Consider the following 288358-nt stretch of genomic DNA (forward strand, 5'->3'; position numbering starts at 1 on the left):
CCATGATGGGCGACTCTCATCTCCTCGTCAACTTCTCCAACAAAGAGTACACACCCAAGGACGAACACATGGAGGCATATCTGCAAGAGGTACGTAAGATTGAGAAACTTTTTCAGGGCATGGAGATGCAGCACGTCCCATGAGACGAAAACAAGGAGGCGGACAACATCGCCAAAAGAGCTTCGCGTCGCGAGGTGATGACCCACAAGTATAGGGGATCAATCGTAATCCTTTCGATAAGTAAGAGTGTCGAACCCAACGAGGAGCAGAAGGATCTGATAAGTGGTTTTTAGCAAGGAAATATCTGGAAGCACTGAAATTATCGGTAACAAGTGATTGTGTGGTGAGATGATTCGTAGCAAGCAACAAGTAACAACAGTAGCAACTGTGCGGCAAAGTGGCCCAATCCCTTTTGTAGCAAGGGACAAGCCTGGACAAAGTCTTATAGGAGGAAAACCGCTCCCGAGAACACACGAGAATTTATGTCATGCTAGTTTCATCATGTTCATATGATTCGCGTTCATTACTTTGATAGTTTGATATGTGGGTGGACCGGCGCTTGGGTACTACCCTTACTTGGACAAGCATCCCACTTATGATTAACCCCTCTCGCAAGCATCCGCAACTACGAAAGAAGAATTAAGACAAAGTCTAACCATAGCATTAAACTAGTGGATCCAAATCAGCCCCTTACGAAGCAACGCATAAACTAGGGTTTAAGCTTTTATCACTCTAGCAACCCATCATCTACTTACTACTTCCCAATGCCTTCCTATAGGCCCAAATAATGGTGAAGTGTTATGTATTCGACGTTCACATAACACCACTAGAGGAAAAACAACATACAACACATCAAAATATCGAACGAATACCAAACTCACATGACTACTATTAGCATGACTTATCCCATGTCCTCAGGAACAAAAGTAACTACTCACAAAGAATAATCATATTCATGACCAGAGAGGTAATGAGTAGCATCAAGGATCTGAACATATGCTCTTCCACCAAGTAATCCAACTAGCATCAACTACAAAGAGTAATTAACACTACTAGCAACCTTACAAGTACCAATTGGAGTCGTGAGACGGAGATTGGTTACAAGAGATGAACAAGGGTTTGGAAATGAGATGGTTCTGATGAACATGTTGGTGGTGACGAGTCCCCTCCAATGAGAGGAGTGTTGGTGATGATGATGGCGACGATTTCCCCCTCCAGGAGGGAAGTTTCTCCGGCAGGATCGTCCTGCCAGAGCTCTAGATTGGTTTTGCTCAAGTTTGGCCTTGTGGCGGCGGCGAATCCACGAAAAGGCTCCTCCTTGATTATTTTTTCCAGAGGAAACCCTTCATATAGCAGAAGAGGGGGCCAGTGGGCTAGCAGGCTGCCCACAAGCCCCCTTGGCGCGGCCAGGGGGTGGCCGCGCCAAGCAGGCTTGTGGCCACCTGCTGGCGCCCCTCTGGCGCTTCTTCGGCCCAGAATTTTTTATAAATCCAGAAAAAAATCCTCGTTGATTTTTTCTGCGTTCGGAGTTGCGCAGAATAGGTATCTCAAACTTGCTCCACTTTCAGGCCAAAATTCCAGCTGTCGGCATTCTCCCTCTTCATGTGAACCTTGCAAAATAAGAGAGAAAAGGCATAAGTATTGTACCGTGAAGTGAAATAACAGCCCAAGAAGCGATAAATATCAACATGAAAACATGATGCAAAATGGACGTATCAACTCCCCAAGGCTTAGACCTCGCTTGTCCTCAAGCGAAAGCCTAGCTCAATAAATATGTCCACATGTTTAGGGAGAGAAGTGTCAACAAAATAGAATACGAACATGCATGCATCATGATCATGATCAGAACAGCAATACCAACATATAATCTCTCATGCTAAAGTGATAATTCCTTCACAAAGTAAAGCATGGATCACGAACCTTACCGAGAAGTAACAACCGATAGCCTTTAGTCACTAAAGCAATTGCAATTTATCACAACATGAGAAAGAGTCAAATAAGAGCTTGTAAAGCAAATCCACATACTCAATCATTCTTTCGTTCTCTACAATTTCTACAACTCATGTGGTACTCATGAGATCAAAGTTTCAGTTGAACACAGAGAAAGATAGGGGCTCATAGTTTTTCCTCCCAACTGCTTACCTCAAGGGTAATGTCAACAATAAAAATTCATGAATGCTTACCTCCAGGTTGACATATGAATATAGATCTTTCCCTAGCATATGACGTTAGCCAAGATAAAGGCGAAATAAGGAATTGGTGTAGATCACCATGACTCTTTCAAGGGCAAAAAGTAAAGGTACAAGATAGACCATTCGAGAGGGAAGCAGAGGTTGTCATGCGCTTTGGAGGTTTGGATGCGTGTCCCCTTAGTGCGGAGGAACGTCACTTTATATTGCCTCCTATGATAAAGAACTTTATTATGCAGTTTGTCGCTTTTATGTCTTCCTCATCACAGGTTCGTATAAAGCTTATTTTCCACACACTAATAGATCATACATATTAGAGAGCAATTTTTATTTCTTGCACCGATGACAACTTACTTGAGGGATCTTATTCAATCCATAGGTAGGTATGGTGGACTCACATGGCAAAACTGGGTTGATGGTTTATGGATGCACAAGTAGTATCTCTACTTAGTGCGGGATTTTTGGCTAATATGAGGTGGAAGCAATTGTCACATGCTAAGGGATCTCTAATCATATAACATTGTTCGGAACCAAGCAAACACAATTCATTATGTTGTCTTCCTTGTCCAACATCTCGTTCTAGGCATGTAATAGTTTAGTGAGTGTTCACAATCATAGATGGTGTCAGAGATGATGTATTTATATGTGAACCTCTCCTTGTTTATCACTTCCTTTTAATTGCAAAAATGACCAAGGTCTACGTTTGTCTACCCTCAACAAGTTTCAATCATCATCCCTTTTATATGTGAAGCCATCACTTCCCATAAGATCATTACATGATCTTTCATGCTTTTGTTCTTTTCTCACTCTTTTGATCATGGCAAGAGGCAAAGCCCTTCAACTAAGACACTCTTTATTATATGGCTCACGAGCTCAAATACATCGGGGGTGACACAAAGAAAAACTCAAGACTAAAACACTAAGACTTTTAAACTACTAGAGAAAAAAAGAAAACTAAAAAGGAACGAACTAAAACAAAGGTAAAGGCAAAAGATATGGTGGTGATATGATACAGGGGAAACTCCCCCAAGCTTGGCACAAGCCAAGGGGATTGCCCATACCCATGCCCAGTTGTCTTCCTTTGGAGGTGATGGTGGTGGAGTTGTTGCACAGGTCTTGAGCTTGTTTAATTTCCACCTGAGCACAAAATTATGCTCCCTCAGATCATCATTTTCCTCTTCAAGCTTCAACACCCTTTGGCATAATTCCTGCTTGCTCTCCTGCAAGAAACGAGAAGGGATAAACAAAGTTTTAGGCTTCTTCCTCAAGTGAGGGAGGCTCGACTTCTTGAACTCCACATGGGTGTGTCCAGGTTGAGGTAGAGGAGCCTCCTCTTCGCCGGAGCTTGTTTGTTCCTTCCCCTTGGGATCATAATCTTCTTCATCATCAGTGGTCCAGCCATAAGGGTCCAAGTCTCCATAGACTTTGGGGTTAGCGAAGTAATCAGCCACATAGCTCTCCCCCTCTGAATCCTGAGAAGACATCTTGACCTAGATCTATGGCAGAAAACAGGCTCGAAACGAAAAACAGAGGAAATCTGCGTGATACAGGGGTCAAACCAAACGGGAGAATATATATTGATTTTTTCCAGACCAGAACGAGTACTCCGCACGAAAATGAAGTCCGGGAGGCGCACGAGGTGGCCACAAGCCCCCCTGGCGCGGCCAGGGGGTGGGCCCGCGCCGGGCAGGCTTGTTGCCTCCTCGCGCACTTTCCAGACTATTTCCAATTTTTGTATTTTTTTTCAAATATTCCAAAACGGAGAAAATTTCCTACTGGAAAAGTTTTGGACTCTGTTTTCTTACCGAATCACATACCTCTTCGTTTTCGGAGTCTGAAACGGGTTGATAAATGTCCCTTAGGTATTCTTCTGGAGTTATAGTATTGATGATATTGCTTTCAACATTTATGGGAGTACCCGAGATATAATTCTTGATTCTCTACCCATTTACAACTCTCGGACAATTACCTTCCGTGTTGTTGATCTTGATAGCACCTGAACGATATACTTCTTCAACAACATAGGGACCTTCCCATTTAGAGAGAAGCTTGCCTGCAAAGAATCTTAAACGAGAGTTATATAGCAAGACATAATCACCTACATTGAACTCACGCTTTTGTATCCTCTTATCATGCCACCTCTTAACCTTCTCTTTGAACAACTTAGCATTCTCATATGCCTGAGTTCTCCATTCATCAAGCGAGCTAATGTTAAATAACCTCTTCTCACCGGCAAGTTTGAAATCAAAGTTGATCTCTTTGCTTGCCCAATAAGCTTTATGCTCTAACTCAAGAGGTAAATGACAGGCTTTACCGTACACCATTTTGTACGGAGACATGCCCATGGGATTCTTATAGGCAGTCCTATAAGCCCACAGTGCATCATCGAGCTTCTTAGACCAATTCTTTCTAGACCTGTTGACAGTCTTTTGCATAATCAGTTTAATCTCTCTATTACTTAGCTCAACTTGACCACTGGACTGAGGGTGATAGGGAGACCCAATTCTATGGTTGACATCATACTTAGCAAGCGTTTTACGGAAAGCACCATGAGTGAAATGTGAACCACCGTCGGTCATTAGATATCTAGGGACTCCAAATCTAGGCAAGATAACTTCTTTAAGCATCCTGCTAGAAGTGTTGTGATCCGCACTACTAGTGGGGATAGCTTCTACCCACTTAGTGACGTAATCAACATCAACTAAGATGTGAGTATACCCATTGGATTTTGGAAAAGGTCCCATATAATCAAAGCCCCAAACATCAAATGGTTCAATGACAAGTGAATAGTTCATAGGCATTTCCTGACGTTTACCGATATTACCTACTCTTTGACATTCGTCACAAGACAAGACAAACTTACGGGCATCCCTGAAGAGAGTGGGCCAATAGAAACCTGATTGCAATACCTTGTGTGCAGTTCTATCTCCCGCATGGTGTCCTCCGTAGGCCTTGGAGTGACAATTCTGTAGGATCTGTCCCTGTTCATGTTCAGGTACACAACGTCTAATAACACCATCTACTCCTTCCTTATAAAGGTGAGGATCCTCCCAAAAGTAATGTCTCAAGTCAAAGAAGAATTTCTTCTTTTGTTGGTATGTGAAACTAGGTGGTATATATTTGGCAACGATATAGTTTGCATAATCAGCATACCACGGTGCACTGCGTGAAGCATTGATGACATTCAATTTCTCATCAGGAAAGCTATCATCAATAGGTTGTGGGTCATCAAGAACGTTCTCCAGCCTAGACAAGTTATATGCTATGGGGTGATGTTTGCTGTGTATCCCTTGCAACGGTGCCAGAAATAGTTGTGTCGACGGCACCAGGAATCCTTCAGCTACGGCTATGCCTTAAGGCACTTCCTAGGTAAGTGTGCAAAGGATTTCCCCTGTGGCCTTGGAGCCTTGCGTTGGTGTTCCCTCGAAGCGGAAAGGGTGATGTAGCACAGCGACGGTAAGTATTTCCCTCAGTTTGAGAACCAAGGTATCAATCCGGCGGAAGAGTATCTCAAGATCCTGCACAAACACAAAAGCTTGCACCCAACACTATGAAGGGGTTGTCAATCCCTTATAGATTGTTTGCCAAGTGAGAACTGAAAGCAAAAAAGTAACAAAGCAAAGTAAAAGCGGAGATGTAAAAGATGGATGTGAATAGACCCGGGGGCCGTAGTGTTTACTAGTGGCTTCCCTCATGAAAGCAAGTAGACGGTGGGTGAACAAATTACTGTCGAGCAATTGATAGAGCTGTGCAGAGTCGTGATGATATCTGTGCAATGATTATTTATACAGGCATCACGTCCGAAACAAGTAGACCAATACTTTCTGCATCTACTACAATTACTCCACACGTCGACCGCTATCCAGCATCCATCTAGTGTATTAAGTCCATAAGAACAGAGTAACGCCTTAAGCAAGATGACATGATGTAGAGGGATAATCTCAAACCAATGATAAAAACCCCATCTTTTTACCCTTGATGGCAACTGTTTGATGTGTGCCTTGCTGCCCCTACTGTCACTGGGAAAGGTCACCACATGGCAGAACCCAAAACCAAGCACTTCTCCCATTGCAAGAATCATAGATCTAGTTGGCCAAACAAAACCCAAGACTCGGAGAGACTTACAATGATATCAAATCATGCATATAAGAAATCAGCAAAGACGCAAATATATATCATAGATAATCCGATCACAAATCCACAATTCATCGGATCTCGGCAAACACACCGCCAAAGAAGATTACATCGGATAGATCTCCATGAAGATCATGGAGAACTTTGTATTGAAGATCGAAGAGAGAGAAGAAGTCATCTAGGTACTAACTACGAACCCGTAGGTCTGAAGTGAACTATTCACGAGTCATTGGAGGGGTGATGATGATGATGATGAAGAAGCCCTCCACCTCCAAAGTCCCCTCCGACAGGGTGCTGGGAAGGGTCTCCAGATGAGATCTCGCGGAAACGGAAGCTTGCGGCGGCGGAAAAGTATTTTTGAGGCTCCACTGATTTTTTGCGGAATATTTGGGAATTTATAGGCCAAAGACCTAGGTCAGGGGGCAGCCAGGGAGGCCACAAGCCTGCCCACCGCCGCCTCCCCCCTGGTGGCGGAGTGGGGGCTTGTGGGCTCCCTGGAGCCCACCTGGCTTGGCCCAAAATCCCCCTAGACTTCTTCCGTTCGGGAAAAATCCTTTCGGGGTTTTTCTTCCGTTTGGACTCCGTTCCAAAATCAGATCTGAAAAGAGTCAAAAACACGGAAAAAACAGGAACTGGCACTTGGCACTGAATTAATAAGTTAGTCCCAAAAAGATATAAAAAGGTACATAAAACATACAAAGAAGGCAAGATAACAACGTGAAAACATCAAAAATTCTAGATATGTTTGAGACGTATCAAGCATCCCCAAGCTTAACTCCTGCTCGTCCTCGAGTAGGGAAGTGAAAGAATGAATTTTTGATGCTTTCATGCTACCTAGCATAGGTGTCCTTTGTAATTCCTCTTATGTGACGTGAATGTTCAGATCCATTAGATTCAAAACAATAGTTTTCTATTGACGTGGAAACAGTAATAATTCAAGCAAACTAGCAAAGTAATCATGAACTTTCAAAATAACAAGGCCAAAAGAAAGTAATCCCTACAAAAGCATATAGTCTGGCTATGCTCTATCATCATTGCACAATGAGTTTAAATCATGCACAACCCCGGTATTGGCCAAGTAATTGTTTCACACCTTTACTTTCTCAAACATTTTCAACTCTCATGCAATACATGAGCGTGAGCCATGGTTATAGCACTATAGATGGTGTGGAATGTGGTGGGGGTTGCAAGTAAAAAGGAGAAGATAGTCACATTAACTAGGCATATCAATGAGCTGTGGAGATGCTCATCAATATATATCAATGTGAATGAGTAGGGATTGCCATACAAATGATGCACTAGAGCTACAAGTATGTGAAAGCACTTAAAGAAAACTAGTGGGTGTGCATCCAACTTGCTTGCTCACGAAGACCTAAGGCAATTTTGAGGAAGCCTATCATTGGAATATACAATCCAAGTTATATAATGAGAATTTCCCACTAGCTATATGGTGGTGACAAAACGAGAGACTCTCAATCATGAATATCATGGTGCTTAGTATGCACAAGTGTGGAAAAAGTGGTAGCATTGTCCCTTCTCTCTTTTTCTCTCATTTTTTATTTATTTTGGTGGGCTCTTTGGGCTCTCTTTTTTATGGGCTTCTTTGGCCTCTTTTATTTCCTCGCATGGGACAATGCTCCAATTATGATGATCATCACACTTTCAACTCAAAACTTAGAGCAACTATGACTCTATATGGAATGTCTTCGGTAGTGTACCGTGGCAATGATCTAGCATGGCATAGACATCAATGGAAACATCATGCTAGCTATCTTATGATCGTGCAAAGGCAATGTAGACGTGGTGGCACATATCATGGTAGTAGTTGCATGGCAATATATCTTGGAATGACTTTGAAAAAGCCATAGTAGGTAGGTATGGTGGCTGTTTTGAGGGAGGCTAGTGGTGGGTTTTGTGCACCGGCGAAAGTTGCACGACACTAAGAAGATAGTGATGGTGGAAGGTGAAAGTGCATCTAAACCATGGACTCAACATTAGTCATGAAGAACTCATATACTTGTTGCAAAAGTTTTATTAGTAATCGAAACAAAGCATTCGACGCATACTCCTAGGAGAAGGGTTGGTAGGTATAAACCAACGCGCGATCCCGACCGGCACGCAAAAGATGACAATCAATAGACTAATCATGCTCAGATTTCATCACATAGCGGTTCACCATACGTGCATGCTTCGGGAATCACTAACTTCAACACAAGTATTTCTAGATCCACAACACCTTACTAGCATGACTTCAATATTACCATAACCACAACTCAAACCTAATTGAGATGAATCAAACTTCTCTAACTATTCAATGCACATGAAGGTGGAAGTTTTCGTATCCCTTTGGATAACTGCCCCTTTTGAGACTACTTTCAAAGCATAAATCAGCTACCAAGCCACGCACCGCTGTGCTCTAAAAAGATATAAGTGAAGCACATAGAGCAAAAGTATCTAGCTCAAAAGATATAAGTGAAGCACATGTGAGCTGAATTGTCTACCAAAAGATATAAGTGAAGCTCGACAAAATCACGGTGAGTGCATGTCTCTCTCTCTAGGTGTGCAGCAAGGATGATTGTGACACAACAAAAAGAAAAAAAATAAAAGACTCCTACGATACAAGACGCTCCAAGCAAAAACACATAACATGTGGTGAATAAAAATATAGCCCCAAGTAACGTTACCGATGGATTGAAGACGAGAGAGGGGATGCCTTCCCGGGGCATCCCCAAGCTTAAGCTTTTACGGTGTCCTTGAATCTCTTGGGGTGCCTTGGGCATCCCCAAGCTTGAGCTCTTGCCACTCTTTATCTTTTTGTCCATAAGAACTTCACCCAAGACTTGAAAACTTCAGAACACGAAACTTAAACAGAAACTCGTGATAACATTAGTACAAGAAAGCAAACCACCACTTCCTTAGGTACTGTAGAAAACTTAAATTCTACTTGTGCTGATGTTGGGTTACTGTACTTTCATTCTTCCATGGCTAATACCCCCCGATACTATCCATAGTTTCATCAAAATAAGCAACCAACACAACAAAAACAGAATTTGTTAACAGCAGACGAGTCTGTAGCAATCTGTATATTTCGTATACCTCTGGTACTTCAAAAATTCTGAAACATTACGACAATCTGAAGAATTTGCGTAGCAATCAGCAGCAAAAAGAATCAACTCAAAAGCTCTTACAGAAAAAAAAAATGAAAATTCTTTTTGTGAGGAGAAAGATTCTGTCTTTTCCAGCATGACCAAACGATCATCCCCAAGACTAATCATAACGGTTTTGCTTGGCACAAACGCAAAAAAGAAACACAAAAAACACAATCATAACAGAATTATGAAAGTGTGGAAAACACAAAACAGAAATAAAAAGGATAGATTCGTTGGGTTGCCTCCCAACAAGCGCTTTTGTTTAACGCTCTTAGCTAGGCATTCATTCAATGATGCTCACACAAAAGACAAGAATTGAAGCACAACGAGAGCATCATAAAGCATGTGAAAATCACATCTAAGTCTAACATACTTCCTATGCATAGGCATTTTATAGGAAAACAGATCGTCAAGACAACCAATCGCTGCCATATGCAAGGAAGAAGAAAGAGACAAGAGCAATCTCAACATCACAAGAGGTGATTTGGTAACATGAAAGTTTCTACCAAAATATTTTCCTCTCTCATAGCAATTACATGTGTGATCATATACAAATTCAACAATATAGCTATCCCATAGGATATTCTTTTCATGATCCACATGCATACAAAGTTGACGCTCTTCAAAAATAGTGGGATTATTATCAACTAAAGTCATGACTTCTCCAAACCCACTTTCAATATTATTGCAAATATCATATTCATCATGAGGTTTAAACAAATTTTCAAGATCATAAGAAAGATCATCACCCCAATCATGATTATTGCAACAAGTAGTGGACAAAGAAAAACTAGCATCCCCAAGCTTAGGGTTTTGCATAATTTTAGCATGATTATCACTAATAGAATTTATAGTGAAACCATTGCAATCATGCTTTTCATCCAAGGAGCCCTCGTGAATCACTTCATGAATTTCTTCCTCACAATTTTCAGATTCACGCATCTTACGCAAAAATCCAAAGAAATAGTCAATTGCCCTCAACTCACTAGACTTTTATTCCACACAAGTGGGTCTCTTAAAGAGACTAGCAAGTGGATGAGGATCCATATCACTAGATTTTCAACAAGCGAAGATGCAAGCATATTGAAGGCACATGGCACACAAGCGAACAGAAATCAAGCGGAAGAAGGGAGAATGGAAAAAGGCAAATGGAAACGGCAAATGTGAAGTGGGGGAGAGGAAAACGAGAGGCAACTGGCAACAAAAGTAAATGCAAGAGAAGAGCTTGTGAGACCTACTTGGATAGATCTTGATTTCTCCTCCCCGGCAACGGCGCCAGAAATACTTCTGATGTTTGTTGTGTATCCCTGGCAAAGGCGCCAGAAATAGTTGTGTCGACGGCACCAGGAATCCTTCAGCTACGGCTACGCCTTAAGGGACTTCCTAGGAAAGTATGCAAAGGATTTCCCCCGTGGCCTTGGAGCCTTGCTTTGGTGTTCCCTCGAAGCGGAAAGGGTGATCTAGCACAGCGACGGTAAGTATTTCCCTCAGTTTGCGAACCAAGGTATCAATCTGGCGGAAGAGTATCTCAAGATCCTGCACAAACACAAAAGCTTGGACCCAACGCTATGAAGGGGTTGTCAATCCCTTATAGATTGTTTGCCAAGTGAGAACTGAAAGCAACAAAGTAACAAAGCAAAGTAAAACCGGAGATGTAAAAGATGGATGTGAATAGACCCGGGGGGCCGTAGTGTTTACTAGTGGATTCTCTCATGAAAGCAAGTAGACGGTGGGTGAACAAATTACTGTCGAGCCATTGATAGAATTTTGCAGAGTCGTGACAATATCTATGCAATGATTATTTATATAGGCATCACGTCCGAAACAAGTACACCGATACTTTCTGCATCTACTACTATTACTCCACATGTCGACCGCTATCCAGCATGCATCTAGTGTATTAAGTCCATAAGAACAGAGTAATGCCTTAAGCAAGATGACATGATGTAGAGGGATAATCTCAAACCAATGATAAAAACCCCATCTTTTTACCATTGATGGCAACTGCTTGATGTGTGCCTTGCTGCCCCTACTGTCACTAGGAAAGGTCACCACATGGCAGAACCCAAAACCAAGCACTTCTCCCATTGCAAGAATCATAGATCTAGTTGGCCAAACAAAACCCAAGACTCGGAGAGACTTACAAGGTTATCAAATCCTGCATATAAGAAATCAGCAAAGACTCAAATATATATCATAGATAATCTGATCACAAGCCCATAATTCATCGGATCTTGACAAACACACCGCCAAAGAAGATTACATCGGATAGATCTCCATGAAGATCATGGAGAACTTTGTATTGAAGATCCAAGAGAGAGAAGAAGCCATCTAGCTACTAACTACGGACCCGTAGGTCTGAAGTGAACTACTCACGAGTCATTGGAGGGGCGATGATGATGATGAAGAAGCCCTCCACCTCCAAAATCCCCTCCGGCAGGGTGCCGGGAAGAGTCTCCAGATGAGATCTCGCGGAAACGGAAGCTTGCGGCGACGGAAAAGTATTTTCGAGGCTCCACTGATTTTTTGCGGAATATTTAGGAATTTATAGGCCAAAGACCTAGGTCAGGGGGCGGCCAGGGAGGCCACAAGCCTGCCCACCGCCGCCTCCCCCCTGGTGGCGGAGTGGGGACTTGTGGGCTCCCTGGAGCCCACCTGGCTTGGCCCAAAAGCCCCCTAGACTTCTTCCGTTCGGCAAAAAATCCTTTCGGGGTTTTTCTTCCGTTTGGACTCGGTTCCAAAATCAGATCTGAAAAGAGTCAAAAACACGGAAAAAACAGGAACTGGCACTTGGCACTGAATTAATAAGTTAGTCCCAAAGAGATATAAAAAATTACATGAAACATACAAAGAAGGCAAGATAACAACGTGAAAACATCAAAAATTATAGATACGTTTGAGACGTATCACGGGGTTATCAGCACCTTTTCTGTCGACAGCGTGCAAATCAAATTCTTGTAGCAAGAGAACCCATCTGATAAGTCTAGGTTGAGCGTCCTTCTTCTCCATGAGGTACTTAATAGCAGCGTGATCAGTGTGGATAGTGACTTTGGAATCAACTATGTAAGACCTGAACTTTTCACATGCAAACACGACTGCTAAAAACTCCTTTTCCGTAATGGCATAGTTTCTTTGGGCACTGTCCAGAGTTTTACTAGCATAGTAAATAACATTCAACTTCTTATCAACTCTTTGCCCTAGAACAGCACCAACAACATAATCACTAGCATCACACATGATCTCAAAAGGCAAGTTCCAATCAGGTGGTTGAACAATAGGTGCAGTTATCAAAGCCCTCTTAAGTATTTCGAAGGCTTCCTCACAATCATCGTCAAACACAAAAGGAATATCCTTTTGCCAGAGATTGGTAAGAGGCCTAGAAATCTTAGACAAGTCTTTCATGAACCTTCTATAGAAACCAGCATGACCAAGGAAACTTCGTATACCTTTGATATCTGTGGGGTATGGCATTTTCTCGATTGCATCAACCTTAGCCTTATCGACTTCAATACCTCTTTCAGAAATTTTATATCTTAAGACGATGCCTTCATTAACCATAAAGTGGCACTTCTCCCAATTCAAGACAAGATTGGTGTCTTTACATCTCTGCAAGACTCTTGCTGAGGCAATCATCAAAGGAAGACCCGTAAACGGAGAAGTCATCCATGAAAACCTCAACAATCTTTTCACAAAAGTCAAAGAATATAGCCATCATACATCTTTGAAAGGTGGCAGGTGCATTACATAAGCCAAAAGGCATACGTCAATAGGCAAAGGTACCGAAAGGGCAGGTGAAAGTGGTTTTCTCCTGATCAGATTGTGCAACTGGTATTTGGGAGAAACCGGAATAACCATCCAGAAAGCAGAAGTGTGTGTGTTTAGACAGTCTTTCTAGCATTTGGTCCATAAAAGGCAAAGGGTAATGATCTTTCCTAGTGGCTTTATTCAATTTCCTAAAATTGATCACCATCCTATAGCCACTAATAATCCTCTGTGGGATCAATTCATCCTTATCATTAGGGACAACGGTAATGCCTCCCTTCTTAGAGACGCAGTGCACGGGACTCACCCAATCACTATGAGAAACAGGATAGATGATACCTGCTTCCACGAGCTTTAGTATTTCTTTTCTCACTACTTCTTTCATCTTAGGATTTAATCTCTTTTGATGATCAGCAACTGGTTTCAAATCAGGATCAGTTTTAATCTTGTGCTGGCATAAAGTAGGACTAATGCCCTTAAGATCATCAAGAGTATATCCAATAGCAGCACGGTGCTTCCTCAGAGTTTTTAGTAACTTCTTTTCTTCATGCTCTGAGAGGCTAGCACTAATTATAACAGGATATATCTCTTTTTCATCAAGATAAGCATACTTAAGAGTATCAGGCAACTGTTTAAGCTCGAACACAGAATCACCCTTTGGTTTTGTGGATCCCCAAGCAGTTCAACAGGCAAGTTATTATTAAGGATAGGATATTGTTCTAAGACAACTCTATCTATTTCATCCCTTTCATCCATATGCATATCATTTTCATGCTCAAGAAAGCATTGCTCTAAGGGATCAGTAGGAGGTACGACAATAGAAGCTAAGGCAATAGTTTCATCCTTATTAGGAAACTCCTTTTCATGAGGTTGTCTACCAAACTTGGAGAAATTGAACTCATGTGACAGAACTTCAAAGCCAACAGTGACAGTTTCCTTCTCACAGTCAATATGAGCATTGACGGTATTGAGAAAAGGTCTACCAAATATGATGGGACAAAAGCTATCTTGTGCGGTAGCAAGAACAAGGAAATCAGCAGGGTACTTCGTTTTACCACACAAGACTTCAACATCCCTAACAATTCCCACAGGGCAGATAGTATCTCTATTGGCAAGTTGAATAGTGACATCAATAGGCTCTATCTCAATAGGTGCAATCTCGTCTTTGATTTCATCATATAAGGATTGAGGTATTGCACTATCACTAGCACCCACGTCACATAAGCCATGATAACAATGATCTCCTATCTTAACAGAAACAACAGGCATGCCAACAACAGGCATATGTTTGTCTCTAGCGTGAGGTTTAGCAATTCTAGTAGCATCTTCATAGAAGTGAATAATATGTCCCTCAACATCGTCGGACAAAAGATCTTTGATAATAGCAACACTAGGTTAAACTCTAATTTGCTCAGGGGGTGTAGGTGTTCTAATGTAGCCTCTACGTATCACAGTTGAAGCTTTAGAATGATCCTTTATCCTAACAGGGAAAGGTGGTTTCTAAATGTAAGCATTGGGAACAATAGGATCATTATAGGCACGACTTTCTCTTCAACTGGATTGGGTTTAACTACATTGACTTCTAAAGGAGGATGATATTTAAACCACTTCTCTTTGGGGAGATCAATATGAGCAGCAAATGATTCACATAGTGAAGCTACTATCTCAGAGTCAAGTCCATACTTAGCGCTAAAGTCACAAAAAGTATTTGTCTCAACAAAGGATTTAACGCAATCAAACATGAAATTCATACCCGACTCCTTACCTTCTTAAAGCTCCCAATCTTCAGAGTTGCGTTTAATTCTCTCCAATAAATTCCATTTGAAGTCAATATCTCTCTCCAATAAATTCCATTTGAAGTCAAGCATGTTGCGATCATCATGAGAAAGCCGAGCATAGAAATTCTGAATGATAATTTCTCTCGAGAGCTCATGATTGGGGCATGAATATAGCATTGATTTAAGCCTCCCCCAAGCTTGAGCGATGCTTTCTCTGTCACGAGGCCAAAAATTATAAATATAATTCCGATCACGATGTACTAAATGAATAGGATAAAACTTTTGATAAAATTCCACTTTCAATCGATTGTAGTCCCATGATCCAGTATCATCACATAGCCTATACCATATCAATGCCTTATCCTTCAAAGATAAAGGAAATACCTTCTTATTGAACTCATCCTCGGGCAAACCTGCAAGCTTAAATAAACCACAAACTTCATCTACATAGATTAGATGCAAGTCTGGATGTGATGTTCCATCTCGTGTAAAAGGATTAGCCAGCAGTTTCTCAAGCATACCCGAAGGAAATTCAAATCAAATATTTTTAGTAGGTGCAGCAGGTTGAGGAGAAACTCTTTGTGCTTCCTTTCGAGGTGAAGATACCCCGAACAAGCCCCTCAAAGGATTAGTATCCATAATGACAAGTGACAATAAATTTCAGCACACTATATGAATGTTTCCTTACCAAGTTCCACTTACCAAAGGCGCTTCACTCCCCGGCAACGGCGCCGGAAAAGAGTCTTGATGACCCACAAGTACAGGGGATCAACCATAGTCCTTTCGATAAGTAAGAGTGTCGAACCCAACGAGGAGCAGAAGGATCTGATAAGTGGTTTTCAGCACGGAAATATCTGCGAGCACTAAAATTATCGGTAACAAGTGATTGTGTGGTGAGATGATTCGTAGAAAGCAACAAGTAACAAAAGTAGCAACGGTGCAGCAAAGTGGCTCAATCCCTTTTATAGCAAGGGACAAGCCTGGACAAAGTCTTATAGGAGGAAAAACGCTCCCGAGGACACACGGGAATTTCTGTCTTGCTTGTTTCATCAAGTTAATATGATTCGCGTTTGTTACTTTGATAGTTTGATATGTGGGTGGACCGGCGCTTGGGTACTGCCCTTACTTGGACAAGCATCCCACTTATTATTAAACCCTCCCGCAAGCATCCGCAACTACGAAAGAAGAATTAAGACAAAGTCTAACCGTAGCATTAAACTAGTGGATCCAAATCAGCCCCTTACGAAGCAACGCATAAACTAGGGTTTAAGCTTCTGTCACTCTAGCAACCCATCATCTACTTACTACTTCCCAATGCTTTCCTCTAGGCCCAAATAATGGTGAAGTGTTATGTAGTCGACGTTAACATAACACCACTAGAGGAAAAACAACATACAACACATCAAAATATCGAACGAATACCAAACTCACATGACTACTATTAGCATGACTTATCCCATGTCCTCGGGAACAAAAGTAACTACTCACAAAGCATAATCATATTCATGACCTGAGAGGTAATGAGTAGCATCAAGGATCTGAACATAAACTCTTCCACCAAGTAATCCAACTAACATCAACTACCAAGAGTAATTAACACTACTAGCAACCTTACAACTACCAATCGGAGTCGCGAGACGGAGATTGGTTACAAGAGATGAACTAGGGTTTGGAGATGAGATGGTGCTGATGAAGATGTTGATGGTGACGAGTCCCCTCCGATGAAAGGAGTGTTGGTGATGACGATGGCGACGATTTCCCCCTCCGGGAGGGAAGTTTCCCCGGCAGGATCGTCCTGCCGGAGCTCTAGATTGGCTCTGCTCAAGTTCTGCCTCGTGGCGGCGGCGAATCCACGAAAAAGCTCCTCCTTGATTTTTTTCCATACGAAACCTTCATATAGCAGAAGAGGGGGGCAGTGGGCCAGCAGGCTGCCCACAAGCCCCCTTGGCGCTACCAGGGGGTGGCCGCGCCAAGCAGGCTTGTGGCCACCTGCTGGCGCCCCTCTGGCGCTTCTTCGGCCCAGTATTTTTTATAAATCCGGAAAAAAAATCCTCGTTGATTTTTACGGCGTTTGGAGTTGCGTAGAATAGGTATCTCAAACTTGGTCCACTTTCAGGCCAGAATTCCAGCTGCCAGCATTCTCCCTCATCATGTAAACCTTGCAAAATAAGAGAGAAAAGGCATAAGTATTGTACCGTGAAGTGAAATAACAGCCCAAGAAGCGATAAATATCAACATGAAAACATGATGCAAAATGGACGTATCATGAGGCTCAAGAACCAGGCGTATTTGAGGGAGAGACTCTTCAAGCCTTCCGCGACACCGTCGCCTGTGGACCCCATGCCAGACGAAGAGGAGCTCCCCCGAGCACCACCCTCGGGGGCTCCGGACTGTGGCTAGGCCTCGGAGGCATGACTGCTCTTGGCCCTGGAGGCTCAGGCCGACGATTGGATGCAGGAACTTGGGGCGTACCTGCTCCACGACACGTTGCCGGAGAAGGAGGAAGACGCGGAGCGCGTGGCACGACAAGCCTCGACCTACTACGTACGAGACTTCTCCTTATACCGCAGGTGCCCGAACGACGTCGCGCTGCGGTGCATTTCCAGGGAGCAGGGGCGCGAGCTACTGGCCGACATCCATAGAGGGGACTGAGGGCATCACTCCTCTTTGCGCACGCTCACAGGTAAAGTGTTCAGGTCAGGTTTCTATTGGCCTACAGCGTTGGACGACGCCCCCGAGCTGGTCAGGTCTTGCGAGGCCTGCCAGTTCCACGCCAAGCACATCCACCAGCCCGCACAGGGCCTCTAGACCATCCCGCTTTCCTGGCCCTTTGCAGTCTGGGGGCCGGACATACTGGGGCCTTTCCCGCGGGCGGCGGGGGGCTTCCGCTACCTCTATGTCGCCATCGACAAATTCACCAAGTGGGCGGAGGTGGAGCCCGTGCGCACCATCCCTGCCGGGTCGGCCGTGAAGTTCATTAAGGGCCTCGTGAGCCGCTTCGGCGTATCCAACCGCATCATCACGATAATGGTTCGCAGTTCACTAGTTAGTTCTTCAAGATTTATTGTGCTAACCTCGGTACGCAGATATTCTATGCATCGGTGGCTGACGTCCCACAAACGTATGGGATTGCAACAGTTTTCGAGGGTAGAGTATTCAACCCAAATTTGTTCGTTCGCACGACGGGAAGCGAAAGAATATTCTCAAGTATTAGCAGCTGAATGCGTCAGATTCAACCACACCTGAAAGATTAGTGTCTCCAAGCAAAGTATCAGTAGCAAAGTAGTATGATAGCAACGGTGCCAGAAATGATCTATTGACGGCAGACTATTCCTAACTGTTGTATCAATGGCGCCAGAAAAAGGCCTTGTTGACGGGATGCCGGTGCCAACAAACTATTTCAACAAGTAACAGCCGAGTGGCAAGGAATAGTAATAGCAGCAGCAGCAAAGTAACAAGTAACAGCATCAAAATGACAGCAGCAAAGTGACAGCAGCAAAGTGACCCAATCCCTCTTGTAGCAAGGGACAAGCCTAGGCAAAGTAACGTAGCGAGGACCAGTAGTAAAAGACTCGTAGGCAGTGGATCGGTAATGGATGAGTGTGACGGATGTGATTCATCATGTAACAGCTATAACACGGAGAGATATGTGGCTACCTCCCGTTCATCAATCTAATGTAGGCATGTATTCCGTATGTAGCCATACGTGCTTAGGGAAAAGAACTTGCATGACATCTATTGTCCATCCCTCCCGTGGCAGCGGGGTCCTAATGGAAACTACGGGATATTAGGGTTCTCCTTTTAATAAAGAACCGGACCAACGCATTAACACGCGGTGAATACATGAACTCCTCATACTATGGTCATCTCCAGGAGTGGTTCCGGCTATTGTCACTCCGGGGTTGCCGGGTCATAACGCATAGTAGGTCACTACAACTTGCAAGATAGGATCTAAAACACACATATATTGGCGACAACATAATAGGTTCAGATCTGAAATCATGGCACTCGGGCCCTAGTGACAAGCATTAAGCATAGCCAAGTAGTAGCAACAACAATCTAGAACATAGTGGATACAAGGGATCAATCCCCGTCAAGAACTAACTCGATTACATGATGTATCTCATCCAACTGATCACCGTCCGGCAAGCCTATGATGAGATTACTCCTGAACGATGAAGAGCATCATCGAATTGTCTATGGAGAAAGGTTGATGATGACGATGGCGACGATTTCCCCTCTCCGGAGCCCGAAACGGACTCTAGATCTTCCGTCCAGATGAAGAACACGATGTGGCGGCGCCTCCGTATCACAAAACGTGATGAAACCTTCTCTCTGATATTTTTTTCCACGCGAAACGGAAGATATAGAGCAGAGATTGGGGGCGGTGGTGCCACGTGGGCCCCACAAGCCCTCACGGCACGGCCTAGGGGGTGGCCGCGGCCCACGGGCTTGTGGCCCACTGGCACGCCCCCTCCGGTGGATCTTTGCGCAAGTATTTTTCTTTTATTCTAGAAAAAATCTCCATAAATTTTCAGGACGTTCCGAGAACTTTCATTTCTGCACAAAAACAACACCATGGCAATTCTGCTGAAAACAGCGTCAATCCGGGTTAGTTCCATTCAAATCATGCAAATTAGAGTCCAAAACAAGGGCAAAAGAGTTCGGAAAAGTAGATACGACGGAGACGTATCAAGTCCCCCAAGCTTAAAGCCTTGCTTGTCCTCAAGCAACTCAGTTGACAAACTCAGACAGACAAAAGAAAAACTTTGACGAACTATGTTTGATCTTGTTGTTGCAACTATGTCTAACTCACAACCAGAATTTCAACAACATCACAATCAAACCACATAAGCAAATGACATCTAGGTCTCATGGTAAGCTCATATCAATGGCATAATCAACTAGCGAGCAAATAATAATAAGCCTCAAGTGTCAACACTTCAATCAAAACAACATGAAGCAGTATGAATAGATGGTATCTCGCTAGCTCTTTCTGAGACCGCAAAACATAAATGCAGAGCACCTTAAAAGACCAAGGGATGACTAAACATTGTAATTCAAGGCAATGAAAATCCAGTCATAGTCATACTCAACACAGTTCAAAGAAAAGCATAAAAATGACAAAGGTGCTCTCTAATTGGTGCTTTTGTAAGAGGAGGATGACTCAACACGAACATAAATAGACAGGTCCTTCGCAGAGGGAAGCATTGATTTGCAGAGTAGCCAGAGCTCAAGCTTTGAAAACAGAGATAATAATTTTGGGTGGCATGCTTTCATTGTCAACGCAATGACTAGGAGTTCTCAACATCTTCCACGCTACACATGCTATAGGCGGTTCCCAAACAGAAAAGTAAAGTTTTGACTCCCCCACCACCAATCAATCACACTCCACGGCTAGTCGAATCCTCGAGTACCGTTCAAACCAACATCAATCCTGGGGGAGTTTTGTTTGCAATTATCTTTTCGATTTGAGTATGGAACTGGGAATTCCAATTACCGACCCCCTTCTCGTGAATGATAGTGAATAAACACATATCGAGGATAACATGCCTAGCATGGAAGATACCAATAGCCACCTGTCACCACATGAGCGGTTCGGGCATGCAAAACAGATTGTTTCTTGAAGATTTAGAGAGTGGCACATGCAAATTTACTTGGAACGGCAGGTAGATACCGCACATAGGTAGGTATGGTGGACTCAACTGGAACAACTTTCGGTTTATGGAGGTGGATGCACAAGCAGTATTCCCGCTTAGTACAAGTGAAGGCTAGCAAAAGACTGGGAAGCGGCCAACTAGAGAGCGACAACAGTCATGAAAATGCATTGATATTAACTAACATTGAGTGTAAACATGAGTAGGACATAAATCACCATGAACATGAACATCATAGAGGCTATGTTGATTTTCTTTCAACTTCATGCGCCAAGTCAAGCCACTTGAAACATTCAAAGGAGGAAACCATCCTATCATACTACATCATAGTCATCTCAACATTCTTGTTGGCAACCAAGACAGACCATTATAAGCTCCTAGCTAAGTAAGCATGGCATAAGCAACTATGATCTCTAAGTTGTCATTGCAAACATGTTTCTCTCACAAAAAAGCTGAATCAGGCATGATGAGCTAGTCATATTTACAAAAACAAAATAGATTGAGTTCATACCAGCTTTTCCAGGCTTAGTCACTTCATCATATATCGTCATTATTGTCTTTCACTTGCACGACCGAACGATGTGAACAATAATAAGCGTGCTCATGCATTGGACGATGCTGGAATCTGCAGGCAAACACAAAGGAGAAGACAACGTAATATGGCTCTTTGAAAGCTAAACAGGTATGCATGCAAGAGCCACTAAACATTGTAACCAATATCTTCTACCTTGACCCAAAGAAAAATAAAACTATCTACACGGGAAAGCTCCCAACAAGCAAAAGAAGAAAATAAAATTTGTTTGGTTTTTCTCAAATTAGACAGACACACGAAAAGAAAACGAGAAAAATAAAATAAACTAGCATGGATGATACAGTGGCAAAATGTGAACACCGGCTAACAAAGTGAAAGTGTAAGCAAGAATGTAAAGTCGGTGAGAACACGTACTCCCCCAAGCTTAGGCTTTTGGACTAACTTGGTCTACTCCCAAGGAGGGAAATAACCAGCTCCTGGGTACTCCAGAGTGGACTGAGGATGCCACTGCTGTGTGAGCTCCTCCGTCTCCCACTGATAAACTCGCGTCTGGTGCTCGACTGGCGGCTCGGGCATGAGCAGCTGTGGTTGGGCCAAGCCCCAATATGCGTAGATGTTTGAGGGCATAATAGTGTACCTCCCTACATGAAGATTGAACAAAGAAGGAGCAGGCAAAGTAATAGTCTCACGAGTACCCTGACTAAATACCAGGTTATAAATCATCCTTCCACCTATATCTCTATCAAGAAAGTCATGGCGAACCATGCTATCATAATCTAGATATCTCTCGGGAAGAAGCATCGCTTCTTCCTCCTCAAGTCTAATGGGTATCTCAAAGTGTCTGGCAAGACGGGTAGCATAGATACCTCCATAGACAACACCTTCAGAACGGTTAAGGTTCAACCGTTGAGCTACTATAGCGCCCAAGCTATAAGTTTTATCGTTATAAAGAGCTTCGTGCAATACCGCAAGATCTGGGGAACTAAGTGACCCAGCTTTCCCACGGCCAATCAAACATTTTCCCACAAATAGTGAGAAGTACCGAAGCACGGGAAAATGAATGCTAGAAGCTCTAGCGCAAGACACTGCTCTCTCCTCTCCTACAGCAATTGTACCGATGAAAGCTTCCAAGTCTCGTGGACAAGGTTCATGAATATCCCCTACATAAGGTAATTTGCAAACATTGCAAAAATTTGGAGTGACATGTGCTGGGGGACATCATAAAGTTTAAACTCAACCATAGGAGGATTCTTCCTCAGATAGAAGTTAAAGCTTTGTACGAAGATATTAGTGAGGAGGAGGTATTGCAAACACTTACCTTCAACGAACGCAGTAAGGCCTGCGTTCTCCACCAAGTGATAAAAGTCCTCATAAATTCCAGCGGCGCGTAAGAACATGTCGCTTGGCCACTCGCACGCTCAAACTTCCGCGACTCGAGGGACCGGATACTTGGGATTCTTCTCACTCCCATCATCCTTGGGGTCACGGCTTGACGAGCCTCTCAAGAACCTCCTCATCATTTCCCTTTTCTATCTCTGAAAATTTCTGAAATTTTTAGTGATTCTAAGGAAAAGTGAATAAGGCTCAACGAAACTCGTAGCAACTACCCCCACAAGTGCCTAGAGACCATATTACGCATCAAAACTACTTGGGACGAGCTAGAATCAGCATACAAAGCTCAAGAACATGGTCACCAAGGCAGCAAAAATACGCGGAGTATAAGGCACTAGAGCAAAAACTAATTGGACCAATGGAGGAGTCACTTACCAAGGAGTAATTTCCCCAAAACAGTTCGAAGAACAGTGATTTGAGCAAAGAGATCGAAAATCCCGGCAAGAGGAGCAAGAACACGGGTTTGAGCCGCGAAATGATTATTTCTGGAGGTAGGAGAAGTGGATGGGAGCAAGAATGAGTGGAGGGGGTGCCTGTGGGCCCCACAAGCCTGGGTGGCGCGGCCAGGGGGTGCCCGAGCCCCTAGGGCTTGTGGCCCACTGGTGTGGCCCCCGGATAGACTCTTTGTCCCAGTATTTTTCAAATATTCCAGAAACAATCATACTAGATTTTCACAGCGTTCGGAGAACTTTTATTTTCGGGGTACTTTTCTACCGGATGCTAAAACAGAAAACAGGGAAAACTAAACTAAATCTATCATTTTTCTTCTAAGCAATCGAAGGTGAAAGCTTGGAACAGAGGTTTGTGACTCCTCAATTCATCCATCTCATGGTCATCGAAAGAAATCCGTCAATGGGGTTGATCAAATCCCCTCGACAAAACTTTTTTGAATCACAAAAGAAGACGGGGAATTCTTGAATAGTCACTAGGTCACCTCAATGGGGATGTGTATCTCCCCAACAAGCAAATCATACTTCATCTTGACACGAGGAATAGGGCATTCAAAGCTCCCAATAAGAGTCGATGAAGTTTTTTCGATAGCATTGATGCAATGTACTTGATATTGTTTCTTCGGAAAGTGCACCGTATGCTCATTACCGTTGACATGGAAAGTGACATTGCCTTTTTTGCAATCTATAACAGCCCCTGCAGTGTTTAAAAAGGGTCTTCCGAGGATGACAACCATGGCATCGTCCTCGGGAATATCCAAGACAACAAAGTCTGTTAATATAGTGGTGTTAGCAACCACAACACGCACATCCTTGCAAATGCCAATAGGGAAAGAAGTTGATTTGTCGGCCATTTGCAGAGATATTTCAGTGGGTGTCAACTTATCGAGTTCAAGTCTACGATACAGAGAGAGAGGCATAACACTAACACTGGCTCCAAGGTCGCATAGCGCAGTTCTAACGTAGTTGCCTTTAATGGAGCAAAGTATAGTGGGCACACCGGGATCATCTAGTTTCTTAGGAGTTCCACCCTTGAAAGTGTAATTAGCAAGCATGGCGGAGATCTCAAGATCAGGTATCCTCCACTTATTAGTCACAATATCTTCCATGTACTTAGTATACGGAGACATCTTGAGCATATCCGTTAAGCACATTTGCAGAAAGACAGGTCTGATCATTTCAACGAAGCGCTCAAAATCCTCATCATCCTTTTTCTTGTGTGGTTTGGGAGGAAAGGGCATGGGTTTCTGAACCCATGGTTCCCTTTCTTTACAATGCTTCCTAGCAGCGAAGTCATTCTTATCGTATCTCTTAGTCTTAGGCTGTGGGTTATCAAGATCAGCACTAGGTTCAATCTCCACATCCTTTTCATTGCTAGGCTGAGCATCTTCATGAACATCACTATTGATATTATCATTAGGCTCATGTTCATCACCAGATTGTGTTTCAGCATCACAGACAGAGAGATCGTTTGGACTCTCAGGTGTAGCAGCAACAGGGTTGCTAGCGTGCAAGTTCCTATCATCCTTCTTCTTATTTCTAAGATGACTATGTGCATCAGTGCTAACTCCTTGAGACTCTTGTTCAACTCTCTTCAGATGACCCTCAGGATACAAAGGTTCCTGGGTCATTCTACCGCCTCTAGTGACAACTCTGACGGAATTGTCATTCAACTCGTTGCGCAAGTCATTCTGAGCTTTAAGTACTTGTTCTACCTCAGTAGTAACCATAGAGGCATGTTTACTCAGAAGCTTAAGATCGTTGACGTTTCTGTCCACACAAGCACTTAAATGACTAAGCATACGAGCATTCTTTTCCAATTGTCTGCTAACATAATCATTGAAACTTTGTTGTTTGGCAACGAAGTTATCAAATTCCTCCATGCATAAGCTAGCAGGGTTATCAAAAGGAACATCACTCTCATCAAACCTACGCAGAGAATTTACTTCTACTACCTGTATCGGGTTATCGAGACCATGGATCTCTTCGATAGGTGGTAGATTTTTGACATCTTCAGATTTAATGCCTTTCTCTCGCATAGATTTCTTAGCTTCTTGCATATCTTCAGGACTGAGGAATAGAATACCTCTTTTCTTCGGAGTTGGCTTAGGAGGTGGTTCGGGAATATTCCAAGCATTCTCATTGCACAAGATGTTATTCAGTAGAATCTCAGCTTGTTCTACGGTTCTTTCCCTAAAAACAGTACTGGCACAACTATCTAGGTGGTCTTTGGAAGCATCGGTAAGTCCATTATAGAAGATATCAAGTATTTCGTTCTTCTCAAGAGGGTGATCAGGCAAAGCATTCAGTAGCTGGATGAGCCTCCCCCAAGCTTGTGGGAGACTCTCTTCTTCAGCTTGAGCAAAGTTGTATATTTCCTGCAAGGCAGCTTGCTTCTTATGGGCAGGGAAATATTTTTCAGAGTAGTAGTAGACCATATCCTCGGGGCTACGCACACATCCAGGAGCAAGATAAGTGAACCAAGTCTTAGCATCATCCTTTAGCGAGAAAGGAAACAGCTTGAGGATATAGTAGTGGCGGATCTTTTCCTCACTAGTGAATAGGGTGGCTATATCGTGCAGTTTGGTAAGATGGCCTACAACCGTTTCAGACTCATAACCGTGAAAAGGATCAGATTCGACCAGAGTGATTAACTCAGGGTCCAGAGAGAATTCATAATCCTTATCGGTCACAAAGATAGGCGAAGTAGCAAACTTCGGGTCGTATTTCATGCTAGCGTTCAGAGATTTTTCTTTCCACTTGCGCAGTAGTTTCTCAACATCATAGCTATGCTTACACGCAAGAAAGTCCTCAACTATATCTCCTTCCATAACATAGTGTGTATCAAGCATAACAGGCAATTCAGGCATAGTAGTAGGTTCTACTTCAATAGTATCACCAGTTTCAGAAGTATCATCACGTCTAGCAGCAACTCTAGCAATTTGTGCATCAAGGGAACCTAGTGGCAAAGCAGTATCGGGCATATCACGCATAGCATCATCAGGCATAGTATCAAACATAGCATTATCATGCATAGTATCAAGCATACCATCATTAGGCATAGTATCAAGCATAGCATCATTAGGCATAGTATCAAGCATAGCATTATCAGGCATAGTATCAAGCATAGCATCATGGGCAGCAGAAGTAGAGTCATCAAGCACACGCGACTTATCAAGATTTCTAGCAGGAGGCGAAGTCGCAAACTTACTCAAAACTGAAGGTGAATCAAGTGCAGCGCTAGATGGCCGTTCCTTACCTCTCCTCGTAGTGGAAGGCAAGATTTTAGTTCTTGGATCTTTCGGATTCCTCATAGTGACCAGCAGACGTCAATCCCAAGTGACTCGGAGAATATAGTTGTGCTTCCCCCGCAACGGCGCCAGAAAAAGCCTTGATGTCCCACAAGCGTATGGGATCGCAGCAGTTTTCGAGGGTAGAGTATTCAACCTAAATTTGTTGGTTCGCACGACGGGAAGCGAAAGAATATTCTCAAGTATTAGCAGCTGAATGCGTCAGATTCAACCACACCTGAAAGATTAGTGTCTGCAAGCAAAGTATCAGTAGCAAAGTAGTATGATAGCAACGGTGCCAGAAACGATCTATTGACGGCAGACTGTTCCTAATTGTTGTATCAATGGCGCCAGAAAAATGCCTTGTTGACGGGATGTCAGTGCCAACAAAGTCTTTCAACAAGTAACAGCGGAGTGGCAAGGAACGGTAATAGTAGCAGCAAAGTAACAAGTAACAACAACAAAGTGACAGCAGCAAAGTGGCCCAATCCCTCTTGTAGCAAGGGACAAGCCAAGGAAAAGTAACGTAGTGAGGACCAGTAGTAAAAGACTCGTAGGCAGTGGATCGGTGATGGATGAGTGTGAAGGATGTGATTCATCATGTAACAGCTATAACACGGAGAGATATGTGGCTAGCTCCCGTTCATCAATCTAATGTAGGCATGTATTCCGTATGTAGTCATACGTGCTTAGGGAAAAGAACTTCCATGACATCTATTGTCCATCCCTCCCGTGGCAACGGGGTCCTAATGGAAACTACGGGATATTAAGGTTCTCATTTTAATAAAGAACCGGACCAACGCATTAACACGCGGTGAATACATGAACTCCTCATACTATGGACATCTCCGGGAGTGGTTCCGGCTATTGTCACTCCGGGGTTCCGGGTCATAACGCATAGTAGGTGACTACAAGTTGCAAGCTAGGATCTAAAACACACATATATTGGCGACAACATAATAGGTTCAGATCTGAAATCATGGCACTCGGGCCCTAGTGAGAAGCATTAAGCATAGCCAAGTAGTAGCAACACCAATCTAGAACATAGTGGATACTAGGGATCAATCCCCATCAAGAACTAACTCGATTACATGATAGATGTCATCCAACTCATCACCGTCCAGCAAGCCTACTATGAGATTACTCACGAACGATGAAGAGCATCATCGAATTGTCGATGGAGAAAGGTTGATGATGACGATGGCGAGGATTTCCCCTCTCCGGAGCCCGAAACGGACTCCAGATCTGCCCTCCAGATGAAGAACAGGATGTGGCGGCGCCTCCCTATCGCAAAACGCGATGAAACCATCGCTCTGATTTTTTTTCATGCGAAACAGAAGATATAGAGCTGAGATTGGGGGCGGTGGTGCCATGTGGGCCCCACAAGCCCTCACGGCGTGGCCTAGGGGGTGGCCGCGGCCCAAGGACTTGTGGCCCACTGGCACGCCCCCTCCGGTGGATCTTTGCGTAGGTATTTTTATTTTATTCCAGAAAAAATCTCCATAAATTTTCGGCACGTTCCGAGAACTTTTATTTCTGCAAAAAACAACACCATGGCAATTCTGCTGAAAACAGCGTCAGTCTGGGTTAGTTCCATTTAAATCATGCAAATTAGAGTCCAAAACAAGGGCAAAAGAGTTCGGAAAAGTAGATACGACGGAGACGTATCAGTGGCCCACCCGCGGAGCAACGTCCAGGCGGAGGGCGCCAACGCGGAGGTCCATGCTTGGTCTCAAAGTGAGGAGCTTCAAAAAGAAGCTCGAAGCTTGCGGCCGGGTTTGGGTCGACGAGCTCCCATCGGTGTTGTGGTCCATCCGCACCACCGCAAGTAAACCCACCGGCGAGACCCCGTTTTTTCTCGTCTACGGAACCGAGGCGGTCCTTCCCCGCGAAATCAAGCATCAGTCCCCGCGAGTCATGGCGTTTGATGAGGAGCATCAGGAGGCTGCACGGGGGATGGACCTTGTGCTCGGACAGGAGGCGCACTGTCGGGCCTCCCTCCGAGCAGCAAGATACCAATAGGCCTTGTGGCGCTACCACTGTCGCATCATCTGCTCTAGGACCCTCGAAGCCGGCGATCTCATCCTGAGGCGGGTCCAATCTAGGGAGGATTTGCATAAGCTATTGCCCATGTTGGAGGGCCATTCAAGGTCGTCCACGTCTCCAAGCCAGGCTCGGTGCATTTGGAGACTCAAGACGGAGTTCCCATCCAGAACGCCTGGAACATCCAACACCTCTGCAAGTTCTACCTGTAACGACTATGCATCGCCTCTGCATCGACCCTGCATTATCCTTCAATTCTTCCAGAACCTACTTCATCCCGTGACACTCTCACGTAATAACGAGCCGAGGCTGTATACGCCCAGGGCCCCCCGAGGACGCGGAAGGGGTCCTTCCCACGCCTAGTGGGGAAGACGGAGGCAATATACACAGTCCGCCAATGACTCCAGAATCTCAGGCCCCAATGTCTCGAGGGTAGGGACACTCGCAAGGCCAAAGCCTCCTCGCGACCTCCTAGATACACCCCCACCGTGACACTCTGACGTAATAACGAGCTTAGGCTGTATACGCACAGGGCCGCCAAGGACGCGGAAGGGGTCCATCCCATGCCTAGTGGAAGCCCTATGCTCAGCGCTGGGGGTGACGGAGGCGGAGAATAGATTAGGCGCCGGACGTGGCTTGCATTTACCTTTTTTATGATTTGGATTTGCTGATGTTTATGAAATCAAACTTGGGGCCTTTCCAAATGAAGCCTTTGCGAAAACTCGTCTTCTTGGCCGCTCTTTGTAGCATGCTCTCTTTCGCTAAGTCGAGCATTCGTCTGTCCCCACCCGCTCGTACCCCGAGAGCGGGGGCTGGGGTCACGGTGCCGGCACCTCGCCAAGGTCTTGGCGCTCGGACCCTTGCGTGGCACTCACGGACGAGTCGGCAGACTCATGCCATCTGATAGTCGCTCAAGAGTCCCATTCACGGCTCGGCGCACCATCCTGGAGAGGAAACACATTTGGTGTTTTCTTACAACAGTTGTTTCTCTTGGGACAGCTTGAGCGATTAAGGGGGCTCCTGAGCACCGCGCCTTAGGAGCCTTACCGGTCACAAGCCACTTGGCACCCTGGTGCGAGGGCCTCGTGCCCGTGAGGAACGACCTTGGTAACGGGTCACGCCTCATGATGGCAGGGAAATGAGCGGGGCTGGGACCTGCCGACGCAGAGCCTCCTGAATGCAGACTAGGGATCTCTAGAAAACAGAATTCGTGAGGGCCTCTTGGACGTCTAAGGGGGCTCCTGAGCATCGCGCCTCAGGAGCCTTACTAGTCACAAAGCCACCCAGTACCCGGGTGCCAGGGCCTTGTTCCGCAAGGGATGACCTTGACGGGTCGTGCCTCACGGCATGGAAATGTGCAGGACTAGGACCTGTCACCGTAGAGCCACTTGAATGTCTAAGGGGCAAAGTTGTCAGAATCAAGATTCTGAATCGGATTGGAAATCGGTTGATAGGATCGTGAATTGTAGAATCTTAACTACTAGGATCGTAGAAACTTAGATTCTATGAGAAAAATCATAGAATAAGAGGGGCTAGTTTGGATCGTAAGGTCGTAAGATTATAAGACTTGAGTTGCGATTCTAACAACTTTGACCACCCTGGTGCCGTCCAGGCTTATCTGGTCGGTATCAGGGGGTCGGGGTCTTGCCCCATGAGGAGCGACCTTGGTAACAGGTCACGCCTCACAGCGGCGGGGAAATGTGCGGGACTGGGACTGCTCACATAGAACATCGACCCACTTCACCCGCAACAAGGAGAAACCACCCGATCAACAAGCCCCTCGAGCGCCGCAGTCATGCGTCACAACAAAGAAGTTCACGGCAAGCGTACCAAGATAAGTATCTGAACCAACAGAGAAGCAACGACACTAACAAAAGGGACAACCGCCCAAATCCATTACATGCCCAAAGGGCCTATCCTAGTTTTCATGGACGCGGGACCAAAAGCAAGGAGGAGACAGCCAGCGATGGAGATCCCGGAGGAGGGTTGTCGCCGCAGACGTTCGACACCCGCACAATGACCCTCAGTCCGTGTCCTCCTCCTCCTTCACAGGCGCCGCAGGAGCAGACGGGTGGCGTCGCGCTTGGGGGATCATCCCCGAGGTCCGGGCACGGCGGCGAGGCGGCTCGTCGTAGCTGTTGTCGCTGCTGTCGCTCGGGCTCCTCCCATAGGGGGTGTCGCTGCTACTGGAGGTGCGGCTAGTGTCCTCCGGGAAGCAACCCAGACGCTCGCCCTCGTCCCCGAATATCTTGACAAAGAGCATCGCCTCCCCGTCGTACTTGAAGTGGAGGTAGCGCCTCCCCTTCAAGCCTCGGGCATGGGTGAACGCCTGCCACCCGTGGTTCAGATACACGTAGCCGAGGGGGGTGACCTCGACTTCCACCGAAGACGCCCCGTAATACGTTTCCAACGTATCTATAATTTTTGATGGTTTCATGCTATTATCTTGTCAAACGTTGGATGTTTTGCATGCCTTTTATATATCTTTTGGGGCTAACTTACTAACTCAGTGCCAAGTGCCAGTTCCTGTTTTTTCCATGTTTTTGACCCCTCTGAGAGGAGTATTTTAAATGGAGTCCAAACGAAACGAAACTGCCAAAAAGATTTTTTCTGAAACAAAAGAAGATCGGGAAGCCTGCGAATCAGGGCAGGGGGCCTGCAGGGACCCCACAAGCCCCCTAGTCGTGGTCAGGGGGGCCCGCGCCTCCCAGGCTTGTGGGCTCCCTGGGCCACCTCTTTCCTAGGACTTTCGCCTATAAATTCCCTAATATCCCAGAAAAAATCAAGAGATCATCGAAAGTACTTTTCCGCCGCCGCAAGCTTCTGTCTCCGCAAGATCCCATGTGGGGCATGTTCTGGTGCCCTGCAGGAGGGGGGATTCGGACACGGTGGGCTTCTACATCAACACCATGACCTCTCTGATGATGCGTGAGTAGTTCACCATAGACCTACGGGTCCATAGCTAGTAGCTAGATGGCTTCTTCTCTCTCTTCGATCTTCAATACAAAGTTCCCCATGATCTTCATGGAGATCTATCCGATGTAATCTTCTTTTGCGGTATGTTTGTCGAGATCCGATGAATTGTGGATTTATGATCAGATTATCTATGAATCTTATTTGCGTTTCTTCTCATCTCTCTTATGCATGATTTCATATCCTTGTAATTCTCTTCGAGTTGTGGGTTTTGTCTGGCCAACTAGATCTATGATTCTTGCAATGGGAGAAATGCTTGGTTTTGGGTTCATGTCGTGCGGTGACCTCACCAAGTGACAGAAAGGGTAGCGAGGCACGCATCGTGTTGTTGCCATCAAGGGTAAAAAGATGGGGTTTTCATCATTGGTTTGAGATTATCCCCCTATATCATGTCATCTTGCTTAAGGCGTTACTCTGTTCGTCATTAACTCAATACACTAGATGCATGCTGGATAGCGGTCGATGTGTGGAGTAATAGTAGTAGATGCAGAAAGTATCGGTCTACTTGTCTCGGACGTGATGCCTATATATATGATCATTGCCTTAGATATCGTCATGACTTTGCGCGGTTCTATCAATTTCTCGACAGTAATTTGTTCACCCACCGTAATATTTGCTATTTTGATAGAAGCCTCTAATGAACACTATGGCCCCCGGGTCTACTACACACCATATTTTCAGCCTTACACTTTTTCTTCGTTGCACTTTCCGCCTTCAGATCTCACTTTGCAATCAATCTTGAAGGGATTGACAACCCCTTTATAGCGTTGGGTGCAAGATCTTTGTGTTTGTGCAGGTACTCTGGACTTGACAAGATTCTCCTACTGGATTGATACCTTGGTTCTCAAACTAAGGGAAATACTTACTGCTCCTGTGTTACATCACCCTTTCCTCTTCAAGGGAAAAACCGACGCAAGCAAGTCTCCATCAACGTGTCAATTTTTGGCGCTGTTGTTTGAGAAGTAGAAGAAGAATTTCTGGCGCTGTTGCCGGGGAGTATCAAGTCAAGAACTCATCCAAGTAAGTGTCGCAAACTCATCTCTTGCATTTACTTTGTTTGCCAGTTGCCTCTCATTTTCCTCTCCCCCACTTCACCAATTCTCCCTTTTTCGTTCGCCTTTTCGTTTGCCCTTTTTCTCGCTTGCTCTTTGTTCGCTTGTGTGCTTGCTTGCTTGCTGGAGTCACCATGACTGAAAACACCAAGCTTTGTGACTTCTCAAATACTAATAATAATGATTTTATTAGCACTCCGATTGCTCCCGCCACTAGTGTGGAGTCATACGAAATCAATGCCGCTTTGCTGAATCTTGTTATGAAAGAGCAATTCTCCGGCCTTCCTAGTTAAGATGTCGCATCTCATCTCAATACCTTCATTGAGCTTTGCGATATGCAAAAGAAGAAAGATGTGTATAATGATGTGATTAAATTGAAGCTTTTTCCTTTCTCGTTGCGACATCGAGCAAAAACTTGGTTTTTGTCTTTGCCCAAAAATAGTATCGATTCTTGGGATAAGTGCAAAGATGCTTATATTTCCAAGTATTATCCGCTGGCTAAGATTATCTCTCTCCGTAATGATATCATGAATTTTAAGAAACTTGATCATGAACATGTTGCACAATCTTGGGTGAGAATGAAATTGATGATTAGAAATTGTCCCGCTCATGGCTTGAGTCTTTGAATGATTATACAAATCTTCTACGCTGGCTTGAATTTCGCTTCTAGAAATATCTTGGACTCCGCCTCAAGTGGAACGTTCATGGAAATCACGTTAGGGGAAGCCACAAAGATCCTAGACAATATCATGACGAACTAATATCACTGGCACACTGAAAGGTCACCTACTAGTAAGAAGGTACATGCTATAGAAGAAATTAACTCGTTTAGTGCTAAGATGGATGAGTTAATGAATTTGGTTTCTAGTAGAAGTGTTCCTTTAGATCCTAATGATATGCCCTTGTCTTCCTTGATTGAGAGTAGAAACGCTAGCTTGTATGTTAATTTTGTTGGTAGGAATAATTTTGGCAACAATAATGCTTTTCGAGGAAACTATGTTCCTAGGCCTTTTCCTAGTAACTCCTCTAATAACTTTGGCAAATCCTACAACAATACTCATGGAAATTACACTAGGTTACCCTCTAATCTAGAGAGTAATATCAAAGAGTTTATCAACTCACAAAAAAATTTCAATGCGTCCATAGAGGAAAAACTACTCAAAATTGATGATTTGGCTAAGAGCGTTGATAGAATGTCTAGTGATATTGATGCTTTGAAAGTTAGATGTGCTCCTCCCAAGATCAATATGGATGAAACTTTGAAAGCTATGTGTGTTTCCATGATTGAGAGCAAAGAAAGAACCGCTCAAATTCGTACTAGACATGAATGGCTTAAAAAGGCGTGTTCTCGTGATAAGAATCACGAAGATCTTAAAGTGCTTGGTGTGACTCCCATTGAATCTTTGTTTTCTTGTGTCAAACCTAATGATGATGGGGCTGGATATGTATCCACTTTGGTTGAAAAGTGCCCCAATGATTCGGAGTCCATCTATCGTGATGCTAAAAGCATTGAAAGTGGAGTAGAAGATATTAAAACTTTGAGTAGTAATGAAATTACTACCTTGGGTTTCAAGGAATTCAATTATGATAGTTGCTCCTTGATTGAACGCATTTCCTTGATGCAATCCATGTCAAACTCTCCACACGCTTATAGCCAAAACAAGGCCTTTATCGATCATATCGTCGAAGCCATGATAAAATCTCTTGAAGAGAAACTTGAATTCAAAGTCTCTATCCCTAGAAAGTTTCATGATGGGTGGGAACCTACTATCAAAATCAAAATCAAAAACTATGAATGCAATGCTTTGTGTGATTTGGGTGCTAGTGTTTCCGCGATTCCAAAGTCTTTATGTGATGTTCTGGGTTTTAATGAGTTGAAGAGTGTTCTCTTAATTTGCATCTTGCGGATTCTACTGTCAAGAAACCCATGGGAAGGATCAATGATGTTCTTATTATTGCAAATAGGAACTATGTACCTGTGGATTTCATTGTGCTTGACATTGATTGCAATCCTACATGCCCTATTATTCTTGGTAGACCTTTCCTAAGGACTATCGGTGCTATCATCGATATGAAGGAAGGGAATATTAGATTTCAATTTCCTTTAAAGAAGGACATGGAGCACTTTCCTAGAAAGAAAATAAGATTGCCTTATGAATCCATGATGAGGGCCACTTATGGTTTGAACACCAAAGGCGACGATACGTGATTCTATCGCTTTTATGCCTAGCTAGGGGTGTTAAACAATAGCGCTTGTTGGGAGGCAACCCAATGAATTTATCTTTTTGTTTATGTTGCGTCTGCACCATCATAATTCTGTTGTGATTGTGTCTTTTGTGTTTCTTTTTGTATTTGAGCCAAGCAAAACTTTTATGACTAGTCTTGGTGATGGTTGTTTGATCCTGCTGGAAAAAGACAGAAACTTTTTGCTCATGAGATGATTTTTCCGTTTTATTCACAAAGAGCTTTTGAGTTGATTCTTTTTTATGCTAGTTGATATGCCTTTTTCCCAGGCAGTCCTAATTTTTCCGAATTTTTGAGGTACCAGAAGTATACGAAGTATACAAATTGCTACAGACTGGTCTGTTTTTGACAGATTCTGTTTTTGTTGAGTTGGTTGCCTGTTTTGAAGAAACTATGGATAGTATCGGGGGGGTACTAGCCATGGAAAAGTGAGAATACAGTAGCCCAACACCAATACAAATAGAAATCAAGATAGCTACAGTACCTAAAGAGGTGGTAGTTTGTTTCCTTGTGCTAATGTATCATGAGTTTCTGTTTAAGTTTTGTGTTGTGAAGTTTTCAAGTTTTGGGTGATGTTCTCATGGAAAAAGAGATAAGGAGTGGAAAGAGCTCAAGCTTGGGGATGCCCAAGGCATCCCAAGCCAAATTCAAGGACACCAAAAAGCCTAAGCTTGGGGATGCCCCGGGAAGGCATCCCCTCTTTCGTCTTCAATCCATCGGTAACATTACTTGGAGCTATATTTTTATTCACCACATGATATGTGTTTTGCTTGGAACGTCTTGTATCTTAGGAGTATTTTCTTTTTGTTGTGTCACAATCATCCTTGCTGCACACCTTTAGAGAGAGACATGCACTCATCGTGATTTTGCTAGAATGCTCATTGTGCTTCACTTATATCTCTTGAGCTAGATAATTTTGCTCTATGTACTTCACTTAGATCTGTTAAAGCACGGCGGTGCGTGATTTGGTAGTTGGCTTATGCTATGAAAGTAGTCCCAAAGGTGATAGGTACCCAAAGAGGATACAAAAACCTCCATCTTCATGTGCATTGAGTAGAAAGAGAAGTTTTGATTCCTCTCAATTAGTTTTGAGGCGTGGATTTGGTAATATTAAGAGTTATGTTAGTAGGGTGTTGTGAATCTAGAAATACTTGTGTTGAAGTTAGTGATTCCTGTAGCATGCACGTATGGTGAACCGCTATGTTAGGAAGTCGGAGCATAATTGATCTATTGAGTGTCTTCCTTTGTGTTGAGGTCAGGATCGCGCGATGGTTAACACCTACCAACCCTTCCCCTAGGAGTATGCGTTTAGCACTTTGTTTCGATTATTAATAAAAACTTTCGCAACAAGTATGTGAGTTCTTCATGACTAATGTGAGTCCATGGTATAGATGCACTTTCACCTTCCACCATTGCTAGCCTCTCTAGTGTCGCGCAATTCTCGCCGGTACACAAACCCACCAAATGCCTTCCTCAAAACAACCACCATATCTACCTACTATGGCATTTTCATAGCCATTCTGAGATATATTGCCATGCAACTCCCACCGTTCCGTCTCATGACTTGTGTCGCCACTCTCATATTGCCATCGCATGATCATAAGATAGCTAGCGAGATGTTTCAATTTCATATGCCAAGCTAGATCGTTGCACATCCCAGTACACTGCCGGAGGCATTTCCTATAGAGTCATTTCTAAGCTTTGAGCTATGAGTAAATAAAAGTGTGATGCTCATCATTATTAGAGCATTGTCCCATGTGAGGAAATAAAAAAAGAGGCCAAAGAGCCCAAAAAAATAGAAAAGAGAAAAAAAAAAGAGGCCTAAGAGCCCAAATAAAAAAAAGAGAAAAAGAGAGAAGGGACAATGCTACTATCTTTTCCCACACTTGTGCTTCATAATAGCACCATGTTCTTCATGATTGAGAGCCTCTCGTTTCGTCACCACCATATGCTAGTGGGAATCTTCATTATATAACTTGGCTTGTATATTCCAATGATGGGCTTCCTCAAAATTGCCCTAGGTCTTCGTGAGCAAGCAAGTTGGATGCACACCCACTAGTTCTACTTTTGAGCTTTCACATACTTATAGCTCTAGTGCATCCTTTGTATGGCAATCCCTACTCATTCACATTGATATCTATTAATGGGCATCGACATAGCCCTTTGATACGCCGAGTCAATGTGACCATCTCCTCTTTTTTGTCTCACAACCACCACCAAACTCTATTCCACTTATAGTGCTATATCCATGGCTCACGCTCATGTATTGCGTGAAGGTTATAAAAAGTTTGAGAAAGTAAGAGTGCGAAAATAATTACTTGGCCAATACCGGGGTTCTGCATGATTTACATTAGTTGTGTGAGGATGATGGAGCATAGCCAAACTATATGATTTTGTAGGGATAACTTTCCTTGGCCTTGTTATTTTGAAAGTTCATGATTACCTTGCTAGTTTGCTTGAAGTATTATTGTTTTCATGTCAATAGAAAACTATTGTTTTGAATCTCACGGATTTGAACACTCATGTTACATGAAAGAAGTTGCAAAGGACAACTATGCTAGGTAGCATTCCACATCAAAAATTCATTCTTTATCACTTCCCTACTCGAGGACGAGCAGGAGTTAAGCTTGGGAATGCTTGATACGTCTCCAACGTATCTATAATTTTTTATGGTTTCATGCTATTATCTTGTCAAACTTTGGATGTTTTGCATGCCTTTTATATATTTTTTGGGACTAACTTATTAACTCAGTGCCAAGTGCCAGTTCCTGTTTTTTCCATGTTTTTGACCCCTTTCACACGAGGATTTTAAACGGAGTCCAAACGGAACGAAACTGCCAAAAAGATTTTTTCCAAAACAGAAGAAGATCGGGAAGCCTCAGAATCAGGGCAGGGGGCCTGCAGGGGCCCCACAAGCCCCCTTGCCGCGACCAGGGTGGGCCCGCGCGTCCCAGGCTTGTGGGCTCCCTGAGCCACCTCTGCCCTAGTACTTTCACCTATAAATTCCCTAAAATCCCAGAAAAAATTAGGAGATCATCGAAAGTACTTTTCCGCCGCCGCAAGCTTCTGTCTCCGCAAGATCCCATCTGGGGCACGTTCTGGTGCCCTGCCAGAGGGGGGATTCGGACACGGAGGTCTTCTTCATCAACACCATGACCTCTCCGATGATGCGTGAGTAGTTCACCATAGACCTATGGGTCTATAGCTAGTAGCTAGATGCCTTCTTCTCTCTCTTGGATCTTCAATACAAAGTTCTCCATGATCTTCATGGAGATCTATCCGATGTAGTATTCTTTTGCGGTGTGTTTGTCGAGATCCGATGAATTGTGGATTCATGATCAGATTATCTATGAATCTTATTTGAGTTTCTTCTGATCTCTCTTATGCATGATTTCATATCCTTGTAATTCTCTTCGAGTTGTGGGTTTTGTCTGGCCAACTAGATCTATGATTCTTGCAATGTGAGAAGTGCTTGGTTTTGGGTTCATACCGTGCGGTGACCTCACCCAGTGACAGAAGGGGTAGCGAGGCATGCATCGTGTTGTTGCCATCAAGGGTAAAAAGATGGGGTTTTCATCATTGGTTTGAGATTATCCCTCTACATCATGTCATCTTGCTTAAGGCGTTACTCTGTTCGTCATGAACTCAATACACTAGATGCATGATGGATAGCGGTCGATGTGTGGAGTAATAGTAGTAGATGTAGAAAGTATCGATCTACTTGTCTCGGACGTGATGCCTATATGTATGATCATTGCCTTAGATATCGTCATGACTTTGCGCGGTTCTATCAATTGCTCGACAGTAATTTGTTCACCCACCGTAATATTTGCTATTTTGAGAGAAGCTTCTAGTGAACACTATGGCCCCCGGGTCTACTCCACACCATATTTTCAGCCTTACACTTTTTCTTCGTTGCACTTTTCCGCCTTCAGATCTCACTTTGCAATCAATCTTGAAGGGATTGGCAACCCCTTTATAGCGTTGGGTTTAAGCTCTTTGTGTTTGTGCAGGTACTCTGGACTTGACGAGATTCTCCTACTGGATTGATACCTTCGTTCTCAAACTAAGGGAAATACTTACTGCTCCTGTGTTGCATCACCCTTTCCTCTTCAAGGGAAAAACCGACGCAAGCAAGTCTCCATCAACGTGTCAATTTTTGGCGCTGTTGTTTGAGAAGTAGCACCCCACCGCAGTAGTTGTCGGCCTGCAGCCAGAGGCCCGAGAGCCCGCCGGTCGGCAGCGCCTTCGCGAAGAAGCTTGGGAGCTGGAACCAGGCGATCTCCGGCATGTCCACCCACGTCACGAACTCCATCAGCGTGTCAGCTGAATGGAGTCGCGGGCACGGCGACCGGGTGCCCACCACCGACCTTCCACCTCACCCACCGCGCGCGCTCACGCTCACTGGCGCAAGCGCCGCTGATAGTGATTCCGGGAAGGGCGGATCCACGGCTGCGCCCACCGGAGGCCTGCACCGACACTGCCGCGCCCTTCCGAGGGCGGCCTCGGCCCTTCTTGGTAGGTGGGGTAGTAAGACCCTCACCGGAAGTCTTCCCCTTCTCGGCGGCAGAGAACCTCCTCAGTGGTGCCATGCTAAGAAAATGGAGGGCTCAAGGTGGAAGACGAAGAAGACTGAGGCGATGTGAGCCTTATCGCCCTGCCGGGTTAAATATGTATCTGAGAGCAGGCTGACGTCCCTTCACGTCCCCGGGCCCGCGTGGTTCGTGAGTAAACGCACCTGTGTGGCGTGTGTATGGACGTCACCTCCAAGGAGCAATGATGGTTGGCGCACCATCCAGGCGTCACATCAGTTTGACCAGGCGCGTCTCCGGGTGCCTCGAGAACTGGAGTGTTGCCACAGGGCTGCACGGCGTGTGTGAAGCCTGGTCCACAGACATTTAGAGCCCGCGACACTTCAGGTTGCCCCCAAGGCTTCACCAGGAAGCCAGCCCGGGCGCGCCTTGGGCCCGGGGGCTACTATCGTTGTTGTGGGAATGGGGGTACCCAGACCTACCTGCTTGCGGCCCAGTGCTGGCCCACTTCATCAACCAAGCACTAGCAGGCTCGAGGTCACTCAAGGCAAGGTCCTCGTGTGGGGACAAGCCTCACGAGGAGGAACTACATCAAGACCCATAGGGGGCCTCCTCAGGACCCCTCTGGAATGGCGGACATTCTCACGCAATGTCTGGCCTCCGGAGTCAAGGATGACGCAGAGGAAGGATAGGCGAACCGCAGAAGGCACGGCCGTGCAGTTTCCCCTTTAGTGCAAAGGAGGCAAGGACGTACGCGGGACTCGAAGGCATCTTCCAAAGGTTTCCACTTTGGTGTAACCAAGCCACCGTCGCCCGCCAGCAGGGCATACGTCACCCCTGCAGCGCGGGCAGCCAATTTGCAGGCGAAGACCACTTGTGGACAGGGGAGCATGTTCCCCTGTCCTCCTTTGAAATTGCCCGTTGTGGGATCCCTTCCTGTCGAAACGGTAAGGGAAGAGGACCGGGTCCGCCACTATAAATAGAGGATAGGTCGCTTCGTAGCGGGGGGACCCGAACCATTCACTCACCCACCATCGCACCACTAAGGCCACCTAGCCTCAGGAGGCTGAAGAACATTGTACTAGTTCACTCCCCAACCTCCACGAGAGGCAATCCACCAAAGCAGGAGTAGGGTTTTACGCTTCCTAGCGGCCCAAACCTGGGTAAACTGCCGTGTCGTGTGTCTTCCTCACCATCGAGTGAGTTCTATGCTTTGCCCATCGACTAGCGAGCCTAGGGATCGAATCTGCTACGTGGTCTCTGCGCGCGCCCCTGAGTTCGAATCCTTAGGGTTTGCGGAGCCCGAAATCCGACACACGTAATCTGGCATTGTTGGAAAATAACATATATCAGTCATAAGAACTCAGTTTATGAAAAGGGAGCACTTGCATGAATGCGGAAGAAGCAAATCGCACATCACAAGTGTTGATATGGTTTGAGTTTGATCTCATCTAATTGATCATCCAAGGTTGAGTTGTTAGTTTGGTTTGAATTAAGTTCAAAACTTCTTTTACCTAAGAATTGACTTAAAACTATTGAATTCAACTTGGCTAAGTTAGCTTTATTTTATTCTGAAATTTTGTACTTTAAGTCATCATGATTTAATCACTAAGTTCAACTTAGTTCAAGTGTAATCTTACACATACTTGTTATGTGATAGTTAGCTTTTAAAATTATTTAAACTATGTTCAAATAATTATAAACCATTTTCAACTTATTTCAATAAATTTTTATTAGGTGTTCTATCAGGTTCTACAAGTATATAATTTCATTCAGGTTCTACAAGTATAAAATTTCATTTGACAAACTTTGTTATTCTTGCCGAATTTAAACTATGTTCAAATAATTATAAACCATTTTCAACTTATTTCAATAAATTTTTATTAGGTGTTCTATCAGGTTCTACAAGTATATAATTTCATTTGACAAACCTGGTTATTCTTGCCGAATTTAAATTATCAATTAAACGTAGTTATAAGTGAAACTAGTACTGTTAAGGGTGTGTATACAAACTATTTTATAAATTTTCAAAAGTTATCTAATAGTCGACTAAGTTAAACTACGTTCCACTAGTTTCAAAATGCAAAAGGAATCATTCAATTTGGTTTTATATTTTAAAAATTATGTGCATCCTAAGTTTTAGACTTTTTTGTTTGAACTGCAACTTTGAAGTTTTCATATTTACTTTTTATAAAACTCTACAGAAGGTTCGTCTCCCAAGGTTAATCTACAAAAAGAATCACCCAATTTGGATTTCAGCATAATTAGTTACAGTATTTTGAAGTTTGAGGGGTCTTTCTGTGAAAGTGCCATTTCTTTTAATTAAACGAATTCATTATAGATAATGTTATACACGTGGTGCTCTCGGATTCGTTGGTACCGTTTCGGAATAACATTAAAACTCATCGGTTAGATCCAGATTTAACGGACGTCCTCAATTCGTTTATGGGTGGGTTGGATCTCACATCATCGTGGTGGCTGGGTCGCCGAAATCTCACCGGAAAACGTGAGTGCGTCTCGGACGTGGTCGAACTTAATGCTCCGCTGCTACTTCAAGATGACAAGGTGGTCGAAGGTATGTAGATGATGGCGGTGGTGCTCCCGGTGGCCTTGATTGACGATGGGTAGGCGGAGGCAATGGTGCGGGGCTGTCAGAGTGGAGCACGATGGTGGAAAGCTTTGGGTGATGATGGCGTATTTGTTGCTCGGCGAAATGCGGTGATTCAAATGGTTAGGAAGACAAGCACAAACATGGGGAGCAGGTTGGATAAGGTGCACGGTCAAAAGGTTCATGGGTATCATCGGAGTCATGACGGCGACGATGTTAAGCTTCGGGCTCCGCCGGCTCTGTCATTGACGTATCCAGGGCACCAGCCTTCGATGAGCTCGTCCATCCGGGTGCAATGGCAGCGATCTCCTCCCTCTGTTCAGACGGGTGTCCATCCAAAATGCTTTGGAAATCAAGGGATCCATAGTGGGTGTGGTGTGGGGAGGAGATAGAAAGGCGAGGCGTGTGGATAGGATGTGGCTATGCTGCTGGCCTAGGGGTTAAATAGAGCGCAAAGGGCAAGCCACGCAATGAGGTCCTTAATGGTGGGCGGCAGACGGATGGACGGATGGCACCGGAGTAAGTTCCTCGCTAACCATGTATGTTTAAGGGAGGAAGGCGGATGGGCTGATGTCGTTTGAATGCAGAGAGATGTGGTGAACACTTGGAAGCAGCACAGCGACGCTCACAGCTAACGCGTCGCTTCAATGCCGTTTGTAATGATAGGTCATGTCCGCCCTACGTCGGCATGAATGCGGTGTTGACGCTCTGAAGCAACACTGGAAAAAGTCAGGAAGGAACGTGTGCGAGCAAGAGTTTTTGGTTGACCACGGTCATCAAAGGCAGGCATGGTAGCAGGCCAGACCACTCTCCCCCCCCCCCCCCAGTTTGTCTATGGTTTGCGGGAAAAAGTTTGTCTCGACCGTCAAATGGACCGATGCAGAACCACGTTGGATGGCAAATCATGTTGAGACCGTGCGGTCCAGATAGTTGCATGCGGTTTCAAGCTCGGCGTTGGAGATTCCCTTGTAAGAAAACGCAGATGGGCTGCTAGATGGTTGCATGACTTTAGGACTTAGGGCATCTCTAACCATCCCCTATTACTGGTTTTACTCGTCTAACCCGACACCTAGCCGATCCCCAATAGCCGTTAGTGGAGTGAAAATTATACTCGGTCATGGTAAATCTCCTTATATTTACGTCACCGTTCGGCAACTGAGTAAAATTCGCGCCTCTCCTCGCTGCCTCCCCACGCCCACTCTCGCGCGGCATGTGCTCCCGCGCCACCCCTTCCAACCCTATCGGTACCCGCCCTCCGCCGCAGACGTTCTATAGGATCCTCCGGCACTTGGATTTGTGCCTCCGCGTCCCGTCACCAACGCAAAACCTGTTGATATGTGGTTGTCTCCGCCGCCGCCGGATTTGGAGCTTTTGGTCGCTGACGACTGAGCTTTGCCATGGATTGGCCGGGAATCGGATCGCGCAGCCCCGAATATGCCTCCGCGCTACATGCACGTATTTGTTCCTCCTCCACCACTCGAATCTCTCCCGTCGGCGTTTCACCAGCAAAGACACGCTCGACCCAGAGCAACTCGTCGGCTCACCGTTGTGGGACATAAAGTGCGACAATTGACCATTGTAGGTGGTGCGCCGAGTTCCTACCACACTGAATCATCTGGTATGCGTGTTCTTCGAGTATAAAAAGGTGAGGTGTGTTCAAGTGTAATATTTCTAATTGTCATTCTTGTTTTTTTGGTCTTGCTCTGGTAGCGAAGAATTGATGAATTAAATACTATAATGTATCAAAATGTCGTTGAATGAAATAAAGTAGGGGAAAATGTGTTCCCGTGGCCGAAAATGAAAGCAAATGATTTTATTTTTACTTTGTTATATATATGGGATCGGTTAAGTCCGGTCAAAACTTAGCAGAGTAAATTTACTTCATTAAGGTTTTACTTCACCGGATACTCTACTATTTATTAGGGATCGATTAGAAATGTCCTTAGGTACTTGTATATCTTGAGAAATTCTCAATACATCTAAGTAGTGCAGCAGCTTAGAACAAACGCACCTATAAATAATCCTGCTAAAATATGATTAAGCGAGCCACGCACAAACAAACACAAGTGGTTGTAGCTGCAAACGTTGAAAGGTAAATCAACCTTTGTGTCTTTCCAGTAAATGACTTTTATTATCTGCCCACCAAGGCACCAAGGTGATTTTGATGTGTTACGGATACCATAGCTGTGTACCTTTGTAAGTTCGGCAGTACGAACCAAGTGGTGGATAGACCACGGTAATATTTTCTCGTCGTCGGAGTATTCTTCTTGTTCTAGTTGACAGAAGTCCACTACCACACAAACAACATATATGTATAACGCTAGAGAAAGATATTCCAATTAAAGTCGTATAGGCATCACATACTTTTGTGATTTGGTCTGATGTCGCCATATTTCTCTTTTGGGAATGTTGGGTGTAATGGTGTCGCCATTGTGACCCACACGCTCAGCGGACACGCTTTGCGTGAAGTTCCTACGGCCTTCGATGGGAGGCACAGCAAAGACACATATATGGCATCCAAGTCAACCATGGTATCTACTAATAGAAATTCTGAAAATGCTGAAATAGGCAAGAATCATCTTCTATTAGCATACTGAAGATAGGTAGTCATACTATCATTTGTATAGTACTCACTCCATTTCAAAATCAGTGTCTTATAAGCTTAGTACAACTTTATACTAGAGCTAGTACAAAATTGAGATAGTTATTTTAGGACGGAGGAAGTAATGGGGAATATGTCCGTGTGTTGCGACGGATGAGAAAAAACATACTTCTCTATTCCAATGATCCAAGCCCCCAATCACACTTGGCAACGTCAGCAAACTCTTAGGAATCCTTCACCCCACCATAAAAAAACACTTGTCAATGTCAGCAAACTCTTTGAAATCCTTCACGCCACCACAAGAAAAATAACGTGGTAAGTGTTGTCGCATAAAAACATAAACATGAGACGATTCGGTAAATTTATCTGGTTGTGAATATTTCACGCCTTTGCCACTCTTCCTCAATGATGCCCAACAAGTATCAGACTAGATTAAAACAATGAAGGCCATTTTGGTACTCAATGATATAAGAGCATTATTATTTTTCTTGTTGGTATATGTGTAATTCTTGGGAGCAAACGACGAATGATTCTAGGGATTTTTCAAAAAAGAATTAGCACTGCTAAACTACAAAGGCATAATTTGTAACACACTATATACCACCAAGAACTCAGAGTTCTCCTAAAAAATAACATAGAGTGGAGTGTTCTATGTAGGACAATTATATTATACTCCCTCCGTCCGGAAATACTTGTCCGAGAAATGCATGTATCTAGACTTATTTTAGTTATAGATACATCCATTTTATTCATTTCTAGGACAAGTATTTCCGGACAGAGGGAGTACTAAACTAAACTGTGATTTGATATATGACATCGTATTGAATTCCTATACTTCCTCCCTCTCTCTTTAATGAGATATGCAAACTAAAAAGTGAAGTAAGGATGCCCCTATGGGTATTTGATCTTGCTCCATGCCCCTTTTTCATGGAAAAAGAAAATATGAATTTCTTCATTCATTGAACCCTTGTTCGGGACTCATGGGGCTCGAACCCACGGCTTGGATACAATTTTTTTATCAAAAGAACCTTCTGTTTTCACACACCAAAAATCACATCAAGAGAACTATCAAAGTACCAGCCAACCATTCACAATCCCCTTTATTTATTATTTATATGCCAACAGGAAGATTTACTTCCTTCGTTTTGCAACCCATAATCCCTTTATTTGTGCCAGAATTAATTCCTTTGTTTTGTAGCCCGCGCACCCTCTCTTAGTTGATTTCAACGCTCCTTGTTAATTCTCATAGTCACTCGCGTATTTAAATTAGTGGGATTGTGGGTCTGTTTAGAAGCACTCCACTCCTTGAAATTCAGCTCCGTCCTAGAAAACGCAAACCAAACGCAATAGCTCCACCATATGCCACTCCGCAAAAAATAGAAACCAAGGTATAACTCCATGTTTTTTGTGAAGCTCTTTAGGAGGTGCTTAAAATGTAGATGCTCGCGTTGAAACGAAATTGTCAACCACTGCCACCACTAAGTGGGTACCCCTTCGTTTCTTCCCTCTCATCCAATGAAATAGATATTTTCCACCAAATTTTGAATTCTTGAAGCTTGAGCTAGATGAAAGACAAATATTCTCTTTGAAAGAGTTGCAACTTCTATATAAAACTTCTCTAAAGTGAATTTAGTGGAGTGAAACCGATTTTGATGGAGCACGGCAGTCTCAAACGGGCCCTATATGTAAAGAGGCAAGGTGAGACTTATAATTGATGTAATTATGTGCATAAGAAAAACCTGGGTAGCTAGGCCCAATAAGGGACACATGAGAATAAGGCCCAATAGATTAAGAACCCCAGCAACTGTTTTATAGGATCTTTCTAAAAAACAGTTTTATTGGATATATATCCATGTCAATGGGTAATGAAATTATAAATATATGTAAGAGGCACATAGAGAGATTGGTAGAATTGATGATGTATTGCTTAAGCCTCATGGGTGTAGATATAGGAGTACATTGTCTTTTTGGACTACAAGACATGCTAGAATAAATCCTACGATACCCAACAACATTGTAAGCCGATGGAAATCCTCCCACAGTTTTAACAATCGATGCATCGCGGAAGTTGTGGTTGGAGTGAAAACCGACGAGGTTGCTCAAGCAAGGCGATATCCCTTTGTGCCGATGTCGAGGTAGCCAAAAGCACAGGGTGGTGTAGCCGTGGTCGAGGTATCCGTGCAAGGGACGTCGTGGTCGATGTCTAGTTAGGGATGGTGTGTGTCGACGTAGTCGCCATGGAGCCGTGGGCGCAAGGAAGCACCATGTAGTCGGAAGTGCGGTGGTACACCAAGAAGATGATGGTGTTGACAAGGAACCACACTGGATTTTCCAGTCCCGGGGATATGTCATGTACGAAGGCACGCATCGGCATTGCCAGCATCGGCCATGTACGGACAAAAAGAAGTCAAGGTTGATGAGGCATCGCACTGGGTTTGCCAAGTCTAGCAACACATCATGGACGAAGGCATGTGTCGGTGTTGCCAGCCCTAGGCTTGCATATGCGGGGACCAGCACAAGTTGTATGCAGAGGAGGACTCGGCGGCGGTTGCGGCGCAAATCAGTGTATATAGAAGGCAAAGATGTTGCATACGGCTGGATGCATAGATGAAGTGGTCGGGGAAGATAATGGCAATGTCGGCGATGAGCTGATGCTGGGCACGGTCGGGTAGCCAGTGAAGGGCACGTTTGTCTCGTGTACAAGCGCGGCGGCGATGCTTGAAGTAGGCAAGGAAGAACCAAATATTGTGACAAAGACCATTTGCGGACGGTGGCAATCCTACAACAAGGGAAATGGCACGGCACATGCCGTAGTTGAAGTCAATGCGGCAGGATGACAGAGTGGACTAAGTGCCACGGTGCGACGGCCCGACAGGGATACGAAGCGGAAGCGCACATGTCGGGGCAATGGCTGGGAAGAGCTCGGGACGGCAGCGTGGACCACATGTCGTGTCACTACAGCCTAAAGAGGCGATGCAGCGGCAGCGTGCGAGTTGGTGTACCCGCAGGGAATACCTTGTGATGGCGGTTTGGACCTCGTGTCAAGGCAGTATGACCCGAAATGAGCGACGCAGCGGCAGCGTGTGGGGCGGTGCAGCCACGGGAAGAACCATGGGGTGGCGGCGCTATGGTCCGTCGGGGCGACACATCGGCAACCCTTTGCTCGATCGGTCTAGAGGCACACAAACTCGGGGACGATCTTCATGGGAACCTATGAAGGCATGCAAACACAACTGAGGTTGGTTGGGCAACATGGATTGAGCGGATCGCGGGCGGGCGAGTGATCAATACGATCGCTCGTGAGGTCGGATTGTTCGCTGGACCAGACGAGGCGACCGGTCCAAGCCACGTGGATCGATGGTCAGCGCGATCGGTCGGCCACGACAGCGCCAACTACCCATTGAGGGGCGTGTGAGTTGGCCGCATGTCAATGTGGATCAACCTACAACCAACATGTCTGGAGATAGAGTTGATGGAGGATCCTGATCGAAACAAGGCGACGACGTTCGGTGCAGAACGACATGCGGATGGAGGCCCAGACAGCGGACGTTCCAAGCCACCATGTGGCGTGTGAGACCGTCGAGTCGGAGAAGTGCTGATGTAGTTGATGCTGAATTCGGCGTAAAGGCATGCAAAGGCCGACGGGCGGAGGAGGAGCAGACCTATATCAGATTAAAAATCAAAAAAGAAACACTAGTCGAAACGACCAGCGAGAGATAGAAATATCTGGATCAAAAGATCGGAAAATGACTCTTTAAAGCAGCCAATCAACACTATCGGCGGACAGATCCTAGGTCGGGTGACATGTCCCCGGTGAAGATCATGAAGATCGACCTTCCTAGAGACGGCTAGGTGCAGAAATGGCGATGGCTAGGGTTTGTATCGGGATTAGGTCGATACTATATTAAGATTTATGTACTAGTCAACACAAGCTTAAGGCCCTGTTTGTTTCAGAAGTCTCAGGACTTTTTTTAGTCCCAACTAAAAAGTTCATAGTCCCTACCTGTTTGTTTCCATGGACTAAACATGGACTAGAGGTCATTAAATGACATGTAAAAAGACCATGTTACCCCTAGTAATATATTATAAGTTATTAAATGACATGCTAAAAGTAGGGGTAGTGTTGGAAAAAGTGCCAAAAAAGTCTCAAAAAGACCCTCCCATAGGGACTTCTTCCTTTAGTCCCAAATACCCCCTTTTAGTCCCTAAAAGTCCCTCATGTTTGTTTCACATGGAACTAAAAGTGACTTTTTTTAATCCCTAAACCAAAAAGTCCCTGGAAACAAACACCCCCTAAATCTTTTTCAACTTAAAAATCATCAGCACATAGGGGCTTCGACGGTGAGAAGGCCGAATAGATACTAGTCGTTGAAGGTGCGTAACTGGCATATGTTTGAATGGTACCTAGCGATGCGCCTCCTTTTGCTCATGTTGCGCCGGTTCATCAGCGCCTAAATATTTGAATCCCTATTTAAAATAAGGGACATACGAGAATAGGGCCCAATAGATTGATAATAACTCCGGCAACTATTTTATAGGATCTTTCTAAACAACAGTTTTATCATATATATATCCACATCTATGTGTAATAAAATTATAAATCGATATGTAAGAGGAATAGAAAAGATTAGTGAAATTGATGACATATTGCTTCAGCATCATGGATGTGGATATAGGAGCACATGATATTTTTAAGGTACAAGACAAGTTAGAATAAATCCTACAATATCCTATACTTTCTAAATAATTACTATACTTAACAATATCCCTCACAAGGCCACAATCACAACGATAGTGACGCAGACGGCAAGATTGAGGAAGAATCCAAAAGTTGTAAGTCGACGGACACCCCATGGTCTTAATGGTCAACGCATCGTGAAAGTTGCGGCTGGAGTGAAAACCGACGAGGTTGCTGAAGCAAGGCAGCATCCTTTTGTGTCGATGCCGAGGTAGCCGAGAGAGCAGGATGGTATAGCCGTGAACGAAGTAGCGGTGTCGAGGTAGTCGTCGTGGAGCTGAGGGCGAAAGAAAGCACCATGTAGACAGAAGCACGGTGGTATGCTAAGAAGATGACGGTATTGACAAGGAATCACACCGGGCTTTCTAATCTCGGGGATACGTCATGGACGAAGGCACGCGTCGATGTTGTCAGCACCGGACATGCGTAGACGAAAAGAAGTCGAGGTTGACGAGGCGTCTCACCGAGTTTGCCAAGTCAGGGACACATCATGGACGAAGGCATGCATCGGTTTTGCTAGCCCTGGGCATGCATAGACAGGGACCAACACAAGTTGTACGCCATGTGGGAGGGACCAACAGAGGAGGACTCGATGACGGTTGCGACGCAAATCTGCGTTGGGTAGAAGGTGTTGATTTTGCCTACGGATGTCAAAGTAGATGAAGTTGTCAGGAAAGATGACGGCAACGCCGACGATGAGTTGGTGTGGGACAAAGACCAAGATATGGTCGACGGTACCAGAGGTAGCCCGTGAAGGGCCACATTGGTCTCCCACAAATATACGGCGGCGCTGCTCAAACTTGGCAAGGAAGAATCCAACAGCGTGATAAAGACCATTTGCGGACGATGTCGATCATACGACGGGGGAAATGGCGCGGAGCATACCACACTAGAAGTCAATGCGGGAGGACGATGGATTGGACCGAGTGCCACGGTGCGATGGCATGAAGGGAAGACGCGGCAGAAGCGCGTGTCGGGGCAACGGTGAGGAAGACCTCGGTGCGACAGTGTGGACCATGTGTTGCGGCACTGTGACTTGAAGAGACGATGCAGCAACCGCACGCGGATTGGTGCAACCGCAAGGAAGACCTTTTGGTGGCAGCATGAACAACGTGTCACGGTGCTACGACTCGAAATGGGCGACGTAATAGTAGTGTGGGAATCGGTGTCGCCACGGGGAAAACCACGGGGTGGCAGCGTTGCGGTCCTCCGGGGCGACACAGCGGCAGCCCGTTGCTCGACTAGTGTAGAGGCACAAAAACTCGGGGACGATTTTCATGGGAACCTATGGAGGCGCGCAAAAACAACTGAACAGATTGGTTGCGCAATATGGATTGAGCGGATCACGGGTGGGCGTGTGATCAATCCAATTGCCCGTAAGGTCCGAGTGCCTGATGGACTGGAAGTGGCGGCCTGTCCAAGTGTCATGGATCGGTAGTCAGACGATTGGCCAGCCACAACAGCGCCAACTACCCTGTGAGGAGTGCTTGAGTTGGTTGTGTGCCGATGCGGAATGACCCACGACCGACATAGATGGAGGCGGGGTTGATGGAGGAGCCTATCGGATCAAGGAGACGATAGGCGGCACAAAGCAGCGTGCGGGCAGAGGCACAGGCGGCGGCCATTTCGGGCCGTCATGTGGTGCACGAGATTGCCGAGTGGGAGAAGACGTTGATCTAATCAACGCCGAAGTCGGAGTAGAGTCGCACAAGGGTTGACAAACGACTGACAACACAAACCGATCTTAGATAAAAAGAATAAAAGAAACAGCAAGCAAAACTACCGACGAGCGATAGAAAAATCTGAATCAAAAGATCCAAAAAGAACTCTTTAAGACAATCGACTGACACGACAGTGGGACCCTAGATATGGCCGGCTCGGCCTCCGGTGAAGATCATGAAGATCGACCTCCTAGAGACGTGTAGTGCGGACGACGAAGGCTAGAATTCGAATCTGATTTAGGCTCATACCATACTAAACTTTAAGTATTAGCCAAGGCAATTGTAAGTTTCAACTCAAAAATCACCAGTGGATAGGGGCTTCGACGGTGAGGAGGCCGAACATATGACTCGCTCAAGCTGCGTAACTGACAGACATTTGAATAGTACCTAGTGGCGCACCGCCTCTTGCTCATGTTGCGCTGGTGCATCGGCACCTAAATACTGGAGTTTTTGTTTACCAAGCGTCCTAAACTAGGACATGCATGCATCCAGGAGATTGTACCTTACTGCAGACTGGAGATTACGTGCGCGTATGTCTGATCTAGTAATTGTTACGACAATATATCATGGTGAATTGTTGTGCCCACGGATTGCAAAATTAAGGCTGGATATTGTGTGTTTTTTTTGAGAGAGATGAGGCTGGATATTGTTGGAGTGTAGTAAATCTGTGCATTTTTCAGGCCGGGCCGGATACAGTGTGAAGGCCGACCAATATTCTCAAGCCTAGGTCTGACCCGACCCGGCCTACATCGTGCAAAAACTTTTGTTTTCTCTATTAAATTTGATAAAATACCTAATTTCGGGAGCATTTATGTGTCGTTTATGGCAGCAACAAGTCGGGGCTTCGCAGAGGGCGCCCCCGACTGGGCCGGCCCAGCAGGGCTTGCGGGTACTATAGTGTGTAGCGGGTGAACAATTATTTTTTCCGCTTCTTTTTAAATTTCTTTCTTTGTCGTTTTTCAAAAAAATTAAGTTATTTATTCCATTTTATATTTATTTAAATTCCATTTTCTTATCTTTCTTGTTCTTCAAATTTTTTTAAAAAAATCAATACATTAAAAAAGTCCAGAAGCTCAAAAAGTGTTTCTATTATTAATTTTTATTCACAAACTCAAAGGATGTTTGCATATTTCAAAAAAATGTTCACCTTTCAGAAAGTATTCATAATTTTTAAAACTGTCCGGGTTTAAAAAAATCATGAATTGTTTTTTAATGTTCCTATTTCAAAAACATGTTCGTGTTTTCAAATTTGTTTGGGGGATTCATAAAATATTTTCATCATTTTAAATTCTGAAGAAATTCTAAAAAGTAGATTTTGTTTTGAAATTTCTGGACACTTTTTGAAACACGGACTATTTTATGAAAATTGCGAATATATTTTGAGAATGACACTATTTTTTTAAACACAAATATTTTTTGAAAATTGTCGAAAAAAATTAAAAGGAGAACAACTTTGAAACAAATATATTTTATGAAATCATTATTTTTTGTTTAAAAAATGAACATTTTCTTAAATCCCTGATTTTTTTCCAAAGCACTGACGATTTTTAAAACCATCATGCATTTTTTTAATACAAGAACAATTTTTCAAATACGGACACTTTTTAAAATATAAACAAAATTTGAAAGAAATAACATTTTTTGCAATTCCAGATTATTTATTGAACCATGAACATTTAAGTAAAAAATGTGAATAAAATGTTGAACACAAGAACATATTTCAAAAAAAAATAGAAAATGTCAAACAAAAGAAGCATGAAAAGGAAAGAACAAAAAAAAGGAAAATGAAAACAAGACATTTTTTCGAAAATAAGAACATTTTGTGAAGATCCGAACATTTTTTAAGTTATAAGTAGGTTTTAAAAACGATAATTATTTGAAATTTAGAACAATTTTCTAAAAGCAAAAAAAATTCAAACATGAACTTGGTTTAAAAATGATGAAATAACGTTGAAGAAAGGGGTAAATGAGAAAAAGAAAATAAAAAAGAAAGAAGTGAAAGAAACAGAAACTGAAAAACAAAAAAAGAACAGAAAAATGGTAAAAAAAACAGTTCAGGGAACCTCCTAGAAGGTTCCCATAACCGGCTAGCTAGGAGAAACTAGGTCGGCCCATTGCGTCCTTGCTTAGTCGCTCGCCCGTGTGAAACGTCGGCAGTTTGACGCAGTGAGCGGCGGATAGGGAATTCCCCTAATTTTGGAGCTATATATGGTATAATGTACCTATTTTTTAGAAAACATGTTTTACTTGTTTTTTTCCAGGTTTCAGGCCAAGCATGGGTAGGGAAGTGACATGGGCATGCTATAATATGCAACGTGTGCGTGCTCGGAGCGGTGTGGGTGTTGTGGATCTCCGGGCGGTGTGGTGTTCTGGTGTGGGAGTCACGGTTTGCTCGGCTTGCTCGGAGGCCCAATGCGGGGTTGCGAGGTGGCTCGTCGCGAAGTGCTTTCTCTTGTTGTCGTCGTCGGGTGCGTGGACTACGCGTAGGGACCATGGTTGTCCATGGCCTCGGGCAGCGCTCCTCTGTGCCTTCCGGCATGGTGCTTGATGCGTGGTGGCTCGTGCCGCGCCAGTTGTGCTGTATCGGTTTGGCATCAACGGATTTGCTGGGCTACGTGGCGGGAGGGTCGACAGTTGCCTCCGCAAGGTGTGGGTGGTCGCTTTAGCTGCAATGTGCTTTTTCAGTGGTGGTGGCAGGGGTAATATGGTAGGCCCTCGTTCTAGCGGTTGGTCGCCGGTGGGCTTCGCGAGGTGTGGTTGGCAGCGGTAGTCTCGGCACCTCTTCATCGATGAGCGGGGTTCATGGTGGTGGCGGGTGGTGGGCTTGTCGCCGCTTGTACGGGATGATGTGCGTCCGAGGTGGTGTGGGAGCATGGGTGAAGACCCTCTCTCGACCTTGTGCCATGAATAGCGATGTGGAGGCACAAACACACAAGAACTTGGCGGGAATCAATTTTCCTTTGGTGGAAGTGTAGATCTAGGTCTCCTCCTTCAATCCCTAGCACGACAACAAGTTTGCGTGGCTAGGGAGAGAGATCGAGCAAGAAAGCTCCAGTGCATCAATGAAGGAGAGAGAGAGAGGTAAGAGATAAGGGGGAGGAAGAAGAACACCCCCTTTATATAGGCCCCCAGTTTTCTAACCGCTACAGCAAAAGTTGCACTGGGCGGTACAACCGGTTGCTCGGCTGGTACAACTGGTGTTCCTATTTTAGCGGAACAACTCGTCGACCATCGCCCTACAGCCGGTCCAAAACAGGAACTTGGCCCAAGGGTGTCACCAGCCATGGCTGCTGGGCGTAGCTAAGTACCAAGTGGTACAACCGCTTGGAACACCAATAGAACTCGTTATATTTAATATAGCGGTACAACCGGGACACCACCGCCCAATAACCGCAGTGAAACAGAACCGTGTCCGATGGTGACCTGGTGCAGGGCCGGTACAACCGCCCAGCCACTGAGCGGTACAACCGCCCATAGCACCGGTACAACCGGTCAGTATAGAAAAACTGGGATTCTCTTCTCTCCAAGATGCGATGAAACATGATGGGTGCAACAGAGTTAGAGAAGAATTGATTCACCCATCGCCTTCCTATGTGGATTCCCTCTTAAAAGTACGGGATCCCTACGACCAAAGATATTAAACACGAAGGCACCATGTCTTCGATCTTCTCCGTTTGGAGGGAATGCCTAACCGTCTTGTGTCTTAACAAATGACACATGCATACTTGATACCCGGTTAGATAACATAGTGAGTTGTCATCATCGCCAAAATACTTAAGCAGGAGATTGCCCTTACAATCTCCCCCTTTTTGGTGGATGATGACAACCACAAAATTTGCATTGATGATCTCTCACGTAGAAGCGGAGCTCACCCACACTCAGTGCCTCAGATGAGACAGAGCCAGGATTGGAGCTCCCCCTTGGTGTTAGAGACCATCCACAGGGTACATATAGAATTTTAACATTTGAGGAGCATATGTACGAGATAACGAGTAGAGCTTGAAATGATACGGGAAAATAATAAACATGGTCTCCAAAAAAACGCAAATAATCTCCACACGATAGATTCACCAACTAACAAGCAAATAAAAGTTCAATTTTGAAAAACAACACGAAAGATATGAAATGATTGCAAATCCCCCCATGCAAATCCGCTCAAGCTATAGCTCTCTCCCCCTTTGGCATCAGGACACCAAAAAGGAAAAGAGCGATGCTACCGCCCCGGTGCTTAGTAAAGCTCATCAGATCCGTCAGACTCCTCGGAATCATCATCATCATCACCACTAGCAGACTCCTCATTAGCACCATCATCACTATCAGGCCCCTCCGGAGCAGCAGTTACAGAGGAGGTAGCTGGCTGACCTGAGACCTCATCATTTGTCCAAAGCTATGACCATAGATCCACTTCTCCTTAGGGGTGATGGACTTCTTGGAACCACTGGCAACCTCAAGCTTTAGAGCCCTCATAATCTGAATCTGGCGGCGCCGAGCCAACTTCTCATTGACATGGGCTTCACATAGCTTCTACTGAACATGAGCTTGGAGGCAGAAGGTCTTCTTCAACTTATCTGAGAACTTGGATACCCAAGAGGGCTTGGCAGCCGCAGGAAGCTCAAAGTCACTGTCACTGGAAGTAGCAAAGACATCCTCGGGAGCATCATCATACCCAAGAGCATTGAAGAAGGAACACCATGGGACCTCGAAGTGTTCATCACGGCACATGAAGGTAAGGATGCGAGCGTCATTAGTGCCAAAATGAACCGTGGCATAGGACTAATGAATGAGTTGTACATCAAAGGGGAAATTGAGTTTCATGAGCTTGAGCAGGAGAAATTCCTCACACAGAGTATAAGCTTCTCCAAAATAGTCCATGTTATTCTTCCAGTGCTCAATGTCAATAGTCCACCGCTTGGCAAACCTGTTCTTGTGATAGTCATATAGATCATGCACAATGCGCATCTGAAGCGCATTCCGGAACTAAGGGGTGGTACAAGAGGGAACTATGGGCACCACATATGGGTTCTGAAAGCGAACCTGCTCCCAATCAGCTTGCTTCCATTTCTGAATCGGATTGGCAGTTTTATGCATTGCTGCCAAGGATTTTGCACGACGAGAGGGATTGATAGGTATCACCACTTCCTCATGCTCAGATTCATCCATGAGCCTACACCTGCGACCATGCTTCTTGGTGTTCTTTCGAGGAGCAGAGCGAGAAACAGAGCCTTCTGCAGACACACACCAGAAAAACACACACAAAGAAACCCAGAAAAGATGAGAGGATTGTACGCAAAAGCAATAATATATTAGGCATGCAAAGTGAAACAAAGAAGCAATGGCATTGGAACCAGCCAGGCCAGTTGTACCGGTCACAGGGGCGGTTGTACCGCTAATGAAGGCGGTTGTACCGCTGACCGAGGGAGACCGGTTCATTCGGATCTGAGACCAATGCGAGTGATTCTAGGTTCTAATACCATAACTAATAGGAAGAATATATATGATCTCCTCCTACCAATAGTGTTATTCATCAGAAACGCGGGAACCTAGCGTTCCCTAAGAAGAAGGAGATCCAATGAGGGGGATCCAAAAACGAGAAGGATGAAGGGCATTACCAGCGTCCATTGGAGGAGATTGGGGAAGGGAGGGCCTCCATAGAGTGAATCCGGAGGGGGGCACCAGATCCGGGGCACCACAGGCACACCGGCGTGGTGGAGATGGCGGCACGCGACTAGGGCACCGAGGGGATAGGTTGAGCTCGAAGGGGAAACTGAATACCCCTTCGGCCTGACCCTCCCTTTTAAGCGCTCGTTGCCGCACCGGTTGTACCGCTCCGAGGAGCGGTTGTACCAGCCCAGTACAGCCTGGAAGTGAGCGGTAGAACTGCTAACTGTCACCGGTTGAACCACTGGAGAGGGGGAGCAACGGGGATTAGCGGTTGTACCACTTGGGCCACCAGTTGTACCACCCTGCGTGAGTCTCCACCACAGATAAACAAAGCGTACAAGGGAATGGAGAGGGTTTGAGGGTGAGGAGGGCTTGGGACAGGGAGCGGGCAAGGGAGTATGGTGGGGAAGTCCGAAGGTGACTGAGAAGAGCCACAAAAATAGGAAGACACACCTTGAGGGGTTTCACACCTAAAAACTTTAAGAGAGGCAAAAGATGCAACAAAAACTTTAAGAACACGAAGGGTGAAGTCCTCACTAAGAGGTGGAGTGGCCGAGGCCACCTATGTTTGAGTGAACTGGTATGGCACCGCAAAGATTTTAACCTTGGGCCGATGACCAAAACTCGTCTTTGTGGCACAAGTACCATCTAAAAATGGCGAATGTGAAAGATTTGATTGTTTTATGCATAATAGGAGGAGGGATAGTTCATCGAGAGAACTAGACTCCCCCTAAATTCATGCCGACATCTACACACAATATAATGATGAGAGTGGTGGAATGTGCCAGGTTTCAATGTACATTGCTCAAATCAATGATATTTAGCTCATGCCTTAACTCGCGAAACCTTGCTTCATTCAAAGGTTTTGTTAAGATATCTGCAAGTTGTTCATTAGTGTTGAGGTAGATGAGGTCAATCTCCCCGTGCTTGATATGCTCCCGAATGAAGTGGTGACGAATACTGATGTGCTTCGTCTTGCAATGTTGATTTGGGTTGTTGGAGACTGAGATGGCACTAATATTATCACAATAAAGAGGCACTTTGTCACATGTGACACCATGATCCTTTAAAGTTTGCCTCATCCAAAGTAACTGAGCATAGAAACTTGCAGCAGCCGCATATTCAGCCTCGGTGGACGAGAGACAAACACAATTTTGTTTCCTGGAAGACCAACTGACCAGAGAGCGGCCAAGGAATTGGTAGCCTCCGGAGGTTGACTTCCTATCCACACGGTCTCCCACCTAATCCGAGTCCGAATATCCTGAGAGATCAAATGAAGCCCCTTTGGGATACCATAAGCTAAAGTTTGGGGTATGATCCAAATATAGAAAGATTCGCTTGACTGCCACATAGTGGCTTTCCTTAGGTGCGGATTTAAATCATGCACAGATTCCCACACTCAACATAATATCCGGTCTAGATGCACAAAGGTAAAGTAGAGAACCAATCATAGAGCGGTATACCTTTTGATTCACAACTTTACCACTCGGATCGAGATCAAGATGGCAGTTCAGAGGCACCGGAGTGTTGGCCTTGGTAGGTTTGATAGCGTCCATCTTGAACCTTTTGAGCATGTCTTGAGTGTATTTTGCTTGATTGGTGAATGTGCCTTGACTTCGTTGCTTGACTTCGAATCCAAGGAAAAACTTCAACTCTCCCATCATAGACATCTCAAACTCTTTAGTCATTAGAGCAGAAAATTCTTCATTAAAAGCTTTGTTAGGAGAACCAAAGATAATATGATCAACATATAGTTGGCATATGAACAAGTTCCCCTTGACCTTCTTAGTAAAAAGAGTGGGGTAAATTTTTCCAATTTCAAATCGACGATCGTGTAACATCTCGATAAGGTGCTCATACCACGCACGTGGGGCTTGTTTAAGGCCATATAGCGCCATGTCGAGAACATACACATGATTAGGAAATTTGGGATCCTCGAACCCCTGGGGTTGTTTGACATAGACCAACACCTTAAGGGGACCATTAAGAAATGCACTCTTCACATCCATTTGGTATAAGTTGAATATATGACGAGAAGCAAATGCAAGAAACATGCAAATAGATTCAAGGCGAACAATGGGAGCAAAGGTTTCACCGTAGTCGATACCCTCGACTTGGGAGTAGCCTTGTGCTACCAATCTCGCCGTGTTCTGAGTGACGACGCCGTTTGCATCTTGCTTGTTCTAAAGATCCACTTAGTCCCACTGACATTGTGGTTCTCCGTGGGTCTTGGCACCAGTCTCCCAACTTTGTGGCGCTCGAAGTTGTTGAGTTCTTCATGCATGGCTTCAACCCAATGCATGTCTTCGAGAGCCTCTTGTACCTTTAGTGGTTCAATGCAAGAAACAAACGCATGATGAGCACTAAAGTTTGATAATTAACGGCGAGTAGTTACCCCTCTCTGTAAGTTGTCGTAGACATTCTCCATCACATGAGAAAGATTTTTGAGTGTTTTAGCATTCTTGGCAGCGCGTCTTTCTTGAATCTCCTCAGGGGTAAGCTGAGAAGCCTGTAAACAAATTTTGCCGCCTTTTTGAGTTGGCCCTTGATCTTGAGCTTGATTTTGTTCATGTGCTTGCTCTTGATCTTGAGCTTGGTCTTGATCTTGAGCCTGCTCTTGGTCTTGAGCATCCTCAGAGGGGTGAGAAAGATCAAGGACATCAGTTGGTGTAGGACCATCTTGAGGTGGGTCTTCTCCTTGATCGGGATTACTGGGATGAGGGACGTTAGAGTGTTCTTCGAAAGCATGTGGGTCTTGCGTCGATGATGGTTCCACATGAGTGGAACATTGTCCTTATCCTTCACTCATAAGGGGTTAGTCAACAGGCAGGAAGTATCCCACGCCCATTCTTCTTATGGCTTGGGGAGGAATTTCATCACCTACATCACAAATACCACTTTGCTCCACGTGGGAGCCATTATTCTCGTCAAACTCCATGTTACACGTCTCCTCAATGAGTCCAGAGGACTTGTTGTGGACACGGTAAGCGTGAGAGCTTGAAACATAACCAACAAATATGCCCTCTTGAGCTCTAGGTTCAAATTTGGACAAACGAGCACCTTTCTTAAGAATGAAACACTTACATCCAAACACCCGGAAGTACTTGAGGTTTGGCTTGTTGCTGGTAAGAATTTCATATGGAGTCTTGTTGAAGCCTTTGCGAAGGTAGAGCCGATTGGATGCATGACATGCGGTGTTGATGGATTCAGCCCAAAAGTTATACGGATATTTAAACTCCGCCATCATGGTTCTTTCCGCATCCATCAACCTCCAGTTCTTCCTTTCTGCCACACCATTTTCTTGAGGAGTGGAAGGAGCCGAGTATTGATGCTTGATTCCTTCATCACTAAGAAATTCATTCAGGGTGTCATTCTTGAACTCAGTGCCATTGTCACTTTTGATCATCAATATCTTTGCATTGTGTTGGCGTTGAGCTTCATTAGCAAAGTCGGTGATGATTTGTTGAGTCTCACTCTTTCTCTTGAAAATTATACCCACGTATATTTTGAGTAATCATCCACTATCACCAAAAAACTACTTTCTTCCCCTGAGGCTATCATAGGATGGAGGACCAAACATATCCATGTGGAGGAGCTCTAAGGTCCTTTTTGAGTAGATGATAGTCGTGGGGCGGTGAGCTATCTCATGAATCTTCCCTTCAATACATGCACTGCAAGCTCGATCTCGGGCAAAACTCACATTTGTTAGCCCGAGAACGTGATCCCCTTTGAAGAGACTTTGCAAGGATCTCATATTGACATGTGCTAGACGACGATGCCAAAGCCATCCCACATTAACTTTAGCCATTAGACAAGTTGCGGTCCGTGTGGGTTGCTCCGAAAAGTTAACCACATAGAGACCGTTCTCAACATGCTCAACAAAGGCTACTTTAAGAGTATTGCTCCACAAAAGGGCCGCTGAGTCAATACCAAAAAAAGTACTAAAGCCCATAAGTGCAAGTTGATGAATATAAAGTAAATTGTATGCAAGGGTCTCAACAAGCATAACCTTTTCAATGGTAGGTTCCGGAGAAATTACCACCTTGCCGAGACCCAATACCTTTGAAATCGCGTCATCACCAAAGGAGACTTGGGTGGAAAAGGATGGGTCGGGATGAACGTTGATGGCCCACAAGTATAGGGGGTCAATCGTAGTCCTTTCGATAAGTAAGAGTGTCGAACTCAACGAGGAGCAGAAGGCTCTGATAAGCAGCTTTCAGCAAGGTAATAACTGCAAGCACTGAAAGTAGCGGTAACAAGTGATTGTGTAGCGAGGTGAAACGTAACGAGCAAAAAGTAACAAGTAACAAGTAGTAGCAACGGTGCAGCAAGTGGCCCAATCCCTTTTGTAGCAAGGGACAAGCCTGAACAAAGTCTTATAGGAGGAAAAACGCTCCCGAGGACACACGGGAATTTCTGGCATGCTAGTTTCATCATGTTCATATGATTCGCGTTCGTTACTTTGATAGTTTGATATGTGGGTGGACCGGCGCTTGGGTACTGCCCTTACTTGGACAAGCATCCCACTTATTATTAACCAATATCGCAAGCATCCACAACTACAAAAGAAGAATTAAGACAAAGTCTAACCATAGCATTAAACTAGTGGATCCAAATCAGCCCCTCACGAAGCAACGCATAGACTGGGGTTTAAGCTTCTGTCACTCCAGCAACCCATCATCTACTTACTACTTCCCAATGCCTTCCTCTAGGCCCAAATATGGTGAACTGTTATGTAGTCGACGTTCACATAACACCACTAGAGGAAAAACAACATACAACATATCAAAATACCGAACGGATATCAAATTCACATGACTATTATCAGCATGACTTATCTCATGTCCTCAGGAACAAAAGTAACTACTCACAAGACATAATCATAATCATGACCAGAGGTGTAATGAATAGCATCAAGGATCTAAACATAAACTCTTCGACCAAATAATCCAACTAGCATCAACTACAAAGAGTAATCAACACTACTAGCAACCTTACAAGTACCAATCGGAGTTGCGAGACGAAGATTGGTTACAAGGATGAACTAGGGATTGGAGAGGAGATGGTGCTGATGAAGATGCCTCCCCTCCGATGAGAGGAGTGTTGGTGATGACGATGGCGACGTTTTCCCCCTCTGGGAGGGAAGTTTCCCCGGCAGGATCGTCCTGCCGGAGCTCTAGATTGGATCTGTTCAAGTTCCGCCTCGTGGCGGCGGTGAAACCACGAAAAAGCCCCCGATTGATTTTTTCTAGACCAGGACGCTTCATATAGCAAAAGAGGGGGGCTAGTGGGCCTTCAGGCAGCCCACAAGCTTGCCCACCGCCACCAGGGGGGTGGTGGCGGAGTGGGGGCTTGTGGGGCCCTGGAGGCCCCCCTCTGGTAGTTCTTTCGCCCAGTATTTTTAATATAATCCAGAAAAAATCCACGTAAATTTTCAGGACATTTGGAGATATGCAGAATAGTGGACTAGGATTTGCTCCTCTTCTAGTCCAGAATTCCAGCTGCCTGAATTCTCCCTCTTCAAATAATCCTTGCAAAATAAGAGAGAAAAGGCATAAATATGGTACCACAAGTAATATAACAGCCCAAAAAGCAATAAATATCAACATGAAAGCATGATGAAAAATGGACGTCTCAACTCCCCCAAGCTTAGACCTCGCTTGTCCTCAAGCGAAAACCAAGTTCCATAAACATGTCCACATGTTGAGGGACGAAGGTGTCGATAAAACATAATACGGACATGAGGGCATCATGATCACACACAGAACAGCAATACATCATAAAGATTCTTATGGGAAAGTGACAATTCCTTCACAAAGTAAAGCATGAAGCAAAAACCTTACCGAGAAGTAACCAACAATAGTTCATAGTCATTGAAGCAATTGCAATTTATCACAACATCAGAAAGAGTCAAATAAGAGCTTGTAAGGCAAACCCACATACTCAATCATCTCTTTTGTTTTCCACAATTGTTACAACTCACGTGGTACTCATGGTGTCAAAGTTTCAGCTGGACACAGGGGAAGATAGGGGCTTATAGTTTTGCCTCCCAACGGTTTACCTCAAGGGTAAAGTCAACAAAAATAAATCATGAGTACTCAACTCCAAGTAGATATATGAATATAGATCTTTCCCAAGCATATGAAGGTAGCCAAGACAAAGGCAAAAAGGGAATTGGTGATGATCACCATGACTCTTACAAAGGTAAAAAGTAAAGGTACAAGATAGGCCCTTCGCAAAGGGAAGCAGAGGTTGTCATGCGCTTTTGAGGTTTGAATGCGTGTCCTCTTAGTGCGGAGGAACGTCACTTTATATTGCCTCCTGTGATAAAGAACTTTATTATGCAGACTGTCGCTTTTATGTCTTCCTCACCATAGGTTCGTATAAAGCTTATTTTCCACACACTAATATATCATACATATTAGAGAGCAATTTTTATTGCTTGCACCGATGACAACTTACTTGAAGGATCTTATTCAATCCATAGGTAGGTATGGTGGACTCTCATGGCAAAACTGGGTTGGAGGTTTATGGATGCACAACTAGTATCTCTACTTGGTGTGGGAGTTTTGGCTAATATGAGGTGGAAGCAATCATCACATGCTAAGGGATCTCTAATCATATAACATTGTTTGGAACCAAGCAAACACAATTCATTATGTTGTCTTCCTTGTCCAACATCTACTCCTAGGCATGTAATAGTTTGGTGAGTGCTCACAATTGTAAAAAGTGTCTAAGATGATATATTTATATGTGAACCTCTCTTTCCTTATTACTTCTTATTAATTGCAACAATGACTAATGTCTATGTTGATTTATTCTCAACAAGTTTCAATCATCATACGTGTCATATGTGAAGTTATCACTATCCATAAGATCGTCTCATGATCTTTCATGCTATCGTTCTTTTCATATTTTTTGATCATGGCACAAAGCAAAGCCCTTGACTATGACACTCTTTATTATATAGCTCGTAAGCTCAAATACATCGGGGGAGAGACAAAAGCAAAAGACTCAAACTAAAAACTAAATACTTATTCCTCTAAAAGAAGAAATAAAAACTGAAAAGGGAAGAACTAAAACAAAGGTAAAAGCAAAAGATATAAAGGTGATACGATACCAGGGCAACTCCCCCAAGCTTGGCAAAAGCCAAGGGGATTGCCCATACCAATGCTTAGTTGTCTTCCTTTGGTGGTGATGGTGGTGTTGTCGCCTTTGATTCCAAGAGAGCTATCAATCTTTGATTTATACCTTTGAGATCTCTGACATGGTTTTCCAGCAAAACAACTTCACGAGAAAGAGAAATATTGCGAGCACGAGTTGTTTCGCAAAACCTCAAGAGTTCAATCAAGGATGGAGATAGCACGTGGAGTAAGGGTTGGAGAAAATCTACTCCTTCAACGTCTTCAATGTTGAACATAGGTTGAACTTCCTCCCTAGCTTGGGTTTTCTCCTTAGCTTGGTCCCTGGATTCCGTGACTTCTACTCTTTTCAGATCAGCATCTACTTCCTTATGAACTTGCTGAAGATCATTCTCCCCAACAGATTCTTGAGACATCTTTGCTCTAAATCTGTGGCAGACAACAAGCTCGAAACGAAAACGGAGGAAAACCGCGCGATACGGAGATCAAAACCTTCGGACGGCTATATATTGATTTTTTCTGGGCCAAAAGGAGTCCTCCGCAAGAAAACAGAGTCCGGGAGGCACACGAGGTGCCCACAAGCTTGCCCACCGCCACCAAGGGGGTGGTGGCGGAGTGGGCCCTTGTGGCTGCCTCGTTCGCTCTCCGGACTGCTTTTTATTTTTCTAATTTTCCAAAAATTCCAAAACCGAGGAAATTTCCTATTGGAAAAGTATCGGAGTCCAATTTCTTGCCGAAACAGATACATCTTTGTTTTCAAGGTCTAAAACAGGCTGATAAACATCCCTTATGTACTCCTCTGGAGTTATGACATTGATGATATTGGTCTCAACATTTATGGGAGTACCAGAGATGTAATGCTTGATTCTTTGCCCATTTACCACTCTAGGAAAATTTCCTTCCGTGTTATTGATTTTGATGGCACCGGAATGATAAACTTCCTCGACAACATAGGGACCTTCCCATTTAGAGAGAAGCTTGCCTGCAAAGAATCTCAAACAAGAATTGTATAGCAAGACATAATCACCTACATTGAACTCTCATTTCTGTATTCGTTTTTCGTGCCATCTCTTAACCTTTTCCTTGAACAACTTGGCATTCTCATATGCCCGGGCTCTCCATTCATCTAACGAGCTGATATCAAACAACCGCTTCTCACTGGCAAGTTTGAAATCAAAGTTGAGCTCTTTGATTGCCCAATAAGCTTTGTGTTCCAGCTCAAGAGGTAAATGACAGGCCTTACCGTAAACCATTTTATATGGTGACATGCCCATGAGATTCTTATAAGCAGTCCTATAAGCCCATAGTGCATCGTCAAGTTTGCTAGACCAGTTCTTTCGAGATCTATTGACGGTCTTTTGTAAGATCAACTTGATCTCCCTATTACTCAACTCCACTTGACCACTAGACTAAGGATGATAAGGAGATGCAACTCTATGGTTGACATCATACTTAGCTAGCATCTTGCGGAAAACACCATGAATGAAGTGTGAACCGCCATCAGTCATCAAGTATCTAGGGACTCCAAATCTTGGGAATATGAATTCTTTAAGAATCTTAATAGAGGTGTGGTGATCAGCATTTTTAGTGGGGATAGCTTCTACCCACTTAGTAACGTAATCCACAGCAACTAAGATGTGAGTGTACCCATTGGAACTCGGGAAGGGTCCCATATAATCAAAGCCCCAGACATCAAATGGTTCAATGACAAGTGAATAGTTCATAGGCATCTCTTGACGCTTACTGATGTTCCCTATCCTTTGGCATTCGTCACAAGACAAGACAAACTTACGGGCTTCCTTGAAGAGAGTGGGCCAATATAAACTTGATTGCAATACCTTATGGGCAGTTCTATCTCCAGCATGGTGCCCTCCGTAGGCTTCGGAATGACACTTCTGCAGGATCTGTCCCTGTTCATGTTCAGGCACACAACGTCTAATAACACCATCTACTCCTTCCTTATAAAGGTGAGGATCATCCCAAAAGTAGTGTCTCAAATCGAAGAAGAATTTCTTCTTTTGTTGATAGGTGAAACTCGGTGGTATGTATTTGGCTACGATATAGTTTGCATAATCGGCATACCACGATGCACTAAGTGAAGTGCGGATGACATTTAATTGCTCATCAGGAAAGCTGTCATCAATAGGTAGTGGGTCATCAAGGACATTCTCTAGCCTAGACAAGTTATCTGCTACAGGGTTATCAGCACCCTTTCGGTCAACGACGTGCAATTCAAAATTCCTGTAGCAGGAGAACCCATCTGATCAGCCTAGGCTTAGCATCGTTCTTCTGCATGAGGTACTTAATCGCAGCATGATCAGAGTGAATAGTGACTTTGGAGTCAACTATGTAAGATCTGAACTTTTCACATGCAAACAAGACTGCTAAAAATTCCTTTTCCGTAGTGGCATAGTTTCTTTGGGCACTGTCTAGACTTTTACTAGCGTAGTGAATGACATTCAACTTCTTGTCAACTCTTTGTCCTAGAACAGCACCAACAACATAATCACTAGCGTCACACATGATTTCAAAGGGCAAGTTCCAGTCAGGTGGTTGAATGATAGGTGTGGTTATCAAAGCCTTCTTAAGTATTTCGAAAGCTTCCTCACAATCCTCATCAAAGACAAAAGGAAAATCCTTCTGCAAGAGGTTGGTAAGAGGCCTAGAAATCTTAGAGAAGTCTTTAATGAACCTTCTATAGAAACCAACATGACCTAAGGAACTTCGTATACCTCTGATATCTGTGGGGCAAGGCATTTTCTCAATTGCATGAACCTTAGCCTTATCAACTTCAATGCCTCTCTTAGAAATTTTGTGTCCTAAGACGATACCTTCATTAACCATAAAGTGGCACTTCTCCCAATTCAAGACGAGGTTGGTTTCTTCGCATCTCTATAAGACTCGATCAAGGTTGCTGAGGCAATCATCAAAGGAAGACCCGTAAACGGAGAAGTCATCCATGAAAACCTTGACAATATTTTCACAAAAGTCAGAGAATATAGCCATCATACATCTTTGGAAGGTGGCAGGTGCATTACATAAGCCAAAAGGCATACGTCTACAGGCAAAGGTACCGAAAGGGAAGGTGAAAGTGGTTTTTTCTTGATCAGATTGTGCAACAGGTATCTGCGAGAAACCTGAATAACCGGCTAGAAAGCAGAAGTGTGTGTGCTTTGATAGCCTTTCTAGCATTTGGTCGATGAACGACAAAGGATAATGATCTTTCCTGGTTGCCTTGTTCAGTTTCCGGAAGTCTATCACCATTCTATAGCCGGTAATAATCCTTTGTGGGATTAGTTCATCCTTATCATTAGGAACGACGGTGATACCTCCCTTCTTAGGTACGCAATGTACTGGACTTACCCAATCACTATGAGCAACAGGATAAATGATTCCTGCTTCCAGAAGCTTTAATATTTCTTTTCTAACGACCTCTTTCATATTAGGATTTAATCTCCTTTGATGATCAGCAACTGGTTTAAAGTCAGGATCGGTTTTAATCTTGTGCTGACATAGAGTAGGACTAATACCCTTAAGATCATCAAGAGTATATCTAATAGCAGCGCGGTGCTTCCTCAGAGTTTTTAGTAACTTCTTCTCTTTGCGCTCTGAGAGGAGAGCACTAATAATGACAGGATATATCTCCTTCTCATCAAGATAGACATACTTAAGAGTATCAGGCAACTGTTTAAGCTCGAACACAGGATCACCCTTTGGTGGGGGAGGATCCCCAAGCAGTTCAACAGGCAGATTATTCTTGAGAATAGGATGTTGTTCTAAGACAATTCTATCTATCTCATCTCTCTCCTCCATATGCATATCATTTTCATGCTCAAGAAGATATTGCTCTAAAGGATCCGTAGGAGGTACGGCAATAGAGGCGAGCAATGATTTCATATCTACCAGACGACTCTCTTTCATGGGTTTGTCTTCCAAACTTGGAGAAGTTAAATTCATGAGATACACCCTCGAAACTTACTGTGACAGTCTGCTTAATGCAATCAATGTGAGCATTGACAGTGTTGAGAAAGGGTCTACCAAATATGATGGGACAAAAGCTATCTTGTGTAGTACCAAGGACGAGGAAATCAGTAGGATACTTCGTCTTACCACACAGGACTTCTACGTCTCTCAAAATTCCCAGAGGGCACATAGTGTCTCTATTAGCTAGCGTGATAGTGACATCAATGGGTTCTAACTCAGCAGGTGCAATCTCATCTTTGATTTCATCATAGAGAGAACATGATATTGCACTAACACTAGCTCCCATATCACATAAACCATGGTAACAGTGATCTCCTATCTTAACAGAAACAACGTGCAGGCCAACTACAGGTTCGTGCTTGTCTTTCGGGTGAGGTTTAGCAATTCTAGCGGAGTCCTCACAGAATTTGATAACATGCCCATCTATGTCTTCGGCTAAGAGATCTTTGATAATATAGACACTAGGTTCAACTCTAATATCCTCAGGGGGTGCAAGTGGTCTAATGTAACCCCTACGTATCACAGTTGGAGCTTTAGAATAATCCTTTATCCTAGCAGGGTATGGTGGTTTCTCAGTGTAAGCACAAGGAACAACAGGATCACTAAAAGCTACGATTTTCTCCTCAATTAGATTGGTTTTGGCTATGTTGCTTTCTACAGGAGGATGATATTTAAACCACTTCTCTTTGGGAAGATCAACATGAGCAGCAAAATATTCACATAGAGAAGCTACTATCTCAGAGTCAAGTCCATACTTAGCGCTAAAATCTCTAGAAGTGTTTGTCTCAACAAAATATTTAACGCAATCAAACTGGAAATTCAAACCTGACTCCTTACCTTCCTCCAGCTCCCAATCTTCAGAGTTGCGTTTGATTCTCTCCAATAAATTCCACTTGTGATCAATATCCTTCTTCATAAAAGAACCAGCACAAGAAGTGTCAAGCATGGTACGATCTTCATGAGAAAGTCGAGCATAAAAGTTTTGAGTGATGATTTCTCTCGAGAGCTCATGATTGGGGCATGAATATAGCATTGATTTTAGCCTCCCCCAAGCTTGAGCCATGCTTTCCCTGTCACGAGGCCAATAGTTATAAATAAAGTTCCGATCACGATGTACTAAATGCATAGGATAGAACTTTTGATGAAATTCCAATTTCAACCGATTGTAGCCCCATGATCCAGCATCATCACATAGCCTATACCATGTCAACGCCTTGTCCTTCAAAGATAAACGAAAGACTTTCTTCTTTACCTCATCCTCGGGAAAACCTACAAGCTTAAATAAACCACAAACTTCATCTACATAGATTAGATGAAAGTCTCGATGTGAAGATCCATCTCCTGTAAAAGGATTAGCCAGCAGTTTCTCAAGCATACCCAAAGGAATTTCATAAAAGATATTTTCAGTAGGTACCTCGGGTTGAGGAGAAACTCCTCGTGCTTCCGTTCGTGGTGAAGATACCCTGAACAAACTCCTCAAAGGAAGAGTTTCCATAGTGAGAAGTGACAATAAATTTCGACACAGTATATAAATGTTTCCTTACCAATTTCCACTTACCAAAGGCACTTCACTCCCCGGCAACGGTGCCAGAAAAGAGTCTTGATGACCCACAAGTATAGGGGGATCAATCATAGTCCTTTCGATAAGTAAGAGCGTCGAACCCAATGAGGAGCAGAAGGCTCTGATAAGCAGATTTTAGCAAGGTAATAACTACAAGCACTGAAAGTAGCGGTAACAAGTCATTGTGTAGCGATGTGAAACGTAACGAGCAAAAAGTAACAAGTAACAAGTAGTAGCAATGGTGCAGCAAGTGGCCCAATCCCTTTTGTAGCAAGGGACAAGCATGAACAAAGTCTTATAGGAGGAAAAACGCTCCCGAGGACACACAGGAATTTCTGTCATGCTAGTTTCATCATGTTCATATGATTCGCGTTCGTTACTTTGATAGTTTGATATGTGGGTGGACCGGCGCTTGGGTACTGCCCTTACTTGGACAAGCATCCCACTTATGATTAACCTCTTTCGCAAGCATCCGCAGCTACAAAAGAAGAATTAAGACAAAGTCTAACCATAGCATTAAACTAGTGGATCCAAATCAGCCCCTCACGAAGCAACGCATATACTCGGGTTTAAGCTTCTGTCACTCCAGCAACCCATCATCTACTTACTACTTCCCAATGCCTTCCTCTAGGCCCAAATATGGTGAAGTGTTATGTAGTCCACGTTCACATAACACCACTAGAGGAAAAACAACATACAACATATCAAAATACCGAACGAATATCAAATTCACATGACTATTATCAGCATGACTTATCCCATGTCCTGAGGAACAAAAGTAACTACTCACAAGACATAATCATCATCATGACCAGAGATGTAATGAATAGCATCAAGGATCTGAACATAAACTCTTCCACCAAATAATCCAACTAGCATCAACTACAAAGAGTAATCAACACTACTAGCAACCTTACAAGTACCAATCACAGTTGCGAGACGAAGATTGGTTACAAGAGATGAACTAGGGATTGGAGAGGAGATGGTGCTGATGAAGATGTTGATGAATATGCCTCCCCTCCGACGAGAGGAGTGTTGGTGATGACAATGGCGATGATTTCCCCCTCCGGGAGGGAAGTTTCTTCGACTGGATCTTCCTGCCGGAACTCTAGATTGGATCTGCTCAAGTTCCGCCTCGTGGCAGCGGCGAAACCACGAAAAAGCTCCCGATTGATTTTTTTTCCAGACCAGGACGCTTCATATAGCAAAAGAGGGGGGCTAGTGGGCCTTCAGGCAGCCCACAAGCTTGCCCACCTCCACCAGGGAGGGTGGTGGCGGAGTGGGGGCTTGTGGGGACCTGGTGTCCCCCCTCTGGTAGTTCTTTCGCCCAATATTTTTAATATAATCCAGAAAAAATCCACGTAAATTTTCAGGGCATTTGGAGATGTGCATAATAGTGGACTAGGATTTGCTCCTCTTCGAGTCCAGAATTCCAGCTGCCTGAATTCTCCCTCTTCAAATAATCTTTGCAAAATAAGAGAGAAAAGGCATAAATATGGTACCACAAGTAATATAACATCCCAAAAAGCAATAAATATCAACATGAAAGCATGATGCAAAATGGACGTATCAAACGTCCACCACCAAGTCCTTGCTTCCAGTCATATGATTTGTTGCTCCACTATGAAGCAACCATGACACCCCACTGGAAGCAAACTCCTGCATAATATCAAGGCTTGTATTTAGGTACCCATTCCTTAATGGGTTCTCTCATGTTAGTAACAAGGATCTTAGGAACCCAAATAGAACCTGCAATGTACTCATCATAAGAGCCAACAAACTTGGCAAACACATTTCCATCATTCGCACGGCACAACACATAGGAGGGGTTAAAGTCGTCGATTGTGTTGGGTAGAGGGGTATTGCCCTTCACGGCATTACCACCCTTAGCTTGATTCTTTTTCTTCCCATGAGTATCCTTCCCAAATTTAACAAAGATTTCCATAAGCTCGGGAGGTTGCTTGATGTTCTTCTTCTTGGTCTTGGGTGCAAACCCAACTCCTTCCTTTGCAACCACTGCCTTTTAACTGCTCAGAAGGTCATCAAGATTCTTTCCGCCTTGGATGCATGTCATAAGGCCTTTTTCAAGCTGCTCTTTTAATTTGGAGTTCTCCTCCACAAGATGTGCATGCTCACAGTAGGGGTTAGTAGCATGGACATTATCAATTAAAACAAATGGAGAGAAAGTGGTTATTTCCTTAGTGAGTTTCACTTGAAGTTGAGCCTGAGACTCCTTTAAAGAGACATGAATACTCTTCAAGGCCTTGTGAGCCTTGTCAACTGTTGCAAGCTCTTTCTTCAGTCTAACATGATCAATCCCAAGTGCACTCTTTTCGTATTGAAGCACACTAGTAAGAACAAGAGCATGATCAAGATCTTTCTTTAACTTAGCAATGTCATCGTGAAATGACTCCTCAAGAATCACACGAAGTCCTTGCTCCTTTTCAAGAGCAATGGAAAGATCTGCAATCTCATAGGCATAGTCACGACTATGACCTTGAAGGGTATAGATAGCATCTTCATGACTTTCAATAATGTCATTGGCCTCACCGAGTTTTTCCAAGAGAGCAACTACATGCTTCTTAGATTTACCCTTGAGATTTCACATGAATTTATCAAAGGAGTTTTCCTCCTCCTCTACCTCTTCCATTTTATCTCCGTTATCCATGGTAGTGGAAATGGTAGCTTTGATGTTGGAAGTTTGAGCATTAGATGTTACCTTGTCAGATGCCTTGGTCATCAGACACTTGGCCATGCGGTTCTCGTTGGGGTCCTTGAAAAGAGACACCTTGCTTGGAGAAGAGGATGCAATGGCCACCGTGGCCATTCCCATTGTTTCACCACTTGTTTCATCGTCATCATCCTCATCGGAGAGGTACTCTTCTTGAGCCACCAACCCCTTAGGGGGCATCTTCTTGGGGAAGTTGTTCGTGTTTGGGAAAGACTTGGTCTTGTCTTTGCGAATGAGCTTACCACTATTGTATTCCCTCTACTCATGGGGACAATCTGCCACAAAGTGACTCACATTGCCACAATTGTAGCAAGTTCTCACTCGTTGCTTTCCCTCAGACCCGCTTGAGTTGTTCTTGGAGAAGTTGGGTCTTGAGTTTCTCTTGCCCCAAAACTGCCTTGACGCAAGAGCCATATGCTCGTGGTAAGCATACTTGGTGTCTTCAGGACAAGATTCTTCTTCGTCTTCCTCATCTTCCTCTACAACAGCCTTGGCCTTTAAAGCAAGGTTGGGAGAGTCCTTTCTTGATTGTTGGACTCGGGCTAGAGAATTGTCAACGGTTTTGTTCAAAATATTCATGGCGATGAACTCATCCAACACATCACTTGAGGACAAGGAATGAAAGTCTGGCCTTTGATGAATGACGGAGAACATGGACTTGTTGAAAGGCATGATGGCCTTGAGAAACTTGCGCTTTATCCATGTGTCATCCACATCTTTGCTTACATGATCTTGAAGAGCCACAACAAGAGTTATAACTCTCTGATATAGCTGACGAGGCTCCTCATCCTCGATCATAGCAAATTCATCAGCCTCATCGAGAACCACTTCATAGTTGGACCGCTGAATGCTAGAGCTTCCCTTGTACATGGAGATGATGTGCTGCCAATAGTCTTTGGCATGAGTAAAGGGACGCAAGTGAGGAAGGTCTTCAACGGGTACGACTACTTGAAGAATAAATAAGGCGGAGTGGTTGAGCTGATTGTCTGCATGTTCTCTCGGTATGAGATTTCTTGGATCATGTGGGCAGTATCCCTGCTCAATGATTCTCCAAAGTTGTGTTGAGTTGTGGTTCAAATGAGACTTGATACAAAAAACCCAGTTAACAAAATCATTCTTGACAAGCTTTGGTGGAGGACCAAGATTAATAATATGCGGTGGGTGAACCGGTCCTCCATAGACTAAGGGAGAAGGAACAGAGGTAAAGGCATTAGCCCCACTTGTTCCTTCAGACAGTTTATGCTTTTCACTACTAGCATTTCCCTTTTCGGAATTACCTCCTGAATCCGAAGATGCGGGATTCACCATGAATAATGGGTCGGTAGACGGCTTGTAATTGTCAAGGAAATCCTTAAGCATGTTTTTGACTTCGATGGCCATAGAGGATTTAAATGTGGACATTACCTCATTCAATTCCTCTCGGGTGACTGAGTTAGCAACAGCTCCCTCGGACACCTCATCAAACCGTTCCCCGTCGTCAACCATACTCTTTGGGTGGTAAAACCCTTAATAAAGAGATGAGGCTCTAATACCAAATGAAAGGATCGATATGGTTGACTAGAGGGGGTGAATAGGCAACTAACAAATTTAAAGTTTTTCTTTAAACAAATTAGGTTTAGCAACAAATAGGTTGTCTACATATGCAACTAGGTGAGCAACCTACATGATGCTAACACAACAATAATAAACAAAGAGTAAATACAAGTACAGGTAAGAGATAACCACAACTAGAACCGATGAAGACGAGGGTGTGTTCCCGAAGTTCCTTCCCTTTGAGGGGAAGTACGTCTCCATTGGAGCGGTGTGGAGGCACAATGCTCCCCAAGATGCCACTAAGGCCACCGTATTCTCCTCACGCCCTCACACAATGCAAGGTGTCGTGATTCCACTAAGTGATGCCCTTGAAGGTGGCAACCAAACCTTTACAACAAGGTTGGGTCTCTCTCCACAACTTAATTGAAGGCTCACAACAAAATCACGGAGCTTCACCACAATGGAATGTGGCTCCAAGGTGACCTCTTCCGTCTAGGGTGCTCAAACACCCAAGAGTAACAAAATCCACACAAGAACTTGGGGGAAATCAATTTTCCTTTGGTGGAATTGTAGATCTAGGTCTCCTCCTTCAATCCCTAGCACGACAACAAGTTTGGGTGGCTAGGAAGAGAGATCGGGCAAGAAAGCTTGAGTGCATCAATGGAGGAGAGAGAGAGGTAAGAGATAAGGGGGAGGAAGAAGAACACCCCCTTTATATAGCCCCCCCCCCAAGTTTTCTAACCGTTATAGCAAAAGTTTCACTGGGCGGTACAACCGGTTGCTCGGCCGGTACAACTGGTGTTCCTATTTTAGCCAAACAACCGGTCGACCACCGCCCCACAACCGGGCCAAAACACAAAGTTGGCCCAAGGGTGTCACCAGCCCTGGTTGCTGGGCGTGGCTAAGTCCCAAGCGGTACAACCGCTTGGAACACCGGTAGTACCGGCTATATTTAATATAGCGATACAACCGGGCCACCACCGCCCAATAGCCGCAGTGAAACAGAACCATGTACGATGGTGACCCGATGCAGGGCCGGTACAACCGCCCAGCCACTGAGCGGTACAACTAGCCATAGCACCGGTACCACCGGTGAGTATAGGAAAACTGGGATTGTCTTCTCTCCAAGATGCGATGAAACACGATGGGTGCAACAGAGTTAGAGAAGAATTGATTCACCCATAGCCTTCCAATGTGGATTCCCTCTTATTAGTACATGATCCCTACGACCAAATAAATTAAACACTATGGGACCACATCTTTGATCTTTTCCGTCTAGAGGGAATGCCTAACCATCTTGTCTCTTAACAAACGATACCTGCATACTTGACACCCGGTTAGATAACATAGTGAGTTGTCATCATCACCAAAATATTTAAGCAGGAGAATGCCCTTACACCCTCTTTGGAGTGGTGAGCTTCGAGTTTCTTATGTGTGTCGCTTAGCGGTTGTGATGGTTTTCGCCCGGTTCTCCATAATTAACTAGGCAATCTGATTTTTGCTCGGTTTTCCCTAATTAACTAAGCAACTCATTTCTTCTAAATGAATGCAGGATAACTGTCATTTTGAAAAAAAAACATGCACCTCCACCATGCCTCTCATGTGGCAACTCCGCACCGCCCCTATGCCGCTTGTCCTGAGCAACACATCGAGCATGGCTTCCCTCACTCGCCCTTGCGTCCTTTGAGCATCTATAGTTGGATCTTGCAAATCGGACGCCTCAAACACCCGTGGACGCGTACGGGCGCGTCTGCGGACACTGACTGGGCACTCCCTAAATCCGCACCTTCACACCTGCGTATCTCATATCCGGCACCTATATCCATACAAATTCATGAAACATAGTAAGTAGATCACCAAATGGTCAAAATCAATAAGAAACTTACATATAAACCAATACCAAATGGGCATAGTTCACATAAACATCACCAAAAGATCACCAAATGGGCATAATTCACATAGTTCGATGATTCGGCACATTCTATGTTTCTAACTACATACTAATACTAGATTATCTAAAATTTGAGGGCGAGCTTCACCACTTCCTCATTGGCCCTTTGCCCTTCTGGTCGCCGGCGATGTTGTAGGCGTCCGCAGCAGGAGGTGGGTCCATGTTGGAGCCGTCGGAGTCAGACCCGTCGGAGGAGGAGGAATCAGAGATGATGATGTAGCCTTGCAAGCGCTGGACGATGCGGTCATGCTTGCGCTTGAGCTCGGACACAGTTGCCGCCTCTACCGCTGTCTCCGCCGCCTCTTGCTCGGGTTGCTCAATGCCGAGTCAAAGTTGTACGACATTGATCCTTCAGAGCCGTTAGACGTCCATCTTTGTCATGGTAAGTGACTGACGGTACACCCATTGGAGGAGACACTCCTCCTCATCACGCAACGGCATCACACGGCGATGGCGGGCGGACTGCATAGCCGTGTCAGAACCCCTCCCCTATCCCTTGCTCTCTACCTCTCATGGCTGGCGGCGCATGCCTCCGACTCTGGAGTCCGCATCCATGGAGTCGGTGGAGAGGACACTAGAACTCATCGCTGCCTCCACGGAGCAGCGGACAAAAGTGTAGGATGCCCTTGTGCGAGCGGAGTAGATTGGGCAGGCTTCGCATATTCGCACACGGAGCAAGAAGAGACGTCATCGCCGTTGTGTCAGCGGGCTATAGGAGGTGCCGCACCGGCCTCGGAGTTGTTGCTCGTATCGACCCACAAGCACTCGAGTGCGGTGCGGAGCGTCAACTCCTCCTCGTCTCCGGAGCTGCCGTTGGTGTGGCCGCTGGTGTTGGACATGCTCGTCGGCGCTACGGATTGGGGAAAGAGGAAAGTCAGGGAGCAGAGTGGAGCAAAGCAAAGTGAAATGATCTAGGGTTTGGTTTGGAGGCGGGGTTTATGGGATCGGGGTGGGACACCGGTAGACCGGCCTGACGTGATTGACACGCTAGGGCGCATGCGGACCGCTTCATATCTATCCTATATTTAGGCTGGATATGAGTAGAGCCGGTCAGCCTGGGCGTTTGTCCGCGGTTTGAGAGCTTTAATTGGGTCGGTTTTTCATAACTCGTCAGTGAGCGGACGACATGACGGACCGTTTGAAATGGTATGAAAGGTCCTGTTGTCGATGCTTCTAGTATCACGAAGCCTTGCGTAAATGTGCATGCTCCACTACCTCGCTCCCCGCGTGTCTAGTACAACTAATGAAACCCTGCCACTAACCTTCCGCCATTAATAAAATGCTTGTTAGGAAAGTAACTTGTATTCCCATGAGGCCGTAGGCCGATATCTATACATGTACATGTGGTGGACTATACGCAGGAAACCCCTTATAAATTGGGATAAATACAAAAGGGTACATGCTATATTATATATACTCTAACACCCCCCCCCCCTCAAACTCATGGTGGATGAACAACGCTGAGTTTGGAGAGATAGAAGCCATGTTGCGCTCTAGTCTGGGCTTTTGTCAGAAAATCCGCCAACTGTAACTCGGAAGGCACATACTAAAGAGCAATAATCCGATCATGCACACCAGCATGCACATAGAAAGCATCAACACCAATATGGTTGGTGAGCTCATGCTTCACAGGATCGCGCGCAATGCTAATAGCACTTGTATTGTCATATAAGAGCAAAGTTGGTGTAGTGACACAAACACCAAAATCCTAAAGTAACCACCGTAACCAAGTCACCTCTGCCGTTAAAAGAGCCATCGCTCGCAACTCAGCCTCTGTACTCGAACGGGAAACTCTAATCTCTTTCTTCATCTTCAAAAAGACGCTCGAAAGGAACACCACCCTGTAGAGCAGCGGAAGGCTGTAGATTGATGAGATAGGTGGAGGTGGAGACGGCCTGAGCCCAAAAATGAGGCGGGAGAGAGGCAGCAATCATCAATGCACGAGCCGTCTCAAGAAGATGACAATGTCTTCGCTCAGCCACGCCATTCTGAGCATGAGCACCAGCATAAGAGAATTGAGAGAGAGTCCCTTGCTCAGCAAGAACACCACGCAACATCTTAGAGATATACTCGCCAGTGGAGTCAACACGAAACACAAGAATGGGCGAAGAGAACTGAGTGTGAACCATGGCAGCGAAACGCTTATATATAGACAACACCTCACTACGAGAAATCATGAAATAAAGCCATGTGTAGTGAGAGAAATCAGCTATGAAAATAATATAGTATTTATGACCCCCTTTCGAAGCGAAGGGAGCGAGACCCCATACATCAGAATGGACTAAATCAAAAGGACGCTTAGACACTGACTCACTATGTGAATATGGTAACTGAATCTGCTTGCCAAGACGACAACCCTGACACTCTAAAGAGACATCTCTTGAGACAGACCCCAGAAGACCTCGACGAACTAAAGAAAACAAACGAGAACCACACAGATGACCAAGTCGATGATGCCACTGCTGGAAGGAACCAGTAGCGGAGGCGACCGAAGCGGAGGAACTGGCGATAGTTGTGGCAGCGGAAGGAACATGAAGCCAGTCTAACTCCCAAGGACCCTGAGAATCACGGCGGCGAGGGCCAGCCCCAACCAGAGTGTGCATCCGACGGTCCTGGACAGAACAAGAGTCAACGTCAAGGATGACGCGACAACCAAAATCAATAAGTTGACCAGCAGAAAACAGATCCATGGTAAGTCGAGGAATATGAGCAACATCAGGGACAAAATAAGAAGGAGTGGTAAGATTTCCTCGACTAACGACAGAAAGAGGAGTACCATCACCATTGAGGACATGAACAGGAGAATCAAGCGGTCGAAGGATGATAGAGTGGAAGAATGAGAAGACATATGAAAACAAGCTCCAGAGTCCAGAACCCATGGGGATGTACCTGACTATGTAGAAGGTGGTTTCTCAGTGCGAGACGCATCAGTCACAGAACCAGCAGTACCCATCGAGGAAGAACCAGAAGCAGCGAGAAGACGCTTAAGTCTCAGAATATCCTGCTCAGTCAAAGCGGTGGCTGAAGATGTCGAGGTAGTAGAAGAAGTCCCTGAAGATGATGATCGCGCCTGATGCATGTGTTTCTTTTTCTGGTCGCACTGAGACTCAACATGACCATCCAGGTTGCAGTAGCCGCAATGTGGACTGGGGCGGCCCGAACCGCCAGGAGGAGTGGACAAGAGCGGTGGAGCACTCGAGCGAGACGAAGTCGGTGCAATATGTTGCGTAGCAGGGGCTCGAGCAGCGAGCACAGAGGGAATCTCTAGTAAACCAGCACGACGCAAGCGAGTCTACTCAGCACAAATCTCAGAAAGCGCCTCCATGAGAGAAATACGGCCACGAGCAAACAACTAAGCACGCCGGGGCTCAAACTCCTTACGAAGCCGAGACAGGAACTCGTAGACGCGATGAAACTCCAAATTGGCGTGGGCAGCCTGGCAACAGGGGCAAGTACGACAACCAGCACTGCAGAGAGAATCAAGTTGGCGCCAGATAGCAGAACTCTGTGCATAGAAATCATCAACAGTGTAGGCACCCTGCTGAAGAGCATGCTCTTGATGGACCATAGAGAGGTATAAGGCATCACCGGAGGGCTCATAGCACTGAAGAAGACGGGTCCACATCTCAAATACAGTAGGAAGGCCCAGAAACTCAGAAGCAAACTGAGGCAGAACACTAGCAATGAGAACAGCTGCAGCACGAGCATCATCATCAAGCCACTGGGTGTAAATAGACAGAGCACCATGATACATCTGAAGACCCTCCTCATAAGCCAAAAACTGCTCATCATAAGCACAATCAGCAGCCTCATCATCAAGCTTAGCCGCATCCTTAGCGGCCTGATTAACATCCGCAGGAAGAACCGATGGAGTCGGCGGAGTAGGGGCCACTGGAGGAACCGGACCTCACCAGAAAGAACACCCCATAGGTGGATGCCACGCATATGAATGCGCATGAAGCCAATGAACTCGGTGTAGTTAGAGCCATCAAAAATCACCGGGCAACGAGGAACAACAACATAAACCGATGCAGTAGACATGTTTTTAGAGGTCAACGACCAGGGAAAACCAGATCCGATCGGGAGTGCATAAGGCAGTGCAGTACAGGAGCGTCGATCTGGAGAGCAACCAGGGGAACCCCCGATTCGATTTGTAGGAGCAAAACTTCGATACGGCGGCGATCCAATCTAGAGGAGTAGAGCGTCAATCCGGCGGCCAGAGTGAAGGGCGAGAGCAGCGCAGCGGCGGCGGCGGACTACCAAGGGTGGCGCGACGGCGGAGGTAGAGGGCGTGCGAGGGCGGCACGACGGCGATGGCAGAGGACCTACTTGGGCAGCGCGACGACGGCTGGCGAAGGACTGATGAAGACCTGCGGGATGGTGCGATGGCAGGGACTGTAGAAGGAGGTGACCTGTGGGATGGAGCGACGGGGCAGAAGAGAAGCCGATCCTGCAATAGGAGGGAGCAGGCGGCAACCGAGCGACGGCCAGGGAGGAACGTGGCGGCGCGGAGCTGGTCAATGGCACGAGTTGCGACGTGCAAAAATTAACCTAGCTCTAATACCATGTTAGGAAAGCAACTTGTATTCCCATGAGGCCATAGGCCGATATATATATATATATATATATATATATATATGTACAAGTGGTGGACTATATGCAGGAAACCCCTTATATATTGGGATAAATACAAAAGGGTACATGGCCATATTATATATACTCTAACAACGCTAACTTGTCATCATTGACGGGTGTGTCGCCTACCATTGGTAATGATTGTATGTGAGGCGAGTATTAGCTGATGCCCGCTAGTGATGTCCTGTGTAAGACCAAATGGAAAATCATTGCCATGCTAGAATTTTCACTTTAATAGTAATAATACTCCATCTCTTACTATAAATAAGTCTTTGCAGTTCAATACGGGTCACATACGGATATATATATAGACATAATTTAAATATATATTCATTCATTTTTATTTGTATGTGGTTCATATAAAAATCTCTACAAAGAATTATATTTAGAAAGTGAGGGAGTATTATCGTAGTCATATACGACACACTTTAACAACACACTTTAGTTTAACAACTCTCTAATATTTAATACTTACCCATAACATTATAATAATCGCAAGCAACATATATTTTCAATGAAGTGCTAATATGTAGAAGTATGCATTCAGAATCGAGATCAACATCGAAACTGCTACGATGACTGTGTTGGAAATATGCCCTAGAGGCCATAATAATTTGGTTATTATTATATTTCCTTGTTCATGATAATCGTTTATTATCCATGCTATAATTGTATTGATTGGAAACTCAAATACATGTGTGGATACATAGACAAAACACTGTCCCTAGTAAGCCTCTAGTTGACTAGCTCGCTGATCAAAGATGGTTAAGGTTTCCTAGCTATAGCCAAGTGTTGTCACTTGATAACGTGATCACATCGTTAGGAGAATGATGTGATGGACAAGACCCAAACTATAAACGTAGCATATGATCATGTCAGTTTATTGCTACTGTTTTCTGCATGTCAATGTATTTGTTCCTATGACCATTAGATCATGCAACTCCCTGATACGTCCATATTGCATCATGCTTTTATGTTGATATTTATCGCTTTATGGGCTGTTATTACACTTCACGGTACAATACTTATGCCTTTTCTCTCTTATTTTATAAGGTTTACATGAAGAGGGAGAATGCGGGCAGCTGGAATTCTAGTCTGAAAAAGGAGCAAGTCTGAGATACCTATTCTGCGCAACTCCAAAAGCCGTGAAAATCAACGAGGAATTATTTTGGATTTTATAAAAATTACTTGGCGGAAGAAGTACCAGAGGGGATCCACCAGGAGGCCACAAGCCTGCTAGGCATGGCCTACCCCCTGGCCGCGCCTAGGTGGCTTGTGGGCCCCACGTTGGCCCTCTAGCTCCCATCTTTTGCTATAAGGAGGGTTCCGTTCCAGAAAAAATCAAGAGGAAGCTTTCGGGAGGAATCGCCGCCGCCACGAGGCAGAACTTGAGCAGAACCAATCTAGAACTCCGGTAGGGCCGTCCTGCCGGGGAATCTTCCCTCCCGGAGGGGGAAATCGTCGCCATCGTCATCACCAAAACTCCTCTCATCGGCGGGGACTCATCACCATAAATGTCTTCATCAGCACCATCTCATCTCCAAACCCTAGTTCATCTCTTGTAACCAATCTCCGTCTCGCGACTCTGATTGGTACTTGTAAGGTTGCTAGTAGTGTTAATTACTCTTTGTAGTTGATGCTAGTTGGATTACTCGGTGCAAGATTATATGTTCAGATCCTTGATGCTATTCAATACCTCTTTGGTCATGAACATAATTATGCTTTGTTAGTAGTCACTTTTGTTCCTGAGTACATGGGATAAGTCTTGCTATAAATAGTCATGTGAATTTGGTATTCGTTCGATATTTTTATGTGTTGTATGTTTTTTTCCTCTAGTGGTGTTATGTGAACGTAGACTACATAACACTTCACCATTATTTGGGCCTAGAGGAAGGCATTGGGAAGTAATAAGTAGATGATGGGTTGCTAGAGTGATAGAAGCGTAAACCCTAGTTTATGTGTTTCTTCGTAAGGGGCTGATTTGGATCCACTAGTTTAATGCTATGGTTAGACTTTGTCTTAATTCTTCTTTCGTAGTTGCGGATGCTTGTGAGAGGGGTTAATCATAAGTGGCATGTTTTTCCAAGTAATGGCAGCACCCAAGCACCGGTCCACCCACATATCAAACTATCAAAGTAGCGAACGCGAATCGTATGAACATGATGAAAACTAGCTTGACAGAAATTCCCATGTGTCCTCGGGAGCGCTTCACCTCCTATAAGAGTTTGTCCAGGCTTGTCCCTTGCTACAAAAGGGATTGGGCCACTTTTTTGCACCTTTGTTACTATTGCTACTTGCTACTTGCCACGAATCATTTTATCACACAAGTATGTGTTACCGATAATTTCAGTGCTTGCAGAGAATACCTTGCAGAAAACCACTTGTCAGTTCCTTCTGCTCCTAGTTGGGTTCGACACTCTTACTTATCGAAAGGACTAGATAGATCCCCTACACTTGTGGGTCATCAAGACTCTTTTCTGGCGCTGTTCTCGGGGAGTGAAGTGCCTTTGGTAAGTGGAATTTGGTAAGGAAACATTTATATAGTGTGCTGAAATTTATTGTCACTTGTCACTATGGAAACTAATCCTTTGAGGAGCTTGTTCGGGGTATCTTCACCTCGAGCGGAAGCACAAGGAGTTTCTCCTCAACCTGCTGCACCTACTGAAAATATTTGTTATGAAATTCCTTCGGGTATGCTAGAGAAACTATTGGCTAATCCTTTTAGAGGAGATGGAACATTACATCCCGACTTGCATCTAATCTATGTAGATGAAGTTTGTGGTTTATATAAGCTTGCAGGTTTGCCCGAGGATGAGGTCAAGAAGAAGGTATTTCCTTTATCTTTGGGGGATAAAGCATTGACATGGTATAGGCTATGTGATGATACTGGATCATGGAACTGCAACCGATTGAAATTGGAATTTCATCAAAAGTTTTATCCTATGCATTTGGTACATCGTGATCGGAATTATATCTATAATTTTTGGCCTCGTGATAGAGAAAGTATCGCTCAAGCTTGGGGGGAGGCTTAAATCAATGTTATATTCATACCCTAACCATGAGCTCTTGAGAGAAATTATTATTCAGAACTTCTATGCTCAGCTTTCTCACGATAATCGCACCATGCTTGACACTTCTTGTACCGGTTCTTTTATGAAGAGATATATTGAATTCAAATGGAATTTATTGGAAAGAATTAAACGCAACTCTGAAGATTGGGAGTTTGATGAAGGTAAGGAGTCAGGTATGAATCTTAAGTTCAATTGTGTTAAATCCTTTGTTGAAACAAATGCTTTTTGTGATTTTAGCGCTAAACATGGACTTGACTCTGAGATAGTAGCTTCATTATGTGAATCATTTGCTGCTCATATTAATCTCCCTAAAGAGAAGTGGTTTAAATATCATCCTCCCTTCAAAGTCAATGTAGTTAAACCCAATCCAGTTGAAGAGAAAGTCATTGCTTATAATGATCCTATTGTTCCTAGTGCTTACATTGATAAACCACCTTTCCGTGTTAGAATAAAGGATCATTCTAAAGCTTCAACTGCGATACGTAGGGGCTACATTAGAACACCTACACCCCCTGAGAAAATTAGAGTTGAACCTAGCATTGCTATTATCAAAGATCTCCTGTCCGACAATGTTGATAGCCATGATATTCACTTATGTGAAGATGCTGCTAGAATTTCTAAACCTCATGCTAGAGACAAACATAGGCATGTTGTTGGCACGCCTGTTGTTTCTATTAAGATAAGAGATCATTGTTATCATGGTTTATGTGACGTGGGTGCTAGTGTTAGTGCAATACCTCAATGTTTATATGATGAAATTAAAGACGAGATTGCACGTGTTGAGATGGAACCTATTGATGTCACTATTCAGCTTGCCAATAGAAATACTATATGCCCTTTGGGAATTGTTAGAGATGTTGAAGTATTGTGTGGTAAAACTAAGTATCCTTCTGATTTTCTCGTTCTTGCTACCACACAAGATAGCTTTTGTCCCATCATATTTGGCAGACCTTTCCTCAATACTGTCAATGCTCATATTGACTGTGAGAAGCAAACTGTCACTCTTGGCTTTGAAGGTGTGTCACACGAGTTCAATTTCTCCAAGTTTGGTAAACAACCTCATGAAAAAGAGTTGTCTAGTAAGGATGAAATTATTTCTCTAGCTTCTATTGTTGTGCCTCCTACTGATACTTTAGAGCAATACTTGCTTGAGCATGAAAATGATATGCATATGCATGAAAGGAATGAGATAGATAGGGTTATCTTTGAACAACATCCTTTCCTTAATAATAATTTGCATGTTGAACTGCTTGGAGATCCACCCCCACCAAAGGGTGATCCTGTATTCGAACTTAAACAGTTACCTTATACTCTTAAGTATGCTTATCTTCATGAAAAAGAGATATATCCTGTTATTATTAGTGCTAGAATTTCAGAGCATGAAGAAAAGAAATTATTGAAAACTCTGAGGAAGCACCGTGTGCTATTGGATATACTCTTGATGATCTTAAGGGCATTAGTCCCACTCTATGCCAGCACAAAATTAAAACCGATCCTGATTCCAAACCAGTTGCCGATCATTAACGGAGATTAAATCCTAAGATGAAAGAGGTAGTAAGAAAAGAAATACTAAAGCTCGTGGAAGCAGGTATTATCTATCCTGTTGTTCATAGTGATTGGGTAAGTCCGGTGCATTGTGTCCCTAAGAAGGGAGGTTACCGTTGTCCCTAACGATAAAGATGAATTGATCCCATAGAGGATTATTACTGGCTATAGGATGGTGATTGATCTTAGGAAATTGAATAAAGCCACTAGGAAAGATCATTACCCTTTGCCTTTTATTGACCAAATGCTAGAAAGATTGTCTAAACACGCACACTTATGCTTTCTAGATGGTTATTCTGGTTTCTCCCAAATACCTGTTGCACAATCTGATCAGGAGAAAACCACTTTTACTTGCCCTTTCGGTACCTTTGCTTACAGACGTATGCCTTTTGGCTTATGTAATGCACCTGCTACCTTTCAAAGATGTATGATGGCTATATTCTCTGACTTTTGTGAAAAGATTGTTGAGGTTTTCATGGATGACTTCTCCGTTTACGGGTCTTCTTTTGATGATTGCCTCATCAACCTTGATCGAGTTTTGCAGAGATGTAAAGATACCAATCTTGTCTTGAATTGGGAGAAGTGCCACTTTATGGTTAATGAAGGCATCGGCTTAGGACATAAAATTTCTAAAAGAGGTATTGAAGTCGATAAGGCTAAGGTTGATGCGATCGAGAAAATGCCATGCCCTACAGAAATCAAAGGTATAAGAAGTTTCCTTGGTCATGCTGGTTTCTATAGAAGGTTCATTAAAGACTTCTCTATGATTTCTAGGCCTCTCACCAATCTCTTGCAAAAGGATATTCCTTTTGTTTTTGACGATGATTGTGGGGAAGCCTTTGAAATACTTAAGAAGGCCTTGATAACTGCACCTATTGTTCAACCAGCTGATTGGAACTGACCTTTTGAAATTATGCGTGATGCTAGTGATTATGCTGTTGATGCTGCTCTAGGACAATGATTTGACAAGAAATTGAATGTTATTCATTATGCTAGTAAAACTCTAGACAGTGCCCAAAGAAACTATGCTACTACTGAAAAGGAATTTTTAGCAGTCGTGTTTGCATGTGAAAAGTTCAGATCTTACATTGTTGATTCCAAGGTTACTATTCACACTGATCATGCTGCTATTAAGTATCTCATGGAAAATAAATATGCTAAACCTAGACTTATCAGATGGGTCCTCTTGCTACAAGAATTTGATTTGCATGTTGTTGATAGGAAGGTTGCTGAGAACCCCGTAGCTGATAACTTGTCTAGGTTGGAGAATGTTCTTGATGACCCACAACCTATTGATGATAGCTTTCCTCATGAGCAATTGAATGTCATCAATGCTTCACGTAGTACACCGTGGTATGCTGATTATGCAAATTATATCGTTGCCAAATATATACCACCTAGTTTCACATACCAGCAAAAGAAGAAATTCTTCTTTGATTTGAGACATTACTTCTGGGATGATCCTCACCTTTATAAGGAAGGAGTAGATGGTGTTATTAGACGTTGTGTACCTGAGCATGAACAGGGACAGATCCTACAGAAGTGTCACTTCGAGGCTTACGGAGGACACCATGCGGGAGATAGAACTGCACACAAGGTATTGCAATCAGGTTTCTATTGGCCTACTCTCTTCAAGGATGCCCGTAAGTTTGTCTTGTCTTGTGATGAATGTCGAAGAATAGGTAATATCAGTAAACGTCAGGAAATGCCTATGAATTATTCACTTGTCATTGAACCATTTGATGTTTTGGATTTTGATTATATGGGACCTTTTCCAAAATCCAACGGGTATACTCATATCCTAGTTGCTGTTGATTACGTTACTAAGTGGGTAGAAGCTATCCCAACTAGTAGTGTTGATCACAACACCTCTATCAGGATGCTTAAATAAGTTATTTTCCCTAGATTTGGAGTCCCTAGATATTTGATGACTGATGGTGGTTCACATTTTATTCATGGTGCTTTCCTTAAAACGCTTGCCAAGTATGATGTCAACCATAGAGTTGCATATCCCTATCATCCTCAGTCAAGTGGTCAAGTAGAGCTAAGTAATAGAGAGATTAAACTAATTCTGCAAAAGACTGTTAATAGGTCTAGAAAGAATTGGTCTAAGAAGCTTGATGATGCACTATGGGCTTATAGAACTGCTTATAAGAATCCCATGGGCATGTCTCCGTACAAAATGGTTTACGGTAAAGCATGTCATTTACCTCTTGAGCTAGAGCATAAGGCTTATTGGGCAATCAAAGAGCTCAACTTTGATTTCAAACTTGCTAGTGAGAAGAGGTTATTTGATATTAGCTCACTTGATGAATTGAGAACTCAGGCATATGACAATGCCAAGTTGTTCAAAGAACAAGTTAAGAGGTGGCATGATAAAAGGATACAAAAACGTGAGTTCAATGTAGGTGATTATGTCTTGCTATACAATTCTCGTTTAAGATTTTTTGTAGGCAAGCTTCTCTCTAAATGGGAAGGTCCTTACATTGTTGAGGAAGTATATCGTTCCGGTGCCATCAAGATCAACAACACGGAAGGTAATTTTCCGAGAGTGGTAAATGGGCAAAGAATCAAGCATTATATGTCAGGTACTCCCATAAATGTTGAAAGCAATGTTATTAATACGATAACTCCGGAGGAGTACATAAGCGATATTTATGAGCCTGTTTCAGACTCCAAAAACAAAGAGGTATGAGATTCGGTAAGTAAACTGACTCCAAAACTTTTCCAGTAGCAATTTTTCTCCGTTTTGGAATTTTTAGAAAAATAGAAAAAATTAAAGTAGTCCGGAAAGCGCACAAGGAGGCGACAAGCGTGCCAGGCGCGGCCTACCCCCTGGCCGCGCCTGGGTGGCTTGTGGGCACCTCGTGTGCCTCCCGGACTCCGTTTTCTTGCGGAGTACTCCTTTTGGTCGGGAAAAATTCATTATATATTCTCCCGAAAGGTCTGACCCTCGTATCACGCAAATATCCTCTGTTTTCATTTCGAGCTACTGTACAAACAGATCTAGATTGCTATGGCGTCCCCAAAAGTTCCGAAGGACAAGTTCTTCGAGAAGGTCATCAATCCCTACCTCGCGGGCGTGCTGCAACACCCTCAATCTATCGAGATGCGTGAGGGGGTGCTGCACATCCGTGATGTTGAGGGGCCCAAGAATACCGGAAGCGTGGAGGCGAGGCTCAAAGCAATGGAGCAGCAAGTCTTCAAGTGCCAAGGGATGGTGGAACGCGGACTCAACGCCAACCACATGATGATCACGGAGTTCACCAACAAGCACAAGACCGATGCCAATGACTTCGGGAAGCACCTCTCTAGGCTCTATGACAGAATCGATCACCTCCAAGCCCAGATCTATGACCTGCAGAACCAAAACTATGAGTATGAGTATAGATTTAAATCAATACGGTTGGCTGCAGATTTGAGGATTCCGGAGACTCGATCATCTTTCCATGATGGAGCACCTATGCCTTGGAAGACGGAGGATCAAACCCAGGTTGCAACAACTCCACCGCCATCACCTTCGAAGGAAGACAACTAAGCATGGGTATGGGCAATCCTCTTGGTTTGTGCCAAGCTTGGGGGAGTTGCCCTGGTATCGTATCACCATCACATCTTTTGCCTTTACCTTTTTCTTAGTTCGATCCTTTTTGGTTTTTATCTTTCTCTAGTAGAATAAAGGTCTTAGTGTTCTAGGCTTGAGTTTTGCTTCGTGTCACCCCCAATGTATTCGAGCTCGTGAGTCATATAATAAAGAGTGTTTTAGTTAAGGGCCTTGCTTCATGCCTTGATCTAAAGAAAAGAATAATAAGAGAACACAAGCATGAAAGATCATGTAATGATCTTATGGGAAGTGATGGATTCCCATATAAAAAGAATGATGATTGAAACTTGTTGTGGGTGGACAAACCTAGACCTTGGTCATTGTTGCAATTAATAGGAAGTAATAAAGAAAGAGAGGTTCACATATAAATATATCATCTTTGACACCGTCCATGATTGTGAACACTCACTGAACTATTACATGCTTAGAAGTAGATGTTGGACAAGGAAGACAACATAATGAATTATGTTTGCTTGGTTCCTAACAATGTTATATGATTAGAGATCCCTTAGCATATGACGATTGCTTCCACCTCATACCAGCCAAAACTTCCGCAGTAAGTACAGATACTACTTGTGCATCCATAAACCTTCAACCCAGTTTTGCCTTGAGAGTCTACCATACCTACCTATGGATTGAATAAGATCCCTCAAGTAAGTTGTCATCGATGAAAGCAATAAAAATTGCTCCCTAAATATGTATGATCTATTAGTGTATGGAAAATAAGCTTTGTACGAACCTGTGATGAGGAAGACATAAAAGCAACAGACTGCATAATAAAGTTCTTTATCACTGGAGGCAATATAAAGTGACGTTCCTTCACACTAAGAGGTCACACATCCAAACCTCAAAAGCGCATGACAACCTCTGCTTCCCTCTGCGAAGGGCCTATCTTGTACCTTTACTTTTTATCCTTAAAAGAGTCATGGTGATCGACACCAATTCCTTATTCTCGCCTTTATCTTGGCTAATGTCATGTGCTAGGGAAAGATCTATATTCATATGTCAACTTGGAAGTAAGTATTCATGAATTATTATTGTTGAAATTACCCTCGAGGTAAGTAGTTGGGAGGCGAAACTATAATCCCCTATCTTTCTCTGTGTCCAACTGAAACTTTGATCTCATGAGTACCACGTGAGTTTTAGCAACTATAGAAGACGAAAGGATGATTGAGTATGTGGATTTGCTTTACAAGCCCTTATTTGACTCTTTCCGATGTTATGATTAAATTGCAATTGCTTCAATGACTAAAGGCTATTGGTTGTTAATTCTCAATAAGGTTCTTGATCCATACTTTACTTTGTGAAGGAATTGTTACTTTAGCATAAGAGATTATACGACGTTATTGCTGTTCTGCTTATGATCATGATGCCTGCATGTCCATATTTCGTTTTATCGACACATCTATCTCTAAACATGTGGGCATATTTATTGATCTCGGCTTCCGCTTGAGGACAAGCGAGGTCTAAGCTTGGGGGAGTTGATACGTCCATATTGCATCATGCTTTTATGTTGATATTTATCGCTTTATGGGCTGTTATTACACTTCACGGTATAATACTTATGCCTTTTCTCTCTTATTTTTTAAGGTTTACATGAAGAGGGAGAATGCCGGCAGTTGGAATTCTGGTCTGAAAAAGGAGCAAGTTTGAGATACCTATTCTGCGTAACTCCAAAAGCCGTGAAAATCAACGAGGAATTATTTTGGATTTTATAAAAATTACTTGGCGGAAGAAGTACCAGAGGGGATCCACCAGGAGGCCACAAGCCTGCCAGGCGTGGCCTACCCCCCTAGCCGCGCCTAGGTGGCTTGTGGGCCCCCTGTTGCCCCTCTGGCTCCCATCTTTTGCTATAAGGAGGGTTCCATTCCAGAAAAAACTAGGAGGAGGCTTTCGGGAGGAATCGCCGCCGCCACGAGGCGGAACTTGAGCAGAACCAATCTAGAGCTCTGGCAGGGTCGTCCTGCTGGGGAAACTTCCCTCTCAGAGGGGGAAATTGTCGCCATCGTCATCACCAACACTCCTCTCATTGGAGGGGACTCATCACCATAAACATCTTCATCAGCACCATCTCATCTCCAACCCCTAGTTCATCTCTTATAACCAATCTCCGTCTCGCGACTCCGATTGGTACTTGTAAGGTTGCTAGTAGTGTTAATTACTCTTTATAGTTGATGCTAGTTGGATTACTCGGTGGAAGATTATATGTTCAGACCCTTGATGCTATTCAATACCTATCTGGTCATGAACATAATTATGCTTTGTGAATAGTCACTTTTGTTCGTGAGGACATGCGATAAGTCTTGCTATAAATAGTCATGTGAATTTGGTATTCGTTTGATATTTTGATGCGTTGTATATTGTTTTTCCTCTAGTGGTGTTATGTGAATGTCGACTACATAAAACTTCACCATTATTTGGGCCTAGAGGAAGGCATTGGGAAGTCATAAGTAGATGATGGGTTGCTAGAGTGACAGAAGCTTAAACCCTATTTATGCCTTGCTTCGTAAGGGGCTGATTTGGATACACTAGTTTAATGCTATGGTTAGAGATTGTCTTAATTCTTCTTTCGTAGTTGCAGATGCTTGTGAGAGAGGTTAATCATAAGTGGGATGTTTGTCCAAGTAAGATCTGCACCCAAGCACTGGTCCACCCACATATCAAACTATCAAAGTAGCGAACGCGAATCATATGAACATGATGAAAACTAGCTTGACAGAAATTCCCATGTGTCCTCGGGAGCGCTTCACCTCCTATAAGAGTTTGTCCAGCCTTGTCCCTTGCTACAAAAGGGATTGGGCCATTTTTCTGCACCTTTGTTACTATTGCTACTTACTACTTGCCACGAATCATTTTATCACACAACTATCTGTTACTGATAATTTTAGTGCTTGCAGTTAATATCTTGCTGAAAACCACTTGTGAGTTCCTTTTGCTCCTCGTTGGGTTCGACACTATTACTTATCGAGAGGACTACTATAGATCCCCTACACTTGTGGGTCATCACTCCCGCACACCGGAGGAATACCTTGTGTGTATCAAACGTATCAACGTAACTGGGTGACTATAAATGTGATCTACACGTATCTCTGAAGGTGTCTATTGTGTTGGTGTGAATCGAGACTCGGATTTGTCACTCCATATGATGGAGAGGTATCTCGGGGCCCACTCGGTAATACAACATCACAATAATCCTTGCAAGCAATGTGACTAAGGAGTTAGCCACGAGATCTTGTATTACGGAACGAGTAAAGAGACTTGCCGATAACGAGATTGAACTAGGTATAAAGATACCAACGATCGAATCTCGGGCAAGTAACATACCAAAGGACAAAGGGAACAACATACGGGATTAACTGAATCCTTGACATAGAGGTTCAACCGATAAAGATCTTCGTAGAATATGTAGGAGCTAATATGGGCATCCAGGTCCCGCCATTGGTTATTGACCGTAGAGGTGTCTCGGTCATGTCTGCATAGTTCTCGAACCCGCGGGGTCTGCACACTTAAGGTTTGGTGACGTTTCGGTATAGTTGAGTTATAGGTGTTGGTAACCAAAAGTCATTTGGAGTCCCGGATGAGATCCCGGACGTCATGAGGAGCTTCGGAATAGTCCGAAGGTAAAGATTGATATATAGGAAGTCCTGTTTTGGTCACCGGAAAAGTTTCGGACTCATCGGTAGTGTACCGGGAGTGCCGGGAGGGTACCGAGGACCATCGGGAGGGGTGTCATGCCACGAGGGGCCTTATGGGCTGTGGGAGGATACAAACCAGCTCCTAGTGGGCTTACATAAGCTCCCACTAAGGCCCATGAGGTTTGAGAGGCAAAAAACCTAAAGGTGGAAAAGGTGGAAAGGGTTTCCAAGTGGAAAGGAGGAATCCTACTCCTAGTTGGATTGGAGTAGGACTACTCCACCTCCAATTTCGGGCAAACCTTGAGGGTTTGAGGCTGCCTCCTCCCCTCCCTCCCTCCTATATATACTAGAGGTATTGAGGGTTTTTGAGACACAGAAAAACAGCCACGTGTTGCCCTCTCTATCTAGATATGTTTCTCCTCTAGTCTAGTTTCAGCAGTGCTTAGGCGAAGCCCTGCTGGAATAGCTCCACCACCACCACCACCATGCCGCCGTGCTAGAGAACTCATCTACCTCTTCGCCCCTCTTTCTGGATGAAGAAGGCGGAGATCGTCATCGAGCTGTATGTGTGCTGACCGCGGAGGTGTCGTCCGTTCGGCATTAGATCGGGATGGATCGTAATGGGATCGTTGGACAGATCGTGATGAGATCGCGGGACGGGCTGCGATTTGGATTGCAAAGATGTTCCACTACATCAACCGTGTTATATATGCTTCTAATTAGCGATCTACAAGGGTATGTAAATGCACTCTCCCCTCTTGTAGATGATCATCAGCATGGATAGGTATTGTGTGTGCGTAGGAAATTTTTTGTTTCCGATGCGACGTTTCTCAACAGTGGTATTAGAGCTAGGTTCATGTGTAGATGATATATCGAGTAGAACACAAAGTAGTTTGTGGGCGTTGATGTTCAATTTTCTGCCCTCCTTAGTCTTTTCTTAATTCAGTGGTATTGTTGGATTGAAGCGACCCAGACCAACTTTACTCGTACGCTTACGAGAGACCGGTTTCATCGACTGACATGCAACTTGTTGCATAAAGATGACTGGCGGGTGTCTGTTTCTTCAACTTTAGTTGAATTGGAGTTGACCGAGGCGGTCCTTGGAGAAGGTTAAATAGAAATTTGCATATCACCGTTGTGGCTTTGCGTAAGTAAGATGCGATCATACTAGATACCCATAGCAGCCACGTAAAAATTGCAACAACAAATTAGAGGACGTCTAACTTGTTTTTGCTGGGTATGCATGTGATGTGATATGGCCAAAGACATGATATGATATATTGAATGTATGAGATGATCATGTTGTAATAGTTAAATATCGACTTGCACGCCGATGCTACGCTAACCAGCAGGATCCATAGTGTTGTCTTTAAACTAACGTTTGTGCTTGCAGATGCTTTTACTATATCGCTAGGTAGTAGCTTTAGTAGTAATAGCATAGATAGCACGACAACCTCGATGGCAGCATGATGATGGAGATCACAATGATGGAGATCATTGTGCGGCGCCAGTGACGATGGAGATCATGCCGGTACTTTGGTTATGGAGATCAAGAAGCACAAGTTCATGGCCATATCATGTCACTTATGATTTGCATGTGATGTTAATCCTTTTCTGCACCTTATTTTGCTTAGGACGAGGGTAGCATTATAAGGTGATCCCTCACTAAAATTACAAGATGAAATTGTGTTCTCCCCGACTATGCACCGTTGCGACAGTTCTTCGTTTCGAGACACCACGTGATGATCGGGTGTGATAGACTCAACGTTCACATACAACGGGTGCAAAACAGTTGCACACACAGAACACTCGAGTTAAACTTGATGAGCCTAGCATTTACATACATGGCCTCGGAACACAAGAGACCGAAAGGTCGAGCATGAATCATATAGTTGATATGATCAACATGGAGATGTTCACCACTGAAACTATACTCAACTCACGTGATGATCGGACTTGAGTTAGTGGATTTGGATCATGCGCCACTCGAATGACTAGAGGGATGTCTATTTGCGTGGGAGTTAATTAGTAATATGATTAGATAAACTTAATTATCATGAACATAGTCCAAATGTCTTTGCAAATTATGTTGTAGCTTGCGTTGTAGCTCTACTATTTTGATATGTTCCTAGAGAAAATTTAGTTGAAAGATGATAGTAGCAATTATGCGGAGTCGGTCCATAAACTGAGGATTGTACTCATTGCTGCACAGAAGGCTTATGTCCTTAATGCACCGCTCAGTGTGCTAAACCCAAAGCGTCGTCTGTAGATGTTGCGAACATCTGACATACACGTTTTTTATGACTACATGATACTTCAGTGTGTAATGCTTAAACGGCTTATAAGTAAGGCGTTGAAGACGTTATGAACGTCACGGGACATATGAGATGTTCCAAGAGATGAAATTAGGATCCCAGGCTCGTGCCCGTGTTGAGAGGTATGAGACCTTCGACATGATTCTTTGCCTATAAAGTAAGGGAGAAAAGCTCAGTCGTTGAGCATGTGCTCAGATTGTATGGGTGCTACAATCGCTTGAATCGAGTGGGAGTTGATCTTGGAGATAAGATAGTGATTGACATAGTTCTCCAAAGTCCTGCCACCAGGCTACAGAGCTTCATGATGAACTATAACATGCCAGGGATAGAATTGATGATCCTTGAGCTATTTGCGATGTTTGACATCGCGAAGATAGAAATCAAGTTGGAGCATCAAGTGTTGATGGTTAGTAGAACCACTAGTTTCGAGAATGGTAAAGGTTAAAAGGGATGCTTTATGAAATGGCAAACCAGTTGCCACTCTAGTAAAGAAACCCAAGGTTGAACCCAAACCCGAGACTAAGTGCTTCTATTATGAGGGGAACAGTCACTGAAGCGGAACTACCCTAGTTACTTGGTAGATGAGAAGGCTGGCAAAGTCGACAAAAGTATATTGGATATACATGATTCTGATGTGTACTTTACTAGTACTCCTAGTAGCACCGGGTATTAGATACCGGTTCAGGTTGCTAAGTGTTAGTAACTTGAAATAAAAGCTACGGAATAAACATATACTAACTAAAGGCGAGGTGACGAAGTGTTGGAAGTGTTTCCAAGGTTGATGTGATCAACATCGCACGCTCCCTCTACCATCGAGATTAGTGTTGAACCTAAATCAATGTTATTTTGTGTTTGCGTTGAGCATGAACATGATTGGGTTGTGTTTATTGCAATACGGTTATTCATTTAAGTTAGAGAATAAAAGTTATTCTATTTACATGAATAATACCTTCAATGGTCATGCACCAATATGAATGGTTCATTGAATCTCGATCGTAGTAATACACATGTTCATAATATTGATGCCAAAAGATGCAAAGTAGTAAGGATAGTACCACTTACTTGTGGCACTCACACTTCAGTCATCTTGGTGTAAGACACATGAAGAAGCTCCATGCTGATGGATCTTTGGACTCACTCGTTTTTGAATCGTTTGAGACATACGAACCGTCCCTATTGGTGTAAACGCATGAAGAAACTCCATGCATATGGATCGTTTGGACCCACTTGATTTTGAATCACTTGAGACATGCAAATCATGCCACATGGGCAAGATGAGGGAAGGCCTCGTTTTCCATTGAGATGGAACAAGAAAGTAACTTTTTGGAAGTAATGCATTTTGATGTATGCAGTCCAATGAGTGCTGAGGCACGCAGTGGATATCATTATGTTCTTACTTCACACATGATTTGAGTAGATACTCGTATATTTACTTGATGAAACACAAGTCTGAATTATTGAAAGGTTTAAGCAATTTTAGAGTGAATTTGAAGATCGACGTGACAAGAGGATAATATGTCTACGATGTGATCGTGGAGGTAAATATCTGAGTTGCGAGTTTGGTATACATTTAAGACAATGTGAAAATTGTTTCACACCTAATGCCACCTGGAACACCATAGTGTGATGGTGTGTCCGAACGTCGTAGCCGCATCCTATTAGATATGGTGCATATTATGATGTATCTTATCGAATTACCACTATCATTTTGGGGTTATGCATTGGAGACAACAACATTCACTTTAATAGGGCACCACATAGTTCCGTTGAGATGACACCGTATGAACTATGGTTTGGAAAAACCTAAGCTGTCGTTTCTTAAAAGTTTGGGGCTACGATGCTTATGTCCAAAGGCTTCGGCCTAATAAGATCGAACCCAAAGCGGATAAATGCATCTTCATAAGATACCCAAAATAGTTGGGTATACCTCCTATCCCAGATCCAGAACCAAAGTGTTTGTTTCAGAAAACAGGACCTTTCTCGAGAAAGAGTTCTCTCAAAAGAATTGAGTGGGAGGATGCAGGAACTTGATGAGTTTACTGAACCAACACTTCAACCAGAGAGTAGAAGGGCACAGGAAGATGTTCCCGTGGCGCCTACACCTGTTGAAGTGGAAGCCAATGATGGTGATCATGAAGCTTCAGATCAAGTTACTACCAAGCCTCGTAGGTTGACAAGGACACGCGCTACTATAGAATGGTGCGGTAATCCTGTCTTGGAGGTCATGTTGCTGGACAACAATGAATGTACGAGCTATGGATAAGCGATGGTGGGCCCGGATTCCGACAAATGGTTGGAGGCTGATACGTCTCCGTCGTATCTACTTTTCCGAACTCTTTTGCCCTTGTTTTGGACTCTAATTTGCATGATTTGAATGGAACTAACCCGGACTGACGATGTTTTCAGCAGAATTGCGATGGTGTTGTTTTTATGTAGAAATAAAAGTTCTCGAAATGTCCTGAAAATTTACGGAGATTTTTTCTGGAATAAAAGAAAAATACCTGCGCAAAGCTCCACCGGAGGGGGCGTGCCAGTGGGCCACAAGCCCACAGGCTGCGGCCACCCCTATGGCCGCGCCATGCAGGCTTGTGGGGCCCACGTGGCACTACTCGCCCCCAATCTCAGCTCTATATCTTCCATTTCGCCTGGAAAAAATCAGGGAGAAGGTTTCATCGCGTTTTGCGATACGGAGGCGGCGCCACATCCTGTTCTTCATCTGGAGGGCAGATCTGGAGTCCGTTTCGGGCTCCGGAGAGGGGAAATCGTTGCCATTGTCATCATCAACCTTTCTCCATCGACAATTCCATGATGCTCTTCATCGTTCATGAGTAATCTCATCGTAGGCTTGCTGGACGGTGATGATTTGGATGAGATCTATCATGTAATCAAGTTAGTTCTTGACGGGGATTGATCCCTAGTATCCACTATGTTCTAGATTGATGTTGCTACAACTTGGCTATGCTTAATGCTTGTCACTAGGGCCCGAGTGCCATGATTTCAGATCTGAACCTATTATGTTGTCGCCAATATATGTGTGTTTTAGATCCTATCTTGCAAGTTGTAGTCACCTACTATGTGTTATGACCCGGCAACCCCGGAGTGAAAATAGCCGGAACCACTCCCGGAGATGACCATAGTATGAGGAGTTCATGTATTCACCGCGTGTTAATGCGTTGGTCCAGTTCTTTATTAAAAGGAGAACCTTAATATCCCGTAGTTTCCATTAGGACGCCGCAAGCACGGGAGGGATGGACAATAGATGTCATGCAAGTTCTTTTCCCTAAGCACGTATGACTATATATGGAATACATGCCTACATTAGATTGATGAATGGGAGATAGTTACATATCTCTCCGTGTTATAGCTTTTGCATGATGAATCACATCCATAATACTCATCGATCACCGATCCACTTCCTACGAGTCTTTTACTACTGGTTCTCACTACGTTACTGGTTCTCAAGAATAATCCCCCGTCAACGTGATGGCGCCATTGATACAACAGTTAGGAATAGTCTGTCGTGTTAACACATTGTTTCTGGCACCGTTGCTATCATACTACCTTGCTACTGATACTTTGGTTGCAGACACTAATCTTTCAGGTGTGGTTGAATCTAACACATTCAGCTGCTAATACTGAGAATATTATTTCGCCTCTCGTCTTGGAAAATCAATAAATTTGGGTTGAATACTCTACCCTCGAAAACTGCTGCGATCCCATACGCTTGTGCGACATCAAGGCTTTTTTCTGGCGCCCTTGTCGGGGAGGCACAGCTATATTCTCTGATTCACTTGGGATTGACGTCTGCTGATCACTATGAGGAATCCGAAAGATCCAAGAACTAAAATCCTGCCTTTCACTACGAGGAGAGGTAAGGAATTGCCATCTAGCCCTGCACTTGATTCACCTTCAGTTCTGAGTAAGTTTGCGACATCGTCTCCTGCTAGAAATCTTGATATGTCACATGTGCTTGATGATGCTACTTCTTCTGCCCATGATGCTTATGACGCTATGCTTGATACTATGCCTGCTATGCCTGATACTGCTTTGCCACTTGGTGCATTCCTTGATGCACATATAGCTAGAGTTGCCGCTAGATGTGATGATACTTCTGAAACTGCTGATACTATTGAAGTAGAACCTGCTACTATGCCTGAATTGCCTGTTATGCCTGATACGCACTATGTTATGGAGGGAGAGATAGATGAGGACTTTCTTGCGTGTAAGGATAGCTATGATGTTGAGAAACTTCTGCGCAAGTGGAAAGAAAAATCTCTGAACACTAGGATGAAATACGACCCAAAGTTTGCTACTTCGCCTATCTTTGTCACCGATAAGGATTATGAATTCTCTGTCGACCCTGAGTTAATCACTCTAGTCGAATCCGGTCCTCTTCACGGTTATGAGTCTGAAACGGTTGCAGCCCATCTTACCAAACTGCACGATATAGCCACCCTATTCACTAGTGAGGAAAAGATCCGCCACTACTATATGCTCAAGATGTTTCCTTTCTCGCTAAAGGATGATGCTAAGACCTAGTTCACTTCTCTTGCTCCTGGTTGTGTGCGTAGTCCCCAGGATATGGTCTACTACTTCTCCGAAAAATATTTCCCTGCCCATAAGAAGCAAGTTGCCTTGCAGGAAATATACAACTTTGCTCAAGCTGAAGAAGAGAGTCTCCCACAAGCTTGGGGGAGGCTTATCCAGCTACGGAATGCTTTGCCTGATCACCCTCTTGATAAGAATGAGATACTTGATATCTTCTATAATGGACTTACCGATGCTTCTAAAGACCACCTAGATAGTTGTGTTGGTTGTGTTTTTAGGGAACGAACCGTAGAACAAGCTGATATTCTACTGAATAACATCTTGTGCAATGATAATGCTTGGACTATTCCCGAACCACCTCCTAAGCCAACTCCGAAGAAAAGAGGTATTCTATTCCTCAGTCCTGAAGATATGCAAGAAACCAAGAAATCTATGCGAGAGAAGGGCATTAAATCTGAAGATGTCAAAAATCTACCACCTATCGAAAAGATCAATGGTCTCGATAACCCGATACAGGTAGTAGAAGTAAATTCTCTGCGTAGGTTTGATGAGAGTGATATTCCTTTTGATAAACCTGCTAGCTTATGCATGGATGAATTTGATAACTTTGTTGCCAAACAACATAGTTTCAATGATTATGTTAGCACACAATTGGAAAAGAATGCTCGTATGCTTAGTCATTTAAGTGCTTGTGTGGACAAAAATGTCAATGATCTTAAGCTTCTGAGTAAGCATGCCTCTATGGTTACTACTCAGGTAGAACAAGTACTTAAAGCTCAAAATGACTTGCTCAATGAGTTGAACGACAATTCTGTCAGAGTCATTACTAGAGGCGGTAGAATGAACCAGGAACCTTTGTATCCTGAGGGTCATCCGAAGAGAGTTGAACAAGATTCTCAAGGAGTTAGCACTGATGCACCTAGTCATCCTAGAAAGAAGAAGAAAGATGATAGGAACTTGCACGCTAGCAACCCAGTTGCTGCTACCCCTGAGAGTCCAAACGATGCCTCTATATCTGATGCTGAAACACAATCTGGTGATGAACATGAGCCTAATGATAATATCAACAGTGATGTTCATGAAGATGCTCAGCCTAGCAACGATAAGGATGTGGAGATTGAACATGCTGATCTTGATAACCCACAGCCTAAGAATAAGAGATACGATAAGAATGACTTCGCTGCTAGGAAGCATGGTAAAGAAAAGGGAGCCATGGGTTCAGAAACCCATGCCCTTTCCTCCCAAGCCATCCAAGAAAAAGGATGATGAGGATTTTGAGCGATTCGTTGAAATGATCAGACCTGTCTTTCTGCAAATGCGTTTGACGGATATGCTCAAGATGTCTCCGTATGCTAAGTACATGAAAGATATTGTGACTAATAAGAGGAGGATACCTGATCTTGAGATCTCCGCCATGCTTGCCAATTATACCTTCAAGGGTGGAACTCCTAAGAAACTAGGTGATCCCGGTGTGCCCACTATACCTTGCTCCATTAAAGGCAACTACGTTAGAACTGCGTTGTGCAACCTTGGAGCCGGTGTTAGTGTTATGCCTCTCTCTCTTTATCTCAGACTTGAACTGGATAAGTTGACACCCACTGAAATCTCTCTGCAAATGTCCGACAAATCAACTGCTTTCCCTATCGGCATTTGCGAGGATGTGCCTGTTGTGGTTGCTAACACCACTATCTTAACAGACTTTGTTATCTTGGATATTCCTGAGGACGATGCCATGGCGGTCATCCTTGGAAGACCCTTTTTAAATACTGCAGGGGCTGTTATAGATTGCAACAAAGGCAATGTCACTTTCCATGTCAACGGTAATGAGCATACGGTGCACTCCGAAGAAACAATATTGAGTACATTGCATCAATGCTATCGAAAAAACTTCATCGATTCTTATCGGGAGCTTTGAATGCCCTATTCCTCGTGTCAAGATGAAGTATGATTTTCTTGTTGGGGAGATACACATCCCCATTGAGGTGACTTAGTGACTATTCGAAAATTCTCCATTCTCTTTTGCGATTCGAGAAAGTTTTGTGGAGGGGTCTTTCGATGACCATGAGATGGATGAATCGAGGAGTCGCAAACCTCTGTTCCAAGCTTTCACTTTCGGTTGCTTAGAAGAAAAATGATAGATTTAGTTTAGTTTTCCCTGTTTTCTATTTTAGCGTCCGGTGGAAAAATACCCCAAAAATAAAAGTTCTTCGAACGCTGTGAAAATCTAGTATGATTTTTTCTGGAATATTTGAAAAATACTGGGACAAAGAGTCTGTCCGGGAGCCACACCAGTGGGCCACAAGCCCTAGGGGCGCGGGCACCCCCTGGCCGCGCCACCCAGGATTGTGGGGCCCACAGGCACCCCCTCCACTCATTCTTGCTCTCATCCGCTTCTCCTACCTCCAGAAAAAATCGTTTCGCAGCTCAAACCCGTGTTCTTGCTCCTCTTGCTGGGATTTTCGATCTCTTTGCACAAATCACCGTTCTCCGAACTGTTTTGTGGAAATTACTCCTTGGTTAGTGACTCCTCCATTGGTCCAATTAGTTTTTGCTCTAGTGCCTTATACTCCGCATATTTTTGCTGCCTTGGTGACCATGTTCTTGAGCTTTGCATGCTGATTCTAGCTGGTCCCAAGTAGTTTTGATTCATAATATGGTCTCTAGGCACTTGTGGGAGTAGTTGCTACGAGTTTCGTTGAGCCTTATTCACTTTTCCTTAGAATCACTGAAAATTTCAGAAAATTTCAGAGATAAAAAAGGGAAAAGATGAGGATGTTCTTGTGAGGCTCGTCAAGCCGTGACCCCAAGGATGATGGGAGTGAGAAGAAGCCCAAGTATCCGGTCCCTCGAGTCGCGGAAGTTCGAGCGTGGGAGTGGCCAAGCGACGTGTTCTTACGCGCCGCTGGAATTTATGAGGGCTTTTATCACTTGGTGGAGAACGCAGGCCTTACCGCCTTCATTGAAGATAAGTGTTCGCAATACCTCCTCCTCACTAATATCTTCGTACAAAGCTTTAACTTCTATCCGAGGAAGAATCCTCCTATGGTTGAGTTTAAACTTTATGATATCCCCCAGCGCATGTCACTCCAGGATTTTTGCAATGTTTGCAAATTACCTTATGTTGGGGATATTCATGAACCTCGTCCACGGGACTTGGAAGCTTTCATCGGTACAATTGATGTAGGAGAGGAGAGATGAGTGTCTTGCGCTAGAGCTGCTAGCATTCATTTTCCCGTGCTTCGGTACTTCTCACTATTTGTGGGAAAATGTTTGATTGGCCGTGGAAAAGATGGGTCACTTAGTTCCCGAGATCTTGCGGTCTTGCGTGCAGCCCTTTATAGCGATAAAACTTATAGCTTGGGCGCTATAGTAGCTCAACGGTTGAACCTTAACCGTTCTAAAGGTGTTGTCTATGGAGGTATCTATGCTACCCGTCTTGCCAGACACTTTGAGATACCCATTAGACTGGTTGAGGAAGAAGAGGTTCTTCTTCCCGAGAGATATCTAGATTACGATAGCATGGTTCGCCATGACTTTCTTGATAGAGATATAAGTGGAAGTATGATTTATAACCTGGTATTTAGTTAGGGTACTCGTGAGACTATTACTTTGCCTGCTCCTTCTTTGTTCAATCTTCATGCAGGCAGGTACATTATTATGCCCTCGGACATCTACGCATATTGTGGCTTGGCCCAACCACAGGTGCCCGTGCCCGAGCCGCCAGTCGAGTAGCAGACGCCAGTTTATCAGTGGGAGCCGGAGGAGCTCACACAGTAGTGGCATCCTCAGTCCACTCCGGAGTACCCCGGAGCTGGTTATTTCCCTCCTTGGGAGTAGACCAAGTTAGGCCAAAAGCCTAAGCTTGGGGGAGTATGTGTTCTCACCGACTTTACATTCTTGCTTACGCTTTCACTTTGTTGGCCGGTGTTCACACTTTGCCACTGTATCATCCATGTTAGTCTATTTTCTTTTTCTCGTTTTCTTTTCGTGTGTCTGTCTAATTTGAGAAAACCCAAAAAGATTTTCTTTTTCTTCTTTTGCTTGTTGGGAGCTTTCCCGTGTAGATAGTTTTCTTTTTCTTTGGGTCAAGGTAGAAGATATTGGTTACAATGTTTAGTGGCTCTTGCATGCATACCTGTTTAGCTTTCAAAGAGCCATATTACTTTGTCTTCTCCTTTGTGTTTGCCTGCAGATTCCAGCTTTAGTCCAATGCACGAGCACTCTTATTTTTGTTCACAACGTTCGGTCGTGCAAGTGAAAGGCAATAATGACGATATAGGATGAAGTGACTGAGCCTGAAAAAGTTGGTATGAACTCGATCTATTTTGTTTTTGTAAATATGACTAGCTCATCATGCCTGATTCAGCTTTGTTGTGAGAGAAACATGTTTGCAATGAAAACTTAGAGATCATAGTTGCTTATGCCATGCTTACTTAGCTAGGAGCTTATAATGGTTTGTCTTTATTGCCAACATGAATGTTGAGATGACTATGTTGTAGTATGATAGGATGGTATCCTCCTTTGAATGTTTCAAGTGGCTTGACTTGGCGCATGTTCACGCATGTAGTTGAAACAAAATCAACATAGCCTCTATGATGTTCATGTTCACGGTGATTTATGTCCTACTCATGCTTGCATTTTGATGACCGTTGTCGCTCTCTAGTTGGTCGCTTCCCAGTCTTTTGCTAGCCTTCACTTGTACTAAGCGGGAATACTGCTTGTGCATCCATTTCCATAAACCCAAAATTGTTCCATATGAGTCCACCATATCTATCTATGTGCGGTATCTACGTGCCGTTCCAAGTAAATTTGCATGTGCCACTCTCTAATCTTCAAGAAATAATCTGTTTTGCATGCCCGAACCGCTCATGTGATGACACGGGGCTATTGGTATCTTCCATGCTAGGCGTGCTATCCTCGATATGTGTTTATTCACTATCATTCACGAGAAAGGGGCCGGTAATTGGAATTCCCAGTTCCATGCTCAAATCGAAAAGATAATTGCAAACAAAACTCCCCCAGGATTGATGTTGGTTTGGACGGTACCCGAGAATTCGGCTAGCCGTGGAGTGTGATTGATTGGTGGTGGGGGAGTCAAAACTTTACTTTTCTGTTTGGGAACCGCCTATAGCATGTGTAGCGTGGAAGATGTTGATAACTCTTAGTCATTGCGTTGACAATGAAAGCATGCCACCCAAAATTATTATCTCTGTTTTCAAAGCTTGAGCTCTGGCACCGCTGCAAATCAATGCTTCCCTCTGCGAAGGGCCTGTCTATTTATGTTCCTGTTGAGTCATCCTCCTCTTACAAAAGCACCAATTAGAGAGCACCTCTGTCATTTTTATGCTTTGCTTTTAACTGTGTTGAGTATGACTATGACTGGATCTTCATTGCCATGAATTACAATGTTTAGTCAGCCCTTGGTCTTTTAAGGTGCTCTGCATTTATGTTTTGCGGTTTCACAAAGAGCTAGCGAGATACCATCTATTCGTACTGCTTCATGTTGTTTTGATTGAAGTGTTTATGTTTGAGGCTTATTATTATTTGCTCGCTAGTTGATTATGCCATTGACATGAGTTTACCGTGAGACCTAGATGTCATTTGCTTATGTGGTTTCATTGTGATCTTGCTGAAATTCTGGTTATGAGTTAGACATAGTTGCAACAACAAGATCAAACAGAGTTCGTCAAAGTTTTTCTTTTGTCTCTCTCAGTTTGTCAACTGGGTTGCTTGAGGACAAGCAAGGCTTTAAGCTTGGGGGAGTTGATACATCTCCGTCGTATCTACTTTTCCGAACTCTTTTGCCCTTGTTTTGGACTCTAATTTGCATGATTTGAATGGAACTAACCCGGACTGACGTTGTTTTCAGCAGAATTGCCATGGTGTTGTTTTTGTGCAGAAATAAAAGTTCTCGGAATGTCCTGAAAATTTACGGAGATTTTTTTTGGAATAAAATAAAAATACATGCGCAAAGATCCACCGGAGGGGGCGTGCCAGTGGGCCACAAGCCCACAGGCCGCGACCACCCCCTATGGTCGCGCCATGCAGGCTTGTGGGGCCCACGTGGCACCACCGCCCCCAATCTCATCTCTATATCTTCCGTTTCGCCTGGAAAAAAATCAGGGAGAAGGTTTCATCGCGTTTTGTGATACGGAGGCGCCGCCACATCCTGTTCTTCATCTCGAGTGCAGATCTGGAGTCTGTTTCGGGCTCCGGAGAGGAGAAATCGTCGTCATCGTCATCATCAACCTTTCTCCATCGACAATTCCATGATGCTCTTCATCGTTCGTGAGTAATCTCATTGTAGGTTTGCTGGACGGTGATGAGTTGGATGAGATCTATCGTGTAATCGAGTTAGTTCTTGACGGGGATTGATCCCTAGTATCCACTATGTTCTAGATTGATGTTGCTACTACTTGGCTATGCTTAATGCTTGTCACTAGGGCCCGAGTGCCATGATTTCTGATCTGAACCTATTATGTTGTCGCCAATATATGTGTGTTTTAGATCCTATCTTGCAAGTCGTAGTCACCTACTATGTGTTATGACCCAGCAACCCCGGAGTGACAATAGCCGGAACCACTCCCGGAGATGACCATAGTATGAGGAGTTCATGTATTCACCGCGTGTTAATGTGTTGATCCGGTTCTTTATTAAAAGGAGAACCTTAATATCCCCTAGTTTCCATTAGGACCCCGCTGCCACGGGAGGGATGGACAATAGATGTCATGCAAGTTCTTTTCCCTAAGCACGTATGACTACATACGGAATACATGCCTACATTAGATTAACGAACGGGAGCTAGTTACATATCTCTCCGTGTTATAGCTGTTACATGATGAATCACATATGTAATACTCATCATCACCGATCCACTGCATACGAGTCTTTTACTACTGGTTCTCGCTACGTTACTTTGCCTAGGCTTGTCCCTTGCTACCAAAGGGATTGGGCCACTTTGCTGTTGCTGTCACTACTGCTGTTACTTGTTACTTTGTTGCTGCTGCTACTGTTGTTCCTTACTACTCTGTTGTTACTTGTTGCAAGACTTTGTTGGAGCCGTAGTCGGGGAAGCATTCTTCTCAAGAATAATCCCCCGTCAACGTGCTGGCACCATTGATACAACAGTTAGGAATAGTCTGCCGTGTCAACAGATTGTTTCTGGCACCGTTGCTATCATACTACCTTGCTACTGATACTTTGGTTGTAGACACTAATCTTTCAGGTGTGGTTAAATCTGACACATTCAGCTGCTAATACTTGAGAATATTCTTTCGCCTCCCGTCTTGGCGAATCAATAAATTTGGGTTGAATACTCTACCCTCGAAAACTGTTGCGATCCCATACGCTTGTGGGACATCAGAGGCCATGAAATCCAAGAGAGGATCCATGTATGAAAACAAAGTGTGGACTTTGGAAGAACTACTTGATGGTCGTAAGACTATTAAGTACAAATGGATCTTTAAAAGAAGACACATAATGATGGTGAAAGTCACCATTTAAGAAAGCTCGACTCGTTGCAAAGAGGTTTCCGACAAGTTCAAGGAGTTGACTGCAATGAGACTTTCTCACTCGTAGCAATGCTAAAAGTCTATTGGAATTATGTTAGCACTTGCTGCATCTTGCACATGGATGTCAAAACATTGTTTCCTCGACGGTTTCCTTGAGGAAAGGTTGTATGTGATACAACGAGAAGGTTTTGTCGATCCTAAGGATGCTAAAAAGTATGCAAGCTCTAGCGATCCTTGTAAGGACTGGAGTAAGCATCTCAGAGTTGGATATGCGCTTTGATGTGATGATCAAAGCTTTTGGGTTTATACAAAGTTTGTGAGAAACTTGTATTTCCAAGGGAGTGAGTGGGAGCACTATAGAATTTCTAATGAGTATATGTGGTTGACATATTGTAGATCGGAAATGATGTAGAATTTCTGGAAAGCATATAGGGTTGTTTGAAAAGGTGTTTTCAGAGGAATACCTAGATTGAGCTACTTGAACATTGAGCATCAAGATCTATAGAGATAGATCAAGACGCTTGATAAAACTTTCAATGAAATACATGCCTTGACAAGTTTTTTAAGGAGTTCAAAATAGATCGGCAAAGAAGGAGTTCTTGGATGTTTGTAAGGTGTGAATTTGAGTAAGACTCAAATCCCGACCACGGCAGAAGAAAGAGAAAGGACGAAGGTCGTCCCCTATGCATTAGCCATAGGCTCTACAGTATGTTATGTTGTGTAGTGCACCTAATGGGTGCCTTGCCATGAATTTTTCAAGGGGAACGAAAGTGATCCACGAAAGGATTACTCGACAACGGTCAAAAGTTATCCTTAGTAACTAGTGGACTAAGGAATTTTTTTCTTGATTATGGAGGTGTTAAAAGAGTTCGTCGTAAAGAGTTACGCTGATGCAAGCTTTGACACTAATCCGGAAAACTCTAAGTAGTAAACCGGATTCATATAGTGGAGCAGTCATTTGGAATAGTTCAAAAATGGCACGCTGGTAGCAGCACCTACAAGATGACATATAGATTTGTAAAGCACACTCAGATCTGAAAGGTTCAGACCCGTTGACTAAAACCTCTCTCACAAGCAAGACATGATCAAACCCCATAACTGTATGGGTGTTAGATTCATCAAAATCACATAGTGATGTGAACTAGATTATTGACTCTAGTGCAAGTGGGAGACTGTTGGAAATATGCCCTAGAGGCAATAATAAATTGGTTATTATTATATTTCCTTGTTCATGATAATCGTTTATTATCCATGCTATAATTGTATTGATTGGAAACTCAAATACATGTGTGGATACATAGACAAAACACTGTCCCTAGTAAGCCTCTAATTGACTAGCTCGTTGATCAAAGATGGTTAAGGTTTCCTAGCCATAGACAAGTGTTGTCACTTGATAACGGGATCACATCATTAGGAGAATGATGTGATGGACAAGACCCAAACTATAAACGTAGCATATGATCGTGTCAGTTTATTGCTACTGTTTTCTACATGTCAATGTATCTGTTCCTATGATCATAAGATCATGCAACTCCCGAACACCGGAGGAATATCTTGTGTGTATCAAACGTCGCAACGTAACCGGATGACTATAAAGGTGCTCTACAGGTATCTCCGAAGGTGTCTGTTGGGTTGGCGTGAATCGAGACTGGGATTTGTCACTCCATATGATGGAGAAATATCTCGGGGCCCACTCGTTAATACAACATCACAATAAGCCTTGCAAGAAATGAGAATAAGGAGTTAGCCACAAGATCTTGTATTACGAAAAGAGTAAAGAGACTTGCCGATAACGAGACTGAACTCGGTATAGAGACACCGACGATCGAATCTTGGGCAAGTAACATACCGAAGGACAAAGGGAACAGCATACGGGATTAACTGAATCCTTGACATAGAGGTTCAACCGATAAAGATCTTCGTAGAATATGTAGGAGCCAATATGGGCATCTAGGTCCCGCCATTGGTTATTGACCGTAGAGGTTTCTTGGTCATGTCTGCACAGTTCTCGAACCCGCAGGGTCTGCACACTTAAGGTTTGGTGACGTTTTGGTATAGTTGAGTTATAGGTGTTGGTAACCGAAAGTTGTTCGGAGTCCCGGATGAGATCTCGGACATCACGAGGAGCTCTGTAATGGTCCGGAGGTAAAGATTGATATATAGGAAGTCCCTTTTGGTCACCGAAAAAGTTTCGGGCTCATCGGTAGTGTACTAGGAGTACCGGGAGGGTACCCGGGACCATCGGGAGGGGTGTCACGCCCCGAGGGGCCTTATGGGCTGTGGGAGGATACAAACCAGCCCCTAGTGGGCTGACATAAGCTCCCACTAAGGCCCATGAGGTTTGAGAGGCAAAAAACCTAAAGGTGGAAAAGGTGGAAAGGGTTTCCATGTGGAAAGGAGGAATCCTACTCCTAGTAGGATTGGAGTAGGACTCCTCCACCGCCAATTTCGGCCAAATCTTGAGGGTTTGAGGATGCCTCCTCCCCTCCCTCCCTCCTATATATACTAGAGGTACTGAGGGTTTTTGAGACACAAAAAACAGTCACGTGCTGCCCTCTCTCTCTAGATCTATTTCTCCTCTTGTCTAGTTTCAGTGATGCTTAGGCAAAGCCCTCCTGGAATAGCTCCACCACCACCACCATCGTGACGCCATGCTGGAGAACTCATCTACCTCTTCGCCACTCTTGCTGGATGAAGAAGGCGGAGATCGTCATCGAGCTGTACGTGTGCTGACCGCGGAGGTGACGTCCGTCCGACACTAGATCGGGATGGGATCCCGGGATGGATCGTGATGAGATCGCGAGACGGCTCCGATTTAGACCGCGAAGATGTTCCACTACATCAACCGCGTTATATACGCTTCCTCTTAGCGATCTACAAGGATATGTAGATGCACTCTCCCCTCTCGTAGATGATCATCACCATGAATAGGTATTGCGTGTGCGTAGGATTTTTTTATTTCTCATGCGACGTTCCCCAACAGAGTGGGGTGGTGCACCACATATACATGTCGTCGTTGTTATCATGTGCTTCACCAAGAACATGAATGCCTTCCTAGCTTCCAACATGGACCACTGATATACGTTTGATGTGCCTTGCTGGTGATCATAAGGGTCAAGTGTAACTCTCCAGACACATCCGTCGGTGGTCGTTACTCCTAATGGGATCTAGACTAGCCGCACAGATCAACATTAGTTTTTTCTATGCATTTTGTCCTCACTCGTGCACACCCGGAAACAACTTCCCTGACGGTCACAAATCCTGAAATTACTCCAAGCTGAGCATGCTTAACTTAGGAGTTCTTTTCGAATGGACTCCCGAAAAATAAAGAATTTATATGAGTAGTTTAACATCCTTATTAAGTCAAGTTATCACATCAAGGATATGCCTTTTTTCAACATGGCCATCTCGAGTAGGAAAATGTGCCCTCCACCTCCATGGACGGGTTCGCCCTATGCATGAACTCGGTCCTTCCCAACAAGGGATGCACTAAGCATAATTTAAAGAACACAATAGTTAAATAATTTTGGCATACCTTTATCTCGGTGAGCAACTAATCAGCTAGAACACAGGTTTAACTAAAATGTATCCTCCAATGGCGGCCGGCTAGTAGCTGGTCTGAGTTAGGTTTTAGCTTCATGTGTAAGGTTAGTGGTAGAGATCATCATCGTCGACGTATTCTGGGGCATATTGGTGGACGTCGCCGCCCCCTTGTATGGTAGCAGTGGAGTTGTGCTTGGGCCTGAGGCCATCTAGTAAATTTAGCCTTTGGAGTTTGTTACTGTCTCCAAATGAATGACAACCTTCTTCCAATTATGTCATGGAACGTCCGGGGACTAAACAACCCAGTCAAGAGAGCAGCCATTTGTGAGATGGCTTCAGCACACCATGTTGCAATTCTCTGCCTTCAAGAGACTAAGATCACGGATTGGACCCCAACAATCATTAGGAGAATTGGGGGGCAATCCCTCGCTGATTGCATAGTGCAGCCGTCTATCGGGGCAAGTGGTGGCGCGGCGATACTTTGGAACAGGAATCTTGCTACGGTAGAATCTCATGCTGTAGGAACTTATGCAATCACAGCAAAAGTAAAGCTACTTGGGCAGCTCAATAGCTTCTGGATCACATCTGTCTATGGCCCAACTGATGACGCCAAAAAGGAAGATTTCCTTCGAGAAATCACCCTCTCCGCACCTCCGTTAGCGGAGCCATGGCTGATCAACGGAGACTTCAACCTCATCTACGAAGCTAGGGATAAGAGTAACCTCAACCTGAACCGTAGGCTGATGGGCAGATTTAGAACAGCAATCGACTCAGCGGGTCTCAAAGAGATCAAATGCAAAAATAGGTGCTTCACTTGGAGCAATGAACGTCGTGACCCGACAATGGCCAGCATAGATAAATTCTTCTGCAACCAGGCCTGGGAACAACTTTTTCCCTGTGCCTCACAATTAGTGGTATCTACGGCTACATCCGACCACTGCCCGCTACTACTCGCCGACACGGCTACCTCACCTAGGCCCGCCATGTTTAAGTTCGAAATCTTCTGGCCGAACCTCCCCCATTTTCACGAAACGGTCATGGCGGCTTGGAGTAGACCGGTACAACCAACATCCGCTTTCCAGCGACTACACATCAAGCTAGGGCGAGCTGCGCGAGACCTTAGAATCTGGAGCAAGGCTTTTCTTAGCAATGTGAAAATTCAATTCTACATAGCAACTGAGCTGATACTTCGATTTGATGTAGCACAGGAAACGCGGCGCCTGTCGGACGCTGAGTTCAACCTGCGTAAGCTACTAAAGCTTCGGCTCTTAGGTCTGACGGCGATCGAGCGTGCAAGGGGACGGCAAGCATCTAGGCTAACTTGGATACGTGTAGGAGACACGGGAACAAAAAATTTCCACGCTAAAATGAGATCCCGTAGACAAAAGAACTTCATCCACAGCCTTCAGAGTACAAATGAGATTGCAACATCGCATGAGCAAAAAGAGACCCTCATCTACAGCCACTTCAACGCCAGCTTAGGAACCAAAGCGGACCGCCTCACAGGCATTGATTGGACCTCTCTCGACATGCCCTATCTACAAAATTCAGGGCTAGACAACCCCTTCTCCGAATCGGAGATATGGGATGCGATAAAATCTTCCCCGTTAGAAAAGGCGCCGGGGCCGGATGGCTACATAGGAATGTTTTTCAAAAGCTGTTGGCAGCATATCAAAGCCGACGTCATGTTAGCTTTTAATAGTTTCTATCATTTGGCAAGAGGAGACTTCAGTAGTTTAAACACAGCCATGGTGGTACTCATCCCAAAAAAAGATGGAGCAACAAAGATTCAGGACTTCAGGCCAATCAGTTTGATACACTCCTTCGCCAAACTAGTCGCAAAAGTCCTCTCACTTCGGCTATCCACGGTGATAACTGACATCATCTCACCGGCACAGTCCGTGTTCTTACGCTCAAAGTCCACGCAAGATAGCTTCCTATATGTGCAAAATGTGATTAGAAGACTACACCGGCAGAGGATACCGGCACTTCTCCTCAAGCTAGACATTGCAAAAGCTTTTGACAACGTCTCTTGGGAATACCTACTGGAGCTGCTGCAAGTGCTAGGATTCCCAGCCCGATGGCGTGACTGGATCGCCCTGTTGCTCAGAACCTCGTCATCGTCATTCATGCTCAACGGAATCCCTAGGGGCCATATCTACCACCGCAAGGGGCTGCGCCAGGGAGACCCGCTATCGCCTCTTCTCTTCATCATAGCCATCGACCCTCTACACAGACTCCTAGCACGGGCGACAGATATGCAGATGCTAGCTCCGCTGTCGGGTAGACAAATCCCCCTTAGGGTCAGCCTATATGCTGACGATGCTGTTATTTTTGCTACACCCAACAGACAGGAGATAGACTCACTACTTGGCATCCTTCATGACTTCGGGAATGCGACAGGGCTACGTATTAACCCAGTGAAATCGACGGCAACGGCCATTCGTTGTGAAGGAATCGACCTTTAGGAGGTTCTGCGTAGTTTTGGGGGACAGACAGTAGATTTCCCTATAAGATATCTAGGCCTCCCCCTAACGATCTCGCGGCTGCGCCTCGTCCACATCCAGTTCATTTAGACAGAGTTTGGGCCAGGCTCGCTGGATGGAAAGGGAGACTCCTCACAATAGCCGGTAGAAGAGTTCTGGTTAGAAATGTCCTCACATCTTTGCCCACTTTTGCCCTATCCGTGCTGCGGGTACCAAATTTTTTTTTGCTAGAGATCGGCAAGGCCCGCCGCCGATTCCTATGGGCACAACACGAGGAAGTTTCTGGGGGAAAATGCAAAGTAGGTTGGCAAGGGGTCTGCTCCCCAATAGAAAATGGAGGTCTCGGAATTCTAGACATGAACCGGTTCACCAGAGCCCTGCGTCTTTGCTGGCTATGGCTTTCCTGGACGACCCAGGACAGACCATGGAATGGCATGCAGCTCCCATGTGATAATGACGACAAAGCCTTGTTCAACGCCTCTACATTAGTTACACTAGGGAATGGTGAACGGGCTTCGTTTTGGAATTGCCCCTGGACAGGATCGGGAAACCTAAAGTCGGCTTTCCCAAATCTCTTCAGGCACACACGTAGAAAAAATAGTATTGTCAAGGAGGCACTCCAGAATAACAAGTGGATTGCAGACCTCGCACACGGGGACACCGCCAGCATATGGGAATAGGCGATCAAGTTGAATAGATGGATTCAAAACAAGGATATTCAGCTGCAAGAGCAATTAAGCGACTCTATCCGCTGGATACACGAAACTTCAGGGGTATACTCTGTCGGCTCTGCGTATAAAACCCAATTCCAGGGATTTTATAAATCAGACTTCCGTAGGCTTATATGGGCCACCTGGGCATCGGCAAAGCTCAAGTTTTTCGCATGGCTGCTCCTTAAGGATAGGTTATGGTCTAATGATCGTCTTCAAAGAAGAGGCTGGGCAAACAACTACTTCTGCCAACTGTGCCTGAGAAACCTTGAGTCATCAGTGCACTTGTTCTGGCAATGCCCGATAGCATTAGCAGTATGGTCGCAGGCGGCAATGTATGTCGGTTGCAGTTCCCTCCACCCAACCAATTGGTCTTGCAGCAGCAAGTCAGCGCCTATCATATCCAAAATGGTAAGCAATGCACTGCCAGAGCACAGCAAGGCAATCAAAACTATGGTCATCATAATCCTTGCTGCGATCTGGAAGGAGAGAAACGAATGCACTTTCAGAAACAAGGAGGGGCAAGCCCAAGACATCAAGGAGGAGATCAACAGAACCCTTAGACTATGGCGCGACACAGGCGCAATACATCTAGAGCACCCTTTTGGGGAACCACCATGAGAGTCTACTAGCTTCCTCTTCCCTCTTTTTTGTTTCTTCTTCTTACATCCTTGATCCACTGATCACCCCCACCCTTTGTTGTATTGCTTCTCCATGTGCTTCCTGCTATTTGATACAAGCCGGCCATCGCCGGATCTTTCAAAAAAATCCAAAAAGTCCTCTTGAAGATCTATGCAGATATCATTAAAAGTGAGAACCACATGGCGGCACGCACCTATCCTGATGCCACCACATCATGGGCATGCCTCGTTCATTGCCTGCATTCATGTTTGAAAAATAAATAGAAATCACATAGTTCATGGCATCATTTATACACAATCCCCACCCCCACCACATGTGGACATTGTTAGAAATTAATTAGTAGATTAATTCAAGGGATATGTCCAACCCGAACAGTCGTGTCCCCTCTTTGTGTCTATTGCCAACAGCCACCTGTTCTGGAGGGATGCCTCCGAACAGACACCTCTTCTTCGCACCTCTTCCAGATGTATATATACTTGAGAATCAATAGAAAGAGGACTAATTGTCCATTCACTTTCATTCAATCTCGTTTTACTCTAATACATTATCAGCACTTTTCTCTACGAGAGCGATTAGGCGACACGGAACGATGAAGGAGACGACCATCGGCCGCTACATGACGAGGCCCTCTCGCTGGCAGACGCACGGACGTAGCCTCACCATTCCCACAGACTGCGACGATCCCAACGGAAGGCACCTTCCTCTCCATCAACGTGTGATGGACCGAAGATGAAGAAGTTTCAAGAATGGGATCGATCCATCTACAAGAATCAATCATCCTCATGGATCACTGCACGCTACACTCCATTTGTCTTGTTCCTGATCTGATTAAACAAATGGGTATTTTAATCAACTTTGTTGTTGATTCGGCATGCATCAACTTGGAGCATGGAGATCTCACGGACATGATCAATGCAAGGATTGAAGAAACCACAACATCGCTCCGACGTTAGCGATTTCAACCCAATCAGTTATATCATCTAGGACACACGAACTGCTGCAGCATTGTTCTTCCTTAGCGTGACGAAACGCCCAGCATCGCAAAGCCATGACCGTCCGCCGTGCCTCCGTCAGCCCGGCCGCCGCGCTCCGCTCGTGGGACACGACCACCGTGCCGTTGGACGAGGCCACTATGCCGGCTGCGCCGAGACGGTGCTCGCCGCCTCGGCCCTCTTCCGCCTATGCCAACGGCTGCTTTCGGGCTCGCCTTTGTCGTTGACTCTTGGCCCTCGACGTGCCGCTCCCCAGCCCGCCGTCGAGCCGCCGGGCCGCCGCACTAGCACATGGAGGCCGACCATGCTCGGACTTGCGAATGGCGTGACTTCAGGCTCCGGCCTCCCTGGTGGATCTTCCCCAAAGGAGGAAGATGGGGCGCCCGGCCTCTCTTGCAGAGGGCATGATAGCGGCCTCCGATCGGCGACACCTGAAGCGCACGTGGTGGCTCTTCCCTCCGGTCGTCGTTGCGGGCCCCCTTTCCCCGCGCGGCGCTCGCACCCGGAGTACGCAACCGAAGCAGTGGCCGCCGCCCAGCAGTGCCCGCGCCCGGCCGCACCAGGCCGTGGCCAGCCCTGCCGCCACCTTTGGGCTCCGCCTCCGCTGGCGGCGTGGCTCGCGCCGCCAACGCCGATGGACCCACTCCGCCTCAGCCGGAGATGACCATGGGCTTGGGCAGCCGCGCACCGAGGACGCCGTCGCGCCACCCCTCCGCCCTCGCCGCGCTTGCCGTCGATCAACCGCTCCAGCGCATAGAGCCCCGCAGCGCTCGGGCTCACAAGCGGTGCGCTGAGCCGCCGCCCGTCCTTGCGGCGCCGTCCTTGGACGGTCGCGGCGGTTACGGGAGAAGTTCCTGTGAGGAATCGCTCTGGAGAGAGAAAAGAAGAGAACCTTATCTCTTCGGGTGTTTTCACTTCAGCCCTCGTGGTTTCTCATAATCACAAATAAGTTGCTGCATTTTTTTGCTGAACCCATGGATTAAAAGATCATTGCGATTAAGCCCTCTAGCTTAATGAATGTTATGAAACGAGCCATCATACTAGACTTTATGGTTCAGACCGAGGCTCAGGTTATTATTATTTATATTTATATAAAGCCTCAGCTTTAAAACAAATACATATGTTAGGCCGTAGGGGTCTTCGGAGGTTGCATAAAATACAATTATGCATCATTTTACATCTTGTAAAATATCATGTGAAGCCTCATGTCTTCATATTTTACATAAATATGTGAATTATTAAGTTTTGCATCTATATGTATTACCACAGTAATAGTAAATGCAAAAGAATGTTTTACGTGCATTTATTCCTTCGGAATTTAAGACAATATATATGTCTTTGCCCCAAACAATTCCTAAGGCATGTGTTTTAGGAGAACAACTATATTTTTGCAATTAATTTTAATTTTTGCAAATCTTATTGTAATTCCAAACAAGGATTACGTAGTCTCATACTTGATATGGCGGCATCTAAATTTTTATTTGTGAATTACAAGGTACTGATGTCATCTACTGCACAATTTGTAGATTATTCATCACTACTATGAGGTCTACATCTTGTGTTTTACAAGATGATTACCTTCAAAGTGCCCTTCCAAATATTAATATGTGACTACCTCTAGATAACATAAGGTAATAGAATTATAAACATCTACTGACAATAGTCAGACTATGTTTTCTATTACTGCGAGATCTACACCATATTGGTGATTATCTTTAAAGTGTTATCCTATATAAATTGAGGTCTACACATATGGCTATATGGCATCAGCCGTACTAAAATTTGCTCCTCTGAAGCAATTGTTGTTGTTCACTAAAATGATTTACTATCATAGTAAATTCATGCATGATTATTGCATGTTGAATGGTATTATCTACCAATATCAATTATTCAAGCCTCTTTTTGCTTGAATATGTCATAGGGAACTACATAAATATTTGCATTTACTTGTGATTACCTTCTATTACATTGGTAAAATACATGGCAATGAAACCTATGACAATATTTCTAATTATAGTGTCGTCCATCCATCAAGATGGACCACATAATTTATGACAATGATTAAGTGTCTCAACACTTTCGCAAGGTCCACAGGACATCGTGGTTATAATTTCATAGTGACTAACCAATGCTAAGCATGCAAGTCTATATGTTTTGGCAGTGACTCTAAAGTCACACACTTCCTCAAGAATGAAGTCCAAAACATTAGCAATAATTTAATCACATGTGTTATATTGAAGGATACACCCAGGTTCACCAAAGATCACCTTGACCATGATTGTTCTCAAACAAATCATTTATTTATAGATGCCACTTACTCCTAGAAGTAAATTAAATAAATGCATTAGCATTTTCAAGTAACGCGTGGCTCACATTTCCAAATACAGTAAGTACATGTTAGGTGAGATTATTTATTGTAAGATGATTTACGACATCAGTCGTTGTATCCACCCCGAGGTATTATTGCTACTATAACCTCACCTTCGGAATATGTGTCATGGCTATTCTCTTAATAGCTAAGTATGTTCATATGTATTTCATGTCTCACCAACTTCACTTAGTTCTCAAACTAAGTACATAATGGATGAATATTTATTCACCTTGAATATTTCCCTTAAGAGAAACATGCTGCCCCGAGCACATTTGGAATGATCACCCAATAATTTTTCAAGACCTCAAGTCTATCGCAACTTACAATTTTGGTAATTATAAAATCAACTTGAAGTTGAGATCTCATGATCTGACATTTTCATATGCAGATCAGATTGAAAAGCCCTTGATACACTTTACATCTCCTTATGATGGTATTACCATTTTCATGGTAAAGAAACATGTTATTTCTTGAACTCATCATATTCACCCAACGGGTGCTTCAAATATTTGCTAGCATTGAGAATACTATGCATGTCAGTGGTCACAAAATAGAACAATGAGGCATTCAAAGTAAAGTGGAGGATAAAGACAACCAATGACATAATTACCTTTTAATTAGTAATTGATCATTTCAAAAAGATTACAAAGACAACTCTCAAGTTTGTCAAATGTGTGGTTACATGAATATCGTACCTATGATTACCAAACCCTCAAACATATGGTCAAACCACACCATGAGTTTATTAAAAGGCAAATAAGTTCATTGTGGTATTTGAAAATTTGCAAACATACGACCAGAAACTATTCGGGTAAATGATGTTCTCGAATCTTCATCAGAAGGAGAACCAAAAATATAGTGCAATAAAAGAATGATCAATTCGTTTGTGCCTATGATATGTTTGCATAACTCGTTTTTCCATAATATGGGAGACCTCATGTAATATCCCGATTATTCCCAGAATATTGTTTGCCTATAGTCGTACTACTAAATGTAGTATAAATGTCCAATATCCTATTTCCTGGACATTATATTTGATAATTTTTGCATGTATGAATAAATTCATACCCAGTTTTGTTGCGTACACAATAATTTTCTAAATCTTACAAAATATTTGGTTTTAAGCCTTACAATCCAGGTTTGGGGTTGTTTAGAAAATTATTGACAATTCTATTGGTCACAACTTAACAAGTTGTAAAATTTCCCAAATCATCAGATTTTATGTGCACCACATGTGCCATAAGGGAAATTAATTTAAGGAACTCTCACCTTACAATTCTAAATGAGCCAACTCATTCTTCCTTGAACACATTCAGAAGATATGTGCATTCTCAACCATTGTGTGGAATTTTATAGATACTTTATGGTACTCATGGAAACATTTATAAAATGATTTCTGGTGTGTCTCTTGTCACACAAACCATGAATGATATAACTAAATCAATTGCTCAAATTCTCAAAGTAAGAGCAAATTATCCTAAACAAGGGATAAATCCGTTCGAATGGACAACTTTGTTGAACTCATTTCACAAGAAATATCTGATTATATATAATACTTTATGTACATACCCAAAATGGTTTAGTTCAATATCTTATCAAAGATAGTGAAATTAATAATATGACCAAACTTATAGAATCATGATTTACTAGCCTCATGCTAGACAAATACGGCATTACACACCGTAAGTATGATATAAAATCATACCAACTGCATAGCATACTACTTTCCCCTTTTAGTAATTACGTGGAAATCAACAAAGTATTTCCTATCTGCGATAATTCGGTTACATACCGATATCACCACTCCAGCATATATCAATGGCCTCTCACACAAAATTAGGGATCTAAGTGAGGAATGACAATTTATCCGTCAATCAAAATTATTCATAGCCCGTATGCTGATTGCATCAACAATAAGGACATTTCTGGCATTAGGGGGAGATAAGTACCACAAAGAATGCCAAGAAATAAATTAGGAATGTTATTCATATTCAGTCCTTATATCCACGTACTCAAAGAATCTTAACAAGAAGTTTAGAATCACATATTTGCAACACATTGCAAATCTGCCACATACATTTACTGATGACAAAGGTGTCACTCAATTTTGTATTCCTGCAGTAAAGTGTCAGAAAGAGTGAAGGTACCTGATAAACCACTCTTCTCCCAAAATGAGAGCAAGAGGGGGAGAAATCTGACCACAAGAGATATAATCTCGCATATGCTTCCGCGGAAATAGAGGAAATCAAATCCTCAACTAGTAAATGTAATTCAACATCAAGTTGAAAGACACCTCACTGGATGCTCATCATCCAAATCCTGACATAAATGTGCACAAATGTTTTTGTGTCGGGAGATCGGAACACCTTGACTCCATTGTTGTAGGAAATCACAAGGAGTTAAAAGGAATAAATACATTTCCACAAATTTCATCGATTCCATCAGAATCATATAAAATAAAGACTACATTTGTCGACATATATTTATTCTCAAAATTGCTAAAACCTTTTGGGCCCTGAACCAAAATCCATGGTAGAGTGCCTCTTGCACTCATATTGGTTCACATAAAAGGAAGCAAGTAATGAAGAATAGCCTCGCTCTACAAACGAGTGGTATTTACCACAGTAATACCTACTCCTCATAAGTATCTTCCATATGGAATACTAAAAACTTCTCATTCATAGACAAATTCAATGAGGTGGTGAGAAAGCGAGGCTTGTAGCAAAAGGGTTCACGCAGAGACCTGACATCAAATTATGATGTAACATACCCTCTTGGTATGAGTGGAATTAAGTTTCGATAACAAATATCATTGGCAGTACAAATAATATTATCCATGTAGTTAATGGATGAAGTGACTACATACTCATATGGGTTACGCATTTCGGAAATTTATAACGAAGTACCTCAAGGGCTTACAATTCCGAATCCAAAATAAATCGCAACATATATGTGTAAAAATTTCAGAAGTCACTCTATTGCTTGAAATAGTCGGAAATCATATGGTACTACCGACTAAATGAGTTCCTTCTTCAAAGGATTACTCAAAGGATGATAAATTGTTTATGTGTTAATAAAGGTATCCCAAATTTGAATTCCTTATATCACCTTAGTGTATATCGATGATTTCATCATCAATGTCTCTACAAGACCTAAACATACAAAAAATCATCTCAAGACGGAAAATTTGGATTTAACCAAATTTAGCTTAAGTTTACAACTTGAGCATTCTCTCAAGAATACATATCAGTCTACATATATCCAAACATATACGAGAAGTTCAATTTGGATATATCATATCAACAAAAGACATGTATGGTCATACTACCTTTGATAAGGTACAAATCCATTCATACCTAGGGGTGATAATGAAGTGATACTAGGACCTGAAGTTCTGTATATCACTAATGTCAAAGCACTCATATACTTGCAAACTAAGTCAGGCCTGACACTATATTTGTTATCATTATTCAGAGTGCAACCCCCAACAAAAGGTATATGGTTGATATAAGTAATATCATCTTATATCTGAAGATTACAGTAAATCTTGGATATTTCCATCAGGAAATAGAAGATATGACCATGATATGATGTAATGGTATTGGATCTTTATTTGATCCCAACGATGCCATCTCAATGAATGAATTTGCTGGAATAGCCTTCACATGGAAGTCATATAAATGGATTTTACTGGTTATTTCCAGTTATCATTCTAACATAATTGCTTTATCTAAAGGCATTGCAAAATATGCATAACTTAGTAGAATGGTTAATCACACTCAAAATCATGTGGTTGAGATTCATCAGAATCACATAACTTGATTTATCAAGATACTTCCACTTGTGTTACTCAATACCTATAGGTTATATGAAGAGCAATATCATAAATCACATTGCTTGGAAATTACTTAGCCTCACGGATTATAGAAAAGTGAGGAAATAATTTGCAAACAAACTACTGTTATAATCCAACAGATTATACACAATCTCATGTTCATGTCAATGGAATTGGTCTGAGACATCCTTCATATTTGCAAAGTTCAGGGGGAGTAATCTCCCAAACTATAACCTATTAACAATCATCAAATTGCATATATTGTACTCTTTTTCCCTTGATGAGTTTTCCCTATTGGTTTCTCATAAAAGGTTTTTAATGAGACAATATAAACACAAGTGTCTTTATATGCCATATCATTTTCTCCTTGTATTTTTCCCATTGGGTTTTAAAGGAGTTTTCAATGGCATGTACGATTGCACTCTTTTCCCTTATCTCTCAAAGTTTCTCATAATGGTTTTTAATGAGGCAATATCTTCTCAAAGATCATATGTCATACTTTCAATTTTCCCTACCAGGGTTTTTAAAGGAAGTACTCAAGACATATTAATTGTTCTCTAAACTTATCAATGAGTTTTCTCCTTCTTCAAAGGTTTTTCTCATATGAGTTATCAAGAGACAATAATCATCATATGTTGCATCATTTTCTCCTTATTTTTTCCCACTGGGTTTAAAGGAGTTTTAGCAACATATCTACTCTATTCTCCTCATATTTTTCCCACAGGGTTTTTGGGGGAGACTCTCAAGATTATCTTGAAGATTTCTCAAGATGGAAGATCTATATGCAAGAAGCTTTTAACGATGAAACATTCAAGGAGCGGTGTTGTACAAGGGGGAGTGTTAGAAATTAATTAGTAGATTAATTCAAGGGATATGTCCAACCCGAACAGTCGTGTCTCCTCTTTGTGTCTATTGCCAACAGGCACCTGTTCTGGAGGGATGCCTCCGAACAGACACCTCTTCCTCGCACCTCTTCCAGATGTATATATACTTGAGAATCAATAGAAAGAGGACTAATTGTCCATTCACTTTCATTCAATCTCGTTTTACTCTAATAGACATAAGAGAAGAGGCACCGTCGCCGTCTACAAGAAGGGCATGAGGATTCTCTCTTGTTTTTACAGAAATGATGCTTCCAACATTCACATATATAGAGTCTAATACGTATGTTGAGGTTGTGATTGACCATTGGTAAAAAAAAGATGTAGGGCCATTTGCATTTATGCCCCTTATTTGAACCACCTACTCAAATTTGTCCCTGATTTTCGGCTATGCTTAAATTTGCCCCTATGCCGTCAAGTCACCTTATAGAAATTCCCTTTTGTGCCATTACCGTTCGGTCAACAGGCTTTGACCGTCTTATGAACAGTAATTCGGTGACAGTAAAATCGACAAAAAATAGCAAAAAATCAAAAGAAATCTAAATTTTTGTGGGATAGAAGATACTTGACTATGCAAGGTGTGTGCAAGTTTTCATGCTATTTGGACATTCCACGAGCTCGTACCAAATAAAAAAATATATACACCCATGAACAATAAATTCAAAACAAATAGCAAAATAATTCAAACAAATATGAATTTTTTTGGGCATCAAAGAGACATGTGTGCGCAAGGTGGTTGCAAGTTTTTCTCATCAAATGACATGCGAGGACCTCTAGCAAAATAGTGCATTTTTAAAAAGTTTTTTCTAAGCTAAAATTTATTTATTTTTCTCCACGAGCTCCTACAATGTCCAAACGCTACAAAAATTTGCACGCGGCGCACCCAACCACCTTGGACACCAAAAAGATCATATTTTTTGAATTTGTTTGCCATTTTTTGAAATTTGTGTTCACACGTGTACAATTTTAATTCTTTTCCTTTGGTACGAGCTCCTCGAATGTCAAAATAGCACAAAACTTTGCACACACCTTGTCCACCCCAAGTTCCTTCGATCTCATAAATTTTTAGATTTTTTTAATTACTTTCCTACTTTTGAAAAATCTACTGTTCACCATGTTATTGTTCGCCGGGCGGTCAAAGCCCGTTGACCGGATGGTAACCACACGGAAGGTCATATTGATAAGAAAAACTAATGAAAGAGGGACAAATTTGAAGATACTTCAAAATTAAGAATAAATCCGCGTAGTGGGTTCAAGTTAAAGGCGCAAATGTAAAAGACCCTAAGATGTATGGTACAAAAATAATATCATTAGAAACTCCATTCTCTCAAGAATTTCAAGGTATGCTTTGTGCAATATGCATGTTATATATTATATTACTCTAACATGTGGTTAAAGGTAACCTTGAAAACCATATTCGACATTGTATATATATGAATGGAGGGAGTAACTTGCCAACACGTGTCCCAACGAATGCCCCAGCAACCCTTCATCCTTGTCATGAACCTTGAAGCAGAAGGGCTCGCCACGTCAGATCCAAAAACTAGTTGGTTGAGAAACATAAGCTTCGGAGAGTCACCCACCAAACTGGTTTGCACGTACAAACTCCACTTGGGAGACGTGTGCTTGAATGCTAGCTCATTATTATTTTTAGACGGCAAATGTATGTACAAAAAAGTTCTTTAGCTACATGTCATTATCTTTATGAGATAATGAATTTTATGTCCCTGGTTGGGTCCCATTAAGCAGTTTTATCCCTAGTTTTCAAAAACCATCGGTTCTGCCAACGTCACTTCGTTTCTTTTATGCTTTTGTCCTTTGATCATTTGACCGTCAGTTTGAAAACTTCACTAAAAAATCATACTCACTTAGAAAAATACAAATAAGATATCAAATGTCGAGAATAACATCATCTATGTGTGCATGTCATTTGTATTCATGACAAATGTTTTGAAAAGTACCCATCTCAGTTTGAGCTCATACGATCTCACCATGAACAGTACAATCCGAAAAATTTGAAAAAAAATCTAAGAAATCTAAAACAAATTGGTAGCAAACATTGACCAATGTTTGGAGTACTTGCCAACTTTCATCGGGGAATGCTTTTCATGGAAGCCGTGGCAAAAAAAACATAACCAACACTCCAAAAAACAGATTATGAAAAAAGGAAAGAAAATTGAAGAAGAAAAAGGGGAAAACTGATTAAAAATTTCATTAATTTTGAAAAGTATTCAAAATTTTGGAAAAAAGTTCACAAATTCAAGAAAACTTCAGAAAAAATGAAAAAGGTTCATCAATATAAAAAAATTTAGAAAAAATGAAAAAGGTTCATCAATATGAAATGTTTTCACATATTTTGAAAAGAGTTCATAAATATATGAGAATAGGAAAAATGGAAAAATAATACAGAAATAAAAGGAAAATGGGAAAAAGGAAAAGGAAAAAAGAAAAGGAAAAGAAAGGGAAAAGGAAAAGGAAAACTGAAACGGAAAAGGAAACGAAAAGGAAAACGGAAATGGAAAAGAAAGGGAAAAGGATAAGGAAAATGGAAATGGAAAAGAAAGGGAAAAAGAAAAGGTAAACAGAAATGGAAAAGAAAAGTTAAAGTAAATGGAAAACGCAAATGGAAGGTAGAACAACAAGCTAAAAAAAGATATAGTAATCATGTAATGTGTGCTGTCTAGGGTAGTTAGTTCGTCTAATTGGGAATACGGGTTTGCAGTTTGAATCCCATCGTTCGCAATTTTGTATATGTGATTTAAAAAACAGAAAACAAAGATATATGTCAGCCCAGCTCACGGGACGGGGAGTGCGCTTCACGCGCCCGCTAGAAAAATGGACTATAACGGGCCCATATAGGGATCGCCGGTCGGGACTACTCATTTCGGGAAGCTCATACGTGCCGCTCTCGACGGCAGGTTGTCGCTCGTTCGCATAGAGGCGGGCAAACTGGCGATCGAGATGGACCGGCCCACTTACAAAGGAACACCCAAGCTACGGTGTCCGATTTTAGGACCCTTCCAAAAGATTCTTGACCGGTTTTGGGTATCTTCAAGAAGGATCTTAAACTAGTATTTACACGGGGGTTTTCTGCCATTTTATCTTTGTTTGTTACTTTTTTCAGCGTATTCCTTTTCCGTTATTTCTGATTCTTTTTCTCCTTTTCTTTTTTCGTTTTCCTGTTATTTTATATTATTATTATTATATTATTATTCACTTTTGCTTCTCTTTCTTGTTTTTCAAAAAAAATTGAAACACAAACATTTTTGAAAATTTGTGAACAATTTTTGAAGCAGGGACATTTTTTGAACTTATCTACACTTTTTGAAACATGAACAATTTTTTAAACTTATGTACATTTTTTGAAAAGGCAAACATTTTGTAAAATTCCGAACATTTTCAAATCATGGTCATTTTTAGAACTGATGAACAACATTTGAAAATGTTTTCAGTTTGTGAAAAAGAAAGTGAGAAATATTTTTCGTAAAAGAGGAACAGTTTTTCACAAATTTACGGAAAACTTTGTTCATCAATTCTTGATTCCTGATTTTTTTTTGAAGCATGAAAATTTCAATATAAATAGTGAACAAAATTCGAAACACGGGAACATTTTTTAAATTCAAAATAAAATTTAGAAAATGTAAAACAAAAAAGGAAAAGGGAAAATGATAATAAAATTTAAACAAATATATTTTTTAGGAATCCATAAATGTTTCAAAAATATCGAACATTTTTTAAAATGCTGAAGATTTTTTGAAGTTATGATTTTTTTGAAAATCCAGCACATTTTTCGAATTTATGAATATTGTTTGAAAAACCACAATGTTTCAAAATTTGGGACATTTTGTAAAATCAAGAACATTTTTCTTAATAATACTGAACATTTTTCTTAAAAAGAGAAATTTTTGAAAATACCAAACATTTTTTAAGTTATGAATGTTTTTTGAAAATGGTAATTATTTTAAATTTGGGAGATTTTTCTTAAAAAGTAAAAAAACATTTATTTAATTTGAAGAACAAATTTTGAAAATTTAGAACATTTTCGGAAATTTTAGAACATTTTTCAAAACAAAATTAGAAAAAAAAACAAAGAAATAGAAAAGAAAAAAGAAAAACCGATTCTGGGAAGGTTCTAGAAGTTTTCCAAAACGAGAAAAAATCGGTTGAAAACCTCTTGAAAGGTTCCCAAAACCAACAAAAAGGCTTGGAGATGTTTCGCTTGAATGGGCCGGCCTTGTAACAGGATCACTCGATATCCGTATGCAAAAGCCTCGACTCCTTGTCGCAGGATGCGACAAACAAAAAATTCCCTTATTTTGCTACGCACGAAATTTCGGGAGGAAACGAAATCCAACCAATTCCTCCTCAGCATTGAGCCCTAGGTCCCCAATGTTGAATAGGCTATAGGGCCCCAAACCCCAACTACCTCCGCGTAGGATTCTATAGGTAGAATTCGAGGGACCTCCTGTATACCGCACTCCACGGTAAAGTGTCGTCGCTTTGCACGGGCAGCCTTGCACAAGGTCGAGAATGACCGCGAGAGAACATGAATTGTAGCTCCAAACAAATTCGACCTTGCAAGAAATCGAACGACTGATCTTTCAAAATCACTAATTGAAGAGTATTTAAAAAAAAATATCATTCTCATCTTTCCAGGTTTCGACAAGTGGGGCATTGGATGTGTGCCACTTGTCACAACATGGGAGTTTTTCCTTTTCTTGTAGATCTATATTTTCAAAATGTTTTATCTCCTAAATTACGCGTTAAAATGTCGAACTGTTTTCACCATTGGGTTCCTCGTGTCGAGATCTTCGAAACTAGATTCCATGTTAATAAGTTTGACAAGATTTTTACAAAAAACTAAGCAAAAAACCGGACGAAAAAACCATGCCTCTCGAAAAACAGAGAATGCATTTTATTTTCTTTCCGAGAGGAACGGCCGTGCCTCTCGCAACGGTAAAAGCGTGCATCTCACGGAAGCAAAACCATATCTCTCGTAAAAAAGTGTTTTTTGCCTTTCTGGGAGGCACGCGTGCATCTCACGGAAGCAAAACCATATCTCTCGTAAAAAAATGTTTTTTGCCTTTCTGGGAGGCACGACCATGCCTGTCGTGAAAGCAAAAGCATACCTCTCGTAAAAAAATCAGAAAACATATTTTTTTTCTTTCCGACAGGCATGGTCGTGCCTCTCGTAAAAGTAAAGCTATGCCTCCCACAGAAGTAAAACCATACCTCTCGTAAAAAAAACACGTTCTTTTGTCCTTTCCGAAAGGCATGGTCGTGCATCTCGCGAAAACAAAACCGTGACTTTCGCTAAGAAAACATAAAACGCGTTTTTTCACGCATTTTTTTTTCAAAAACCTAAGAAAGACCGATGAAAAACCAAAACACACAAAAAACCCAAAAAACAATCTGAAAAGCCAAAAACATATGCGAGAAAAAAATTGAAAACAAATGCCTAGAATACGACATGTGGTGGTGGCGGTTCAAAACGTGCCAAAGGTGGCTTATGCAAGTGATCGTTGAGAGGCTTAGAGGGCATGCTCCTCAACTAGTTCCTCTCAAGATCTCGTGCTACACACCAGGCACTACAACCAGCTAACCTAGCAAGCCTTCCCGATTAATTGGCAACATCAATATTTAAAAACCAACCCACAGGGCAGATATGAATTATTTTCGGAATTTTGGATGCATTTTTAAAAAACAACTGAGTGTTTTGTGAAACACAAATACTTTTGAAATTTAAGAATGATTTTCTAAAAAAAATATTTTAGAAAAGCATGAACATTTTTTAAAATCACGAACATTTTTTTTAATTCTGAAACAAAACTGGGCAAATGCGGACATTTTTAAACTCCCGATTAAAATTTGAAAATATGAAGAAAAAAACTATTTTTCAAAATGCGAACATTTTCTTAAACTTCAATAATATGAAAACATGAACATCTTTTGAAACGGGCACATTTATGGAAACATGAACATATTTTGAAACAAGAACATTTTTTATTGTGAGATTTCATAGCAGAAACATTCCAATCTTTTTTTGCAAAAACACAAACCATTTTTGAATAAGCAAACATTTTTTTAAATTACGAACAAATTTGAAAACATGAACATTTATTTATTTATTTTTTAAATGGGGACATTTTTTGAAATTTTAAAAAAATGTGATCATCTTTTGAAACGGGTGAAAGTTATGAATTTCACAGCGGAAACATTCCAAACTTTTTTTGGCAACTACAGAAACCATTTTTTGAATAAGCGAACATTTAAAAAAAAGGCAGACAAAATTGGGAAAAGAAACATTTGCTGAAAATATAAATAAACAATAAAAAAAATAGAAACAGGAAAACCGGGAAAAAACAGAACCCGATTCAGGGAAGCTTCTAGAAGATTCTCAAAATCGGATGAGGTTCTTTTTTGGTTTTTATTACGCTGTGTACGGGCCGGCCCATTGCCACACTTCGGCTGCTCGCCCCAACTTCTTTGACGTAATGAGCCTCAAATGGGATATTTCAGAATTCGAGGCTCCTCTGCGGGACAAACTTGTTGAAATCTTTGCAATCATTTGTATTTCACGGACAAGAAGAAATCAAAACTGCATACGTAGGCTGTTGGAACTAAAAGAAAATCAAGGATGCATATTCTAGTTTTCCTCCATCATTGGCAATGAGTTGCAGTTGCGCCGGGGCAGAGAAGATGCCTACTGTTGGAGCTGTTTTGTTCGCATGCGAATACTAGGGGCCAACAGTGGATCCAGACACCAGTGGTACGCTACAAAACACCCGGGTTTAGTGTGTCATGAACGTCGATGATTGTTCATCTGCATCAATAAAAAATACTCTATATGGTGTTGCTATCCATCTTCCTGGTTGCTGCCGCGGATTAGATTGGCAGCATTCACCAGACGACCAATTGAGCAGCCGGCTTAAACATATAGGAGTAGTATTAACAACTGGAATGCTTTTTGAGCTTGTCTCACTCCCAATTGACATTTTGCACCGCGCACAAGAAGCTCCATTCTCAAGAACGCTCTAGCAACATGGTCAAACAAACTCTCCTTCACTTTCTAGGATCAAAACAGACCCGGCTCTTTCCTGATTTGAGAAACAAAACAGACCCGGCTCTTTCCTGGGAAATCTCCCACGGCTGGCCACCGGCCCATGTGGATGGATGCGGCCAAAATTCCGGCATAAAGCTTGTGTCCTTCCGCTCCGTCGAGAGTACGCAAACAGCATTATGAAGTACGATGGCCATGTGGAAGGTAGCCACCCTCGCCCTCCTTAATAAAATCCAACCAACCTCACGAATCGGTTAAGCTCATGCTCTTGGAATTGTAGCTTTGCACTGCACACTTGCGGCGGAGGAATTTGACGGATAAGAATTGTTAATTTCGAAGCAACTAATGTAAGTACAATTTCCAAGGTATCACGACATGTGGAGATTAGCGTAATCGCTTGTGTTGGCGACATCTGGATATTCATACTATGTACACCCCGCCGCACAGGCATGTAACAAAAAAGGTTCAGAGAACAGCAGACACTGAAGATAAACAAACGGCCGCAGGACCATCTCAGCGGCGTCCTAAGCTTGTCGTCAATCAGAGCAGGGCAGTAGATGATTTTATTCTGGTACGAATCTGCACATCATTACACTACTACAATGGATGGATGGATGCGCGATTCATCTTTTAAAACCCAGCAGCAGTGCAGCCCCCCTCGATTCAGTACAGGCGTAAACATGTAGCAAACGTTACAGATCATCAATAGATATGGATTAGATGTTATTTCCGACGAAATGTGTAGACAAATCTCGATGGGCGTCGCTGTTGATGTCACTCACAAAGAGATGTTGCTGTGTGCAATCATAATCTCCTAATGAATCGAAAGGCAGCAACTGATTTTCTACTGATTATCCAGCGTCAAGTCATCAAACACCCCGCCATCTGTCCATCGAGAGTACTGTAAAGCATGACCCGTCAAAATCCGTAAGCCCATTATTGGTGCCGGGCTCATGGCTCAAAAAAGCTCTGCGCCGGTCATGGATCCACCGATGCATCATTTCTTTAGCATAAATTTCATCGCCAGAGGCCATGATCCGACTCACCCGGTGAAAAGTTTTAAGCAAAGATCCAGTAGGATAAACTGAAAAGACCATTCTCCTATACAATTCCACGCTAGCATTTTCGCTGTCACTGGAAAGAGATGAAACAAATCCATGATGGACGCATGGGCTCCCTCGCACCAACCAGTCTTAGTGGGCGTGACAGAGCGATGATCCGGACGCAATCTTTCCATAGCTGTTCACTCTATCCGTATCCAATATGACAACTGGTTAGTAGCGTAGATTAGGATAGAGCAGGTTTATGATATCTGTCCAGCAGAGTGCTCTGCTGAAGCTCTTTGACAGGTCTTTGGTTGGAACTCGATGGAATGAGTGGCTACATCTTGCCAGACCGTTGATGGACATCAATCTTTCTGATTTGCCAAATAGTGTTCATTGAAAGTTGAGCATGAATGACATTTTTTAGTTAAATCTTTGTACCTTGATCTCATATCTAGATATGGGGCCTATATCCAAGTCAATTCATATTTGAAAGGTCAAAGTCCCGCTAAGAATTAAAGTTTTTATGTGGTTTGTCCATAAAAATGTTATTCTAACGAAGGACAATTTGGCAAAAGTAATTGGATAGGTAGTCAAAGATGCAGCTTTTGTGATAACAACGAGACTATCAAGCACCTTTTTTTGGAATGTCCGATGGCTAGGATACTGTGGCGCTCACTCCATATAGCCTTCAATACCAACCCTCCTAATAGTATACACACGTTATTCGGGACGTCGTTAAAAGTGGTTGACACAAGCACTGCAAAGCATATACGGTTGGGAGTATTTGCATTACTTTGGGTTACATGAAACTGAAGGAGTGATTTGGTGTTTAACGGATAAAGTTCTATTAACTTTTTGCAGGTTATCTACAAGGCCACTGCCATGATCCGTATATGGTCGTTACTCACTCCTGCGAAAGCGAGGGACATTTGGTTACTGGGTGTGCCCGTTGGGAGATGGTAGTTCGGGGTATCTTCAACCGGTTTGGATGACGGTCCACTAATACGATAGGTGGTTAGTCATCTAGCCCATTTCAGCCGGTTTGGCTTGTGGAGCGCTATGTATCTTTATTAATTGGATTCTATATGTACTTCGTTGTGGACCTGTTTTGGAATTTTATAAATAAATGGTTGTATGCATCCATTGATGCAGAGGTCCGGGGTAATCCTCCTTTTCTAAAAAAATCTGACCTGTTTGCATGAAAAAAAGACTCGAAATGAACGCAAACATTGCGCAAGTTGAACCATTTTAGGACAACTCCAACGCAGGACCCCAAACTATCCGTGTCTGTTCGTTTGGTCTCAAACAAAGAGACAAGCGAGTCCAACGTGCGACCCTTTCCATAAATACGTCTCTTTTAGGTCTGCTTTGCCGCATCATGGACGCAAACTTGGTTCGGCTTTGCGGTAGAAAAGACAAAAGAGCAAACAGGCACGCGACCTCTCGCTGCCCTCCTCAGACCCGCGTGTTGGTTCTCCAATTACCTCCCACCTAACCTAGTCAATGCACACATATGAGAGGGCCCGCATGTCAGCCAACCAGACGGACCCATCCATGTCCTTTTTTATGGTGAAGCCTTGGACTTCCACTGTCACTTCCACTTCCCGCACCTTCTTGCTTCTTCCACTACAGATACGAAACCCTAGCCTAGCACCGCCACACACCTCATTTCCCGTCGGCCATGGCACCAAGTAAAGGTGATGCAACACCTTTGAACTTGTAGTTTGACTTGGATTTTGTTACAACGTCAAAATGTTTCGTCAATATCTCCACGCTCAGAAGGAAATTTAAGGTGAATCCAATTGCGTTGGAAAGTATGAAATCTAATTTCCAACAAAAAATGAATAGCCTAATTCGGAGTCCGGATGCAAAAGTTCTTGGCGTTTTGAGTCAAGTATGTATGTGCAGTCCGAATGTGAGTCTAGAACATGGGTGTCGGTCCGATGGAACTAGGGTACCATGACCCATCTACTGCCGACCCAGTCGGCTTTGAGAAGAAGGCCTAGTGTGGCAAGCGACCCACTAGAGAACCATGACTTTCATCCCGCGAGGCTTCACCTCCGCGAAGCCCTCCCTCTCTCTGAGAAGGGCCCACTGGACACCTGTCCACAAAGATGTGAGAAGCCTCACAAGGTCTCACCCATGAGGTTGCTTCTCGCGAAGCCTTCTGCATGGAGAGGCTGCATGATGTTGATCAAAAGGTCATGTACCCGACACGTGGGTGACGTGGCAGGGCGACATGAGCTGAAAGGACGAGCGAGCGGGCGCGCATAGAAGAATCTTCTCCCTTTGTGATAAAAGGGTATTGAGCAGTTCCCTCCTAAAATGAGTCCCAGGACTTAGCTGTTTTGTGCAAGGAGACCAGCGTGACACCGGTCACCAGGACGAACGTCACCGGAGAGCCCACGAGCGCGTCATGGACGCTGCCTTTGCAGGACGAAGACCAACTTTGTGAGGGAGTACTCGATGTGTCCCCCTTCAAATTGTCGCCCTGTGGTTGCCCTTTTCCCACCAACATTTTGGGAAGACAGGACCATGGCAAGGATAAGTGGGACATATGGACACCGTAGAGAGGGGTCGAATGGTTGAGCTCCCATCTCCCCCTCAGAAGAGTCTTCTTCTTCCTCACAGCTTGTAAAACTACGCATCAAAAAAGAGAAATCAATCCACCGAGGAGTAGGGTTTTACGTCGCAAGGTGGCTCAAACCTGGGGAAACTCCGGCGTTCTTCTCATACCATGTGTGCACAAATTCATCTTCCCGAGAACTAGATTCCGCTCAGCTCCCCAATGTTCAAACCAGGTTTTTGAGAGGTTTTCCTATAGGCCCAAAACAAAATTCCAACATTTGGCGCGCCAAGTAGGGGAGCTTGTTGTGCATCTTCTAACTCGAGATTTCTCGACATCGGCATGGTCGAGGTGCGTTGTCAAAGGTACACTCGCAGGGCGCATATGGCTCGCACAGAGCGTGTGATCAACCACAACCGTCGCACGCGCCCTCCCGCCGCCACCGAGCCCACGACGAAAGAGGCACATGTTTTCTGTTTTTCACTTTTTCAGTATCAAACGAAGTCCAATTGCCACGAAATGTTTTTATGATTTTTTCTGGACCAGAAGAAGACCTCAAAGCTTATGGAGGAAACCTGAAGCCACACGTGGGGCCCCCAAGGCAACAGGGCTCGACCAGGGGGTGGTCACGCCGTGATGCCTTGGCGCGTCCCTTTGGCCCCACTTGCCTCGTTCGATGGCCTATAAATTCCTAAATATTCCAGAAACAATAAATATCATACGCAAACACTTTTTATGTTGCCGCAAGTCCGTGTTCCAAGGCGGTCCCATCCGGAGCTCCGTTTTGGCCACATGCCGGAGGTGGGATCAATCACGGCGGGCCTCTTCATCAACCTTGGTGCCCTCGTGATGATGTGTGAGTAGTTCACGACACACCTATGGGACCGTAATTAGTACCTAGATGGCTATCTCTCTATCTTGATCTTCAGTACAATGATCATTGCATCTTCGCTTTGATCTATCCGATGTAATTCTTTTGTATGGTGTGTTTGTTGGGATCCGATTAATTATGGATTTATGTTCAGATTATTCATGAAAAGTATTTGAGTCTTCTCTGAAATTATTATGATTCTTATTTTCATTGATCATCATAGCTTCGTAATTCTCTCTAATCTATTTAATTTCTTTCACCAAGTAGTTTGGTATTTATTTAGTAAGAGGGGTGCATTATAGTGGGTTCAACCTCACGACTTTCTATATCCCATTGACAGAAGGGCACAAATTGCGTCTTTGTGTTGCTCGTACTAAGGATAAAATGATGGGGTTTATTCATTTTGATTGAGTTTACTTTGTCTACATCATGTCATTCTTCTCCAAGTATTACTCTGCTTTACTTAATACTCTAGATGCTTGCTCGATAGCGGTCAATGGGTGGAGTAATAGTAGCAGGTGCATGCAGGAGTTGGCCTATTTGCTTATGGGAGTTATGCCTATATACATGATCATTGCCGTGAAAATCGCATAACTATCTATTGTTCTATCGGTTGCCCAACAGTAATTTGTTTACCCGCCATATGTTGCTTTCATAAGAGATGTCACTAGAGAACTGATGACCCACGAGTATAGGGGATCTATCGTAGTCGATAAGTAAGAGTGCCGAACCCAACGAGGAGCAGAAGGATCTGACATGTAGTTTTCAGCAAGGTAATATCTGCAAGCACTGAAATTATCGGTAACAAGTGGTTGTGTGGTGAGATGATTCGTAGGAAGCAACAAGTAACAAAAGTAACAACGGTGCAGCAAAGTGGCCCAATCCCTTTTGTAGCAAGGGACAAGCCTGGACAAAGTCTTATAGGAGGAAAAACGCTCCCGAGGACACACGGGAATTTCTGTCATGCTAGTTTTTATCATGTTCATATGATTCACGTTTGTTACTTTGATAGTTTGATATGTGGGTGGACTGGCGCTTGGGTACTGCTCTTACTTGGACAAGGATCCCACTTATGATTAACCCCTCTCTCAAGCATCCGCAACTACGAAAAAAGAATTAAGACAAAGTCTAACCATAGCATTAAATTAGTGGATCCAAATCAGCCCCTTACAAAGCAATGCATAAACTAGGGTTTAAGCTTCCGTCACTCTAGCAACCCACCATCTACTTACTACTTTCCAATGCCTTCCTCTAGGCCCAAATAATGGTGAAGTGTTATGTATTCGACGTTCACATAACACCACTACAGGAAAAACAACATACAACACATCAAAATATCGAACGAATACCAAATTCACATGACTACTATTAGCATGACTTATCCCATGTCCCCAGGAACAAAAGTAACTACTCACAAAGCATAATAATATTCATGACCAGAGAGGTAATGAGTAGCATCAAGGATCTGAACATAAACTCTTCCACCAAGTAATCCAACTAGCATCAACTACCAAGAGTAATTAACACTACTAGCAACCTTACAAGTACCAGTCGGAGTCGTGAGACAAAGATTGGTTACAAGTGATGAACTAGGGTTTGGAGATGAGATGGTGCTGATGAAGATGTTGATGGTGACGAGTCCCCTCCGATGAGAGGAGTGTTGGTGATGACGATGGCGACGATTTCCCCCTCCGGGAGGGAAGTTTCCCCGGCAGGATCGTCCTGCCGGAGCTCTAGATTGGTTCTGCTCAAGTTCAGCCTCGTGGCGGCGGTGAATCCTCCGAAAAGCCTCCTCCTGAATTTTTTCGGAACGAAACCCTTCATATAGCAGAAGAAGGGAGCCAGTGGGCCAACAGGAAGCCCACAAGCCCCCTAGGCGTGGCCAGGGGGGTGGCCGCGCCTAGCAGGCTTGTGGCCACCTGCCGGCGCCCCTCTGGCACTTCTTTGGCCCAATATTTTTTATATATTTTGAAAAAATCCACGTTGATTTTCACGTCTTTTGGAGTTGCGCAGAATAGGCATCTCAAACTTGCTCCTTTTTCAGGCCAGAATTCCAGCTGCCGGCATTCTCCCTCTTCATGTAAACCTTGCAAAATAAGAGAAAAAAGGCATAAGTATTGTACCGTGAAGTGAAATAACAGCCCAAAAAGCAATAAATATCAACATGAAAGCATGATGCAAAATGGACGTATCAACTCCCCCAAGCTTAGACCTCGCTTGTCCTCAAGCGAAAGCCGAGCTCAATAAATATGCCCACATGTTTAGGGAGAGAGGTGTCGAAAAAACAATATACGAACATGCATGCATCATGATCATGATGAGAACAACAATACCAACATATAATCTCTCATGCTAAAGTGACAATTCCTTCACAAAGTAAAGTATGGATCAAGATCCTTACCGAGAATTAGCAACCGATAGCCTTTAGTCATTGAAGCAATTCCAATTTATCACAACATCAGAAAGAGTCAAATAAGAGCTTGTAAAGCAAATCCACATACTCAATCATTTTTTCGTTCTCTACAATTGCTACAACTCACGTGGTACTCATGAGATCAAAGTTTCAACTGGACACAGAGAAAGATAGGGGCTTATGGTTTTGCCTCCCAACTGCTTACCTCAAGGGTAATGTCAACAATAATAATTCATGAATACTTACCTCCAAATTGTCATACGAATATAGATCTTTCCCAAGCATATGACGTTAGCCAAGATAAAGGCAAAATAGGGAATTGGTGAAGATCACCATGACTCTTTCAAGGAAAGAAAGTAAAGGTACAAGATAGGCCCTTCGCAGAGGGAAGCAGAGGTTGTCATGCGCTTTTGAGGTTTGGATGCGTGTCCTCTTAGTGCGGAGGAACGTCACTTTATATTGCCTCCTGTGATAAAGAACTGTATTATGTAGTCTGTCGCTTTTATGTCTTCCTCATCACAGGTTCGTACAAAGCTTATTTTTTCCACACACTAATAGATCATACATATTAGGGAGCAATTTTTATTGCTTGCACCAATGACAACTTACTTGAGGGATCTTATTCAATCCATAGGTAGGTATGGTGGACTCTCATGGCAAAACTGGGTTGAAGGTTTGTGGATGCACAAGTACTATCTCTACTTGGTGCGGGAGTTTTGGCTAATATGAGGTGGAAGCAATCGTCTCTAATCATATAACATTGTTCGGAACCAAGCAAGCACAATTCATTATGTTGCCTTCCTTGTCCAACATCTACTTCTAAGCAAGCAATAGTTTAGTGAGTGTTCATAATCATAGATGGTGTCAAAGATGATATATTTATATGTGAACCTCTCCTTCTTTATCACTTCCTATTAATTGCAACAATGACCAAGGTCTACGTTTGTCTACCCTTAACAAGTTTCAATCATCATTCTTTTTATATGTGAAGCCATCACTTCCCATAAGATCATTACATGATCTTTCATGCTTTTGTTATTTTCTCAATCTTTTGAACATGGCAAGAGGCAAGGCCCTTCAACTAAGACACTCTTTATTATATGGCTCACGAGCTCGAATACATTGGGGGTGACACAAAGCAAAACTCAAGCCTAAAACACTAAGACCTTTAATCTACTAGAGAAAAAGAAACTGAAAAGGAACAAACTAAAAGGCAAAAGATGTGATGGTGATACGATACCGGGGCAACTCCCCCAAGCTTGGCACAAGCCAAGGGGATTGCCCATACCCATGCTTAGTTGTATTCCTTTGGAGGTGATGGTGGTGGAGTTGTTGCGACATGGGTTTGACCCTCCGTCTTCCAAGGCATAGTTGCTCCATCATGGAAAGATGAACGCGTCTCCGAAATCCTCAAATCTGTAGCCAACCGTATTGATTTAAATCTATACTCATACTCACAGTTTTGGTTCTGCAGGTCATAGATCTGGGCCTGGAGGTGATCAATCCTGTCATAGAGCCTGGAGAAGTGCTTCCCAATGTCATTGGCATCGATCCTGTGCTTGCTGGTGAACTCCGTGATCATCATGTGCTTGGCGTTGAGTCCACGCTCCACCATCCCTTGGCACTTGAAGACTTGTTGCTCCATTGCTTCGAGCCTCGCCTCCACGCTTCCGGTCTTCTTGGGCCCCTCAACATCACGGATCTGCAACATCCCCTCACGCATCTCGATAGATTGAGGGTGTTGCAGCACTCCCGTGAGGTAGGGATTGATGACCTTCTCGAAGATCTTGTCCTTCGGAGCTTTTGGGGACGTCATAGCAATCTAGATCTGCAACAGAAACAGGCTTGAAACGAAAACAAAGGAAATTCGCGTGATACGAGGGTCAGACCTTACGGGAGAATATATAATGATTTTTTTCAGACCAGAAGGAGTACTCCACAAGAAAACGGAGTCCGGGAAGCACACGAGGTGGCCACAAGCCCCCCAGGCGCGGGAAGGGGGTGGGCCCGCGCCTCGCAGGCTTGTCGCCTCCTCGTGCGCTTTCCGAACTACTTCCAATTTTTCTATTTTTTCAAAAATTCCAAAACGGAGAAAAATTCCTACTGGAAAAGTTTTGGAGTCTATTTTCTTACCGAATCACATACCTCTTCTTTTTGGAGTCTGAAACAGGCTGATAAATATCCCTTAGGTATTCTTTCGGAGTTATGGTATTGATGATATTGCTTTTGACATTTATGGGAGTACCTGAGATATAATGCTTGATTCTCTGTCCATTTACAACTCTGAGACAATTACCTTCCGTGTTGTTGATCTTGATAGCACCGAAACGATATACTTCCTCAACAATATAGGGACCTTCCCACTTAGAGATAAGCTTGCGTGCAAAAAATCTTAAACGAGAATTATATAGCAAGACATAATCACCTACATTGAATTCACGCTTTTGTATCCTTTTATCATGCCACCTCTTAACCTTTTCTTTGAACAACTTGGCATTTTCATATGCCTGAGCTCTCCATTCATCAAGCGAGCTAATGTCAAATAGCCTATTCTCACCAGCAAGTTTGAAATCAAAGTTGAGCTCTTTGATTGCCCAATAAGCTTTATGCTCTAGCTCGAGAGGTAAATGACATGCTTTACCGTACACCATTTTGTACGGAGACATGCCCATGGGATTCTTATAGGCAGTTCTATAAGCCCACAATGCATCATCGAGCTTCTTAGACCAATTCTTTCTAGATCTGTTGACAGTCTTTTGCAGAATCAATTTAATCTCTCTATTGCTTAGGTCTACTTGACCACTGGACTGAGGGTGATAGGGGGACGCAATTCTATGGTTGACATCATACTTAGCTAGCGTTTTACGGAAAGCACAATGAATGAAATGTGAACCACCGTCGGTCATCAGATATCTAGGGACTCCAAATCTAGGGAAAATAACTTCTTTAAGCATCCTGATAGAAGTGTTGTGATCAACACTACTAGTGGGGATAGCTTCTACCCACTTAGTGACGTAATCAACAACAACTAGGATATGAGTATACCCGTTGGATTTTGGAAAAGGTCCCATATAATCAAAGCCCCAAACATCAAATGGTTCGATGACAAGTGAATAGTTCATAGGCATGTCGTGACGTTTACCAATATTACCTACTCTTTGACATTCGTCACAAGACAAGACAAACTTACGGGCATCCTTGAAGAGAGTGGGCCAATAGAAACCTGATTGCAATACCTTGTGTGCAGTTCTATCTCCCACATGGTGTCCTCCATAGGCCTCGGAGTGACACTTCTGTAGGATCTGTCCCTGTTCATGTTCAGGTACACAACGTCTAATAACACAATCTACTCCTTCCTTATAAAGGTGACGATCATCCCAGAAGTAATGTCTTAAATCAAAGAAGAATTTCTTCTTTTGCTGGTATGTGAAACTAGGTGGTATATATTTGGCAACGATATAGTTTGCATAATCAGCATACCACGGTGTACTACGTGAAGTATTGATGACATTCAATTGCTCATCGGGAAAGCTATCATCAATAGGTTATGGGTCATCAAGAACGTTCTCTAACCTAGACAAGTTATCTGCTACGGGGTTATCAGCACCCTTCCTGTCGACAACGTGCAAATCAAATTCTTGTAGCAAGAGAAGCCATCTGATAAGTCTAGGTTTAGCGTCTTTCTTCTCCATGAGGTACTTAATAGCAGCGTGATCAGTGTGAATAGTGACTTTGGAATCAACTATGTAAGACCTGAACTTTTCACATGCAAACACGACTGCTAAAAACTCCTTTTCCGTAGTAGCATAGTTTCTTTGGGCACTATCTAGAGTTTTACTAGCATAGTGAATAACATTCAACTTCTTATCAACTCTTTGCCCTAGGACAACACCAACAGCATAATCGCTAGCATCACACATGATTTCAAAAGGTAAGCTCCAATCGGGTGGTTGAACAATAGGTGCGGTTATCAAGGCCTTCTTAAGTATTTCTTAGGGTTCCTCACAATCATCGTCAAAAACAAAAGGAATATCCTTTTGCAAGAGATTGGTAAGTGGCCTAGAAATCTTAGAGAAGTCTTTAATGAACCTCCTATAGAAACCAGCATGACCAAGGAAACTTCTTATACCTCTGATATCTGTGGGGTATGGCATTTTCTCGATCGCATCAACCTTAGCCTTATCGACTTCAATACCTCTTTCAGTAATTTTATGTCCTAAGATGATGCCTTCATTAAGCATAAAGTGGCACTTCTCCCAATTCAAGACAAGATTGGTGTCTTTACATCTCTGCAAGACTCGATCAAGGTTGCTGAGGCAATCATCAAAGGAAGACCCGTAAACGGAGAAGTCATCCATGAAAACCTCAACAATATTTTCACAAAAGTCAGAGAATATAGCCATCATACGTCTTTGAAAGGTGGCAGGTGCATTACATAAGCCAAAAGGCATACGTCTATAAGCAAAGGTACCGAAAGGGCAGGTGAAAGTGGTTTTCTCCTGATCAGATTGTGCAACTGGTATTTGGGAGAAACCAGAATAACCGTCTAGAAAGCAGAAGTGTGTGTGTTTAGACAGTCTTTCTAGCATTTGGTCGATAAAAGGCAAAGGGTAATGTTCCTTCCTACTGGCTTTATTCAATTTCCTAAAATCGATCACCATCCTATAGCCAGTAATAATCATGTGTGGGATCAATTCGTCCTTATCATTAGAGACAACGATAATACCTCCCTTCTTAGGGATGCAATGCACCGGACTCACCCAATCACTATGAGCAACATGATAGATGATACCCTCTTCCAGGAGCTTTAGTATTTCTTTTCTCACTACTTCTTTAATCTCAGGATTTAATCTCCTTTGATGATCAGCAACTGGTTTGGAATCAGGATCGGTCTTAATCTTGTGCTGGCATAGAGTGGGACTAATGCCCTTAAGATCATCAAGAGTATATCCAATAGCAGCACGGTGCTTCCTCAGAGTTTTTAGTAAATTCTTTTCTTCATGCTCTGAGAGGCTAGCACTAATAATAACAAGATATATCTCTTTTTCATCAAGATAAGCATACTTAAGAGTATCAGGCAACTGTTTAAGCTCGAACACATGATCACCCTTTGGTGGGGGTGGATCCCCAAGCAGTTCAACAGGAAAATTATTCTTAAGGATAGGGTATTGTTCTAAGACAGCCCTATATATCTCACCCCTTTCATCCGTATGCATATCATTTTCATGCTCAAGCAAGTATTGCTCTAAGGGATCAGTAGGAGGCGCAACAATAGAAGCCAAGGCAATAGTATGATCCTTACTGGGAAACTCTTTTTCATGAGGTTGTCTACCAAACTTGGAGAAATTGAACTCATGTGACACACCTTCAAAGCCAACATTGACAATTTGCTTCTCACAGTCAATATGAGCATTGACAGTATTGAGAAAAGGTCTGCCAAATATGATGGGACAAAAGCTATCCTGAGTGGTAGAAAGAACGAGGAAATCAGCAGGATACTTCATTTTACCACACAATACTTCAACATCCCTAACAATTCCCACAGGGCAGATAGTATCTCTATTGGCAAGCTGAATAGTGACATCAATAGGTTCTATCTCAACAGGTGCAATCTCGTCTTTAATTTCATCATATAAGGATTGAGGTATTGCACTAACACTAGCACCCACGTCACATAAACCATGATAGCAATGATCTCCTATCTTAACAGAAACAACAGGCATGCCAACAACATGCCTATGTTTATCTCTAGCATGAGGTTTAGCAATTCTAGCAGCATCTTCACGAAGTGAATATTATGTCCCTCAACATCATCGGACAGGAGATCTTTGATAATAGCAATGCTAAGTTCAACTCTAATTTGCTCAAGGGGTGTAGGTGTTCTAATGTAGCATCTACGTATCACAGTTGAAGCTTTAGAATGATCCTTTATCCTAATAGGGAAAGGTGGTTTCTTAATGTAAGCACTGGGAACAATAGGATCAATATAGGCAATGACTTTCTCTTCAACTGGATTGGGTTTAACTACATTGACTTCTAAAGGAGGATGATATTTAAACCACTTCTCTTTGGCGAGATCAATATGAGCAGCAAATGATTCACACAATGAAGCTACTATCTCAGAGTCAAGTCCATACTTAGCGCTAAAATCACAAAAAGTATTTCTTTCAACAAAGGATTTAACGCAATCAAACTTGAAATTCATACCTGACTCCTTACCTTCATCAAGCTCCCAATCTTCAAAGTTGCGTTTAATTCTCTCCAATAAATTCCATTTGAAGTCAATATCTCTCTTCATAAAAGAACCGGTACAAGAAGTGTCAAGCATGGTGCGATCATCTTGAGAAAGCCCAACATAGAAGTTCTGAATGATAATTTCTCTCGAGAGCTCATGGTTGGGGCATGAATATAACATTGATTTAAGCCTCCCCCAAGCTTGAGCGATGCTTTCTCTGTCACGAGGCCAAAAATTATAAATATAATTCCGACCACGATGTACTAGATGCATAGGATAAAACTTTTGATGAAATTCCAATTTCAACCGATTGTAGTTCCATGATCCAGTATCATCACATAGCCCTACCATGTCAATGCTTTATCCCTCAAAGATAAGGGAAAGACCTTCTTCTTGACCTCATCCTCGAGCAAACCTGCAAGCTTAAATAAACCACAAACTTCATCTACATAGATTATATGCAAGTCTGGATGTGATGTTCCATCTCTTGTAAAAGGATTAGCCAGCAGTTTCTCAAGCATACCCGAAGGAAATTCAAAGCAAATATTTTCAGTAGGTGCAGCAGGTTGAGGAGAAACTCTTTGTGCTTCCGTTTGAGGTGAAGATACCCCGAACAAGCCCCTCAAAGGATTAGTTTCCATAGTGACAAGTGACAATAAATTTCAGCACACTATATGAATGTGTCCTTACCAAGTTCCACTTACCAAAGGCGCTTCACTCACCGGCAACGGCGCTAGAAAAGAGTCTTGATGACCCACAAGTATAGGGGATCTATCTTAGTCCTTTAGAAAAGTAAGAGTGTCGAACCCAATGAGGAGCAGAAGGATCTGACAAGTGGTTTTTAGCAAGGTAATATATGCAAGCACTGAAATTATCGGTAACAAGTGGTTGTGTGGTGAGATGATTCGTAGCAAGCAACAAGTAACAAAAGTGACAACGGTGCAGCAAAGTGGCCCAATCCCTTTTGTAGCAAGGGACAAGCCTGGACAAAGTCTTATAGGAGGAAAAACGCTCCCGAGGACACACAGGAATTTCTGTCATGCTAGTTTTCATCATGTTCATATGATTCGCGTTCTTTACTTTGAAACTTTGATATGTGGGTGGACCGGCACTTGGGTACTGCCCTTACTTGGACAAGCATCCCACTTATGATTAACCACTCTCGCAAGCATCCGCAACTACGAAAGAAGAATTAGGACAAAGTCTAACCAAAGCATTAAACTAGTGGATCCAAATCAGCCCCTTACGAAGCAACACATAAACTAGGGTTTAAGCTTCTGTCACTCTAGAAACCCATCATCTACTTACTACTTCCCAATGCCTTCCTCTAGGCCCAAATAATGGTGAAGTGTTATGTAGTCGACGTTCACATAACACCACTAGAGGAAAAACAACATACAACACATTAAAATATCGAACGAATACCAAATTCACATGACTACTATTAGCATGACTTATCCCATGTCCTCAGGAACAAAAGTAACTACTCACAAAGCATAATCATATTCATGACCAGAGAGGTAATGAGTAGCATCAAGGATCTGAACATAAACTCTTCCACCAAGTAATCTAACTAGCATTAACTACAAAGAGTAATTAACACTACTAGCAACCTTACAAGTACCAATCGGAGTCGCGAGATGAAGATTGGTTACAAGTGATGAACTAGGTTTGGATATGAGATGGTGCTGCTGAAGATGTTGATGTTGATGAGCCCCTCCAATGAGAGGAGTGTTGGTCATGGCGATGGCGAAGATTTCCCCCTCCGGGAGGGAAGTTTCCCCGGCAGGATCGTCCTGCCGGAGCTCTAGATTGATTCTGCCCAAGTTCCGTCTCGTGGCGGCGGCGAATCCTCCGAAAATCCTCCTCCTGAATTTTTTCGGAACAAAACCCTTCATATAGCAGAAGAGGGGAGCTAGTGGGCCAGTAGGGAGCCCACAGGCCCCCTAGGCATGGCCAGGGGGGTGGCCGCACCTAGCAGGCTTGTGGCCACCTGCTAGCGCCCCTCTGGCACTTCTTCGGCCCAGTATTTTTTATATATTCCCAAAAAAATCCACGTTGATTTTCACGGCTTTTGGAGTTGCGCAGAATAGGCATCTCAAAGTTGCTCCTTTTTCAGGCCAGAATTCCAGCTGCCGACATTCTCCCTCTTCATGTAAACCTTGCAAAATAAGAGAGAAAAGGCATAAGTATTGTACCGTGAAGTGAAATAACAATCCAAAAAGCAATAAATATCAACATGAAAGCATTATGCAAAATGGACGTATCAAGAACACTATGGCCCTCGGGTTTATTCACTTACATATTCAAAATACTTATAATTTCCTCACTATTATTATTTGTCTTTTTTTTTGCAAGTCACAACTATCTACAATTATCTACACACCTCATTCGCTTGCAAATAACGAGATCAAGGGGATTGACAACCCTCTTGCCTGCGTTGGGTGCAAGTTGTTTGCTCTTTTGTGTGCAAGCGCTGAAGATGGTTGAGGATTGATAATACTATTGGTTTGATAAACCTTGGTTTCGTAATCGAGGAAAATACTTACCTGCATTGTGGTGCGATAACCCGTTCCTATTCACGGAAAACCCAACAGAGGTCGCAAGTACCAGAGGCCTAGTGGGAGGTGCAATCCAAGGGCTGCTCTGTCCTACCTCCATGTAGACCGAGCGCGCCCGGAAGTTCTCCACCTTTTTGAGCGTCACCATCTCGATGAAGCGCTCCGACATGCGGTCCATCATGTGGAAGGAGGTGCACCCCGCACTTGTCCCCTGCTTGCACCTCATACTGTAGAAGTTATGAAATAGGGCCACCGAGGGCATCACTCCCAGGAAGGCCTCGAAGAAGAAGGTGAAGCTGGCGATGAGGAAGATGGAGTTGGGATGGAGGTGAAGGTCATGGATCTTTTAGTGCTCGAGCACTGCGGGGAAGAAGTCAAACAAAGGGGGGCAAACCTCCAAACATGGAGTGGAAGAAGAACGGAACATCGTCACTATCAACTCCTTGTCCGACTTTGAGCCCGACCAGATCTTGGGGGCTCCATGGTTGTTGTGACCATTGGCCGTCATGGGACGAGCTTGTCTAGCCCCTCCCTATTCTTGATGGTGGAGGACAACACGGTCAGCTCCACCCGCACTCCGGTGGTAACGGTGCTTCTATTCTTTGATGCCATGCCAACATCGATGCAATGGTGGGCGAAGAAGGAGGCGGAGAAGGAGAGCGGCGTGCAATGTGTGCGCGAGGAAGGGGAAGTAGTTGATACGTCCCCAACGTATCTATAATTTTGTATCGTTCCATGCTGATATGTTATCATTCTAGAATACTTTTGGGGTATTTATGTACCAAATTAATTATTTTTGAGCACTAACGTATTGACTCATACGTCTCAAACGTATCTATAATTTGTGATTGTTCCATGCTATTATGTTATTATTTTCGAACACCTTTCATAAACTTATCTACCAATTTATATTATTTTTGAGCACTAACCTATTGACCCAATGCCAGTGCGAGTTGCTGTTTTGTGCATGTTTTCCACTTTTCAGGTTCTAGTACCTAACGAAGCCCAATTGACCTGAAACTTTTTGTGAATTTTTTTCTGGACCAAAACAAGACCGTGGAGCATTGAAAGAATGCCGGGAGGCGCACGATCCCCCCACAAGCCATCAGGGCACGCCCTGGGGGCAGCCTGGCGTCTTGTGGACGCCTAGCGGCTCTCCTGACCCCGTTCTCTCTCTTATAAATTCCTATTTACCCTAAATCCTTCACAGGAGGCCCCAAAACACTTTTTACATCGTCGCAAGTGTGTGTTCCAACGAGAGGCTATCTAGAGCCCCGTTCCGACACTCTGTCGGAGGGGGATCGATCACGGAGGGCTTCTTCATCAACCTTGCGGCCCTTATGATGATGAGTGACACTACAAGAGATATGCTAATACACGACGCTATATTTTCGTTGCTACATCGTCACGGTTTTTAATTTACGACGATCTTACGACGAAAAACGAAGCGTCAAAAACGGACAACAACGATGTTTTGATCGAAATCGTCGTAACTTTTATGACGATTCCTGGATCGTCATAACATTTACGACGATCCTAAATCATCGTTGTCAATCTAACCTACTCCTACGTGGAAAAATTACGACGAAATCAAAACATCATGGTTGAAATCAGCCCAACCCATTTCAATTGATCACATGGGTTGATTTTATGTTTTTGGGCTTTTTCTTATTGGGCTGCTTTTTGGGCCTTAGCCCATTTACAACCACTTCTAGTATTTTTTTTCGAATTTTTTTGCATCATTATAATTTGGGCCTGGCCTTTTAGTGCCCAAATACATTTGGTCCAGTTTCAGTTTTGGCCCTTTTTCATTTTTGAATTCAGCAACTTTTTGTTCCAGAACTTGGTTTCGTTTCTATTAGTTGGGCCTTTCCAACCCAATTATTTGTCCATTATTAAATCCAACACTATTTTATATTCAAATCAAGAAAATTCCAAGTCGAATTAAAATCATCCATCATATAACATCACAAAATACATATCCGAGGTTTACATAACACAATAAGTCATGTCATGAATACATTTCCTTACACAGGAACATAGCAAGAACGAACAGAATTGCACAATAGAACAATGGCACATCTGCTACTGTCCCAACAGTACAGTGGACTTCATTCCGCTCTCCTATGAGAGCATGCTCGAGATGCAACAACTTGTCATCCTACAAGAACATTACACTGCACATGAATCAATGAAAAGGAAATAAATATAGAAAATACTGAGTGAATATTTCCTCCAAATGTACTTTTGTTTTTTCAGTTTACGGAAATGCTTTGAGCATATAAAACATAAGGACATGCATATAATACATTTTTCACTATAAAGCAGCAAAAAGAACACCGTGTAACACAAAGGATGATGGTGGTGTGAAGAGCCTACATGGGGTAACTGGGACAAAAAGACAAACCAAGGCAATCACATTTTAATTCAGTAGTCTGCCCTAATTCATCAATCAACTACCAAAGAAACCAATAAAAATCCAATGAAATACTAAAAAAATCAAGGTGGTGCTGGTGCCAAACGTACATTGCTATGTTCACAGCTTGGTGCGGTTAGTTCTTCATCAGGCATGTAGGCTGTTGGGGTAAAGCTCTGTTCGTGTGAACCTCTGCAACTTGGTGAGCCTCCTGATGGTGGGTGAAATTACGCCTCCGAGCTACATGTAGGGAAGATTTCTGCCACTCAAAGAAGACATTATTCACATTTAGGGTGGTGGCAAGCAAGGCATCGAGAAAATATGAAAACAAACATCTTTAATACATGTACATCATCATCTACGGAATCACACGGGCAACATCTAGCACTTGCTAGCTCCAACCTCTATTACCGGAGATAGATTTCCACTTCTTACAAAAGGATGTGATGAAATTCAACCAAGCCATGAAGGAGGCATCACTAGATTGTAAGCCCGCCCTAATCAGTACTTCAGATCAATAAGGGCGATATTAAATGCGACAACTATTTTCTTTATGAGTTTTGCACTATAATTATGTTACTTTGAGCAACTAGTTCATCATCGACTAATGATAGCATCTATTTGTTTTGTTCAGCTGGTAACCTACAAAAAAAGTTTGTGCTCCTAGAGGTCTCTCCTCAACAAATTGTTAGGATACCTGCTGGTTCAGTACTTTCCCATTCTACTCTTTTTATGACAAGGCAACAAATTGTAATTTATCTAAACATGCTACCGTAGATCAAGGGGCAAGATGATCTCAAAAGTACTCATTGAAGGAATCACAACAGACAACCCCGAGCACGTGAATGTTCTGAACTCTCACACCAGCAAACTAGATGAGATATCCTCTATATACTTTCATACTTGCCAAAGCAAGTGCAAACAGAATTGAGGCGGTCACATCTTCAGAATTTTTACAAAGGAGATGGAGGTGCTAGTGCTAAGATCAACCTCCACTAGTTTTGATACAACTATGAAGATTGACAAAGTCTTAATCTAAAAGTATGCAATACCATCGCTGACTTTCTGAAAGAAGTACAACATGCATGGCCATGGCATGAGGGCCAGTGCCGAGAGCACAGGGCGAGGAAGAAGATAAGAAGGGGAACTCACGTGTGTCATCAGTACCCGAGGCTGAAGCACGCCATCGATGCCGCATAGCAAGGGAAGACCACCAGTCAAGCGAGGAGCCTGTAGCTGCGCCCCTGAATCGTGGCCCGAGAAGAAGCACGCCGTAGGGAGGCTCCTGTCCTGGCACATGACCGTGGAGAAGGAGCATACCTCAAGCAGCTCCGTGCATTTTGTGCAAGAAATTCACGTTTCTCAATCCACTGCATTTTCAACTATGTTCTGTTGCATGCTCAAATCTCACCACCACCTTGACCAACAACAGCAACGAGAATAGAAAGAGCTTCACAAAGAGAGCAACAACAACTATATATGTAACAATGTTCAATTTATTGTTGTTGTACAAAACAAATATGTTGATGATTCAGGAATTTAATGACTAGATTTTATCATTTGAAAAGGCAGAGGCAAGAAGATTTTTAGCCAATTAATCAATCAATCTGATGTACTAGTATTTAGTAGAGCTCAAGGATGATGAGTTTGAAAACAAAGAAATCAAAACAGGGACAGAGAATTTGAAGGAAAACCACCTAAGCAGCAAGCAAGGCCATGACCACCACATAGGTACATGTATCGAGATGGTTTCAGTCAAAGTGAAAAAACAAATGAACACATATACACAGAACCAAGGGTGGTGCTGATTCATGTGTATGAGCAGATTGAGGTGGCATCCAGTTGATTTCACTTAGAGTTGAACCAAAAAAATCGACACACACAAACTGAAGCAAATTGCGGTGCTGATTCATGTGTGTGCACAGGATATGCAAGTGCCACCAAGATAGTTTCAGTCAAAATTAAAACAAAAGGACACATGCAAACTGAAGCAGACCATAGTGCTTATTCATGTGTATGTACAGAAGATGCAAGTGGCATCCAGATTTTGGATATAAGTAGTAAGCATATACTCGTGTGGTGAATTTTGTGGAATATGTAATGAATACTCCGCATCTACCAAAATAACAACGGCTAGAACCGAAGAGGGGCTGATGCCAAACAATCCAAACGCATCAATCAAATGAATGTAACTAGAAATGGCAAAAAATTGGTGCTTTGGCTGCGGATTTGACCGAACCTAACAAGAGTGAGATCTTGAAACTGAACATGGCATGTATACTCGTGTGCAATCCAACCAACCACATATGTGTGTAAATCATTGCCTTGAACCCATCTGGACATGTCTCTCTCTTTTCTCTGAACTTATTATTTTACCTCTATATGTAGCAGCAGCACCCACACAGTGGTTACTATTTTTTTAATTATTATATTGAGAAGAATGAAGAGCAGCTAAACTTCCAGTGTGTGCATGGCATGGCTGGAGTAACTTGTAGGTGCGTGTGAACAATTTGAGTTTTCTGAAGAAGGAACAAAAGTTTTAGTTTTCTGAAGTTTTCTCCTCTCCTCTCTGAATAAGTTGCAGTAAGCCTGCAAATGCAAATTGGATGGGCATGGAGGACCAAAGAGAGCATGAAAGGGATAGAGATCATAGAGAGACCTTCCATGGCATCGGAGTAGCGGCGACCAGCGAATCGGTGGTATTCCCCTCCTTCCTTATTTCCTTGCAGGTGGCGCACCTAACCTGCGCCCGTCAGGGAGTGAGGCCAAATCAAAACAAGCACAAGCACAGGGGGAGTAGAAGAGGGACGACCTTGCATTCTATGGTGTTGCCGGAGTTCCCATGTCCATGGAGATGGCCGAGGTGGATCTTCCATCGGACGCCATGCTCGAAGCAGCTCGATGGATGGGGGCAGGGGAAGGGCGGTGTCCCCCCAAGATAGGGAGGGAGAGAAGGAGGCAGCCTAGCGCCTAGTCTCCCTCCTCACCTACTCGGTGGCACCATGGACGATCTGGGTGTGGCTCCTCGACGCGTCGCCTGACCTGACCTTCTCGGCCGCAGTCGCGGCGGATCTCCTTCCTTCCCTCTCTGTGTCGTATGATGTGGCCGAGGGAGGGGAGGAGTGGAGGAGGCGATGGCCGCCGACGAGGTCGGCGTGTGCTGTGGGAGAAGAGACGAGGACGCGTTGGAGTTCTGGTGCATGAAGAAGGAGGGGAGGGGAGGGGCTTATCATGGTCAGATCTGGCCACTTCTAGCCTTGCCGTCTCCGGATGTGGCAGATCCCACCTCAACTCGCCGGAATCGGGTGGAGCAGAGGAGTTGCGGGAGGGAGAGAGAGAGGGCTCGCGGGGGAGAAGGGCTTGTAGTGAGGGAAGGGGATGGGAAAGAGGAGGAGGGCGTGGGGGAGGCCATGTACAGCGGGGAGCTCTGCCAAAGGGAGGTGGCGGTTGCAATCTGGAAGGGAGGAGGTGGCGGCTGTGATCTGGAAGGGAGGATGAGGGGTGTGCGGGGGAGAGAGAGGAGCTCACGGTGGGTGTGTGAGAGGGTGAAGGGGTGTGGGCCGTTGGATCTTTACGACTTGGACGGCTCAGATCGCTTTCAATAGGGTGATCCGTGGACTCTATTCTGATTGGTCGAGACATGTGTCATTTAAAATAATCTCTAAGTGCTAAAAACAATGGAGATTTATGAAGAAACTACCAATAATATTTTGCAAAATGCCACCACTAAAATTTTCACTCAAGTTATACCACATTTTATGGATAATAACCAACTTCTATGCATTTTCTCTGGACGAAAAGTTCATTTTCCATTTTTCGAGGGCCCAAAATTAGTTGTTTTGTGAAGGACCTACCATATATTTGTTGTAAAATTGGACCAAATCATTTTTCTAAAATACTAGGTCATATTAAATGCACAATTGACCAAATGGTTGGGTGTCAAAATCTTTTATCCACCTCTCGTGAAAAAGATAATTTTTCATCGAATCAGCTGGAAGCGGGTCAAATTTGAACTGCAGCTGCCTCATAGTTTGCTTTTTTACTTTTACCAAAAATTATTTATAGGTACAAAAGTATATATTTAATCATAGAAACATCAAAAGTTTTCCAATATTCAACCACTAGCTAGGAACGGTCATGCCCGCCGTTTTGACTGCATTTTGAAATGGCCATGAAAATTTTTAAATAAAAAAAAAATGCAAAACCATTGCATTGTATAATTATATGTGACAAATTTACAGGAAAAATAATAAAATTATAATACGGCAATTACTTTTAAAAAGTGTTATCAGAAATGGGCTATCATGTGTGAAAATTCATGGTTTTCAAGCCAAATGATCAATCTTATGGCCACATTCATGGCATAGTTTGTTCAAATGATCTAATATTATGCACAAGGGTGTGTATTGGAATGGCAAACAATGTTGATTAAGGAAGTTTTCATTTTCCTTGTATGTAAAAATCATTTTCCATTTTTCAAGTGTTCAAATTGAGTTTTTTTATGAAGGACCTACCATATATTTGTTTCAAAATTGTACCAAATCATTTTTCTAAAATACCAGGGCATATTAAATGCACCATTGACAAAATGGTTGGGTGTCAAAATCTTTTCTCCACCTCTCGTGAAAAAGACAAATTTTCGTCGAATTAGTTGGAAGCGGGTCAAATTTCAACTGCACCTGCCTCATAGTTTACTTTTTATTTTTATAAAAAATGATTTATAGGTACAAAAGTATCTATTTAATCATAGAAACATCAAAAGTTTCTAAGATTCAACCACTAGCTAGGAACGGTCATACCCGCCGTTTTGACCGCATTTTGAAATGGCCATGAAAAATTCAAAAAAATCAAAATAAATGGAAAACCTTTTCATTGTGTGATTATATGTGACAAATTTACCAGGAAAAATAATAAAATTGTAATACGGCAATTATTTTTAAAAAGTGTTCTCAGAAATGGGCTATCATGTGTGAAGATTCTTGGTTTTCAAGCCAAATGATCAATCTTATGGCCACATTCATGGCATAGTTTGTTCAAATGATCTAATATTATGCACAAGGGTTCGTATTGGAATGGCAAACAATGTTTATTAAGGAATTTTTCATTTTCCTTCTATGTAAAAATCATTTTCCATTTTTCAAGTGTCCAAAATGAGTTTTTTTGTGAAGGACCTACCATATATTTGTTTCAAAATTGGACCAAATCATTTTTATAAAATACTAGGCCATATTTAATGTAAAATTGAAAAAATTGTTGTGTGTTAAAAGCTTTTATCCCCCCTCGTGAAAAAGACAAATTTATATTGATTCAGTTGGAAGCGGGTTAAATTTGAATTGCAGCTGCATTGTAGTATGCTCTTTATTTTTACCAAAAATTATTTATAGGTACGTAAGTATTTATTTAATCGGAAATACACAGTGTGGTGGCTTGACCTCGAGGTTTGTATGGTGGTCTAGGGCCCCAACTCCAGAGCGCGTGAACTTGCATGCCAGCCGCATGGTCACCGCCTGACTGTTGCGTTGCCACGTGTTCTCGGTGGAATAGGCATGTCTGGGGGGTGGAAAATCCTTCGGTAGGTATTAAGAAGAAAAATACAATAGAAGAATCTCACAAGGAGACTGAACTAAGCTCAAACATGAATTAGCATCCAAGTGTTCGGTTAGCGGTGCGGGTAATGCACATAGACAATTGGCCTAAATTTTGGTTGATGAGGATGATCATCTACTAAGGAGACTCTCTTGGCAAATTTTTAGCTCAAATAGATGAACCTAGGTGGCACTTGCTTTGCAAAGTAACACACTGTGCAGAAATATGGATGTCAAATCTGGGATCAAATGAATGAATGGATTGAGCTGAAATTTGGTGTATGATGTTAATTTGGGCATATGAAGGCACTGTAAAAAATTTATACCGTTTGGACATGACAAACTGACACTTCCTTCACAATGTGCCAATCTGGAAAGAAAATGGTAATTGAAGCTGGGCTCACATAGATGATTGGATTGAGCTGAAATTTGGAGGAGGATGATAATTTGGGCACATTAAGGCACTGTAAAAATTCCATAAAATTTGGCTAAACAAAAATTGCACTTCCTTCACAATGCTCTCTACTGAACAGAATATTGGGAAAATATTGAGGGAAACTGGCTGAATTAAATGAGCTAAAATTTGGTGCAGTGAGGTTATATGGTCAGTTTCATACAGTTGTAAATTTTCATTAACTATAAAGAAATATAAAATGTAGTTGCTTCATAAAATGAAAATTTTACCAGAAACAAACATTGGATGATGAGCTCACATGGATTGTTATATGGGGCTAAAATTTTCTGGAGAGCTATGTTTTGGGCACATAGAAGATGTGGAAAAATTCAAATCATCAGGATATTTCTATCTAGTACTTCCTTCACAAAGATGTTAGCTGAACAGAAACTTTGGAAATTTGCTGAGAAAGATTTAGTAGGAAAATGGTTCCGAAAGTTTTCATGAGGCAATGATTCGGATAGGAAAGAGTGCCCAAAAAATATGAGGGTAATCAAATAAATAGAAATAACACTTCCTTCACAAAGTGCTATTCTGAACAAAATAGGAAAATGAATATTGCTGAATTATTTTTGAACTATGGAAGGAAGGGTTTTCACATATTTGAGGAATGTATGATCCAAAGTATTTATGAGAATTTTTCGAGAATTTTTGGAATGACAGAATAGTTGGTTGCTTCACAAACTAGGCGGGTTTGGCGCGTGACATAGAATGGACCCACGAGTGACATGTCAACATAGTTAGAACATGTTACGACATTTTTATAATCGTCGTAAAAGTTATGACGATCTCATATTATGCCGTTACGACGTTTTTGACTCACATCGTCGTAATTTATATGTAAATTTGATCCCCTCAAACGGTTTACGACAATCTCGGATGAAATCGTCATCGATTTATGACGAATTCATCAACGACGTCTTAAAACGTCATGTATGAGCATATTTCTTGTAGTGTGAGTAGTTCACCACAGACCTATGGGTCCATAGTAGTACCTAGATGGCATCTCTCTCTTTGATGTTCAATACAATTATCATCGCATTTTTGCTTTGATCCATATGATGTAACTCTTTTGTATGGTGCGTTTGTTGGGATTCGATGAATTGTGGGTTTATGTTTAGATTATTCATGATAAATATTTGAGTCTCCTCTGATATATAATATGACTCTTATGTTTATGATTATGATAGCTTCGTAATTCTCTCTGATTTATTGAAATAGTTTGGCCAACTAGATTGATATTTCTTCGGCAAGAGAGGTGTGTTGTAGTAGGTTCAACCTGGCGAGTTTCTATATCCTAGTGACACAAGGGGACAAGTTGCATCTTTGTGTTGTTGGTACTATGGGTAAAACGACAGGGTTTATTCATATTAGTTGAGTGTACTTTGTCTACAACATGTCATCTTACTCCAAGCATTACTTCATTTGTCATGAACTTAATACGTAGAGAGGCAATCACAGAAGCGCTCTTGAAGTGAAGTAACAGTAATAGGTGCACGCAGGAGTCAGCCTATTTGTTTATGGACGTGATGTCGCCGTGAAAATCACATAACTATGTGCTCTTCTATCAATTGCCCAACAATAATTTCTTTACCCATCGTGTGCTACTTTCATGAGAGATGCCATTAGGGAAAGCTATGCCCCCGAGGTCTATTCACAACATATTCCTAAAACCTCCAATACCTTGCTGCCATTTACTTTCTTTTATTTTATTTTGCATTTTACAATTATCTACACACCTCATTCGCTTGCAAATAATGAGACCAAGGGGATTGACAAGCCTCTTACCCGCGTTGAGTGCAAGTTGTTTGTTCTTTTGTGTGTAGCCGCTGAAGACGGTTATGGTTGATATTCCTATTGATTCGATAAACCTTGGTTTCATAACTAAGGGAAATATTCACCCACTTTGTGATGCGATAACCTGTTCCTCTTCACGGAAAACTCAACGCAGATCACGAGTATCATGAAGGATTTTTGGCGCCGTTGCCGGGGAATATCATCACCAACTATCAAGTAACTCCACATAAAATTTCATTCACTCGTTCTATTTTTATTTGCTGGTATATTTAGTTTGTTTCATAAAATGAAAATACAAAAATATTTACCTTTGCTTGTTTTGCTTGTCACTAGATTGCATCATTCCTCTCTAGTTTACTTGCCTAGCTATGTTATCTTTATCTTTGTCACACACTAACAAAAAGTAAAATGCAAAAATAAAGATAAATGGATCCTCATCCACTAGATAACCTTTCCAAAAGATCCGTTTATGTTGAAACAATTGCTAGTGAGAGTGCACTAGATTATCATTATGAGGTCTTGCTTGAAAAGCATGAATCTAAAAATTGTGAAATTTATAAAGCGATTCATGACAGTTCCTTGAATGAAAAGCATGATTTCTATATTGTTGAATTTGAATATGGTCCTACATGTAATCATGATGAGAGAGACAAATATGGTTATATAATTTTTCATGTTACTCACTTACCTCTCTCGATATTCAAATTGTTAATGTTCCATTCTTCCTACTTGCTAATGCTAGACACTTCTTGTCTTGATAAATTGTTTGCTTATAAAATGCCTATGCATAGGAAGTATGTTAGACATGAATGTGCTTGTCACATGTTTTATGATGCTCTCTTTGTGCTTCAATTCTTGTCTTTTATGTGAGCATCATTGAAATTTCAAGCTTATCTTAATGGCTATAAAGAAAGAGCTTGTTAGGAGACAATCCAATAGTTATCATATATTTCTGTTAGTGTGTGATAACATGATTATTGCTTCTGTAATGATTATGTTGTTATGTTTTGATTAGTGTTTCTGACAAGTAAAGCATTTGGGATGATTTGCATGATGAGTAGAATTGATATGGTGCAAAAACAGAAAGTTTGATGCCCAGTGCAGAATTTCTCTGATTTTACTGGAACATATTTTTAAGCTGAATGTTTTACAAAGTACTGATATACAAATTCCCCAGGTCATCCTAATTATTTAGTACTTTTGGAGTTACATATTTTTTGCGTATTATCTCGATGGACAAAGGAATGAGAAGTGTCAAGATCCTAAGATTGGGGATGCCCAAGCCACCCCAAGGTAATATTATAGGGAGACTCAAGCGTCTAAGCTTGGGAATGCCCCGGGAAGGCATCCACTCTTTCGTATCAATCCATTGGTATGTTACTTGGAGCTACATTTTTACTCATCACATGGTATGAGTTTTTCTTGGAGTATCATTTGCTTTTGTTTACATTTACTTCCAGTTTGCCACATTCATTATTTGCTGGACACACCTATTTGAGAGAGATACACCATCATCATGATTTGTTAGAATACTGTATGTGCTTCACTTATATCTTTTGAGCTTAGCAGTTGCTCTAGTACTTCATTTATATCTTTTTGAGCATGGTGGTGTGTAGATTTTATAGAAATAATATGCTCTCATTCTTCACTTATATTTGTTTGAGAGTTAGTAAATAGTGACGATAATTTGAATGGGTCATAAGACTAGACAAAAAATAATGAGTGTCCAATAAGTGATAATTAAACCATCATGTAGCACATATAGAGAAATTATGGTTAACGATATTAATGTGATGATATCAAAAGGTGTGAGTGCATAATATTAATTCAGAGAGGTGTTGATATTAAGAGATGTTAAAACTTCTTGAACATCTGAAAAAATTAAAAGATCATGGTGATGATGTGTGAGCATTTCTATTCCTCGTTGAAAACCTAGTGTTGTTTTGAGTTGAAGTCGCACGATGGTTAATTCCTACCAACCCTCTCCCTCGGGGCATGCGAGTAGTACTTTGATTTGTGATAAGACTAATATAACTTTGCAATAAGTATATGAGTTCATTATGATTAATTTGACACCATGGACATATGCAATCTCATCTCCTCATAATTGCTAGCCTCTCTAGTACCGCGCATAGCCCATTCTCACCTCGAGGATTGGTGTAACTTTTGCCGGTGCATCCAAACCCCGTGACATGATACGCTCTCGTGCACATAAGCCTTATTATATCCTCCCCACAATAGCCACCATACCTACCTATTACGACATTTCCATAGCCATTCCGAGATATATATTTCCATGCAAATTCCATCGTCACTTCACATGACTAGTTCGTTCATCATCATATTGCTTTGCTTGTTCATATAGAGCTGACATAGTATTTGTGGCAAATCCACCATTCATAATAGAAATTGTGGCAAAGCCACTAAATTCCATATGCTGAATATATGTCATGCTAGATCATTTCACATCCTGGTACACCGCGAGAGGCATTCATATTGGAGTCATGTTGCTTCATTTCTCATATCGAGTTATCCATGAGTTGTAAGTAAATAAAAGTGTGATGATCATCATTATTAGAGCATTGTTCTAGTGAGGAAATAAAGATGGGGGGGGGGGACAAATGAGCCCACCATAATTTAAAAATGAGAGAAAAGAGAGAAGGGACTTTTCTACTATCCTTTACGACACTTGTGCCTCAAAGTGGTACCATGATCATCATGTAGAGAGTCTCATGTTATATCATTCATATGCTAGTGGGAATCAAAAAATGTATAAACTTGGCTTGTATATTTTGATGACGAGTGTCATGGTTTTGTCACGGTAGATGGCCTCGTGGAAGGACTTAGGTGTGGAGCCATCTTAGCTAGGTGGCGACTCAAAGGGGTTGATCGGGATTGAGAGACGAGTTTACCGAGGTCCTGCTTGTGTGTATATTGATGGGGATCTCAATTACAAGTGGTGCGGAATTGCTAACCCAGCTCTCGAGGGGTTTCTTGTTTCTTACTCGAGCTTTTTGGCTCGAGAGCTCCCCTTTAGATATAGGTGGAGGCCTTGAGCTTACAACAGAGTCCGGGTCAATAAAGAGCCCGTGATATAATCTAGCTCCTACTTCCCTTGATACTCAAGGAAAAGAGATGGTTTCTTGTATCTTCATGTTTGAGCCGGCCATCCAGACGATGTCAACAAGCCGACCCATATAATGAGTCGGTCTTCTCGGCCTTGTACTTCTCATGGTCATCTTCTCTATAGACCATCTTTAGAAAAGCCCAGGTTAAAACTTGGGCGGGTTATACTCGTGGGGTATATCCCCAACATTATCCCCAAGTTTATTTTGGATTTATCTATGCTAAAGTCCATCTTGAACATGCTGGAAAACCCTGAAGTTAAGGCCGAACTATGAACCAACAACTCTTCGCCTTTTATCCGTGAAGTAAAACTCGATCTGGGTCAAGATGAAGCCGGGTCATTCTTTTCTTATTAGAGACTTCAACGTTTTTTAGTCAATATTCATGACGTCATCGTGCTGACCATTGTCCTCCGAAGCCATCATTCTGAATCTATTCAAAAAACAACACCAAATTCGGACTGGCACGAAAATCTAGGCGTAATCTTAGCCACAAATTTCCCACGACCGTTCCATTTGACGCGGTGCCGTTTCAATTTCTTCTTCCTTATAAATAGGCAAGGCAGCCCTTTGTATTATATTTCCCCTTCTTATTCTTCCTCGCGCTCTTCTCCTTCACTGCGCACGTCGAAGCTCGAAAGAAGACGATCGGACCTCTCGACCGCGCTGCATGCGCCACTAATATTCCTCGCATTCGCCAGGGTGTATGCGGCCATCACCATTGCCTTCAACGAGATTAGGTACGCATCCTTCCTAATTAGCGTTCATATATCCATCAGTTGATTTCGTCGGTGTTCATACCATGTTCATCGAGTTTGCCGAACAATCGCTTTGTAGACCCATAAGTTCCTCACTCTTTATTCATTCATAGACTTGCCATAGTTTCCCTCTTGTGTTTTTTGCCCATAGATATGTAGTGAACCATTTTAGGAGAATCTGTGGGAACGCTTTGAGTTTTTGTCCCTTCGCTAGTTTAGAACATATATTTCTCTATTTTTCGCGTGTATTTAGATCCATCCCAAAAAACATCGCCGGTAGCAACCTGTTTGTGAAGATTTCCTGCTAAGTATTTTACGAAAGTGTACTATGCCTTCAAGCTCCCTTACTTCACACTGCCGACTTGAAACACCTTTCTATGGGATGTGCCGACTTACAAACCTTTCTCTAGATTGTACCGGCTTAAATATCCTTCTATAGAATTTTAATCTCATCGCTTGAATAACAGGCGACTTATATCACGCTCCGGCTTTTTTTATCATCCTTATAGCTATTCCACTATTCCATAATCCTCCATGGCCCCTAAGAATATGAAAGTTGGCAACTAGATCAGATCCCAAGAGTTCAAACTTACTCTAGAGGATCTTTTGAGCCAGGGTTTCTTGCCGACTCGAAAAGAGGTAGGATGGCGATCTCCCAAATAACAATCTTATTCACAGCCTCGACAAGGAGAAGTTCTTATCTTTTCTGGTCACTTACACAAAGGTTTTCGACCCCTCGGCTCAAAGTTCTTCAAGGACATTCTGCATTTCCTTAACCTGAGGCATCAAGATATTGGTCCTAATTCCATGACCAACATTTATCATTTCCAAGTCTTGTGTGAAGTATATCTCCAGATTGAGCTGTGTGTGACCTTATTGAGAGAAAGTTTCTATCTCAATCGCCAAACTGAAATCAAGAATGATGCTCCTTGTTGAAAAGATCGATATGGTTGACTAGAGGGGGGTGAATAGGCAACTACCAATTTTAGCTCTTCTTAAGAAATTAGGGTTAGCAACAAAAGGTTCTCTAGATGAGATATGATGCTAACAACAATGACAACAAGTGCAAGCAAGGAATACACCACAACAACAATAAGTACAAAGTAAAGGTAAGAGATAACCGCAAGTGGAACCGGTGGAGACGAGGATGTGTTGCCGAAGTTACTTCCCTTTGACGGGAAGTATGTCTCCGTTGGAGCGGTGTGGAGGCACGATGCTCCCCAACAAGCCACTAAGGCCACCATATTCTCCTCATGCCCTCACACAATGCGAGATGACGTGATTCCACTTTTGGTGCCCTTGAAGGTGGCGGCCGGGCCTTTACAAACAAGGTTGGGGCAATCTCCACACAAAGCTTGGAGGCTCCCAACAAGACCACGGAGCTTCACCACAATGGAATGTGGCTTCGAGGTGACCTCAACCGTCTAGGGTGCCCAAACACCAAAGAGTAACAAGATTCGCAAGGGCTTAGTGGGGGAATTAAATATCTCTTGGTGGGAGTGTAGGTCAGGGCCTTCTCAACCAATCCCTAGGAAACCATCAGTTTGATTGGCTAGGGAGAGAGATCGGACAGAAATGAGCTTTGGATAAACAATGGATCTTGGTGAGGTAAGAGGTAAGCTTCCAGAGGAAGAAGACCCCATTTATATAGTGGGGGCGTCAAACCGTTACCCCCCACTCACAGCCCAAGCAGAGTGGTACTACCGCTGCTAGGAGTGGTATTACCGCATGGTAGGTTCACCAACCACGGTAGTAAAAAAAATACTACTGTGCCTACCACCGCTGAGGCTGTGGATGCGCAAAAATTCTGACGGAGTGGTACAACCGCCCATAGAGCGGTAGTAAAAAAACAACTACTGCCCAACGAGCGGTAGTAAAAACTACTTCCGCTCACAGAGCGCTACTACCGTTGTGCCTGCGGTACTACCGCTCGCCCTTTTGCACAGACAAGGAAGAACAAGTTGGAGCTCCATTGAAGCAAGGGAAAGGTGGTGCAATAGAATTGTGTACATGTTGATTCCACCCAAACCTTTTCGAAGCGGACTCCCTCTTAATAGTATGACTTTCCTACAACTCAAATCCACCAAAGAGAAACATAGAAAGCAACCGTCTTTGAAATACTCGAGGGGCACCGAATCGTCTTGTGCCTAGTCATGAATTATCTCAAATGCTCAATGCACATGATTAGTCCTCACATGCATTGTCATCAATCACCAAAACCACTTAGGGAGAAATATGCCCTAACAATCTCGCCCTTTTTGGTGGATTGATGACAATACAGGATTTGCACTAAAGGATATAAAAATAAAATATGCAAACCCAAAATCTATAAACTAGAGACACGCCCCCCTCGATGTGTGCATACTTTAGAGAAAGGTCATGGTGTGTTCAACACGCAACCAAGGAATAACACTCCCCTTAGATTTTATAGACGAGGCATTCCTTGCAACAAACTGAATAAACACTAAGCATGGAAGCAAGGCATAGCATGCGAGCATGAAGATAAGGGCACAAAATAATTAGAATCACAAGCTACTAAAATACTGGATAATAATGAGACAATAAAGATAGAGGAGTGATAGCATATGTCTCACGCCATATGATAGAGTACGACGTCTCCTGGTCTCACACACAAAACAAAACTAACCAAAGTAGCAACGAAAGTTCAACGAACAAAGCGACACAGAAACGAAGAAACTCGCAAATCCTACACTCTCTCCCCTTTGGCATCAGGACACCAAAAAGGCAGAGAGGACACCTAAGACATAGGTGGTAGCTCGAAAAGTAGAGGAATCAGTCATCGAACTCCTCAACAGACTCCTCATCAGTCTCTTCTTCTGTATCCTCATCAGACTCCTTATTAGACTCAGCCCACTGAAGATTCTTCTCTTCCATCCAAGCAGCTTCAGGAGTAATGTCTTGCTCAGACCCACTAGAGATGTGCACGTCGAGCTTCCTCAGAATCAGCTTGTCGCGCTGACAGCTCTCCTTGTGAGCAACATGAGTCATGTACTGCCCCTTCGCCTGCATGCAAAACAAGGTCTTCATCCGGTCCTTGAGCTTCTTGGCTCAAGATGGCTCGGGAGAGGAAGGCACATGTGTCTCCGGAATGCCCTTATCCTCAGCCGCATCCTCATCCTCATCGGTATCCACGATGGTAGCAGTAGGTATAGTGGTGGTGTTGGCCCACTTGTTCTTCTGTTGCAACTTAATAGGCTCATGGAGGATCCAACCGGGAGCATGGAACTCTATATCTGGCAAGGCCACCGACCACTTCTCCCGTATCAAGTAAAACAAATTAGGGCCATAGATGGGAACCTTACGGTGAAAAACTGTCGACTGAAGCTCACTCCACATGACACGAGACACATCAAGTGGTCCAGAGACACGAGCCCGTCCTTTCTGACACATCAAAAGCATATCCACCAGGTACGAATGCACCTAGTCCTTGTTGCCAACGCGCGGAAAAAGAGTGTTGCGAAAGATACGGTGCATGACATCAAGGAATGGGTTCAGCACGTGAGAGATCTCACCAGATGGGGACACCTTCTCAATAAAGTAGGGCAGCAACTTCTCCTTAGCTGTAGCAGATGGATTTGCGTGTGGGCGCAAACCAACTGGGTTCTCAAGCCCCTCATCATGAATGTTCAGAAGATCCATAAACTCCTTCCAAGTAGCAGACAACCTCTCCCGATTGGTCATCCAAGTCAGAGTGCGCTCCGCATCGGTGTGGAAGTGGACTGTAACAAAGAACTCAGCCACAATCTTAGGATCAAAGTCAAGGTGAAACGTCATGAGCTCCGCAATCCCAAGCTGTTCCAACATGTTCACAGGTTCACTAAAGTACGTCGGGTCCTTCTTGAGATGGTCCATTTAAGTCCATTGAACCGGCACATAGATATCCTTCTTGGTATTTATGACATCTTCATAAATGATAGCCCGCATCTTGGACTAGAACAGGTCACATCCCTCGAGATGAACCCTATCATTGACATAGGGGTTGATCTTCCGGCGAATCTGAAACTCAGCTTGCAGCATAGCATCCCAATCAGTAGTGTTCTCCTTGTTCTTGTGAGCGGGCCTCTTGAAGTTGCGCTTCGGAGCCTTGGATCCCTCAGGTGCATCTGTATTGCGAAGGCGCTTGGAACCGGTATCCCAAGAAGGGTTCGAGCGCCTCGAGCCACCACCTATGTCACACAACGCAAACACAAGAAAACGACAAAAGAAGTCAAGGAAAAGGCCAAAGCAAACCAGAAAACCCCAGAGAAATGAGAACTAGGAGGACAAAACATGTGAGTTTAGGGAACAACTGTAGTACCGCAAGTCAAGCGATAGTAATAATTTACTACCGCCCTGATAGCGGTAGTACCGCTCCTCGGAGCTGTAGTACCGTAGTTTAGGTGGTAGTAAAATTTTACTACCGCACCCACTGCGGTAGTACCGTTCCAGGAGGAGCGGTACTACCGCATGGGTGAAAACTGCCAGATCTGACATAGGAAACTTCAGATCTGGTACTACCGGATACCCAAACTCACATGTCGTATCCTACTAAGTAAAATTTCTACCACACAAGCACTCTCCAACCATCCATGCATGAAAAGATTATGCCATTAAACGATGAACTAACTCATATGCCCCCAACCCTAGATTCAACAAGAACGAAGCAAAGAGAAGGGAACTAGGGGCAATATCGAGGTCCATGGCATGAGGGAGAGGAGGGAGACGATCCCACCAAACGGAATGGGAGGAGAGTGGCCGGAGAAGGAGATCCGGCAAGTCCCTCGAGCAGCGTTTCTTGAGAAGAGAGAGAGCCATGAGATGAATGGATGAATGGGTATGGGGGAAGAAGAATCTGGCCCCTGCCCTAATATAACTCCCCGTGGCCCTGGCGGCGCGATAGTACCGCTTGGCCAGCAGTAGTAAAATTTTACTACCGCTCGCTGAGCGGTAGTACCTTTCGTCTAGTGGCAGTAAAATTTTACTGTCGTGCCTGGAGCGGTAGTACCGTGCCCTCTTCAAAAAAATACAGTTTTGATCTTTGCAAGAACCAAAGAAAAATGCAGGAAAACCAAGTGAAGGTAAGAAAAGTGAAACAAGCACGAAATACGAACACTGAACCAAATCTTGTGACGAAGAGAGGGCGGTGGCCAGAGCCACCAATGTATGAGACAAATGGTATGACACCACGAAGAATTATCCTTGGGTTCATAACCAAAGCTCGTCTTTGAAGCACAACTTGAATCAACAATGGCTAATGTGAAAGATGTGATCAATTTATGCATAATGGGGGGAGGGAAAGTTCATTGAGAGAACAACACTCCCCCTATATCCATGCCTACAACTAGAGGAAAATATAATGATGAATGAGGTGTGGTGTGCCTAGTTTCAATCCACATTGCTTGAATCAATGATATTTAGCTCATGCCTTAACTCGTGAAACCTTGCTTCATCTAGAGGTTTGGTGAAAATATCCGCCAGTTGCTCTTGAGTGTTGATGAAGAGGACCTCAATATATCCTTGCTTGATATGATCTCGAATGAAATGATGACGAATATCAATATGCTTGGTCTTGCTATGCTGCACCGGATTGAGCAATATCTTGATGACACTTTCATTGTCACATAGAAGAGGCACTTTGTCACAAGTGACTCCGTAATCCTTTAAAGTTTGCCTCATCCATAATAATTGAGCACAACAGCTTACGGCAGCTACATACTCGGCCTCGATGGAAGAAAGTGACACACGGTTTTACTTCTTCGAAGACCAACTTACCAAAGAGTGACCAAGGAATTGGCATCCTCCACAAGTTGACTTCTTTCCGACACAGTCTCCATCCCAATCTGAGTCAGAGTAACGTACTAGACTAAAGCTTGCTCCTTTGGGGTACCATAAGCCAAAGTTTGGGGTCTGAGCCCAATATCTAAAGATCCGTTTGACTTCGGCATAATGGATTTCCTTTGGTGCGGATTGAAACCATGCACAAATTCCCACACTCAACATGATATCTGGTCTAGATGCACAAAGGTAAAGCAAGGATCCAATCATTGAGTGATATACCTTTTGATCCACTACTTTACCATTGGGATCATTGTCAAGCTTGCATTTGGTTGGCATGGGAAATCTGACCGACTTGAAGTCCTCGAGCTCGAACCTCTTGAGCATGTCTTGAGTGTACTTGGATTGTTTCATGAATGTTCCTTCTCTTCCTTGTTTGATTTCAAACCCAAGAAAGAATTTCAACTCTCCCATCATAGACATCTCAAACTTCTCGGTCATTAGTGCACCAAACTCTTCATTGAAAGATTCGTTAGGAGAACCAAATATAATATCATCAACATATAGTTGGCATATGAACAAATCCCCTTTGACCTTTTTGGGAAAAAGGGTGGGATCAATTTTCCCAATTTCAAACCCACGATCTTGCAACAACTCGGTAAGGTACTCATACAACGCATGTGGGGCTTCTTTAAGGTCGTACAACGCCTTCTTGAGTTTGTATACATGAGTGGGGAACTTGGAATCCTCGAATCCAGGGGGTTGTTTGACATATACCAGCTCATTTAAGGGACCATTAAGAAATACACTCTTCACATCCATCTTTTGCAATTTAAAATCATGATGAGAAGCGAATGCAAGCAGCATGCAAATAGATTCAAGATGAGCAACACGGGCAAAGGTTTAACCATAGTCGATACCCTCAACTTGGGAGTATCCTTGAACCACCAATCTTGCCTTGTTTCGAACAACAATACCGTTTGCATCCTGCTTGTTCTTGAAGATCCATTTGGTTCCAATGACATTATGTTCCTCGGTTGGCATTGGCACTAATTCCCAAACTTGATTTCGCTCGAAGTTGTTAAGTTCATCATGCATGGCTTCAAGCCAATCCACATCATCGAGTGCTTCATGTACCTTTTGGGGTTCAACACACGAAACAAATGCATGATGCAAACACAAGTTTGATAATTGTTGACGAGTAGTTACCCCCTTATTGAAGCTTCCAAGCACATTCTTCAAGATATGTTGTCGAACCCGGAGCTTGGAAGCCACCTTGGCATCGCGGCGCTCCAAGAGTTCCTTACTCGGTAATTGAGGAGCGTCATTTCGATCATCTTGAGCACCGCCTAGAGCTTGCTCACTAGTTTGCCCTTGATCTTGTTGTTCCATTTGATCTTGAGCAAACTCGGAGTCTTGAGCATGATCTTGGACATCATTTGGTGCAACACCATCCTCATGAGTTTGATCTTGTCCTTGATCTTGTTCAACGGGTTGAGAGCCTTCACTTTGTTCTTCGGAAGCATGTGGGACTAGCGAAGGTGATGGCTCCAGTTGAGTAGAGCATTGTCCTTCTCCTTCAGCCACAAGGGGTTCCTCAATGTGGAGTATTTGACCAATCATCATTCTTCTTGTGGCTTGAGGAGGAATTTCATCACCTACATCACAAAGACCACTTTGATCCACTTGGGAGCCATTATTTTCATCAAACTCTACATTACACGTATCCTCAATGAGTCCGGTGGACTTGTTGAGAACGCGGTAAGCATGAAAGTTTGTAGCATAACCAACAAATATGCCCTCATGATCTCTAGCTTCGAATTTAGGCAAACAAACACCTTTCTTGAGTATGAAACACTTACAACCAAACACCCAGAAGTACTTGAGGTTGGGCTTGTTCCCGGTAAGAATCTCATATGGAGTCTTGTTCAAGCCTTTGCGGAGTAGAGCCGATTGGATGCATGACATGCAGCGTTAATGGCTTTTGGCCCGAATGTTGTATGGATATTTGAACTCCGCCATCATGGTTCTTGTCGCGTCCATCAATGTTTGGTTCTTACTCTCCGCCACACCGTTATTTGAGGGGTATAGGGTGCTGAATATTGGCGCTTGATCCCCTCGTCACTAAGGAACTCATCCAAGGTGTGGATCTTGAACTAGGTGCCGTTGTCACTTCTAATCATCAATATCTTTGCTTCATGTTAACGTTGAGCTTCATTAGCAAAGTCGATGACGGTTTGTTGAGTCTCACTCTTCCTCTTGAAGAAGTATACCCAAGTGTATCTTGAGTAGTCATCCACAATCACCAAGCAATACTTTCTTCCCCCAAGACTATCAAAATATGGGGGACCAAAGAGATCCATGTGAAGGAGCTCCAAGGGCCTTTTAGAGTAGATGATAGTCGTGGAACAGTGAGCCGTTTCATGAAGCTTTCCTTCAATACAAGCACTGCAAGAACGGTCTTTGGCAAAACTCACATTTGTTAGTCCACGAACATGGTCCCTTTTGAGGAGACTTTGCAAACATATCTTATTGACATGAGCTAGACGGTGATGCCAAAAACAACCCACATCAACTTTAGCCATTAGACAAGTCAAGGTCTTAGTAGGTCGCTCCGAAAAGTTCACCACATAGAGACCATTCTCGACATGTCTACTTTAAGAGTCTTTCTCCACAAAAGGGCCACGGTATCAAGATTAAAGAATATGGCAAAGCCCATAATTGCAAGCTGACAAACGGAAAGCAAATTGTATGCAGGGGACTCAACAAGCATGACCTTCTCTATAGATAAATCTTGAGAGATGACCACGTTGCCAAATCCCATTACCTTAGATGTTGAGGCATCAACAAATTGGACATGGGTGGGCATAGATGGAATTGGATGCACATCCACCACCAAGTCCTTGCTCCCGATCATATGATTTGTGGCTCCATTGTCGAGCAACCAGGACACTCCACCGGAAGCAAACTCCTACAAGAGATCAATGCTTGGATTTAGGTACCCATTCTTTAATGGGTCCTTTTAGGAACCCAAATATCCCATTCAATGTACTCATAATAAGAACCAACAAATTTAGCATAAACATGCCCATCACTAGCACGACATAAAACATAAGAGGGGTTAAAGTCGCCGGCTTTGTTGGTAGAGGTGGTTTTTCCCTTCATGGCATTATCACCCCCCTCCTTATTCTTCATATTATTATGAGTACTCTCACACTATTTGACAAAAATTTCCTTGAGAGGGGAAGATAGCTTGGTCTTGTTCTTCTTTTTATTCTTAGACTTGGGTGCAAACCCAAGTCCCTTCTTTCCTACAACTTCCTTTTGATTACTCAAAAGGTCATTTGGGTTCTTCTCACCTTGGATGCATGACACAAGGCCCTTTTCGAGTTGTTCTTTCAACTTAGCATTCTCCTCCACAAGATGCACATGCTCACAACAAGGTTTAGTAGCACAAGCGTTATCAATTAGAACAAAAGGAGGACAAGTAGAAATATCCTCGGTTAGTTTTACTTGGAGTTGATCATGAGACTCCTTAAGAGAGGAATGAACACCTTTCAAGACCTTGTGGGCCCTATCAAGTGTATCAAATTCTTCCTTGAGTCTATCATAGCCAACCCCAAGTGCAACTTTCTCAGATTTAAGGACACGGGAAAGAACAATAGCATGATGAAGATCTTTTTGCAATTTAGCATGATCAACTTTGTGTGACTCCGCAAGAGCCAAACGAAGACCACACTCTTCCTATAGAGCGATGGATAGTTCCTCTATCTCATCGGCGTAATCACGACTATGTCCCTCCAACTTGGAGATAGTATCCTCATGAGTCTCAATGAGATCATTGGCCTCGCCAAGTTGTTCCAAAAGAGCAACAAAGTGCTTCTTGGATTCATCTTTGATCTTACACAGGAATTTGTCAAACCCATTCTCATCAAGCTCCATTGCTTCACTATCATCAACACAATCTAACAATGAAGGATAAGTAGTGATAGTGGTCTTGACGTTGGGGGTTACCTTATTGATACCTTTGGCCATGAGGCACTTGGCGATGCGGTTCTTGTTGGTGGCGCCGAAGAGAGACACCTTGGGGGAGGAAGTGGCAATGTCCACAATAGTCGTTGCCATTCCCTCGCGGCCTGTATCATCTTCCTCATCATCAGAGGTGTACTCTTTATGGGCCACCAAACCCCTTGGTGAAGATGTTCTTGCTTGGGAAGGACTTGGCATTGTCTTTGCGAATGATCTTTCCCCTATTGTCCTCCCTCTTCTCATAAGGACAATCTGCCACAAAGTGACTCACACTGCCACAATTGTAGCATGTCCTTACTCGTTGCTTGTTCTTGGACCCACTTGAGTTGTTCTTGGAGAAGTTGGGCCTTGAGTTTCTTTTGTTGCCCCAAAATTGCATTGATGGAAGAGCCATGTGCTCGTGATAAGAATACTTTGTGTCTTCGGGGCGGCCGTCTTCTTCCTCTTCTTCTTCTTCTTCTTCATCTGAGATGACCTTGGCTCTCAAGGAAAGGTTGGGTGAGGCTTTCTTTGACCGGACATGAGCAAGAGCATTGTCAGGGGTCTTGTTCATGATATTAATGGAAATGAACTCATCCAACACTTTGCTTTAGGTCAAGGTGTGGAAATCGGCCGTTGGCGAATGACGGAGGACATGGCCTTGATGAATGGCATGATGGCCTTGAGAAACTTGCGCTTGATCCAAGTATCATATGTATCCTTGCTCCCATGACCCCGAAGAGCAACAGCAAGAGCATTCACCCTTCGGTAAGATCACGGGGATCCTGATCTTCTAGCATCACAAACTCATCGGCCTCATCCAGAACCACTTCAAAGTTGGACCGTTGATTGAGCTCCCCTTGTACAATACCATGATGTGCTCCAAACAATCCTTTGCACGGCTGAAGGGGCGCAAGTGAGATAGATCTTCGGGAGGATCCTTTGATTGAAGGATGAACAAAGCGAAATGATTGTATTGATTGTCCACCTCTTCTCTTGGAGTGAGGTTGTTTGGATCATGTGGGTAGAAGCCTTGTTCGATGATTCTCCAGAGATTTGTTAAGTTGTGATTCAAATGAGACTTGATGCAAAAGACCCAATTAGTGAAATCACCTTTAACAAGTTTAGGGTGAGGACCAAGGTTATTAATATGCGGGGTAGGGACCGGTCCTCCATAGACCGGGGGAGGAGGAACCGAGGCAAAGGTTTCTGTCCCATTCTTGTCAAGAGGGGAAGAAGTTCGAGTACCTTTAGCCATTTTTGTTTTGGAATTGGCCTCCGACTCTGATGTGTTGGGTTTAGCCACATGCAATGGTTCGAGAGAATTCTTCATCCCCTCAGGTAATTCTTTAAGCATGGACTTGACTTCGGTCGTCATGGACGTCTTGAGTGAGGGCATAGCCTCATTCAAGTCGTCCTGTGTGTTCCAAGTCAACTCCACAGCCTCGGTCACTTCGAGACCAACCACACTGTCGTTAACCATACTCTTCGGGTGGTGAAACCCTTAATGAAGAGACGGGATCTCATACCAATTGAAAGGATCAATATGGTTGACTAGAGGGGGGGATGAATAGGAAACTACCAATTTTTAGCTCTTCTTAACAAATTAGGGTTAGCAACAAAAGGTTCTATAGATGAACGACTAGGTGAGAAACCTAATGATGCTAACAAGTATTACAACAAGTGCAAGCAAGGAATACACCACAAAAACAATAAGTACAAAGTAAAGGTAAGACATAACCGCAAGATGAACCGGTGGAGACGAGGATGTGTTACCGAAGTTCCTTCCCTTTGATAGGAAGTACGTCTCTGTTCGAGCGGTGTGGAAGCACGATGCTCCCCAAGAAGCCACTAAGGCCACCGTATTCTCCTCACGCCCTCACACAATGCGAGATGTCATGATTCCACTATTGGTGATCCTGAAGGCGGGTACCAGACCTATACAAACAAGGTTGGGGCAATCTCCACACAAAGCTTGGAGGCTCCCAACAAGACCATGAAGCTTCACCACAATGGAATGTGGCTCCGAGGTGATCTGAACCGCCTAGGTTGCTCAAACACCCAGGAATAACAAGATCCGCAAGACATTAGTGGGGGAATCAAATATCCCTTGGTGGAAGTGTAGATTAGGGCCTTCTCAACCAATCCCTAGCAAATCAACAAGTTTGATTGGCTAGGGAGAGAGATTGGGCAGAAATGAGCTTTGGAGCAAAAATGGAGCTTGGGGAGGTAAGAGGTAAGCTTTGAGAGGAAGAAGAGCTTTTTATATAGTGTGTGTGGGGGGGGGGAATCCAACCGTTACCCCCCACTGACAACCCGAGCATAGCGGCACTACCGCTGCTAGGAGCGGTACTGCCGCACGGTAGGTTCACCAACCACGGTAGTAAAAAATTACTACCATGCCTACCATCGCTGAGGCTGTGGATGCGCAAAAAGTCCGACGAAGCGGTACTACCGTCCATAGAGCGGTAGTAAGAAACTACTACCACCCACAGAGCGGTAGTAAAATACTACTACCGCCCAGAGAGCGGTAGTCAAAAACTACTACCGGCCAGATAGCGGTACTACCGCTCGCACCAGCGGTACTACCGCTGGCCCTTTTGCACAGACAGGGAAGAACACGCTCGAGCTCCATTGAAGCAAGGGAAAGGTGGTGCAATAGAAATGTATACGTGTTGATTCCACCCAAACCTTTTTGAAGCGGACCCCCTCTCAATAGTATGACTTTCCTATGACTCAAATCCACCAAAGAGAAACGTAGAAAGCAACCATCTTTGAAAGACTCCGAGGGGCACCGAATCGTCTTGTGCCTAGTCACGAATTATCTGAAATGCACAATGCACATGATTATTCCGCACAAGCATTGTCATCAATCACCAAAACCACTTAGGGACAAATATGACCTAACACTTGTGAGCTTGGTGGAGTTTCTGTCCAGAAGAGAAAAAAATAATCCCTTCCTTGAATCAAAGTTTGCGAGTCATCCAAAAGGATGGAAGAAAACCTGGTTCTACTGCAAGAACACTGCCCCAATAGGAGAATACTTTTGAAGGTTTTAGGTTGGAACGACCCGGTAATAACGTGGAATTTCCGGTTTGGCCAAAGGATGAAGAGAGAGATCTGATGGCGCCTCTCCGCACAAAATTAAGGGCTCAGACCGCACATGGCCTTACCGATATTGACCTGATTCACTGTTTGTTGAAGTGGCGGATTCAACCCGTGAGTGTGAGAATCCGCTTGATGTGTGATTACTCACGTGACTCATCTAACGTTCAACGCTTCTCTAGTCTGGAGTTAACTGATGACGCTCTCAACAAAGAAAAAGGAGATTTTTCGCCAACTCAAAGGAGAAATGCAGCGTTAGTGGTATGTGTCCATTTTATCTACTAAATCGTCCAACACCGGCACTGAACTTTTTTCCAACACGTACAATATGTTTCTTTTGTCAATTTCATCTTAACCCGCTATCTTCAGCATATACTTTATTTTATTTTTGCAGGAAAGTTCCAATATTTGGATGTCACACCTCACATCCCTGTTTTTTCATTGGGCCAGAAAAACGATCCGGCTCTTGATAATCCGACTCATGACTCTTCATCGGGAGAACAAACGAAGGTAGAAACTGACTCTCTTAGTCGTTTGCTAACTGAATTTGCCGAAACACCTTATTCTCCCAACGACTCAGAATCCAGTCAAACCGGGAATATTGAGATAATTTCAATCTCTTCCAGTTCATCAGCAACATTTTTTACAAGAAAGCCAAGAAAAGCCGTTTGGAAGGTTAAAATATCACATCCACACACTCATTTAGCTCCCGATTTTATTTTGAAGAAAACACAATTTGCTGGTCAATCAAAACAAAAGACCGAAGTGGTTCAGGCGACTTAAATCCTGGCTTGTCTCATGCTCCGCTGGCTCGTATACCACACGTTTAGGTGCCACATAGTCCCACCAATTCTTGTCCGAAGGCCTGTCTTTTTAAACAACCTCTTAGTCCTTCAAACTCACTTATCACGAATCTCCTCCATTTTTGGACGACTCATCAGCAACACAACTCCCAGCTTTTAACATCTATCGTGGGTAAGTTTCTGGTCTTGACCTGATGTATTTACTTTTACACCATTATTTCCTTAACACAATACATGATTTTTAACCATTATAGGGAAAAGGCTATTTTGTCAAATCATGCTGCCACGTCATTTTCTGGTGCTCCAAGCCAATATACTCCGAACCCTCAAATAGAAAAAACAGGCAAGGAAGTTGACCTTCTAGACATAATGATCCATATGTTGCGACTGAGCCAACAACCGACGTTGAGATGCCTAAACCAGATGGGACGGTTTTAATGGACACACCAGTAGTGATTACAAGCACTTCAATTGATCCTTCTGCTCATCTGCCAAGTCCGGCTCGTCCTTCTAGTCTGATGAATCATGTGGATGACCTTATTCCACCGGCTGACCAGAGCACTCCTGATGTTGTCATTGTCAAGGAAAGCTTCTAAGATCCTATTGTTTCCACCTCTATTGTTAAAATTGTGGCCAAGGAAGAGCTGGTGAACTTGGATAAATGGAAAAACAAATTGGAACTCCAAAATATGTCACCATTTAGTGTTGAGGATATCCACGAGCAATACTTGACCTGACTGTCTGAGAGCCGGGAATTGAAGCCAATATGATCAACACCCCGAGGGAAAAATATGAAGTAAGATTCTCTGCTTTAACCATTCTATCTTTATCTATTACCTATAGCCCCTAAGGACCGGCTTATTATGAAAATTGTAAGCTGGTTCTTCAAAATAAGCATGGACAACTGTAGCTGTAGCCCCCAGGGACCGGCTTATTATGAAAAATGGTAAGCCGATTCTCCACAAGTAGGCATGTAGAACTGCAGCTATAGCCCCCAAGGACCGGCTTATTATGAGAAGCGGTGAGCTGGCGCTTCACAATTAGGCATGTAAACCGGCGGTTGTATCCCCCAAGGACCAAGACGTTATGATGATAACGAGTTGGTACTTTATATCTTGGAGGAAGAACACAAGCATGGTCTAGCCCCTAAGAGTCGGCTTATCTCGTGGAGTTAGTCGGGTCTTCTTTGAAGAAGTCACCAGCAATTTATATAAGCTTTAAATCATGTAGCCCCAAGGGCCGGCTTATTTCTGTGAAATAGCCAGGTCTTTGTTGAACTTGAAAATTGGACACATTAGCCTCCAAGTGGTGTATGGAACGTATGGGACTTTTGATAGGATAAAAGATAAATTTGGCACCGTAACCCCCAAGGGTCAAGTTGTCTCTTCAATGATAGTTATTCATCAACCTTTGTATATCTGTCAGGAATATGTAGTAGATACTAAATCTGTAGCTGTGAAACTACATAAGCGTTTGAAAGAAGGTATGAAGCTGAAGGCTAAAGCCGAGCTTATGGCGGCTCGTTGTGAGGAGTCTGCGCGTGAGGCGGGATTGTTTTGAGCAAGCCGTGAAAATATTTGAAGAAGAAAAATGCGCCCTTTTGAAACATGCTGAAAAAACTGAGGGTAAAATTGGTCCTCTGAAGGAGACTCATTCCGCCCTTCTGAAACATATAAATGAAATGCTCATGGCTATCTTTGGTATGTACTCATAACTCTTACTTTAAAAGGTCGGGTTATGATGATATAGCTCCTCATTATGAGGCTTTTTGTTTATGTGCAGGACAAAAAGACCACACTTTTGTGGAGTTGCCAATTGTGAATCTCAAAGCAATTTTCACATATATAGAGCAACTGTTCACAGGGTATGTTTTCTCCATAATGGCGGTGAAAAACTTGAAATACTCGCCCGGACCATCAAGGATATGTTGAAGCAACTATCAACTATGCCACAATGGGTCACAGAGACACGGAAATTGGTGGCTCGTGGAGGGGCAAATATGTCTCTTGCGAGGGCGCAAGCATATCTTCATGACCTGGATGTTGAACCTGTGAAAGGTGGTTTTCCTGAATTCAACCTGGACGGATCAATATTTAATCAAGATGATTATGCTAAGTGCTTCAAAGAGACTCGTCCATTGGCAACTCTGATAGCTGAAGAAATTGATACGTCCAAGTTTTATTATGCACACTCCAATGAGAATGAACGCATCAACCCGCCCAAAGATAAGCGGTTAGTGATGGTGCTGCCTCATCATAAGAGACCCGTCACATCTGATATTGACGCATCAACTCATGCTGAGGGGACATCATAGTTTGAAGATTTGCTTTCAATTAGGTGGCAACAAAAAGGCCAGTAGCTCAATAATGAAGATGAGCCAGGAGCATTGGACCCAAAGGCGGCTCATGTAGAACAAGCTTGAAGTTCCGTCTCTGAAGTCGAATAAGTCGCCGGGCAGCTGTAGCCCCCCCAAGTATTGAGCAAAAACATGAATATTTTTCGGCTCCTGCTGTGAGCTTGTAATAGGAGTAGTTCTTTAAAATTTGAAACTTTGTCGTGCCATCCAACACTTTATCCTGCTCTCATAAGCCTTGCCACAAAACCTTGACCTTTTTTTATCTTGTCTACCGAACTATGATTGTACTGTTCTCTTGTATGTGAAGATCGTTGTTTATTCGAACTCAATAGCTCCTTTCATAGAAAAGAGAAGAGGAATATAATTTAAGCTGGCAAATGGACTTGATTTGCAAGACCCAAATCTTGAGTGAAATAATCCACAACATTAGTGCCGAAGATGTGTAATTGAACCGGTCATAGTATGACTGTAGTTTTCATGACCCGATCATTCTTTACGAGCCAGTAAAAAATAGTACTTGTACCTGAAAGGTTAGGAGTTAATAACATGTAGTAATAATAATAAATCAGAATCAGTAAGACGGCTCAGAGGGACTCGGTAAAAAGAGATTGGCTTTCGAGGCTCAAGTCATGCTTCAATGAAGCGGGTATGATAACCCATGGTTTATCCTAGCTTTTTTATGCCGTCTCTCACACAACTCAAGCCAATGTTTTAACCTTGATCTATTAGGGACCAAAGTGGATTGATTTGTCAAGACTACACGGGGTCACCTGATCGGACTCGCATCAAGCATACATGCAGGTTTAACCATTTTGTGGCCTCTTTGCCAAATCTAGAGGGTGAGAAAGCTAAACCCAATGAGTTGGAAGCCCCCAAGTTACCTTTGTTTCAAAAAGTAAAGACTTATGTTGAATTTGTAGGCTGAAACGACAGAGACCCCGAGTTTCAGGGGTGTCAGCTTTATTATATTTGAACATAAAAAAGTATGTATAGGATTTGGGGGGGGTACAAAGATAAGGAGCCAATGGATCTAAGTATAATAAGGCCAAAATTGAGCAATATTCCATGGCTAGGTTGTTTCCTCCTGAGAGTTGTAGCCGTGTGGTCGCAGGTCGATCAGATAATATGAGCCATTAGTGAGGTTGTTGCTCATGACAAAAGGATCCTCCCAAGGTGATGAAAGCTTATGCATGCCCGTTTGATCTTGAATAAGATGGAGCATTAAGTCTCCCTCCTAAAAGGTGTGCCTTCTGACTCTATGGCTATGATAGCGGCGTAGGTCTTGTTGATAAATAGTTGATGTGGCGGCTGCTAAGTCACGTTATTCTTCCAAAGTATCCAAGGTATCTTGACATGCTTGTTCATTGTCGGCTTCAACATAGACGGCGACTCAAGGAGAATCGTGACGAATATCACTTGGTAATACCGCCTCGGCTACATAAACCAGGAAGAAAGGTGCGTACCCAAAGTACTGTCGGGAGTTCCTCGACCCAACAACCTAGAGTACGTTGTAATGGAACCATGAGTCGGGGTTTGATCCCTCTCAAAATCTCATGATTAGCTCATTTGGCTTGCCCATTGGACTATGGATGTGCTACTGCCACCAAATCAAGTCGGATGTGTTCGCGCTGACAAAACTTCTCTATAGCTCCCTTAGATAGATTGGTACCATTGTCAGTGATGATGCTATGAGGGTAGCCAAAACAGAAGATCAACTTTTTCAAAGACTTGACTGTTGTGTGTGCATCGCAATTGCTCATAGGCTCTGCCACAACTCACTTGGTGAATTTATCAACCGCCACCAGTAGATGAGTCTTTTTATCAGAAGATGGTATAAATGGGTCGGCCATATCGAGCCCCAGACCGAAAACGACCAAGTAATTGGGATCATACACAATTCTTGAGCCGGTACGTGGGCTTGACGAGCGAACCTTTTGACATCCCTCGCACTTAAGCACAATGTCTTCCGCATGTGCATGAGATATTACCAATAAAACCCATGGCGAAATGCCTTTGCCACCAAGGAAAGTGAGCCAGTGTGATGTCCACAGTCACCCGCATGGATTTCATTGAGAATTTCCTAACCGTCCTCACGGGAAACACAACGTTGAAAAACACCGGTGCTACTCCTTCGGTGTAACTCACCGTTCCAAAAACCAGCTTTGGCCAATGTGGATATCGCTGCTTGGATAAGGTCAAGACTTCACTGACAAAGTAGACTAGATGTTGAACCAGATACTCTTTTCCAGCCTCCTTCCATTCACCGACAACTGCAACACTGGCCGCTTTTGAATTATTGGCAATGTACAGGAGCATGGGCTCTTTGTCAGTCGGGGTGGCAAAAACAGGCGGCTCAACTAGCTGCTTTTTGAGAGCTTCAAAAGCTTGGTTAGCCGCGTCAGTCCAAACGAAAATGTCCATTTTCTTCAGCAACGGATACAGAGAAATTGCTTTCTCTCCAAGGCGGCTTATAAACCGGCTCAAAGTAGCAGTGTGACCAACCACGCGCTGAACCTGATTAGTATTAGCCGGCTTACCCAGCGAAGTGATTGCCTTGATCTTATGTGGATTGGCTCTGATGCTGTGTTCGAAGACAAGGAAACCCATTAACTTTCCTGCAGGAACACCAAAGACACACTTGGACGGGCTAAGCTTCATTTGGTATACTCGAAGATTATCAAACATCTCCTTGAGGTCATCCAAGAGTGTCTCCTTCTTCTGAGGTTTCACCATGATGTCATCAACATAAGCATGGGCGTTGTACCCAATTTGAGAGCGGAGGCAATTCTGAACACAACGTTAATAAGTCGCCCGTGCACTATTGATCCCAAAAGGTATGGAGAGATAGAAGAAAGCATAGAAAGGAGTTATGAAAGCGTATTCTCTTGATCCTCACCTGCCATCTTCATATGATGGTAAAATGAATACGCATCCACAAAGCATAAACGCTCATAACCCGTTGTAGAATCAACGATCTGATCGATACGAGGGAGGGCGAAGGGATCTTTGGGAAAAGCCTTATTGAGATCTGTGTAGTCAATACACATTTTCCAGGTGTCGTTGTTTTTCAAAACCAGCACCGGGTGAGCCAGACACTGGATGAAAAACTTCGATGATGAACCCGACAGCTAGGAGCCAGGCTACTTCTACTCCAATGGCCTTACGCCTCTCCTCGTTAAAACGACGAAGGTATTGTCGTACTGATTTCATCTTCGGATCAATATTAAGGTGGTGCTCAGTGAGTTCTCTTGGTACTCCAGGCATGTGAGAAGGTTTCCATGCGAAGCTATCCCGATTCTCACGGATGAACTTGATGAGTGCACTTTCCTATTTTGGATCTAGGCCGGTCCCAATAGTGAGGTGCTTGGAAGAATCTCCTGGGGTGAAGTCAACCTCCATGGTATCTTCATCTGGTTTGAAATTAAACAACGATTCAGACTCACTAGTTGGCTTTTTGAGGGGGCTCATATCAGCCAGGTCGACATTTGCCGCATAAAACTTCAATTCTTCAGCCGCACAGGCCAACTCGGCATAGGCCGCATCCCCTTCCTCGCACTCCTGAGCTATCTTTCTGCTGCCTCCCATAGTTATAGTGCCATTGGAACCAGGCATATTAAGCTTGACGTAAAATAGCAGGGTCGGGAAATAAAATGAGCATAAGCGGGCCGCCCAAACAGGGCGTGGTAAGGACTTTTGATCTTGATCACGTCTAACATCAAAGATTCACATCCGAAATTAGATTCATCACCAAAGGCAACGTCCAGCTTAATCCACCCGATTGGGTATGTTGGCTTCCGAGGAATGATCCCATGAAAAATCGTGGTTGAAGGTAACAAGCTTCTCTCAAGGAGGTTCATCCACCGGAAAGTACCATAATACATGATAGTGATGCTGCTCCTCTCATCCATCAGAACATTGGTGAGGGTGTACCCACCAACCTAAGGTGCCACCACCAAAGATAGACCACCTGGGTTATCAACCCGGGGGGTGGGGGTGATCTTCCCTACTCCACGTGATTGGTTGCTGTGACCAATTGAGATATCTGGGAAGTGCCGGCTTAACCATATTGATGGCCCTTTGTTTGACATTGATGTCTCGCTTGTAGGTATTGGTGGTGAAAACATGATATTGACCACCATTCGGCTACTTAGGGTTGCTTTGAAAACCGGCTTGACCATTATGTTGTTGATTGTTCTGGCCAGAATGATGTCCACCACCGTTATTTCCTTGATACAGAAAACCGGACCCTGAGCCGCGCTGACCTTGAAAACCAGTTCTTGAAAAGCCGCCATGTGAACCGCCAGGTCCATGCTGACCCGAAGGTCCCGCACCATTACCTCCTTGGTGGTTCTGGAAAAAGTGGTTGCGAAATTCCTGCATGATATAACAATCTTCCCACGAACGAGTGGATGGCTTATCCTTTGTACTATGCTTGGGACAAGGTGCTTTAAGCACTTCCTTGTAGTTGTGGTTTAATCCCATTATAAGATCCTCCACTGCAATAGTTTCGGCACTGGTTTTTTGTAACTAGTATTGGTGTTAACAACAAAGTCTGACCCCCGATCGGGTTGCTTCCGCTTTCTGTTGTTGTCGTGACGTCCTTGGTTCCCATTGTGCCCATGGTTTTGATGACCCTTGCCACCATCCCCCTTCCTATTCTTGCCAGATTTATCATCACTGGAGCCGGGATCCTTCGTGTTGTCTGACTCGACATATCTGGTAGGAACGTCCATCAAGTTGCCCATGTCTTACGCCTTTCATTTCAAACGGTTAAGGTTCAGAACCAGCGGTCGAAAATAGCAATTTTTCTCCAAGATTAAGACGGCTTGAGCAGCCGATATATTATCTAATGAGTGGATAATCTCGGCAACCCGGCGAGTCCAATGATGAGCCAACTCGTCCGGACGCTGAACGCAATGCTGAAGATCCACAATTGTTATTGGCCGTTTGCACGTTCCCTGGAAATCCTTGATAAATTGCTCCTTCAGCTATGCCCACATGTTAATGGAGTTAGGTGGAAGGTTTTTCAACCATGCTCAAGCCGGCCCTTCGAGTATCATTGTCAAATACTTTGCGCACACCGCGTCGCTCACATCGAGCATATTCATGGCTAACTCATAGCTCTCGATCCATGCCGCCGGCTCGAGATCTGTTGCATAACTGGGCACCTTGTGAGGCCCCTTGAAGTCTCAAGGCATACGCTCACTAAGGAGAGGCGGGGAAATACAAGCGATGTTGATCGTCCTATTATTGATTCTACCCCCCTGCGTTGTTAATTGGGGTTCCGATGTGGGTTGTTGAGCCGCCCGTGTCGCTGCTGCTTCTGCGTGCCTCGTGGCTCTTGCCGCGTCGACGACTCCTTGGGCATCTCGCAACCCAAGCCGGGTAGGGGAAACTTGGGGCTACTACCGCAGTCTGCTACTGGAAACGGACGGAGATTCCTCGTGGTGGCCCCTACTGGGGCTGGTATATGGCGTAGAGTGCACCCGATCATGACTGTAAGAGTATTGCGCTTGTTGGACCACTCCAGTCTTTAACATCCCAATGGCATTTCTAGCCTCGATAAGAACTAGAGAATTTCCGTGAATAGGGAGTACTTCCAAATTACGTATCGCTGCCAGCATATTGTCAATGGGGTTGGAGAAGTAACCATGCGGCGTCTGGAAGCATTGAGCCGACGGAGGTTGAACCGGATCTATCTGCCCGTGAGGTGGATCTTGCTCGTCCCTTGGCATCTGCGGGCTAGCAAACAAACGAGTCGGCGTATTGTTTGATGGCAGCCGGGTTTGGTGCGTCCTCTGGTGGACCGCCTCAGAGGCATTTTGTCGGAGCTCTGAATGGCAAGCCTCCGCCTTCAAGTGTTCCTACTCATCACGGATATGGGCCTGCAACTCCACCATTCGAGCGCTTTTGGCATCAATCTCTTGCTAGACCTTGGCCATCTCTGCGTGAAGCTTTTAGTTCTGCGTTATACTCCTCCTGGTTTTTCATAGTTACACGACTTTCCAAAAGCTTGGTCATCTCAACCATCAAAACACTCATGGCCTGAGCCGGCGTTTTGCCTGACCAGCTGGCGCCATCGGCGGCTCCTGCAGCCAACGGACCCGGAGTTGTTGTGGTTCTTGCCATGTAGACGGTAACCTATTGGGGCGGCTCACAGGTTTCCTTGACAACTTCTGTCTCCAGAAAACCCCCAATTCTCCCATCATAGAGAGGACAGATTGATTTAGTGTCTCCCATAGACAACTCGCGACCGGAGCTGGTGGGGTGACCTCGTCACCTCCCGGCTCATCCGGGAGGCCGATTCCTTGAGTGAAACCGATGAAAACGTGACGTCGGTCGGCTTGACACCGATCGGGCTGGGCGTACAGAGCCAACTCGACGATGTTGGTGCAGATGTACACCTGAGGTACTGGCGCGTCGATTTTGCGGATGAAGACATGAATCTTGCCGAAGGGGACCCGGTACCCAGACTCGATTGAGCCGGCCTCGGGGCCCCATCCTGATTTGTCGATGTAGAGCTTGCCTTGGCAGCTCGTGGTCATCTGACCAACCACATAGCTCCCAAACCCCAGAAGAGATCCCTCCAAGAACTCAACTCTATCGTGTGATATCCCCACGGTGGGCGCCAACTGTTGAGGTTTTGTCACGGTAGATGTCCTTGTGGAAGGACTTAGGTGTGGATTCATGACAACTAGGTGGCGACTCAAACAGGTTGATCGGGAACGAGAGACGAGTTTACCCAGGTTCGGCCCCTCCAATGGAGGTAAAAGCGTACGTCCTACTTGTGTGTGTATTGATAGGTATCTCGATTCCAAGGGTGTGGAATCGCTAACCTAGCTCTCGAGGAATTGCTAGTTTCTTACTCCATCTTTTTGGCCCGAAGGCTCCCCTTTATGTATAGGTAGAGGCCTTGAGCTTAGAATAGAGTCCGGGGCAATAAAGAGCATGTGATCTAATCTAACTCCTACTTCCCTTACTCCTCAAGGGAAAGAGAGGGTTTCTTGTATCTTCATGTTTGAGTTGTCCATCCACACAACGTCAACAAACCGGCCCATATAACAAGCCGACCTTCTCGGCCTTGTTCTTCTCTTGGTCATCTTCTATCTGGACCATCTTCAGAAAAGCCCGGGTTAAAACTTGGGCGGGTTATACCGTGGGGTATATCCCCAACAAGGGCGTCCTCAAATGTCGGAGGTCTTCATGGGCAAGCAAGTTGGATGCACACCCCATGTAGCTTTAGTTGAGCTTTCATACACTTATAGCTCTAGTGCATCATTTGCATGGCAATCCCTACTCCTTGTGTAAATATCTACCGATGGGCATCTTCATAGCCCGTTGGTACGCCTAGTTGATACGAGACTATCTTCTCCACTTTTCAACCCCCTTGAAACCTACCACCTTACTTGATTCCACTTATATGCTATGTCCAATGGTTCACGCTCATGTATTGCATGTACAATAAAAATTTGATGCATATTGAAAAGGTACGATCCAATTGCCTGACTTGGGCACCGTGGTGCTTGACATTTGTAGTTATGTGGTAAAGATGGAGCCATGCCTTGCTAATATAATAAAGATGGAAATGGTTGAAACAATCTTTAAGGATCGTACACTTTGAAACATTAATTGTTTTGCTGCTTATACTTATAAATATTGTTGTGTTAATATGTATTAATTCATAGTTTCTCAATGAACATACATGCATAAGAATACATCATGGATAGCATGTCACATCAAAAAAATTATTTTTATCATTTACCTACTCGAGGACGAGTAGAAATTAAGCTTGGGGATGCTTGATACGTCTTCAACGAACCTATAATTTTTTATTGTTCCATGCTATTATGTTATCATTTTAGAACACTTTTCATGAACTTATCTACCAATTTATATTATTTTTGAGCACTAACCTATTGACCTGGTGCCCAGTGCCAATTGCTATTTTCTACATGTGTTTTCACTTTTTAGGTTCTAGTACCAAACGAAGCCCAATTGACCTAAAACTTTTTTTGAATTTTTTCTCGGCCAAAAAAAGACTGTGGAGCATCAGAAGAAGGCCATGAGGCGCACGATGCCCCCACAAGCCATCATGGCGTGGCCTGGGGGGCACGACTTGATGGCTTGTTCCTGCCTCGTGGCTCTCCCGACCCCGTTCTCTGGCTTATAAATTCCTATTTACCCTAAAACATTCAGAGGATGTCCCAAAACACTTTTTACGCCGCCGCAAGTCTCTGTTCCAACGGGAGGCCATCTAGAGCTCCGTTCTGTCACTCTGCCGGAGAGGGGATCGAACACGGAGGGCTTCTTCATCAACCTTGCTGCCCTCGATAGTCGTACCTAGATGGCATATCTCTCTCTTTGATCTTCAATACAATGATCATCACATCTTCGCTTTGATCCATATGATGTAACTCTTTTGTATTGTGCACTTGTTGGGATCCGATGAATTGTGGGTTTATGTTTATATTATTCATGATAAATATTTGAGTGTCCTCTGATATATAATATGAAACTTATGTGCATGATTATGATAGCTTCACAATTTTCTCCGATCTATTGAAATAGTTTGGACAACTAGATTGATATTTCTCTGGTGAGAGAGGTGCGTTGTTGTAGGTTCAACCTGGCCAGTTTCTATATCCTAGTGACAGAAGGGGACAAGTTGCGTCTTTGTGTTGCTGCTACTAAGGGTAAAACAATGGGTTTATTCATATTGGTTGAGTGTACTTTGTCTACATCATGTCATATTAGTCCAAGCTTTAGTTCATTTGTCCTGAACTTAATACGTAGAGGGGAAAGCATAGAAGCCCTCTTGAAGTGAAGTAATAGTAATAGGTGCAGGCATGACTCGGTCTATTTGTTCATGGAAATTATGCTTTTATTTACATGATCATTGTCGTGAAAATTGCATAAATATCTACTCTTCTATCAATTTCCCAAAAGTAATTTGTTTACCCACCGTGTGCTATTTTCATGAGATATGCCATTAGGGAAAGCTATGGACCCGGGTCTATTCACAACATATTGCTAAAACCTCCAATAAGTTGCTGCCATTTACTTGCTTTTATTTTATTTTGCATTTTACAATTATCTACACACCTCATTCGCTTGCAAATAACGAGACCAAGGGGATTGACAACCCTCTTGCCCTCGTTGGGTGCAAGCTGTTTGTTCTTTTGTGTGCAGCCGCTCAAGATGGTTGTGATTAGTTTCATAACTGAGGGAAATACTTACCCACTTTGTGCTGAGATAACCCGTCCCTCTTCATGGAAAACCCAACGCAGATCACGAGGATCATTGACCCAGTGCCCATTGCCAGTTGATGTGTTCTGCATGTTTTTCACTTTTCAGGTTTTCCATACCAAACAAAGTCCAATTGACCTGAAACTTTTTGGTGATATTTTGGGACCAAAAGAAGAGAAAAAAGCATCAAAGGAAGGCTCGGGGCCACACGAGGCCCCCCCAAGCAAACCCGGCACGACGTGGGGTGAGCATCCTGTTGGCTTGTGGGCCTCTTGAGGCCCTCCCGACTCTATTATGTGGCTTATAAATTCTCATATACCAAAAAAACATCATAGGGAGTCCTTAAACACTTTTTACGCCACCGCAATTCTCTGTTCTCACAGGTGGCCATTTGGAGCTCCGCTCCATCACCTTGCCGGAGGGGGATCGACCAAATAGGGCCTCTTCGTCATACTTGCTGCCCCTAACGATGTTGTGTGAGTAGTTCACCATAGACCTACAGGCCCAGTACCTAGATGGCAATCTCTCTCTCTTAATCTTCAATACAATGATCATGCCATATTTAATTTGATCCACATGATGTAATTCCTTTTGTGCGGTGCATTTGTTGGGATCCGACAAATTGTGGGTTTATGTTTAGATTATTCATGGTAAATATTTGAGTCTCCTCTGGATACTTATATGGTTCTTATGTGCATGATTATTATAGCATCGTAATTCTCTCCAATCTATTGAAATAGTTTGGTCAACTAGATTGATATTTATTCGGTGAGAGGTGCGTTGTTGTAGGTTCAACCTCGCGAATTTCTATATCCCAGTGACAGAAGGGGACAAGATGCGTATTTGTGTTGCTGCTACTAAGGATAAAATGATGGGGTTTCTTCATATTGCTTGAGTTTACTTTGTCTACATCATGTCATTGTTCTCCATGCATTACTGTGTTTTACTTAATATTCTAGATGCATGATGGATAGCGGTCGATGAGTGGAGTAATAGTAATAGGTGCAGGAAGGAGTAGGCCTCTTTGTGTATGGACGTGATGCTTTATACACATGATCATTGTCGTGAATATCGCATAAATATCCTCTTTTCTTTCAATTGCTCAACATTAATTTGATTACCCATCGTATGCTATTTTTCATGAGAGATGCCACTAGGGAAAACTATGGGCCCCGGGTATATTCACAACATATATAAAAACCCATCAATACATTGCTGCCATTTACATATTTCTATTTTATCTTGCTATCTACAATTATATACACACCTCACTCGCTTGCAATAATAAGAACAAGAGGATTGACAACCCTCTTGCCCGTGTTGGATGCAGGTTATTTTTTCTTTGTTGTGCAGCCACTGAAGACGGTTGTGGATGATATTTCTATTGGTTCGATAAACCTTGGTTTCAAAACTTAGGGAAATACTTACCCACATTGTGTTGCGATAACATGTTCCTCTTCACGGCAAATCACAAGTATTAGGAAGGATTTCTCACGCCGTTGGATGGGAATATCATCACCAACTGTCAAGTAACTCCACACAAAATTTCATTCACTTTTTCTCCTGCTTATTTGTTGTTATATTTAGTTTGTCTCATAAAAATAAGAATACAAAAATATTTACATTTGCTTGTTTAGCTTGTCACTAGATTGCATCTTCGCTCTCTAGTTTGCTTGTTTTGCTTGTCACTTTGCTTGCTCGATCACCATGTCTCAAGATACTACTAAGTTGTGTGACTTCTCAAATACTAATAACAATGATTTATTAGTAATCCTATACCACCCACCACTAGTGTGGATGCTTTTGATATTAATGCTGCATTGCTGAATCTTGTCATGAAAGAGCAATTTTTGAGAAGTCCTAATGAGGATCCCGCTTCACATCTCAATACCTTTGTTGCACTTTGTGATATGCAAAAGAAAAATGATTTGGATAAGGATATTGTGCCATTAGAATTATTTCCTTTTTCACTAAGAGATAAAGCTAAAGTTGGTTTTCATCTTTACCACGTAATAGTATTGGAACATGGGATAAGTGTAAAGATCCTTTTATTAACCATTATTTTCCTCCGGCTAAGATCGTCTCTATTAGAAATCAAATAATGGATTTTAAATTGATAGAGAGCGAAATTTATTATACGAAATTGCCCCACTCATGGTTTAAACTTGTGGATGATTATCGAAAATTTCTATGCTGGACTAAACTTTGTGTCTAGAAATCTTCTAGATTCTGCTGCAGGTAGTACCTTTATGGATGTGACCTTAGGAGAGGCCACAAAACTTATGTACAACATCATGACCAATTATTCTCAATGGCATACCGAGAGAGCTCTAAGCGGTAAGAAGGTAAATTCTGTTGACGAAATCACTACTTTGAGCGAAAAACTGGATGCTCTTATGAATTTGGTTGCTAATAAAAATACTCGCGTTGATTCCAATGATATGCCCTTGTCTACCTTGATTGAGCAGAATAATGATGCTATTGATGTGAACTTTGGCTCGCGAAATAATTTCAACAACAATGCTTATATGGGTAATTTCAATGCTAGGCCATATCCCGGTAATCTTCCTAATGGTTATGGAAATTCTTATGGTAATTCTTCTACAAATTCTAATAGTATACCCTTTGATCTGGAGAACACAGTTAAGGAATTCATTAATTCTCAAAAAGTTTTCAATACTATGGTAGAAGAAAAATTGCATGTTGTTGATACTTTGGCTAAAAACATGGATAAAATTGCTCTTGATGTAGAAACTCTTAAAAAAGCTTTGCCTCCTAAGCATGATTTTAGTGAGACTAAACTATCCAAGTTTCTATTAATTAAAGGAAGGAGAGGAATGCTAAGTTGAAAGCTCAGCGGGAATTCCTAGAAAAAGCTCTTCCTGTCGGTTTTTACCGGAATCATGACGAAGATCTTAAAATGATTGCTACTCCTCCTATTTAATCTTTGTTTACTTCTTTGAATATTAATGATAAAGGGATTGGAGATGAGCCAACTCTAGTAAAGGAGCACCCCGTTTAATTGGAGGGTGATGCTTTTAATGCTAAAACCGAAAAAAGTGGGTTTGGAGAGGTCAAAACTTAAACTAGTGATGTGCCCACAATTTTGGATTACAAGGACTTTAATTATGATAAAAAAATAGTATAATTTATTTCCTTGCTTCAATCCATTATTATATCAATCAATGCTTATGAATAAAACAAAGCTTTTACTCAACATATAGTGGACGCTATGGTAAAAGTATATGATGAGAAACTTGAGCTTGAAGTTTCTATTCCTAGAAAGTTGCATATGATGAGTGGGAACCTACTATAAAAGTTAAAATAAATAAATATGAATGCAATGCTTTGTGTTACCTTGGTGCTAGTGTTTCAACTATACCCAAATCTTTATGTGATGTTCTTAGTCTCACTAATATTGAAGAATGTTCCGTGAACTTGCATCTTGTGGATTCTATCATTAAGAAACCCTTGGGTAGAATAAATGATGTGCTGATAACTGCAAATAAAAATTATGTGCCTTTAGATTTCATTGTACTTGATATTTATTGCAACCCTACTTGTTCAATTATACTTGGAAGACCCTTCCTACGAACTATAGGTGCAATCATTGACATGAAAGAGCGAAATATAAGGTTCCAATTTCCATTAAAGAAAGGAATGTGACACTTTCTAAGAAAGATAATTAGACCATCTTATGAATCAATCATGAGAGCCACTTATGGGTGGCGTGTCAAAGATTACAACACTTCAAACTATGCAATATGCCTAGCTAGGGGCGTAAAACAATAGCGCTTGTTGGGAGGCAGAAACTTTGACGTCAACTGCAGAATTTCTATGATTTTATTGGAACATCTTTTTAAGCTGCATTTTTATACAGTATTTCTATACAAATTCCTTAGGTCTTCCTAAGCTGTCAGAATTTTTGTAGTTACAGAAGTATAGGTTAATTATATATTACTATACATTGTTATGTTTCAGTCAGATTCTGTTTTTGCTTGTTTTGATGATGCTATGGATTGTATCAAGGGATACGAGCATGGAGAAGTTAGAAAATAGTACCTATGCTAAAATAAAATAAGAATCAACTTATAACAGTACCTGAAAGTATTTGATATGTTTCTTATACTAACGGATCTAACGAAGTTTTGTTGAGTTTTATGTGATTGAAGTTTTCAAGGTTTGGGTATTATCCCGATGGACAAAGGTTTAGGATCAGACAAAGAAAAAGCTTCAGGATTCCCAAGACACCCAAGTTAATATTCTAGGAAGATTCAAGCATCTAAGCTTGGGAATTCCGTGGAAGGCTTCCCCTTTTTCGTGTGAATCTATCGGTATGTCACATTCAACTACATTTTTATTCATCAAATGATATGAGTTTTCCTTAGAGCGTTGTTTGCTTTTATTTGCTTTTACTTTCAGTTTGCCACAATCATTGTTTTCTGGACACACCTATTTGAGAGAGATACCACATCATCACAATTCGTTAGAATACTCTATGTGCTTCACTCATATCTTTTGAGCTTAGCAATTGCTCAAGTACTTCACTTATATCTTTTTGAGCATGGTGGCGTGTAGATTTTACAGAATATTATGCTCTAATTCTTCACTTATATTTGTTTGAGAGTTAGAGAAATAGTGAAGATAATTTTCATGGGTCATAAGACTAGATGAAAAATAATGGTTATTAAGTGAGTGATAATTAAAACCATCATGTAGCACATATAGAGGAATTATGGGTTAATGATATTCATGTGGTGATATTAAAAATGTGTGAGTGCATTATTATTAATTCAGTGAGGTGTTGATATTAAGAGATGTTAAACTGCTTGTTCATCTAAAAAATTAAAAGGTCATGGTGATGATGTGTGAGCATTTTTATTCCTTGTTGAAATCCTAGTGTTGTTTTGACTCAGAGTCGTGCGATGGTATATTCCTACCAACCCACTCCCTCAGGGCTTGCGAGTAGTACTTTGATTCGAGATAATACTAATAGAACTTTGCAATAAGTAAATGAGTTCTTCATGACTAATGTGACAACATGGACATATGCAATCTCACCACCTCATATATGCTAGCCTCTTCGGTACCGTGCATTGCCTGTTATCACCTTGAGGATCGATGCAACTTATGTTGGTGCATCCAAACCCCATGACATGACACGCTCTATTGCACATAAGCCTTTTTTATATCCTCCTCAAAACAGCCACCATACCTACCTATAATGGCATTTATATAGCCATTCCAAGATATGTTGCCATGAAAATGCCATAGTCACTTCACATGACTAGTTCGTTCATCATCATAATGCTTTGCATGATCATATAGAGCTGGCATAGTATTTGTGGCAAAGCCACCATTCATCACATTTTTGATACATGTCACGCTAGATCTTTGCACATCCTGGTACATTGCCAGAGGCATTCATGTACAGTAATGTCGTCCTATCAGTTTTCATACTGAGTTGTAAATAAATAAAAGTGTGATGATCATCATTACTAGACAATTGTCCAAGTGAGGAAACAAAAATGGGGGAGGCCAAATGAGCTCACTATGAGATAAAAGAGAGAGAAAAATGGAACAGTGAAAAAGAGAGAAGGACTTTGCTACTATCCTTTCCCACGCTTGTGCCTCAAATTGGCACCTTGTTCTTCATATATAGAGTCTCATGATTATATCATTCATATGCTAGTGGGAATCGGTTTTTCATAAACTTGGCTTGTATATTCTTATGAGTGTGTTCCTCAAATACCCTAGTTCTTCATGAGCAAGAAAGTTGAACACACACCCCACTTAGCTTCAGTGGAGCTTTCATACACTTATAGCTCTAGTGCATCATTTGCATGGCAATCCCTAATCATTGCATCGATATCTATCGACGGGCATCTCCATAGCCCATTGGTACGCCTAGTTGATGTGAGACTATCTTCTCCACTTTCACCCCTTCGAAACCAACCACCATATTGTATTCCACATTTATGCTATGTCCAATGGTTCAAGCTCATATATTGCATGAAGAATAAAAAGGTTATGCATATTGAAAAAGTATGATCCAATTGTGTGACTTGTACACCATGGTGCTTGACATTCGTATTAATGCCATGAAGATGGAGCCATGCCTTGCTAATATAATAAGATGAATGTTGTAAAATTATCTTTCAGGATTGTATACTTTGAAAGATTAATGATTTTGATGCTTACACCTTTAAGTATTGTTTTGTTATTATTTGCCAATTCATCGTTTCTCAATGAGCATACATGCATAAGGTTACATCAAGTATAGCATGTCACATCAATTTTTTTGTTTTTATCATTTACCTACTTGAGGACATGCATAAATTAAGCTTGGGGATGCTTGATACGTCTCTAATGTATCTATAATTTTTTATTGTTCCATGCTGATATATTATCATTCTAGAATACTTTTGGGGTATTTATCTACCAATTTATATTATATTTTAGCACTAAACTATTGACCCAGTGCCTAGTGCGAGTTGTTTTCTGCATGTTTTCACTTTTCAGGTTTTCCATACCAAACAAAGTCCAATTGATGAGAAATTGTTTCGTGATTATTTCTGCACCAAAATATGGGCAACAAGCATCAGAGGAAGGTCGGGGGCCACACGAGGGCTCCACAAGCCAACCCGGCGTGGCATGGGGGCGTCTTGTTTTCTTGTGGGTCCCTCGAGGCCTTACCGACTCCGTTCTCTTTCTAATAAGTTCTCATATACCCTAAAAACATCAGAGGGAGTCCCTAAACACTTTTTACGCCGCTGCGAGTCTCTGTTCCGTTGGGAGGCCATCTGGAGCTCCGTTTCGGCACCGTGTAGGAGGGGAGTCGATCACCGATTGCCTCTTCATCAACCTTGTTGCCCTCATGATGATGTGTGAATAGTTCACCATAGAACTACGGGTCCACGTCGAGTACCTAGATGGCAATCTCTCTCTTGATCTTCAATACAATGATCATCGCAACTTTTCTTTGATCCACATGATGTTATTCCTTTTGTGCGGCGCGTTTGTTTGGATCTGATGAATTGTTGGTTTATGCTGAGATTATTCATGATAAATATTTGAGTCTCCTATGAATACTTATATGATTACTATGTGCATGATTATGATAGCTTCTTAATTCTCTACGGCCTATTGAAATAGTTTGGCCAACTAGATTGATATTTCTTCGGTGAGAGAGCTGTGTTGTACTAGGTTCAACCTTGGGAATTTCTATATCCCAGTGATAGGAGGGGACAAGATGCATCTGTGTGTTGCTCCTACTAAGGATAAAATGATGGGGTTTATTCATATTGCTTGCGTTTACTTTTTCTACATCATGTCATTGTTCTCCATGCATTACTCTATTTTACTTAATACTCTACATGCATGTCGGAGAGTGGCTGCTGAGTGGAGTAATAGTAATAGGTGCAGGGAGGAGTTAGCCTATTTGTGTGTTGGGGAACGTAGCATGGGAAACAAAAAAATCCCTACACACACGCAATACTTATCCATGGTGATGATCATCTACGAGCGGGGAGAGTGAACCTACATACCCTTGTAGATCGTTAACCGGAAGCGTATACAACGCGGTTGATGTAGTGGCGCATCTTCATGTTCCAAATTGCAGCCCATCCAACGATCTCATCACGATCCGTCCGCGATCCCATCACGATCCATCCTGATCTAGTGCCGAACGGACGACACCTCCACGTTCAGCACACGTACAAATCGATGACGATCTCTGCCTTCTTGAACCAGCAAGATGGGCGGAGAGGTAGATGAGTTCTCCAGCACGGCGGCGTAGTGGTGGTGGTGGTGAGCTTATCGAGCAGGGCTTTGCCTAAGCACCGCCGAACTAGACTAGAGGAGAAACATATCTAGAGAGAAGTAGAGGGAGCACATGGCAATTAGGGTTAGCCCTCACCTCTAAAACCTTTAGTATATATAGGAGGAGGAGGGGAGAGGAGGCATCCTTGGCCTCCACTCCAAGGAGGTTCGCCCGAGCCAACAAGGGCGGAATCCACCTCCCACAAGGGAGGTGGAATCCTATTAGGACTCCTTCCTAATTTGGCCCTTTTGCCCTTTCCTTTATCCTTTTCGCATGGGCCCTTGAGAGAGACTTAGGGAAGCCCACAAGGGGTTGGTCCACCTCCTCTCATAGCCCATGAGCCTCTTGGGTCGTCACACCCCTCACGGTGGTCCCCCGGTACTCTCCCGACACTCCCGGTAGACTACCGATGAGCCCGAAACTTTTTCGATGACCAAAACAGGAATTCCTATATATCAGTCTTTACCTCCGGACCATTCTGAAGCTCCTCGTGACGTCCAGGATCTCATTAGGAACTCCGAGCAACCTTTGGTCACTCACATCTATAACTCAACTATACCGAAACATCACCGAACCTTAAGTGTGTAGACCCTGTGGGTTCGAGAACTATGCAGACATGACCTGAGACACTCCCGGTCAATAACCAATAGCCGGACCTAGATGTCCATATTGGCTCCTACATATTCTACGAAGATCTCTATCGGTTGAACCTCTATGTCAAGGATTCAATTAATATCGTATGATGTTCCCTTTGTCCTTCGATATGTTACTTGCCCGAGATTCGACCATCGGTATCCCCATATCTAGTTCAATCTCGTTACAGGCAAGTCTCTTTACTCGTTTCGTAATACAAGATCTCGTGACCAACTCTTTACTCACATTGCTTGCAAGGCTTATTGTGATGTTGTATTACCGAGTGGGCCCCGATATACCTCTCCGTCACATGGAGTGACAAATCCCAGTCTTAATCCATTCCAACCCAATATACACCTACGGAGATACGTGTAGAGAACCTTTATAGTCACTCAGTAATGTTGCGACATTTGATACACACAAGGTATTCCTCCGGTGTACGGGAGTTGCATGGTATCATGGTCATAGGAACAGATACATTGACATGTATAAAACAGTAGCAATAAATTGACACGATCATATGCTATGTTCATAGTTTGGGTCTTTTTCATCACATCATTCTCCTAATGATGTGATCCCGTTATCAAGTGACAGCACTTATCTATGGCCAGGAAACCTTGACCATCTTTGATGAACGAGCTAGTCAACTAGAGGTTCACTAGGGACAGTGTGTTGTCTATGTATTCACACATGTATTTGAGTTTCCAATCAATACAATTCTAGCATGGATAATAAATGATTATTATGCACAAGGAAATATAATAATAACCAATTTATTATTGCCTCTAGGGCATATTTCCAACAGTCTCCCACTTGCAATATAGTCAATAATCTAGTTCACATCACTATGTGATTGCAACTAATCTAATACCCATATAGTTCTGGGGTTCGATCATGTCTTGCTTTTGAGAGAGGTTTTTAGTCAACAGGTGTGAAACTTTTAGATCCGTGTGTGCTTTACAAATCTCTATGTCATCCAATAGATGCTGCTACCACGCGCCATTTGGAACTATTCCAATTGACTCCTTCACTGTACGAATCCGGTTTACTACTCAGATTATCCAGATTAGTTTCAAAGCTTTCATCGACGTAACCCTTTATGACGAACTCTTTAATCACCTCCACAATCGAGAAAAATTGCTTAGTCCACTAGTTACTAAGGATAACTTTGATCGTTGGCCAGTAATCCATCCCTGGATCACTTTTGTACCCCTTGACAGATTCATGGCAAGGCACACATCAGGTGCAGTACACAGCATAACATAGTTTAGAGCCTATGGATAAGGCATAGGGGACGACCTTCGTCCTTTCTCTTTGTTCTGCCGTGGTCGGGCTTGGAGTCTTAATCAAATTCACACCTTACAACACAGCCAAGAACTCCTTCTTTGTCGATCTATTTTGAACTCCTTCAAAAACATGTCAAGGCATGCATTTCGTTGAAAGTTCTATTAAGCGCTTTGATCTATCTTCATAGATCTTGATGCTCAATGTTCAAGTAGCTTAATCCAGGTTTTCCTTTGAAAAAATCCATTCAAACAACCCTATATGCTTTCCAGAAATTCAACATTATTTTCGATCAACAATACCAAATTTACTCATCAGAAATTCTATAGTGCTCCCACTCACTTCTTTCGAAATACAAGTTTCTCATAAACTTCGTATAAACCCAAAAACTTTGATCATCTCATCAAAGCGTATATTCCAACACCGAGATGCATGCTCCAGCCCATAGAAGGACTGCTAGAGCTTGCATACTTGTTGGCATCCTTAGGATCGATAAAACCTTGTGGTTGTATCACATACAACCTTTCCTCAAGGAAACCGTCGAGGAAAGAATGTTTTGACATCCTATGTGCAATATTTCATACATAATGCAGCAACTGCTAACATAATTCCAATAGACTTTTAGCATCGCTACGAGTGAGAAAGTCTCATCATAGTCAACTCTCTGAACTTGTGAGAAACATTTTGCGACAAGTCGAGCTTTCTTAATGGTGACTTTTCACCATCATCGTGTGTCTTCCTTTTAAAGATCCATATGTACTTAATAGTGTTACGACCATCAAGTAGTTCTTCCAAAGTCTACACTTTGTTTTCATACATGGATCCTCTCTCGGATTTTATGGCCTCCAGCCATTTGCCGGAATCCGGGCCCACCATCGCTTCTCCATAGCTCGTAGGTTCATTGTTTGTTCAACAACATGACCTCCATGATAGGGTTACCGTACCATTCTTGTAGCAGTACGTGACCTTGTCGACCTACGATGTTTGTATTAACTTAATCCGAAGTTTCATGAGAACTATCATTAGCTTCCACTTCAATTGGTGTAGGCGCCACAGGAACAACTTCCTGCGCCGTGCTACACACTTGTTGAAGTGACGGTTCAATAACCTCATCAAGTTTCCACAATCCTCCCACTCAATTCTTTTGAGAGAAACCTTTCCTTGAGAAAGGACCCGTCTCTAGAAACAAACACTTTGCTTCCGGATCTCACATAGGAGATATACCCAACTGTTTTGGGTATCCTATGAAGATGCATTTATCCACTTTGGGTCCGAGCTTATTAGGGTGAAACTTTTTCACACAAGCGTCGCAACCCCAAACTTTTAAGAAATGACAGCTTAGGTTTCTCCAAACCATAGTTCATACGGTGTCATCTCAACGGAATTACATGGTGCCCTACTTAAAGTGAATGTAGTTGTCTCTAATGCCTAACCCAAAAACGATAGTGATAATTCGACAAGAGACATCATAGTATGCACCATATCCAATAGGGCGCGGCTATCATGTTCGGACACAGCATCCCACCATGGTGTTCCAGGTTGCATTAGTTGTGAAACAATTTCGACATTGTCTTAACTGTGTACCAAACTTGCAACTTAGATATTCATCTCTATGATCATATCGTAGACATTTTATCCTCTTGTCACGACGATCTTCACTCTGAAATAGCTTGAACTTTTCAACATTTCAGACTTCTGATTCATCAAGCAAATACTCTTGTATCTACTCGAATCGTCAGTGAAGTAAGAACATAACGATATCCACTGTGTGCCTCAGCACTCATTAGACTACACACATCAAAATGTATTACTTCCAACAAGTTACTTTCTCATTCAATCTCACTGGAAAAACGAGGCATTCAGTCATCTTGCCCATGTGGTATGATTTGCATGCCTCAAGTGATTCAAAATCAAGTGAATCCAAATGATCCATCTGCATGGAGTTTTTTCATGCGTTTGTACCAATAAGCATGGTTTGCATGTTGCTACGGCGACAGAAATCTTATGTCGTCTCTTGAGCTTGCGTTGGTTTTTCCCTTGAGAGGAAAGGGCGATGCAGCACAGGAGCAGTAAGTATTTCCCTCAGTTTGAGAACCAAGGTATCAATCCAGTAGGAGAATCTCGTCAAGTCCAAAGTACCTGCACAAACACAAAAGAGCTTGCACCCAACGCTTTAAAGGGGTTGTCAATCCCTTCAAGATTGATTGCAAAGTGAGATCTGAAGGCGGAAAGTGCAACGAAGAAAAAGTGTAGGGCTGAAAATATGGTGTGAAGTAGACCCCGGGGCCATAGTGTTCACTAGAGGCTTCTCTCAAAATAGCAAATATTACGGTGGGTGAACAAATTACTGTCGAGCAATTGATAGAACCGCGCAAAGTCATGACGATATCTAAGGTAATGATCATACATATAGGCATCACGTCCGAGACAAGTAGACCGATACTTTCTGCATCTACTACTATTACTCCACACATCGACCGCTATCCAGCATGCATCTAGTGTATTGAGTTCATGACGAACAGAGTAACGCCTTAAGCAAGATGACATGATGTAGAGGGATAAACTCAAACCAATGATGAAAACCCCAACTTTTTACCCTTGATGGCAACAACATGATGCGTTCCTCGCTACCCCTTCTGTCACTGGGTGAGGTCACCGCACGGTATGAATCCAAAACCAAGCACTTCTCCCATTGCAAGAATCATATATCAAGCTGGCCAAACAAAACCCACAACTCGAAGAAAATTACAAGGATATGAAATCATGCATAAGAGAGATTAGAAGAAACTCAAATAAGATTGATAGATAATCTGATCATAAATCTACAATTCATCGGATCTCGACAAACGCACCGCAAAAGAAGATTACATCGGATAGATCTCCATGAAGATCATGGACAACTTTGTATTGAAGATCCAAGAGAGAGAAGAAGCCATCTAGTTACGAGCTATGGACCCGTAGGTCTATGATGAACTACTCACGCATCATCAGAGAGGTCATGGTGTTGATGAAGAATCCCTCCGTATCCGAATTCCCCCTCCCACAGGGAACCAGAATGTGCCCCAGATGGGATCTTGCAGAGACAAAAGCTTGCGGCGGCGGAAAAGTACTTTCGATGATCCCTTGATTTTTTCTCGAATTATTGGGAATATATAGGCGAAAGACCTAGGGCAGAGGTGGCCCAGGGAGCCCACAAGCCTGGGAGGCGAGGGCCCCCCTGGCCACGGCTAGGGGGCTTGTGGGGTCCCTGGTGGCCCCTTGCCTTGGTTCTCAAGTTTCCCGATCTTCTTTTGTTCTGGAAAAAATCTTTTTGGAAGTTTCGTTCCATTTGGACTCCGTTTAAAATCCTCCTCTGAAAGGGGTCAAAAACACGGGAAAAACAGGAACTCGCACTTGGCACTGAGTTAATAAGTTAGTCCCAAAAAGATATAAAAGGCATACAAAACATCCAAAGTTTGACAGGATAATAACATGAAACCATCAAAAATTATTGATACGTTGGAGACGTATCACATGTCTCAAACGTTTCCAAAATGAGTGGGTACAAAGATCCATCAGCATGGAGCTCCTTCATGCATTTTATACCAATATAACTCAAGCGACAGTGGCACAAGTAAGTGGTACTATCATTACAACTTTGTATCTTTTGGCATCAATATTATGAACATGTGTATCACTACGATCGAGATTCAATAAACCATTGAAGGTATTTATTCAAGAAAATAGAATAGCCATTATTTTCTTTAAATGAATAATCATATTGCAATAAACACGATCTAATCATGTTCATGCTCAACGCAAACACCAAATAACAATTATTTAGGTTTAACACTAATCCCGATGGTAAAGGGAGCGTGCGATGTTTGATCACATCAACCTTGGAAACACTTCCAACACATATCGTCACCTCACCTTTAGCTAGTCTCCGTTTATTCCGTAACTTTTATTTTGAGTTACTAACACTTAGCAACCGAACTGGTATCTAATACCCTCGTGCTACTAGGAGCACTAGTAAAGTACACATCAATATCTGTTGACTTTGCGAGCCTTCTCATCTACCAAGTATCTAGGGTAGTTCCTCTTCAGTGACTACTCCCCTCATTACAGAAGCACTTAGTCTCGGGTTTGGGTTCAACCTTGGGTCTCTTCACTAGAGCAGCAACTCGTTTGTCGTTTCATGAATTATCCCTTCTTCCCCTTGCCCTTCTTGAAACTATTGGTTTTACTAACCATCAACAATTGATTCTCCTACTTAATTTCTACTTTTGTGGTGTCAAACATCGCGAATAGCTCAAGGATCATTATAACTATCCTTGATCTGTTATAGTTCATCACAAAGCTCTAGTAGCTTCGTGGCAGTGACTTTGGAGAACCATCACTATCTTATCTGGAAGATCAACTCCCACTCGATTCAAGCGATTGTAGCACTCATACAATCTGAGCACATGCTCAACGATTGAGCTTCTCTCCCTTACTTTGTAGACAAAGAATCTTGTCATAGGTCACATACCTCTCAACAAGGGCACGAACATGAAATCCCAATTTCATCTCTTGGAACATCTCATATGTTTCCGTGACATTCAAAAACGTCTTCGACGCCTCAATTCTAAGTCGTTAAGCATTACGCACTGAACTATCATGTAGTCATCAAAAACGTGTATGTCATATGTTCGCAACATCCAGAGATGACGCTCGAGGTTCAGCACACCGAGCGGTACATTAAGGACATAAACCTTCTATGCAGCAATGAGGACAATCCTTGGTTTACGGACCCAGACCGCATAATTGTTACTCTCATCTTTCAACTAAATTTTCTCTAGGAACATATCAAAAACAGTAGAGCTACAGCGCAAGCTACAACATAATTTGCAAATACCTTCTGACTATGTTCATGATAATTGAGTTTAGCTAATCATATTACTAATAACTCCCACTCAAATAGACATCCCTCTAGTCATTCCAGTGGCGCATGATCCAAATCCACTAACTCAAGTCCGATCATCACGTGAGTTGAGTATAGTTTCAGTGGTGAACATCTCCATGTTGATCATATCAACTATATGATTCATGCTAGACCTTTCGGTCTCTTGTGTTCCGAGGCCATGTCTGTACATCCTAGGCTCATCAAGTTTAACCCGAGTGTTCTACGTGTGCAATTGTTTTGCACCCGTTGTATGTGAACATTGATTCTATCACACCCGATCATCACATGGTGTCTCGAAACAATGAACTGTCGCAACGGTACACAGTTGGGGAGAACACAATGTTATCTTGAAATTTTAGTGAGGGGTCAGCTTATAATGCTACCGTCGTTCTAAGAAAAATGAGGTGCATATAAGGATTAACATCACATGCAAATCATAAGTGACATGATATGGCCATGAACTTGTGCTTCTTGATCTCCATCACCAAAGCACCGGCATGATCTCCATCGTCACCCGCGCTGCACCATGATCTCCATCATCATGATCTTCAACATCGTGTCGCCATAGAGGTTGTTGCGCTATTTATGATATTACTACAAAAGCTACCACCTAGCGATATAGTAAAAGCATCTGCAAGCACAAACGTTATTTTAAAGACAATCCTATGGCTCCTGTCGGTTGCCGTAGCATCGACGTGCAAGTCGATATTTAACTATTACAACATGATCATCTCATACATCCAATATATCATATCATGTCATTGGCCATATCACATCACATGCATACCCTGGAAAAACAAGTTAGACGTCCTCTAATTTGTTGTTGCGTGTTTTACTTGGCTGCTATGGGTATCTAAGATGACCGCATCTTACTTATGCAAAGCCACAACGGTGATATGGAAATTTCTATTTAACCTTCTCCAAGGACAGCCTCGGTCAAATCCGATTCAACTAAAGTTGAAGAAACAGACACCCGCGAGTCATCTTTATGCAACAAGTTGCATGTCAGTCGATGAAACCGGTCTCTCGTAAGCGTACGAGTAAAGTTGGTCCGGGCCACTTCAATCCAACAATTCTGTCGAATCAAGAAAAGACTAAGGAGGGCAACAAATTGAAGATCAACGCCCACAAACTCTTTTGTGTTCTACTTGAGATATCATCTACGCATGAACCTAGCTCATGATGCCACTATTGGGGAACGTAGCATGGGAACAAAAAATAATCCTACGCACACGCAATACCTATCCATGGTGATGATCATCTACGAGCGGGGAGAGTGAATCTACATACCCTTGTAGATCATTAAGCGAAAGCGTATATAACACGGTTGTTGTAGTGTCACATCTTTGTGATCCAAATCGCAGCCCGTCCCGCGATCTCATCAGGATCCGTCCCGCGATCCTATCAGGATCCATCCCGATCTAGTGCCAAACGGACGACACCTCCGCGTTCAGCACACTACAGCTCGATGACGATCCCCGCCTTCTTGAACCAGAAAGATGGGCCGGAGAGGTATATGAGTTCTCCAACACGGCGGCGTAGTCGTGGTGGTGAACTAATCCAGCAGGGCTTCGCCTAAGCACCGCGGAACTAGACTAGAGGAGAAATAGATCTAGAGAGAAGTAGAGGGAGCACGTGTCAATTAGGGTTAGCCCTCATATCTAAAACCTCTAGTATATATAGGAGGAGGAGGGGAGAGGATGAAGCCTTGGCCGCCACTCCAAGAAGGTTCGGCCGAGCCAACAAGGGAGGAATCCACCTCCCACAAGGGAAGTGGAATCCTATTAGGACTCCTTCCTAATTTGGCCCTTTTGCCTTTTTTTCCTTTATCCTTTTCGCATGGGCCCTTGAGAGAGACTTAAGCCAGCCCACGAGGGGCTGGTCCACCTTCTCCCATAGCCCATGAGCCTCTTGGGTCGTCACACCCCTCCCGGTGCTACCCCGGTATGCTCCCGGCACTCCCGGTACACTACCGGTGAGCCCGAAACTTTTCCGGTGACCAAAACAGGACTTCCTATATATCATTTTTTACCTCTAGACCATTATGGAGCTCCTCGTGAAGTCCGGGATCTCATCCGGGACTCCGAACAACCTTCGATCACCAACACCTATAACTCAACTATACCGAAACATCACTGAACCTTAAGTGTGCAGACCCTGCGGGTTCGAGAACTATGCAGACATGACCTCAGACACTCCCCGGTCAATAACCAATAGCGGGACCTGGATGTCCATATTGGCTCCTACATATTCTATGAAGATCTCTATCGGTTGAACCTCTATATCAAGGATTCAATTAATCCCGTATGATGTTCCCTTTGTCCTTCGGTATGCTACTTGCCCGAGATTCGACCGTCGGTATCTCCATACCTAGTTCAATCTTGTTACCGACAAGTATCTTTACTCGTTCCGTAATACAAGATCCCGTGACCAACTCTTTAGTCACATTGCTTGCAAGGCTTATTGTGATGTTGTATTACCGAGTGGGCCCCAAGATACCTCTCCGTCCCACGGAGTGACAAATCCTAGTCTTGATCCATACCAACCCAATAGACACCTTTGGAGATACCTGTAGGGCACCTTTATAATCACCCAGTAACGTTGCCACGTTTCATACAGATAAGGTATTCCTCCGGTGTCCGGGAGTTGCAAGATCTCATGGTTATAGGAACAAATACATTGACATGCATAAAACAGTAGCAATAAACTGACACGATCATATGCTATGTTCATAGTTTGGGTCTTGTCCATCACATAATTATCCTAATGATGTGATCCCATTATCAAGTGACAACACTTGTCTATGGCCAGGAAACCTTGACCATCTTTGATCCCATTATCAAGGGACAGTGTGTTGTCTATGTATCCACACATGTATTTGAGTTTGCAATCAATACAATTCTAGCATCGATAATAAACGATTATTATGAACAAGGAAATATAATAATAACCAATTTATTATTGCCTCTAGGGCATATTTCCAACATTGTGTATGGACGTGATGCCTATATAGACATGATCATTGTCGTGAATATCGCATAACTATCTACTTTTTTGTTAATTGCCCAAAAGTAATTTGTTTACCCACCGCATGCTATTTTTCATGAGAAATGCCATTAGGGGAAACTATGGCCCCTGGGTCTATTCACAACATATGTAAAAAAAACCTTCAATACCTTGCTGCCATTTACTTGTTTTTTTCTTGTTGTCTAAAATTATCTACACACCCCACTCGCTTGCAAATAACAAGAACAAGAGGATTGATAACCCTCTTGCCCGTGTTGGGTGCAAGTTATTTGTTCTTTTGTGTGCAGCCACTGAAGACGGTTGTGGTTGATATTCCTATTGGTTCGATAAATCTTGGTTTCATAACTGAGAGAAATACTTACCCATATTGTGATGCGATAACCTCTTCCTCTTCACGGAAAACCCAACAGAGATCACAAGTATCAGCAATGCGCAGAGGAGGCGTGTGGAGAAAGGAAGGCAATGATGGTGCATGCCCGGCGCGCACGACAATCCTATGGCAAGCGTGCAGTTAGTAAGGAATCATGGGAGAAGTGTGTGCATATTGTCCCGTCATGGCTGCCACACTCACCTCTGGGCCCCACAGTTTGTCAGGCCCCGCGGCATTTCGACGCACGGTGTTTCGCGCTCAACGGGCTGAACGTGTGCACCACGGGCCAAGGGATACCGTCGGTCTAGTGGAACCAGTGTACCATGAACCATTACTGTCGGCCCATTCCATTATCTGAAGAAGGCCTAGTGTGGCAGGCGTCCCACTAGAGGACCATAATGATCACCATGTGAGGCTTCAGCTCCGCGAAGACCTCTCTCTCTCTCTCTGAGAAGGGCCCACTAGACACGTGTCAACAAAAAAGGGGAGAAGCCTCGCGAGGTCGCCCCCACGAGGCTGCTTCCCGCGAAGCCTTCTACATAGAGAGGTCGCGCGGTGTTGATCAAACGATCATGTGCGTGCGAGGTGAGTGACGCACCAGGGCGATAGGAGCTGCAAGGACGGCACTAGCGGGCGCACACTCAAGAATCTTTCCCCTTTGTGATAAAAGGGCAGCGGGCAGCTGTCCCTCTTGAAGATGAGTCCCAAGACTTACCTCTTTTGTGCAAAGAGACCAGCATGATATTGGTCACCAGCGCACACGTCATCGGCGAGCTCACAAGCGTGTCATGGACGGTGGCTTTGCAGGACGAAGACAAATTTTGTCAGGGAGTACTGGAAGCTTGTCCCCCTTTGAATTGTCGCCCTATGGTTGCCCTTTTCCCGCCAACATTTTGGTAAGAGAGGCACGTGGCTAGGATAAGAAGGACAGACGACCACAGTAGAGAGGGGTCGAATGATTGAGCTCCCATACCCCCACCCCCCGAAAGAGTCTTCTTCTTACTCACAACTTGTGATATTGTGTATTGATACGTCTTCAACGTATCTATAATTTTAAATTGTTCCCTGCTATTATATTATCGTCCTAAGAAAGTTTTTGGATCATAATTCACCAATTTATATTATTTTTTAGCACTAACCTATTGACCTGGTGCCTAGTGCCAGTTGGTGTTTTCTGCGTGTTTTTTTACTTTTCAGGTTTACTGTACCAAACGAAGTCCAATTGCCCCGAAACTGTTTTATGATTTTTTTTATGGACCAAAAGAAGACCTAGAAGCTTCGACAAAAGGCCAGAAGCCACACGAGGGAGGCACAAGCAAACGGGGTGCGTCCAGGGGGTCGACGCGTCCTAATGGCTTGTCCCTCCCTGGTGGCCCTTCTGCCTCTCTTCTCTGGCCTATAAATTCACATATATTCCAAAAACCCTGAATATCAGAGGGAAACACTCTTTTCCATCGTGGCGAGTCTCTGTTCGACGGCGATCCCATTTGGAGCTCCGTTCCGCCACCTAGCCGGAGGGTGATCGATCATACGGGGCCTCTTCATCAACGTTGATGCCCTCGTGATGATGTGTGAGTAGTTCACCATAGACCTACGGGTCCATAGTTAGTATCTATATGGATATCTCTCTATCTCTCTCTTGATCTTCAATACAATGGTCATCGCATCTTCGCTTTGATCTATCCGATGTATTTATTTTTGTATGGTGTGTTTGTTGGGATCCGATTAATTGTGGGTTTATGTTCAGATTATTCATGAAAATTATTTTAGTCTTTTGTGAAATTATTATGATTTTCATTTGCATGATCATCATAGCTTCATAAATCTCTCTAATCTATTGAACTGCTTTGGCCAAATAGTTTGGTATTTCTTCAGTGAGATAGGTGCGTTGTAGTGGATTCAACCTGACGAGTTTCTATATCCCAGTGACAGAAGTTGACAAGTTGCGTCTTTGTGTTGTTTACACTAAGGATAAAACAATGGGGTTTATTCATATTGCTTGAGTTTAGTTTGTCTACATGATGTCATCGTTCTTCAAGCATTACTCCATTTGTCATGAACTTAATACATAGAGATGCAAGCATAGAAGCTATCTTGAAGTGGAGTAATAGTAGTAGGTGCAGGCAGGAGTCGTCATGTTTGCTTATGGATGAGATGCTTGTGTACACATTGTTGGGAACGTCGTATGGGAAACAACAAAATTTCCTATGCTCACCAAGATCAATCTATGGAGATCAACAGCTATGAGAAGGGGGGTTCATCTACATACCCTTGTAGATCACTAAGACGAAGTGTTGAGAAACGCGGTTTATATAGTTGAACATATTTGCGATCCAATCATGAACCGTCCCGCTATCCAATCACAAACGACTGGACCAAGTGCTGAACGGATGACACCTCCGCGTTCAGCACACATACGACTCGATGACGCCTTCACCTCATCGATCTAGCGAGTGATGGTGAAGTAGTAGCTTGAGTTCTCCAGCAGCACGACGACATGGTGGTGGTGGTGGTAGAGCTATCCCGGCACGTCTTCATCAAGCGGTGCCGCGATAGAAGAGGAGAGAGAAACTACGAGAGAGAGAGAGAGAGAGAAGGGCAGCGTCATGTTTGTTTTAAGGTGTGGTTGCCCTCCCTCTCCTCTCGTATATAGGAGCGAGGGAGGAGGTTGGCGCCCAAGGGTTTCCCCTAGGGTGGGGCGGCGGCCACCTAGGTAGCTTGGCCCCCAAGTTGGGTGGGGCACCAGCCCACCTCCTTGGCCGCATGCGCCACCTCTCATAGCCCATGGGGCCCTCCAGGGCAGGTGGACCCCCCCCCCCCCCCCGCCCCTCACGATGGACCCCTGGAACCTCCTTCACAAAACAGGTAACTTTCCGGAACTTGAATACAAACTTCCCATATATCAATCTTTACCTCCACACCATTCTGAAGCTTCTCGTCATTTCCGGGATCTCATGCAGAACTCCGAACAACCTTTGGTCACCAACACAATAACTCAACTATATTAATATTGTCATCGGACGTTAAGTGTGCAAATCATGTGGGTTTGAGAACTATGCAGACATGACCCAGACATCTCTACGAAGATCTATATCGGTCGAACCACGATGTCAAGGATTCAGCTAAACCAGTATGCAGTTCCCTTTGTCCATCGGTATGTTACTTGCATGAGATTCGATCGTCGATATCCCCATACCTAGTTCAATCTCATTACTGGAAAGTCTCTTTACTCGTCGCATAATACAAGATCCCATGACTAACTCCTTAGTCACATTGCTTGCAAGCTTATTGTGACGTTGTATTACCGAGTGGGCCCCGAGATACCTCTCTCTCATACGGATTGACAAATCTCAGTCTTGATCCATGCCAACTCAACAAACACCCTCGAAGATACTTGTAGAGCATCTTTATAATCACCCATTTACATTGTGAATTTTTATACACACAAGGCATTCCTCTCGTGTGAGTGAGTCGCATGATCTCATGGTCATTGAACATATACATTGACATGCAGAAAGCAATAGTAGCAAACTTGATACGATCAAATGTTATGATTATGGTTTGGGTCTTGTCCATCACTTCATTCTCCTAACGATGTGTTCACATTATCAAATGAAAATGCATGTATATGGCTAGGAAGCCTTATCCATCTTTGATCAATGAGCTAGTACAGTAGAGGCTTACTAGGGACACTCTGTTGTCTATGTATCCACACATGTATTTGGGTTTCCGATCAATACAATTATAGCATGGATAATAAATAATTATAATGAACAAGGAAATCTAATAATAACCACTTTATTATTGCCTCTAGTACATATTTCGAACACACATGATCATTGCCGTGAAAATCGCATAACTATCCGCTTTTCTGTCAATTGCCCAACAGTAATTTGTTAACCACCATATGTTGCTTTCATGAGAGATGCCACTAGAGAACACTATGGACCCCGGGTCTATTCACTTATATATTCACAAAACTTCTATTTTCCTTGCTGATCTTATGTGTCTTTTATTTTATTTTTCAATTTACAATTCATTGTAGAGAATCGCGATTCTGAATCGGATCGGAGCCCCATTAGTAGAATCGTGAATCGTAGAATCATAGCTATCAGGATCGTAGAAACTTAGATTCTATGAGCAAAATCGTAAAATCGGAGGGGCTAGTTCGGATCGTAAAGTCGTAGGATTCTAAGACTTGAGTCGCGATTCTGTTAACTTTGTCTACAATTATCTACACACCTCATTTGCTTGCAAATAACGACATCAAGGGTATTGACAACCCTCTTGCCCGTGTTGGGTGCAAGTTATTTGCTCTTTTGTGTGAAACCGCTGAATACGGTTGAGGATTGATATTCCTATTGGTTCTATAAACCTTGGTTTCTTAACAGAGGCCAATACTTACCCCTATTGCACTGCAATTACACGTTCATCTTCACAGAAAACCCAACGCAGATCGCAAGTATCAAGAAGGATTTGTGGCACCGTTACCGGGGAATATCATCACCAACTATCAAGTAGCTTCACATAAATTATCATTCACTTTTTATTCTTTTTCTTTTCTCTTATATTTTGCTTGATTCAAAAAAAATCAAAAATACAAAAATATTTATCTTTGTTTCTCACTAGTTTGCTTCTTTGCTCTCTAGTATACTTGTTGTGCTTGCTATTTTGCTTGCTCGGTCACCATGTCTCAAGATACTACTAAGTTGTCTGACTTATCAAATACTAATAATAATGATTTTATTAGTCTTCCTATACCAGCCTCCACTAGTGCGGAGGCTTTTGATATTAATGATGTATTGCTGAATCTTGTCATGAAAGAACAATTTTCGGGAAGTCCTAATGAGGATCATGCTGCTTATCTTAATACTTTTGTTGAAATTTGTGATATTCAAAAGAAAAAGGACATGTATGATGATATTTTGGAATTAAATTTTTTTCCTTTTTCACTAAGAGATAAAGCTAAGGTTTGGTTTTCATCTTTACAACGTAATAGTATTGCAACATGGGATAAGTGTAAAGATGTTTTATTGGCAAGTATTTTCCTCCTGCTAAGATCATCTCCCTTTGAAATCAAATAATGGATTTTAAACAACATAATCACGAATATTCTCCACTAGCTTGGGAGAGGATTAAATTAATGATTACAAATCGCCCTACGCATGGTTTAAACTTGTGGATGATTATCCAAAACTTCTATGTTGGACTAAACTTTATATCCAGAAATCTTCTAGATTCTGCGCAGGTGGTACCTTCATGGCGGTGACCTGAGGAGAGTGAACCAAACTTCTGGTCAACATCACGGTCAACTATTCTCAATGTCATACCGAGAGATCTCCAACTAGTAAGAAGGTAAATTCTGTTAAGGAAATAGCTACTTTGAGTGAAAAATGGATGCTCTTATGAATTTGGTTGCTAATAGAAATGCTCATGTTGATCCTAATGACATGCCATTGTCTACTTTTATTGACCAAAATTATAATGTCATTTATGTGAATTTTATGTTGCAAAATAATTTTAACAACAATGCCTATAGGGGTAATTTCAATGCTAGGCCATATCCCGGTAATCCTTCTAGTGGTTAGGACAACTCTTATGGCAATCCTTATGGAAATTATTATACCAATAATACTAACTTATCCTGTGATATCTAAAACACCATTAAAGAATTAATTAATTCTCAAAAAAAATCAATACTATGGTAGAGGAAAAGCTGCATGATATGTCTCCAACGTATCTATAATTTTTGATGGTTTCATGCTATTATCTTGTCAAACTTTGGATGTTTTGTATGCCTTTTATATATTTTTTGGGACTAACCTATTAACTCAGTGCCAAGTGCCAGTTCCTGTTTTTTCCATGTTTTTGACCCTTTTAAACAGAGTCCAAACGGAATAAAACTTCCAAAAATATTTTTTCCGAAACAAAAGACGATCGGGAGACTTGAGAACCAAGGCAGAGGGTCACCAGGGACCCCACAAGCCCTCATGGCGCGGCCAGGGGGCCCGTGCCTCCCAGGCTTATGGGCTCCCTGGGCCTCCTCTGCCCTAGCTCCTTCGCCTATATGTTCCCTAAAATCCGAGAAAAAATCAAGAGAGACACGAAAATACTTTTCCGCCGCCGCAAGCTTCTGTCTCCGCAAGATCCCATCTGGGGCACGTTCTGGTGCCCTGTCGGAGGGGGGATTGGATACGGAGGGCTTCTTCATCAACACCATGACCTCTCTGATGATGCGTGAGTAGTTCACCATAGACCTTCGGGTCCATAGCTAGTAGCTAGATGGCTTCTTCTCTCTCTTGGATCTTCAATACAAAGTTCTCCATGATCTTCTTGGAGATCTATCCGATGTAATCTTCTTTTGCGGTGTGTTTGTCGAGATCCGATAATTGTGGATTTATGATCAGGTTATCTATGAATCTTATTTGAGTTTCTTCTGATCTATTATATGCATGATTTCATATCCTTGTAATTCTCTTCGAGTTGTGGGTTTTGTTTGGCCAACTTGATCTATGATTCTTGCAATGGGAGAAGTGCTTGGTTTTGGGTTCATACCGTGCGGTGACCTCACCAAGTGGCAGAAGGGGTAGCGAGGCACGCATCGTGTTGTTTCCATCAAGGGTAAAAAGATGGGGTTTTCATCATTGGTTTGAGTTTATCCCTCTACATCATGTCATATTGCTTAAGGCGTTACTCTGTTCGTCATGAACTCAATACACCAGATGCATGCTGGATAGTGGTCTATGTGTGGAGTAATAGTAGTACATGCAGAAAGTATCGGTATACTTGTCTCGGACGTGATGCCTATATGTATGATCATTGCCTTAGATATCGTCATGACTTTGCGCGGTTCTATCAATTTCTCGACAGTAATTTGTTCACCCACCGTAATATTTGCTATTTTGAGAAAAGCCTCTAGTGAACACTATGGCCCCCGGGTCTACTTCACATCATATTTTCAGCCTTACACTTTTACTTCGTTGCACTTTCCACTTTCAGATCTCACTTTGCAATCAATCTTGAAGGGATTGACAACCCCTTTATAGCGTTGAGTGCAAGCTCTTTTGTGTTTGCACAGGTACTCTGGACTTGACGCGATTCTCCTACTGGATTGATACCTTGGTTCTCAAACTGAGGGAAATACTTAATGCGCCTGTGCTGCATCACCCTTTCCTCTTCAAGGGAAAAACCAGCGCAAGCCAAGTCTCCGTCAACGTGCCAATTTCTCGCGCTATTGTCTGTTGCCGTAGCAGAAGAATTTCTGGTGCCATTGCCGGGAAGGATCAAGTCAAGAACTCATCCAAGTAAGTGTCGCAAACTCATCTCTTGCATTTACCTTTTTGCCTCTCGTTTTCCTCTCCCCCACTTCTGAAAAACAAAAATTTACAAAAAATATTTGCCTTTTTCGTTTGCCTTTTTTGTTTGCCCTTTTCTTCATTTGCCTTTTTTCGTTCTCCCTTTCTTTCGCTTTCTTTCTATTTGCTGGTGTTGCCATGTGCCTTCAATATGCTTGCATCTTTGCTTGCTGAAAATCTATTGATATGGATCCTCATCCACTTGCTAATCTCTTTAAGAGATCCAATTATATTGATCCAATTGCTAGTGTGTTGAGTGCACTTGACTTTCTCTATGGAGTTTTGCTTGAGATGCGTGAATCTGGAAATCGTGATGAAGAAATTTATGAAGTGATTCACAAGGGCTCCTTGAATGAAAAGCATGATTGCAATGGTTTCACTATAAATCCTATTAGTGTCAATCATGCTAAAAATAAGCAAAACCCTAAGCTTGGGGATGCTAGTTTTGCTTTATCCACTACTTGTTGCAACGATCATGATTGGGGTAATGATTTTTCTTATGATCTTGAAAATTTGTTTAACCCTCATGATGATTATGATGTTTGCAATAATATTGAAAGTGGGTTTGGAGAAATCATGACTTTACTTGATGATAATCCCACTATTTTTGAAGAGCGTCAACTTTGCATGCATGTGGATCATGAAAAGAATATCATTTGTGATAGCTATATTGTTAAATTTGATTATGATCCCACATGTAATTGCTATAAGAGAGGAAAATATTGTGGTAGAAACTTTCATGTTACCAAATTACCTCTCGTTTTGTTGAGATTGCTATTGTCTCTTTCTTCTTCCTTGCATTTGGTAACTATTGGTTGTCTTGACAATTTGTTTCCCTATAAAATGCCTATGCATAGGAAGTATGTTAGACTTAGATGTGATTTTCACATGCTTTATGATGCTCTCGGTGTGCTTCAATTGCTATCTTTTATGTGAGCATCATTGAATTATCAATGCCTAGCTAAGGGCGTTAAACAATAGCGCTTGTTGGGAGGCAACCCAATGAATTTATCTTTTTCTTTCTGTTTTGTTGCGTTCACACCATCATAATTCTGTTATGATTGTGTTTTTTGTGTTTCTTTTTGTGTTTGAGCCAAGCAAAACCTTTATGACTAGTTTTGGTGATGGTTGTTTGATCCTGCTGGAAACAGACACAAACTTTTATCTCACGAAAGTATTTTTCTTTTTTATTCAGAAATATATTTTGAGTTGATTCTCTTTGCTTCTGGTTGATATGCCTTTTGCCCAGGCATTCGTAATGTTTCAGAATTTTTGAGGTACAGAAGTATACGAAGTATACAGATTGCTACAGGCTGGTCTGTTTTTGACAGATTCTGTTTTTGTTGAGTTGGTTGCTTGTTTTGATGAAACTATGGATAGTATCGGGGGGTACTAGCCATGGAAAAGTGAGAATACAGTAATCTAACACCAATATAAATAGAAATCAAGATTTCTACAGTACCTAAAGAGGTGGTAGTTTGTTTTCTTGTGCTAATGATATCACGAGTTTCTGTTTAAGTTTTGTGTTGTGAAGTTTTCAAGTTTTGGGTGATGTTCTCATGGACAAAGGGATAAAGAGTGGAAATATCTCAATCTTGGGGATGCCCAAGGCATCCAAGCCAAATTCAAGGACACAAAAATCCTAAGCTTGGGGATGCCCCGGGAAGGCATCCCCTCTTTCGTCCTCAATCCATCGGTAACATTACTTGGAGCTATATTTTTATTCACCACATGATATGTGTTTTGCTTGGAGCGTCTTGTATCATAGGAGTCTTTTCTTTTCGTTGTGTCACAATCATCCTTGCTGCACACCTTTTGAGAGAGACATGCACTCATCGTGAATTTGCTAGAATGCTCATTGTGCTTCACTTATATCTTTTGAGCTAGATAATTTTGCTCTATGTGCTTCACTTAGATCTTTTAGAGCACGGCGGTGCGTAACTTGGTAGTTGGCTTGTGCTATGAAAGTAGTCCCAAAGGTGATAGGTAGCCAAAGAGGATACAAAAATCTCCATCTTCATGTGCATTGAGTAGAAACAGAAGTTTGATTCCTCTCAATTAGTTTTGAGACGTGGATTTGGTAATATTAAGAGTTATGTTAGTAGGGTGTTGTGAATCTAGAAATACTTGTGTTGAAGTTAGTGATTCCCGTAACATGCACATATGGTGAACCGCTATGTTAGGAAGTCGGAGCATAATTGATCTATTGATTGTCATCCTTTGTGTTGCGGTCGGGATCGCGCGATGGTTAACACCTACCAACCCTTCCCCTAGGAGTATGCGTTTAGCACTTTGTTTCGATTACTAATATTAACTTTCGCAACAAGTATGTGAGTTCTTCATGACTAATGTGAGTCCATGGTATGGGTGCACTTTCACCTTCCACCATTGCTATCCTCTCTAGTACCGCGCAATTTTCGCCGGTGCACAAACCCACCATATGCCTTCCTCAAAACAGCCACCATACCTACCTACTATGGCATTTTCATAGCCATTCCGAGATATATTGCCATGCAACTCCCACCGTTCCGTCTCATGACTTGTGCCGTCACTCTCATATTTCCATTGCATGATCGTAAGATAGCTAGCGAGATGTTTCAATGTCATACGCCAAGCTAGATCGTTGCACATCCCGGTACACTGTCGGAGGCATTTCATATAGAGTCATCATTGCTCTAAGTATTGAGATGTGAGTAAATAAAAGTGTGATGATCATCATTATTAGAGCATTGTCCCATGTGAGGAAATAAAAAAAGGCCAAGGATGCCCACCAAAAAAATAAAATGAAAAGAGGCCAAAGAGCCCAAACAAAAAAAGAGAGAGAAGGGACAATGCTACTATCTTTTTCCACACTTGTGCTTCATAAAAGCACCATGTTCTTCATGATTGAGAGCCTCTCGTTTCGTCACCATCATATGCTAGTGGGAATCTTTATTATATAACTTGGCTTGTATACTCCAATGATGGGCTTCCTCAAATTGCCCTAGGTCTTCGTGAGCAAGCAAGTTGGATGCACACCCACTAGTTCTCCTTTTGAGCTTTCACATACTTATAGCTCTAGTGCATCCTTTGTATGGCAATCCCTACTCATTCACATTGATATCTATTAATGGGCATCTCCATAACCCTTTGATACGCCGAGTCAATGTGACCATTTCCTCCTTTTTTGTCTCACAACCACCAACACACTCTATTCCACCTATAGTGTTATATCCATGGCTCATGCTCATGTATTGCGTGATAGTTGTAAAAGGTTTGAGAAAGTAAGAGTGCGAAAACAACTACTTGGCCAATACCGGGGTTGTGCATGATTTAAATTAGTTGTATGGGGATGATGGAGCATAGCCAGACTATATGATTTTGTAGGGATAACTTTATTTGGCCTTGTTATTTTGAAAGTTCATGATTACCTTGCTAGTTTGCTTGAAGTATTATTGTTTTCATGTCAATAGCAAACTATTGTTTTGAATATTACGGATCTGAACATTCATGTCACATGAAAGAAGTTACAAAAGACAACTATGCTAGGTAGCATTCCACATCAAAAATTCAGTCTTTATCACTTGCCTACTCGAGGACGAGCACGAGTTAAGCTTGGGGATGCTTGATACGTCTCCAACATATCTATATATTTTGATGGTTTCATGCTATTATCTTGTCAAACTTTGGATGTTTTGTATGCCTTTTATATCTTTTTTGGGACTAACCTATTAACTCAGTGCCAAGTGCCAGTTCCTGTTTTTTCCGTGTTTTTGACCCTTTTCAGAGGAGGACTTTAAACGGAGTCCAAACGGAATAATACTTCCGAAAAGATTTTTCCGAAACAGAAGACGATCGGGAGACTTGAGAACCAAGGCACAGGGTCACCAGGGACCCCCACAAGCCCTCATCACGCGACCAGGGGGGCCCGCGCCTCCCAGGCTTGTGGGCTCCCTGGGCCTCCTCTGCCCTAGCTCCTTCGCCTATATATTCCCTAAAATCCCAGAAAAAATCAAGAGAGCCTCGAAAATACTTTTCCGCCGCCGCAAGCTTCTGTCTTCGCAAGAACCCATCACGGGCACGTTCTGGTGCCCTGTCGGAGGGGGGATTCGGATACGGAGGGCTTCTTCATCAACACCATGACCTCTCTTATGATGCGTGAGTAGTTCACCATAGACCTTCGGGTCCATAGCTAGTAGCTAGATGGCTTCTTCTCTCTCTTGGATCTTCAATACAAAGTTCTCCATGATCTTCATGGAGATCTATGCGATGTAATCTTCTTTTGTGGTGTGTTTGTCGAGATCCGATGAATTGTGGATTTATGATCAGATTATCTATGAATATTATTTGAGTTTCTTCTTATCTCTTATATGCATGATTTCATATCCTTGTAATTCTCTTCGAGTTGTGGGTTTTGTTTGGCCAACTTGATCTATGATTCTTGCAATGGGAGAAGTGCTTGGTTTTGGGTTCATACCGTGCGGTGACCTCACCCAGTGACAGAAGGGGTAGCGAGGCACGCATCGTGTTGTTGCCATCAAGGGTAAAAAGATGGGGTTTTCATCATTGGTTTGAGTTTATCCCGCTACATCATGTCATCTTGCTTAAGGTGTTACTTTGTTCGTCATGAACTCAATACACTAGATGCATGCTGGATAGTGTTCGATGTGTGGAGTAATAGTAGTACATGCAGAAAGTATCGGTCTACTTGTCTCGGACGTGATGCATATATGTATGATCATTGCCTTAGATATCGTCATGACTTTGCGCGGTTCTATCAATTGCTCGACAGTAATTTGTTCACCCACCGTAATATTTTCTATTTTGAGAAAAGCCTCTAGTGAACACTATGGCCCCTCGGTCTACTTCACATCATATTTTCTGCCTTACACTTTTACTTCATTGCACTTTCCGCCTTCAGATCTCACTTTGCAATCAATCTTGAAGGGATTGACAACCCCTTTATAGCGTTGGGTGCAAGCTCTTTTGTGTTTGCGCAGGTACTCTGGACTTGACGCGATTCTCCTACTAGATTGATACCTTGGTTCTCAAACTGAGGGAAATACTTACTGCTCCTGTGCTGCATCACCCTTTCCTCTTCAAGGGAAAAACCAGCGCAAGCCAAGTCTCCGTCAACGTGCCAATTTCTGGCGTTGTTGTCTGTTGCCGTAGCACCGCATACGATCGATACTTTGGCTAAAAATATGGATAGAATTTCTCTTGATGTTGAAACTCTTAAATGTAAATCTTTCGCACCCAAGAATGACTTTAATGAGACTATTAAAACTATCCAAATATCTATTCTTTAATGCAAGGAGAGGACCGCTAAGTTGAAAGCTAAGAGGGAATTCGTAGAAAAAGCTCTCACACTCGGCTTTTACTGAAATCATGATGAAGACCTTAAAATGATTGACACTTCTCCTATTAAATGTTTATTTACTTCTCTGAATATATATGATATACGCACTAGAGATGAGTCAACTTTAGCTAGAGGGCGCATGTTTGCTTGTAGGGTGGTGATTCTAATGCTAAAACTAAAAAAGTGGGTAGGAGAGGTCAAAACTTTAACTAGCTATGTGCCCGCTATCTTGGAATACAAGGACTTTAATTGTGAAAGTTTACATTCAGTATAATCTATTTCCTTATTACAAACCATTATTAGCTCAGTGAATGCTTATGAACAAAACAAGGCTTTCACTAATCATATAGTGGAGGCAAGGATAAAAGCTTATGATGAGAAACCTGAACTTGAAATTTCTATTCCTAGAAAATTGAATGATGAGTGGGAACCTACTATAAAAATAAAGATAAATAAATATGGATGCAATGCGTTATGTGACCTTGGTTCTAGTGTTTCAACAATACCTAAATCCCTTTGTGATGTGCTTGGTCTCACTAATATTCAAGAGTGTTCCCTAAATTGCATCTTGCGGATTCTACTATTAAGAAACCCTTAGATAGAATTAATTATGATCTTGCTATTGGAAATTAAAATTATGCGCCTATAGATTCCATTGTTCTTGATATTAATTGCAATACTACTAGTCCAATAATAGTTGGAAGACCTTTCCTACGAACTATAGGTGCAATTATTAATATGAAGAGTTAAACATAAGGTTCCAATTTCCATTAAAAGGGGATGGAACAGTTCCATAGAAAGAGAATCAAACCACCTTATGAATCCATCATGAGGGCTACTTATGGGTTGAATCTCAAAGATGACAACACTTGATCATATGCATTATGCCTAGCTAGGGCATAAAACAATAGCGCTTGTTCGGAGGCAACCCAATAGTTATCTTAATTTTTGCTTCTCAAATTTCTATTTTGGTGTGATGACATGATTATTTCCTCTGTAATGATTGTGTTTTTATGTTTAAATTAGAATTTGTGCCATGTGAAGCCTTTGGGATGACTTGTTTGATAAGTATAATTGATATGGTACAAAAACACAAACTTTAATGTCCAGTGCAGAATTTCTTTGATTTTACTCGAATGTCTTTCTAATCTGAATGTTATACATGGTATTTCTGCACAAATTTCTCACGCCTTCCTATTTTTTCAGAAATTTTGGAGTTACACAAGTATAGGTTCTTTACACATCACTATAGATTGTTCTGTTTTAGAGAAATTCTATTTTTTGCGTTGCATAGTTTGCTTGTTTTGATGATGCTATGGATTGTATCGGGGGGTGTAAGCCATGGAGAGGTTAGCATATAGTACATATTATGCAATAATGAAATATTAATCGATTTACAACAGTACCTAAGTATTTGATATGTTGCTTATACTAATGGATCTCTATGAAGTTTTCTCGAGTTTTGCGTGATTGAAGTTTTCAAGTTCGGGGTGTTATCATGATGGACAGAGGAGTAAGGAACGGAAACAGCCTAAGCTTGGTGATGACCAAGGCACCCCAAGGTAATATTCTAGCAAGACTCAAGCGTCTAAGCTTGGCGATGCCCCGGAAGGTATCCCCTCTTTCATCTCAACCCATCGGTATGTTAGTTGGAGTTACATTTTTATTCGTCACATGATATGAGTTTTTCTTGGAGCGTCGTTTGCTTTTGTTTGATTTTGCTTTTAGTTTGCCACAATCATGTTTTGTTGGACACGCATTCATCATGGTTAGTTACAATACTTTGTGTGCTTCACTTATATCTTTTGAGCTTAGCACTTGCTCCATTACTTCACTTATATCTTTTTCAGCACGGTGGCGTGTAGATTTTATACAAATATTTGCACTCCTGTTCTTCACTTATATTTGTTAGATGGTTAATGATCAGTAACGATAATTGTGTGGGTCATAAAGATAGTACAAAAATAATAGGTATTCAATGAATGATAATCAAAACCATCATGTAGCACATAAAGAGAAATTTTTGGTTAATGATACTTATGTGGTAATATGAAAAAGGTGTGAGTGCATCATTGTTCATTCGTAGAAGTACCGGTATTAATAGATTTTAATGTCTTGTTTGTATAAATATTAAGAAGGCATGGAGGGGATGTGTGAGCATTTCTATTCCTTGTTAAAATCCTAGTGTTGTTTCGGGTCAGAGGCGCGCGATGGTTAACTCCTCCCAACCCCCTCCCTCGGGGCATGCGAGTAGTGCTTTGATTTGTGATAAAACTAATAAAACTTCGCAATAATTATATGAGTTATTCATGACTAATGTGAAACCATGGACATACGCAGTCTCACCTCCTCATATTTTTCTAGCCTCTTCGGTATCGTGCATTGCCCATTCTCACCTCGAGGATTAGTACAAAATTCGCCGATGCATCCAAACCCCATGGCATGATATGCTCTGTCACACATAAGCCTTCCTATATATTCCTCAAAACAGCCACCATACCTACCTATCATGGCATTTACATAGCCATTCAAAGATATATTGCCATGCAAAATCCACTGTTACATCATATAACTAGTTCGTTCCTCATCATATTGCTTTGCATGATCATATGGAGCCGACATAGCATTTTGGCAAAGCCACCATTCATCATATTGCTAATACATGTCATGTTAGATAATTGCACATACAGGTACATTGCCAGAGGCATTCATGTCGAGTCACATTGCTTCATAGTTCTTCATATCGAGCTTTCATGAGTTGTAAGTAAATAAAAGTGTGACGATCATCATTATTAGAGCATTGTCCCAGTGAGGAAATAAAAATGAGGGACGCCAAATGAACCCACCATAAAAATGCAAAAATGATTGAGAGAAAAAGAGAGAAGAGACTTTGCTACTATCCTTTACCACACTTGTGCCTCAAAGTGGCACCTTATTCCTCATATAGAGAGTCTCATGTTATGTCATTTTCATATTCTAATGGGAATCACTTTTTCATTATTATAAACTTGGCTTGCATATTCTGATGACGGGCTTCTTCAAATGCTCGAGATCTTCATGAGCATGCAAGTTTAATGCACACCCTATTTACCTTCAGTTGAGATTTCATACACCTATATGTCTAGCGCATCATTTGCATGTTATTCCCACTCCTTGCATTGACATCTACCGATGGGAATCTCCATAGCCCATTGTTACACCTAGTTGATGTGAGACTATCTTCTCCACATTTTACCCCTTTGATATCTACCATCGTATTCTATTCCACCCTTATGCTATGTCCATGGTTAACGCTCATGTATTGCGCGAGGAATCAAAGTTCGACTCACATTGAAAAATTATGATCCAATTGCCTCACTTGGACACACTGGTGCTTGACATTTGCATTAATGTGGTGAAGATGGAGCCATGCCTTGTTAATATGAAAGATGAATGGGGGTAAACATTCTTTTAGGATCGTATACTTTGAAAGATTGATGGTTTTGTTGCTTGTGCTTATAAATATTACTATGTTGATGTTTGTTAATTCATCTTTTCGCAATGAGCATACATGCAAAAGATTACATATTGGGTTGCATGCCACATCACAAAGTTTGTTTTTATGATTTACCTACTCGAGGACGAGTAAGAATTAAGCTTGGGAATGCTTGGTACGTCTCCAACGTATCTATAATTTTTTGATTGTTAAATGCTATTACCATCCTAAGATACTTTTTGGTTCATAATTTACCAATTTATTTTTATTTTTTACGGGAGTGCGAGTTGCTATTTTTGTGTGTTTTTTACTTTTTAGGTTTACTGTACTAAACGAAGTTCAATTGCCTCGAAACTTTTTATGATTTTTTGGATCAAAAGAAGACCTGGAAGCTTTGGGAGAATGTGGGAAGCCACACGAGGGAGGCACAAGCCAACAGGGTGCGGCGAGGGGCGTCGACGCGTCGTGATGGCTTGTCCCTCCTTGGTGGCCCCTCTGCCTCCGATCTATGGCCTATAAATTCACATATATTGTAAAAACCCTAAATATCAGAGAAAAACACTTTTCTGCCACTGCAAGTCTCTGTTCGATGGTAATCCCATATGGAGCTCCGTCCCGGCACCCTGTCGGAGAGGAGATCGATCACGGAGGGCATCTTCGTCAACCTTGATGCCCTCGTGATGATATGTGAGTAGTTCTCCATAGATCTATGGATTTGTAGTTAGTATCTAGATGGCTATCCCTCTCTCTTTCTCTCTTGATCTTCAATACAATGGTCATTGCATCTTCCCATTGATCTATCTGATGTAGTTCTTTTGTATGGTCTGTTTGTTGGGACCCGATGAATTATGGGTTTATGTTCAGATTATTCGTGAAAAGTGAGTCTTCTTTGAAATTATTATAATTCTTATTTGCATGATCATCATAGCTTCATAATTCTCTTTGATCTATTGAATTGCATTGGCCAAATAGTTTGATATTTCTTCAGTGAGAGGGGTGCGTTGTAGTGGGTTCAACCTGACGGTTTTTTATATCCCGGTGACAGAAGGGGACAAGTTATGTCTTTGTGTTGTTTCCACTAAGGATAATAGGATGGGGATTATTCATATTGGTTGAGTTTACTTTGTCTACATCATGTCATCATTCTCCAAGCATTACTGTGTTTGTCATAACCTTAGTACATAGAGAGGCAAGCATAGAAGCGTTCTTGAAGTGGAGTAATAATAGTAGGTGCAGGCAGGAGCAACCTATTTTCTTATAGACGTGATGCCTATATACACATGATCATTATCATGAAAATCGCATAACTATCCTTTTTTTGTCAATTGCCCAACAGTAATTTGTTTACCCACTATATGTTGCTTTCATGAGAGATGCCACTAGAGAACACTATGGCCCACGGGTCTATTCACTTATATATTCACAAAACTTGAATGGCGGTGCTTGAAGACGGTTGTGGCAACAGCTTTGTCGGCTACAATATCGGCGACGACGGCTTGTGCGACACGCGGGGCGGTCGCATTTTTTTATATCTTAAGTACTATGCATGGGTCGTGACTATGCTAGACTCTTTAAGTATGTTAATTATGTTTTAAAGCTATTTTGCAATGCCTTTTTTTAATATTTATTGTTTTTGGTGTGTCTTTATTTTAAGTCCAACACGAACAAGTTGGGGATGCGGTCGTGGGTTGGGTGGCCCGACCCACGGACGGCCCAAACGGGATATGTGCGTCCATTTTACCGTCCCCTACAAACCAAACCCGAACCAAACGGATGTCTATTTGGAGCCGTGCGTTGGAGATTTGCACAAAGGTGACGGTGAGCTACAAGCTTACGGCTTTTATGCTGCATGTACACTCCCTCTATACGGGTTTATTAGGCTCAAAAGCAACATAAGCATGTCCCTCTTTATAAAGCCTTACTTTGAAAGCCTCATGTAACCATTTCATTGGCCGTGGCGAAAGACATTATTGCGAGTCCTATAGTTGAATAATAAATACAATGCATGTTTTTTCATTAATTATATGTAAGAATTGACATGTGAGAGAGTGTATTAGGAATGAGCTGGAAAAATTAGTTTGAGCAAATTACTACGTACCTTGATCTAAGAGAAGAGATTTCCAGAAATAAGGCTTATTCCAATGCATTGGTGCTTAGATGAGACGTTAAGTGTATTAAAAACCTTATTAACTAGTCGTTTCAATGCATAGATGCTTAGTTTTTATTACTATGCTTCCCTTATGAAATTGTTTAATAATTAAACTTTTTCATGTATTGGTTGATAGTCATTTTACATAGGTTCATGCGTTTAACATCGTTTTTTTTTATCATCATAATGCTCCTTTTCCTTTTTAATTGATTTGTCATATCACTTTCTTGCCTATGTGACATCTTTAATACTGGTGCACTGGGAAGGGCCTAATAAACCCGAACGAACGAAGGGAGTAGTTTGCTCTGCAACTAGAGTGCTGGCATCGCCACGAGCATAACTAAGAGTAATGTCAACTTTGTGCGACCATAGGGAGTGCCACCGGTCCATACCATAGCTTTTTGGTCTCTTATTAAATCATCGCCTGCGTTTCTCAAAAGAAAGAAAACCATCTGCTGCGTTAACATCTACACTGATCAAACTAAAAACCGCTTAAATTCAATCATGCAATCATGAGAGCGCATTGCATACTCTAGTAGATGCTTACCCAAACAAAGATGGTGAGACAATCAAGCAAGGCAAGCATATATATGACGTTTCAATTGGAGTTGGTTGGGTCCCGTCCACGCATCTACACACTACGGCTGACGACGTTGTAGCAATAGTAGCACGTACTCTTTCCGTTTTTAAATATAAGTTTTTTATACGTTTTATTAAAAGACTACATACGGATGTATATAGACACAGTTTAAAGTATAAGTTTACTTATTTTGTTATCTCTACTCGTAAAGGGGCAGTTGGTCGCCGGATCGTATCGGTTTTTTTCGTCCACCGCTGCCTGATTTTTTTTCGTCACCGGTTTTTTTTGTCCTAGCATCCCACCCGCCCATGCCCCGTGCCCTCCATCTCTTCCTTCGAGTCCCGACCCTGGGCTAGGGCTCCATCCGCCGCCGTCCCCGCCCCCGCCCTCATTTCCTGTTCCGACGCCCCCGTCACCATATCCTGCTCCGCACGCCGTCCGTACCGCTCGGATGCGCGCGCGTCCGGCCACTCCAAGGCCGTCGCCAGTGCCGCCCATCGGTCCGCGTGTCCGTCGTGACCACGGAGTCTGACACCCCCGCCCCCATCTCCTGCTCCGCCGCCGTCCCTACTGCTTGGATGCGCGTGCGTCCAACACGGCATGGAGGTCGAGGGGCAGCCCCTCGGTGCGCGTGTCCATCGTGACCACGGAGTTCGACGCCCCGCCCCCATCTCCTTCTCCGTCGTCGTCCTTACTGCTCGGATGAGCGCGCGTCCGGCGCGGCATGGAGGTCGAGGGGCAGCCCGGCACCAGGGCGAGCCTGCTCGCAGTGCAGACGGCGACCGAGGAGGCTACCAGGTGGTGCTGCGGCATGCCGCGCTGGTGGAGGACCTGGAGGGGCGACGGTCGTTAGAGGCCGAGGCAGGCATGGTGGTTGGGCGTGATCTGGAGTAACGGTGGGCGATGGTGCAGATCTGGTAGGGCGTGACCTGCACGAGTTTGAAGCGGTGGTCCACCAGTTCCTGATGGTCGCCCACCGGTAAGCCGACGACGTGCTCGATGACTCACTTGCATGCGCGGATGTTGTGTTGAACATGATTCTTCCTTTGCCTCAGAGAGATCTCGTTCGGGTCCTTTTGTTTGGGTTAGATTATATTAAATTTTGTTTACCGAACTGAGGGAGGGCTAGATAGATTTGATTTGAGTTGGTTTGGATTGAGGGTTCTTATCTTGACTTGGCATCGGCCGTTTCGTCTTGTGTATGTGATGCAGATACGAGGAGAGGGCCCGGATGTAGGGCTCGGCTTGGAACGACGAGATTATCCTCGCCAGGTATATGTATGTTCTGTATCTTGAGATGATTTCCCTGCCGCTGTTGCTGTTGTTTTATCTTCTTTGGGTACAAATCAACGTTTCCAGGAAGGAATGGACAACTGGGAATGACATGGGGACGAATCGAACCTTTAAACCGCGAATGTGGTTTCAGGGATTACATAATTGACAAAATTGGGTGGTGTTATTTTCTCTTTCACTGAGGGATATGTGTTGCTATTTAGAAGATAGGATGTGATTTAAAATGTGTGCGTGGAACACAAATTTTCTTTCTATATATATGATGGAGGAACTGGAATATGCCATGTCTTCAGTTGGTGTTTTATTTTCATAAAAGACGTTTTCTGTTGATAGAAGGGTTGGAATATCCGTAATTTCTTACTCAAATGGAAGTTGTCAAGTCTGTCTTTTCCTCCCCAATTCATTAACTGTTGTCGTGTCGTTCATTTTGCAAATTACTGGTCGATTTAGAGTGGAAGTTTTTGCAGGCCAGTGCCAAAGGCAGGTAAATAGTCTTCGATGTGACGTCTCATTTATCGCCATGCATCTTGCTAATCTCCCTTGGTTTGCTTCAAAACAGCAGAGCTACTTCTGTGATGTATGAATTTAGTGTCATTTCTAAAGCTACTAGGCCTAGAAGAAACACAAAGATGCAGTGCAGCGATGATCATCCAGCCCTCCAAGCTGGATGCGGCGAGGTTAAAAGGGGTCGGTTCCAACCCCAATCGACTTGAGGGAATCAGGGGAGATCTTGAGGTATTATAAATTTGTATCTCTTATGAGTACTATGCTTTAGCAATATACATAACAATTTGTTATATGATAATTTTACACTACCGACTCTTATAAAGAGCTCCAAATTTTTCTCCTTGTGTGCACGCTTTGACTGCTGCTTTATGTATGAACATCTATGTGGTCGGGCTGAGTCAGCTATTTGACATTCAGATTGACAAGGTAGTATTTTTGTCATGTGCGTTGCTGCAATTTTACTCATTTCTCAGGTTGGACTTCACTTCTTGTTGATTCAGGTGAAAGAATCTTTGGTGTGCTCGCAAAAAATGATTTATGGAAAAGGGTGCAGATGTTGTTGATGTAAGTTCGACGAGTTAATCAAGTGCTAAACACTTGTGTGTGTTTTTATGTGTAGTTCTTCTTTAGTTATACAATTTTGAAATTGGTCACAATTTCGAAATTGGTCGAAATTGGAAACATGCTTAGGTATATCTTGTTCGGAGTCTCGGGTATATTGAGGAGGTAAAAGTAAATACTAACCAGTAAAATATCTTTTTTGGGAAGGAACCAGTTCATTATCTCATGGCAACAAAACTGATTACCATCAACAACAACCTTTTAAATCTCCCCCCCCACAGAACTGATAGTTGTAGTTACATTTGCTAAAATCTGAAGCATGTGGTAGCCGGATCTCTACTCCTAAAGGGGCAGTTGGTAGCCGGATCTCATCAGTTTTTATCGTCCACCACTGCGTGATTTTTTTCGTCACCGGTTTTTTTTGTCCTAGCATCCCACCCGCCCGTGCCCCCTGCCCTCCGTCTCTTCCTCCGAGTCCCGACCCTGGGCTAGGGCTCCATCCGCCGCCGCCCTCGCCCCCGCCCCCATCTCCTATTCCGACGCCCCCGCCACCATATCCTACTCCGCCGCCGTCCCTACCGCTTGGATGCGCGCGCGTCCGGCCGCTCCAAGGCCATCGCCAGTACCGCCCCTCAGTCCGCGTGTCCGTCCACGGAGTATGAAGCCCCCGCCCCCATTTCCTGCTCTGCCGCCGTCCCTACTGCTTGGATGCGCGTGCTTCCGGCACGGCATGGAGGTCGAGGGGCAGCCCCTCGGTGCGCGTGTCCGCCGCGACCACGGATTCCGACGCCCCGCCCCCAACTCCTGCTCCGTCGCCGTCCCTATTGCTCGGATGCGCATGCATCCGGTGCAGCATGGAGGTCAAGGGGCAGCCCGGCACCAGGGTGAGCCTGCTCGCGATGCATACGGCAACCAAGGAGGCTACCAGGTGGTGCTGCGGCATGCCGCGCTGGTGGAGGACCTGCAGGGGTGACGGTCGTTAGAGGCCGAGGCAGGCGCGGTGGCTGGGCGTGATCTGGAGTACAGGTGGGTGATGGTGCAGATCTGGTAGGGTGCGACCTGCGCGAGTTTGAAGCGGTGGTCAACCAGTTCCTGATGCTCGCCCACCGGTAAGCCGACGACTTGCTCGGTGACTCACTTGCATGCGCAGATGTTGTGTTGAACATGATTCTTCCTTTGCCTCAGAGAGATCTCGTTTGGGTCCTTTTGTTTGGCTTAGATTATATTAGATTTTATTTACCGTACTGAGGGAGGGCTAGATAGATTTGATTTGAGTTGGTTTGGATTGAGGGTTCTTATCTTGACTCTGCATCGGCCGTTTCGTCTTGTGTATGTGATGCACATACGAGGAGAGGGCCCGGATGTAGGGCTCGGCTTGGAATGACGAGATTATCCTGGCCAGGTATACGTACGTTCTGTATCTTTAGATGATTTCCCTGCCGCTGCTGCTGTTGTTTTATCTTCTTTGGGTACAAATCAACGTTTCTAGGAAGGAAATGGACAACTGGGAATGACATGGGGACGAATCGGACCTTTAAACCGCGAACGTGGTTTCAGGGATTACATAATTGACAAAATTGGGTGGTGTTATTTTCTCTTCCACTTAGGGATATGTGCTGCTATTTAGAAGATAGGATGCGACTTAAAATGTGTGCGTGGAACACAAATTTTCTTTCTATATATATGGTGGAGGAACTGGAATATGCCATGTCTTCAGTTGGTGTTTTATTTTCATAAAAGACGTTTTCTGTTGATAAAAGGGTTGGAATATCCGTAATTTCTTACTCAAATGGAAGTTGTCAAGTCTGTCTTTTCCTCCCCAATTCATTAACTGTTGTCGTGTCGTTCATTTTGCAAATTACTGGTCGATTTGGAGTGGAAGCTTTTGCAGGCCAGTGCCAAAGGCAAGTAAATAGTCTTCGATGTGACGTCTCATTTATCGCCATGCATCTTGCTAATCTCCCTTGGTTTGCTTCAAAATAGCAGTGCTACTTCTGTGATGTATGAATTTAGTGTCATTTCTAAAGCTACTAGGCCTAGAAGAAACACAAAGATGCAGTGCAGCGATGATCATCCAGCCCTCCAAGCTGGATGCAGCGAGGTTAAAAGGGGTCGGTTCCAACCCCAATCGGCTTGAGGAAATCAGGGGAGATCTTGAGGTATTATAAATTTGTATCTCTTATGAGTACTATGCTTGAGCAATATACATAACAATTTGTTATATGATAATTTTACACTACCGACTCTTATAAAGAGCTCCAAATTTTTCTCCTTGTGTGCAGGCTTTGACTGCTGCTTTATGTATGAACATCTATGTGGTCGGGCTGAGTCAGCTATTTGACATTTAGATTGACAAGGTAGTATTTTTTTCATGTGCATTGCTGCAATTTTACTCATTTCTGAGCTTGGACTGCACTTTTTGTTGATTCAGGTGAAAGAATCTTTGGTGTGTTCACAAAAAATGATTTATGGAAAAGGGTGCTGATGTTGTTGATGTAAGTCCGACCAGTTAATCAAGTGCTAAACACTTGAGTGTGTTTTTATGTGTAGTTCTTCTTTAGTTCTACAGTTTCGAAATTGGTCACAATTGCGAAATTGGTCGAAATTGGAAACATGCTTAGGTATATCTTGTTCGGAGTCTCGAATATATTGAGGAGCTAAAAGTAAATACTAACCAGTAAAATAACTTTTTTGGGGAAGGAACCAGTTCATTATCTCATGGCAACAAAACAGATTACCATCAACAACAACCTTTTAAATCCCCCCCCCACAGAACTGATAGTTGTAGTTATATTTGCTAAAATATAAAGCATGTGGCCTTTTGGAATATGCATCTTATTTTGTTCCTATTTTTTATTTGTTGGAGGACAACATGTATGTACTCATATTTTTTGTTCATCTTTTTTTATGTATTAATCGTTTGCACGACACATGATGCCCCTAATAATAAGAAAAGAGATGTGTATTGATCATGTGTTTAGTATACTTATTTTCAGCTATTTAGAGGCTTTATTATTGGTTCTGTGGAACAAGCTGCATGTCAAAAATATGTAGCTATACTTAAGAAACTTTGAGTCACCTTACAAATATGCAGCTCATTTGATATTCCATACTGTGGTTTTTAGCCGATGTCCATTCTATCCTGGTGACTAGAGACCGTGGTGGTGGGTTTGGCCACCGACAGTAGCGCCAAAGTGGGTGGCGGTGACAGATGAGTTGATAGACGCGGGTCCCTCTTTAGTTACAAGTCACACGATCTGTAATGCCTGGATGAATCAGTTCAAAGCCAATATTCCTTGGCCATGATGTGGTGCTGCCCAGGACCCCACTTGTCGCCTGCACTATGATGTAATATCCAGAAGTGCATCTGCGCCGGCGTCAAGCCCAATGACTTCAACGCCATGAGAAATGCACCTTCTTGATGGGAACTGGCCCTTCAGGTTTTATGGGAGGTTCAAAGACGGATGCGTCGAGTATTCATGGGAGGTCCTCGTCTAGGTATAATTCTTCCCTTCAGTCACCTTCTCATTCGCTTGCCTGTTAGTTTACATGCAAAAAGCTTACGTGTACTACTGTATGGTACAAATATGATGTAGGTTGATCTACTCTGGTCTTTTCCAAATGCATGGGTTGCTGTTATATCTTTCTTTTACCATCAAATCATTATTACTTGATTGTTCTAATATACTATCCAAAGGATCCACTTATTCCTTCAGGAAAAGCACCTCGAAAGTTGATAAAAAACACTTTGAAAGTTGATCCCAAAAATCACACTGGAATATTCTTTCATTAAGTTGATCTCGTTAATACGGATGTTAATTGTCTTGAGATTTCTTGCAGGTCGGTGGCGGTGGGTCTGGAGATGCGGATGCCCCTGCATAACGCGGCGCCAATGGCACTCGGGGGAGCCTTCATCACCCAAGGTAAACCTGCGCTTGACCTCCTTTCTTATCATCCTCATGTTTTGTTGGTTGTTATCTACCATTAGATTGGATGTTTGTTCTCTGGTTGTACATAGTAAATTTTGGTGAGCTATTTTGTACTAATGAGGTTTGTAGAGTCAATAAGTATGGCACAAACTGTGTTGATCTTGAACGCATGTATGCTTTCTCAAATTGGATTGATTTGCCGGCGTCGAGTTAGTGTGCACCAGCGCGCGTAGCTTCGCCTACATCAACTTCCACTATCCCTCCCTAAGGTCGTGACCAAGTTATTCTCCACCGTAAGCATCCACCAGCCCATAAACAATCTCATTGTAACTATTTTTCCACACTTCGGCAGCAATTAATAGTAGCAGATTGGGATTTTGTTGATTATCCGCATTAGCCGTGTGTGTTCTGTGGTTTGAATGTAGAATTTTGTGTTAGGCGAGTAGAGCTTTACCAACTTAATAACAGAGGATGGTGCTTGCAGTTGCTATGGGTGTTGATGGCTCCCATGTCTTGGTTCCTTGGAATGGCGATTCAAGAAACATCATCGTGTTGATGGATCATAGGGTGATTGCCCAAGCCAAGTGAATTAATTTTCACAGTTCATTAGTATTGCAATTTTATGGTGGGAGCGTCTCCCCAGAAATCTCTACTCCTAAGGTAACCATTATTTTCTCCATGCATATGATTCTCCAACTTCCTGATTCATTATTTGTAAAAAAAACACTAATGATGTTGTTGGGCATGTGAACCATTGTGTTGATTGCCATGTTTTTCTTGAATATCTCATAATGTCTGAATTCCAGCATATGAGAAGTTGAACACAATGTTACTGAAAAGATGTTGGATTGCTTGAAGAATACGGATAAATAGTTTTGAATTATTTTGTAGTGAGACAGATGCAACTGGTGCTGTCTACCTTATCTAACACCTATTGATAATGTCAACAAGATACGATATTGTTATGGAAAATCCTTAACAAACTAATTCCACCATTATGTGATTTGCTGACACATCTCATGTTATCGATATTAATAAAGGTTTTTTGTTATAAGTTTTACCATGAGACTAGACATCTTTTGTTTTCAAAACAATAGACTCATGCATAGTTAATTTGACTTCAATGAAGCACGTATTCTGATTCCATCTTTTTTATTTGCTTTCGTGCACAAAGGCCACTTGATCTTGGTAAGCTTCAGGAGATTGCTGTAAAAACTGTACGAGTATGTGAACGTGAGAAATCAAGCTCTCTCATATGAACATTCCTTGTACCGTTGGATATGACCCAGCAAGAAATATGATTACCATGCGAATGAAGTGAAAGACAACATTCGTGACGTTTGTTTTCATCAATATCTCAAACGCATAAGTATGTCTTAGTTTGTAACAGATAATTATCATTGATCTCTTTATGTACATTGTTGATTACATTGCAAATGGACTGAAATTCATTTTTTATATACATGTCAAATTTTGGCATTGATCTCTTTATATACATTATTTATTATGTTAACGGGTATTACGGTGGGCTTCCACGTGCTTGAGCTATATGCATTATCTTTATCTTACCTACTAATAAAGCAAATATTGCTTCTGTCGTACGTCATTCAAATTGCCCTTAAAGTTGGCTAAAATTACCCACCAATGCCACCTATAAGTCATAAAAATGTTTCAAAGAGGAAAACATCCGGACTGGGCCGGCCCATGTAGGCACCTCCTATATTACGCTCTCGGCGTTGGAAATGATGCATCACACCTGGTTGGGCCGGCCCATGCGTGGGCGCCTTTTTTCAGTTACTTTTTTATTTTTATTTTCAGATTCATTTTGTTTTTCTACTTTAAATAATTTGGAACTTCAAATAACTTTTCTTAATTTTAAGAAACTGTGAATTTTGAAATAAAATATTCAAAAAAACATAATTTTGTTGAGAATTCAAAAACTACTGAGGAGCTTTGAAAAATGTTTGCATATACAAAAAAATGTTTAAATTTTGAGAAAATGTTCATAAAATAAAAAAAGTCAATGATTTTAAACAAAAGTTAGTGTAAAAATCTTAAAAATAGTTCGTGCCTCTGTTTTTAGTCTCATTTTATTTTCATTATTCTGTTCCATTTTTTAATTTAAATAATTTAGAACTTTGAAAAACTTTTGCAATTTATAAAACTGAGAATTTTGAAATAAAAGTTTGAAGAAAACAAAAAATGTTTGTGAATTCAAAAAATGCTCGGGATTTTTGTAAAAATATTCGCATATTCAGAAGAATGTTCATAATTTTGAGAACAATGTTGGTGAAAACAATAAAAGTCCATGATTTTGAAAAAAAAAATTGTGTATTATTTTTTGAGTGCAATTGAAAAAAAAATTGCTAATTAAAAAAATGTTCATGCATTTCATGAAATGTCCTAAAATTTTAAAGACATAAAATGATCAGCATCATTGAAGATTATAATTGTTTTTCTTCTGTTGCAACGCATGGGCCTTTTTGCTAGTATATGTAAAATTAAGAAAGGAAGAAGCCCGTGGCAAAGAACGGCGTTCTACTAGTATATATAGAGGGTGCTTGGATCCAAGAGACTAAAACTAGTCTGACTAAAACTAGTCTCTTTAAGAGGCTAAAGTTCCAAGCACCCCTGACTAAAGAGAGGCTAAAACTAGTCTTGAGGCTAAAATCTTTTAGTCAAGGGTACCCCTACTAAAATGTGCATTAGTCATCTCTCTCCTCATTTAACTCCTCATGCAAGTTCTGGATTGGAGGGTTTGGAGGATAATAAATGCTCATTAACTTGATTTTAGTCTCTCTAGTACTTGGATCCAAGCATGGGTGAGGCTAGCAAGTTTTAGTCTCACTACTTTTAGTCATGGGACTAAAACGTATCCAAGCACCCTCATAGTCTCCTAGCTTGAATTCCAAAATGACTTGTACTACAGCATAGCCGATCTGTCTGTCCATCGCGGATGCGCTGTCCCGCGATCGATCGTACCGACGGACGGTCTCGGGCGGGCAGGACAGCGACCACCCGCAAAACCAGCCGCAAATCTCAATTATTTGTCGATCGTACGTACACCACACCTGGTACTAGTAGGTGGCGTCGCCGCTCCATAATTGTGCAGCCGCTGCTACGGCACATGTCCGTGGGTAGGAGCAAGTGGTACGATATGCATGCCATGTCTATATGTCCGACGTGTAGGTTGATACGACACAGTGTCTCCTTGACCATTGGGCTTTATGATAACCTAAACTAAAACCGTACTTAGTTGGACACGCCCGGGACTTGCTTAAACCTCCTGGGTAATCATGGCGATCTGTCTATCCATCCATGGTCATTGGATTCTCCTTTTTCGAGTTTGAATTTATGTATTTGAGCGGCCGGGAGTGGGGGAAGATGATCCGGTCTGGATCTCATGCTGACCGTGCCCGGTTGTGCATGCATGTGCATCCTCAATCAACGGTCATGTTGGCGCGTGTGTTCGGGCGCTGTATCTGGGATACTCCTACATGTCGTGTGTTGCGTTGCATGTCGTGTTTTGTGCGGTTCCCAAAGTTGTACCGGCTCGGTAGAATCGCACACGCACATGCAAGCCACACTAGCTCGGGTCTGATCGGCGGGCCAAGCAACGCGATACGTGTACTCACCGTCGGAGTAGGTGAATTGCTTTCGCTTTGCAGCAAGTTTTGATGCTTTCACCACTGGTGAGGATCCCAATGGCAAAGCTACGCAGGGTTCTGGCGCTGTCAGTGTCTGTGCACCCCTCTTCCGCGCCAGCTTTTTTCACTTTCTACCCACGCGCAGCGCAGCGCGGGCCCGTCAGCCCGTGACCTTTCTCTCCTCGCGTCTCACCCTATGCGCCATACTTGGAGGAGGAGTAGTACCGTTTTACCGCGCTGCCAATGACAGCGTGGTCCACTGGCGGTGGTCCCGGCGCGTCAGAGTAAGGTAAACCCAGCGCGCAGAGCAGTAGGCGAGTCGCTTCGCCCCGCCCCCGTCCTTCAAAGGTCGCCCATGTGCAACGGCCTCTCTGCTACGAAAGGACGTCGTTAATTTTCCCAGCGGGTGACTTGACTTGTGCGGAAGGGAATCAGCCGTTGGTCCCACCTGTCAGCCGCGGGCGTCCCCGAGCCCTCGGAACTGATGCCCCCTTTTGGCCGTTACCGTTACGCTTTTGCTCGTCCCGATGAAAACACCTTTCGGCCGCGTTCCACTTCCGAAGAGGGTGGTCACCTCGCCTGTCACTGACTCGCGGGCACAGGGACCTGTGGCCCGCATGGAAGGGAGCCGAGTGCGCCGTAGCGCAAGTTGTGGCGCATGGAAAGCAGGGCCGCCCAACCCTTTGGGCTCCGAACCGACCGCGATTCGACCCACCGGCTCGTAGCTTGATTCACCGTCTTGTACACGTCAACCACTCTCGGATAATGCCCTACACTGCTGCTCGACGGTATACACTGCTACACGTCAACTCTCGGATAGTACCAGTCTTCTCTTTTATACGGGGATAATTGTTTTCTTTCAGGGGAATCTACGGGGATAATTGTGTCAATACCTGAAATCTGCAGCTTGCCAACATACTCTCCGTTGAAAATTTTAGACAGGTTTGCAAACGGAAAATAGGCATCCCACGCTATGAAAAGCAACTTCAACGGTGGGATTCAAACGGAAGTACTACGTTTTATCGGTCTTTCGTCCATTTGAGTCTCATTATTATAAATAAGTTAACCGTGGGTTCAACAAGTCGACCCATTTTTCGTCTGCGTCTAACATTTTTTAAAGTAAAAAAGTTCCACGACCACACATATGCGAGTGCCAAGAGTTCACGTGGGTGATATGCTAGCGAAAGGCATACATATGCTAGTCTAAAAAAGACGTAGTTTTCGAGCTAGGCGCACTAGCCACCGAGTCAACGCACATGCCAGCATATAAAATAAGGATGTAGTTTCACCATGACATCTCGTTCGTGGTCATCATGCCCGCACACCACGACATGGAGCACTTGTCATCGAGGTTGAGAATGTCGACATGCATCTTTTCGAACCAAGGCAGCTTCCTCGGAGAGACCGTACTCAAGTCCACCTTCATGATCTCGACTCCCTTTGTCATGCAAGCGAGCTCGACTTCTCTTGCTCTAGTGGGTGCTTTGGTGGCCTCGATCTCTAGCATATTCGCTTGCTTCTCCACCTCCAACATGAGCTTCTTGTTTTGTATGTCCATGAAGGCCCTAATTTGCTCCTCCTTGTTTTGTTGGCGCTTCTCCTCTCTTGAATCCTCGTTGGCGATCATGCCTTGCAAAGTAGCTTGCAAGGCAAGGGACGCTGCCTCGCGCTTGTCCTCTTCTTTGAGTTGGTCTTTCCTCGCGGCTGCGTTGGCTCCCCCTCACCATGGTCTTCAACGACTGCAGCCCCCCTCCCCCTGCGCGCCTTGATGGCGGCGTATTGCGCTTTGAACTTCTCTTCACCGGTGATGATCATCCAACAATGAGTGAGGTTAAAAGACTTGCCTTCATATGGACCCTACTTTCAAAGCTTGAAAGACCTGCAAATGGATAAGTGGACAAGCAACATTTATGAACAAGTGGACAGCTGGACGAGCAAGCTAAGAGACAATCAAATAAGAGAGCATGTCGGCCATACCGTATCTCTCATATCTCTCATGCCAATGCCACTCACGGGACGGGCCTCGATGCTCTCAAGGATGGAACAAAACTTGTTGCACTCTTGTTGTATCACCCACCAATGTTTGTCGAGCAAGACCCATCCACAATTACTCTCCATTTGGTATGGCTTGAACTTCTTGCAGTCGTGAAACTCACGATGTACTCTTAGCCAAAATGTTGAAGCATTTTGCTTGGAGCCTATCTTGGAGTCTTGGCCAATGTCTCTACAACATTCACAAAGGAGTTTGTCCTATTTGGTCCGTTTGCTCTTCCGCTTCTTCTTCGCATTGCCTTGGGGGGAGGAGCTCATCGAACAATGGCTCTCCATCGATGTCCACTTCATCATCCTCTTTATCAAGGCCATAGTCTTCCGAGAACTGATGATCAAGCGGGAAAGAGTTGTCCAAGCCGGGTTGGGCCGCTATGAGGGGGTCGGCCATGTCTTCACCAAACGGGTACCCAATGCCATCGTGCCCGACCATGAAAGGAGTGCGACTATCATGGCTTTCCGTCTCATCGGGGTCGATGGGAATGCCGCCGCCACCCCCTTCGTAGATGAGGTTCTCCATGAACACGTGGTTGCCCTCATCTTCTCAATCTAGCATTTATGTCGAACAGGTTGCGCGCATTCCCAGGGTGTCGGCTAGGAGCTTGCGAGGCCGTTTGTGTGCACCCCCGGAGCAGGATCCATCCCCATAGGCATCGCAATGAGATCAATGGTCGCGGACGCTCACATGGCAGGCACGACCACTCTCACCTCCAGCGAACCGGAGCCCGTAGAGTTGGACAACCGGGAGGTTTGTGGGTGTTGTTGTTCAAAGCCTTGCCCGTGCTGTGCGGTGGACATGTGCGGCAACAGCGACAGCGATGACCAGTGCTGGGCGCGTACACAGTGACAACGATGAGCCCGTGATGGCTTGGGTTCAACCCTAGCATTAGCACGGTCTGCCTCATGGCGGCAGCGATGAGCCGGTGGTTCTTCACGTCTTCGGCCTCCCAATCTACGGTGGCAACAATGTTGGATGCGGTCACGACCTCCTCCCTGGCCCCTTGCTCATGTCGGTGGTGCTTCCTCCTTGTCGATTGGATGGCGCGCTCCTCAGGCGTCAAAATCTTCTTCTTCCTCGTTGTCATCGGCCCTTTGCGACCGCCATTAGCAGAGACGGGACCGGGGGAGGCGAGGGAGGTGAGGCCGGCGGCGGTGTCGAGGGTCGACCTGTCGTCGTCCATGGCGCGCGCGCGAGTGGGCATGGGGTTTTTTGGAAATTGGAGGGAAATGGTGGCGTTGTGCCACCAACGGGCAGGCCAGGGGGAGGAGAAAGGCGGGCGTCGCGCGCATCCGTCTCGTGTCCGCGTTGACGCAAATTTGGGATGAATTTGAGCCTCGAATGGGTCGCAGACAAACAAAAAATGGACTGCATCCGTTTGGGTCGTGCGTTGGGCTGCGTTTTGTGTCCGCGATGACCCAAACGGACACTCACGGATGAAATGGGTCCCGCGGTTGGAGTTGCTCCGACATATGGCCAACTTCAACCCCATCTGGTTTGGGTGTGTTGGTTTTGTTTCAAACGGACACACGACACGGTCCAACGCGCAACCGCATACATAGATAATTTTCGTTTCAAGTCCCGCCCTGTCCCATTTTTATAGCGAACTTGCTCCTCGTTTGCATCCAGACACACATCAAACGGACGCGCACGCGAAAGCTTGTCGTCCTCAAGCAGCATCGATTGGTGAAGGGCCAAATCGACAGCGAGCGCATGAGCGAGGTGGCCATGGCCGCAGAGAACCCCAACTTCGTCGCGGAGCAGCGTGCAATGTATGAGGTCGTCCGTGCTCAAGGTGTCGCTCACCAAGAACATGCCCGCCCCAGAGGTGCAACTCCATGCGATCGCGGATGAGAACAACGCCACTTGTGCGTCCTACGCATCGCCAATGGACTTTTGGGTGACCCGGTGGGGCGATGATAATACCGGTGCATCCATTTCCATCATGGACCTGACATCCACCACGACGGACATGGCGTAGACTCGTGCGAGGATGAGTAGGGCATGGGAGACGACACGTGTTGGGGATATTCCCCACGGTTTGACCCGGCGAGGAGGTATAACGCGATCCATCATGGGTCATGCTTATCGGGTCATCCTAGATAACAAGGACTAAGGCCGAGTGTCCAACCCAGCAGAAGGCCTGCTCACGAACATGCCTGAAGGTCCTGCTTGCAGAGAAGGTCCAAGAAGAGGAAAGGTTTCCTCACAAGGGAAGCAAGACCCAGACTAGGATTCAACTTGTAATAGAAAAGAGACTAGTTGTAGTCCAACTAGCACTCTACATGTAAGCTTGCTTCTTCAACTTATATAAGGAAGAGCAAGGCACCCCCAAAGGGGAGAAAAAATAAGTCACTGGAGATAGACAGAGTACAAACCCTCAAGACTAGAGGTAGCGAAAGAGCACCCTTGTAATCTAGATCATCATCATCATCAATAGCAATCAAGTAGGATGTAGGATTTTACCTCCGTCGCAAGGGGCCAAACCTTGATATAACTCACGTCTCTCGATTCCGACGAACCCCGTTCAAGCTACCACCTAGTTGCAATGGCCTCACAACTTAGTCCTTACACAAGGACATATGCCGTAACAAAACCATGACATCATGGCATTATGTCCCATGTAGGCCGGTTCATCTCCCATGTTCTACTCTTTCTCGCTGGAGACCGCACATGTTGGGGAACGTAGCATGGGAAACAAAAAATTTCTTACGCACACGCAATACCTATCCGTGGTGATGATCATCTACGAGAGGGGAGAGTGAATCTACATACCCTTGTAGATCCCTAAGCGGAAGCGTATATAATGCGGTTGATGTAGTGGAACATCTTCGTGATTCAAATCGCCGCCCGTCCCGCGATCTCATCATGATCCGTCCCGCGATCCCATCACGATCCATCCCGATCTAGTGCCGAACGGACGACACCTCCGCGTTCAGCACACGTATAGCTCGATGACGACCCCTGATAAGTCTCCATCGTATCTACTTTTCCAAACTCTTTTGCCCTTGTTTTGGACTCTAATTTGCATGATTTGAATGGAACTAACCCGCACTGACGCTGTTTTCAGCAGAATTGCCATGGTGTTGTTTTTGTGCAGAAATGAAAGTTCTCCGAACGTCCTCAAAAATTTACGGAGAATTTTTCTGTAAAATATGAAAAATACCTGCGCAAAGATCCACCGGAGGGGATGGGTGTGACAGCCCGATACCGGCGTTCCAGAAGATTCCCCTTTCCTTTCCGTTTCCGTAGTGTGGGTATTTTTATTTGTTGCATCATCATCGCATCATGCGCATCATCTGCATTGCATCGGCATCTCCGTTGCCGCCCGTTTTCAAAACTTGCATCCGTTGTTAGTTGCCGGTTCTCGTCGTTGTCCGTTCTGAGCCCGACCGCACTCACACGCGCCCGCGGCATCGTTTGAAACCCTGTTTTAAAAGTGTGCGTAAAACTTTCTCTGATCGGGTTGAGATTTGACGTGCGGTCTTATCTTAATATAGCTAGGCCGTCTGTCGAATTTCGTCGCGATCGGAGACCGTCTGGTACCCGAACAGTCGACCGTAGCGGCACCGTATTCGGTCTACCGTTGGACGATTATCGGTGTTTTAAAATTCGTTGCCGCGCCGCCCGTTCTCCCTCTCGTCCCCGGATATCCCCCTACACGGCCACGTACCCATTCCCGCGAGCGGAATCGTCCGAATCCGACCGCACGGTTGGATCCGGAACGCGATTCCGGTAAACCTAGCCCCCCTTGCCTATAAATAGGACCTCACATGCCATTTTTAGCAGCTCTACTTCTTTGCCTCGAAAGCCGTGCAACCCCTAACCCTAGCCGCAGCTTCCTCCCACCTCCTCCTCGTGCCGTCGGGCCCGCGAGCCCATCTGAGGCCCTCCGGGCCCATTCGGCCGCCGCTGCTCGTTGCGCACCAGCGCGCCCGCGCCCGAGAAGCCCTGCATGCGCCCCGTCCTCGCCGCCGGGCTCCCTCGCCCTGCCATGGCAGCAGCGGGCCCGCAGATGGCCTCGCCCCGCCAACCCCCGTCGGCCCCGCCTCCGGCCGCCGCTCGCCGGAGAGCCCGAGCTGGCCGCCTCCCCGAGCCGCCCTATGCTCCGAGCCGGCCCCGCCCTAGCTCGGCGAGCCTCCGGCACCGGACTCCCGCCACCAGATCCGCTCCTGCGACATCCCGTGTCCTCGCCGGATCCGTCCCCGCTGTTCGGAGCCGTCCCGTGCCGCAGCCCCGCCTCCCGACGTCGCAGGAGATCGCGAGCGCCTCTGGATCGCTGCCCCATCGGGATCGACCAGGAGCCCCTCGCTCCTCCTCCCGTTGACCGCGGTGGAACCGCTCACCAGGCTGCGTGGGCCACGCGAGGCCCAGCTCGCCGCTCTAGCCGGCCTCCTCCAACGCCAGCGCCAGCCTAGGTCGGTGGCCCACCTCCAGGCCACCTCCTCCGTCCGCCCCAGGCCTGCCTCCCCGCCGTCATGGGCCCGAGGCCCACTCCGGTGAATCCCCCCTTGCCTGCCTATTTCCCGCACTAGGCGTCAGATAGTGGTCGCGCCCTCTCTGTTAGGCCCATTAGTTATTTAGGTGATTTTTCAGAATAATATAAATTCCAGAAAAATAGACGTTTATAAAACGCGTGTATCTTTTAAACCGTTTGTCGGATCGCGATGAATTAGATATGTATTTCGTGTAGATTTTCGCGTAGAATCCGATTATCCAACTTGCATAAATGTTTGACGATATTTAGCGTGCCGTGTGCAGGGATTAACGTGCTGTCCTATAATGTTTACGTCCCGTATTATTTTTTCGCGAGTGCCCGAATAGTCCGTATGCCTTAGATTAAATGTCCATGTTTTAGGAATCATTTTTTATGTGTATTTTAGAGCGGTAATTTGTATTTTTGCGTGTAGGGATTGCCGGTAGTTTATTTTCCCGTGTATAGGTTATTTTTCTCGCATTTTCGTGTGGCATTATATTGTTGTGCAACCCCACATATTTTATATGTTTCCGGGGTAGAAAAATCCATGGGATTTTTCTGTGCAATTAGTTTTAGCTTTTGAGTAAGTTAGTTCGCGCAATATTTTGCCGTGATGCCCTTTTGTTTAATTCATAGGATTTATTCCGTGCTTCGTTTCACGGAGTTGTCAACTACAGAGTTGTTCTTTGATGTTTAGACTAGCCCCTAGTATTTTTAGTTGCAATAGAAAAGCATGTTTAGGTGTGGTTTGATTGCCCTCAAGTTGCTAGAATAGTGCTGATTTGGAGGTGCTGAAATATTTCTAAGTCTGGAATCTGTTATGTTTTGTTGCTGTCTTGTCTTGCTTGTATATGTTGATCTGTAGCTCTTTTGAGGTTGGTCCAATGGAGTTAGTTGTACCCCTTGTGTTTCTCTAGAATGCTGTAAATTTTCATGCCATTTGGAGTCCTGTAGCTATAGGTTTTGATGCTGTCAATATTGCTTCAGATTGAAAACTGCACTTTCATGAGGTGTAATTTTCACCAAGTCTGAAATAGTGTGTGGGGTGCCTTTTTGAGACTTCTTTCTCTAGTGATGCTTGCTGCCATGTTAGTTGTTATTAGTTGTTTGTTGTAGTGCTTCTTGCCCTCTTCCGTGCCTTGCCTTGCTTGGGCATATCGGAGCTGTGTAGCTCGTAGTTGTGGGGTGTAGAAAATACTATGTGGCTGATTTTGGCAGATTGTAGTGATTTCTTGTTTTCCTCGTAGTTTTTGAACCGTAGCTCCGTTTTGATCGTGTCCTACATGAAACTTTCTTAGAATCTCGTGTAGTTTCTTTTTCTCTTGTTGTATGTATGTTTTTGAAGTGCTCGTGACCGTCGTTGCACACATATTGCATTCATGTCATCATATCTTGCGGTGCTTGTATCTTTTGAACCGTAACTCCGTTGGAGATGTTCTTTATGTGTAGATTGCTTGAAATGACGCGTAGGATCACGTGAACCTATTTGTTTTGCTGTTTAACAACTAATTAAATGTGTTAATTCAGATCTGGACAGAATTGTAAATTAACATGTGAGGTCGTCTCGGAGATGCTATATGTCGTTTCCGACCTCATTTAAAATGTCTAGATAGGTAGTTTAATTTCCGCTTCATCTCTCGCATGTTTGACAACATTAATATTGCCGTGTAAATAACCGGGAGTGAACTAAATAATTCATATGTGAAGTTTCGTCAATATTGCATATTGAACTTCACTTAATGTGTAGTGTTTGATTGTGTGAATTGTCATGTCATGACTTGCATATATTCAGCTGCTCATGCATCATATGTGTTGTGCATCGTCTGGTGAATTCCGTGTTTTGATTTGTGTTTCCGGTTCGCTTCGTCTCGATAGAGTTCCGCAGCGTGCCGGATTGTGAGGACCCGTTCGACTACGTCGGTCCGTCTGCTTCACGGAGGCATTCTTCTTCCAAGCGGGATCTCAGGCAAGATGATCATTTCCCCAGATACCATTACTATCATTGCCATGCTAGTTTTACCGCTTCTATCGATTATGTCTCGTTGCCTACCACATGTTAAATATCAGCCTCTCAACAATGCCATGTTAACCTTCAACCTGTTCGACCTAGCAAACCATTGTTTGGCTATGTTACCGCTTGCTTATCCATGTTGTTAGCGTGCTAGTTGCAGGTGTAGTTGCTTCCATGTGAAAACATGGGTTCCTTGTTATATCACCATATTTAAATGCTATTTAATTTAATGCACCTATATACTTGGTAAAAGGTGGAAGGCTCGGCCTTTCTAGCCTGGTGTTTTGTTCCACCTTTGCCCCCTTAGTTTCGGCTACCGGTGTTATGTTCCATAAACGAGCGCTCCTAACACGATCGGGGTTGTTATGGGGACCCCCTTGATAATTCGTTTTAGATTAAAGCTGGTCTGACAAGGCCCAACATTGGTTTTACATTCGCCCAACATAATAATTTGATAATACTGAAATGCATAAGGAGTTAGCACTACCCGAGGAGTAATTTTACATAAACAGGAGGGGCCAGTGCTGATGGTGTTGGTCCCAAACGGTCTGCCTGCGGGGCCACCGCGAGGAAACTCGAGGTTTGGCACTCGTAGCTAGTTCCATCCGTCGTGTCCTGAGAACGAGATACGCGGCTCCTATAGGGTACGTCGACACGTCGGGCGGCCTTGCTGGATTAGTTTTACCTTTGACGAGATATCTTGTGCATCGGGATTCCGGTGATGCTTTGGGTAATCTCAGAGTTGAGGTTTTCCACTAGGGAATCCGACGAGATCGCAAGCTTCGTGATCGAGGATTTCTATGTGGCTTGTGGTAATTTGTGATGGACTAGTTGGAGCACCCCTGCAGGGTTAAATCTTTCGGAAAGCCGTGCCCGCGATTATGTGGCAACGTGGAAACTTTGTTTAACACTGGTTCTAGATAACTTGAAGTTAACTTAATTAAAATATGCCAACTGTGTGCGTAACCGTGACTGTGTCTTTCGTGAGTTCCTTCTCCGATCGAGGACATGGTGGGGTTATGTCTGACGTAGGTAGGTGCTCAGGATCATTCATTTGATCATCAGTAGTTCACGTCCGCTATGCGTAGATCTTCCCCCTCTTATTTCTGGTATTCGTAAATTAGCCAGCAAATATATGCTTAGCCGTTGCTGCAACCTCACCACTTAACCATACCTCATCCAGTAAGCTTTGCTAGTCTTGATACCTTTGGAAATGAGATTGATGAGTCCCCGTGGCTCACAGATTACTACAACACCAGTTGCAGGTATAGGTAAAGGTTGCTTGACGCGAGCGCGTTGATTGTTCATTTGGAGTTGCTTCTTCTTCTTCTTCTTCATCGATCTAGGATGGGTTCCAGGTCGGCAGCCTGGGATAGCAAGGATGGACGTCGTTCTTATTTTTCTCGTTTGTTTTCGTCCGTAGTCGCACCCTGCTCTTACTCTTGATGTTTATGTAATGTACTGATGTGACTCTGATGTAGCTTGTGGCGAGTGTAAGCCAATTCTTTATATCTCTTCTTTTCAGTACATGTACTTGTAACGATATCCATTCTTGCGACACGACGAGATGCGCTTCTATCCCTGACGAGGCCCTCGTGCCAAATTGAGGATAGGGTCGCATCTTGGGCGTGACAATGGGCCAGTGGGCCACAACCCTATTGCCGCGGCCACCCCCTGGCCGCGGCAACCAAGATTGTGGGGCCCACGTGGCTCTACCGCCCCCAAACTCAGCTCTATAAATTCACTTTCGCCCAGAAAAAAATCAGAAGAGAAGATTTCGTCGCGTTTGCGATACGGAGGCGCCGCCACATCCTGTTCTTCATCTGGAGGACAGATCTGGAGTCCGTTTTGGGCTCCGGAGAGGGGAAATCGTCGCCATCGTCATCATCAATCTTCTTCCCTCTCCAATTCCATGAAGCTCTTCCTCGTTCGTGAGTAATCTATTCATAGGCTCGGTGGGCGGGGATGAGTAGGATGAGATCTATCATGTAATCGAGTTAGTTTTGACGGGGATTGATCCCTAGTATCCACTATGTTCTGAGATTGATGTTGCTACTACTTTGCCATGCTTAATGCTTGTCACTAGGGCCCGAGTGCCATGATTTTAGATCTGAAATTATTATGTTGTCACCAATATATGTGTGTTTTAGATCCAATCTTGCAAGTTGTAGTTACCTACTATGTGTTATGACCCGGGAACCCCGGAGTGACAATAACCGGAACCACTCCCGATGATGACCATAGTTTGAGGAGTTCATGTGTTCACCAAGTGCTAATGTGTTGTTCCGGTTCTTTATTAAAAGGAGAACCTTAATATCCCGTAGTATCCTTTTGGACCCCGCTGCCACGGGAGGGATGGACAATAGATGTCATGCAAGTTCTTTTCCATAAACATGTATGACTACACACGGAATGCATGCCTACATCACATTGACAAACGGGAGCTAGCCACATATCTCTCCATGTTATAACTGTTGCATGATGAATATCATCCAAACGAATCACCGACCCATTGCCTACGAGTTTGTCCCTCTGCTACTGTTACTTGTTTTGCTCTGCTGCTGTTACTACTGTTGCTTGCTACTGCTGCTACTTGCTACTGTTGCCACTTGCTGCCGCTGTTACTACTGTTTCTTGCTACTGCTGCTACTTGCTACTGTTGTCACTTTCTACCGCTGTCACTACTGCTGTTCCTTGCCACTGTTGTTACTCGTTACACTGCTGCTACCCGCTACAATACTTTTTCGCTCGACGTTGACGGGAAAAGACTATTTCCGTCTACGGGCAACTTCTGGCGCCATTGATACAACAGTTAGGAATAGTCTGCCGTCAACAGATCCTTTCTAGCACCGTTGTTATCATATTACTTTGCTGCTGATACTTTGCTTGCAGATACTAATCTTTCAGGTGTGGTTGAATCTGACACATTCAGCTGCTAATACTCGAGAGTATCCTCTCACTTCCTGCTTGGCGAACCAACAAATTTGGGTCGAATACTCTACCCTCAAAAACTGCCGCGAACCCACGCGTTGGTGGGCCATTGCAAGAGAATTGCTAATTGTTGAGCAACTGGGAGCAGCTCTGGCTCTGTTGTCGCGAAGGCATCAAGTCAGGGACACGTCAACAACATTCTTCTAGTGTCGTTGCCGGGGACTGCCGTTAGCAACCCCCGCCTTCTCAATCCAGCAAGAGAGACGGGGAAATAGATGAGTTCTCAGGTAGCGTGACGGAGCGCAGGTGATGGTGGTGATCTATTCCTGCAGGGCTTCGCATAAGAACTGCAGAAATCCGATCTAGATGAAGAACTACAAACTAGAGGAGAGGGTAGCACGTGGCTGAAATTGTGTCTCTCAAAAACCCCCAATACCTATAGTATATATAGGAGCGAGGGAGGGGAGGAGGCAGCCTCAAAGCCTCAAGGTTTGGCCTAAATTGGAGGTGGAGGAGTCCTACTCCAATCCTACTAGGAGTAGGATTCCTCCTTTCCACTTGGAAACCCTTTCCACCTTTTTCACCTTTGGGTTTTTGTCTCTCAAACCTCATGGGCCTTAGTGGGAGCTTATGTCAGCCCACTAGGGGCTGGTTCGTATCCTCCCAAAACCCATAAGGCCCCTCGGGGCATGATACCCCTCCCGATGGTCCCCGGCACCCTCCCGGCACTCCCGATACACTACCGATGAGCCCGAAACTTTTCCGGTGACCAAAACAGGACTTCCTATATATCAATATTTACCTCCGGACCATTATGGAGGTCCTCGTGACGTCTGGGATCTCATCCGGGACTCCGAACAACTTTCGGTTACCAACACCTATAACTCAACTATACCGAAACGTCACCGAACCTTAAGTTTGCAGACCCTGCGGGTTCGAGAACTATGCAGACATGACCTGAGATATTCTCCGGTCAATAACCAATAGCGGGACCTGGATGTCCATATTGGCTCCTACATATTCTACGAAGATCTCTATCGGTTGAACCTCTATGTCAAGGATTCAGTTAATCCTGTATGATGTTCCCTTTGTCCTTCGGTATGTTACTTGCCCGAGATTCGATCACCAGTATCTCCATACCTAGTTCAATCTCGTTACCGTCAAGTCTCTTTACTCATTATGTAATACAAGATCCCATAACTAACTCCTTAGTCACATTGCTTGCAAGGCTTCTTATGATGTTGTATTACCGAGTGGGCCCCGAGATACATCTCTGTCAAACGGAGTGACAAATCCCAGTCTTGATCCATGCCAACCCAACAGACACCTTTGGAGATACCTAGAGAGCAACTTTATAGTCACTCAGTAACGTTGCGACGTTTGATACACACAAGGTATTCCTCCGTTGTCCGGGAGTTGCATGATCTCATGGTCATAGGAATAGATACATTGATATGCACAAAAACAGTAGCAATAAACTGACACAATCATATGCTACGTTTATAGTTTGGGTCTTGTCCATCACATAATTCTCCTAATAATGTGATCCCGTTATCAAGTGACAACACTTGCCTACGACCAGGAAACATTGACCATATTTGATCTATGAGCTAGTCAACTATAGGCTCACTAGGGACAGTGTGTTGTCTATGTATCCACACATGTATTTGAGTTTCCAATCAATACAATTCTAGCATGGGTAATAAACGATTATCATGAACAAGGAAATATACTAATAGCCAATTTATTATTGCCTCTAGGGCATATTTCCAACAGTCTCCCACTTGCACTAGAGTCAATAATCTAGTTCACATCACTATGTGATTGTAATGAATCTAACACCCATACAGTTCTGGGGTTCTATCATGTCTTGCTTGTGGGAGAGGTTTTTAGTCATTGGATCTGAACCTTTCAGATCGGTGTGTGCTTTATAAATCTCTATGTCATCCTATAGATGCCGCAACTACGTGCCATTTGGAACTATTCCAAATGATTGCTCCACTATACGAATCCGATTTACTACTCAGAGTTATTCGGATTAGTGTCAAAGCTTGCATCGACGTAACCCTTTACGACGAAATCTTTAATCACCTCCATAATCGAGAAAAAAAACCTTAGTCCACTAGCTACTAAGGATAACTTTGACCGCTGTTCAGTGATTCAATCCTGGATCACTCTTTGTACCCCTTGACAGGTAACTTTGACCGTTGTTTTCACTTGATAACGGGATCACATCACTAGGAGAATCATGTGATGGACTAGACCCAAACTGATGAACGTAGCATGTTGATCGTGCCATTTTATTGCTACTGTTTTTCTGCGTGTCAAGTATTTATTCCTATGACCATGAGATCATATAACTCACTGGCACCGGAGGAATACCTTGTGTGTATCAAATGTCACAATGTAACTGGGTCACTATAAAGATGCTCTACAGGTATCTCCAAAGGTGTCCGTTGAGTTAGTATGGATCAAGACTAGGATTTGTCACTTCGTGTGACGGAGAGGTATCTCGGGGCCCACTCGGTAATACAACATCACACACAAGCCTTGCAAGCAATGTGACTTAGTGTATGTCACGGGATCTTGTATTACGGAACGAGTAAAGAGACTTGCCGATAAACGAGATTGAAATAGGTACGCGGATACCGACGATCGAATCTCGGGCAAGTAACATACCGAAGGACAAAGGGAATGACATACGGGATTATATGAATCCTTGACACTGAGGTTCAACCGATAAGATCTTCGGAGAATATGTAGGATCCAATATGGTCATCCAGGTCCCGCTATTGGATATTGACCGAGGAGTCTCTCGGGTCATGTCTACATAGTTCTCGAACCCGCAGGGTCTGCACACTTAAGGTTCGACGATGTTTTATGCGTATTTGAGTTATATGGTTGGTTACCAAATGTTGTTCGGAGTCCCGGATGATATCACGAACGTCACGAGGGTTTCCGGAATGGTCTAGAAACGAAGATTGATATATAGGATGACCTCATTTGATTACCGGAAAGTTTTCGGACATTACCGGGAATGTACCGGAAGTGACGAATGGATTCCGGATGTTCACCGAGGGGGAAACCCACCCGGGGGAAGCCCATAGGCCTTAGGGGTGCCACACCAGCCCTTAGTGGGCTGGTGGGACAGCCCAAGAGGACCTATGCGCAGGAGATAAAGAAATCCAAGGAAAAAGGAAAAAAAAGGGAGGTGGAAAGGAAGGGAAGGACTCCACCTTCCAATCCTAGTTGGACTAGGATTGGAGGTGGATTCCTCCACCCTTGGTTCGGCCGACCCCTTGGGGCTCTCTTGAGCCTGAAGGCAGGTCCCTCCCCCTCCCTCCTATATATACTGGGGTATTAGGGCTGATTTGAGACAACTTTGCCATGGCAGCCCGACCACATACCTCCACAGTTTTTCCTCTAGATCGTATTTCTGCGGAGCTCGGGCGGAGCCCTGCTGGGATAGATCACAACCAACCTTCGGAGCACCGTTACGCTGCCGGAGAACTCATCTACCTCTCCGTCTCTCTTGCTGGATCAAGAAGGCCGAGATCATCTCGCGCTGTACGTGTGCTGAACGCGGAGGTGCCGTCCATTCGGCACTAGATCGGGAAGGATCATGATGAGATCGCGGGACGGATCGCGATGAAGTTTGCGGGATGGATCGTGATGAGGTCGTGGGATGGAGTGTACGACTACGGTGATTTGAATCACGCAAGTTGTTCCACTACATCGTCCGCGTTTCTTAACGCTTACCGCTGTGCGATCTACAAGGGTACGTAGATCGGAAATCTCCTCTCGTAGATGAACATCACCATGATAGGCATCGCGTGTGCGTAGGAATTTTTTTGTTTCCCATGCGACGTTCCCCAACAATCTCTAGATTCGGATGCTCGAAGCGGGCGATGACGGCGGCTACGTCGTTTAATTCTTTGAGGCATCGCCTTGGAGAGTTAGCATATTGCAGTTTGTACGGATCTCTTCGTCGTCGGGGACAGTGGGCGCCCGGGGCGACGACTCCGGGTGGTTTCTGTTTGTGCGTCGAGATGGCGATCTCGAGAACAATGTGAGTGGCAGCTCTATGAGGGGGGGGGGGTTATCTCGTCATTGATTGGGTGACATCCTTGTCCCGCTTGGGCGGTAGGGGTGTCGGCTGTCTCGATGCGCCCCGGAGGGGGAGGTCTGACTTTATGTCGGGGCGACAACCCCAGATGTGGTGCGACGTTCGTGGTCTGCGAGCAGTTTCCCTGTGGAGTGTGGGCTACAGACAGCTGGGTTGTGCGACGTTGCTGCTCGAGGGGAGCGGTGGTATGTCGGGGTGGCGGCCCGGATGTGGTGCGATGTTCGTGGTGTGCGAGCGGTTGCCGTGTGGAGTGTGGGCTACAGGTTGCTGGGTTGTGCGGCGTTGTTGCTCGAGGGGAGCGGTGGTATGTCGGGGCGGCGACCCCGGAAGACAGTGCCGGTTGTTTGCGCTGGGCGCGATGGAGCAGTGGATGTCGGGGCAGCGGCCCCGAGAGAATCACTATGGCGTCCAGACTTCTGTGGCGACGATGATGGTGGGAGCGAGGTCGGCAATGTGGCAATGGTTGCGGTAGTCGGTTCTTCTCCGACGTGTCCACTGTATTGCCTCGGATTGTTTGTTGCTTTGGAGTCGAAGCTGCGTCGGCAGGGCCGTGTGGTGTATGGTGACTAGCTGCAGGTGGCCTGTTCAGCGATCTTCCGTGGCGCCAGTCGTGTCTGGTTCCGTTCTTCTGAGTTCTCCGTCAGAGTCGGAGCTGCGTTGTTTGGCCGGAGGTCGACATGTCGTCCTTTCAGTCTATGGGAGTGGGTTTGGTCCTTGTTGTTTCGGTTTTTGCGTGATTTTCCGTAATTAACTGAACATTTCTCTTGTGCTTATTTAATAGATGAGCCAATCTTTGTCTCTGTTTTAATTTTTTTATTACTACTATGGAACATTGATGTTTGCACGTCTTTTTTTGAATCACAAAATAAAAATATATTTCATTGTAGCAGGGCTATCAGTGTACTGCATGGATGGGATGAATTTGACATCCGATAAACAATCCTGAGTTGATGAAATGCAATCTACTCTATGGCTGCGTCATTCACACATGCAATTAACAGAGAAATTTGTCGTCATCCGTTTGAGACGGCTATTTAAGTTGGTCGGCGTTTGACCGGCGCGGTGAGGTGGGATTAAAGTTTGAGTTGACGTAGGTGTAGATGTTCTTACATGCTTTCGAATGGAGATCCTTCATGTTGTGCTTCCGGAAATAGCTCTACGTTTCCTACTGTTAATACATGAATGTAATCGTGGACGCAGTTTCAGTACATCTCAATGCTAATTGTTTTAGAAGGTTACAACGAATGCTGATCTCTTAAATCAAACAGTAGCAATCCTGGTTCCCCTGTAAAGTGCTACCAGTAGTTTTTTCTTTTCGGGATCCCCATTATTGTTTGATACCAATCATGACTTAGAATATTGACCTTCTTCACCCAGATATGAAGATTCCATTCAAAAGATAATCATTCTCCCTCCTAGCTGTCGTGGCACAAGTCAGATAATTAGACCCCATACCCCATACACGTAAACTAGTATCACAAGGAAGAATTATTGTTAATCATGAAGGCACTGCCTTGCTGTCGTGGCACAGTGGTTGGCTCATGCATTCAATCCAAGCATTGTTGTTGGAAGCCAGACCAGTCTCCACAAATCCCCCGACTAAACTGGCCTCCTTCCGTTCAACACCGCAGCAAGCCAGAAAAGAAGGAGGGAAAGAAAAGAAAAGAAATCGGCAAGCAAAAGACCCACGCGTGAATCACTCCACGCTGGCGCATGTGCTGCGGACGGGCCGACTCCACGCTGGGCCGGGGCCCGCGCCGTATCTCCAGGGAAAGGTACCAGCGCTCCCGGAGGGGAGGGGAGGGGAGGGACGGCGGAGCGCGGAGCAGCGGACGGTCGCGATCTTCTGCGGACGAGCCGACCGTTTGGGCCCCGTGCTGCTGCGACCGTGCCGGGGCAGTATTGCCATTCCGGGTGGCTCCTAGTCATGGGACCCTGCCCCTTTTGCCGGTACAGCGATCGCAGTTGCAGGTGGGGCGGGAGGTTTTCCCGGCGCATTGTTCGTTCGAGTCTTTCATTTTTCCGGAAATACTAACGGACGAACGTTTTTTGTGAGGGAGCTCACAGCGAACGACCTTAGAGCCGTTGGATCCTGATCAAAAGCATGTCATTTAGAAAGAAAAACACTACGTCGCTGCCATTTTTTCTTGAACACGGCAATTATCCCATCCATACATGGCAAGTCCCTCACAAACGTCTCAGCGTATTTACTACTTTCTCTGTTCGAAAATTATTTGTCCCACACATAGATAAAACATTAAATATATCTGGAATTAAAATAAAATCTAGATACATTCATTCTCATAACAAGTATTTTCGGATGGAGGGAATATTTAGTTATTCTAGAATGGCAACTAGGCGTTCGGTGGCACCTTCTCCTCGACGAACATTCGTATATGAAGTATCACATGTACTTACAAAATATAATGTTCTTAGAAAATAACGTTACATTAAAATTTATGAGGGTGCCAAAATCTTAGACCTCATCCATCCACTGATGACACATAGTAAGCGTAGCTTGACATCGCCTCTAGGCTTCCCCTGAGTGGAACAAGCTTGCTTAAATCTAGTAGCTGATACAAGCATCTGTCGGGAAGTCGTAGTTGTAGACAAGAAGGCGCCAGTTGCAACGCTCTGTGAAGCAAATCAACGTCCACAGATGAAACACCAAAAATTGTGTGTAGAAAATCCAAAGACCGCAAAAGCCAGATGAATCCAGATGGATCCACTAAAACTAAAATCGACCAGATCTCGAAAGACACGCTAGAGACCATAGCTCCACACACACTCCGTTGGCGCCGGTATGAAAGTGAACGACATGGAATAGAAGTTTACTTAACATTGCATGATAAGACATTGGGGTGGGGATGTCCTTTTGTGGCACCAAGTTGCAAACAACATCGCTGAGCAAAATGTAGCATGAAGTTTCCAGCAATTTCCCACATTAGATTTTACAAGGAAGGTGGTCTTAATGTAAGCATGGGCTTTCTAGCAATTCTCCACATCAACTGAAAAATCGTGGGCGCTCCACACTACCCGAGGAGCAAGCTTGTTGTTTGCTGCCCTTCCTTCATGCTGTACACATGAATGTTTTTTACACCCTGTGGACCAAACACACACATCGATTACCGACTGATTTATCTGCATTCTCGCAAGAGTCACGTCTTTCATTTACCTAGAAGAGACAAAAAAAAACATCTGATTTTCTTTGCTGCAAAGCAACAGCGCATCCGTGATCTGTGCAAGGCAGGGCCGTGGTGCTGGCAAGGACAGCGCAAAAACGAAGAGAAAATGAAGCACGAAAAGAGCGCAGGTAACACCTTTTTTGCTAACCTTGCTCGGCATACTGACAAACAAAAGCAGACTGGCTCGTCTCCTCCCCTCCCATCCTCTGCTCGCCCGTTTGTTTAGATCGCAGCAGCACTTAGGCCCTCTTTGGAACCATCCAGATTATATAATCTGGTTTTTATAGTCTATTGTATTTTCAAACATGACAGTTTATATTGTAGATTTTATAAACTAGATGATTAGATTATTATAATTTCATAATCTGCTCTACCCAGCTAAAATGAGATTATGGATTACAAATGACGTGTTACCCTTGTAAACTTCAAGAGAATTACGCAGTGCCATCACCACTTTCCTATTTTTCCTTGTAAACAGAGGGCAAACATGTCATTGTACAATTTAAAAACTGGTTTACAGTTTATATAATCTGGCCTTCAAACATGCCCACCTGGATTATTTTTATAAACCAGATTATGTAATCTATATTCGTAATCCAGATTATCATAATCTATTATGGTTCCAAACAGGGCCTTAGTAACAAATTGACAAACCCGCAATCGCACTGTGCCATAAATACCCCTCCGCTCCGCTCCCCCGTTTCTCCCCTCTCTCTCTTCTTCCTCTTCCTCTCCCTCTCCCCTTCGCCGGCCTCCTCCTCCTCCTCCGCTTCCTCCTCACGCCCCTCCCCACCCCTCACTACCCCCAGGCGCCCGAACCCTAAACCCACGCATCAGCAGCAGCGGCGGCGGCGGCGCGGCCTCCGCCTGTCGCATGCCCGCTGCATCCTAGGCAGCCTGGGCCGCCGGCGATCGCCGGAGTCGGGGAGGGCGGCGGGTTCCAGTGCGTCGGAGAGGGATGGGGGCGGGCGGGAAGGGCTGGCCGGAGACGGCGAGCCGCGGGGTGAAGACGGCGTGGTTCATGGTCGTCATGGTGGCGTCGCTGCTCGTCGCGTCGGCGCCCGTCGTCGTGGCCGCCGGCGACGTGGCCGTCACGCTCTGGCTCGAGGCGCGCCTCGGCTGCCCGCGCTGCCGCGGCCTACGGGACCACCTCCAGCGCTACGCCTTCCGGAGCTCGCTCGTGGACATACCGCTCCTCTCCGTCCTCCGCTCCCTCCTCATCACCTGTAAGCTGCCCGCATTGCCTCCTTGATGCTGTTTTAGTGCGCCAAACCCGCAGGCGCTAACAATCGTGGGGAATCTGTATCTGTCTGGGTCGGGCTGGCTTGCTTCCCCATCCCCCGAGCCTTTTTTTTTTGGAGAATAAATGAAGCTTTGTTAGTCCTTTCCAGAGCCTATTTTTGGGACTCGAGCGCTTTGCTTAGGATTCTCCATATTTCTTTGTATTTATGCGTGAGGATTTGGTCGCCCGAAAGCTACATCTGTGCTTGTCTTCTTTCGTTTGGGCGAGACGATGTTTTTTTTTTTTTTTTGTATTAGTGCAAGTATAAGTGTCCCTTGTTATTACTCTTCAATTGCAGTACACCAATTTAGTTAAACCGCGTCATTTTCTTAATTAATCAACTGCATGAAACTTGAAAGACATTTGAAAATTTCAGGAACAGTTACAGTCTACAGCAGTCATCATCAGATTCCACTAACCTGCTAATGTACTTGTGCAGGTGTATACCTCGTGTGTGATACGTCTGGTCTCTCTCACGGCCCGTACCTTGGAACCACAACCTTCTGCTCCTTGGCTTCGCTGCTCATCTTGCTCATGAAGGCCTGCGTTTACACTCCAGCTCAGGACATTGGGCCTGAGCTCTCGCCGTCATTGGCGGATCACAAGCTAAATATGAAGAAGCTATGGGGGATGCCTGCGCTTTTCCTGTCTTCCTTGATCTTTGCTCTCGGCCATGTTGTTGTTGCTTACCGAACAAGCTGCAGGGCTCGACGGAAGCTGCTTATCCATCGCATTGACCCTGAATCGGTATGGCTTGCTCGCCTGAATCTCACCGCACATGATTGTTTCTATTGGTATTTAATGGCCTCTTCTGCTCCTTTTCAGATTCTGGCCTACAAGAACGCCTTTCCTGGATGCTACAAGGTTCCTCGGTCGCCCACTCCGCACAGTGGGAAGCTTTATTCAAGGAGCGAGAGCGAGACAAAGAGAAAAACTCTTGTGCACGATGACAGGGATATTCCAATCAGTTTTCTTGCTGATAGTGATAGCATGTTCATTGCTTGCCAGGGGATCACTGTACATTACAAAATGTCCGATCCATCAACCTGCATATCTCCAGCTCCTGAATTGTTTCCAGAAACTAATCATGATGCTGTCTCGTCAAGCATTTCTCCTAGAAGACTGAGGCATGAGAGCCCACCAACAGCTTCTTCGAGTACCCGTCGTCTTTTGAATAGGAGCTTTAGTCATCAGTATCACCAAACATCGTTGTATGCACCATTGTTGGTAGAACCACTGACCACTCCAACGGCGTCAGATGGCATCCCCCTTCTCAGTCTCGACGACGGCAGCTTGCAGGTGTGTCTGAAACCTATGGGCTTTGACCTTGAGGCTGGAGAGCACGGGAAATTTGCTGTTGTTTTGGTCCATGGGTTTGGAGGGGGAGTATTTGCATGGAGACATGTTAGTAATTTGCTTGCTCGACAAGTGGGTTGCAACGTGCTGGCCTTTGATCGCCCTGGATGGGGATTAACATCTCGACCTCGCAGAAAGGACTGGGAAGACAAGAATTTGCCAAACCCGTACGAGTTTGAATCACAGGTGATCCATCTTACCATCTATTCGTAGATCAGGTCATAATCTATTCTTAGGGTTGATTTATGTCACATAAACTCCTAATTAAAGTCTAGCAAGTGCCAACACCAACAACATTTACCCCAAAGTGGCAGAGCAATTTATTAATTTATTTTCACTGAAGTGAAATGTTTCTTTTAATTACCTCTCCCAATAACAAATTATGGTTAACTAGGTGAAATGTTGTCTTCTCCAAAATATTCTTTGTCATAATTCATTTTATAGTAAGTGCTATTGCTGCTTTTAGTTTCCACCCTCGGAGACATTTTAGCTTGAGAATATTCTCTGTCATCGAGAGTTTGTATTGTCACTGCAACTTTGAATAAATTCAGTTTGAACTACTCCTTCCGTTCCTAAATATAAGTCTTTTTAGAGATTTCACTACAGACTACATGTAGTATGTAGTGAAATCTCTAAAAGGACTTATATTTAGGAACGGAGGTAGTACGAAACTTTTTCCTCTGTATTTCAAGCAGCGTGATCATATTTTAAGAACACAATTTTGTATGATGCCCTTGTGCAGGTTGATCTTCTGATTTCATTTTGCTCAGACCTGGGCTTGGGCTCGGTCGTTTTAGTTGGTCATGATGATGGTGGCTTGCTGGCCCTGAGGACAGCAGAAAAGTTACGCGCTTCTGGAGATTCTAGGAAGGTACAGTATTTGGTACAGTATTGTGACCTTTCTTGGTCCATTGTAAATCTGTGACCTATCATAATTTTTGGATGGAAGTTTGTCATCATTGTAATGAACATATTAAATTAAATGTCCCCCTGTGTGTTACCAGGTCGAAGTGAAGGGAGTTGTTCTTATAGGTGTAAGCTTATCAAGAGAAGTGATTCCTGCATTTGCTCGTATACTACTGCATACTCCTCTGAGGAAAAAGCACATGGTGCGCCCACTTCTACGTACTGAAATCACTCAGGTGATCAATCGGCGAGCATGGTTTGATGCTACCAAGTTGACAACAGATATTCTTAACCTTTACAAGGTAAACACTTGCATTAGTTTACATTTACCTTTTAATCTATCAGGAAAGTCAAACCCTTCTGTGCAGATTTAACTATTAGTTGACCTAATGAGCTTTTGCATTCAGGCTCCATTATATGTCGAGGGCTGGGACGAAGCGCTCCATGAAGTAGGCCGTCTTTCATTTTCCACCGTCCTATCATCAAAAAGAGCTACGGAACTACTAGGATCAGTGGAAGACCTCCCCGTTTTGGTGGTAGCAGGGTCTGAGGATGCTCTTGTTTCTCTGAAGTCAGCACAAACTATGGCTTCAAAACTTGTAAATTCTGTAAGTTCTCTACCACTTGTCCACTTCATCTTGCGCAGTCAGAGTGGTCTATATTTCCTCCGTAATATATGGCACATTCTGGCTTGATTTGCATCTCTAAATAAATCTGTATTTTGCTTCTTGTTGTTGTGCAGAGGCTAGTAACTATATCAGGATGTGGTCATCTGCCACACGAAGAATGTGCCAATGCATTGCTCTCAGCTCTTTCTCCATTCATCTCAAAATTGGTATCATCAGATGATTCATTGCAAAGATTGTAGCATACACCTGTCCATCTTTCCTTTTGAATTTTGCTCTCTTCTGAGTAGATGACCTCTAGCTGTTGCGAGTTGGTGTGAGCCCATGTTAGTTGCAAAGTAGTGGAGCCTGACCCAAATCTCAAGGGTCCTAGAGCTCCCCTAATTTTTTTTGTCATATGTATTTCTGTTCCTGATCTGTTCAATTAAGCAAGTTGAATCTGTACAGCACATGCTTGCAAGTGTTCCAGTTCGCGTCTCTACTCCAGCTCCAGCTGCTAAAATAATAGAAATATTTCTTGAATGATTCCAGCGGAGCAAAATTTAATATCAGAAACCTGAACAACAATTTGTTAGTTTTTACTTTGCCGTGGAACATACGGGGACAATATCCAGCTCCAGCTCCAGCTGCTTCCTTATCATGTACGAGGAAAAAAATTGTAAGCTTGTGAAAATTCAAGTTCAAACTCATTTGCTTTTAGAAGCCTTCTCAATTGTGACATTTTGAGAATTTTTGGGTAACTTCCACACGTAATTTCTGCCTAGTATTCACCCAATGTATGTTTCCGTTGAATATTTTGTCCAAATGATGGTTGCAAAGGGGTGCACATGACATGTTGAGGAGATACTATGGCCCTGCATTTGAATAGATTCTGGATGGTTTTGTTGGTGTCACCTCCGTGGCTTCACATGCTAACATTACTTGCCTAAGATACTATGGCCCTGCATTTGAATAGATTCTGGATGGTTTTGTTGGTGTCACCTCCGTGGCTTCACATGCTAACATTACTTGCCTAAGCACTGTTGGTTGGTGAGGCGTGCAAACAAAGTTGTCCCAGGATCAGCTTCACGTGGCTTGTGTTGCAAAAATTACTCTCTGACGCTGTGAGCGTGTGACCTTTACATCATATATTTAGTACGTACAGTACAATTTAATTTGCACACCGCTGCCTTGGAACGAAAATAAAAAGAACATCAACAATTCTCATACAGCTCCTTGTAGTGTGCTATTTGCTGGTGATCCTTCTCTGTCCCACAGATACATAAAAGTTTAAGACTGTCTATCCGAAAATGAATATGCTACTCTTTAGAGCATCTTGAGCTGCGCCCCCAGCAGGCTCTTTTTTTATCACCGACGTTAAAAAATCGTCCAGTTGTACCCGTTGGTTTGGCCCGAAATTGGCGCCGGCGGACCCAGGACGAACCCAGCATGGGGGGGGGGGGGACTTGCTGAAGCAAAAAGTCATGTAGGGCCGCACTGTCGGCCACACTCGTCGATTTTCCTGTCGTTTCTGTCTTTTCCCTCACTTTCCCTCCCCATCATCCACATCTCCCTTCCCCTCCGTTCCCGCCATTCTCTCCATCTTCTCACTTCCATGCCGCCGAAGAAGGACGCAGCCCCTCGCCAAGCCACCGAACTCGCAACACCAAAGGCGAGGAAATTGAGGGCGCCGATGCCAAGGCCCGCGGGCTTGACGAACGCGCAGTGGAAGGCCGACGTTGAACGGCGGGCGAGCAAGAGGCATAGTCTCGCTCAGCCATGGCGAACGAGCGGCCGATCTTTCCGCCTCAACAGGCAGGCCCGTTCCCACAAGGCATGTGGGGTAGCCAGTAGAGAGTCGCGATGCTGGCCAACTTCATGTCGCCGGTGTGGGGCTACACGCCCTCGTCGGAATACGTCGACGGCGACGCTCTCGACGGCTTCAACCCCAACACCACCTTCCCACGCACACCTTCTCGGCGTCGGGTTCGTTTGCGACGGGTCTGCGTCGTGGCCCCCTGCCTTTCGCGCCGGGTCCGACGCCACAGTTCAGCAACGCCGACATCGAGATGGAGGGGATCATCAACAACGGCTCAGCAGCCGCTGCTTCGTGCCCCGGGTTCGGCACGCAAGAGGAAACGCTGGACATCGGCGACGACATGGACGAGGAGGAGGTGGTGGAGGAGGAAGAACCGTCGGAGCCAGCGAGGAGCAAGGGGGAAAAGAAGAAGAAACGGGCGGCCAACGGGAAGCCGGTCGAGCCCCGCGTCAAGTGGACGGCGAAGGAAGACGAGTGCTTCACCGAAGCATGGAAGACTGTCAACATCGACCCGATCACCGACGCAAACCGGAACACCGATACGTACTCAAGAAGGATCAAGACGGCGTTCGACGAGCGCAAGTTGCTCGACCCCGAGTTTGCCGGCATACACATGGAGCGCGGCAACAAGGCCATGTCCAACCATTGGGCGAGCATCCAACTAGCGTGCAACTATTGGCATGATGATCGCCGACCTGTAGCATGATGGTCGTCGAACTTACGTCGTTTTTTGATAGCGGAAAAGAAAACTTTGAATTTTATGTGCGGCTAGCGCCGAAACTTGGGGGTGCGACTGGAAACGTGAGCCCTCCCCCTCTCCCCCAAGCTGGAAAAACCGCCAGCTGGAAGCGTTAGCGCCTACACCGGGTGCGCTGGGGTGTGTGTGTGTGTGAGGGGGGGGGGGGGGGGGCAAACGGCTGGAGATGCTCTTAAGTTTCGGACTTCTTGTATGGCAGACACCAAAGAGTAATAAACCACCGATATAGTCTCTGTTTTAGGCTGGCCATAGTGGGAAGTATCATATAGTAGTATCATGCATATGTTACTACTGTATGATAATACCTTCATAATGCATAGTATCATAAACTAGTATCATAGATAACCTCATTTATTGACATGCATGACACATAGTAGCATAGCATTTAACATGTTATGGTATCTACCTATGTTACTCTAACCCTCTCTCTCTTCTTTAATTATCTGCCACATCAACATGTTTGCTAGTTTCAAGTATATGTTACCACCTAAGTTACTCCCACTATGGCCAGTCTTATAGGAAGATTGAAATTTAGCAGGTTGCTGGCATCATTCCTCAAGTGTCACACAGACTCGAATGCTCTGCATCATTAGTTCCATATAGGGATATGAGAGTGATAATAATAATGAACATAATAAAATGAAGCTAGATAACCTTAATAATTGCTCTGGATAGCCTTTAAATTAAATCAAAAGAGCCTGTGAAAATTCCGCATGCCCAGCAGAAAAGAATTTCTATACAGGGTGGAAATGATTGTACATTTCACCTGCTGGGCATAACCCTATTTCACCATCTTTTTCGTGGTGGAGACGTGGAGTAGCCATTGGTGATTTCCAGTTATTCTTTCACCATTGGCTCTTGTTACAAGCGTGCCAAATTACAGTAAACCGGAAAATTTAATTCTGTGCCTAATTTTCACCTCTTATTTGTGTATCGTCTGGTACCCAGTCATCGCTGGCAAGAACAAGATGATCACCATCTCTGATGAGCTCAACCTCGTCAACCTCTGCGCCCTCAATTGTCAGGACCTTAGTGGGCATCATGTCAAACTTCTTCGCACCTAGCTGAAGAAGCTCCTTCATCGACCCCGGCAAGATCACAAGCTTCCCAGCAGTGTTCCCCTTCTCGGGGCAGCCGATTGTCACCCTGATGAGTGGTCTGTGATGGGCCTGAGGATAACTCGGACCACCTGTTGCCGCAAGACCTCTTGAGAGCAGATGATCAGTCTCTCGGCGCGGATGAGACGAAGAGATGACACCAAAAAGAGAGTTGTGGAAGCTGACTTTCCTTCTTTGTGGTAGAACTTTGCTGGGTTGCTGCTCAGCATCTTCACGGATCACCTTTTGCATCGAGGGATCACTGCTGAACCTGCCTAGCAGCATTGGTGTCACCCTACCGTTTGATGTGTATTTCCTTGGTGCTACCACTGATCTAAACAGGTTTTGTATTTCTTCATGACCTTGTTGCTCAGCTAGAGCTCTTGGGGTCCAGCCGTTACTGTCCTGCTTATCGATGTCTGCTCCGTGTCTCAGTAATAGCTCGACCATCTCAACGTTCCCGTCGCAGACAGCGCGGTGCAGCGGAATGTTTCCATCTTTGGATGGCCTGTTTACGTCGATGACATGCTTGAGTATTTGCTTGAGCAGTTCTATATCATTTTGCTCGACTGCGGTGCAAGCATATAAGCTTGTATCCCCTGCTGACAGTTCTGCACCGCCCTTGATTAACAGCTGCACAACCGTATCATGTTTTGCATACACAGCCTCCCATAGGGGAACCTTTCCTTCCGAATCTGGATATTGGAAGAATTAAAGGCATGATCAGTTAAGGGTAATCAAACCTTAAAAACTCTTCGGGATTGGTATCAACAATTAATAAGGCACTCTTGTACTAGTCAAGAATTAAAATATTCTTGAAGTGATAGATGCTCATAAATTTCAGAAGAATTATGCAGATGGTAGATTTGCTTCACTATGATGATGATCTATAATTCTATATATACAAGGGACTATCATGATTGGGCATACCCCTGGCATTTGGATCAGCTCCATAATCCAATAGAAGCTTGACACATTGCTCATTTCCTTTGGAAGCAGCTATGTGCTGTTGATCATGAAAATGAACGCTGTCACGTTCCTGCTTAACAAAATCTGTAGAATAAAGAATACAGTTATGATGAGGAGCATACTAACCAGTGCTGTACGCCCATCTTGATCTGACTCATTTGGATCCAAATTACGCTTAAGTAGTTGATGCAACAAATGGTCATCTCCTCTAGTCACTGCAAAGCCGAGTGTAATTGGCAAATCCAGACGACCTCGAGCTAGCATGCTCTCGATCTCCTTCAGAACACCTACCATTACGCCGTCTTTCTGCTCTTTTAGTAACTGCACCAAAGATAGGATCTTAATAGGACGCAGAACAATCCTTGATGTTATTACAGTTGTTCTTAAGCAAACGGCATTTGGCAAAGCATTCTCATCATAGTTGGTTATGGCTGGGAGGATCAGAGGAAATTAACCCGAGATAGACCCCATCATGCAATTTAAGGATCTTAGGTGAGCTAGCATTAATTTGAGGACTGAAGTTTCAAATTCATATATTGTTGATGCAGGTTCTAGTAGTGTAGCACACGATCTTAGCAAGAAAGATCTAACAGATTCCGTAATGTGCAATTTTGGGGGGAGAAGATAATTGTGAAGAGTAATATGGATAGCAAACCTGAATAAGGTTGTTCATTATGATAGTTCCATCTCCAACATTGGATTGAACAATGCTGAGAAAGGCCGTACGGTTCATGCGTAGAAGCTGACATAACGATCTTGTCCGGACTGTGAATAGTTGAGGCCTATAGCAAAGAACCCCGATTTCTCCAATAACATCTCCTGACTTAGCCACTCCAACCACCTGGAGATTAAAAAATATCAGTATATCCTTTTCAGGACCATTTAATGCATAAATTTACTTAATGCTAAGCATCAAAGCAACGCAGGACTTACCTGTTCTGCACCATGTTCCGCACCATTTGGAACCTCTACTAACTCCTGAAAAGGCGAAATGTTTATTGATTATTAAAATGACACTTACACTTTTTTGGGTTTTATATAAAACTAATATATCAGTATAACTACCTTATTTGTCTGTACTCTTCTCATACATAACTATATCAACTATGGAAATATAGAAGGGAAGGATAAGAAAAACTGTATTCTTACCACACTACCAGAAACTAAAATGTAGAAGTCAGTGGGTGCTTCATTCTGCAAAATGACGTCCTCCCTAGGTGGAAAATATTCGGCTTTCATCTCCGAAACCTTAAAAGGAACCATGCAAAATGTCAACATAAGCAAGCGTTCAGGTAGTAATTACCTAAGGGAAAGACTAAATATTTACCACGGGCTCACCAGTTGAAAAATCAGATCATTAGATACTCCTTGAAACAAGTAAATGTTTTGAACCAGATTGAGAAACAGATATTGCGAAATGCTAGATCTAATAGCCTTAGGCAGCGCATCAAGAGTCTCTTGTTGTTGAAGACCTTCAGAATCTGTCCTGAACTTTAAGCTAAGATGTGATATCATCTGATCTTGCAACCGAGGTGGTAGCTGATTCCTAAGTGCAAAGCTGGTTGCTGCTTGAATTGTATCCCGCTTTAGTCAAAAAGAGAAAAGAAAAAAGATCTCAGAGTTGAGTATTAAAATAACTACCCAATGTTTATTATCAATCAAAGGTTAGTCAAAGTTAAACGAAACTCACATATTTTCGAGTACGGCTGGTGCCATGGACAACCAAGTTGGTCATGTTGCCAATCAAATAGGCAGTCAGTCCAAGGTTAAAGAACATGTAGAAAATGTTGAAAATCATCTCCCGTATGTTCTCCGCATGATAATCCCCATAACCCACAGTGGTAAGCGTGGTGATTGACCAATATACTGATGTTACGTAGCGAATCCACAAGCCCTTGGAATGAAAATCTGGCATGGTATTCCCAATCCACGTTTCTTGTGGGTTCGGGTACCTATCAGCAAGGAGATAGTAGAAGCATGCTGCACAGTGCACGGCAAAAAGTGTGACCTACAAGATAAAATGTAAGGAAATAGGATATCATCATTCATCCAGAATACTGAAGTTACAGGAGAATAGTCAAATGTTGAAATCACTTACACAAATGAGCTTTGCACATCGAACCCAGAAGTAATTGAAGTGTCTATCCTTCTCCAATCTAGTAAATGAAGAAATAGAGGTTAAACATGGTACACAAGCAATAGGCCAATCAATAAGTTTTAACAGGGCACGATCAGACTTAGACAGGACCTCAGAACAGAAGAAAAAAACTTGATTTTGTATATTCATGCATTACCGGAACGTACCTAGCAAAGAGAGAGCTGACTCTCCGGAGACGCCATAGACGAAGCATGTTGAAGAATCCATATGATCTGAGCTTTGAAGGTAGCATCCTGCGAGCAATTTCTGATGGGATAGTGGAGGCAACGTCAAGAACCAACCAGCTGGTAGCATAACGCCAAGCAATCCTCTTTGGATCATCTTCCAGCAAATAGGTCAGTCTGTCCAAGTAAGCTACAAAGAAGGTCAGGATGATGTCAATTGCGAAGATTGCATTCACGGCATTGTCCGTCGCAGCTAGGCCTCCTGTAGGAATCCGAATGAAGCCAAATTCGAATGGGGAGATCCACGCAGAGTAGACCACAAGAACTATGAGGAAAGTCTCCCACAATCTGCACAATGGTAATAACAAGATGTCAGAATTGATTCTTGCAGCTATTGTAAAAATGTCTTATTTCTCTACAGTAGAGACCAAATTAGCCCGCTTAAAAGTGTAATTATGTTTATTATTTATGCCGGGTTTGTTTAGCATTATTGCATACTACTTGACCCAGAATACCACATACAAATGTATACTACTCCCTTCATCCCTAAATATAAGATGTTTTAGCATTTCTCTATTTTCTCAGATTCGTATGCATCTAGACGCGTTTTAGTGTATATATTCACTCATTTTAATTCGTATGTAGTCCATATTGCAATATCTAAAACATGCAATATATTGTTTTGGGAATTTTACATTTGTACGTGCAGTTTCCAGTTTCCACCCTGCACAGGCATGTAACGCGACACGTTTTTGCGTATATTAGCAATAAAATTAAGAAAAACATTTAATCCTCACTAAGACAAGAGCAATCTGTGGGCATTTCCTGCTGCTTTGCTTTGCTCTGTTTTGTTTTTGGTTGCTTTGTTTTTCTTTCTGTCTTTGGCTGCTTGGCCTTGTGCATGCTTCATGCCTTCTCGTTGTCTCTTCTAATACAAAACGACACACGTTTAGGCGAGAAAATTTCTAGTTTTTACCACTAGTTATTGCAGTCACGCAGAGTATCAACAGTTGGTCGATCGTTTTATTTTTGCTCCTTTTACCTCGCACTCGTTCCTTATTGACTGTTTAACCCCATTGAGAAATTTTTGGCCAACCTGACCTCGGAACACACATGTAAGACCAATGTGGCAACTGACATGGACTTCACATCCCAAAATATTGGGAAATACTTGTAAGAAGTCTACAAAATCTAGGGAAATAAATCATATTTCACTAATTTTAATTAACTCCAAATTTGGTTGAGCCATTCTGTTTTTTTATGTACATTTGTAATCTAAATTTAAGGTATTTTTCCATTTGTTTGGAATTTGGAAGTGAGTTTATACTTGGAACAAGTACCACATAATTTGAAGTCACGAGGAGTGAGATACTACTCCCTCCGTTCCTAAATATTTGTCTTTGTAGAGATTTAAATATAGACTACATACAAAGCAAAATAAATGAATCTATATTCTAAATTATGTCTATATACATCCGTATGTTGTTTATAATGAAATCTCTAGAAAGACAAATATTTAGGAACGGAGGGAGTATTTTTCATGTTTTTGGAGAATTTCTATAATTATTTTTTAATACTTGGTGACATGGCATCCATGTAGCCTTCAAGTGAGGGCTGACTATGATGACATGTGGGGTCGTCCTATCAGGCTGAGGACAATTTGTTAAATGGGATACATCTGTATCTGCTGTATCTGTACCGATCACTTGGGTGGAATCAAAATAATCTTGGTAATTCTTCAGTCTGATCGTACCGTCCACGAATTAAATTGGACCAATGGAAATTACTCCATACCTTATAACTAATTGTTAAATTTGTGGCTAATTATAATAGTATTTTTTTTCTTTATTCGTCGAGACGTGCCTTGCATGTTATGCAATCACTAGTCCTGGATTAAGCACAGGTTCATGTCGAAAAAAAAAATGAAATCTTGTTAAATCGGGTAACAATTAACACTGTGTGAGAACTAAGGAGTTAAAAATTCAGACTTGGAAGAAATAAATATAGCGATAAATAATAATTCAAACTTGCGAAACTTGGTAAATGATGCAAAAGGCAGTAAACCACCGACCGTAATTCAAACTTGCAAAACTTGGTAAATGATGCAAAAGGCAGTAAACCACCCACCATAGCAGAAGCCGTAAACAAGTACTACTAATTAAGTTGGCCCCTTCAAATAAACCCAAGAAATGAATAATGAAGAAATTTTTTTGATGTGAATTCCGTGAATGAATCCATTATTTGGAGAAGGAAGCACTGAAAAAAGAAGACAGGACGAGAGAGGGTCAGAGGGCAAGAAATGTTGGCATCAAAATCACGATTTCCTTGTCTGTGTTATGTTAGAAAAAGCAAGGACTAAAGCAGTCGTAAAGAGACGAGAGCCGTCCGAAGTAGTAAACAAAAAATAAATCAGAGAGCCAGAGAGGACGACTACTCTGTATATAAAAGCACAAACAAATCAATTATTCAGTTTGAAGTCAAACCTAGAGAACATAATGAAATCGAAGCTTTGGCATATTTTTATTTTTAATCCAACGAAGCTTTGGATCCCGTGTTCCACAAAATAACAAGAGATAAGAGGCTCTGAAGTTGTGATCCGAGAAGAGCCTTGAGCACATCAAATTACTACTCCAGTAAACAAACATGATAATACGATGTTAATTAAAGCCAACAGCAAATATACGGAGTAGTTGGTAAGGAAAAAAAAGAGAGGACAGAGCAAAGCAAAAATTGCAAAGCCTGCCTCTACCTGACAGCAGCTGTACGCAACCAAACTGTTAAAGTATAGCAGGCCTAGCTAACGATGAAGGAACCGGCCGAAACTAGCAATGCGCAAGAGAACAAATTTTGAAACCAAGCGCTGCGGAGAGATAGAGAGGTGGCGTGGCTAGCCGACTAGTACGTACTAGTAATGATGAGGATGAGGAAGGAAGGGAAATTGTGGAGAGCAACGATGAGGAGGAGGAGGCGGCGGCGTGTTGTAAGTTACCTGTATCGGCGGTCGTAGGGCGAGATGATGAAGGGGCGGAGCTTGACCCGGCGGTTGCTCCGCGCGCCGAGGGACGGCAGGATGCCGCTGGAGAGGCTGTAGTGGCTGCCGTCCCGCGACATCTCCCTCTCGAGCGCGTGCGCGTCCCCGACGGCGCCGCTGCCGCTGGCTTCGCCCCACGGCCCGCACGCCCGCATCCTGGCGGCGCCGGACCTCGACGACATTGCGGCGCGGCGCCCCGCTCACCAACCCGCCGCCGGGCGGGTTTAACGCCACGGACGGAGGGCCACGGAACCTCTGCGGTGCGGCGCGTAGTAATTAAAAGGTCCGGGTCGGATTCTTTCCCTAGTTGCGTTGCTGGGTTGGGTTTGTTTTCTTGGGAAGCGCAGCGCAGGGAGACGTTGGAAGTGTCGTGGCAAGGGCGGCGACGGCCCTGGCAGCTCTGGCTGGGCGGGCGGGCGGGCGAGCGAGCGGATGGTGGGAGGGAGACGATCGACTCCCTGCTCTGGGGGCAGTTGGACTTGCGATCACGCGCGCCCCAAGCCCAAGGTGGTTTTTATGGTGGAGGGAGAGCGCCTCCGCTCAGGTTTATATGCTGCCTCCTCTGCGCGGGTGCGCGGCCTGGCCTTTTGTCGAGTAAACGCGCCGTTTACGTGGTAGACCGGCGTGTTTTTGCCGCTGGCTTGGCTAAAAAGGAGACACACGTGCGGCCCGGCTCCTCCGAGGTCCAACGCTACGCCCAGTTTTTTTTATATATCTACCCTAGCCCCTTTTTAGCATGATGAAATCCGTGTTCTCCCTTTTCCGGTGAAGCACGAGCATTTGTGTTGGACACTGGATCCGAATAAAAGTTGCCCCCTTTTAAACATTAGAGCAAGTACAATAAAGCTGAGTCAGCTAGCTATAAGAAATAAACTAATATATTTTTGTTTAGTTAGAGGAAAGAGAAGAGGAGAGAAAAGGTAAGCGGACTCTTAGCTAAGAGCCAGCTCTAACACGTGCTCCTAGGCATTTTGTGAGTATGAAAGATGAACCATATAACAATCAGTCTGTCTGTACTAAGGATGACGGCCTGTATTCGGAGTTTCCCTGGGGTTGGTAAAGCGAATAAAGAAGTAGTACACTTTTGCAATGAACTATTGTACATGTTGGTTATAAAATAAGCTATAGATGACATGACAATGGCTTATAGCCAGCAGCTGGCTATACTATTGTACTTGCTCTTATAGCAAGCAGTTGGCTATACTATTAACCATGCTCTTACTACTACTATGACTAGTATATAGGCAGCTCTTTTCCTTACCTCCTCCTCTTCCGTTGAACTACTTCTCTTTGCTCTTTCTATATTGTGTGAATATATATAGACTGCTTGCTCCATTGATTCTTTTTGAGTACTCCTGTAAAAAAACATTGAGTAGCCTCGTTAGAGCACCTATATAATATGCAACGCATTATGAACAATTGCTAAATGATCTCTTTTGACCAATTGATGTGCAACACATTATGAACATCCCTCTAGCTCTGGGATAATGGAAGATTTTGTATCTTGGCACTCTAATAGCAGTGGTTTTTTTTCCAATGAGATCGGCCTACCATGAAGAATGGGGAGCATCAGCATGGACGAAAGTTGAGGACGACAAACTCACTACAAGCCTAGTCCAGTCTGACGTACCATTTGGAAATTGCGTGTGCCATCAAAAATTGAAATTCATGTTTGGAGAACTTTGTTAGGAGCTATTCCTTGTCATGGGATTTTACCGAAAAAGGCTTTCGCCCCGCTTTATAAATAAAGCAAACCACCGAACAACAACATTCGACAACAGTCACACCAACACACATACGTCGCACTGAAGGTAGCACAACACCATACGGTACCAAGGTTACGCCGTGAGCACAACACAACAAGCCCAAACAAATAGAAACAACATGTCGGCATGGCATAAAGAAAAGGGTACATTAATCTGGCTCCGGAGGTGGCAGAGGGAGTGGAGAGCAATCGCACGAAGACGAGAGATGATGAAGTTTATGGCGTCTCGGTCCCGCAAGCGGCTAAGCGGCCGCCATAGCTGCAGATATCCACACAATTTGAACATCGCGTGAGTAGCACGACGAAGAGGAATACGTTGAATAACAAGCTTATTCCGAACAGTCCACAACGTCTAGGACAGAACCCCCACCGTCAGCCACCTAGTGTGGCGGAAAGAAGGGGGCGTAGCCTGGAGTTCGGCGAGAAGGTCAGGGAAGTTTGTGTGGCACCAGGTGCGACCTACCACCTCGCGGAAACAACTCCTAAGGAATTGCGCGGACACGCAAGAGAAGAAGATGTGATTAGAATCCTCTTCCATCGCACAGAGCGGACATAGGCCATCCCCGACCCGTTCCGCTTAAGGACCTCAACACCAGAGGGAAGACGACCATGAAGCCACTGTCATAGGAATATCCGGATCTTCAAGGGAATCCTAGCCTCCTAGAGCGCCGCGAGAGGGTCGATGCCCTGGGATGGCGCAATGGCCTGGTAGAGGGATTTCGTAGAAAAGCATCCCGATCAAAGTCCGGTTCATGAAGGGCGATGGACTCCAGGAGTTCCTGCCAAGCGATCGTGTCCATCGGCACGAAAGGATGGCAGAAAGCGAGGCGTCCAAGGTCAGTAAGGGCTTCCTCCACCGAGATCTGGGGCACGACCGCCATAGAGGATAGGGCCGGGAAACGAGAAGCAAAGGGGGACTCACCGGTCCAGCGGTCAAACCAGATCAGGGTGGATGCGCCAGAGCCAACCTCGATAGAGGTCCTAATGCGCAGAACCGGGAGCAACTGGATGAGGGGCCATCAGAACTGAGATCCCCCAGACCGCTGGCGAAGGCGAGGGGCTGGCCGCGCAGGTACTTATTCTGAATTAAGCAAAGCCAAAGGCCCCCCTCGCCCTTTGGAATCCGCCAAAGCCAACGGGTGAGAAGAGCGATATTCATACGCTTGGAGGACATGATCCCAAGTCCACCCTGCTTGTGCGGTTTGCAAATCTTGGACCACTGTATCATATGGTACTTCTGCTTATCTCCCTCGCTAGCCTAGAAGAATCACGCCTGGACCGTGGCGATCTCATGGTGGAGGGTCTCTGGCAGGTTGTAGAAGATCATCAGGAAGAGCAGCAAGCTGGACAGGGAGGAGTTGATGAGAACTTTCCTGGCAGCCTCCGAAAGCCACCAACCCTACCACGGTTCAATACGATGCTGGAGCTTGTCAACCGTAGGTCGCAGATCCGCCACCTATAGGCGAGAGTCACTAATGGGGATCCTGAGGTATGACGTGGGGAAGGAACCTAGCTGACAATTAAAGCGGTCGGCGATGCTCTGAGCCACGACACGAGGGTAGCCCAGGACCATGATCGCATTCTTATTAAAGTTTATTTTGAGACCCGACATGTGCCAGAAGTAGAGGAGGAGAAATTTCAGATTCGAGATGTCATCATCCGAGCCTTCAACCATGATGATCGTGTCATACGCATACTGCAGGAGCGAGACGCCAAGGTCTCCCACCAAGTGCGGGACAATGCCCCAGATGTGACCGTCCACATTGGCCTTGTCGAGGATGGCGGTTAGCGCATCGACCACCATGTTAAACAAGAAAGAGGAGAATGGATCACACTGGCGAACCCCACACATGGTGGGGAAGTAGGGTCCGATCTCCCCATTGATGTTTACTATGGTACAACCAAAGGAGACCATCTGCATCACCCGAGTCACCCACCGGTCGTTGAAGTCCTTGCAAAGTAGAACTTCTCGAAGGAAACCCCAGCTAACAGTGTCATACGCCTTGTGAAAGTCAAGCTTGAGGAAGACTGCCTTGAGGTTCTAGAGTGGACCTCATGGGTAGTCTCTTGAAGGACGAGCAAACCATCGAGGACGTATCGGCTACGGATGAAGGCCAATTGGTCAGGGTGCGTGATCCGATCAACAAGAAGGTTCACCCTATTGGCGTACCCCTTTGCCAGGATGCGGGAGATGACGTTGATCACCGTGGTCGGACAGAATTGGCTGATCTCCGTCGCACCCGAAACTTTGGGAATAAGCGTGATAATCCTGAAGCTGAGGTGAGTGAGGTCAATAGAGCCAACAAAGAATTCGTCAAATATGGCCATGATCTCCAGTTTGATGGTGTTCCAGAAATTCTGGAAGAACTTCACCGGCAGGTCATCAGGGCCTCGTGCGGAGGTCCAGTTCATGCCCTTGATGGCTAGCCAAACCTCCTCCTCCGCGAACGGAGTCGTAAGCGTCAGGTTCTCCGCCACAGATACACGTCAATCGGCCGACCAAATGTCGAGGGATAGGGACACCCCTCCCCGAGGGGAGGGGGAAAACAAGGCTTTATAAAAGTCATCTACGTGAGCGTGGACATCTGCCTGCCGCTGCAACAGAGTATCCCTGTCCCAGAGCCAAGGGATGGTGTTCCGTCGACGGCGACCATTAGCTATGGTGTGGAAGTAGGCCGTATTAATGTCGCCCTTGAAGACCTATTTTTGGGTGCCTCTCATCCGCCAATACACCTCTTCATCCGAGTAGATGACATACAACTCGTCCTCGAGACCGTACCGCAAGAGCCATTCGTCGGCAGAGAGACCCGAGGCATCGTCCAGGAGGTCAGGAAGCTGCATGAAGGTGAGGAGAGCCTGCTTCCGCATCCTAAGATCCCGACCGAGGTTCGCGCACCACCCCTTCATGAGTCATGAGATTTTAGCTAATAGACACATGATTACAAGTCCAGTGTCCCCTTTGTAGTTCGGGCTGTGAGAGAATCATGCATGCCATGTTTCTATGCCCGAGGGTAAAGGAAATTTGGCGAATTATTGGACTACAGGAGCTGGTGAATGAAGTCTGCACATTACATAGAGATGGAGGATCGGTGCTGGCTGATTTTCTACTATCCAACAGTACAACATGTCCGTCGGTGGCTCATGTTCAGCGCAATGATTTAGTAGCCACAACTATCTTATATGCATGGTGGGGATGACACAAATACACACACGGTGAGCACATCTATGAGCCGGCCAGGTCGGCCCAAGCTATATCAACTCTAGCACAAAACTTCTCACGTGCAGGAATGAAGCAAACAAAAATCAAGGGACATGGCTGGTCCAAGCCGCCGGAGGGCATCATCAAACTCAACGTTGATGCCACATTCGATCACGACACTGGTACTGGAGGAACAGGAGCGGTGCTATGTGATGAGGCTGGTTTCTTTCTTGATGCATCCTGTAGTGATATACCCTTTGTGGAAGACGCATCGACCGCGGAAGCTCGAGGACTATGAGATGGTCTCCTACTAGCGAATGAAGTTGGATGCAACAAAATTTATGTCGAAGCAGATTGCATGGAGGTGATAGAGATCATGCAATGTGGCGGCAATTCACTTGGACCTGCAGTGGCAATTTATGAAGAACGTTTTTTCTTATCTAGCAATTTTATTTCTATAGTTTATAGCCATTGTCCTGTGGAGGCCAATATAGCAGCGTATATGCTGGCTAAGAACCCGAAGGTGTCTCGAACCATCGTTTGGAAATCAAAGCCCCCGGGTTTTTAGTGGATGTATTAATAAACGTTGTAATATAAACCACCCTGTAAGAGCATCTACAACCGGACCCCTCATATCCACCTCAAACGTCCGGGCATGCCGTCCGATCACCGCCCGATCACGAAATGTCGACCCAGTCGGACGCCTCAAACGAGTCTCAAACGTCCGGACTAACCAACACACCTCATATCCAGCCCAAATATGGGGCGTATATAGGGGCACCCGTTCCATCGTTGCGGTGTGAACATCGTGTGACGCTGCTCCGGCTCACCGCCTGAGGCCAAAATCCGACTATTTAAGTCGGTCGGCGTCCCCCACCCTTGAATACCTATCTGTTTTGGACTAGTCTTATAACCAATGCAAATTACCGTTACTATTTATTAACTCTAAGAAAATTTAATTGAATAAAGAGAGTGCAATTATTTCTATAAAATTTATACGCCACCGTGCTCTAATAGATATAGGTGAAGTAATAGAGCAATTGCTTAGCCCAAAAATTTTAAATGAAGCACATAGAGTATTCTAACAAATCATAGTGAACATGTGTATCTCTCAAGTGGGTGTGCCCAACAAATAATGACTATGGAAAACTAAAACAAAAGCAAACTAAAACACATGACATTCCAAGCAAAACTCATATCATGTGATGAATAAAAATGTAGCTCCAAGTGTCATAGCGATGGATATAGACAAAAGAGGGGATGCCTTCTGGGGCATCCCCAAGCCTAGACGCTTGAGTATTCCTAGAATTTGACTTGGGGTGCCATGAGAATACTCAAGCTGAGGCTATTTGCCACTCCTTATTCCTTTCCATCGTGATAACACCCAAAATTTGAAAACTTCAGCACACAAAACTCAATAGAAAACTCGTGAGATCCATTAGTATGATAGGCGAACGATAAACATTAGGTACTATGATATATTGATCCATATTTTATTATTGAATAAGGTACTGTATTCTAATTTATCCATGACTTATACCCCCAATATAGTCCATAGCATCATCAAAACAAGCAAACAATGAAAGCAAAAATAGAAACTGTCTAAAGCAGAACAGCTTGTAGTGATCAACAAAGACACCGTACTTACCTAACTCCGAAAATTCTGAAATATTAGGTAAGCCTGAGGAATCTATATACCAATACTTTGTAAAAAGTTCAAATCAAAAAGACATTCCAGTAAAATAATAGAAATTCTGCACTGGATGTAAAAGTTTCCGTTTTTCCACCGTATCAATTCTATTTATCATTCAAATCATCCCAAAGGATTTACTTGGCACTAACACTAGTTTAAACATAAAAAAACAATCATTACAGTATAAATAATAATGTTGACTCACACAAACATAAATTATAACAAGAATAATAAGATAACAATCGAATTGCCTCCCAACAAGCGCTACTGTTTTATGCCCCTAGCTAGGCATACTGCATAGTTTCAAGTGATATGATCCTTAGCACTCAATCAATAATTAGCCCTATTAATGGATTCATAAGGTGGTTTAATTATATTACTCGTGAAGTGTTGCATCGCTTTCTTTAGTGGAAATTGGAATCTTATGCTCCCCTCTTTCATATCAATAATATCACCTATAGTTCGTAAGAAAGGTCTTCCAAGTATAATTGGACAAGATGGATTGCGTTCAATATCAAGCACAATGAAATATATAGGAAAATAATTTCTATTATAAAGAATAAGCACATCATTTACTCTACCGAAAGGTTTGTTAATGGTAGAATCCACAAGATGCAAGTTAATGGAACAATCTTGTATATCGGTGAGACCAAGCACATCACGAAGAGATTTAGGGATAGTTGTAACACTAGCACCAAGGTTATACAAAAGCATTGCATTCATATTCTTTAAGATTAATTTTGACAGTTGGTTCCCATTCATCATGCAACTTTCTAGGTATAGAAACTTCTAGCTCAAGTTTCTCATCATAAGCTTTTATCATTGCTTCTACAATATGTTTAGTAAAAGCTTTATTTTGTTCACATGCATAGGGTGAGACAATAATGATTGAAACAAGGAAATAAATTCTACTAAATAACAACTCTCATAATTAGTGTTCCTTTAATCCAAGATAGCGGGCACATCAGTAGTTAAATTTTTGACCTCTCCAAACCCACCTTTTAAACTTTTATCACTAGAATCATCACCCTCCGAACAAACGGGACACATTCTAGCTAATGTTGACTCATATGCAGTCCCTTAATCATGTATTTTTAGATTAGTAAACAAAGATTCAATGGTATAAGTACCAATCATTTTAAGATCCTCATCATGATTATGGTAAAAACCGTGTGGAAGAGCTTTTTCTAAGAATTCTCGATTAGCTCTCAACCTTGCGGTCCTTTGCGTACTCTCATTAATAGATATTAGGATGGATTTAATGGAATCACTGATACCATGCTTTGGTGGCCAATTTTTATTTTTATGAGTTTCCACATCAATAGCAATTCTATCCATGTTCCTAGCCATATCATCAACTTTATGCAACTTTTCTTCTACCATAGTATTAAAAATCTTTTGAGAACTAACAAATTCTTTGATGGTGTTCTCAATATTAGTAGGTATCCTATTATTATTTGTAGAATTATTTCCATAATAATAACCATAATTAGGACTTACCGGGGTACGGTCTAGCATTGAAATTTCTTATATAAGTATTGTTGTTAAAATTGTTTCGCGAGATAAAGTGCACATGAATAGAATAATAATTTTTCTCAATCAAGGTAGACAAAGTCATATCATTCGTCTCAACATTAGAATGTTTACTAGCAATCATATTCATAAGAGCATCAATTTTCTCACTCAGAGTAGCGATTTCCTCAACAAAATTTACCTTCTTACCAGTTGGAGCTCTTTCGGTATGCCGTTGAGAATAATTTGTCATGATGTTGTCCAGAAGTTTGGTGGCCTCTCACAATGTTACCTCCATGAAGGTACCACCCGCGGAAGAATACAGAAGATTTCTAGACAGAAAGTTTAGTCCAACATATAAATTTTGTATAATCATCCATAAGTTCAAACCATGAGTAGGGCAATTTTTAATCATCAATTTCATCCTCTCCCAAGCTTGTGAGACATGTTCTTGATCATGTTGATTGAATTTCATAATTTGATTTCTAAGGGAGTTGATCTTAGCAGTAGGAAAATACTTGTCAATGAAAGCATCTTTAAATTCCCATGTTCCAATACTATTACACGGTAAAGATGAAAACCAAGCATTAGATTTATCTCCTATTGAAAAAGGGAATAATTTTAATTTGACAATATCATTATCCATATCATTTTTATTTTTCATATCAAATAATTCAACAAAGTTGTTGAGATGAGAAGCGGGATCCTCATTAGGACTTCGTGAAAATTGTTCTTTCATCACAAGATTTAGCAATGCAACATTACTATCATAAAACACACTAGTGTCGGGTGGTATAGGAGTAATAATAAAATCATTATTATTAGTATTCGAGAAGTCATACAACTTAGAGTAAAGTTGAGACAAGGTGACCAAGCAAGCAAAATAACAAGCAGAACAAGTAAACTAGCAAGTATATCAAGCAAACAAGCATATGTAAATATATTTGTATTTTTATAGCAGGCAAAATATAACATAAAATAAGAAGAACAAGGTATTTTGTATTTTTGTAATGATCGTTACCTGCAAGCAAAAATACGCTATCCAACATGCACGGTAATGATCATTATATAGGCATCACGTCCATAAACAAGTAGACCGACTCCTGCCTGCATCTACTACTATTACTTCACCCATGCACCGCTATCCAACATGCACCTAGACTATTAAGTGAAAACTGAGTAATGCTTGGAGAATGATGACATGATGTAGACAAAGTAAATCCAATTAATATGAATGAACCCCATAGTTTTACCCTTAGGGGAAGCATACGTGTCATGTCCCTTTTTGTCACTGGGATTGAGCACCACAAGATTGAACCCACTACAACGCACCTCTCCCACTGAAGATAAATCAATCTAGTTGTCCAAACAAAATTAATAGATAGGAGAGAATTACGAATCTATCATAATCATGCATATATGTGAAAGACCAGCAATGAACTAAATATAATATCATGAATAATCTAAACATAAACCCAAAATTCATTGGATCCCAACAAACGTACCTCACAAGAGTGATTACATAAGACAGATCACCGCGAGAATCGCGATGATCATGGCAATGAAGAACACACACACACACACACATATATATATATAGAGAGAGAGAGATCCATTTAGGTACTAACTACAAAGCCATAGGTCTGTGCTGAACTACTCACACATCACCATGGAAGAAGCAAGGATGATGGAGAGGCCCTCCGTGATAGACCCCCCTCTGAGAGGGCACCAAAATAGGGCTCTAGATGGGCACACGACAGAACAGAAGCTTGCGGTGGCAGAAAAAGTGTTTTAGGAGGCTCCCTAGGTTTTTTGGGATATTAGAGAATTTATAGGCCAGAGAACGGGAGCTGGAGGGCTCGGAGGTGGCCCCAAGCCATTAGGGTGCGACCATCCCCCTGGGCGCACCCTGTTGGCTTGGCGTCAACTCGTGCGCCCTCCCATGTTCCTCTGAAGGTTCGAGGTCTTTATTTGGTCGAGAAAAAAAATTATCAAAAAGTTTTAGGGTATTTGGACTTTGTTTGCTACAGTATTCCAGAAAAGCCAAAAACATGCAGAAAACAACAACTGACACTTCACACTGGGTTAATACGTTAGTGCTAAAAAATAATATAAAACAATGAGTAAATGCCCAAAAACATCCTAGAATGATAATATAATACTCCCTTTGTACCTAATACTTCTAGTTGGGGAGAACTAGATTAGCTCTCCCCAACTATAGGTATTCAGGTATAGAGGAAGTAGCATGGAACAATAAAAAATGATAGATACGTTAGAGACGTACCATTGATATCCTCCACGGGAGTCCCCTACACTCCCACAACTTTCTCTCCTACCAATGGTGGCCTTGAAGCCTCCAACGCCGTCCTTGAGTTCACGAGCATCCTCGGACATGCATTCTCGCACAAATGTGCTCTTGTCGCCTACTAGCAGCTATGTTGTCGCCCCATGGCCCTCACCCCCACAACTTTCTCTTATCCCAATGGTGGCCATGAAGCCTCCAACGCCGTACTTGAGTACATGAGCATCCTCGGGAGTGCATCCTCGCACAAATGTGGTCTTGTTGCCCGCCGATAGCTATGTTGTTGCCCCATGGCCCTCTGAGATCCCAACACCAAATCGTCATCCTGGTAAGATATACCCTTCTCCTTCCTCCTTGCGACTCCTCGCATCCTACATTGTTCCCTCACCTAGCGCCACCCTTATCTCACGATGGAGCTCACTACTAGTGAGCCTTCTGACCATCCGACAACCTCATGCCGCCTCTGATAGCCACCCCAAGGTGTCTGGAATCTCACTCAAATGCGTAGAGGACAAACTCTCTGTCGTTTGGATGCATCCATGCTCGCCTCCATGTTGTCTTCTGATTGTTGTATATGGTCAAAGGTGATAGGGGGATTTTCTAGGAGAAGCAATCAAAATTAGAGAGGGCGGCAAGAAGGAGCAACAAATAGGGAGAGGGAGGGCAAAAGTGGAGTCCACGACAACCGCCATGGGAGGCATGGGAGCTGGCGGGAAGGAGGTGATTCAAGAGAGAGAGATGAGGAACCAGGAGCTAACAATGTGGTGTGAGGTCATTTTTGTTTAGGGTCAATGTGATAAGGGGATTTGCTAGGAGAAGCAAGCAAGAGAAGATAGGATGGTGGGAAGGGGCTACAAACGAGGGGCGGGAGAGCAAAAGGGGAGTCCATGAAGACCGGCATGGGTAGCATGGGAGGTGGCGGGAACGCGAGATGGAGCTAATTCAAGGGAGAAGGAGATGAGGAATCGGGAGCTGACAATGTGGAGTGATGGAATCTTCTTCCTTACATAAGCACAACCTAAATTATGTATGCATATTGCTTCCTGATGGCCCAAAAGAGTGATAAATGACATATTTCTATGTATTGTTTTTTTGCAAAAAATATCCAGATCTATTAAAAATTTCATCAAAGTACAAAAGACCTCAAACACAATAAAATTTACAACGAGGTTTGTAGACCACTACCGTCACCAAAAGGAGCCTCCAACACGCCGTTCCCTTACCAGAGCCGGCTTGTCCTTGTCAATGACACCCATGTAGTTTTCGTGCACGTGCCCCCTGGAGCTAGAGTCGTCGTTGTTGAACCCTTTAATAGATATGAACCAACTGATAGAAAATCTCACCGTCGCGCATGCACGACGAGAAACCCTAACCTAGCAGCCCAAAGGAGATGTCATGAATGTATGCCAGAGCTCCGTTAACTACTTTGACATAGACGAACTCGACGAGGATCGGAACCCGGAAGATAAACTTGAAGAAGAAGCCCAACTATCCTCCCGAGCGCCACACCTGTGAGACTAAATGTCCCAAACCTAAATTACTGGACAAAGCGAAGGCGTCGAGATTCCTCTCCCTGCCAGCGGTCATCAGAATGACTCACATAGGGGATGTGAATCGACGGGCTCGCCGGTGAAGCCTGAATGATAGACTTTGCCCTAGCCACTCAGAGGAAAGGGGAAAACATTTGGAAAAAGTCGTAGATGCATTTTTCAAATTCTAAGAACAAAAATGACATATATTTTTGCGGGAAGAGAACAATAATGAGATTTCTCATTTTTTGCGAAACAGTAATTGTATTTGTCGGATTCGGGCTCCGCAAGACCCTAAAGATTCGAACTCAGGGGCGTGTACGAAGATCTCTCGTGGCCTCGCCTCACCTAGCTCACTACTCGTCGGGGATGGCAAAGAACTCAGTCGATGGTGAGAAGGACACATAACATGATAGTTTACCCAGGTTCGGACCGCTGGGAAGCGTAATACCCTACTCCTGCTTTGGTGGATTGCCTCTCATGGAGGTTGGTGGATGAGCTAGTACAGTGTTCGGGAGCCTCCGTAGGCTGGGTGGCCTTCGTGTGGTGTGGGTGTGCGAATGAATGGATCTCCCCCCTCTATGAAGTAACCTACCCTCTATATATAGTGGCGGCCCCGGTCCTCTTCCCTTATCGTTTCGGTGGGAAGGGATCCCACAATGGCCAATTTTGAAGGGGAACATGGGAACATGCTCCCCTGCTCCAAAGGTTGTCTTCGCCTGCAAAAGTGGCTGTCAGCGCAGGAGGGACGGGTCCAAGTGTGACGTCCGTCCTACTGATACGTCTCCATCGTATCTACTTTTCTGAATTCTTTTGCCCTTGTTTTGGACTCTAATTTGCATGATTTGAATGGAACTAACCCGGACTGACGCTGTTTTCAGCAGAATTGCCATGGTGTTGTTTTTGTGCAGAAATAAAAGTTCTCGGAATGTCCTGAAAATTTACGAAGATTTTTTCTGGAATAAAAGAAAAATACATGCGCAAAGATCCACCGGAGGGGGTGTGCCAGTGGGCCACAAGCCCACAGGCCGCGGACACCCCCTAGGCCGCGTCGTGCAGGCTTGTGGGGCCCACGTGGCGCCACCGCCCCCAAACTCAGCTCTATATCTTCCGTTTTGCGTGGAAAAAAATCAGAGAGAAGGTTTCATCGCGTTTTGCGATACGGAGGCGCTGCCACATCCTGTTCTTCATCTGGAGGGCAGATCTGGAGTCCGTTTCGGGCTCCGGAGAGGGGAATTCGTCGCCGTCGTCATCATCAACCTTTCTCCGTCGACAATTCCATGATGCTCTTCATTGTTCATGAGTAATCTCATCGTAGGCTTGCTGGACGGTGATGAGTTGGATGAGATCTATCATTCAATCAAGTTAGTTCTTGACGGGGATTGATCCCTAGTATCCACTATGTTCTAGATTGATGTTGCTACTACTTGGCTATGCTTAATGCTTGTCACTAGGGCTCGAGTGCCATGACTTCAGATCTGAACCTATTATGTTGTCGCCAATATATGTGTGTTTTAGATCCTATCTTGCAAGTTGTAGTCACCTACTATGTGTTATGACCCGGCAACTCCGGAGTGACAATAGCCGGAACCACTCCCGGAGATGACCATAGTATGAGGAGTTCATGTATTCACCGCGTGTTAATGCGTTGGTCCGGTTCTTTATTAAAAGGAGAACCTTAATATCCCGTAGTTTCCATTAGGACCCCGCTGCCACGGGAGGGATGGACAATAGATGTCAAGCAAGTTCCTTTCCCTAAGCACGTATGACTACATACGGAATACATGCCTACATTAGATTGATGAACGGGAGCTAGTCACATATCTCTCCATGTTATAGCTGTTACATGACGAATCACATCCGTCATACTCATCCATCACCGATCCACTGCCTACGAGTCTTTTACTACTCGTCCTCGCTACGTTACTTTGCCTAGGCTTGTCCCTTGCTACAAAAGGGATTGGGCCACTTTGTTGCTACTGTTGCTACTGCTGTCACTTTGTTGCTACTGTTGCTACTGCTGTTACTTTGCTGTTGCTGATACTGCTGTTCCTTGCTACTCCGCTACTTAGTGCAAGACCTTTTCTGGAGTAGTTGCTGGGGAAGAATAGTCCCCCGTCAACGTGCTGTTTACTGGCGCCATTGATACAACCGTTAGGAATAGTCTGCCGTCAACAGATCGTTTCTGGCACCGTTGCTATCATACTACTTTTCTACTGATACTTTGCTTGCAGACACTAATCTTTCTGGTGTAGTTGAATCTCACACACTCAGCTGCTAATACTCGAGAATATTCTTTCGCTTCCCTTGTGTGAACCAACAAATTTGGGTTGAATACTCTACCCTTGAAAACTGCCGCGATCCCATACGCTTGTGGGTTGTCAAGGCTTTTTCTGGCGCCGTTGCCGGGGAAGCACAACTATATTCTCTGAGTCACTTGGGATTGACGTCTGCTGATCACTATGAGGAAACAGAAAGATCCAAGAACTAAAATCTTGCCTTCCACTACGAGGAGTTGTAAGGAACTGCCATCTAGCTCTGCACTTGATTCACCTTCAGTTTTGAGTAAGTTTGCGACTTCGCCTCCTGCTAGAAATCTTGATATGTCGCCTGTGCTTGATGATGCTACTTCTGCTGCCCATGATGCTTATGATGATGCTATGCTTGATACTATGCCTGATGATGCTATGCTTGATACTATGTCTGATGATGCTATGCTTGATACTATGCCTGATGATGCTATGCCTGATACTGCTTTGCCACTTGGTGCATTCCTTGATGCACATATTGCTAGAGTTGCTGCTAGATGTGATGATACTTCTGAGACTGTTGATACTATTGAAGTAGAACCTGCTACTATGCCTGAATTGCCTGTTATGCCTGATACGCGCTATGTTATGGAGGGAGAGATAGGTGAGGATTTTCTTGCGTGTAAGGATAGCTATGATGTTGAGAAACTTCTGCGCAAGTGGAAAGAAAAATCTCTGAACGCTAGGATGAAATACGACCCGAAGTTTGCCACTTCACCTATCTTTGTGACCGATAAGGATTATGAATTCTCTGTCGACCTTGAGTTAATCGCTCTGGTCGAATCTGATCCTTTTCACGGTAGTATGAAACGGTTGTAGCCCATCTTACCAAACTGCACGATATAGCCACCCTATTCACTAGTGAGGAAAAGATCCGCCACTACTATATGCTCAAGCTATTTCCTTTCTCGCTAAAGGATGATGCTAAGACCTGGTTCACTTCTCTTGCTCCTGGTTGTGTGCGTAGCCCCCAGGATATGGTCTACTACTTCTGTGAAAAATATTTCCCTGCCCATAAGAAGCAAGCTGCCTTGCAGGAAATATACAACTTTGCTCAAGCTGAAGAAGAGAGTCTCCCACAAGCTTGGGGGAGGCTCATCCAGCTACTGAATGCTTTGCCTGATCACCCTCTTGAGAATAATGAAATACTTGATATCTTCTATAATTGACTTGGCGATGCTTACGAAGACCATCTAGATAGTTGTGCCAGTAGTGTTTTAGGGAACGAACTGTAGAACAAGTTGAGATTCTATTGAACAACATCTTATGCAATCAGAATGCTTAGACAATTCCCGAACCACCTCCTAAGCCAACTCCGAAGGAAAGAGGTATTCTATTCCTCAGTCCTGAAGATATGCAAGAAGCCAAGAAATCTATGCGAGAGAAAGGCATTAAATCTGAAGATGTCAAAAATCTACCACCTATCGAAGAGATCCATGGTCTCGATAACCCGATACAGGTAGTAGAAGTAAATTCTCTGTGTAGGTTTGATGAGAGTGATATTCCTTTTGATAAACCTACTAGCTTATGCTTGGATGAATTTGATAACTTTGTTGCCAAACAACAAAGTTTCAATGATTATGTTAGCAGAATTGGAACAGAATGCTCGTATGCTTAGTCATTTAAGTGCTTGTGTGGACAGAAACGTCAATGATCTTAAACTTCTGAGTAAACATGCCTCTATGGTTACTACTCAGGTAGAACAAGTACTTAAAGCTCAAAATGACTTGCTCAATGAGTTGAATGACAATTCCGTCAGAGTCGTTAATAGTGGCGGTATAATGACCCAGGAACCTTTATATCCTGAGGGTCATCCGAAGAGAATTGAACAAGATTCTCAAGGAGTTAGCAGTGATGCACCTAGTCATCCTAGAAAGAAGAAGAAAGATGATAGGAACCTGCACGCTAGCAACCCTGTTGCTGCTACCCCTGAGAGTCCAAACGATGCCTCTGTCTCTGATGCTGAAACACAATCTGGTGATGAACATGAGCCTAATGATAATATCAATAGTGATGTTCATGTTGATGCTCAACCTAGCAATGAAAAGGATCTGGAGATTGAACCTAGTGTTGATCTTGATAACCCACAGCCTAAGAATAGAAGATACGATAAGAATGACTTTGCTGCTAGGAAGCATGGTAAAGAAAGGGAGCCATGGGTTCAGAAACCTATGCCCTTTCCTCCCAAACCATCCAAGAAAAAGGATGATGAGGATTTTGAGCGATTCGTTGAAATGATCAGACCTGTCTTTCTGCAAATGCGTTTGACGGATATGCTCAAGATGTCTCCGTATGCTAAGTACATGAAAGATATTGTGACTAATAAGAGGAGGATACCTAAGGTTGAGATTTCCACCATGCTTGCTAACTATACCTTCAAGGGTGGAACTCCTAAGGAACTAGGTGATCCCGGTGTGCCCACTATACCTTGCTCCATTAAAGGCAACTATGTTAGAACTGCGTTATGCGACCTTGGAGCCGGTGTTAGTGTTATGCCTCTCTCTCTTTATCGTAGGCTTGAACTAGATAAGTTGACACCCACTGAAATCTCTCTTTAAATGGCCGACAAATCAACTGTTTTCCCTATCGGCATTTGCGAGGATGTGCCTGTTGTGGTTGCTAACACCACTATCTTAACAGACTTTGTTATCTTGGATATTCCTGAGGACGATGCCATGGCTGTCATCCTCGGAAGACCCTTTTTAAACACCACAGGGGCTGTTATAGATTGCAACAAAGGCAATGTCACTTTCCATGTCAACGGTAATGAGCATACGGTACACTTTCCAAAGAAACAATATCGAGTACATTGCATCAATGCTATCGAAAAAACTTCATCGATTCTTATTGGGAGCTTTGAATGCCCTATTCCTCGTGTCAAGATGAAGTATGATTTGCTTGTTGGGGAGATACACATCCCCATTGAGGTAACCTAGTGACCATTCAAAAATTCTCTGTTCTCTTTTGCGATTCGAAAAGGTTTGTCAAGGAGACTTGATCAACCAAATTGACGGATTTGTTTCGATGACCATGAGATGGATGAATCGAGGAGTCACAAACCTGTGTTCCAAGATTTCACTTTAGGTTGCTTAGAAGAAAAATGATAGATTTAGTTTAGTTTTCCCTGTTTTCTGTTTTAGCGTCCGGTAGAAAAGTACCCCGAAAATAAAAGTTCTCCGAACACTGTGAAAATCAAGTATGATTTATTCTGGATTTTTTGAAAAATACTAGGACAAAGAGTCTGTCTGGGGGCCACACCAGTGGGCCACAAGCCCTAGGGGGGCGGGCACCCCCTGGCCGCGCCACCCAGGCTTGTGGGGCCTATAGGCACCCCTCCACTCATTCTTGCTCTCATCCGCTTCTCCTACCTCCATAGAAAATCGTTTCGCAGCTCAAACCCGTGTTCTTGCTCCTGTTGCTGGGATTTTCGATCTCTTTGCTCAAATCACCGTTCTCCGAACTGTTTTGGGGAAATTACTCCTTGGTAAGTGACTCCTCCATTGGTCCAATTAGTTTTTACTCTAGTGCCTTATACTCCGCGTATTTTTGCTGCCTTGGTGACCATGTTCTTGAGATCTACATGCTGATTCTAGCTGGTCCCAAGTAGTTTTGATGCGTAATATGGTCTCTAGGCACTTGTTGGAGTAGTTGCTACAAGTTTCGTTGAGCCTTATTCACTTTTCCTTAGAATCACAAAAAATTTCAGAAATTTTTAGAGATAGAAAAGGGAAAGATGAGGAGGTTCTTAAGAGGCTCGTCAAGCCGTGACCCCAAGGATGATGGGAGTGAGAAGAAGCCCAAGTATTTGGTCCCTCGAGTCGTAGAAGTTCGAGCGTGCGAGTGGCCAAGCAACGTGTTCTTACGCGCCAGTGGAATTTATGAGGACTTTTATCATTTCGTGGAGAACGCATGCCTTACCGCCTTCGTTGAAGATAAGTGTCCGCAATACCTCCTCCTCACTAATATCTTCGTACAAAGCTTTAACTTCTATCCGAGGAAGAATCCTCCTATGGTTGAGTTTAAACTTTATGATATCCCCCAGCGCACGTCACTCCAGGATTTTTGCAATGTCTGCAAATTACCTTACGTTGGGGATATTCATGAACCTCGTCCACGGGACCTGGAAGCTTTCATCGGTACTATTGCTGTAGGAGAGGAGAGAGGAGTGTCTTGCGCTAGAGCTGCTAGCATACATTTTCCCGTGCTTCGGTACTTCTCACTATTTGTGGGAAAATGTTTGATTGGCCGTGGGAAGGCTGGGTCACTTAGTTCCCCAGATCTTGCGGTCTTGCGTGAAGCCCTTTATAACGATAAAACTTATAGCTTGGGCGCTATAGTAGCTCAACGGTTGAACCTGAGCCGTTCTAAGGGTGTTGTCTATGGAGGTATCTACGCTACTCGTCTTGCTAGACACTTTGAGATACCTATTAGACTGGAGGAGGAAGAAGATATTCTTCTTTCTGAGAGATATCTAGATTACGATAGCATGGTTCGCCATGACTTTCTTGATAAAGATATAATTAGAAGGATGATTTATAACCTGGTATTTAGTCAGGGTACTCGTGAGACTATTACTTTGCCTGCTCCTTCTTTGTTCAATCTTCATGCATGCAGGTACATTATTATGCCCTCGGACATCTACGCATATTGGGGCTTAGCCCAACCACAGGTGCCCGTGCCCGAGCCGCCAGTCGAGTACCAGACGCCAGTTTATCAGTGGGAGCCAGAGGAGCTCACACAGCAGTGGCATCCTCAGTCCACTTCGGAGTATCCCGGAGCTGGTTATTTCCCTCCTTGGGAGTAGACCAAGTTAGGCCAAAAGCCTAAGCTTGGGGGAGTACGTGTTCTCACCGACTTTACATTCTTGCTTATGCTTTCACTTTGTTAGCCGGTGTTCACACTTTGCCACTGTATCATCCATGTTAGTTTATTTTATTTTTCTCGTTTCTTTTCGTGTGTCTGTCTAGTTTGAGAAAACCCAAAAAGATTTTCTTTTTCTTCTTTTGCTTGTTGGGAGCTTTCCCGTGTAGATAGTTTTCTTTTTCTTTGGGTCAAGGTAGAAGATATTGGTTACAATGTTTAGTGGCTCTTGCATGCATACCTGTTTAGCTTTCATAGAGCCATATTGCTTTGTCTTCTCCTTTGTGTTTGCCTGCAGATTCCAGGTTTTGTCCAATGCACGAGCACTCTTATTATTGTTCACATCATTCGGTCGTGCAAGTGAAAGGCAATAATGACGATATATGATGAAGTGACCGAGCCTAGAAAAGCTGATATGAACTCGATCTATTTTGTTTTTGTAAATATGACTAGCTCATCATGCCTGATTCAGCTTTGTTGTGAGAGAAACATGTTTGCAATGACAACTTAGAGATCATAGTTGCTTATGCCATGCTTACTTAGCTAGGAGCTTATAATGGTTTGTCTTGGTTGCCCACATGAATGTTGAGATGACTATGATGTAGTATGATAGGATGGTATCCTCCTTTGAATGATTCAAGTGGCTTGACTTGGCGCATGTTCACGCATGTAGTTGAAACAAAATCAACATAGCCTCTATGATGATCATGTTCATGGTGATTTATGTCCTACTCATGCTTGCACTCAATGTTAGTTAATCTCAATGCATTTTGATGATCGTTGTCGCTCTCTAGTTGGTCGCTTCCCAGTCTTTTGCTAGCCTTCACTTGTACTAAGCGGGAATACTGCTTGTGCACCCACTTCCATAAACCAAGAGTTGTGCCATATGAGTCCACCATACCTACCTATGTGCGGTATCTACCTGCCGTTCCAAGTAAATTTGCATGTGCCACTCTCTAAATCTTCAAGAAATAATCTGTTTTGCATGCCCGAACCGCTCATGTGGTGACAGGGGGCTATTGGTATGTTCCATGCTAGGCGTGTTATCCTCGATATGTGTTTATTCACTATCATTCACGAGAAAGGGGCCGGTAATTGGAATTCCTAGTTCCATGCTCAAATCTAAAAGATAATTACAAACAAAACTCCCCCAGGATTGATGTTGGTATGGACGGTACCCGAGGATTTGGCTAGCCGTGGAGTGTGATTGATTGGTGGTTGGGGGAGTCAAAACTTTACTTTTCTGTTTGGGAACCGCCTATAGCATGTGTAGCGTGGAAGATGTTGAGAACTCTTAGTCATTGCATTGACAATGAAAGCATGCCACCCAAAATTATTATCTCTGTTTTCAAAGCTTGAGCTCTGGCACCTCTGCAAATCAATGCTTCCCTCTGCGAAGGGCCTGTCTATTTATGTTCCTGTTGAGTCATCCTCTTCTTACAAAAGCACCAATTAGAGAGCACCTATGTCATTCTTAATCTTTGCTTTTAACTGTGTTGAGTATGACTATGACTGGATCTTCATTGCCATGAATTACAATGTTTAGCCAGCCCTTGGTCTTTGAAGGTGCTCTGCATTTATGTTTTGCGGTCTCAGAAAAAGCTAGCGAGATACTATCTGTTCGTCCTGCTTCATGTTATTTTGGTTGAAGTGTTGACATTTTCGGCTTATTATTATTTGCTCGCTAGTTGATTATGCCATTGACATGAGTTTAACGTGAGACCTAGATGTCATTTGCTTATGTGGTTTGCTTGTGATCTTGCTGAAACTCTGGATATGAGTTAGACATAGTTGCAACAACAAGATCAAGCAGAGTTCGTCAAAGTTTTTCTTTTGTCTCTTTCAGTTTATCAACTGAATTGCTTGAGGACAAGCAAGGCTTTAGGCTTGGGGGAGTTGATACGTCTCCGTCGTATCTACTTTTCCGAATTCTTTTGCCCTTGTTTTGGACTCTAATTTGCATGATTTGAATGGAACTAACCCGGACTGACGCTGTTTTCAGCAGAATTGCCATGGTGTTGTTTTTGTGCAGAAATAAAGGTTCTCGGAATGTCCTGAAAATTTACGAAGATTTTTTCTGGAATAAAAGAAAAATACATGCGCAAAGATCCACCTGAGGGGGTGTGCCAGTGGGCCACGAGCCCACAGGCCGCGGACACCCCCTAGGCCGCGTCGTGCAGGCTTGTGGGGCCCACGTGGCGCCACCGCCCCCAAACTCAGCTCTATATCTTCCATTTTGCGTGGAAAAAAATCAGAGAGAAGGTTTCATCGCGTTTTGCGATACGGAGGCGCCGCCACATCCTGTTCTTCATCTGGAGGGCAGATCTGGAGTCCGTTTCGGGCTCCGAAGAGGGGAAATCGTCGCCATCGTCATCATCAACCTTTCTCCATCGACAATTCCATGATGCTCTTCATCGTTCGTGAGTAATCTCATCGTAGGCTTGCTGGACGGTGATGAGTTGGATGAGATCTATCATGTAATCGAGTTAGTTCTTGACGGGGATTGATCCCTAGTATCCACTATGTTCTATATTGATGTTGCTACTACTTGGCTATGCTTAATGCTTGTCACTAGGGCCCGAGTGCCATGATTTCAGATTTGAACCTATTATGTTGTCGCCAATATATGTGTGTTTTAGATCCTATCTTGCAAGTTGTAGTCACCTACTATGTGTTATGACCCGGCAACCCCGGAGTGACAATAGCCGGAACCACTCCCGGAGATGACCATAGTATGAGGAGTTCATGTATTCACCGCATGTTAATGCGTTGGTCCGGTTCTTTATTAAAAGGAGAACCTTAATATCCCGTAGTTTCCATCAGGACCCCGCTGGCACGGGAGGGATGAACAATAGATGTCATGCAAGTTCTTTTCCCTAAGCACGTATGACTACATACGGAATACATGCCTACATTAGATTGATGAACGGGAGCTAGTCCCATATCTCTCCGTGTTATAGCTGTTAAATGACGAATCACATCCGTCATACTCATCCATCACCGATCCACTGCCTACGAGTCTTTTACTACTCGTCCTCGCTACGTTACTTTGCCTAGGCTTGTCCCTTGCTACAAAAGGGATTGGGCCACTTTGTTTCTACTGTTGCTACTCTGTCACTTTGTTGCTACTGTTGCTACTGCTGCTACTGCTGTTCCTTGCTACTCCGCTACTTAGTGCAAGACCTTTTCTGGAGCAGTTGCTGGGGAAGAATAGTCCCCCGTCAACATGCTTTTTACTGGCGCCATTGATACAACCGTTATGAATAGTCTGCCGTCAACAGATCGTTTCTGGCACCCTTGTTATCATACTACTCTGCTACTGATACTTTGCTTGCAGACACTAATCTTTCAGGTGTGGTTGAATTTGACACACTCAACTGCTAATACTCGAGAATATTCTTTCTCTTCCCTTGTGTGAACCAATAAATTTGGGTTGAATACTCTACCCTCGAAAACTGCTGCGATCCCATACGCTTGTGGGTTGTCACCTACCGGCGGGCGACGATTGCCTTGTTGCACCAGAATGTAAACCTTTGGGAGATGCCTTCGGAACCTGCATACGTCCTTCCCTCCTTTGCACAAAAGGAGAATCTGCACCGTCCTGCAATCCGTTGCTCGCTTTTCCTTCCCCCGCATCATCCTTGACTCCCAAGGCTGGGTCTTGCCTCGGAATCTCCACCGCTTCGGAGGGGTTTTGAGGAGGCCCCCTGCGGGTCTTGAAGCTGCTCCTCCTCGCGAGGCTTGGCCCCCTCGTGAGGGCCTTGCTTTGAGTTGTGCCGGGCCCGTTGGTTTTGGTCGATGAAGCAGGCAGGTCTAGGTATCCCCATTCCTAGAACGCCGACAATAGCCCCCGAGCCCACGGCACGCTCGGGGGCGGCCCTAGGCATCGCGGTCCCTAATTGCCTGCGGGCCAGGCCCTATGAACAACGAACTGAAAGCTTATCTCCCCGTCTTCTCCGCGCCTGACGAGCCTCAGACAGGCTCGTTGAACCACTTGACCCACATCTGCCAGCCGCCTTCGTCTCCCGTCGATTTCGCTGTCGGTTCTTCCCCCTATGCGACCCTGGCTCCCTCCTTCGAACCCCGTGCACCGTGCCGTTTTTCCCCTCATTCTCCTCACCATGCCTCTGAAAGGGGGAAAGAGCGGAGGCTTGCGGGGGCCTTTCGTCTCGACGGCGCCTCGGCCCGCGTTGGGCCGGTCAACAGTGATGAACTTCGAGGGGTTGGAGAAGATCCGACTCGTAGTTGCAGCCGGCTCCAATGAGTGGGGGTCCACCTAGATCTGGCCAGGTTCATGGCCTCGGGGTGAGATGGCGACCCCCACGGTTCCCTTCAATTCCACGCCCTTCTATGTGGTGTACTGCCGCCATTCTCGAGCTTCTTCGTCGCAGTGCTCTCGCATTATCAGATCCACGCGCTCCACCTTGACCATAGTTCTCTGGTTCTCCTCTCGGCCTTCGCGTTCTTGTGCGAGGCTTTTGTTGGTGTTACCCCTTCTGTGGCATTGCTTTGCCACTTCTTCTCCCTTGAATTGGTCTCTGAGGAGCAGTGCTCTGGGTGTGTGTCCTTGAAAATGGCCGACGCATCGGTTCCGGGGGCCCTCGAGGCCGAGCTCCTCCCCGAAGCAAAGGGGTTCCGACGACAGTGGGTGCAGGTCGAAACTGCCGAGGCCGTAGCCGTGTTCCAGCCCCCGTCGACCCCCGCAACGCCAAACCTGGGGTGTAAGTGCGAGGAGCTTAATGACCCTCGGCTCATGCTGGTCCTGATCCGGCTGGAGAAACTGAAGCGGGCGGGGGTGACGATGGCGATAGTGGTGCGGGAGTTTATCCATCGGCGGATCGCTCCTCTCCAGCGCCACTCTCGTGCGATGTGGGCCTACGCGGGACCTCGCAACCCAATGAGGATCCAGGTCCTGCCTCTCTCCTGTGATGTCGTGCGCGAGTTGCTCCGCTGGCTCACTCGTGGCGATCCTGACGAGCTTCCCCAGAATGGCTTCGCATTGTATAACTTCAAGGCCCCGGAATATCTCGTCGCGGGGATGCCGCTCTTCGATGAGTGGGGGTTCCTCCCTGGAGGGGACGCGCGCCCCCGGGGGGCCTCGGTGTTGGAAATATGCCCTAGAGGCAATGATAAAATAGTTATTATTATATTTCCTATTTCAAGATAATTGTTTATTATCCATGCTATAATTGTATTGAATGAAAGCATAGATACATGTGTGGATATATAGACAAAACAATGTCCCTAGTAAGCCTCTAGTTGACTAGCCAGTTGATCAAGGATGGTTAAGGTTTTATGACCATATGCAAGTGTTGTCACTTGATGACTGGATCACGTCATTAGGAGAATGATGTGATGGACAAGACCCAAATTATGAACGTAGCATGTGATCGTGTCATTTTGTTGCTATTGTTTTCTGCGTGTCAAGTATTCATTCCTATGACCACGAGATCATGTAACTCACT

The 288358-nt window shown here is 43.6% G+C and overlaps 2 protein-coding genes across 2 annotated transcripts; one reads left to right on the forward strand and one right to left on the reverse strand.

The window, feature by feature from the left end:
- Positions 1-250538: 250538 nt before the first annotated feature.
- On the forward strand, positions 250539-254199 carry LOC123443973. The gene is made up of 7 exons (XM_045120557.1): positions 250539-250806; positions 251302-251609; positions 251688-252404; positions 252961-253089; positions 253223-253426; positions 253532-253732; positions 253867-254199. The coding sequence occupies exons 1-7, from the start codon at positions 250539-250541 to the stop codon at positions 253990-253992; spliced, it is 1953 nt and encodes a 650-aa protein (XP_044976492.1). The 3' UTR covers positions 253993-254199.
- A 2756-nt stretch (positions 254200-256955) lies between these two features.
- Positions 256956-264279, reverse strand: LOC123443974 (potassium channel AKT1). Its single transcript, XM_045120558.1, has 11 exons — positions 263683-264279; positions 260676-261041; positions 260470-260527; positions 260062-260379; positions 259710-259955; positions 259521-259619; positions 259305-259349; positions 259027-259212; positions 258498-258692; positions 258333-258408; positions 256956-258097 (listed from the first exon to the last, which is right to left on the reverse strand). Exons 1-11 carry the CDS (start codon positions 263904-263906, stop codon positions 257214-257216), a joined length of 2697 nt encoding a protein of 898 aa, XP_044976493.1. The 5' UTR covers positions 263907-264279; the 3' UTR covers positions 256956-257213.
- Positions 264280-288358: the final 24079 nt, after the last annotated feature.

This window comes from Hordeum vulgare, chromosome 3H (genome assembly GCF_904849725.1).
Source record: "Hordeum vulgare subsp. vulgare chromosome 3H, MorexV3_pseudomolecules_assembly, whole genome shotgun sequence".
NCBI lineage: Eukaryota > Viridiplantae > Streptophyta > Magnoliopsida > Poales > Poaceae > Hordeum > Hordeum vulgare.

Coding starts and splice junctions, on each gene's coding strand:
- LOC123443973 (XM_045120557.1), top strand. CDS start 250,539: ATGGGGGCGGGCGGGAAGGGCTGGCCGGAGACGGCGAGCCGCGGGGTG. Junction 251,610..251,687: donor ATCGCATTGACCCTGAATCG/GTATGGCTTGCT, acceptor GCTCCTTTTCAG/ATTCTGGCCTACAAGAACGC. Junction 253,733..253,866: donor CTTCAAAACTTGTAAATTCT/GTAAGTTCTCTA, acceptor GTTGTTGTGCAG/AGGCTAGTAACTATATCAGG.
- LOC123443974 (XM_045120558.1), bottom strand. CDS start 263,906: ATGTCGTCGAGGTCCGGCGCCGCCAGGATGCGGGCGTGCGGGCCGTGG. Junction 259,620..259,709: donor ATGATCTGATTTTTCAACTG/GTGAGCCCGTGG, acceptor GTTCCTTTTAAG/GTTTCGGAGATGAAAGCCGA. Junction 258,098..258,332: donor AGCTGATCCAAATGCCAGGG/GTATGCCCAATC, acceptor TCCAATATCCAG/ATTCGGAAGGAAAGGTTCCC.